Source organism: Rhinopithecus roxellana, chromosome 4 (assembly GCF_007565055.1).
Source record: "Rhinopithecus roxellana isolate Shanxi Qingling chromosome 4, ASM756505v1, whole genome shotgun sequence".
NCBI classification, from domain to species: Eukaryota; Metazoa; Chordata; class Mammalia; order Primates; family Cercopithecidae; genus Rhinopithecus; species Rhinopithecus roxellana.
Window position 1 is genome coordinate 33,482,181 of NC_044552.1, and position 288,358 is coordinate 33,770,538.

Sequence of the window (288,358 nt, forward strand, 5' to 3'; positions counted from 1 at the left end):
GTTCCCTCTTGGGGTGTGGGGGTCAGTCTTTGTTCTATTAAGAATTTCAGTTGATTGCATGAGGCCTGCCTACATTATGGAGGGTAATCAGCTTTACTCGAAGTCCACCAATTTAAATATTAATCTCATCCAAAACCACCTTCACAGAAGTATCCAGAATAATGCTTGATCAAATATCTGGGCGCTGTGGCACGGCCAAGTTGACACATGAAGTTAATCATCATGAAAACTAAGCTTGAGAAAGTTTTCTGCCATGCTCAGGTCACACAGCAGTGAGAGGCAGGGCTGGGGATTTAACCACGGTCTTTGGTTCAAACACTTGCTATAGTCCACAACAGTAAATCAGAGAAAGGTATATGTTATTTGTGGAGAGTCACATATTGATTAGATGACATATTCATAGGACCTTCATTTATTCTTCAGAAAGTCTTTACTGAGTGCTATTGTGGTCCATGTAGTAACAGACTAGGAGCTCTACCCCTGGAGAGTGAGCAAGAGACTTTTGTGAGGCCTGCTTCTCACCATGATAGGCTGGGCCTTGGAAGCATATAGTGAGCTTTGGAAGCCAGGCCAACCATAATGTGCTATTTGAGAATCCCTCATCAAGCAGGTACAATTTTCCAGATGAGTAGTGTGCTACAGAGGGCCTCACTGTATGTTCCAGGAACATTCCTAGAATATGCAGGTGAAGAAGGATGAAACCCCTTTCTTGGAGATCTTGAGAATAGGAGAGACTCCTACATTAGGGCACTATGAGTGACAGGGCTGGGGGTAGGGAGTGAATCAGATGATCTTTGAGCCCAACTACTTCATGGATTTTTCAGGGCTTAGCAACCTCAAAAACAGCTCCTCAGCACTGAGAGCCACATACTTTATGAATTTCACTTGCTCCTCATCCCAATAGAACCTAATTAAGAATGCGTGGGGGCCAGGCGCAATGGCTCACACCTGTAATCCCAGAGCTTCGGCCTCTCGAGAATTGCTTGAGACCAGGAATTTGAGATTAGTTTGGGAAACAGCAAGACTCCATCACTAAAAAAGAAAAAAAAAAAAAAAAAAAGATTAGCAAGGCCTACTGGCATGCACCTGTAGTCCTAGCTACTAGGAAGGCTGAGGTGGGAAAATCCCTTGAGCTCAGGAGTTTGAGACTGTAGTACGCTATCATCACGCCACAGCACTCCAGCCTGGGTGACAGAGAGACACACTGCCTCCAAAACACTTGGGCAAGGATGGAGAGACTCCCCTCTCCCAGACCTAGAATGCTGGCTACTCAACCTCACTTCCCCTGTTTCTGTCCTCGTCATGTCCCCAACCTGCCAGCTCTGAGTCTCTGGCCCTATCTTTTTTGTGTTTTTATTTATTTATTTATTTATTTTCTTGAGATGGAGTCTCCCTCTGTCACCCAGGCTGGAGTGCAGGGGTGTGATCTCGGCTTACTGCAACCTCTGCCTCCTGGGCTCAAGTGATTCTCCTGCCTCAGCCTCCTCAGCAGCTGGGATTATAGGCACGTGCTACCGTGCCTGGCTAATTTTGTATTAATATTATTATTTTTTAGTAGAGATGGGGTTTCATCATGTCGGCTAGGCTGGTCTTGAACTCCTGACCTCAAGTGATGTGCCCACCTCGGCCTTCCAAAGTGCTGGGATTACAGAAGTGAGCCACCTTGCCCAGCCTGGTTTGTTTTTGAGACAGGGTCTCACTCTGTCACCCTGGCTGGAGTGCAGTGGCATGACCACAGCTCACTGCAATCTCTGTCTGGCCCTATCTTTAATTCTCTGACTCTCTCTTTTATCCAATCTCATCTTTAATTTTATCCTTGCTCTCACTTTGCCTGAAATGAAGTTACCCAGTATCAATTTCATAGACAGGTTCTCATAGACACTGCTCACACCTGTAATCCTAGCACTTTGGGAGGCCGAGGCTGGCAGATCACCAGGTCAAGAGATCAAGACCATCCTGGCCAACATGGTGAAACCCTGTCTCCACTAAAAGTACAAATATTAGCTGGGCATGTTGGCGCATGCCTGTAGTCCCAGCTACTCGGGAGGCTGAGGCAGGATAATCGCTTGAACCCGGGAGGCGGAGGTTGTAGTGAGCTGAGATGGTACCACTGCACTGCAGCCTGGTGACAGAGTGAGACTGTCTTGAAAAACAAAAACAACAAAAAAAGAAAATCTAAAAAAGAATTACGCTAAAGTGCAAGGCATCATGCAAAAATTATCATATCTGTAACCCAATGCTCAGTAATTATCCAGTATTATATTTAGGTGGATTGATAAAAGTATTGTTGGTAAGATTATATTTAGCTATAAAGAATAGAAAACTCAATTATAATAACTTAAACACATAGGGGTTTATTTTTCTCACCTAACAAAACATCAGAGGAAGGTATAGCCACTTAAGGATGGTATCTAGGGCCTTGGTTTCTTTTAGCTTCCCGCCCTACCGCCCTTAAGAGAGTAGCTTTTGTTCTCAAGGTAGCAAGATGGATACTGCATCTCCAGGCATCATCTAAATGCTCCAGGAGAGAAGAAATGGGGAAGGAGGATTAGGGAATGTCAAGGGGAATGTTATATGAATCTGACCTTCTCTTACAGAGAGTTTGTGGAAGGCATCCTCTGTCTTCTGCATTACAATCTCACTAGTCAGAACTGGGTCTCATAGCAATCGTGAACTACCAGGGAGTCTGGGATGGCAAATATTGTAGATTTCTAGCTTCTTAATTGAGAAAGGCAAGGGAGAAGGGGTTTGTCAATGGCTTCTGGAAACTTATTTGCAGGGTCTGCTGAAGAACAGAGCTCACCTTGCCAGTGGAGCCTTGATATGCAAGAGGGGATGGAAGGAGGTAAAAGTGGGGTATGATGCCGGGGAGAGCAATCCCACAGTGAACAAACAGCAGCTCCCTGCTGCAGGGCCCTCCGTGGCTTGGGTCAAAACAGTGTGACTGTCTGCTACCAAGAGGCCCAACCCCAAGACTTGGCTCCTTCTGGCAATCAGCTCTAACCAGCTGCTGCCAAAGAGGTAAACACATTCCAAGTCCTTGAGTCCCTGCTGCACTGTAACTGTGGTTAAAACACGCCCCCGCCTCTACCGGTTTGGGCTAATGGACAGTTCACTATAGTTGTGTTTTAATGATGATTTGCAGTTATCTGTGCCCTCTCCCATTCATGGCAAGATGAATACCTAAACACTTATGTTGTCTAACCATATAAGTATTTTGCATCTCACGTGTATCATTTTAAGTTCATTTCATTCTCCAATCCTGGGGAACCATGAAGGATAATGCATTACATTCTCTCTCTCTTTTTTTTCCCCCCTCTGGAAGATCATGTATTGCATTCTCTTTTTTTTCTCTGGAAGGGTGGCCCTGAAACCAAGCCATTTCCCTAAGTCCCTTTGATTAGGTGGAGAAACAGACAACTGCTAACCCAGAACAACCACTGAACACCCGGAAAACTCTATACAGGTCATCACCCAGTGGGGGCACCATTTGCTTATAGAGGGAGCTGGGGGAACTAGGAAACCGAGAAGATCAAATACTCCCTGTGAGGGTGTTGCCAATCCCAGAGAGGACAATTGCTCTTGACCAAAGCAATCTCTAGTTCAGTCAAGGAGACAGACCACAATCACATTAAAAAAAAAAAAAAAAAAAAGCAAATTTTAAAAGTATGAATAAGAACTATTGTAAACTGCTCAAACTATGCATATAAGCAATGAAGTAAGATGAATTGACTGGCACTGAGTTGGAAAAGCTATACAGGGGCAGGGAGTGTGGAACATAATTTAATAAAAATAAACTTAAAAAATATATATACACTCCCAAAAAAGAAATGGAAAAGTTGTTAGGGCGTGGACCAGGGCTCCTAATTAGCTGTTCTGTTGTGCCTGATTTCGCTCCTGTCCTGCCCAGCACCCCTCTGGGACACATCGTCCAGTGCAGGGACACTTTGGGGAGGGACAGGGGATTCCTTGGCACCGGGACCTCCACCTCCGAGCCGGCCTCACCAGCCCTTTTGCCCGTGGCCCAGAGGAGGAGCGGGGGAGAAACCCACTGCCCAGGTGGCCACTTTTGCCTGCTTGACCCTTCCATGTTTCCAAAACAGAGGGGACCCTGAGAAGGCTCCCTGCCAAAGTGGGGAACAGCTACCCTCATTGTGCGCCTCGGCCTGCCGGCGGCGCCCTCCCCCCGCCTCCGTTCGGTCTGAAAGTGTGAAAATTACAAATCCCAAGAAACTGCAATCAGAACTCTACCTAGGGAAATTTCAGAGTATCCTTGCCATAAATATCCCGCTCCAAGACGCCTGACGTCAGAGCGGGGCGGGCGGACGGGCGCGAGGCCGGGCCTGGAGGGGCGGCAGCCGCGGCTTCTCGGGGATAGCGCGGAGCACGCAGGAGCGAGCGGAGCGCGGGCGGAGGCGCCGGACCTCGGGCTGCGGGAGCGCGGGCGCCCTGGGGTCCTCGGAGTAAGTGCGGCCGGCCCTGGCGCTCCCCGTCTTGGGGCTGGGGCCGCGGGGAGCCCTCTCCGCTGGGCTCCCACACTTCTCTCCCCTCTGCTTTCTTTAGCATGCCCCGCGGGGCTTGGGGAGGCAGCGGCTCCGCAGGCTGGCGGTTTTGTTTCTCCAAAGTGTTTGCAGGAGCCGCCGACCCGGAGTGGGCTCCCAGGGCCTGTGTGTGTGTGTGTTTGTGTGTGTGAGTTGTGTGTTTGTGTAATGGGTGTGATTGCGTGTGTGTCTGTAGTGGCACATCTGGAGATAGGAAATGTCTTTGGAAAACTTTTTAAAATTTTTTTTGAAGCTTTGAAACCTGACTCCTGGTTGTCACAAGTGGACAAACACAGAAGATACCCCCGCAAAACTGACAACTTTTTGGTGGTGGCTTTTCCGGGTTCGGATTGAACCTTCACTTGGCTGGGCTGAAGTCTTCACAAGCCCCCAGCTCCCACTTGCAGGCCTGGCCTCTGGCCAGCGCAGCCGTGAGGTTCTTGTTCTCAGTGGCAGTGAGACCCTGGGCGGGGGAAGGAGCATCTCAGGAAAGGGGTCCCCGGACTCTGGGGTTCTCAGCACCTGCGGTCGCAAACCAACCTCATGCCCTGACCTTACCAGGCGTCGGGACTCTGACTTAGCCAGGGAAGGAGGGACTTGGTCTGGCGGCAGGTAATTTTGTGAAGAGGATGAGAAGGAAGAGGGGGAGGTGGTGGTGATGGCTAGGACGCTGTGGCCCTGTGTCCAGCCGTAGCTTGGGAGTGGAATGGATGTTTTTGCCACATGGCCACGGTGAGGTACGTGCCAGGTTCTCTGGGAGTGCCGCGTGTGGTGCCCCAAACAAGATGCAAGCTTCTAACATAAAGAGACGTGTCTGAGCTGTGGGGTGGAGGAAGGGGGGCGGTGGGGGAGAGGGAGAGAGATTTTTATCAAAATTGAACACAGATTGCTGAGGTCTGGGCTTGATTTAACTCTTCTCTCTCTGCCTCGGCCATTTCTCCACAGTTTTGGAGTGGATTTGGAACGTTTCTCGGAGGGTTAGAGGAAAATCACACCTCTCCAGAAAAGAGTCCCCATAGGTTTTCCTTGATACCCACGTGGGAATGAAAGCAGCTTCCCATCTTTAAAACGTTCAAAGTCTTGTGTTTTCCCCCTTCTGAGTTTGGTGTCAGTTTCCTGAGTTTCTTTGCAAAGCCAACTGAAGCGGGGGATGGATTTTCCCTAGGGCCTAGGGCGGAAAGTGTGCTCTACGGAGAGTAGGGGAGAAAAGGAGCAGTGGGGCCGTATGGATCCATCAGCCCTGAGTAGCACAGTGCCAGGCACTGCCTGTCAGTAGCTGGGTTCCACCAACGAGTGACCACAGACAGCCTGAATTTTCAGCTTTGCTCTAGCCAGGTCTCTGGTTTTGTATTTTGCAATAGAGCCAACCTACAGTGTTTGGGTGGGAGGAAGATTACTGGACTCTCCCTATGTCCTAGAAAAAATGAGAGAACGAAGGGACAGGGAGGAAATCTGGATGTAAAAACAGACTCACAGGAAGTTAAGATTCAGGAAGGATTTTAGAAATTATATAAATTGACCCCCAGGGAATCTCCATAAGAGAAGGAGCAGGCAGCAATGTCAGAAACACTCATTTAACTTCAGGAGTACGTCGTCAGCTGAAGTGTAATGAAGAAGGAGGAAGTCATCCCATAGGCAATGTAAACAAGGGTGCATGTAAACAGGGGTGACTGGTCCCCGTGAGATGCACATGCCTGCGTGTATTTACACATACATGACTGTGGTGATGGCCATGGCCTTAGGCATTGGAGGATAAATGGTCTGTTTCTTCATCTGTGCTGGGAACTCCATCTGACCCCCATTTCTTCCTTTATGCAAACAACTGTGCTATTATTGTCTTGCTCCCTGGTAGTTGCAAACTCTGGCTCCTAACTCCCAGCTGAGTTTTCAGAGCTTTTCCTCCAGAGCCTTGGATGCTGAGGGAATACTCGTGCCCCCATCAGGACAAAAAGAGGAGAGAACCTTCTCCTGGGCATTAGAACTTAGAGAGTCAGGAGCTCAAGAAGGTGGAGGCTGTGCAGGCAGTTTCAATAGGAAGGCCTGTGAATGATTTTGCTTTTGGTGAGCATGGGGGAAGTTGAAATACTACTGCTTGCTGTGAGAACATGTTCTCTCCCCAGTCTTCTTTCCCAACTGTCTCCAAAGTTTTTGATGCAAAACAGGTTAAACTCCCCATTACTAAATAGCCTTGGATCCAGGTGTAAAGAATGAAGATAAAGGGTAAGTACAGGCAGTAGAGAAGGCATAGAGATAATGAAAGATGAGGCTTTCTTCTTGATTTTAGAGGAGCCAATGGAAGTAGCAAGTTTAAATGTTCTCATTCATTTACATTATTTAAACATAGAAGACTAAATACCCAGGGAGAGAAGGGACTCCTCAGAGCAGGATTCCCAGAAATACTCTTATTCCAGCATATGGTTCCTCAGGGAGAGGTGAGGGGCAAGAACTGGGCTTTCAACTCTTTATACATGTGGGGTTTGTGGGAGTGCTGCCTGTGGGATCAGTGGGGTCCTGATGCTTCTGGGCTTGTACTAGGAGACATTTCACCAAGGCTGGGATGAATTCCCAGGCCATGGATGCCTAGCCTGACATCGAAGCCTGCTCATGGCTCATTCTATCAGTTCAATCTTCTGGCCAGCTCTTTGGTCATCTTTGAGATTAGATTAATTAGATGGGATGTATTCCAAGACATCCTTAAAGGGCCAGAGGGCAAACATAGCTGGCAGAAAGAACAAGTTGAAGGATGTCCTTGGCTTTGATAGCAGATGACCCTCTAGATCTCAACAGCCAGAGACACTGTGTCAAAGATCCTGTGTCATTCAGCCCTGGACTTCAGAGGCAGCCCGACACAATGAAAAGAGTGCAGATTTCTGATCAGCTGCCTGGAGAGAGAGAACTGTGACTTATATACGAATTAGTAACCTGGGCTACATGACTTATTCCTCCTGAGCTTCAGCTTCCTCATCTGCAAAATAAGGATAGTATTTCCCTTCCCAGGTTATGAAAACAACATTTATGCACAAGAACTAAGAACAGAGCTCAGAATGTTGTAAGACCCTTAATAAAGGGAGGGCTCTATGTTTATTTTTCAGTTTTTCAGCCATCAGGAGCAAGTATTGCTCAGAAAGAACCTCTCCCCAAATCTAGCTACATATTTTCCATGAATGAAGGCCAGTGGGTGGAATTTCTAGGGCTCTGGTCACCCTTACTTCCTTCCTCTAGAAAAGGTGACCAGTAAAGATTTTCCATGAGCATCCCTGGTCCATTATCCTGATTGGTGGGAGGAGAAACCAGGCATCCTGGATGTCTGGCCTAGAAATCACTCTTGTGTTTGTGCTCTCTAGGGAGGGAGAAGGACAGAAGAGCAGGTTGTGTAAGTATGGTGGGGAGGTGAAAGGTAGGGAGGTAGGGGCAGGGGAGGAGGGTCAAGGACCAATTGAGTCTTGAAGGACAAGCCTGAAGTCAGAGAATGTGGCTAGGCAGCCACTTCTTGTCAAGGGTGCCCAGGTCAGAGTAATGGGGAAATCTGATGGGTTGTAAAGAATGAAAGCTTTAGCCATCGCAAACATCTCCAGTGGGTACGAGGCGGGAGGCTGCCCCCTGAACCCTGATTGACACATTATCCAAGGGAGTGACTACTCCAAAGGAACAAAGGAGCATCTGATGTTAGAGAGCAGCTGCAGGTCCTCTTGGCCCATCCCAAAGCTTCTAAGTTATCCTTCAAGTTGACATTTAAGACTTTGAAGATCACATTTGTTTTTGTTTTGTTCAAGCTCCCTCTTTAACCATGGCCTGGGATGACTTTTAAGCTTTTAAGAGGCTCAACCAGTGGCCAACTTCTCTTGAGATGGCCCAGAGCGGGGGGTCAATGAATTCCTGACTCCTGGCAGCATCTATTTCTCCAGCTCTCTCCACATTTTTTGGTTTGTTTTTTGTTTCATTATGAGGTTCTAAAACTGCACAGTCAAGATGCTGTGGGGGGAGGAAGTGCCTGTTTTTGGAACCTGTGCCGCATTATGCTAGCACTGGCCAAGGCTTATCAGACTATGGTTATTAATAGGTGTCATGGGTTTCTTTCTGGGTTCCCCCTCCAAAAAAAAAAAAAAAAAAAAGGGACCTGGAAAAAAATGCACTTTAGGCAGTTTGGTGTCTCTTTCAACCCTGGCCAAAGAGGAGCTGACTTATTTGTAGTACATCCTATGGTTCCAAGGAAGAGCTTTAGAATCAAGCAGACAGAGGTTTGAGTTCTGGCACCACCAGGTCACAAGCTTGCTAACCTCTCTGACTCTTCTTTATCTGTTAAATGAGAACAATAACTATTCTCATTTCACAGGGTTGTTCTGAAGATGAAATGGGATGATATGTGGGAAGAAGCTAGCAGATTGCTCAGTAAAATGTTAATGCCATTCCCCCTCTCCAGTTTTAAGTTCATGAAAGTAAATGGCTTCAGACATTTGTCCACAAGTCAAAGTAAATAAGCCACTTATTCAAGGGTTAACAACTGTGCTCAGAGGTCAGTTATCTCAGCCTGGAGATGGAGACCCTTTATACAAAAGTGGGGCACAGAACAGTGCTCCCCATGCCAAGCAAATGGCAGCCCCATGTGACCCTCAATTGGAATAAAGGGAAGGTCACCAGCTCACTCACCCATGAATTTGGGCTATTTAGTGAGCTCTCCATAGAGCTTGTTTAAAAAATCTCAAACACTGTCCTGAGAATCAAGGTCAAAATTGAGAACAGAAATCATTGAGGCGGTACCTAACATTAAAATCTAATAATGATGTGACAATGACAGCAGTACTTTAAATTTATATGACATTGTACCATTTGACAGGTACATTGTCTCATTTAAACATCATTGACAATCATATGAGATTGGTATTAACCACATTTCACAGCCCAAATTCTGAGGACTTAAAAAAACTTACCATATTTCACACATTAAGTAAGCGGAATAAACAGAAAACAAACTGTTCCCCAAGCAGTGGGTCTCAACCCTGGCTGCACATTAGAACCACTTGGGGGAGCTTGTAAAAGTATCAATACTTGGGTCCCACCCCAGACCAATTTAATTAGACTCCCTAGGAGTGGAACCTAGGCGTCTATAGTTCTGTAAGCTTCCCAGGTGATCTGAAGTCTAAGTTGAGAATCACTGGTCTAAGAGAAGAGTGTAAAGCACCAAAGTTAGGACCCAGGGTACCAGGCATGGGAAAAAGAAACAGCCAAGACTTTGCTAGGATTTAAGCCCATTGAGGGTATGGACTTTGTATACTTCTCCCTGTATCCCTGGAGCCTAGGACAGTGTCAGCTACAAGGTAGGTGCTCAGTAAACATTGAGTAGATGAAAAAATGAACAAAATACCGGAGATTAGAAGTTGTCAATTTCAACAGTGAAATCCAGCTTGTCAGCTTGTTTTTTATAAAGTTTTATTGGAACACAGCCATGTCTGTTCATTTGTGCTTTGCCTATGGCTGCTTTTATGCTGCAGTGGCAGAGTTGAGTAGATGTCACAGAGACTGTGTGGCCTACAAAGCTGAAAACATTTACCATCTAGCATTTTACAGAAAAGGTTTGCTGGCTCCTGCTCTGGATTCCAGACATGAACAGAGCAAGTATAGTAGCTTAGGGAAGGTCATTACTGCATGATCATTAAGAATATGGGTTCTAGAATCAGATCAACCTATGTATGATTCCTGGAACACTTACCTGTTAAAAGAGCTTGCAAAGTATTTCACCTCTCTGATTCTCAGTTTTCTCATCTGAAAAGTGGGGATGATAATAAAATGATACCTCCCTCATAGGATGACTGTGAGGGTTGTCAGCCCCTGGCCGAGAGTAACTATTAGCTGTAGCTATGGTGGTTGCTGTAGTTACTAGCGGTCAGCCACATAGAGGACTAACTAGACAAAAGTCAAAATCTAAATCCAATATCACAAGGTAGATGAAGGGACGAGGTAGGAAAAAATAAGCAGTCAGTAAGCTTGTGTGAAGAAAGATTAACGTGAGGTTTCTGAGATAAAAGGTGTCCTTTTAAGACAACACAGATCAGGCCGCAGGAGGTGTGAGTGAGGTGCTTTTGTATGACCAGTTGCTGTGTCGACCAGCAATCCCCATCAGTCCTCAAGGGTTAACTTAAATTTTATTGCATCAAATCTAGTCTCAAGAACAGTGTACCTGTATACATAGTTCTTTTTACCTGGAAGTCCTTGCCTCAATCCTGGTCTTCCTGATCTACTCAGCTTCCAAGGCCTGCTCAGGTGTCCCTTTTTTTTCCTCAAATTCCCACTGCAAGGCTCATTCCAACCCCCTTTTCCTCCTTATTCCCATGAACCTGGCACACAACTCTGTCATCACAATGAACACATTGCATTACCATCGAGGAAGGACCAAGTCTCCTTCATGCTTTCTATGTGTTTGCAGCTCATATAAGTCAAATTGCATTGTAGAATCAATGTCTGGAAGCCAAACCATGTCAATCAGCTCTTTAATCCAAGGCAATCATGTCTCAGTTTGAGGAATGAGTAGGACTTGCCCAGGTGTGATGGGCTTGCCAGAGCTAATCTCCATAACCAGAGGGACAGGAGCTACCCAGTTTATACACTATGTGGATGCTTTGTGTCCTCATCTCCCCACTCTTTGGTGGCTCCTGCCCTCCAGAACACTTCTAGCGGGTAGCCAGGGACAGGGAAAGATGGAAGAAACTTAAAACCAACTCTTTGATTTCTTGTCAGCAGATGTGGTGAAAAGTCAGGTTTTGGCTTCTTTGGGCTTTTCATGGATATGTGCCAAGAGAATTGGGAGCTAGTTTGGTATGTGCCAAGATAATTGGGATTTGGCTCTTTCGTTAGCACCATAATAGAAATATGGCTACAAATAATAGCAAATAATGCACAGTTTTTCTGTTTGACTACAGACCGTGTTGCATAATTTTTATAGACTTGAGTGGCAGATTTATTTTGGTGGCAGATATATATTGTGTGTGGAATAATGTAAAAATGAAGTTATATTCTGATGGTGAAGGGGAGGGCACAGAAAACTCTTCACCTTGAGTTAAATATTTCTTTTGATCATCCCCAAATGAACAATTGGGAGCTGCCTCCTAAGAGGGGCAGGAGGAGAGGAAATGAAATATTATTTATCTATATGCTCCACTATGCACATAACACTAGGCAGGTCATTTTAAAAAATATATTCTTGATTTGATTTTTCCATATTATGAAGGTAATTCTTTCTTGCTTAAGCAAGTGAATTAATATCATGCAAAGATACATAAAGACAAGTAGAAATGTATTCGCCCCCCTCTACACCCTGGTAATTAATGTTAATAGCCTAGTAATATATCCTGCCGTAACTTGTCATTTGTCCGTACAAATACCTACTGGTGTATACAGGATGGAGGTGTCTTGCCTGAGTATTTTTCACTGTAAGGGAATCTTATAGTACACATTACTCTGTAGCATACTTTTCTTTCCCTTGACCATATGTCAAGGTCATCCCTACACTGGATGTAACTCATTTTTATTTTTTCTGACTTCTTTATGCCTAGGCTTACACAGCTTTACATATTTGGCATCACATTGTTCCTGGTGAGGTGTTCATTTTGTCATCAGTCAGCTATTACATGTGGTTTCATTCTGGATGATCACCAGTTTGGGTCCCTGAGCTGCCAGATCAAGCATCATCCATCACCCAGGCAAGCTTTGCTTTGGCTCTCAGGCTGCGTGATGGATGTACACAGCCTGCTGACCACCCTGGGGCGTGACTGCCTGGTGTGCATGGCCTCCTTGTGTCTCCTAGGCCTCGGGGTTGCTATCAAGCATCAGGCCCCTGTGGCTGCCCTCCTTGCTCATCAGAGTTAGGCTTGCCTCCTTGGAGCTCCTTAATTACTGAATATGCAGGAAACATAGCAGGCTGATCAATGAGATTGGAGAACAGTTTTGATGGAGCAAATCAGGCAGCATAGTATAATGGCCAAGCATGTGGGCCCCGCTCTCAAATTGCCTGGCTAGGTCCACATCCCTGTGTAGTGGACACTGGGCTGTGCTCCCTGACCCCTTTGAAGACTGAGTCCCCAGCTGCAGGGAGTGCTGGACATGGTCAGCCTTCTTGGAACAGCCCCAGCTAAAGAGACTTGCTGTGTCAGGCACTCCTGCGCATGCTCCTCTCCTGGGTCACCGTGAAACCAATGATGGTGGGGAGCTGTGACTACCTGGCCCCTCTACTGCAATGTGGGACAATTCTAAAGGGTGTGCCAGCTTCAGGGGTCACTGGGGGTTTGGTGGAGGCCTTAGCTGAGGCTACATCACAGCTCCATTTCTCCCTCTGCCCAGTGCTGCCTCTAACCTGCCCTCCTGCCCGGAGGACTTGACTCCAGGAGTCCTTCCTAACAAGCCTGCTGCCCGCTGTACTCCATCCCAGAGTCTGCCTCCCAGGAAGAAACCCTACCTACTTTGCCATTTAATAACTTGCCCAACAAGTTATGAGCCTTGTCTGGGCTTCAGTTTTCTTATCTGTCAAATGGAGATCATAACATTTCCTTCCTTATGGAGTTGTTGAGACAATTAAATGGAAAGATGCATGTTAAGTCCCTGGCACAGCACCTGGAAAAATGCTACAAGTTTTAGCAATTTTATATAAAATTGTTTTAGAGGAGTCCATTATTTTCTAGGTAATTGTTGGTAGCTATGTCAGGATATGAAAAAGTACGTTTTCCCCCGCTGTGCTTTGTATGCTTTTTAGGTGACCCTCAGCTGATTTCTCTACAAATAGAGTTGTGTCAAAACTGGGCAGACTGAATGACTGTCTTGACTTTTATTGGCAAATTTGCTTTTGTTCCCCAACCCCGTGCTAATCTGAGGGGTGTGGATGTATCTGGGTGGAAGCATAATGACATGGCCTTGTTGCCGACCTGCCTGGAGACAAAGGGCTGGACAAGTTGACCTTTGGGAATTCCTCTCTACCTCACCTGTGCTTCTGCAGTATGAATGGGATGGTCCCAAGGGACCCTGCTGGCCCACTGGGAGCCGCCATCCTGCCTGTGTGCTTATTCATGTCATGCCTGCATGACTGTCTGCCAAATCTGATTCCTCCTGGTGGGTGTTTGTTTCTTGCTCCTTTGTCCCGAGCACAGGCGGTCTTTGGTGCTATGCTTTGAACATTCCGCCTTTCAGGTTATGTACACCCGTTGTCCATCCTGAATGCCAAAGCAAAGCTTGCCTGTGTGATGAATGCTTGATCCGCCAGACTCTGGGATCCAGACTCACAGCTCATGTCTGACCACATTCCCGGGGGGTCAGTGTCAACACTCCCTTCCTTGTTTCCTCCCAGACACTACAGCCCCCTGCCTCCAAGTTCCCTTGACCAGGGCAGGGAGGGGAGAAAGTGATTCCAGGTCACTGGGGAGGTACGTCAATATTTTCACAGTGCCAGAGGCAGCTTTGAAGTTATTTTGAAACAAATTCAGAGTTTCTGTGGACTTTGGGCTGCAGAAGGATCAAGCCATTATAACTCTCTATTTCTTTTGTAATCTCTGTCAGTGTATTAATCAGACTGTTCCCCACCAGGAAGCATTGCACTAGCAGCTGCCCAGAGACAGAGTTAGGAACTGCTCGGCCCTTCCAAGACACAAAGTCAATAAGTCACCATCCTCGCTGCCCTGAACAGAGGTAATGTTATTGATGTCTGTGGCTGCCTAAATGGAAGCTGAGGCTGACAGCTGATAAACAGACCAGGTTTCTCAACTGTTAAAGGCAGCATAAGGCTGTTTTTCAGAGAATAGGCCCTGGATTCAGATGGCCTGGATTCTGATTCTGGCTCCACTTTTTGCTAGCTGTGTGACCTTGCACAAGTTACTTAATCTCTCTGTGCCTTAGTTTCCTCATCTGCAAAGCGATTTTTTTGGAGGTAAAGTTAATACATTACTTGGTTAAAAAAAAAGAAAAAAGAAAATCTGGCACATAGTAAATACTAAGAAATGTTAGTGAGGATGAAGATGATGATGATGATCGTGGTGGTGGTGGTGAGGATAGTGGAGAACAGAGACCACATCTCATTAGCTGTTTCCCCAGCATCCTGCATAATGTCTGGTAAAGACTTAGGGCTCAACAAAATTTATTAAATAATACATCCCAATGCCTTTTGCTAAGTGTCTACTGCCTACCTAGTCCACTCAACTCTCTACCGAAGAAAGAAATATACTCTCCATTAAAAAATTTTTATTTTATCTGAACTTTTTATTGAAGCTCAACATAAATCAGAAAAAATACACAATTTTTGAGGATGTAGTTCAATATATTTCCATAAGTTGAACATCCACCACCCCAGCCCTGCCCAAGAAGCCCCCTCGTGCCCCTCTCTGGTTACTACCCTTCCATGATCCTGACTTCTAGCACCATAGATTAGTTTTGCCTTTTCTTGCACTTCATATAAATGGAATCATACAGTAGGTGTTTATTTGTGTCTGGCTTCATTCACTCAGCATTTTGTCGTTCTGTAGATCATTCTTATTGTTGTGTAGTAGTCCATTATGTGAATATAATATACTTTTTCCATTTTTCTGTTGATGGGCATTTGGGTGGTTTCCAGTCTGGGGTTGTTGTAAGTAGCCTTGCTGTGAATATTTGTGCACTTTTAGGTGAACACGTGAATGCATTTCTCTTGGTATGTTCCTGGGAGTAGAATTGCTAGAGCATTCAGAATGCATAAGTCCAGCTTTAGTAGGTATAGCCAAAGTTTTATAAAGGAGTTGTGCCATGTTTTGCATATTCTTGACAGATGAAGAAGCTGTTCCAACTCAATAGTGCAGAGCCTTGACAGTGACAGGGGTTCCTGAGATGTTCACAGCTCCCAGACTCTTTCTAGCTGAGAGTTCACATGTTCTAGAAGGTTTGCTAGGGTAGGCAGTCCTCTAAGAAGCAGGCACTATGCCAGGCGTTCTCACTTACACTGTTTCACCAGATCCTCACAGCAATCCCATGAGATGGGGAGTATCACTCCCTTTTCTCAGATGAGGAGACTGAGGCTCAGATGAGGAAACTTGAGTGACTTGCCTAAGATGTTAGAAGCAGAAACTGTCAGGGTCAGGATATAAAACAGAGATGCCTCAATCTGAAGCTCATGCATATTGGATCCCATGGTGACTCACTTTAGCCTCAGTGCTAACACTGGAAGAAAACACAGACACAGACTTGGTTGCTGTCCCCCTAGAACCTGTGCAGGCTGTGGGGTGGAGGCTGTGAGGAGAAGCCCTGTAAAGAGGAGCAGACATATGCAATTTGGGAAGCCAAATTGTTTTCCTGCCCAGGGGCTGCTGGAGAGTCCTGAATTTCCTGGAAGGCACAGGCGACCATATAATTTACTTTCTAAACCAGGACTCTCAAGAGTGAAAGGGGCATTAACTGGATGGGACAGTGGAGGGAATAGTCACAGACTGAGACTGTCCTGGGCAGCCTGGGACAATGCTCACCCTCTGGAAGTCTGAGCGGGCATTGCTGTCCTGGTCAGTGGGGCAGTGCGGGTTATTTTTAACTCTTTCAGAGCACAGTCTGTCAGGAGTTTGCCCTGATGTGGTATCCTCCCCAGCCTCCTCTGTTTATGGGAAGAGTCTGGCAGAGCCTGGCTTTTTTCTTCCCCTCTCCACACCATTTCCTGTTCAAATGGGGCTCTGACAAGGTGAGCTTCTATTTTCAGATTCAGTTGCTTTGAGACTCTTCTGTCAACAGATTTGATACTCCTAGAAGGCTAGGACTGTGCCTGAGTCACTGCAGTGTTTACAGTGTCTGGTGGCAGACACACAGTTAGCGTTCAGGGGATACTTGTTGACTGTATATATCAGTTACCCATGTGTGTATTCATTTACTCAGTCTCCCACTCATTCATTCATAGTCCATAAACAAGAGCTTGGTTTAGATTCTTTCCCTTTTTTCTGAGCTGATGCCTATTCCACTGGTCCAGACAGTTCTGTGTGTGTGTGTGTATGTGTGTGTGTGTGTGTGTGTGTGTGTGTGTGTGTGTATGTAAGCGCACATACACATACAAAGGACAAAGAATAAAAGGGATCAACTTAATTTTAGTAACAAAAGATGTGGTATCATGGGACTTGGTGTCAGGAATTAGGTTTGAATTCCAGCCTTCCACTAATTAGCTGCACTGCCTTAGATGAGCTTCTGAGCATTTCTGAGCCTCAGTTTTAGTCATGTGTAAAATGGAAATGACAGTAATACTGGTGGTACCAGACTGAAGTGAGCCTGAATGGTGGAAAGTATATGAAAAGTGCTCGGCATGCTGCAAAGTGCTGATAAGTCTTATTTGTTAATGCTTGTGGTCATTCAACAAATATCTGGGAAGCTGCCTGGTATGGGACACTGTGTGCTGAGTCAGGTGTTGTGGAGTGAATTCTGGTGAGCAAAATTCCCATCCACCTCCAGAGCTCCAGTCTGTTAAAGTGAGGTGACTACATTTGAGGCAAACCCCTATGACTGGGAATTTTTATTAATAAGAAAGGAATCAGCAAATTCCTCCAAGACCTTAAGGATTTGATGTGGGTTTCCAAGATAAGGATGCAAAGGATAATTTCTTACTAAGCCCACAGCTGCATTTTCACCAGAACAACAGCAAGAAGCATCCAAGGGCTTGTGTGTTTCCAGCAGAAGTTTTGGTATAGCACAGTGATTTCCAGTGCAGATCCTGGGAGTCAATCTAGTGGGACCTCAATTCAAATTTCACCACTTGCTAGGAGTGTAGTCTTGGAAACCGAGCCTCAGTTTCCTCATCTGTAAAATGGTGATGGTAATGATACCTACTCCCAAATGAGGATAAAATTAATATATGTAAAGTACGTAGAACAGTGCCTGAAACGGAGTATGTACTCTATAAATATTTATTCTTATTTGCCACATAGTTTTCTTTCCATTGGAATGCTAGGTATTATACTGTATGGTGTTCCTTCAACACATGGATGATGAAAGATCATTTTGAGTTGGGGGAAGTCAGGGAAGGTTTCATGGCAAAGAAGTATCCTAAGGTACTTTTTTTTTTTTTTTTTTTTTTTTTTTTGGACAGAGTATCACTCTGTTGCCCAGGCTGGAGTGCAATGGTGCGATCTCGGGTCACTGCAAGCTCCGCCTCCTGGGTTCAAGTGATTTCCCTGCCTCAGCCTCTGGAGTAGCTAGGATTACAGGCACCCACCACCACACCCGGCTAATTTTTTGTATTTTACTAGAGACGGGGTTTCACCATGTTGGCCAGGATGGTCTCCATCTCCTGACCTCATGATCCACCTGCCTCGGCCTCCCAAAGTGCTGGGATTACAGGCGTGAGTCACTGTGCCCGGCCCCTAAGGTATTTTTAAGGTATCTTTTATATCCTGAACAAGACTGGCTTGTTTATTTCTATCGTTGCTGTGTTCTTAAAGCTCAGAGAAAATTCAGTATGGAAGAATTTCCTTCTCTTAATAAACATAAATCAAATGCCTCCTGAAACTTCGAAGTTGAATAACATGTGGTCCCTACTCTCAAGCGTTTCCAAACTAGTTGATCTATTTTGCCACCATCCTTGAGCCAGAGATAGGGGACATATAGATGAGTCCTCAAGGTATTCAGCAGTGTCATGGGGGAAGGATCTAGAACTGAAGATTATTGCTATAAGAGGGAGATGCTAAAAGTGGATGGAAATTAAACAAGTCTGTCTTGCTCAGGATGTAAAAGATATTTGAAAGATACCTTAGGGTGCCTCTTTCTCATTTAAGAGTATTTGAGAGTAATCCCAGCACTTTGGGAGGCCAAGGCGGGCAGATCACTAGGTCAGGAGATCGAGACCATCCTGGCAAACATGGTGAAACCCCATCTCTACTAAAAATACAAAAAAATTAGCCGGATGTGGTGGCAGGCGCCTGTAGTCCCAGCTACTGGGGAGGCTGAGGCAGGAGAATGGCATGAACCCGGGGGGCCAGAGCTTGCAGTGAGCAGACATCACGCCACTGCACTCTAGCCTGGGCAACAGAGCAAGACTCTGTCTCAAAGGAAAAAAAAAAAAAGAGTATTTGAGAGTAGAAGGACATTGTGGAGTCTCCTTCCAGGTATCTGTTATTAGAGGGGCCATTTCATCTGTTGATATGGACAATATATGGTGCTTCTTGCGGTAGGAAGATGGACAAATGGTTCCTATCATTCCTCTAGCCTATCTGCTCTACCCATATAGCTACGTGCCTTGCAGGTGAAGGGTATGATGAAATCATTCAGAACTGCTCCTAGACAATGACAACAAGGTCTAAAATATGCATTCCTCACATTGCCCAGGAATGGCTGGAATTTCTGCTTCATGTGATTTATCTCTAATATCATGGCTTATTTAAAAAAAAAATCCCTGTCTCATAGCCAGGATGCAAAAGGAAGTCTTCTCTCTGCCTCCATCCTCAACCCTTCTGTCCTCTGCAAGTTTTTCAATGAGGAATTAAAATTAAAACATCCTTTAGTTTCTTAAAGCATGTAAATGTAATGCTAACATTAAAATGATGCCATAGAATCATAAACGTAGGAAAAGATGCTTAACCTTACTTGGAATCAGGGAAATACATAAATGAAAATCACAAGGAGACTCTGTTTTATACTCATCAGATTGGCAAAAAAAAAAAAAAAAAAAAAAAAAAAAAAAAAATCATGCTCATCATATTGAATGTGGAGCCAAAAATAACTCCTATTCACTAAGGGTGGGATTAAACTGACAGGAACACTTCAAAGGGCAATTTGACACTATCTAGTAAAACTGAAGATACACTTACCCTAAGACCCAGCAATTTCACTCATAGGTAGGTCCAGACAAAGTCTAATATATATGAAAAGAAGACATGTTCAGGAATATTCACTGCAGCATGGTTTTTAAGAGCTACAAAGCAACCCATATACCTATTATCAACCAGAAGACTGGTTAAATAATTTGATACATACATACTTAGAGTGGAATACTATAGAACACAGAAAAAAAAGGTGCTAGACATTGTTAAAGACAGATACTAGTGACATACAATCTCAGAAACGATATGAAGTGGAAACAATATTAAGCAAGTTGCAGAAGGATGTCATTGCTAGTAAGTTAAAATCATGTAAAACAATACTCTCTTTTATTTACAAACATTTATATGTATAATTAAAGCATAAAATTATGTTTGTAAACAACCATGAAATTCAGAGAAGTGGCTCCTTCTAGGAAAGGCAGTAAGGCAGATCAGGGGGAGAAGCACGTAGGGGCTCCATTTATATCTGTAATATTTTATTTCTTAGACTGTAAGGTGGGTATACAAATGTTTATTTTATTTTTGAGACAGAGTCTCACTCTGTCACCCAGACTGGAGTGCAATGCCGTGACCTCCTCTCACTGCAACCTTCGCATCCTGGGTTTAAGTGATTCTCCCACCTCAGCCTCCTGAGTAGCTGGGGTTACAGGCCAGCACAACTACGCTTGGCTGATTTTTGTATTTTTGCTAGAGATGGGGTTTTGCCATGTTCGCCAGGCTGGTCTCGAACTCCTGACCTCAAGTGACCCACCCACCTTGGCCTCCCGAAGTGCTGGGATTATAGGCATGAGCCACTGCACCAGGCCTATTTTATTATTATTTATATTTTTTAGATATCTAAAATATTTTTTGGTTTTAAGCAAAGCTAATTTTAAAAGCTAAGCACAGTCTACTAGTTCATCTCCCTTGACCATTGGTAAGTAGATATGCAGAAGAGTGAACAGGAAGCTGTCTCCATGGCTGTAGGTCCATCTGGAAAATTTTAATAGACGTGACATCTCCAAATAGGCTCTTCCGCAAACATCTACATCCCATGTGCACATGGTAATCACTGTTTTTTTTTGATATACTGGTGGAGATGCCAAATAGGGTCATAGCAATATAGGTCAGTGCAAAAGTAATGGCAAAAACCGTGATTACTTTTGCACCAACCTAATAGAAACCAAACAGCAACACTCTGGCTCATTCCCACACAGCAAATTGCTGGAGCCTTCTTTCTCCCATCCCTTCCTTGAGAGCTACTGGGATTTCTTGCAAGTGCTAGAAAGTGACCACAGGCTGTCCTTTTGATAAGGACGTGGGACCAGATAATCTCAAGTGCTTCTCATTGCCACAGGGTGTAAGAATCTTCCCCTCTCCACAACCACTGCCTTGTCTCCACGAAGTCCTCCTTCCCTTCTGATTTTCATTCATATACGGCCGTTGCTGTGTTCCTTTTGCGAACACCCCAGCCTAAGGTGGGAAAGTACCCACCACTGGGAGTTGCTTCACTTTCTTTTAGTTGACAATGAAGCCATGCTGACTTCTTCTCTGGTGTCTTATTGAAATGCAGTCGATTCAGCTCTTTCATGTCCCTTACTCTTTATGATAGCTTCCTTCCCTTAAAACCTGGTCTGGGCTGGCCGGGCATGGTGGCTCAAGCCTGTAATCCCAGCACTTTGGGAGGCTGAGTAATCCCAGCACTTTGGGAGGCCGAGACGGGCGGATCATGAGGTCAGGAGATTGAGACCATCCTGGCTAACATGGTGAAACCCCGTCTCTACTAAAAAAAAAATACAAAAAACTAGCTGGGCGTGGTGGTGGGCGCCTGTAGTCCCAGCTACTCAGGAGGCTGAGGCAGGAGAATGGCATGAACCTGGGAGGCAGAGCTTGCAGTGAGCTGAGATCCGGCCACTGCACTCCAGCCTGGGCGACAGAGCGAGACTCCATCTCAAAAAAAAAAAACCTGGTCTGAGCTCAATTCAAGTGACATACACTGTGCTGGCCCTGAGGGCCCTTGTCCTTGTTATGTGGCCTTTGTCCTTGACCCAGTCTGTGAACCTTAACTCTCAGTTCAGCAGCAGTGAACCCCTTATCGGGTTGGCATGGTGCTTGCACTGGGGAGTAAAGTTGGGGGTAGCTTTCCTTCCTGCATCCTGCTTATTTATATATCATAGAATTCACCTTAATTAAAAGACAACAATCTCATGAAACTGGGACTTGTTTGAGTAAATCCTGGGAGCATGGTTGCTCTAAGAATGTGTATTGTCGTCTCTGTCAGTCAGGCTCCAGGCAGGAAGCAGTTGGCACTCCCAAAAGGGTTTGATGGATAAGAGTTTAATGAGAAGGCTATTTACAGAAGAGGGAGTAGAGAGATGTTGATGCACTCAGGAAGGAGCAGCACCAGGAAGCTGTTAGCGCTCCTCTACCTGAAGGTGTGAGAGCAAGGAGTGGTGTCGTCAGAGCTCTGCCTGCTGGAGCTGTGCAGGAGGGACCACTTTGCAGGAGCTGTGGACCCAGAGGGACACAGCCTCTGCCAGACTCATGGCTTAGCAGAAAGGAAATGGGGGAGTGAGCACTCCAAAATTTCAGGGGACTTGGCACCTCCCTGAGTTTCTTAATTTACCTAGTTCATTGCTGTTCCCTGACCAACCTCACAGGACTTGGTTCTTTGGCTCTCATACATGTTTCATTAAAGTCACGTGCCAGGGCTGCTTATAGACCTGGCTATCTGCTTGGTTTCTTCTAGCTGGGGAATGGTGAAATGTTCAGAAGGAAAGAAATCTCAAGAGGTCATCTATTATAGCATTTCCCAAACTGCCTTTGATAGAATATTAGGTTCTCACAATGGTTGTCCTAGGGAAAAAGAAAGTTCTGTGGTTAAAGAAATTTAAGCAGCCCTTTTCCATCTCCCCTACTTTCCCCCCAGAGAGCCACAGTGCTCAGAGAAAAACAAAAACAAAAAACACCCCAGTTTTACGATGTCTAAACTAGCACTTCTCAATTTATCTAAAGGGACTTTTTCCATGGTGTACCCCACAGAACGAGTGTTTTGAGGTTTGTATCAGAATTTATATGCAGCTATAGCCACATGGAACAGAAACCTGGCTAGAGTTTTCTGTCAGCTGGGGTTCTTTATTGTTCTTACACAACCAGTTCAGCAGACACACTCGAGAGTTGGTAGGGTGGTTCCACAGTGCCACCAGGGACCCAGACTCCCTCTCTCTCTCTTTCTTCAGGCTTCTTTAGAATGGAACCTTTGTCTTTGTGCTCATTGCCTCATGGTTACGATGTGGCTGCATCACCTCCATCTTCAATCTGCATTCCAGGCAGTTAGAAAGAAAATGACAACGCACAAAAAGTGCATGCCAGCTACTTCTGGTCTCTATAACAAGCTTCTCCGAAAGTCCTGCCCATACACGTCAAAATTCTGTTAAATAGAGGTTCCAAACTGCAATGGAGTCCGAGGGGAAGCTGAACATTTTAAAATTGGGCATGTTGTTGCTGCAAACAAAAGCGGGGCACATTCATTGGAAGAAAGAAGAAGAGACCAGACATTAGGTGAACACTGAGCATCATGTGTCACATCGATCAAACCTTTGTTTCTCTCTTCAGCAGGCTGATTCTAAAATCTTCTCAGATAAAATAAAAACAAACAAAAACCTATGTGATCAATAGAGAAAACAAATTCTAAGCAACAGGCCACTTGGTATGGCAGAGTCTGTGTAGAAAATACTACTGGTGTCCTACCCAGATCCCCGGTTGCTGTGGGTTCTCCAGCTAATGGTTCGCACCTGTGTGGACTGCCCTTGGGTCGTCCATCCCCCCTACCCAGAGCTACCTGGAAGTTACACCCAACTGCCCCACCCCAGCCCACCTCTCCCCTGCATTCTGTGACCAATGACTCACTAGGAAAGGGGAAAAGCCCCACTTCTTCTTGCCCCTTAGAGGGACAAATGTGTCTCAGTTCAAGTCACCCTTCAGAGTTCCTTACAGGATGAGGCTGAAGTTAAACCTCACCTGAAGCCACATTCTTTCCCAGATACCCCCCCTGCCTTTTCCTATTCCTCTCATTCCCTTTCTGTTTCCTCCGGAGAGCTCAGTTTCACCAAATCACACATATACCCACCCTGTCTGAGGCTCTGCTTCTAGGAAATCCAATCTAAAATGTCCTGGGTCAAGCAGGCTGCTTTTTATTACATCCTAAGGGAAGGGATCTAAAACTCTTCCCCTCAGCCCAGTTTGTGGCCACTGGTGGGCTTTGGCTTGGCCTGGGTGTTGTGGAGGCAGCTCCTCATTCCACCCTGATGATGGCTGTGGGCCCACTCCTTGCCAAGTCCTCAGATGTGTTTGGGGAGGCCTCATGAGAAGGCATTTAGCACAAGGGGTCCAGCGTTGTCTCTTCTCAAGGCAGATGTTCTTAGAGTCTTTGATTTGCATTTGTAAGCCTGTAAACTGAAGGGACTGTGTGTGTGTGTGTGTGTGTGTGTGTGTGTGTGTGTGTGTGTGTGTGTGTGAGATTTTCTATCTTGTGGCAATGGCAGCTGGATATTTATAGCTGGATCTTCAGGGCCATTCTCACGTGGCTAAAGCAAATGAAAACCTCATGTGGATGTTGTTTTGTTTTCTTTCTCTGCCTTCGCCATTGCAAACACTCCAGTTCTTATTGTTGTAACTAGAGCCACCCTGAGCATCCCTGCGATGGAGGGGTTATATACATTGACTATTTCAGGACAAAGTGCCTGTTCTCCTTCAGGCAGGCCACAGAGTAAAGGAGGGGACTTTTGGGGAGAGCTTATGGGCAACACCAAAAGGCATACCCACCTGGCACCCTCTTCTCTGGAACATCTGCCTGGATTTACCCCATGGAATGTGGATTCCTTAAATCACCTCATGATCCCTTTACATAAATGAGCTCCTTCGAAAGAAAACTGTTTTCTTTTTCCCTTGTTTTTCTGTATTCTGAAGTCTTATGTCTGGGTTTGGCCTTCTCTGTTAGACTGAGAACACCCTGGGGGCCATGGTCTGTGTGCCCAGGTTACTAGAGCTCTTGGCAGGGGATGTTGTAGGGTGGATTTGAGGAGGGTGGCAGGCACTCAGCCCCTGGCTTTCTCCAGGATGACTTGAGAACTCATAGAGCTCCTTAGACACCAGAGTTGGATGGTCTGCCTAATGTTTACTGAGAAGCCAGTCCCCTTCCTGACAGTTGGAGGGAACTGAGGACCCAGGGCCCCTGTAGACCCTCTGTGATTTCATTCTGATGACCTGGAACCCACACATTTACTCTCTGGACTTAAGCACTGAGGCTACAGAGGATTTGTATCTGGAGCATAGGGCAGGGTGCATAGCCCAAACCTGCCAGAACTAACAAAGGCCCTCAAAGAGCGTGTGAGGAGGGGAATATAAGCTTAGTACCTGTGGCCCCGGGAGCTAGGTCTTCCACTCTCTGACCAGACCCACAGCGGTCAGACCTTCTACAGCTGTTCTTCTACGAAGGGCTTTATACACTCCTACTCTTCAACTTCAAATTCTCTAATACCTACCATGTATGGAGAGCCCATTATGTGCCAGACACTGGGCTAAGCCCTTGCACATTTCAACACATCTAACAGCTCTGCAAAGTGGGTATTATCCCATTTTATAGAAGAGGAAATTGAGGTTCTGAGAATTTAGTCAACTTGCCTAAAGTTGCATATCCAGTTTGTGGCACAGAGGGGATTTCAAGTAAGGTGTGCCTGACCCTAGGACCTGTGCTCTCTGTACCATACCCCACTGGTCCCAACCATTTCACTTCATGATGAACTTGACAATTGACTATACCTGAATTCTGTTTTGTTATAACTCTCTGGCCTCCACAAACACTCAGTATCCCCTTCTTCCCCACTCGGCCCCTGTCAGCCTTCTATTCTTAGTGTGGATGGTGACCTCTGACTGTAGGGTCAGCAGGTAGCTTTTGGAGTGCCTGTAACTCAAACAATTTAATCTGATATCTCAATCCTGCCACCCTCCCCTCTGTTGCAAACACACCCTCAACTCCCTTTTCCTGCCTGCCTCTGTCCTCCTCCAGCTCCTGTGAGTTCTAGAGGGTTTCCAAACCTCGGATAGAGCCAGCAATTCATTAGTCTTTGTCCTGTTTCCAAGAATCCCAAATATACAAGAATTCCTCATTGAAAAGCCAAGCATTCTTGGGGGAAAGTGTGTGTCACCAAGAAAGCACGATTCCTCACATTGGGAAATGGGATCGTAGTCCAGTCCAGGAAAATAAGTGTAGATTTCAGTGCCAGATGGAAGTGGATTGGCTCTCTCTGACACCTCCCCTCCCCAGCCACCCACCCCTCACAAACCACAACTGGGGAGCTTGCCTTCCCAGTTCATCCGAGGGCACTAACCGGATGACATTTTCCTCTGGAGACAGAAGGAAAGAAGAGGCAGATTGGGGTGTGTGTGTGTGTGTGTGTGTGTGTGTGTGTATTTATACACAGTTCTCCTCACCTACAGGCCACTTTCTGTGCAGTTCCTTTTGGCATGGACCACTTACTGCATGAAGAGCCCTCTAGTGAGTTTTTGGGGTGAGGGTGGATCCCCAAGAGTGAGTCAGAGTCAATGAGTCTGACTGTTCTTCCACTAGGAGGAAGCATCTCCCCCCACGTTGGGGCAGCTCAGCTTACCAGAATATCTAAGGTAAATGAATAGGAAATCTGTTCAAAAGCATTTAGAAAGCAACCTCTTATGACTGTGTTATGCAAATTCATAGGCTAGAAACAGAACAGGCACCAAGAGGAAGCACGTGAGCTGAGTGAGCAGAGTGTGTGTGGAGTGGGTTATAATCAAGAAAAGCTTTAGGAGGATATGAAGTTGCTTTAAAAAAAAAAAAAAAGACTTTCCCTCCTTTATTATAAAAGAAACATGGATTTATTATACAAAATACACAGAGTCAGAAGACAAAAATAAAATTAGTTTATGAGCCCATCACAGGACACTGAAAAGAGACTTTGATCTTTCTCTTCCTCTGCCCCCTTTCCCGCAGCTTTCTACCTGGCCACAAACCACACTTAGAGAATCTGACTTCCCAGTTCACTTAACATTTGGCAATTAATGTTTCCAGTCTTTTTTCTCCACATATATTGTAAAAGCATGGTTGAGTATATATTGTATGTGCAGATGTTAGATAGTTTTGTATTGTGGTTTTATCTTCTGCTTAGTATTACCCACTTTGTAAATGAGATAAGTCCAGTGAGGTGTGGAAAAGGGTCATGGCCACTGTTTGGTAGAGAGGAAACTGAGAACTGGGGGAAAGGGGCCCTAAAAGACCAGCTGATACCCTGTGGGATAGAGGATCTTTTAAATCAAGTTTGTGGGCTGCATGCAGCCCAGGATGGCTTTGAATGAGGGCCAACAAAAATTCGTAAAATTTCTTAAAACGTTATGAGATTTTTGCAAGGTTTCATTTTATTTTTAAATTTAATTTAGTTTTTTAAAAATTTTAGCTCATCAGCTGTCGTTAGTGTATTTTATGTGTGGCCCAAGATAATTCTTCTTCTTCCAATGTGGCCCAGGGAAGCCAAAAGATTGCACGCCCTGTTTTAAATGATAGAAGATGAAGAGCATCTAAACCTCAACCTCCCAGCTCCTATATGCGTTGGGAGCTGTAACAAAGTCAGCCTCACCTTTGACCTTGTATTGGTTTCCCTAGCCACAGATGGAGCTCTGATGCCATTGTTGGGGTTGGCTTTGGGTGTGCACTGTGGTGAGCACTTCACATACAACTGATTGTTACACCTCTGAGACTCAGGTGGTGAGTTCCTCCGTTTTACAGATTTGGAAACTAAGATTTAGAATAGCTAAGGACCTGAAGTAAAATCCATGTGACACAGCAGTAGAGCTGCGATTGAGACGTGTTCATCTTTCTCCTAACCACTGTCCTAGGCAGCTTCTAGTTCCATGGAAGAGAATGTCTCCTGATTCCTCACTTCTTGCTAAGCCTTTCTGGATTGACTCACCAAAGAACAAAGGGTACCCTCCCAGCAGTTCTAGGGAGGGGAGGTCGAGGAGGGAACTCAAATGCCTGAGCCCTGCTATATGGAGTGTGTATCAAGGAGATTTGAGAAAAGTAACTTCAGCATCTATTCTCACCATGTGGCTCTTCCTCCAGGAAGTTTTCCAGGTTGAATTCCACTGGATACTCATCCCTCTCCTCCTCCATTCTCTTCAGCATTAGCCGGATTCAATTCAGAGCCACTCAGTCATTGATATTGTGACCAGATGTCCCCCCAGGAGCCCTGTCTTTGAGATTCAGAATAAATTAGCTGAATCTCACTGCCACAAATGTAGGGCAGTGGTTCTCAAGTTGTGGGACCTTAGACCAACAGTGTCAGCATCACCTGTGAACTCATTGGACATGTACATCCCTGGGCTCTGCCCAAGGCTCCTGGATCAAGCTCTAGGGGTGCAGCCCAGAGGTTTGTGTCTTATCAAGCTCACATGGTGATCATGGTGCACACTGAAGCCTGGGAAATGCTGGTCTAGAGATTCCAAAATAAGTGGTGGTGGCTTATATTTTTCACCTCTGGCTCTGAGTTCCTATTTCCATTGAATTTGTTAAGATTATTAACTACCCCTAGGTGACAAGCATGGTGGCCCAGAAATTAACAACATGAATTCTGGAGCCAGACTGCTGAGATTTCAATTCTGTCTCTAAGGCTCACTCATTGTATGGGTGTCCTTGAGTGAGTGGCATAAATTCCCTCTGCTGCAGACCTCTTATCCCTAATATGAAATCACAATGTTATTTCCCACAAGGCAGCTGTGAGCATTCAATGAGGCTGTGTCTGTTAAGTATTAAATACTTAAACAGTGCCTTGCACATAGCAAGCCCACAGGAAACATTAACTCTCATTGGTTTCATGCAAACCATGAACTCTTCTGCACTGTGTTGACCCAGATGTGAAATTACTCCCATACCCCTGGTTTACACACACACACACACACACACACACCCCATTTACACAAGGCTTCGTGAATGTGGTGAACTTTAAGGAGGTCTGGGGAGGCCAAGGGTATTTGTATTACAACAATTTAGAATTGAATACTGGATAACCTTATTCTAAAAGAGATTGCTTGGCCAAAGGTTATGTCATTTGGTCTTCGTCCTCCTCTCTGCCTTGGCGCTCACCAGCAACTCACTCAAACAGGTCCCCTTCTTTATTATTTTGAGTAATTCAGCTATCTTTATTCTCCAGCCCCACTCCTCAGTTCACTTTGCAAATCCAAAGACAACTTCTAAAGAACGGACCTTCTACCCTGATTCTCATGCTGGATTCTTCCCTTATAGAAAAAGAGAGTAGTAATGAAGATTCATTTTTCCTACTGACATGAACTGTGCTACCTCTCAGGATGCTTTAGTGATAGTCAGTTTTGGTTTTTCTCCATAGGTATATGAATCACACGTTGTATTTTTTTCAATAAATACTTGAGAAAGAATTTGATCCAGGAGTCTGGGGCAGAGCCCAAGGCTGCGCATTTCTAACATGTTCACAGGTAATGCTGATACTGCTGGTCTGAGGTCCCACAGTTTGACCACAATGTATTTTTCTGCAATGGGGCATAATGCTCTATAAATGTTTCTCTGCTCTTGTTCTAAACCTTCACACCCTCATAACGAGGGATTCGATGACAGCCACAGGTTCTCAACCTTGATACTATAATTCTTGGATGGGGTGGGCTATCCTTTGTATTATAGGAGGCTTATTAGCACCCTTAGCCTCTACCCAGTAGATCCCAGTAACATTTACTAGTTATGAGAACCACAAAACATCTCCAGACATTGCCAAATGTCTCTAGGGGTAACGGGTGTGATGGGGAGCCACCTCCAGTTTTGAGAGCTGCTGGTCTAAGCTAAGTAGTTCCTGTAATAGTTCAAGTCCATTATATTTTATTCTACCCCACACTTTGTAGACTATTTAAGTTCAGGGGCCTGAATTTATTCATTGAGAAGAAAGGTATGGAGGAGTCCCAGCAGCCTCTGGGTCCCCCTTGATTTCCAGGGAGAATCATCAACACTTTGTGACTGCATTTTCTCAAAGGCTTCACACTTAACCCATCTGTAATAGAGCCAAGGACATCCATGTCTGTTTCCAGTACCATCTCTAGTCCTGTTGATGCTCCCCATGTGGTGGGAAACCTCATAGGAACTAGGGAATGGCCTTTGGTTTTTGGCTTATAAATATTCATCATCACATTTCTCTTACTGAGAACTTTTTTAGAATCATGTTTAACATTCTTGTTGCCGTAGTGGAAACTTTTGTTCTTTGGAGGGCTTCCCATCCTAGGCCCAGGTCAGATTCTTCAGCTGAGCTCTGAACATTTTCTGGAGAAGTTTCAGCAGTGAGATCGTACCTCTGAGGCACTTACACAACTGTGGTTGGATTCTGGGTTAAGACTTCCAGGATCCCAAGATAGACAACAGGGAAGCTGTGCAGCTGGAGGAAGGGCTGTGTGTCCGGGAGTCTTTCTGGGAGGCCAGGATCAAAATCCTTTTATGGTTCTATTACTTTTCTGGGTTTCTCTCCTAGCCCCCTAATGTCTTAAATCTAAGATAAACAATGAGCGCTTCAGTCAGTATAAGATTAGGCTTAATAGCACACCAACTCCAAATTTCAGTGACTTAAAACAACACAGGTTTATTTCTTACTCATGCTATCTGTCTGTAGTGGGTCAACAGAGTGGCTCTGCTTGTTATGGTCCCTTAGGAACTGAGGCTGGCAGAACAGGCCTTGTCTTCAATGTTGACAATTTCTGTGCTAAAGGAAAAGGGAGTCTGGTCCTCACAATTAAAAGCTCTAGACCACTAATGATGCTTGTTTTTGTCAGGGTTCTATAGTGAAACAGAACCAATAGGACCTCTCTCTACATATATCTGGATTTGTTTTAAGGAATGGGCTCCCATGATTGTGGGACTGGTAAGTCCAAAATCTGCAGGGCATGCCAGCATCCTGGAGACCCAGGAAAGAGCTGATGTTGCAGCTCAAGACTGAAGGCAGTCTGGGGATAGAGTTCCCTTCACTGGGGGACCTCGGTCATTTTCTTTGAAGGCCTCCAACTGATTGAATGAGGCCTACCCACATGATAGAGGGTAATCTGCTTTACTCAGAGTCTACTGATTTAAGTGTTCATGTCATGTAAAAAAAAAGGAAAACAAAAAATCTGGCTGGGCATGGTGGCTCACACCTGTAATCCTAGTAATTTGGGAGGTCAGAGTGGGTGGATCACCTGAGGTCAGGAGTTTGAGAGCAGCCTGGCCAACATGGTGAAACCCTATCTCTACTAAAAATACAAAAATTAGCCAGGCATGGTGGTACATGCCTGTAGTCCCAGGCTATTTGGGAGGCTGAGGCAGGAGAATCACTTGAACCTGGGAGGCGGAGGCTACAGTGAGCTGAGATCATGCCACTGCACTCCAGCCTGGGTGACAAAGCGAAACTCTGTCTCCAAAAAAAAAAACAAAACAAAAAAACAACAAAAAAAACCCCACAGCAACCTTTATACTGGTGTTTGACCAAATACCTGGTCCCATGGCCAAATTGACATACAGAATTAACCCTTATGACACTCACCTTCTATTTTCAGCGAGTGCACCAAAATTAGTCACATGGCCCCACCCAACACAAGTACCCAGGAAGTACAATCCACTGTGTGTAATTGGGGGTGGGGACCAACAGTATTTGACTAAACACCAACAACTGGCACAACTATAAATTATTTTATCTGAGGATGAAAGAAAGTATTAATCTGTGGTATTTTCATGTTAATGCATTCTACTAACACAATGCAGAAATAGTGTTAGATTTAGCTCTACCTGCTCAATTCATTCGTAGGGGGAGCTCATGGAAGAACGTGGGTTGTAGCGTGACTTGGCCTCCAGGGTGACTAAATTTGAACACTGTTACTGAACATCTTCTTCTGTTATACTTCTGTATTGTTTTCTTTATAACATGTTTTCTGTGTGTGATGTTGCATTTAAAGCCCATTTGTGTGCTGTGTAATTGAAGAATGCCTTGCAATTAATTTAGCCTTTGTGACATCCTTTTAGTATAAACTCTTTAGTTTCCTTTTTCTTGCTTGGATAGGAATCATCCAAAAGGGCTCAGGAGCCAGCTGTCGCTCTGTGTCTTCTGCTACTGAGTCACTGTGTTTCTGACAAGTCCCTCCCGAGTTTGGGCCCTCGTTTCCCTGTCTAGAGTGGGGTTGGGCAATGTGATTTCTAAGGTTCCTTCTGGCTCTGACATTCTGTGTGCCTTTGTTCCACACCCTCTCTCAGTGATGCCAGTGCCAGGAGGTACAGCCCCGGGGATGTGGAACAGGGTTTTCCTCCATAAAACTGGCAGAATGGTTCTGGGTTCTTACTTGAAAACGTGGCCCCTCATCAGTGGTCTGGCCATTTTGCATGCACTAGCTCACAGAGAATGCGGCCTGCACCCCAGCTGGTGAGCATCATCATCATCTCTGTGCCCACTGGTGCTCGGCTTGGCTGGAGGAAGCTGAGGACAAAAGGATGTTAGGTTGGAGCACGAGGAGGCCTGTGGAAAGGCAGGTACGGGGGGTAGAGTCTGGCCCAGCTGAAAATGGGCTTGGGGAGCCTGGCTAGTCCTTCAAGTCCATCTGGGCAAACCTAGTCTTCAAAGGGCAGAGTTACAAGGACCTTAAACGCTACTTACCTCCTCCAGTACTAACATTTGACACATCTAATGCCCATTCATTGTTGTGAAGTTCAAATGAGGTAACTCATGAGGAAGGGCCCACAGAACCAGACACACTCTCAAACAGAATTACGATCATGTGCTGCCTGACTCCACACAATTTTAGTGCTGGGTGCTGGGGACAGAAAAGTGAAAAAAAGATGCTCAGTTAATTAGCATACAATGTGATGCCACCTCTAACAACAGACTTTGTTTGATGTCTTAGTTCAAGCTGCTCTAACAAAATACCATAGATTGGGTGACTCACACAGCAAACACTTATGTCTCACAGTTCTGGAGGCTGGAAAGTCAAGATCCAGGCACTGGCAGATTTGATGTCTGGTGGTTCAGCCTTCTCACTGTGTCCTCACATGGCAGATGGGGTGAGACAGCTCTCTGGGGTCTCTTTTATAAGGGCATGAATCCTGTTCAGGGGAGCTCCACCCTCATGACCTAATCATCTCCCAAAGGTCCCGCCTACACATAGCATCAGATAGGGAATTCTGCCTCAACCTAGGAATTTTGAGAGGACACATTCAGTCCATAGCAATGGGCAAAGCTTGTGGGAGTGCAGAGGAGGGAGTTTTTAACTTTCAACACTCTGCTTATGGGGGTGGAAGCCTCCATAGCAGCACTGACAGTTTCACCTGGTCTGGAAAGATGGCAAAGACCGCACAGGCAGAGGGAATGGGCATCCTAGCCTGAGCGAGTGGCAGCATGCTGGAGAGGCTTATGGAAACCTCTGGTCATCGGGCCTGGTGGCTGGGTGGGGTGGGTGGCACCATGTGGGGGAAGCTGCGGAGGGAGATGGTGATCAAATTAGGAAAGGTCTTGGATAATGTATGAGGAGCCTGGACTTCACTGAATTTTTCAATTACCGGGTTTTAAAAAACTTTTTATTTCAATTCTGGCTGAAAGAAAAAGTGATTGCTTTAATTTTATTTAAAACCTGCCTGTGGATCTATAATAGGCAAAACTTAACTCAAATAGATTTAATCATAGTGTTGCTGCACTGTCCTGTTAATTTTGCTACTCTCCTTCCTCTTAGAGCTTTCATGTAGAATACATTTATCTTCTTGCTCTAGTCTCGTCTTGGTTGAAATACTGGAGTGAGAGAGAAAAAGTGGAATCTGTATTTTTTTTCTCTTTATACAGAATAATGCTTATTTTGGAATGTGGAAAATACAAAAAACTATAAAGATGAAAAAAGAAATTTACCCTCCAGACAAGGTTGGTAGAAGATGAGTGGTTGAGCTCCAGTAGAATCAGTTTTGTTGAAATCCTAACTTTTTCATGTATTACCTGTAAGACCTTGGCAATTTACTAGCTCCAGGCCTCAGTTTCCTCATCCGTAAAATGGGAATGATAATCACAATACCTACCTCCGGAAGTTCCTATGGGGACTAAATCGGTTTCTTCATGCAAAGCACTTAGGAAAGTGCTGTGTACATAGTAAATAATTAATATTTCTTATGAGTTATTGCAACACCCTCTGGGTGAGTTCAGCCCTGGAGTTGGAGCTACAGGAGGACAGCTTCCCCTGGGGAAGGGTCTTTCTGCCTCCATGTTCCACATCAGGAAAGTGGAGAAGCTTGTGGAGGCTAGTGCCGGTCACGGACTGGTGTGTGTTCAGAGTTTTTCCCTAGAGGATGCTGGCTCATCCTCCCTTGCTCCTTCCTTTCTAGCATTTCCACTCCCCTTGGGCTCTTGGGGCAGGCTGTCCCTTTAAGAAAGACAGCCACACATGCTGCTCCTGACAGTGGCCCTGCCTCCCTTGCTGGATGCCTTGCTGGGCTGTGGCTGGGACCCTCCTGGGCTAGATTTTAGTACTGAAGCCTCCAGAGGAGGAGGCACTGCTTCAAATCAAGCACACCCCACCCCAGGAATCCATGCCCACAGAAGGACTCCCTGTCTGCAGCTCCCTGCTGTGGACCTGGGCTCCCAGCGCCCAGCTCTGGGACATCAGAAGGTAATTCTTGAGGACTGAGCTCAGGATCCCTAAAAAGAAAGTTGGAAAATAGCTGGATAAACTTGGTAAGTGAGAGAAGGCCGCGTTACATCCTCTTCCTTGAATTGCGGATTTCTGCTTTTGGGTTGAGTTCTGGTGACTCTTGCCAATAGTATCTGATGGGCAAATGTGAGAAGGAGGAGACACAGGTGGGGGCTGGGATCCCCAGTGGGTAGCGAGTCTTGAACTTGGAGATAGGCCCCCCTTCTCCTGGTGGTTGTCATCCTTCAGGCAGGGAGGTGGGGGCTGACATCTGAACGTAGCTGGAGCTTGGCCCAAGGCGTGAAGATCCGGGAGGGGCAGATGTCAGATTTCTCCCTCATTTGGGAAAAACGAAGTGTGGTCAGTGAGTGCTGTTTGTGAAGATGCCAGAGACCAATGACATTTGCAGCCTGAGGTAAAATGAGTGACCCTGTGAGTCCATCTCAGCAGGAGACTCAGACCAATTCCTCTTCTTCCTATAGGGTCAGGGGACAGACCAGGCCTGGGCCCCAAGAGGTCTGCGTTGTCTCCTTGGATTGAGGCAGTTGCCCATGAGCAGCAGCAGACAGTGTCGTAGTGGGAGGAGGCAGGTCTGCCAAGGGCAGGGAAGAATGGAGAGCCTGTTACTGCTGAAGCCTGGGAACGCTGCCTGGGGGGAGGCCCACGCTCCCCAGAGCTGGAGTGAGAAGGAATGGGAAGAGAAGTCTGCAGCAGGGGGATGGGCTCAGCCAGCACCCCTACCCTCTGCAGAGCAAATGCCCCCTTGCCCCATTTCCTGTGGCATGGACGCAGATGAGCTTCCTGGCCTTGAATACTCAGGTACAGTTTGGAGGGCTGAGGTCTGCGACAAAGAGGTGGCCTCCCATGGAGGAGGCAGGAGATGCTAGAAACCTCAGCCCCTGGCACTCACCCGAGGCCAGGGTTTCCAGATCAGAGACGCTTTCTGGTAAATTATGCTTCAACAGATGTTTTCTGTGTTCCTACTTGTGCCAGGCTTTGTGCTGGGGATTTACCAAAATATAATATGGCATGATGGAATAGGGAAGGTGTACAGAGCTGGAAAGATATTTTAGATGTGAGATTAAAGCCATTGTTGAAAAGTGACAATAATAGTTACCATTTATTCTGTACCTTGAATGCACCAATCACTCTGCTAAAGGCTTTGCATCTCATTTAATTCTTGCAGTAGTTGATTGACTCGTGACTAATTTTGTAGATTTCACAGATGAAGAAACTAAGGCTCATAGATTAAGGACCTTTCCTTAAAGATGCAGGGCTGGTAAATGGCAGAGCCAGGATGAGCCTCTTAATTCATCTAACCATTCATTCGTTTGGGTGTTCAACAAAGTTGAATTGCTGGTCTACTGTGTGGCAGCCATTGTAGAGGGCAGTCAGGACACAGCTGGGACAGGGAGGGGTCCAGGGCAACCTAACTCCGTAGCCTGGGTCCTCACCCCTAGCCAGAGCCCTTCACACTGGGCCCCAGAGACCCCTGGGAACATTATGTGAATGTTTTCTCTAAGGTCTGAGACTCTGCTTCAGAATGTGCTTTTCCTTGAGAAATGTTTCTTTGTTTTCATTTTAATAATAATACTCTAAAAATTGGAGGCATTTATTCTGAATCATCTGAATGACCACCATAAAACCTACTGTTGGCATGTGATTTTAGTCCCCAGGTTTGTGTTTCTGTGCAAGTGGGCACCGAGTGGTTTCCTAAAATGCTAGTTTTTAACTTTTAATGCTTTGTTTCTCAAACCGGGCTCTACATTGTGTGCTTCAAAGGCCCAAAGATTAAGGAAGGCTCCATCGACCGATTCCATTGCAGGAAGGGAGAGGTGCAGTACGGGTGTCCCAAGAGGAAATGGTTCAACATCCCCCTCTCCTGGGGGATGAAGAAAACTGAGGGGTTTAGGTTGGGTCAAAGCAGCTTGGGGGTTCTGAATCTTCTAACCTCCTGGTCTCCAAGCTCAGGATGGACCTAGGCCAGAGACTCAGAGAGGAACAGGCAAGTCAGGAAAAAGGAAGGCCCTGGAGTTCGGATTGGGGTGCTCTGCTCTGACATAGTGTCTCTGACCTCCAGCAAACTTGCTCCTTTCTGGGCCTTTGCAGATGGGACGACTTGTGCCGGGAAGGGGAAGTGCGGGGCCTCCCTGGAACACTTTGCCACTTCCTCCCAAAGAGGGATGTTTTCTGGTCATTCAGAACTTCTGACCTCTCTTGAGGCCCAGCTGTTAGGTGAGAAGGCCATGGCATGATCCCTGGTGTAGGGAACTGTGCATGCGACTTGGGCCCCACCACCCTGGGGGCATGCAGGGCTGTATCGTGCTAGCCTGGTGCCTTGGCCCTTAGATGGGGCTGGGCAGTCAGCATCCTTTCTGGATCAGATGTCCTGCCAGTCCAGGAGGCTGGAGGTGGGAGACTCAGGACCCCTGCTTCTCCATCCTCTTCCATCTCCTTTCCCTCCTCTCCCTACTGGGGTTTTGGATCTTGCTGTCATCCCTGCTTTTGAATAATGCTCCATTGTATCTCCACTCTCTGGTTACTGTCCCTCAGCTGGGCTCTGGGTGGTCATTCTGGTCGTCTTTTCTCCAGACTCCACTCTACCCTTTTCTTTCTACATTAGAAGTCAGTGAACATTATCTGCAAAGGCCTTGATAGTAAATATTTCAGCTCTGGGGGCCTTCTGTGCTATACATTAGCAATTTGTTCCTAATTTTATCTCCTCAAGAGCAGGAGTCAATAGAACTTGGCTATCTCTGCAGCCTTCTCTGCCCCCAGCTCCATGCCTGTTGGGCAGTAGGCACTCAGGAAGTATTGCTGGCATAAATCCCAATGACCTCTCCCCATCCCCCTAGAGCCCGTGCCCCAGCACGGGGCTTCTTGGGGTCTAGCTGTACCATTTTGGGAAATCAGGATCTGATCACCTGTTGGTTGCTGTGGCATCCTGTAGCTAAATCCATCTCTGGCCCTGTAACCTGAACCGGCCCCAGGCCCTGTGCTCCAGGATCGAGTGTCTCTGTTTGTTTTGACATCCCATGTGGGGGCATTAGAGATCCAGATTTCAAAGCAACAATTTTTTCTAGCAGCCGTTGAAGGCCAGGCCCCTGCCAGCTCCCGGGCTCCCATGTTAGCATTTTCAGTTAATTAAGAAAACAAACCCCACATCCCTGACAGGGGTGGTTCTCCCAATTCAGAACAGAGGACTTTGCATCAGCATAGCATGCAGGAGAGGCTGGCCAGCTCCTACAGGCAAGACAAGCTAAGGGAGGCAGATGTTTGAGCTGGAGAGGACCCACTGGTGCCTTCTCAGCAAGAGCAGGTGCCACAGAAGTCGCATGGTTGGGAAGCCAGCTCCGGGCAGGGTCCAGAGCACGGAATTTCTGTTCCTCTTTCCCCCTCCAGGGTGCATTCATCATGGGTGAGGGCATGGGGAAAGAACAGCAGGGTGAGAATAGCACGGGGAGACACAAAAAGACTTTCTTGGGACTTGCCAGTCTTCCTCTCCAGAGCCAGGTTATCCCAACGGTCTAGCTCCTGGAGGAGAATGATGAGAGGTGACCTGGGGTGGCTTCAGAGGGGCCCAGGTAGCTGACCTGCCAGCTGCCAAGGGGGAGCCTGATCAGAGAGGCTGCTTAGCCATGCAGGGCCTGGGTGTGAATTTAAGAAGGGTCTTTGTTAGGCTGGGTGCGGTGGCTCATGCATGTAATCTCAGCACTTTGGGAGGCCGAGGCGGGAAGATCACCTGAGGTCAGGAGTTTGAAACCAGACTGGCCAACATGGGGAAACTCTGTCTCTACTAAAAATACAAAAATTAGCCAGGCGTGGTGGCAGGTGTCTATAGTCTCAGCTACTCAAGAGGCTGAGGCAGGAGAATTGCTTGAACCCGGGAGGTGGAGGTTGCAGTGAGCTGAGATTGCCACTGCAATCCAGCCTGGGCAGCAGAGCGAGACTATGTTTCAAAACAAAACAAAACAAAAAACAAGGTTGGGGGTTGGGTAGGGGGGGGACTTTGTTTCTTAAAAGAAACATAGTTAAGCATAATCCTGTAAAGTGGCCCAGCTCTGCCAGTGTGTGTGTGTTTTGGGCACTTTCCTGAGCCTGGCTGTGCATTCACACACACAATCACCATCTCACCTGATCACATACTCTCTCTGTGGTACCAGGGATAAGATATGCCCTTCCCCTGCTCTCACCATGGCTGAGATTGGGCAGGTGGGAATTGGACTCTAGGAGTGGAGGGAGCGTAAGTGGGACTGGCTTTCTGCACCCCGATATCTGTATTGAGTGTACTTTCTCCCAGGCGGGCAAGCCTTGCAGGCAGGGTGGGCTCATACATCTCCTTGGATGTGGGATTCTCTTGCAGTTCACAGCCTGCACACTACATGTAGTTGTCCTGGTACCTCTTGGTTAGAATGGAATAGGAGGGAGACCCAGTCCTGCTCTACCATTGCTAAATGGCCCAGCACACATTATTTGGGCTTTGTGAACCTCTAATTTCTAATGGGAAATGAGGATGAGGTTCACATTTTGTGTGTCCCCATGGTGCAGGTGTGTTGGCAAATATGAGATAAGGCATATTTCATGCCTGGTGCAGTGAACCTGGCCTCCTTCCCCTTCAGACATGTGTCTTGGTCCAGCTTCTGCCTGCTGGCTTGGGATGCGGCTGCCTAAAAAGATAGTGGGGAGAAATGATAAACACACGGCTGGCATCTGCTCAGCTCAGGAGAAGAGCCCCGGGGAAGAAGCGATTGTACGGCCTGCTCCTGGTCTCTGGTATAACTAGTTCAAATAACTGCCAGTTAGTAGCAGATTTTTATTTTTATTTTACTTTTGAGGGTCTTCTCCTTACCTGCTGGAACTCTGGGGGCTCCCTGCCATGAGTACTTTGTCATTCACAGCACAAGCCCACAGCGAGGGACTGGGGCTATTCTAGGAAAGCAAGTCTCTTAAAAGGTGAGCATCCCTGTGGTGTTTTAAAGCGGGGGAGAAGCCACTCGGGGTTTTGGGGGACTCTCGACTCCTTCTCTTTCTCTCGTTTTCATTTCCAGTGGAATCCTCAGGTAATCGGTTGTGTAGCTGATACGATCAATAACTCCCCTTTCCTGGAGAACATATCCAGTTTGCCTCCTGAGCCTCCTGAAATTCTCGAATCCCTGGACACCAGGCTGGTTTGTTTGCTTTTCTCCTTTTGTCGATGAGTTTTTTCACTTCATGTTAGGACTGTTTGCACACAAAAATTAAGAAAAATGTACATAAAAAATCAGATGTGAAATGTGAAAAAGCATACTAATGGTAGGCAAATAATAATAATTAGTATGCATAGTCACAGGTTTCTGTAACTTCAGCTTGGCAAATCCAAATCTCTTGGAATGACTGTCAGGAGCACCTTCCCTTTTTAAAGAGAAGTTTCTAAGTACTCTCCAGGCTTCAAAGAGAAAATCTGAGGTAAGGAAATCAGGAGAAGTTGGGAGTTCATTTCCGGAGTATTTGGGAATATTTAAAGAGAAAGACTGTGTCACTTGGATCCTAGCAGGGCTTACAATACTTAGGGGAAATATTCATGAATGCATCTTGGCTAAGATTTTTGGAATTTTTAATTTTTGTTTTTATATTGCACTTTTGTCGTTGTGGTTCCCAGTTCAGTAGAAACTCAGGAGAAACCAGGAAGCAAAGCGGGATTTATCTGTGACTATTCTATGGTGGGAGAGAGAGTTCTATGCTGTGAATTTGAGAATTGGGTTCTAGACATGGCTGTGGCATAAGTTTGCTGTGGGTCTTGAGGCAAGTAGCCTGCTTCTTGGACCTCAGCTTTCTTGCCTGCGAAAGGGTCTTGAAATGGTAGTCACCTTTGTTCTCAATATCTTGTGCATCCCAGCAGCTGTATGAGAGGCCTCCTGCAGATCATGTAGGAGAAAGGAGGAGTTGAGTCCATTCACACACACAGGTGGAGAGTGTGACATCCCAAGAGGGGAAGGCACGGCTATCCAGGAGTTGAAAGGGGTAGTCTTTTTCAGAGTCTGATTACTGGGTCTGGGTTTGTGGAATGGTGCTTGTTCACCCCAGGGAATGGCGGCCCTCACTCACGGCTTGGCTCTGTGTGTGTGGGCTCATGGAGGTGCCCCTGGGCCTGGTAGGATACGGAGACCTGGGCTTCAGAAACAGTGACTGGAGGATTCTTCTCCCTGACTCTTTTCCTTGGGGTCCTCAGGCCTGGATTACTCTTCAGGGTCTCTGTCTTTGTGTGAAGTGTGATACCCCTTGACCCCCTCGGTCTGAGAATGGATTCTCTTAATGGATCAAAGGGGAATTTGGAAAATCCCAAACCCAGTTTCAGAATTGAAGGGGTATAGTCCCTTCATGTCTGAGCCCTGGACTACTTCTCAGGGCATCTCCTTACCAGCTGCCCAAGCTCTGCCTGCCCTGTCGCTCACATTTCTAACTCTTGCCCTCGCCACTACCTGAAGGCTCATACCTGGGGAACGCCTACCTGTCCTTCAAGACTCGGTCCAAAAATCACCACACCTGTGAAGTCTCTCTAACCCCTCCTCCTCCCCATCAATTTCAGGTAGGTAGGGTTCCCTCTCACCTCTGCTGCCACAGGCCTGTCCCTGATAAAGCACTGAGCACAGTGTTTGAAAACCACTGTTCTGTCTGACTGTCACTAGACTATTAGCTTCCAGAATGCAAAGCTCTGACTGGTTCAGTTTTGCATTTCTAGTATGTTTTAGTCCAGTTGTGCCAATATTCCACACACTGGGTAATTTATAAACCAAAACAACATTTCTCATGGTTCTGGACTTTGGGAAGTGCAAGATCAAGGTGCCAGCAGGGTTGGTGTCTGGTGAGGGCTGCCCTCTGCTCCTAAGGTGGTGTTTTGTTGCTTTTTAATGAAAAACTGTAAAGAGCATAGGTACTCCTTGCATTTTTGGTATTCATTCATGGAGCCAATATTTAATAAGGACCTGCTATGCTTTAGCCCCTGACAGTGGAACTATGCTATGGTTTGCATGTCTGTGTTCCTTCCCTTCCTCTGGAGGGAGAGAACGCTGTGTCCTTACATGACAGAAGGAATGGAAGGCCTAAAAGGGCTTAAGCTAATTCCCTCCAGCACCCCCTGCTTTTTTTTTTTTTTTAGACTGATTCTTGTTCTGTCGCCAGGCTGGAGTACAGTGGCGCAATCTCGGCTCACTGCAGCCTCTGCCTCCCAGATTCAAGCGATTCTCCTGCCTCAGCCTCCTGAGTAGCTGGGACTATAGGTGCGTGCTACCACACCCGGCTAATTTTTGTGTTTTTAGTAGAGGTGGGGTTTCACCATGTTGGCCTGGATGGTCTCGATCTCCTGACCTCATGATCTGCACGCCTCTGCCTCCCGCCCTTTTATAAGACATTAATCCGTTCATGAAGGTGGAGCCATCATGACATAATCACTTCCCAAAAAGCCCCACCCTTCATATTATTACAACAAAGATTAAGTTTCAACATATGCATTTTGGAGGGAACACAGACTTGCAAACCATAGCATAGTTCCACTGGCAGGGGCTAAGGCATAGTAGGTCCTTATTAAATATTGGCTGCATGAATGAATAGCAGAAATGCAAGGAGAATTTATGCTTTCTACAGTTTTTCTTTAAGAAGGAAGCAAGAATGGTTACTGTTTGGATAATTTACCCAGGGACCAGCTTCACAGGATGGTGTTTAAACAGATAAATCCAATTGGCATCTCTTCCTTGTATACTTTCGTTGACGGCAGGGGCCTGGGGAGCAGGCTGCGTGTTCCACACAGGGTGTGTGGATGGGCCTGCACATGCGTCTGTGACTGGTTGTGGGTTGCAAGCACAGGATGATCCTGTTTTTCTGTAAATACCGAGCCACAAACATTGGCAGTGACTTTCTGGCTGTTGTCCTCAGTGGTGTGTGATTCTTGCGGCTTTTCCCAGGGTGTACCACAGGAGTGTGACGGTGGTGACCATCGATGGGGAGGCTGGCAGCACTCAGGGTGATGGGCAGAACCCCATGGTTGGTTCCCTCTAAAGATACCCATGTTGGAGGCTGAGTGACACCTTGTTTGGCACCAGTTGGAGAGTTTATAGCCTGTGAAGGTTCTTACATTTACCAAGAGGAAATTGGGCAATAGAAATTTATGTGAATGTCCATGGGATAAGAAAAAAGCAACATGTCCCCAGGTCAGTAGTGATCTTACCTTCAGGGGTTTGTTTATTCATTGGCACACTCCAGACATTTGTACTCAGTGCCTGCCATATATGCCTGCCCTCATTCTAGGGATGCAGACTGAACCTGGTCCCTGCCCTCAGAGGGCTTAGTTTCTGGTAACAGGGTTTGAAGATTGGGAGGATGGGAGCTGAAGCTGGCACCCTCCCCAGAGCCGTTCTGAGCCAGCCCCTTGGTGGGGAATATCATTTCTCCATTCATTAGCTCCTCTATTCACCCGCAAGTTGTTGCTGGCCAGAAGCACCTTGGTACTACCCTGCTAGATTACTCATGCTCCCTCCTTCCCCAGGCTGAGTTAGAGACCCTTCAGCCATACTCGCGTCATTCCCTGTGCAGCTCCACCGAGATACTTCTGCCTACTACCCTGGCCTGCTCACACGTGTACCCCCTTTCCGACTGGGAGCTTTTTGATGATCAGGTCTGTGTTTTATTCACTGCCACATCCTACAGTGCACAGTGTCTGGCCCAGAGTGGGGTTCATAGATGGTTGTGGAGTGGATGACCGTGGGACAATGCTGGGCTACATTATCTCCAGCATTCACACTGAAGCCTGTGTCTATCTATTTTTGTGTCTTTCTGGGTCAGTCATGGAGAGGCATGGCTCTCAGGGAAGTTGCTGAGAAGCTGGGGCATTGTGAGAAATTGGAGAAATCTGGGAAGCCACAGGCTGGAGTCACTGGGCTCTGGTGAGTCCTCTGTGACTGCCATTCCACACACTCCCTGCCAGGGAGGGAGGCAGGTGGGCTTCAGGGTTGACAGAGTGGGGCTCTGAGTCCAGACTGTGCTTGTGCTGAGGCCCACATCTTCGTCATGAGTGGGGACAAGCGATGCTGACAGACAGACCTACCCCTACAGTCCTCCGGCTCAGGCAGTGCAGCTGGGCCAGCAGGAGAGCGGGCCGCCTGGGAATAGCTGGGAAGCAAGTCCAGGCCTTGGGCCCACCTCCCCCAAGGCCAGGATGTGGCGTGGGACCCAGGCCTGCGGAGGTTCCCACCGCTCAGCTCCTGCACTCCGAAATGCTCCAGGCCCAGGCAGCATTGCTTAGCAGGAGGGGGTGGCGAGGGGCTCCAGCTGCCTGGGTCAAGACTGCATCAGGACCAGGGCCACCCTACAGGCACACACCTCTGACATTTAGCCTCCACCTGGATAGCTGCCAGTGGCCCTGCAGCCCAGCCCAGCCCAGCTTTCCATGGGGGAGGAGAGTCAGGGATTAACCATTTCAGGCCCTTCCTCCATCAGGCAGAGACTGATCCTCTCAGGTCAGCCATGTACCAAGGACTGGAGTGGGCCTATTTACAAATGTTGCCTCATTTAATCTTCACATCAATGTGAGGGTGTGGGCATCATCTCCATTTCTCAGATGAGTAAACTAAGGCATGTGGGCAGTTATGTAACTTGCCCAAGTCTACACAGTTAGTAAGTTTCATATATTCCTTCTTTATTACAAGGGCCTATTATGCATCAAGTAGTAATTCTAGTCACTGAGGATACAGCAATGAATGAAGGACACAAATGCCCCATGGAATATACATTCTTGTGGGAGGGATAATAAATACATGGGATGTATAGTCTCTCAGATGGTGATAATTCTACATGGAAATGAAGGGAAGGGAGATGGGAGGTGCTGGGAGTGGGGCTGCTATTTCAGATGCCCTTGAAAGACCTCATTGAGAGGGTGTGAGTTATTCACATTTAGTGCTGAATAGGTGCCTGGTGCTACCCTAATCATTGTACCTGACTCACTAAATTAATCCCCACAATTAATCCCCACAATCTTTAAGAAAGATTACTATTATTATTCTCATTTTCACATGGGGAAACTGAGGCACAGGGAGGTTAAGTAACTTGCCAAAGATGACACAGCAGATGAGAAGCGGCTCTGGGATTTGCACCCAGGAAGTCTAACTCCTGAGTTCTGGCTCTTAACTTCTGTGTGTTACTGCCAGGGCCACAAAGACAGTAAATGGGTGGGAAGGTCAAGAGGCTTGTAAGACCCCACCTGAACAGTCCAGGTCCGTGACTTGGGGGGCAGGCATGCTGAGGGACAGGTGCACTAGGGGGCAGGTGCACTGTGGGGACAGGAGCACTGGGGGGTAGGTGCACTGGGGAGGCAGGTGTACTGAGGGGGCAGGTGCACTGGGGGGCAGGTGCAGTGCAGAGTAGGTGCACTGGGGAGGCAGGCATACTGGGGTGGCAGGTACACTGTGGGGACAGGTACACTGCAGGGACAGGTGTACTGCGGGAGTAGGTGCACTGGGGGAACAGGTGTACTGGGGTACACTAGGGCGGCAGGTGCACTGGTGTGCACTCTTCTGCAGCTCCCTTGGTGAGGAAAGGGTAGAGGGGCCAACAGGTCAGTTGCAGTTAAACCTGGATGAAAGTGGGGCTTGACTAGTTTGTGTCGAATAAGGAGAGGATGAACTCCCCAGTGAGGGGGTCCTAGAGGCTGCCCGTCTCCCCTCTCCTCCTATGCCAGCCAGCCTCCCTGAGCCCTCCGAGGACTCAGATCTGAAACAAAAGTGGGACTATTTTTTGCTCTTGTCCTCGTCTTCCCTTCCTTTTGTCTATCTGGGAATAACCCACTTGGTGGTGATGATGATGATGACATAATAGCAGCTCATATTTATTGAAAACTTACTAAACTGGGTGGTGAAAAGGAATAATGACACTCAGCTGTGCAGGAAAAAGTAATTGATTCTTATAATGGATAATTTGCAATGAAAAACTTAGTGTGAAAAATAAAGGTAATTTAGTCTCTGATTTAAATGAGTTGCTTTGGAGCAAGGTCCCATCAAGTTGAAATTCAAACTTCCTGTGAGGGCAGCGCCCAGTGCCCCTCCCCTGTATGGTCTGGCTTCCTGGGGAAGCGCCAGTATTTTCATGGTGACAGAGAAGGGCCTGGGGGCTGTAGGGTTTCTGCCGATCTCCACGGAGCTGTACCTTGCTCTCTGCTGCTTGCGCCTCTGTGCTGAACTCCATTGAAGGGGCCAGGTCTCGTCCTGTCTCCAGGGCCTCTGAGGGTAGACTTGGCACCCACTGCTGAAGCTTAGGGCTTCCTCAGGCCCCTGGCTCAGCAGAACGTCCACCCACTCCTGGAGGGCCCATGTGTCCAGTGGTTGCTCTGGGATGTGAGGGTTCTAAATGGGTGGGCCCGAGGGCAGCCCCCAGGTAATTTTCTCAGCTGTCACCAGCCATATTTGCTCAGAACTGGGCTTAGGCAGGATTTCTCCAAGGAGCGTGACCTTTCCCCAACCCTGCACCCCATTCTGAAATTCTCCAAGTCATTGGGTTATTTCTAATGACACCGCAAACCACCCCACTCCTCTCTTATCTAGAGGTGGGAAAGGAAGTGGAATCCTGGGCATTTACTTTCTTTTCCTCCTAGTACTAGAAAGATTTTCTTTTTCTTCTTATTTTTCTTTCTTCTTCTCCTTCTCCTCCTCCTCCTCCTTCTCCTCCCTCTCCTCCTTCTCCTCCTCCTCCCTCTCCTCCTTCTTCTCCTCCCTCTCCTCCTCCTTCTCCTCCCTCTCCTCCTCCTTCTCCTCCACCTCCTCCTCCTTCTCCTCCACCTCCTCCTCCTTCTCCTCCCTCTCCTTCTCCTTCTCCTCGACCTCCTCCTCCTTCTCTTCCACCTCCTCCTCCCCCTCCTCCTCCTTCTCCTCCCTCTCCTCCTTCTCCTCCCTCTCCTCCTCCTCTCCTCCTCTCCTCCTCTCCTCCCTCTCCTCCTCCTTCTCCTCCCCTCCTCCTCCTCCTCCTCCTTCTCCTCCTCCTCCTCCTCTCCTCTCCTTCTCCTCGACCTCCCTCCTCCTTCTCCTCCACCTCCTCCTCCTCTCTCTCCCTCCTCCTCCTCTCCTCTCCTCCTCCTCCTCTCTCTCCTCCCTCTCCTCTCCTCTCCTCCTCCTTCTCCTCCTCCACCTCCTCCTTCTCCTCCTCCTCCTCCTCCTTCTTCTCCACCTCCTCCTCCTTCTCCTCCACCTCCTCCTCCTTCTCTCTCTCCTCCCTCTCCTCCTCCCTCGCCTCCTCCTTCTCCTCCCTCTCCTCCTCCTTCTCCTCCCTCTTCTTCTCCTTCTCCTCCCTCTCCTCCTCCTTCTCCTCCCTCTCCTCCTCCTTCTCCTCCCTCTCCTCCTCCTTCTCCTCCCTCTCCTCCTCCTTCTCCTCCCTCTCCTCCTCCTTCTCCTCCCTCTCCTCCTCCTTCTCCTCTTCCTTCTCCTTCCCTTCCCTCCTCCTTGATGGAGTCTCGCTCTGTCGCCCAGGCTGGAATGCAGTGCTGCGATCTCAGCTCACTACAACCTCTGCCTCTCAGGTTCAAGTGATTCTTCTGCCTCAGCTTCCCAAGTAGCTGAGATTACAAGCCACACCTGGCTAATTTTTTTTTTGTATTTTTATTAGAGACAGAGTTTCACCATGTTGGCCAGGTTGGTCTTGAACTCCTGACCTCAAGTGATCCGCCTGCCTCGGCCTCCCAAAGTTCTGGGATTACAGGCTTGAGCCACTGCACACGGCTATAAAGGTTTTCCATTGCCCTGTCCTGTCTAGAGAAGACATCATTGCCTCGTATCAACTGTTCCTCCCTCTGTGCACCATTTTGTTCTGGAAGCTATCAGTCTTCTTTTCCCAGGGAAAACAAGGTCCTGGCTTAGCTGTGATATTAGAATTATACAAGAGAAAAAGAAAAGGAAAAATGAAACACTGGCATTTTCCAGAGGCAAATATGTTGGGAAATTTTTAAAATATTTTCCTTGTGAAATCCTCTGTATCTGACAAGCAGTGCTATGCCTGAATTCTCACTCAGTCCTCACCACTACCTTGGGGTTAGGTCCTGTCATAGTCTCTACAGATGAAGGAGGTAAGGCTTAGAGAAGTCAAGCAGCTTTCCCAAAGTTTTGCAGCTTGTTAGTGGCAGAGCCAAGTTTAGAATCTAAAAATTCTGGATTCTTGGCCCTGTCGTATGCCTAAGGCTTTTGCTGCTTCTCAGAAACGAGTCTTGGGGTAATGGTTCTTTAGCACTCAGTGACGTGTGATGTAGCGCCTTGAATAATGTACAACATCCCCCAGAGAAATGGGTATGGGTTTCAGTTGCCTCCACCGGGGGTAAATATAAGGGCATACCTCTTATATTGTCATAGGATATCTCATTTCAGATTTAGAGAAGGGCTTGCTGGTTTTCAAATTCCCCCATTTGTATGCACGTGACTACCTACATCCTTCTTTTTTCACTCATTTTGACTGTGATTTTTCACTAACTGTTTGGGTGACTGCACTGGAGAAAAAGTGTGATGTGGACATCCTTCAACTCCACTCTGCTTCCCTAGTGAAAGAGGCCTTTGATTTGCAGCTGTAGCTCCTGTTTGCCGAGCCTGGTACAGCCCTGACTCTCAGTCCTCAAGTTGGCCAAAGCCCTGCCCTTTTCTGTCTGCTAGTAGCTGTTGAGGATCGTGTGTGACATTTGAAAACTCGGCTCTGGCTTCACTTGCACTGGAGTTGAAAGACCAAAGGGGTATCCGGGCACCACCTACAAATAGGGGGAAATAAACTCCCACTTTATGTTTTAAGCTTTTATTACATAATCAGCATCATGCTATTGGTGTTATAATATTGACTGTATATAAGAGTAAGGAGAAAATCCAGCCATAATCACACCACATGCATTTGGATTCACATTTCCAAAAGCTCCAATGCCCTGGGAATTCTGAGATGGAGGGCAGGGAAAGGAAGGGAGCAAAATCAATGAGAAGTGATTAAGGTGACCTGAAGTGGCAGGAGCCAAGCCAATGCACAGGCTCAGTTTCAGACTCACTTTCCCTTAAGACGGAGCTCTGGCATTGTCTTCTCCAGGAAGCCTTCCCTGGTGTCCTCCTTGTCAACAGCCAGCTGTATCAGGTGCCTCTTTCCACCCACACCACAATGCCTTACTTGGGTCGCTGTGTGCTTCCTGCATTGTGTCATGACTATCTGTTTATGTACATGACTCTCCCACTGGACTGTGAGCTCCAGGTGCTCAGGAATGTATTTTGTTCATCTCTTTGTCTCTGGTGCCTGGCACATCTGAACAGGCCAAGAAATGCTGGTTGACATGGTCATAAGGTAAGATGCTGGACATAGGGGTCCAGACAGTGGCTGAAGATGGCATGCATTTAGACTCAGACAAATTTCTAAAGTCTGCAGGGTGGAGAACAGCATGGGGTCATGAAGTGTGTTATCCATGTCTGATACAGTATGTTTTATTTTATGTATTTTCTGTGTGTAAAAGAGAGAGCAGGAAGATTTGACTGTGTCTCACCAGTGGCTGGGAGATCTCTTCTCATGTTAGAAGAGACTTGATGAACATGAGCTGGGGCTCTATTTTTTCCTTATGACAATATGAGCTCCCAACTCTGAGCTCCAAATCTAGTGCTCTCTTCTTTATCCTGCAGGAGGGCAGGGACTGTGCCTTTTTTCATATTGGTGCCAGGTCACAGAGTTGGTGCTCAGAGAACATTTGTGGAATGAGTGGCTGAATGAATGAACAAACATATGGAGGAAGGAACTCTTGCCATCCAGTGAGATTCATCAGGGAAGGCTTGAGGGGATACGCATTGAGTGTGGCTATGAAAGAGGCAGGGGCATGGGTTGGCGAAGATGCAGCGAGGACTCTGTGGTTGAGTGGTTGGAAGAAGGCTGTTGGTGCCCCTCTTGGTGCCCACCCTAATGAGATGGCCAGGCTGATGTTGACTTGGAAGGACCCTGTCTTGAGAGAAGAGGAGGCTGGGGAACTAAGGGAAGTCATACAAAGACACAGGCCCAGAGAGGGCTTCCCCCTTATATTCTTCTTCCTTTCCTCCAGAACTTGGAGACATTGCTAAGATTCCTTGAATCCCTAGGGCAGGTTGGGGGTGGGGTGGTTGGGGGGACAGTTCTAACAAATGAGTCTGGACACAGGCATGTGGAGTGTGGCCCAGAGAGAAGGGGAGGAGGGGAAACATGGATTGCAAGCTGGGAGAGAAGGAAGTTCTATTTTGGGTGACTTTAAATCCCAGCCCCTCTGCTGGCCAGATTCGCAGCAGACCTCCCCTCTCTGCACAAGATTCCCTCATTCTCAGTTCTGCGCACTTGCTTTGGCTCCATTTTGGCTCATGTCGCTGCATCCTTTAAGGCTTAGTTCATTCATACTTTGGTGTTCTATCTCTTGGTATTCTTGCCTGCATCTAAAACCTTCCCCCAGCCTTCCAGTCTTCTTAAAGAAGGCATCCCTAAATAACAGCAGCAAAAATGACATCTACAGTTTATCCACATTTCTACTGTGGGCCACGCACCACCCTGGGTGCCTTATGTGTCCTTCTTCAACTCACAAGAAAAACGCAAGGTCATTATTACTGTGATCTCTAGTTGACAAATGAAGACACTGAGCCCAAGAGAGGTCAAGTAAACCAGGCAAGGTCATATTGTTAGTTGATGGCAAAGCTGTACCTAGAACCCAGGTATGCCTAACTCCAAAGCCCCATTGTCATCTCTTCTTATAGCTACAGAACCTTCTCTCTAAATCAGAAACTCTGGGGTGGGGCCCAGCAATCTGCATTTTAACAAGCCCTCCAGGAAATTTTGATGCAGGATGAAGCTCGAGAATGGCTGGTTTGGCTGATCTGGCTCCAAACTGGCTGCAAATCTCCAAGTCCACCCTAAACTGGGGGAAAGCCCATTTGTTAACTGCCATTACTCAGCCTTACTATTCTATTTACTAGCTCTGGACATAGGGTAAGATACTCAAGTTTCCTGAGCCCTTGTTTCCCTAGTGGTAAAATAGGAACAATTCCAACTCTTCTAGAGGCACTGCCCTGGTTTCTGGTTTCCAAGAGATCTTCTGTGAGTGGCTGTCAGTACTCAGCACCTTAGTAGCACCTGGGGAACTTTTACAAAATATTAATGCCCACTCCCTCCCTTCTCGGACTAAGTCAACATCTCTGGGAGTGGGCCTGGGGCATGAGCAGCTCTGATGTGCATGTGGGTGGAGAACCCTGCTGCCCACTCTCAGGCTTCTCCCTCCCCATCACTTCCTCAAGGGAAGAGCCAAGGCGTCTCCAACTGGTGACTCTCAAAGAAGTATGAGCTGGGCCTGCCAACTGCCTCCCCCGTCTCTCTTGGATCTGCCACCTGCAGGGTGGGTGCATCTGGCCGGCTCTTGGCAGGGAGCTCAGGAGCTTGCTCCTATGGGGAGGTCCATGGTCCCCATCCTATGCCAGTGATTGGATGTGTGAATTGGCCTCATTCATGAGTGGAATATTAGGAGTGCATTTGGCCGGTAAAGCCACTTCCTCCCAACAACTCTATCAGAAACATAGCTGCTATTCTCAAACTCCTGACCTCAGGTGATCCACCTACCTCGGCCTCCCAAAGTGCTGACCAATATGATGAAACCCCATCTCTACTAAAAATACAAAAATTAGCCAGGCATGGTGGCATGTGCCTGTAATCCCAGCTACTCTGGAGGCTGAGACAGACAGGAGAATTGCTTGAATGCGGGAGGCGGAGGTTGCAGTGAGCCGAGATCGTGCCATTGCACTCCAGCCTGGGCAACAAGAGCGAAACTCCATCTCAAAAAAAAAAAAAAAAAAAAAAAAGATGCCATTTTGACCTCTATCAGGGGCTTCATGCCTCTATTTCTCAATTGGTCCTGAACTCGAGCATGAAGGGGAAACTTGTATGTATGGCCCCTACAAAACCCCAATGCCATATATTTTATGGAGTTATTGCTGAATTTAATGAGATGGCATATTCAAGCCATCTAGTTAGTTGGTTGTCAGTAAATGTTTGCTGCACCAGAATCAAAACAGGCCCCCTCTGATCAGCCCTACACTCTCCCTGTGGGATGGACCTCCTAGCCTCTAACCATCTCTACCACCAGCCCATGCTTGACAGATAATTCCCTAGTCACCACTTCACTCAAGTCAGTCCATGCATCCGGATGCCTTCTGGTAGGGATTTGCAGAAGATCTGCAGGTGAGAGAGGAGCATGGGGCTGTTGAGTTAGGCATGTCAGGGGTCTAGGCACAGTGTTGCCAGTAACTAGCAGTCTGACCTCACCTGGTTCCCTCAGCCTCTCTGGGGCTCAATGTCTTCATTTGTCAACTAGAGATCACAGTAATAATGACCTCACGTTTTTCTTGTGAGTTGAAGGAGGACACATAAGGTACCCAAGGAGGTGCATGGCCCATAGAAGAAACGTGGATAAATTGTAGATGTGGATTATTATTGCTATTATTATTGAAGATGGCGCCACCTTTTCAAATTCCCAGGTGATGCTGATGCTGCTGACAAAATTTAAAATAACCGCGCTCAATGAAAACAAAATGCAGGTGCGCTCTGACTTTTGGGAATTCTAGGGAGAGAGGGCTGGTTGGTTGAGGACTTGCCTGACCTGGATGCAGTCCAGTGTTCGGTAAACTTACCTACAAATTAGTGTCACCTGGAGAGATTTTACAACTGTCAGAGCCTGCCTGGGACTGAGAAGGTTCCTGTAATATGGGACTTTCTTTTTTCTTTCTTTCTTTTTTTTGTTGAGATGGAGTCTTCCTCTGTCACCCAGGCTGGAGTGCAGTGGTGCAATCTTGGCTCACTGCAACCTCCACCTCCTGTGTTCAAGTGATTCTCCTGCCTCCGCCTCCCAAGTAGCTGAGATTATAGGCACACACTACCACACCTGGCTAATTTTTGTGTTTTTAGTAGAGATGGGGTTTCACCATGTTGGCCAGGCTGGTCTCCAACTCCTGACCTCAAGTGATCCAACCACCTTGGCCTCCCGAAGTGCTGGGATTACAGGCGTGAGCCACCGGGCCTGGTTGGGACTTTCAGTTTTAAAACTAGGGCGATCTTGGGCAAACCACGATGAACTGCTCACCCTAGTGGCTCCCCTCTCCCTTCTCCCACAGAGATGGTTTTAATTGGTTCAGGCTGGGTCCAGGCATCATTTTTTTTTGTTTGTTTATTTGTTTTTTTTTAAATGCCCTGTGATTCTACTTTGCAGCCAGGCAGGAAAACCTGAGGGATCTTCCCATAACTTTGGATAGAAGGTGTGAATTGTTAAAAAGATTTGTAAAAATTCTGGCAAAAAAAGAGGAAAGAGAAATGGCAGTAAATTAAATTGCTTGCATCCAGATCACCTGGGGAACTTGTTAAAATGCAGATTCCTAGTTCTTCCTCCCCGATCTGCTTACTTAGAAACTGAGGGCAGGGCCCTGGAATCTGCATCTTTCAGCAGTGCACTAGGTGGACTCAAAAGGTGCACTTAGTCTGAGATGTTCTGTTGAAAGTGGAAAAAACAGGAATTAAATTGAGAGAAGAGAGCTGGGAAACCCAGGATATTGTTTAAGCAGGTAGTCTGTTGAGTGGTTCTGACCTGAGAACCAAGCTCAGGACCTGAAGCCAAAAGGAGGAATCAGAAGGGTGCAGATGGAGTCCAGAAGAAAGGGGTCAGCCTCAGCCTGGGCTGGAGGTCAGCCAAGCTGGCAAGAAAGGACAATGCCTGAGAGAAATGATTCCAAGCTTAGAGCATGTGCAGGCTCACAGAGCAGTATGAGGTGAGTCCACACTGCCAGCAAATCGCAGGAGGCTCTGCATAACCAGCCTCCCAGAGGCCAGTGAGGGGAGCCCAGTGTTCACACAGGTGAGCACAGACTTGATGCAGGAAGCATTTCTGAGTAGAACCCAGTAGACTGGATATGAAGACTGGATAATCTATAAAATAGAGAACTGTGTGTGGGTACGGGAGTACCTGTGTTTTGGGGGAGGAGAATGGGAGTTTAAGACAGCTGGGTCATGGCCAGGCACAGTGGCTCACACTCACAATCCCAGCACTTTGGGAGGCTGAGGCAGGCAGATCACTGGAGGCCAGGAGTTCAATATCATCCTGGGCGACATGGTGAAACCCTGTCTTTACACAAAATTCAAAAATTAGCCAGGTGTGATGGGTACATGGCTATAGTCCCAGCTACTTGAGAGGCTGAGGCAGAGGTTGCAGTGAACCAAGAGAGGCTGAGGCAGAGGTTGCAGTGAACCAAGATCGCACCACAGCACTCCAGCCTGGGCAATAGAGTCTCAAAAATAAATACATACATTAAATAAATAAATAAAAATTAAAAAATAAAATAAAAAGACAGCTAGGTCAGAACCTGCCTCTAATCCTGGCTCAGTCAGTTTTGGGCTTGTGACCTTTGGGAAGGTTGCTTCACTTCACTGAACATCGGTTTCCTTATCCTTAAAATCGGGATGCTAATACCCACATTTCAGAGTTTCTTGTGAGAATTCAGTGAGATAGTACATATAAAATGCCTGGCATATAGCAGTATTTCAGACAAAGGAAGAGTTAAACATGATTCTCTGTCTTTGAAGTTCGGGGTGGTCCAGTGGGGAAGGAAAGGGAGAGGTCAGTTGTGGGGGAAGTTGGTGGCACTAGCATTAGCGCATCTGAATGGAAATGTAGATCGCTGGAAATATGGAGCTGGAGATGAGGGTAAGTTTGGAGTGACCATTGCCGAATTAGTCTGAAGGAAGGAGATGGAGAGGAGTTTTGGAGGGGAGAGGATACAGGAGAAGGCCAGACATCCAGGGTCTTGGCAAAGCCCTGGTCTATCTACTATGTGCCAGGCTCTGTGCTGGGCACCAGGGTGCCCATTTCACTGTGTGACACTGTCCCTGACCTAAGAAGATCACAGCCCAGGGAGAGTGACTGTAATTCAGGAAACAATAGATCTGTCTGATGTTCGATTATGGGGGAAACACAGGATGTTGAGGAGGAAGGGTGGCCGGGAAGGCTTCCAGCAGGAAGTGAGGCTTGCCAGGTGTTTCAGCTGAGAGGTTCCAGGGGCGGGGTTCCAGGGGAGGGGCTTCAGGGGGAGGGGCTCTGGGAGGAGGGACTCCAGGGGAAGAGGTTCCAGGGGGGCAGGAACTCCTTGGGGAAGGGTGGGGAGGGGATCCTAGGGGGAGGAACTCCAGGGGGAGGGGCTCTGGGAGGAGGGGCTCCATGGGGAGGGGTTCCAGGGGGCGGGAACTCCTTGGGGAAGGGTGGGGGAGGGGCTTCTAGGGGGAGGAGCTTCAGGGGGAGGGTTCCAGGGGGAGAGGCTAGGGGGGGGGGTCCTAGGGGCAGGATTCCATGGGGAGGAGCTCCAGGGGCAAGGTTCCAGGGGGAGGGACTCTGGGAGGAGGGGCTCCAGGGGGAGGGGTTCCAGGGGGGAGGGGCTCCAGGGGGAGGGCCTCTACTTGGAGGGGTTACTGGGAGGAGCGCTGACCTGAGTGGCTTCGGCTGAATCAGAGCTAGAGAGAGCGTGGAGTTCTTGGGGCAGGTGGATCAGATTTCACATTGTTCACAACTTGAGGAGGGAGAACTGAGAAAAGGTTCTGAAGGGGTGACAGGGTGGAAAGAGGTGACACACAGCAGTGCACTTTCCAGGATGAGGTGGGTAAGTGGCTTCAACACTGGGCATTGAGGAGGGGGATCACTTCAGTGGCAGTAATCGGGGTAGAGCTTGCAAGGATATCTGGGTTGAAAAGAGGCAATTTAGAAATGGGGAGTCCATTCAAGGACTGTTCTCAGGGCTTGAGGATTGGCCTGTGTTCTTAGAGGAAATCTTAGTTTCTGTAGCCTGGAGTCCTGGAGCCAGAGCCTCATTTCCATCAGAGAAAGCATCCCTCAAAGCACAGAGAGGAAAAATGTCTCATACCTTTTACATGCAAGATGCCTTTTGTTGACAGGGAGGAGGGGAAATTAAAAACAGAAATGAAACAAACAAATGCAAACATCCTGCATTTATCTGAGAATTCCAAGGCCTGATTGAACCATGCAGGTTTATAAAGGAGCATTCCTTTGCCACTTGCTGAGGGTCACTTGAGACACCTATTGAGGGTGCCTGGCCAAGGCCTGGATGCCTTCGCCAGTTGAAGGACCTGAGTCACTGGGTGGGCCATGAAGGTTCGTTCCTCTGCCTCTCCCCACACACTGCTGTTAGATGTCGTTCCTTCAGGAAGAGCTCACTGAGGACTGAGGACCTGCTGCACACATTCCACTGCACCAGGAGTTATTCTCGTGGGCTCAGAGTCTAGATGGGGAGAAGTTAATTGGTATAAAAAACATAAACGTGGCCAGGCACAGTGGCTCATGTGTAGAATCCTAGCACTTTGGGAGGCCGAGGCGAGTGGATCACTTGAGGTCAGGAGTTGGAGACCAGCCTGGCCAACATGATGAAACCCCATCTCTACTAAAAATACAAAAAATTTGCCAGGCTTGGTGGTGGGCGCCTGTAAACTCAGCTACTTGGTAGGCTGAGGCAGGAGAATTGCTTGAACCTGGGAGGCGGAGGTTGCAGTGAGCTGAGACTGTGCCACCTCTCTCCAACTTGGGCAACAGACAGAGACTCCGTCTTAAAAAAATAAATAAAAATAAAAAACAATGAATACAAGATATTAAATAACGTAAAGTGCCACGAGGTAGTATACAATGAAGTGTCCTATAAACAGCAGACAAAAAGTGCTTTGAGTTTATTTAGGAGAATGCAGGTAGATTGGAGTGGTTAGGAAGGCTGCTTGAGGAAGGTGGGATCTGCAGTGGGGATGGATGAGAGAAGAGAGGGAGGAAGCAGGGGAGGTGGGCATGAGATTGGGGTGAGGGGTAATGTTGAGAATCCACATGCAGAATGAGCAAATCCATTCTTTACTATGTTTCAAAGCTAAAATAGTCTCCTGCTTTTATTATTTAATTTCAGAAGGATGTACAAGCTTTGCGTATGCTTAATGTCATGTCATCACATTGATGATATGTCTTATAATTGATAGGGTCAAGAATTCAGAAAATAAAGCAATTTACTTTTTATCATACCAATTTTTAAAAACTTTTTTTAATTGACAGATAACATTGTAGCAATTCATTTAGTCCCTTAACTCTTATCAAGTTCCTGCTGTGTGTATGGAAAGAGCACTGTGGGGGGAGTTGGAGATAAAAATGTCCCTGCCCTCTAGGAATTTCAGTCCCTTGAGCAATGGTGCATTTAAGGAGGAATGAGTGGGATACCGTGACTGGAAACCAGGGATTGTGGAGTGGAGGAGTGGGGTGTGATGGGGAAGAAAGATCGGGGTGGGGAGTAGTCCAGCAGTTACGGAGATGTAGATCGAGGCCACTTGAACAGGAAGCCACCCCAGAGTAAAGTAACTTGTCTCTGTTCCGTCCTGACCATTCAGGGACTGTGGGTAACATTTTTGGAAACATACAGGGAGTGGCCAGCCAGGCCACTCTTCCTGGGAAAGGCTGCCTGTGCTGGCTGCTGGAGAAGATGGGCAGGGCCAGCTGCATGATTTGCGGGCCCAGCACAAAATGAAAACGCGGGACTCCTTGTTCAAAAATTATTAAAAGTTTCAAGACAGCAACAGCAGAGCTTTAAACCAAGCGCAGGGCCCTTCTGAGTGTGCCCAGCTCGCATGCCCAAGAGGCCATTCCTGAAGGTGGGACAGCCTAGACCTTTCTGTGACTAAGTGTGTGGTGAGACGATGGGGCCCAATTGCCGTCTGTGACTAGGGACAGGGTTTCGTTATGCAAGCACTGAGTTCTTTCCTGTGAGCTGGGATGGGGAGATGGGGAAGAGATGGGAAGTGCACCACAGGAGGTGCTATGGCTGTGGGGATGCCCGCGGTGTACAGTGATGCTGCCGTTTACGAGCTGTGTTCTGCTTGCAGTGGGAAGGCTGTATCTGAATGTTGGAATCAGTCAGACTGACGTCACGTGTTTTATCAACTTTACTAACTTGGGCAAGTTACTGATTTTCTCTGAGCCTTACTTTTCCTATATGTAAAAACGGAGATCATATTACTGCTTTTGCAGGATGCTGGCATCCTTAAATAATAGGTATAAAATTTTGAACCTAGCCTAGCTTTTAATAAATACTAGTATTATCTTTTTTAGAAATGTGTGCAATATTTATGTTTTAAAGTGTGGAGCATGGAATAGTTTGGGATACATTATTGTCAGCAACTTGCTTTTTCTATTTCAAGCTCAATGGGGATATAGCTAAAACCTACCACCCTGATTTCAAATAGCAGAGGCAGGGGGTTGCGGGGAGGTATGCCCCATTGTAGTATACACCCAAGGGGAACCCAGTTACACCTGCTGGACACACACACATACACACACACCACCCAGAGCTAAATCGAAACTGGGTTGGAATGTGACAGTGTGTTACAGGAAGAGCCCTAGTTTGGGCATCGTCTCCCGGTTTTGAACCTCAGGGTCCTCATCAGTCAAAAATTCTGACCTCTCGGGGTTGTAAGATTAAATGAGATGCATGTGTGGATATTCAGTCTCTGGTCTATGGTGGATGTAAGCATCCTTTGAATGGGTCTGTGCTCCCAGGCCATAGTGTGATTCATGGGAAAAAGAAGAAAAGACATTGCCTTCTGAACAGTAACATTTGCTAAATATTATGCTTGGGCAACTCCTTTATAAACAAAGAGCGGGCTGATCAGAAATTGGCACGGGGGCTGATTTCCAGTGATCTTACTGTTTCCTCTGCTCACATACTTTGGGGAGTTGCCTGGGTCTTCTTTCTACTTAGACTTGGAAGTCGGTACAAGCACGTGTCTTTGCTTTTTGGAGAAGAACACATATGCACATCATACATGCACATGTACATCACCTACACCCCCACCACACATACATACACCACACACACCACACATATACACACCACATGTACACAAACCACATCACACACTACACACGCCACACATATACACCACACGTACACACCCCCCACACACATACACATACACCACACATGCACATATACATCACCTACACCCTTACCACATATACATATACCACACACATACCACACACATACACCATACATACACACCACATGTACCCAAACCCCATCACACACACTACACACACGATACATACACCACACATACACACACCACACACACATACATATACCACACATGCACATAAACCATCTACACACATCCACACATCCACATACCACATTACACACATATCACACATACCACACACACCACACATACACAAACCCCATCTATACACACATCACAGATACCATGTGTATATACCACACATACATATCCCATACACATCACACACACACCACACGTGCACAAATCCCATCTATGCACGCATCATACATATACCATGTGTATACACCAGACATAGCCACACCACACATATATCACATACACACCCCACATGCACATACACACTCATCACACATGCACACACACCACCTAAACATACCCTGTCACACATACACACATCACACATACTGCACATACTACACATATACCATACCACACATATACCACACACACAAACCCCATCTACACATGCAGCACACACACAGCATACACATACCACATAGACCACACATACACATATACACACCACACACACAACCTGCACACACCCCCTACATATACATACCACACATACCACACATATACACCACATGTACACCATAAACACCATGTGCACACAAACCCCATCAACACACATTCCACACATAAACACCACATATACACATACCACACACACACCCCACACATACCCATATCCCCATATCCCACCCCCACAAATGCCATACACATACCACATATATAGACCACAATACACATGTCACACACACACCATACATACAACCTACACACACCACACATATGTACCACACATACTACACAATGCATACACCACAGCACAGATACAAATAGACACGTACCAAACATATATATATACACATACATACCACACACACACTACCTACACACACACCACACATATACTCTGCCTGTGCACACCATACACACCACACACATATCACACATAGACACCATATCACACCACACATACACATATGCACACATCACACATGTACATATACCACCTACACACACACCACACATACCCCACTTACATACATGCTACACACATACACACCACACACATCATATGTGTATACACACCACACATACCACACCTGAACACACACAACACACACACCACCTACACCACACATCCAATACACACACCACACACACACCTCATCTACATACACACCACATACACTACACAAACGTATCACAAATATACATACCACATCACACCATATATACACACACCACAGACACAGCCCCACTATACACATGCCACATATGAACATATACCACCTACACACCATACATACATATATGCCACTCACATGCCACATACACACCCCATCTACATACACACCACGCACACTACACAAACATACCACAAATAACACAGACATACCATATCACACCACGCATACACACACCTCAGACACATGCCACATGCATGTAAACCCCATCTACACACACACACTACACATGAACATATACCTCTTACACACCACACATACACGTATGCCACCCACACATATGCCACACACCACACATACACTTACCCTATCTACACCCATACCATGTGCCCACACACACCCTACACACATCACACATACGTACCATATCACACCACACATGCATGTATACTGCCTATACACGTCACATACACATACCCCACCACACACGCCACACACATACTACACATACACACCACACATACACACACCATACCACATATACACATACTGCACACACATACACATTAAACACACCACACATACACATACACAAACATACACACCACACACACCACTTACATGCATCACATCACATACACACCACACATACCACACACCACACGTCACATATACGTACTACACCTCAATACACATACACACACCATACGTGCGTGTACACCAACTACATGCACAGACCACATATATACATACCCTACCTACACACATCACACACACCACACATATACACACCACACATACACATTCCCCACCACCACACTCACCACACACCACATACACCGCACACATACCACACATATACGTACCACACCACATACGCATATAGTACATGTGCACATACACCAAGCACACATACCACACATATACTACCTACACATACATAAACATACACCATACCACATATACATATAAATACATACCACACACACCTCTTCACCCAGAGGGTCGAAGACATGCATTCATGTCTTCTGTCTTCTCCTCCCTCTCTCCTCCCTTTTAGTGAGCATCTCCTGTACTTACCTGTCCAGTGCACAAGGACTCAGGGTCCCTCCTGGACCCCACTCAATCCACATCCCTCCTAATGCTTTGTCCTGAAAACTCCCATTCCTAGTCCTCTTTCACGGCTCCCATTCCTAGTCCTCTTTGCCATCTCGTCTGCCTCTCATAAATTTCTGAAGCGTGGCCCAGGCTGTGAGTACCCTGTTCTTATCCACCCAGGGCCCTAGGCTGCTGTCAATTCAGCTGAACCCAGGAATGCAGAATAAGTCTAGAAGCACATCATTCAGAGAGCTGTTTGCAGGGTGACTGGGAAAGGGGGAACTGAGAAAGGTTGGCAGGGGTCTCAGCATGAGATCACGTGGGACTGATCTGGAGCCTGGTGTTTGGGAATGAAACAAATGCATCCAAGGCATTTTAGAAAAACGTGGCGAGAATCATTCACAGGATGGGGCATTAGGGATTGAAGACAAAGGACAAAAGGGACTCTGAGCTTGGGAGACAATAGCTCTGTGAGGGCAGGAGCTGTGTCTGATGAGTTTACCTGCATGTGCCTAGCCCCGAGAGCAGTGCCGGGCATAGAGTAGGTGCTAAAAATCAACGATGGTTGGATGAATGAATGAGCTCCTTTAGGGAGCTCATGGGATAGGATTCAATTCAAACAGCATCATTTAACACCTCATGTACTGTCTGACACAGATCCTAGTGACGGGGTAGAAGAAACTCCTGACAATACACAAGTTTGACCGGCTTATTTACAGACAAGGCCCAAAGTACTCATGTTCTCTTGCCCGAGGTGCTTGCAATCTCCTATGGCATCAATAGCCCTTGCTTGGACTTCTGTTCTTGATCTTTGGTAGCATCTCTGAGTATTCCCAGCCCTCATTCCACTGTACGATGTCCCCTCTAAACCATGTTTATGAGCAGAGGGTTTAGGGTGGACTAGAACCCCCGCTAGGATGCAGTTCTGCAGACATTCCTCGGACTCACACCTTTGTACTTCCCTTATCATAACCATGTCCACACTTTATTATATTTATTTGTCTCCCTTCCCAACCAGACTGAACGCATGCTTATTATACATTTTCACAGCTGAGAGCACGGTACTTAGGGACTCGACAAAGTTTTGTTTGAACGAATGAATAAAGTGGTGAAATTGTACACACAAAATTGAGGAGGAGAAAAGGAGTCACCCTGAATCTATATTTTCAACGACATTTGCCTTTCAGGGGTTGGCTCAGCTCCCATCCTACCCCCTAGTTATCCCCTAGTCACTGCCCCGTCCCAATCTGCCCTCCCAGAGGAGATGGACTGTGCCTGTGGGTCCTGAGGCAGGAGCAGGGGCTTTTCTGTAGAAAGGCAGGAAGGTCACCTTGTACTGCAGAAGGCGCAGCCCCGGGGGCCAGGTGGGGCCATGTGCACAGGCCCCTGGGTTTCTAGGGCGGAGTTGGCCTGACAGAACCTCGAGGTCTTTCCCTCAAGAGTGACAGAATGCTTTTTGTGCTGGGACCCTCGGAGAGAGGATCAGGAATAGCAGCCAGTGGGGGCTTCTCCCAGTCCTGGGCTGTGGAACGGTGCTGAGGCCTCAGTGATGGGTTGCTCTGGTGGGAGAGCTGGGAGTGGAGCACAGAGGAAAGCTGGAGGCTCCTTTCCCTGCGCCTTGCAGTAACAGCAGCCCCGTCTATGTGAGCCAGAGGAGGGGCTTGGCTTCTGGAAGCAGAGGGGGCGAGGCCTTGGGTTCTCCTGTGTAGGGTGATTTCCCTTTGGCCAGGAGCCCCAGACTTCCGGTGCTAATGGGTAGCAGAGACATGGGCGCTAAAATTCCTTCTCTTTCACTTCATAGCTGTTGCCCAGAGAGCTCTCCATGCTCCCCAGGTTCATCGTCAGCCCAGGTCCTCGCTCTGTATGTCCAGCCTCTCATCCTCTTACTCACGTGCCCGCACCCCTCCATGGCACCGCCAGCATCCACCTCTTCCTCTCTATTCTTGGCAGTTCAGGGTCTCATTCTCTTCTACCCAGATGCACAGACTTGCCTCCTAACTCTTCCCTTCTTCCACTTCTCCCTCCTGTCTTCCCACCCCATACAGTGCCACCAGAAATGTCTCTTCTAATTTCAGACCTCACAAACGCTCTCCTCTACCATAAGCCAAGGAACTAATCAGCCGCAAGCCACACACTCTCCAATGGCTTCTTCCTTCTTCCCCTGGCACTCAACGCCCTCCTTTTTCTGGCTGTCGTTTTGGTTCCCACTGCACCTCTTTGAGCCCTGAGAGGTGCAGTGGGAACCACCTTGGTAGAGCTTCTCATTCATTTGGGCTGTCGTTGGTGCCAGGTTCTCACTCTGGCATGCCACTTGTTGAGAATGCTTTCCTGGACACCCCCCGAGCCCCTGGCATGTGCTGACGCCTTCTCTTTTTCTGAGGCCCAGCTTTGATGACAGTTCCTCTGGTGAATGTTCCAGATCCTCCCAGCCAGAAGTCACTCTTCCCCACCTACAGTCCCAGGGCCTAGAGCCGCACCTCCTTGCCTCCCTTACATCCTAGGATCTGATGTCAGGCTCATATAAGACACCCAGAACGTTGCTTTATACATGGCATTTACTCAGTGGGTGGGTGGATGAATGAATGAATGAATGAATGAATGAATGTTTGACCATGACCTTGGAGAACTATCATCTGCTTGTTTAGTGCCCTAGTGAGTCAAGAAACCTTTATTCTCTTTATGATTTCTCAAAATGAGAAAACCAGTTGGAAAATCCTCAACTCCCACCCTCACCCCCAAGTTTGAGAAATGTCACTTTGAGGGATTTTCAGTTTCACTTTTCCGGAAAGACGTTCCTCTCTCTCCTTCCTCTTCTCGGGTCTCAGCGACGCCTCCCTGTGTCTCCCACCCCTAGGCCTGCACAGAGGGGACTCAGAGGCTGAGAGAATTTACTTTTGCTTTCTTTGCCTTTCCCAGAGCCTAGGGGGAAACTGTAATTTAGGCGTCTGCTAAGAAAAGCTCCCCCAATCCTGGAAACAGCGTGTGCTTATTTTTGAAAGTGCTCCTTGTTTCTCCCCCAGCCCTGCCTGAGGCTCACAGTACAAGTCAGTCAGATTGTTCAGGGCAACACTGGCGTCTGGAGACCTGGTTTGAGTTCCTAGGTTCACACCCAGCGTCCTTCTGAGCCTCAAGTTTCTTCGTCTGTAAAAAGGGAAGATGAAAGTTTGAGATAAACCTCGAACATGGTAGGTGCTCAATAAATATATCTTTATTATGGTTGGAATCACTGGATTTAGAGGGCAGCACTCTCAGTGGGTCAGACAGTACAAGTGAGGAGCCAGTATGATACGTGGAATCATATGAAATCGCTGTTTTTATGGCTAAAAATAATTGGATATTGTCAGTCACATAGGAATCAGTCCAGTAATCCAGGAATTGGCAGTCTTTCTGTAAGGGGCCAGATAGTAAGTGTTTTTGGCTTTGTGGGCCATACGGTCTCTGTTGCATGGTAGTAGCTGTAGACAATACTTAAATGAATGCGCATGACTATTCCAATAAAACTATGTTTACAAAAACAGTCTGTGGGCTGAACGTGGCCCCTGTAATATCTGCCAAGCCCTATAGTAATATGTAAAACTGATGAAATTACAGAAAGAAAACTCTCTATAATACCGTCAACATTCAGGTATCTTCACAAGTAGAACAGCAGCTTATCTGTATAGCTATTAATAGTCTTTACTTTTACTAGGCTGTATTCCAAATGCTTTACAAATATTAACTAATTTAATCCTCCTGACAACCCTATGAATTATGTACTATTGTATTTCCCCTGTTTTATGGCTGAAGAAACTGAGGCTCAGAGAGGCCAAGTAACTTGTTTGAAGTCGCCTGGTTAGAGTTGATGGCAATTGAACAGAATTCAACCGAATGTGTAGGGTAGAGTTGGGCGATGGTAATTCAGCAGCTTCAGGGAGGAAGTGGATGGATTAGAGCTAAGAGGAACCTCCAGGCCTGCTTGCTGTCCACCAGCTTGAGGAGATGGTCTGCAGAGGCTTGGGGTGGAAGCAGGTGTGGTGTAGGTGGGCAGTGGGGAGATGGGTGGGCAGAGGGTCTGATAGTGTCATTTGGGACATGGGATGGAAAAGCATAGATTCTTCCTTTGGGAGCCAGGCCCCAAGCTGGGCTTGGGGCCCTTTCCTGGGTGACTCCCAGCAGCACATGGCACGTGGAGGGTCAGCGTATAGGGAGCAATGTCCGCCTGTGGAGCAGGAAATTGTTTACATTCCTTATGTTCTATGCAGCAGCTCTGGGAAGCTCTGGGCCCCATTCCCAGCCCCAGCCGCAGCCCCAGCCCCAGGGGACCTGGTGGGGAGAGAAGGGCAAAGGAGCAGGCTCCCCAGCACGCTTGCAGCTCTGCCATCAAACCAGGATACTCGCATACCCTTTCCATTTGCTTTGCCTGTTGATTTAGCCAGCAAAGGATGAAGCTGCTGATCAGGACTCTGGGCTCACACATGCCATGCTCTTCCTTCTGTGCCTCTGCTTATGCCGTTTTCCTTGCCTGGAGTGCCTTTTCCCTCCTCTTGCACCCTTCCTTGATTCTCTCCTCTCTTTCAAGGCTGGCTCAAAGTCCCCTCCTCCTGGAAGCCTGCCCTGACTTCCCCTTTACCCCTGAACCCCCAGGCTGGACCAGGTCCCCCTTCTCAGGGCTGCCCAAACACTTCACTCTCTCTTTGTTGTCACTGTCTGGACTCCCCTTGCTCCCCCACTAGAAGGAGACCTTTAGGAAAGGAATCACATCTTGTTTACTCCTGGGTCCTCACCACAGGTCAATGGTCAACACATGGCTAGAAGCTGGTGAAAAGCACATTCGTTTGAATGAGACACTACTGTCCTCAAACCCAGCCCTTTCACTTCTAAAACTTGGACTTTGGGCAACTTGCCTGACCTTTGAGACTCTTAATGTCATCATCAGTAAGAAGGGATCGTGATATCATTGTAGGGTTGGGAGAATAAATGAGATAATGCAGAAAATTATCAGTATAGTACCTGGTTCCCAGTAGGTACCTTGGAAGTGGTCAGGGAGAGATAGTCAATACCATGTCCTTGTCCTGTTACCCCTGTGTCTGAAGGTAGGAAAAGAGGCAGTTTGATAGGAGGCAATTTGAATGTCCCAAAGCAATAGCATTGTCCTCAAGAGCTGGAGGAGGGGTTCATGAGTCAGCTTGGTTCTGTGACAAGACCACTAGGCTTAGAGTGAGAATACTTACTTGTGAGTCCTAGCTCTGTCTCTTCACAGCTGGGTGTCATAGACCAAGCCACGTAACAGCTCCTGAAGCCTCAATATCTTTATCTGTAAGAGGGGATAATAACCACCTCACAAGGTCATTGTGAAGCTGAAATGAGATTGCCCAGCTGTGAAAACACCTGGCCCAGCTCACAGGAAATGCAGAATCACGAATTATTGAATATCAATCTGTATAACATTTGAGAAAACTCTGAGCAGATCTCAGCTTAGGATACTTTCTGGACATGTGCCTTATGGCTTAGTGGCTTACTGCTTTAGTCAGACAGTCCTGGCTTTGAATCCTAGCTATGTCCCTAACTAGCTGTGTGACCTTAGGCAAGCTACTTAACCACTCTGAACCACAGTTTTTGTGGCTTTTGTTTTCGGTTTTGCATTTTTGGTTTTTTTCTCCATAAGTTCTTTAAAATGAAGCCAACTATCTCAGAGAGTTGTTGGGGGAATAAAATGTCGACACAGTCAGTTTCTGGCACATAGGAAAGTCTCAAGTGTTAGTATTATTCTGCTTCTATTAAGACTCAGGGATAAACACTGATGATATGGGACTTTTGAAGTCCTGAAATGTAAAAGCTGGTGTGTTGCAGTGGCTAGGGTTAGGGTTTGAGGGTAAGGGCTAGGATTGCATCTTTACCAACCAAATGGAAGGAATGAGCTCAAGTGGTAGGAAGTCCTTCCTGGCTCGGAGAGCAATGTGGGGGAAATGCTCAGTACAGGCAGAGGAGAGCCCCTTGGGAAGCCTTCGGGAATAGGATTGTGCAGGCAGTGTGAAAGGTCAGAGCTGGTAAAGTCCTTGGAGGTCTTCAGTCAAACCCTGCCATTGCACAGAAAGGAAACTGAGGCCCAGAGAGACTAACACCATGGCCTGCTGAACCCCTGCTGGTGAGTGACAGAAATGGGACAGGCAATGTGCTTTTGCTACAACTAGAAGGACTGTGACGGTGATGGGTGCAGTCAGGTTGGAGCCACGGGAGGCGTTGCCTAACTGGCTGTGACCTATGGTTTGGTGTCTTAGGCCAGCTGGTCTGTGCTTGGGGACTAAGAGTCCTGAGGAGAACTTGTCCCCACAGGAAGAGGGGAGGGAGCAAGGAGACAGGATGTGGAGGGCAGGGAGCTGCTGGCACTGGGGAAGTTTTCATGGAGAGAAAAGTGGGTGGAGGTGGGGGCAGCTGAAATCTCTCTGGCCTGAGTTCAAGTCCAATGGGTTTCCTTCTGTCTTTGCATCCCCTTTTCTCCAAATTGCTTCTCAGTTCTCCTTCAAGGTGGAAACTTCGTTGTTCCTTTTCTAAAGAGATTTTGCAGAAATGAATTCCTGTGGCCACTTCACTTTCTCCTCTTCCTGTCCAGGGCCAGTGATGAAGATTTGCTTATCTTTCTACCTAGAGATAGCTCAGAGCCCAGGGAAAAGCCCAGCTCCTCTGGCCTAGAGGAAGGCAGAGCCTGGTGACTTCATAAATCTGGCCAGGCAAATTCCCAGAATGCCAGGCCTTGGTCACCGCATCGTTGCCTGGAGAAGCGCTGAGGGTTGCAGGCTGTGGGCAGGGCGAGTCTCACATTGCTGGCGATGATGGGAATGGAGGCCCGCTGCAGGGTAGCGCTTCCTCTGCTGTCGCCCAGTGTGCTCCAGGCATTTCACTTCTCTTGCTTTCTGTACACCTCACTGAAACCCAGTGAGGAAGACCCTGTGATCAGGGTGTCACAGATGAGGAAACTGGGGCTTTGAGAGGTGAAGAGTACTCACCAGCACCAGCTGAGAAAACAAAGGTGGGGAAATCCCGGTCTCCTGACTTCAAAGTCTCTGCTCCCCACCCCGCCCTGCCACTAGGAAGCTGGAGTGAAAGAGGTGTCAGAGCAGGAGCAGGTCAGGAATTAGGGTTCAGACGATGGAAGCAGCTCCTACTGATGAGGAGGCGGCGGCGGCCTTTGGAGCTTCTGTAAACCTCTCCTGCTCTCTAGAGGGATTTCTAAACTAAGCTGTAGAGACTGATCAGCTCTAGCGGAGGGAGGCTGTGGCTATGGGGGAGCTGAAGGCAAGGTAAGAAAAAAGCCCATTGACGGGGAAGACAAGGTCTGCTGGGGCAGTAACTGGACCACAGCCTGGCTGCTGGAGTCCTGGGTTTTAATCCCAGCTCTGTTCCGAGGCCTGTGACCTCAGATAAGACAGTTCCTCTTTGGGCCTCGGTTTTTGGATCTCTACCATGAAGTGACATGATTTCTGAGGCCTCTTTCGGCAGAGAGCCTGTGATTTTAGTCTTGGATGTTCAGATGGGGCCTTAAGAAAGGGAGGCAAGAGGGCCGGGCGCGGTGGCTCACACCTGTAATCCCAGCACTTTGGGAGGCTAAGACGGGCAGATTACGAGGTCAGGAGATCGAGACCATCCTGGTTAACACGGTGAAACCTCATCTCTACTAAAAATACAAAAACTTAGCCATGCGTGGTGGCAGGTGCCTGTAATCCCAGCTACTTGGGAGGCTGAGGCAGGAGGATGGTATGAACCCGGGAGGCGGAGCTTGCAGTGAGCCAAGATTGCGCCACTGTACTCCAGACTGGGCGACAGAGCGAGACTCTACCTCAAAACAAAACAAAACAAAACAAAAAAAACAACAAAAAAAAGGGAGGCAAGGAAAGACCTAGGGTTTGGTTGGGAGGGCATTGTCCTCAGGAACATAAACATACTTGGGAGCTGTCACACAACACAGCCCCTCAAAAAGACACATATGCAGCAGCCCCCTAAGTGCACGAAGTCCTCTCGGGGGATGGTCCTTCCTGTTCGCAGGGTCTGTATCTACTTCTCCTCTCCTGAGGTCAGGGGAGATGCTCTAATATTTAACAACAGGTATGGCACAGGCTTTGGCCAGTCAGAGCAATCATGGCTGTGAACAGCTGATGTAAGACTGTGCCAAGGTGTACCAGCTATATGCCACCCCTGCCCCCATGCCTGATTCCTCTGGTAGAGCCAAGAAAGGTAAGAGGGAGACTAGGGAACAAGAAGCTGGGAAAGTAAAGGCAGGAAGAGGGGTCACACGTTCTCCTTGTCCCTCCCTAGAACCCCGTGGTACTGTCAGCCCAGCCTCCCCACTGCCTCTGGGAGCTCCCTTCCCATGCCTTGTGCCCCGAACAAAGCAGTCTTGCTTGCCAGCTGCAGCTGCGTTTTGGAGGCTGATGGAATCAAGGGGATCTGGTCTGCATTCCATGTGATTATCCCACACTTGACAATGGGCAGGGCACCCCCAGGGATTCCACCCCTACCTGCTGGCAGAGTTGGTGCTTTACTAACTCTAATGGTCAGAGACCAGGGCTTTGTCTTACCCACTCTTTGCCATTGGCTATCAAGTCCCAGGGGAACCCCAAAGTCCCCCTTCCTCTCAGTTTTACTCTAATGCTACTCTACTCCAGGTCTTTGCTACCATGTCCCTGGATTGCTGTGCTGGCCTGCTGGCTGCTTCTCCTCCCTCAGCCTCTAGGATGGTTCTCTTTTTCCTTACAAAGGTTCTTGAGTGTTCATCAATTGCTAGTAGCTGAGATTTCTATCGATATTTTTTGACTGATTAATAAGGACCCCTCTTTCCTCCTATTCCATGAGAACAGGTCATTTCCCAATTGGTCAAGAAATATTTATTGACTCCCCACGAAGCACAAGGCTTTGATTGGCTACAGAAATGGGGATGGCTGTCAAAGAAGCAGGAGACACAGCCCCTGCCCTCTAGGAGCCCTCACTATATTTATGAGAACCAGTAGCAAAAAGATAACCAATAATACCAGGGCAATCTTCCATAATGTATTATTTGAGGCTTTTCTGGGCCTATTAAAAAGTCTGTCACAAACTTTATAAAGAAAGATAAAATAGAGCTGGTAAAAAAAAATTCTAGAATGACAGTTAAAATAGAGCATGATGTGTGAGACGCCAGATGAGATTATACTAAATTATTAGCTAGGACTTAGGAAATAAAGCAGTGTTCTCCAGAAGTTACCCCTAGTTCCCTAGGAACAAATTATGCCACATTTTTCTTGTTCTCTCTTTTGATAAGATTCTAGAGCTTGGTTCAAAGGAGCATCATAGATTTAGCATATCTTGAGTTCTACAGGGCTTTAGGAGAAATCTCTCATGTTGACTTTATAGAAAAGAGGGTTAGATGAGCGCATAGTTATGTAGATTTAGAGCTGGTTGAAGGACTGTTCCCTGAGCGTATTAATGAAAGTTCCCTGGCATTCCTAGATCAGCTTGTTGTGTCATTAGGGTCTGTGTCCTTGATGTGGTCAACATTTTTAGCAATGATGTGCATGATGACTACAGAGGCATTCTAATCTGTTAATAATCTGAGTCCAGGAGAAATAGCTAAGAATCAAAATTCTAAAGTATCTTGACTGCAAACCAATGATATTCAACAGGGATAAAAACAGAATTCCATATTTATGTCCAAAAAAATTAAGATCTGCAAGTATGGGATGGGGAGAATCTGGCTGGGTAGCAGTTTGGTGCATAAGCTGTGGCCTCTCTACTGAACCCCCCTAGGTTGTCAGGAACCAGTGGTTGAGGATGGTTCTGCCTCTCAGGAGGCCTGTGTCCTGGTTGTTGGACTGAATTGATCTAGAGGCCATGTGGCATCAATGACAGGGGTAGTGTTCTTTCTCAAGCTGGTCATCATTGACCTAGGCTTTCCTAGGGGCGAGCCAAAGACTTAACCCTTTCTGTTCCAATGACTACTCAGCTGTTAAATGTCCATCAGTTCTGGTCTCTGGACAGAACAGTGTCCTCTCTTCTTGGTTGGTATGAAAAGAAAATCTGAGCAGATTTCTTCCGAAAATCTGAGCAGATGTCAAATACCATTCCAATGATCAGTCCTATTTCTGTACCCAGGCTTCACTCTGATTCCCCTGGCTAACTCTCTGAGGACAACTGGCCACTTCCTTCTAGAAGGATCAGTGAACCACTGCCTGTTGCTATTTCACATTCATCCAAACATGCCTGGGTACAGAAGACTGAGCAGAAAACTCTACAAGCCTCTGTAGCCTTCCGTCCTCTCCTCCTCTGGAGACCCAGGCTCTAGAAGCTATGCCACATCATTAGCTCACTGTTCCCTCTGCCAGCCTTCTTCAACCCTTTCCTCCGCATTGGACCATGTCTTTAAATCAGTTATCCTCAGACCTGGAAATGAATCAAGTGAGTAAATGAGCCTTGCTGGAAGCTGATCTTAAGACAGGGAGTAGGATCCCATCTGCACATTCATGGAAAGTCAGCTCTAGCCACATGGAAGTCACATCCAGTGACCCCAGCCTTTGTCCTTCTCTGAGGGCAAGGAAGGGGAATGTGAAAGTATCTTGGCAGGTAACACTCAGAGGGCATGGTGGGGAGGATACGTAAATACCTCCAGGTGGAAAGAGCTGGTGGGAACAGAGGGATGCTGTGGGAGGAAGGGCCGGGGGGCTTTGCTATTGGGTTGAGGGCTCCTGGTAGCCTGTGGGACAGAGGTTATGAAGGCAGAGTGACCTCTGCTCAGCCTATCTGACTGATGCCTGACTACCCTGTGTTATCTCCTCCTGTCCAGATCACAATGAGGACCTAGGGCATCTGCCTGCTGACACCCCCTGGCCTGCAGTGACCATGGCCCCCCGCAAGAGGAGCCGCCATGGCCTGGGCTTCCTGTGCTGCTTCGGGGGCAGTGACATCCCCGAAATCAACCTCCGGGACAACCACCCTCTGCAGTTCATGGAGTTCTCCAGCCCCATCCCAAACGCAGAGGAGCTCAACATCCGCTTTGCAGAGCTGGTGGTCAGTGAGAGGGTGGGGAGGGACAGTGACAATGGAGAGGAGGGTGGATGGACAAGCAGAACTGGACAGAGGGCAGGGCACCTGAACTGGGGTCTCCATCTCTCAAAACTCCTGTTGGGAGGAGGTAGGCCCCCAGGACACTTCAGCTATGTTGGGGAACCAGAATCTCTTGCTGGGATGGACAGCAATAAAGGGTGTCCCCAGAAGAATGGTCCTACCTCTTCTCTGCATTGGATTGTAGACCACAGGGTGCAGTAGTTAGGTTATCATAGGAAGGGGCAGCTCTGGGCTTTGCAAACTAAGATGGTGAGACATCTCAAAGAACATCAGAACATTTGACGCCTTTCTCTCTTCTGCTCCTTGGAGTTTCCCTGGGATCTTTTAATGTCCGAGACACAAAGAAGAGACATAGTGGGATTCTGTGGGCAGACACTGGGCACCTCGGAACAGGGGATGATTGGCTAGGAACATGGAGGTGGAAATGTCTGTCATGCGTGGGGTCCCAGTTCAGGCCTGGGATGATTATAGGCTGTACCTAACAAGGGGCAGGTGGAAGCTCTGCCATTCACACCAGGACCAGCCTGTGCTGACTATGCAGTGCCTGCCCAGGCCAGCCTTCAGACTGCCCTTGTGAGAAGCCCCTGTGTGTGCAGCTTTATACCATGGCCACAAATAGACTAGGAAAGAAGTATGATTTCTTCTCTCTTTGGAGGTCTGGTGGTGAGACAAAGTCTGCACACCATGGGAGGTCCCAGGCCTGGTAAAGAGCCATAAGTACAAGTTCATCTACCATTAGCTCTTGGTCACTCATTCTGTGGTGGGCCATTAGTAAGCCAGTAAAGAAAGAATGCCATGTGGTTGGAATGTAGTTTTATACTTGTATTTGCTAATAAATATACCTGGTTAAACCAATCCAGCTCTTTCAATGACAGGGTCCCTGTAAGATGAGATTATGCAGGTTATATGAAAAAGTTGTCCAGCTTCCTTGTCACATCAGGTTTAGGAAAACTCACTGTTTCTTGATTTTTAGCTTTCCTCTAGATGGGGCAAGTGGTGGGGGACAAAGTGTTTGCTAGTGTAGAATACTATCTGGAGCCTGATCCGTGTTAGTCAGGGATGTTTTCTTGAGTAGAGTGAGTTTTGAAAGAAGGATGTGATGGGCAGTGTTCCTTTCTTTGGCTCTTTTATTCAACAGATACTTACTGGGCATCTTCAGGACAGGGACCCTTGCATGGCACTTTAGCAAAAACAAGGGTGAGTCAGACAAGTCTTGCCTGCAGGAAGAATAGCATCAGGTATCTCTCAAACAAGTGAACAGTATTTCTTGGAGAGACTGCTGGGTGCTGGGCTGTGGGGGGGTCCTAGGGATGTAGTGATGAGCCACCAGAGACCTCCCCTGCCTCCAAGAATGTGAAAGCCTAGTAGGGAAGACTGATCTTGAGGAGCAGAGACAAGTGTGATGAGTGCTAGGACAGGGAGCATTTGCGGGGTGGGGGCATGGGAGTGCCTAGCAGAAAGCTGTATTCTAGACTGGGAGAAGTCACAGTGGCCCCTGTGAGCAGTGACATTTTCACCGAGATGATAAGTGAATGAGGTTCAGGACAATGACTGCAGAAGAAATGGTATATGTGAGTGTCAAGTCAGAAGCTGGGTCCTTTTGGGGTACACAATGAAGACCAGAAGAACTAAAGTTTTTGGATTAAACCCTAAGGGCAGTGGAAAGCCATGAAATATTTTAAGCAGGGATTTGAGGTGATCTGATCGCTTTTCTAAAAGACCATGCAAGGTGCTCTGCTAAAGAAGGGTTCTGGGTTGACCATTTGGAGGCTTTTGCCTCCTAATCCTACAGGTTAGAGAGAAACGTGCCTTAGACTAAAGTATTAGCGGTGAGGATGGAGAGAAGTGGACAGATTCAAGAGCTATTTAGGAGGAAAGATAATAGGACTTTGTAGGATCAAAGAGTGAGTAGGAATCAAAGAACACCCCGGTTTCTGACATGAAGTGTTGGATGGATGTTGGGACCCTGGACAGGATAGGATATACTGGAGGAGATTCAAGTTTAGGGAGCTGGGATGATTCAATTCACACATTCTTTCTGTACCTCAGTTTCCTTTATCTGTAAAATGAGTTGTTACAAGTTATAAATAAATGAATAAACATTACACACTTAGAACAGTGCCTGGGACGTAGTAACTCTACGTAAGTACATCAGAGCGGAGACGTACTGGAGACAATTGGGCCCCAGGGTCTGGAGTTCAGGAAACTGTTGGACTAGGGGTACGAGTTTGAGAGAGTCTGAGATAATAGCTGAGTCCTGGGGAACAGGTGAGGGAGGACGGTGCCCTGAAGGACTTCATTTAAAGGTAGGATAGAAGAGGGGAAGTCATCGAGGAAGCGCACGCAGAACATAGGGTGAAACAGGAGAGACTGCTCAGGAGGGTAGTTGCTAAAGAAACCAGGGAAGTGAGGTTTAATAAGGAGCGAGCAGTCAGCAGTCATATGCTGCCTGGGCTGAGCAAAACTACCATTGATTTAGAGATAGAGAGCACTGGCTGGAAAAGACAAGTACATCAATAACCTGAATACAAGCTCATGTGGAACTGCTCTGTAGTTCAGGAAGGGAGAGATTCTTCTTACCTGGGAAGGTCTACTGAAGGCTTGCGGGAGGAGGCTGACACTGTGCCCTAGGAATTAGACCAGGTCCTTAGTGTGAGTGGGTACGGAGGCCTGTCCAGGCAGGACTCACTGTGTAAGCAAAGGCACAGAGGTTGAAGAGGTGCAGAGTTTGTGTTGGGAAATGTAAGGTGCATATAACTCTCCTTTTTCTTTTATTTCTGATTTTGATCGTGGAAAAGAAACCTCAAACAGCATTCTGGGAATTTTGACAAAGAACTTCCTGGGATACCTAGAGAGCAGTTCTAGGGAAGAACTTTTGTATGGGATTAAATCTGCAGGAGTCTTGAGTTCCAGAGGCAGGTGAACTAATGGGTATTATTTCGAATAACCCTCGTCTGTGCTATCTGAATGGCAGTCCTTGGTCAGATGGGGCTACTGGCTCATCTGAATTGAGATGAACTGTAACTGTAAAATGCACACCATATTTTGAAGACTTAGTGTGAAAAAAGGAATGTAAAATATCTCATTAATTTTCTACATGATTATATGTTTAAATGATTATATTTTAGATTTACTGGTTTCAATAAAATGTACTATTGACTTCATCTATTTCTTTTAAATTTTTTAACGTGCCTAGAAATATTCGAAAATACATGTGGCCCATGTTATATTTCTATTAGGCAGTTCTGATTTAGGTGAGAGAAGAAAGTCTTAATATTCTCCCTTGAATAAAAGTATAGGGAAAAGGTTACAGATCTCAAAATGTAAGACTATTATACTTCCTTAGATACTGTTTTCACTGTTTACTGTATTTGAAAATATAAAAGTTAGTACTATTATGCTTTGTTATGCTTAATTTATGCTTAATGCAAGTTTCGCTTTTGATTTTAAAAAAAGCACGCAATGTTCTCCATGGCTCAATAACTAGTCCTTTGATTAGCCCTTGATTAGCATTAGGTGTTGCTCATGCGTGATAGGACAAGCAGCTTCAAAACATTTTCAGGGGCTGCCTAGCACAACAAAACCTTTAAATTCACCCCAAAATACCTAGGAATTACCCCAAATATGACCTCATAAAGTTCCAGTTTGCTCCTTGGAAAGTTTGGACTAGCCCGATGGAGCCCGGCGCTTTCTCTTGGTGGTCCTGCAGTGGGAGGGGCTGCCTCCAGCAGGCACTGCCTCCCTCGGAAGCAGATCAATGCCTCCCTGGGCATGGCTCGCCCATCCTACTCTGATCAGCCCCTTGTCCTCACCAGCTCTCTCCAGCCCGTGCTAGGGCCCATGCTGAGTCTGGGGGAGCCAGATAATGTCTAGGGGAGAGATTCGAAGGGCAGGTAGACCTGAAGGATGGGGCGAGAATCGGAGAGAGGCAGAACTAGATCTGCGACAACTCCCTTCTTTGTTAGGCTTTGTATGATGGTGTCCACAAGCTTAAGAATGACGAGGGATGGAAGACAAGAAACTGCGGGGCAAGAGGATCAGGAGCTAGCAAAGCAATGCAGGAGATGCGCAGGGAACAGGGTGACCTGAAGCAGGAGGGTGGATTGCAGAGACAAGGTTGGGGGTGGACAGGAAGTAAAGGGAGTACAATGGAAGACACATAGGGCTGGTTGAGGCAAGGGGATGGGGCTGTATTCCTCACAGAAAAAGAAATGTCCTATCATATCTTTGATGCTCTTCGGGAGGAAGATAGTAGGCTGAGGAACTGATTTGGGGGAATTCTAATTTCCTGAAGGGCTGACAATTCTAATCTTAACCATCCCTAGTGTCAGACATATTTTTCTTGTCTTTGCAGGATGAATTGGATCTCACTGACAAAAACCGGGAGGCTATGTTTGCACTGCCCCCTGAGAAGAAATGGCAGATCTACTGCAGCAAGAAGAAGGTGCCCTCTCTCACCCTTCCGGCCACATCTCAGGGTCCATGGCATGGGGTGGCTGTTGCTGCCTTGCCTGCTCATCCATTCACCTGATGTTTATTATGTGCCAGCACTGTTCTAGGTGTTGGAGGAACAACAGTGAATAAAATAGAAAAAGGAAATTCTGCTCTTCTGGAGCTTACACCCACAGAAATAGGATTCTCTTTTTCAAACACCCTTTAAGCAGGACCTGCTGCATTCCAGGACTGGGGCTGGCTGGGAGAGAGACAAAGAAGCAGAGTCTGGACTCTCTTGTGCCTGCTCCCAGGCATGGGAGGTGGGCAGCCTGGACCATACCTGGAGCATCTTTGCTATAAGAAATCAGTTTGGGGGACAGGGGTGTCCTCTTTTGGATCTTTAGCCTCTACCCTGTCCCAGGCTAGGGCTCATACATCAGTCCTTGTCCTCCTCAGCATATCCTCCTTCTCCTCTCGCTCATTCAAAGATGCTGTTAGCCTCCTGCTATGGCCCTCCCTAGAAAGGGGTACGCTGGGCTCCAGTCCAGCTTAATTGGACTTGATGTCCTCCCTTCTGCTTCCCCAGTGGCTGTGCATTCTTCTCTCTGCTGTCTCCATCTCTGTGTTTCTTCAGCTTGCCTCTGTCTCTATGTCTCTCTCTTTCCCCCTTTCTATTTTAGTCTTTCTGTTTCTTTTACTCCTGAATTTTCTTTTCATGGCCTACTTTACTCCTCTCCCCTCCACCCTCCCAGTTTTCAGACTTGAGTCCCAAGTCTAAAACTTGTTCTTCTGCCCTCCTACATTGCGTTGGTGTTTGGGGACCAGAGCCTGGCTATTCCCATGCCTGAGGCTCAGGCTCCCTCCCTCCTGGGAGGAGACAGGAAGGTCTGGGCAGAGTCTGAGCCATGTTTTCTCCTTGCTGCTGTGCCCCCTCATAGCTCTTCTCTTACTCTTTCTGCTAAAGACATTTATCCCATCCCCAGGGCTCCACACTGAGCCAGACCTTATAACATTGGAGGATTCAAATATACACCATTTCAGAGTTGCAGGAACCTGGAAAACAACCCAGTGTTGATGCAGTCTCATTCTTTATTTTACAGATGAGGCCAAGAAGGCCTAGAGAGGCAAGACTCACCCATAGCCCACCCAGTCAGTTATGGCAAGTGACTGCCCATTGCTAGAACCCGGGACTGCTGGGGAGGATAGTGCTAGAGGCTGAGGACCTGTGACAAGAGGCATGGGCTGCACACACTATAAGCCATTGTCTAGTATACTCAATGCACGCTTTATTAAGCACCTGCAGAATATAACATTCTGTGTTTATGCATCTCATTGTGAGAAAAGCAGGTCTTTAAAAAGCTCAAATCATGGAAAGAAGGAAGGAAAGAAATTTCAGGAGTAATTGATCATATCTCATGATTCTCTATTTTCCAAATTGATTTACTATGGAGTTCCCTTAAGTTGGTCTCTTCTACAACTAAAAAAAAAAAAAAAAAAAAAAAAAAAAGGGCCAGGCATAGTGGCTCATGCCTGTAACCCCAGCACCTTGGGAGGCTGAGGTGGGTGGATCATCTGAGGTCAGGAGTTCAAGGCCAGCCTGACCAACATAGAGAAACCCCATCTCTACTATAAAAACAAAAACAAAAAAACAAAAACAAAAACAAAAACAAAAACAGAACTAGCCAGGCATGGTGGCACATGCCTGTAATCCCAGCTACTTAGGAGGCAGAGGCAGGAGAATCACTTGAACCCAGCAGGAAGTGATTGTGGTAAGCTGAGATCATGCCACTGCACTCCAGCCTGGGCAACAAGAGTGAAACTCCATCTCAAAAAAAAAAAAAAAAAAAAGATTTATTAAAATACAAGGGCATCTCTCACTGCCTTCCAAACCAAACTGTAATTTCCCCACACACACTTTCACACCCTTCTACCTTCCCACATTGCACTTCCTCTGTCTATAACAACCTCCCCACCTGTCTTAGCTGTAATACTCTTTAATAACCTAGTGTTCTTAGACCACTCATGCCCCCCCGCCCACAGCCTTCTGTGTTGGATGGATCACCCTCCAAGGTCTGCTATGGGCAGCTCTACCATAGAACATTGACCACCCTTTCTCTGGTACTGGACTATTACATGGAAGGCAGAGACCATGACTCTTTAGTCCATACTCTGTACTTTCAGAGCTCAGTATGGTGATTGGCATCTAGTAGGTCCCCATTCAGTGCACATGGCATGGGTAAATGATGAGCCAGCAAGTGCAGGAAAGGATGTGTTTGCCGACGCAATTGTTTTTGGTGCTGATTCCCCTCCCCAAGGCAGAAGACAGAATGTCTGGCCTTCAGTCATGGAGAATTTAATATGTATAACCCTGGTTAAATTTAACATTTAACCATGTGAAGTCATAAAGACCCAAACAAAGCAGCTTTCTTACTGGTCTAAAATTTGTATTTTGTGAAACGAAATAGAAAACATCGAGTGGATGGAGCTGAGAGCTGCAGGGCCCGCTGGCAGCTGGCAGAGAGGTGGTTTGTCAAGGAGGGTCTGGAGGAGGTTAAGTTTTCATGCCCATTTGGAAGCAGGAGAGTGGAGAAAGCAGATGGGGAGGAGCCTCCAAAGTGACCTGGGGCACAGGAACAGGAATGAGCAGGACGAGTGGGAGGCCCAGAAGCAGATCCATTTGGCTGGAGAAGGCTGGATTTTCAGTCAACATTAATATTTCTTTAACTCCCATCATTCTTGCCCTTACTTGGGGAAGAGTCGAGCCTGTCTCTTGAGGGCTGAGCACTGGGCCAGACGTCCTCGGATCTGGGCTCTGCCTTCCCGCTGCACATCCCCCTCATTCGGGAGTTTGCCAGGAATTAAATCACAGGCCTAAGGGGGTCTCCTGAGTCTTTTCAAAACCCAACCCCTTGGAAATTTCTCTATTTTTCTAAAGTTACTATTTAGTGAGTGCCTATTATGTGCCAAGTGTTTTCTATTAGTGTTCTAGAACTACCTGAAAGACTAAGCTTTTAAATTTCCCAGCTGTCACAGACCAATACTTTTGTAAAATATGAGAATGAGATTATCAGAAAAAGTAAAAAGATGTACAAAAATAAACACATATTTGAATTAGATTTAACAGCCAGGAAATTATATTTCATTAAATACAAGCTGAGCAAACAGAACAAGAGAAAAGAATTTTTAAAAAATGGTGCACGTTGCTCACTGAAAGTACATCCACCTGCATGGTTTCTGCCCGTGTCATTGGCTGACCATGAGAGTCAATGTTCATCATCTGTGTTTCACCAAGGGAGAAATGGAAGCCTGGGAGAGTATGTAATTTCCTCCAGCCCAGCCCACATGGGCAGAGCTGTGACATGAATCCCTCTGCTGACATTGTATGAAGCTCAGGATCTCAGGCCACGGGCCTGCCTTGCCTGTTGGTCCATGCTGTCCTTTTTCTGGTTTCAGGAGCAGGAGGACCCCAACAAGCTGGCGACCAGCTGGCCTGACTATTACATTGACCGCATCAACTCCATGGCTGCGGTGAGTGGCCGCCCCTCTCCTGCCCTGCCCCCACCTAAAAAGGCTAAGGCAGAGAGTGATCCCCCCAGCCCCCACCCCCGACACACCAAACTGCCTTTTCCTGCTCCTCTGTGCCCCACTGCCCACTCACTGGAGTTCAGCTTTCCAGTTATTCATGAAATTTTAAGGTAATCCACCCCTCCTCTGTGCAATCTCAGAGTTCCCCAACCATTTAAGCATTTTAAAATCCATTTGGGCATCACACAAACTTGGAAAATAAACCGGGCCAGTAGTTCTCCCCATTTCACAGATGAGGAAAGTGAAGTCCCAGCCCAGAACCTAGGTCTTCCCAGGGGCCAACATTCGGTCTCAGTAAACCATTCCCTGAGGCCTCACCCTTTCTGAGGCAAGCATGGTCCCTGGGTCACACCTGGGCTGGAGTGCAGGGGGTTGGGAGACAGGCAGCCCAGCGTGACTTCTGCCCCCTTCTACCTGCTGGCCCTCAGATGCAGAGTCTGTACGCGTTTGATGAGGAGGAGACGGAGATGAGGAACCAAGTTGTGGAAGACCTGAAGACAGCCCTCCGGACACAGCCTATGAGGTAACTCAGTTTCCCCCTTTTGCTTCCTGCTGAGTCCCTTCACAGTTGGTCTCCTTGCCTTCCTGAAGCCCTGTGCAGTGCTCTGCTCCCATGCCGCTCCTCCTGGCCAACTCCGCCTCACCTGACTTCACTTCCCAGCCCCTACTCCTCTCCTGGGAGGCTGCCAGGGCTTGGGAGGAGGGGAGAGAAGCCTGGGAAAGTAGGATAAACCTCAGGTCCTGAGGAGCTCTCTAAAGAGGAATCGAGGGCAAGTGCTTTCTAAAATTTATTGATTTATTTTTGGTAAGGGGAGAGAATAGGAAGGTGACCAAATGGACAAGGTACATAAGAAAGAGCCATCTGAGGATGGGGGGGCAGGGTGAGTGCCCCATCCAGGAAAGGAGGAACGCGCAGGTAGAGAAGTACTCCAACCACTAGGGGGGGGTGTGGTGTCTCTGGATGGGATTTGCCATCTAGAATGGGAAAAGCGGTAGAAGTCCTGGAGCCATAGGAGGACCCCTTTCCCTTCCCAGGCCACAATGTGTGGGGCCCAAAGTGGGTCTCCTTGTGTTTGGGTCTGCCCCGTGGTGTGCTGGAACTGGCTCTTACCAGCTGGCAAACGCCGACTGTCAAATTTTCAGCAATTTTGTAAGCTGGTTGTTAAACGTAGCTATGATTAAAATTTCAATTATATAAGTTTAAGATTCAATAAGTTATATCAAAACAAAGGTAATAACTACTTGAAACTCTTCACTCCCAAATTACCTAATTATTTTTCTACATTTTACTATAATGTATACTTTTGAGTTTACATGCATTGTATGTGCATGGAAACACTATGAAATATGCATCTCTTCCCAACTCTGCATTCAATGACATCAGTCTGTAGCTTGAAATTGGCTATGCTGGGAGCATTTACACCATGGAAATGAGCAAACAATCAGGAGCTGCCCTCCACTCTTCCCCTGGTAAAGAGCTAGCCATCCATTGCATGGGGGTGTCTATGTTGTCTGAGCTGAGCTCTCTCCCCAGGAGACTAGAAACAGCCTCAAGAATGGGAGCATCCTAATTGTCTTGTCATTCTGGTAGTGGTGGGATTCTGGAATGGGAAGGGGAGAGAGGAAAGGATGAGGTAGTCAGGAAATACAGGGGTTGAAGGGAAGTTGTCAGGTTTGTTTCCTACCCCAACTTATTGTAATTTCCCTTAATAATATTCTGATAACAAAAGTCACACATTGTCATTGTGGAAAGTTTATGGAATGCAGAAAAGCATGTAACAGAAAAAAGTGAAAAATACCTGTTGTTAACAACTTAGTCTGAGAGCACACTCTTTTATTTTCTAGGCGTATTTGTACAATAACATAAACACAAATACACTTGGGATAAGTAATGTTATTTATAAGAGTTTTCTTAGATCATTAATTATTTTACTAAATCAAGGGTACCTGTGTGTGTGAGCATGCCATGGACATCCGGCGCCCAGGTGAAACCTATGGACTGCTTCTCAGAAATGTTTTAAACAATAGATACAAAGATAGGATGAACAAATAATGAAAATACAGCTACAAATAATAAAAGTCAGATAGCAATGAATTGTGCTTCTTTATACCTCAAATAGCAAGAGCCAGCTGCGAGTCTGATAACCATCATAATTTTGAAGTACTGAGGAGTGCAAATGGTATTTTGAGATACCTGGTACAACTGTAATTTGGTATGAAAATAGCTGTGATTTCTTGGGGTGACAGAGTCACAGATTATGCTAATACTACTGTCATTTATTGCCGATATTCATCATTGAGGAAAATGTTAAATTTTAATTAGAAGTTACCAAAAATAAAAATGTAATTTTCTTTTCCCACCCAAGTCCTTGGATCTGTGAATGCTAGCCATAGATTCTTCAGCAGAACAGACTCCAAATTAAGAACCCCTGAGCTAAATGGGTTTTAATGGTTTTTAATGTTTTTTTTTTTTTTTTTTTTTTTTTTTGCTAACATTCAAGATAGATAACTCCGCTATTTTCTTTAGGATCCCTTGAAATGTAGCTTCCCTAGGTTTAACCCCATGACTCGATGACTCTGATGGCCTTCCTATCTGGAAGTCCTCTTTGTTATCTGACTGTAATTCTCTTAATCTCCATCCTCACTGGAGAGGAGTGTTCAGGTTTAACAGCTCTGATAATTATCATGATCATCCCCTTCACATTCATACCATTTTAGCTATGCAACTGACAATGATATGCAAAAGCACAGTATTTAAAATGCAAATAAGACACAAGTCTTTTGTGAAGATGATAGGATTTCAGTGCTTTAGATAAACTACAAATAAGCCAAGTAGCTACTGTAGGTGGGAAAAGGTGCATGGTGGTACACAGGTAAGGGGGTAACTATTTGCAAAGTGTATGCAGAATCATATGCAAATACAATACATTTTATTTGTTAATGGCTCTGATTTGTAGGTTTGTGACCCGCTTCATTGAGCTGGAGGGCTTGACCTGTCTGCTAAATTTTCTCCGGAGCATGGACCACGCCACCTGTGAGAGCCGCATCCACACCTCGCTCATCGGCTGCATCAAAGCATTGATGAACAACTCCCAGGGGCGGGCACATGTGCTGGCACAGCCTGAGGCCATTAGTACCATAGCCCAGAGCCTGCGCACAGAGAACAGCAAGACCAAGGTGGCTGTGCTGGAGATCTTGGGTGCTGTGTGCCTCGTGCCTGGTGGCCACAAGAAGGTGCTGCAGGCCATGCTGCACTATCAGGTGTACGCAGCGGAGCGAACCCGCTTCCAGGTAAGGGGCCTGGCTAGAGGCGGGATGCCAGCTGGGTGGGACGGAGGATGTCATATGTGAGTGAGAGCCTGAAGATTCTTTGCAGCAGAAACTGGGGGAAAAGGAAGGTAATGTCTGCATGCCTGCTCCTGGAAGGTAACAGGCGAAGAGTACTGGGACCTCGAAGGCTTGTATAAAAACACATGCAGGGCCTTAAGAGTTATGAGTTTGGCTGGGAAATGGACTTGTCCTCCTTACTAGTCAGTGGGTTCCTGGAAGCTGGAATATTGGCCTGCATTATTTTCGGGGCTCTGCATCTCCAACCTCAACACCTGGCTCATGATAGGGGCTCAGTCAAGAATTGTTGAATTGAGTGCAATTGCTGAGATCGAGATTTTAGGTGCTATGCTTGAGCCAATGCCTAATGTGGGACACTGGGACCATCTCTGGGGGGCTTCAGCCATGCTATTCTCTTTTCTTTCCCTGACCTGCCTGGAAAAGTGTCGATGAGATGAATAGTAAATATGAAGTGTCTTAGCACAGTGCCTGGCACAGAGTAAGTCCATAGAGATGTGAACTGATGTTACAAACCCTATGGTTTATTGCCCAAAACTGGGTCCTGACCCTTTGCAGAAGATGCAAAAGGGATAAAAGCAGTGTCCATACCATAAAGGAGCCAGGCAGGGAATACATATGAGCTGTAAACAGCTGGAGCACGATGATAAAGCAGCACTGAAGCACTCCTCAACCATGTAGACCAAGCCCCAAAGGTTGAGTGGAGAGGAAGTGAGGCAGCACTACCACTGAGGTGAGGAGAGGCAAGGGCATTTTCTAGGCAGAGGTGAGGTTTGGGGCAGCCCAGAGCAAATTGGACAGACCTGATGAGATGGAGGGAGCAGATGGGGTATTCTAGGTAGTGGAGGTGACAGGAGTAAAGGTGCAAAAAGGCCACACTTGTAGGGGACTCAGCCTCTCCTGCTCTGTCCTGCGTTTCCACCTAGACCCTGCTGAACGAGTTAGACCGAAGTCTGGGCCGGTACCGGGATGAAGTGAATCTGAAAACAGCCATCATGTCCTTCATCAATGCTGTCCTCAATGCTGGAGCTGGAGAGGTGGGTGCCTTCTCCTTGCCCTTGCTGTTCCCTGACTTTCTGGACCTGGGGTAGTGTGTGAGTGTGTTGCTTCCCCAATCATTGTTTTTGATATTAAACCCGGGAGGGCTCCTGGGGAGTTGCCTGCATAGGTAGCATCATGCATTGTGAATAGACCCAGAGCTGAGCTGGCTGATGCTGGCTCAGGGTGGTGGGGAATCCTTGGTGGGAGGAGGGCGAGTTTGGGACCTTGTTTGTAGAGAGCTGTTTCTGGACTGTTTTCTGGTTGGCTGGTCATGTTCTTCTAGTGCCTTCTGTTAGGTATGCCTTCTGGTTTCCCTTACTTTTGGGGTCAGAATGGGATTCTTGAAGTATAAAAATAGCAACAGGCCGGTAGTGGTGGCTCATGCCTGTAATCCCAGCACTTTGAGAGGCCTAGGCAGGTGGATCGCCTGAGGTCAGGAGTTTGAGTCCAGTCTGGTCAACAGGGTGAAACTCCGTCTCCACTAAAAAAATACAAAAATTAGATAAGTGTGGTGGCAGTCACCTGTAATCCCAGCTACTTGGGAGGCTGAGTCAGGAGAATCACTTGAATCTGGGAGGCGGAGGTTGCAGTGAGCCGAGATTGTGTGATTGCACTCTAGCCTAGAGGACAAGAGCAAAACTCTGTCTCAAAGGGAAAAAAAAAAAAAAAAAAAAAAGCAACAGTAGAAGAACTTGAACAGCAAGTGAACGTTCCAAATTCTAAGGCAATCAGATGCCCTGGTCAAGGTTAACTTGAAGGACAGAAGGGACAAAGGGAGCAATTTAATGATCTTTACTTTCCCTTTTTTTCTGCTGGGAAAACACTTTTTTTTTTTTTTTTTAAACAATTTGTCCTTATGCCCTGGGTTAGGGAAGGCCGGTTGGGGGAATAATCTTCCCCTCAGGTGCTAACATCACTTTTGTTGGTACCAGCTTTTCATGGCTGTCATGTGCTCTGATTAGCTGGTAACCATACCTCATCAGGGAATTGTAACAAGTGTCATCCCTGTAGATTAGTCATGTTATGACCATTTCACAAATGGGGAAACTAAAAGCTTTCCCAAGGTCACAAGACCAGATCCAAGATCTGTCTGATTCCAAAGCTTGTGCTCCATGTCACTCTGCAACACTGCTCTTTGATGCTGAAGGCTAAAACTGGCAAGGGGCTTGAAGGAAGTGGGGCAGGAGACCTAAAAGAAGCTGGGCTTGCTTTAGACTAAGAAATAAGGTCTCCGTTCTTTCTTGGAACTCTGGGACTTGAAGCAGCTCCGGGTGAGTTAGCTGTGGGAGGTGTGTTGGGTCTGTGGCTAGGGTGGTGATGAGAGCTCCACTGGGGATGTTGTGGAAATTGAGATCTGCCAATGAGTCTGGCCCTCCCTTGGTGACCCCCAGGATAATCTGGAGTTCCGCCTACATCTACGGTATGAATTCCTGATGCTGGGGATACAGCCTGTGATTGACAAGCTCCGGCAACATGAAAATGCCATCCTGGACAAGTAAGGTCCAAGCAACCGTCTCCATTGCAAACCTGCAGGGACAGTGCCTCAGATGGGGATGGGTGGGACCTTTGCGAAGGCTGCCCTTCCCTCTGGAGGCCAGCTGCCATACCCAGCACAGATTCAGAATCAGTTCTGTGGGGGGCAGGGGTGCCCTTGCCTGTTCTCTTTGCTGACCGGCTTGTCTCATCTCCGATGTTATAGACAGGTGAACCCAGTAGCCCTCAACCATCGCAGTACTGCCCCCTGGGGGGCATGTGGAAATATGGGAGGGTGTTCTTTGGTTTTCAAACTGGTTGGTGGTGGGCAGTACTGGTATTGGTTGTTGGGGGCCAGGAATGCTAAATGTCCCACAGAACCTTCCTGCTCAACAAAGAAATGTCCCACCCAAAATGCTTGCTATAAAGCCCTTGTTGATCCAAGGGCACAATTATGTTCCCATGTGATACCAGTGAGGCCCCACTGGTTCTGTCCCATTCATTTAGGCTATTTTATTACACTAGGTTTTAAGGGACAGAGGATGGATCCTTTTGAGGTGGAATGAGTGGATGTGTGCATGAGGATAGAAAATGAGGGAGAGATTAGTTTTGAGGGCTGACTTGGAGACCCTATGCAAGTACTGGGGAAAATAGACATAGGGCTGATGTCCTCAACTGAGAGACATTGGGCAATGCCTGCAGGCATTACATTCTTGGTTGTCACACTAGGGGGTCCTGCTGGCATCTAGTAGGTAGAGGTTGGGGATGCTGCTGAACATCCTCATAGATCGGCCTCCCACAACCAAGGATAAGCAAGCCCAAAATGTTAGTAGTGCCGAAGTACAGAAGCCCATTCTAAGGTGAAGGGACCCCGGATTGGCCTCCCTGAAGGAAGGTCATGGGATCTTATAAAGGTCAGACAGTGGGTGTCCTACAAACAGTGGCTTCTTTCCCATTTTGCCTTCACCTTGCTTGAATGAAGCTTTCAGATTTAGCCAGTGGGGGCTCAAAGGGGCTGTAACCCTCAACCAAGGGTGTGTCCTGGCTGTAACGTCTACTCTCTCTGCCTCCCCATTCTGTCTAGACATTTAGACTTCTTCGAGATGGTGCGGAATGAGGATGACCTGGAGCTAGCCAGAAGGTTTGACATGGTGAGGAGCCGGCAGGGTGGAGCGATTGCAATAGGGCAGTAGAGTTCATGGTGGCCCCACAGCCACTTTTCTAGACCCTGTGCTGTGACAGGGCTGGTGTGGGCTGGTTCCCTGGTGGGCACCCCCATGGCCAGGTCCTGTGATCAGAGTTCTCCATAGAAACACAATCAATAGGATACATATAGAGATAGATAGATGAGAGGGCATTTATTAGGGGAATTGGCTCACACAACTATGAAGGCTGAGAAATCCCATGACAGGCTGGAGTTATTGCATGGAGAAACAGGGAAGCCAGTAGCATGGCTCAGTCTAAGGCCAGGGGCCTCAGAACCTAAGGGGCCACTGGAGCAAGTTCTGGAGTCCAAAAGCCGGAGAGCCTACTGTTCTGATGTCCAAGGGCAGGAAAAGAAGGGTGTTCTGGCTCCAGAAGAGGGAGAGAGAAAATTCACCTTTCATTGGCCTTTTTGTTCCTCCAGACCCTAAGCTGATTGGATGGTGAGCAGCCCACAGGATGGAGCGATGGCAGTATGGTAGTAGGGTTCTAGGTGGCCCCACAGCCATTTCTCCAGGCCCTGTGCTGTAGTGGAGCTGGTGTGGGATGTTCCTTACTCAGTCCTCTGAATAAAATGCCAGTCTCTGGGAAACACCCTCACAGACACACTCAGAAAGAATGCTTTACCAGCTATCTGGGTATCCCTTGATCCAATCAGGTTGACGCCTAAAATGAACCATCACATCCCACTTCCAGAGCCTTGGCAGTATGCTGGCTGTGGAAGCCTCCCCTGGGAAGGCATCAGCCTAGGAGGAGACTGAAACCCCCAAAGGAAAGGGAGCAAGTTATTACATGTGATTAGTCTCAAATACCTTTCCTGGGCTGACTTTCCCCTGCCTTCCAGCAACTTCCTGAGTCCCCTCTCCCCATCCCTAACCAGATCATGCTTAGCAAACTAAATTGTATTTTCATTTTAGCCTCAGCAACCCTGAAAGCACGCAACTCTGCTTTATTGTATTATAAAATCCCTATCCAAATAGAAAGCTACTTTTGGGTGGTGCTTTACAGTCACTGAGTGCATCCCATTATATTTTCACAAAAGCCCTGGATTTATAGATACAGAAACAGAGGTTAGAGGAGATAAGCAGCTTGCCTGTTGTTGTACAACTAAAGCATAGATCTGGGGTTTGAACCCAGGTGGTGGACCTGTGCCACATGCCACCTGCTACTTTGAATCTTCTATGCCCCTGTTCCCTTCCCTGAGTTTGGATCAGTAGTTCTCAAGCAGGGGCGATTTTGCTCTCATCTCCCCTGGGGGACATTTGCAACATCTGGAGACATTTTGACTTGTGTGAGGGGGTGCCACTGGCATCTGCTAAGGAGAGGCTGGGGTGCTGACACACAACCTACAATGCACAGGGCAGCCCCCAGCCCCCACAACGAGGAATTATCTGACCCAAGATGCCAATAGTGCTGAGACTGAGAAACCCTAGTTTACATAATTGACTATCTCCCTCTTTCTTTTGTCTCTCTCTTTCTAAGCCTGGGCCAGAGGCAGGGGAAGAAAACCTCTCCTATGAGACAGGGCGTAGTGGAGGGAAGCAGGCTCTTCTCTCTCCTGCTGACTTCCTCTGCTGCCTACCCCCCAATCACTGTGCCCTCTTCTCTCCCAGGTCCACATCGACACCAAGAGTGCTTCCCAGATGTTCGAGCTGATCCACAGGAAGCTGAAGTACACGGAGGCCTACCCCTGCCTGCTCTCTGTGCTGCACCACTGCCTGCAGATGCCTTGTAAGTACCCTGTACTTGCTGCTTCCCTCGACTGGCCTGAGCCTTGACTTGGGGCAGGTTGAGACAAGACTTTGGGACCTCCCTGGATTGGGGAGTGTGACCATATCTCCCTGTGCACTTGCTCTTGGGAGGCCAGGCCCCATGACGGAGGCCCCTGCTTTTCCTTCCCTCCTTGGGGCCAGGTCTTCAGCGTTCAGCTCATGATGGGGGAGAGATCAACATGTTGGGGAGTTCCAAAAAGTTTTGTGCTTGGGGGAGTAGCACAGATGTGGAATGAACATGTTTGTTTTTTTCTTAAGGTTTTATCAACTCCTTTATCTAGTCCTTGTTGGCTTCCCACGTACACTCTTGCCCCTGCTTCTGCCTACAAATTCCAAATGTCAGCATCTACGGGAGCAGATGGCTAAGTTCTTAAGATCCAGGTGTGCACAGTGATTGAATAAATTGTACATAATTGCTAATAGCCACTCCAGAATGCAATTTGAAATGAGCTTTAACTGTACCCCTTGGTACTTAAGCTCTTCACAAAGAGAATATTTTGAAAACACGTGTGGCCCACCATAATGGTTGATGTTGGCGGTGTCAGCAATCATAGTGACAGTGATGGCAACTGTGACTTATTGTGTGCCAACTCTGGGCCAGGCATGACGTGAGGTCCTTTAGCACATCGTCTCTGAATCTTAGAATGACCTAAGGAATACACATTATTATGTCCATTTGAATAGTGAATGAACCTGAGGCTCAGCGAGATATTTACATGTAGAAAGAATTTTGGTTTCTGTGGGGTCAAGGGTTGAGATAAAACATGTTCTGCCTCTGTGAGCTAGTGACCTGGCTTTACACGATTTTGCTGGGTGAAAGGTAGACGGTAAATGATACCACTTTGCGACGCATGTGTCAGTAGACTGGTGGACAGGATAGATGCAGTGACCTGAATTAAGAAGCTATCAGTTCTCCAAAGCTCATTGCAGAAGGTCTTCATGGAGGACATATACATCTCTGGGAAACCTGACTTCTTGTGCTCCCAGGGATTCCTCTGTTTCCTGTTCCATGGGCAATGTGAATGGGTTCTTCTACTCTGCCCCAAAATGGGACTTTGCAGACTCAATATTCCACCTTGTAGGCATTGTGGTTTGCTTTGCTGTCAGGATTGAACTTGTTGGATTTTTATGATGGTCAATAGAGATAAAGTGCTAGGGATTAAGGACCAAGGAAAGAGAGTTTTTGGTTATTACATAAAAAGGTCCATGTCCAGCCAGATGACTGTCATTAGAGGGGATGAGAGTGAGACTCTATGAGACCACACACAACACACTATGCCTTTACCTTCATAGTTCAAAGTCACTTCCACAAGAAATCTTCTCGAATTCCATTAAGCACTTCTCTAACCCATTTTGACTCTCAGTGCACACCTGTAATCAGTTTCTCTTCATCTTTCTCTGTAGAGTAATAGTGTAGATAATACTAAAATCTTTTTTTAAAAAAACTTCCCTGGAGACTTCATTATTTAGCATGTAATATTTCGGAGCAGGTGGTTTTTATAGATAATGTAAAAAGCAATCTGCATTTCCTGGGCATAGTATGCTTAGGGTCCAAACAAGGAAGAAAGGCAGCCAGAAAGTATTTCAGAGAGTAGAGAAGTATATTGGGGAGGTGGCTGACACATCCGTAGAAGTCTAGTTGCTGATAATCAAGAGATGACTGAATCAGCGAGTTGCCATTATCAGCAATGGCATTGCCTCTTCCTGTAGACTGGGAGCTTACCATGGGTGGAGAAGGGCATGCCTCACCAGCCAGAGCCCAGGCAGTGACTCTAGGGTGGGGCCCTAGGGGACTCCAGGGCTCAGGAAAGATATGATACCTGTCATCCCTCAGACAAACGGAACGGTGGCTACTTCCAGCAGTGGCAGCTCCTGGACCGCATCCTCCAGCAGATTGTCCTCCAGGATGAGCGGGGTGTGGACCCTGACCTGGCTCCCTTGGAGAATTTCAATGTCAAGAACATCGTCAACATGTGAGCAGTGGCCAGTCTTTGCCCTGTCTTCCTCCACCTTCCTCATCTCTCTCTGGTCTCACCAGCGAAACCTCAGCTCCCTTTCACAACCCAGTCATCCCCAAATGAGTCTTGGGGAGTATTGTCCAACAGAACTCTCTAAGCTAATGAAAAAAGTGCCATGTCGTTACTGTTCAATGTGGCTATGGAGTACTTGACACATGGCTAGTATGACCAAGGAACTGAACCTTAAGGGTTGTTTCATTTAAATTAGCCACATGACACGTGGCTGGTGATTATTATCTTGGACAGCCAGCACAGGTGTATTGGGCATGTTCTCGACCCTCGACGATCCACTGCATGGGTTGGATAGATGGGGAATTTAAACACATTAACATAGAACGAGGCTCAGCAAACTATTGTGCATGGGCTGACTCCAGTCCTCCAGCTTATTTGTGTATGGCCCATGAACTAATAATAATTTTTACATTTTAAACAACAAACACAAGTATAAGTGACAGAGACTGTGCATGGTGTGTAAAACCTAAAATATTTACTCTGGCTCTTTGTAGAAAGTTTACTGACCGCTGACGTAGAACCTGACCATTCAATCATGAGGTTGCTGGATAAGGTTGTCAGAGCCTAAGGCCTTCTGGTTTACCATAGTTTATTGACCTTGGATAGAGAAACACAGAGAAACAAATTTAAATTTATATCAGTTAATAAGAAGGCCTTACATTAATGTACTAATTTTTAATTTTAAGCTTTTACTTAACTTTCAGTATGAGTTTGAGCCACTTGCCCTTAAAGGAGATAAATTGGCTCTCAATTCATTATGTTGCATTCCAAAGCCAAGCAGACAATTATTTTCCAGCTATTCTTGCTACTGTTTTCATTTGCGTAGTCAGATGTTGATGTAGTTAAAAATCCTAATTGGTATGTTGGACAAGTGCAACTGGGAAAGTGATCAAAAGGTAACTTTAGTTTTATTTCCTACTAATTCATTACATTATTTAGTAGGCAATCTTTTCCACTGCTAGAGGATTAAAAACTCCTCAGGTCCAATGAAGTTTTTACCCCTTCTTGGGTAACAGAAGTCCTAAGATCACTTTCAAGTGCAACACAGTCTGAAATCTACAACTAGGAGGACAAAAATCATGACATTCTAGACATGATTTAGCCTTAAATCTTTCTCCTCCACCAGCTAGGGCCAGGAAACTGGAATGGGTGTGTATGTATGCGTGCGTATGTGTGCACATATGTCTGTGTGTGATATTTGCCTTTTCTCTGTTCTGTTTACCCTGTAACCCCTTCTGTCTCCCACCCCTCCTTTCTATTAACCCATCTGACCCTCTGAAGGGGCAGCCTGGGGATAGGAAGGAAAAAGGGAAAAGGTCTTACTTGATAAGGTAATTTAGTAAACAGGCTGCCTGCTCTCTCACCTTGGCATATGGTTAAAGACATCAGTGTGTTCCTGGAATCTTCAGGAGTTCCTTGCTGGGTGCCTCTCACTACAAAACCTAGCTCGCTGGCCATGCCAGATTTTTGTTCCAGCTGGCTGGCTGCTTCCAGCCCTTCCGTCAGCCCCTGGTTCCCTGGCAGTCCAGTGCCTGTAGACTTATGGTGTAGATGTTCTCACTTTTCGCTCAGGTGGAAACAGCTCCCCTTGCATGGGACTGTAATAACTGCACCCCAGTTCCTCCACGAGGCTTAAATCTGACCCATGGGCAACATGCAATCTCTTGTGCCAACAAACTCTAGGAGTGCTGGCAGGGCCCCGCACAGCAATGTTCTCTTTCTTTTGTTCCCAGGGCTTTGCTTGGCTCCAAGCAGGGCCCCAGTCTACCCTGCCTCCCTCCCAACTTCAGGGAACATGAATCAAAACTCTAGGAGAGGGCCCAAAGGAACCCCTTCCCTGGATGGTGATGAAGGAGGTAGCATCTTGGGGATAATAGCAGTGGCCCTCTTCAAAGAAATGTCTTCACCAAATATCTCCCTCTCCATATTCTGTTCTCTGTGTCCTGGGTCTAAAAGTCATGGGTCTAACTCTTCCACATTCTCAGATTTGTAAAGGAAATGATTCTGGGGATCTCGCTTTGGGATTTCACCTCTGTTAGGCCTTGGTGTCAAGGTAAAAGCTAAATTTGAACAGTTTCAAGAGCTTGGCATGAACAAGGCTGTCGTCTATGTCACCCTGAACACACTCAGTCTGTATTGCTGGTGTGGGTGATGTCTCTTGCTCTTACACATTGGTCTTTGGAAACCTGGACCATGGTAGGGCCAATATTTTGATCTCTTTTAAAGGTAAACCTATTTTTACAAGAAGGTGCAAGTCATGATACAACTCTTGGGAGCCTGAGGTTCAGTCCTACTTCTACCATTAATTAATCTACCCCTGTTCTCTGAGCCTCAGTAGCTCCAGCTGTATCACAAAGGGGCCAGGTTATAAGGTATCTAAAGGTCTTTTCTCTCACGGTCTCCACAGACACATAATGTGAACGGGGCAGGGGACCTGGAGAGACACCCGGGAAGTCTAAATCCTAGCCTCCTTGATGTGGCTGGACAGATTGGAGACGAGGGTCCCCACCTGGAGGGTAGAGAGATGATGTCTCCTGGGAAGCTGTGAGTCAATGATCAATAATCACATTGCCCCTTCCCTCTATGCCCTGCCAGGCTCATCAACGAGAACGAAGTGAAACAGTGGCGAGACCAGGCAGAGAAGTTCCGGAAAGGTGAGGGGTTCTGCCTAAACCTGCTGTCCACTCCACATGCCCTTCCCCTGCCCAGCCCATAACTCCATGTCCTTCCAGGGAAGGGGCCACATTACTCACATTCTCTCCTGTTTCCTCTCCTGTCCCACCCCCATTCCAGAACATATGGAGCTTGTGAGCCGTCTGGAGAGGAAGGAGCGGGAATGCGAGACAAAGACGTTGGAGAAGGAAGAGATGATGCGGACGTTGAACAAAATGAAGGACAAGCTGGCCCGGGAGTCCCAGGAGCTGCGCCAGGCTCGGGGACAAGTGGCAGAGCTGGTAGCCCAGCTCAGCGAACTCTCAGTACGCAAACATCTCCCCCTTTACATAGTTGAGCCAAGACCCTGGGCTTCAGGACAGGGTGGCCAGAGCAGGTGTGGGAAACGCCAAGGACCCCAGCATGAGGGAGAAGAGAGATGGAGACCTTGGGCCAGGATAGAAGAGACCCTCGAGGCTGTACAGGTGGCACCTGTGTGTTAGTTAGAAAAATAATGTCCCTTCCTCTGGGTGACACTGTCCCAGGAAGCACACCTTGGACAACAGAGTGCAGCTGGAATTGGATCCACTTCCCTCTCTCAGCTGGAGACCTTGTGCAGTCAGTAACCTACACAACTGCATGGATCTATCCTGTTGTTGCATTGTGATGGCTATGACTCTGATTGTCCACTGCCTGTGTGTGTGACTTTTGTGTCTGTCTGTGGGGATGGTGGTGTGTGTTTGTATGTGTTAGATGTTTGGATGCAGAGAGAGAAAATGGGGCCAAATGTGTATAGAAGGTAAGGGTAGGATTTGGGGTCTAGTATAGAAGGAGACTAGGAGTAAGGAGAGGAATCAAGGTGGGAGACCTAAATGGCATCGGTGCTAATGGCTTTGTCCTTGCAATTTTTCTGTTTCCTCACAGACAGGCCCTGTATCTTCCCCACCACCCCCTGGGGGCCCACTCACCTTGTCTTCCTCAATGACAACCAGTGACCTGCCTCCACCCCCTCCTCCTGTGCCCTTCGCCTGTTGTCCCCCTCCACCACCACCACCCCTTCCTCCCGGGGGACCCCCGACTCCCCCAGGTGCCCCACCTTGCCTCGGCATGGGCCTGCCCCTCCCTCAGGACCCCTACCCCAGCAGTGACGTCCCACTCAGGAAAAAGCGTGTCCCCCAGCCCTCCCACCCGCTGAAGTCCTTCAACTGGGTGAAGCTGAATGAGGTGAGCATCTGGGAAGGGGCTGGCGGGCCCATTCTTCTACAGTAGGGCAGTCAGCCTCAGGGACCGCCTGCCCCTTGTTTGCAGATCTCCACTCCAGGTCTTTTCTTTGGTGGTGGGTAAGGGCAGTCATGTGCATGTACAAAGTGGGTTTGCTGTGCCAGGCAGCTCATGGTCCATGGGGAGAACACCTACCCTGGGAGAGACGCTTGGCATGGGGCAATGCTCACATTGACAAAGTCGTCTACAAATGGAATTTGTGTTTGCCCAGGGTTAATGGAGTCACAGGCAAAACAAACACTGAGTTGAATTCAAGGACAGGATCCATTTGAAGGAAAGGATGGAAAAATAAGCAAAGAGCTTGGGCCAGCATCTAGGTTTTGGTAAAGATCAGGGCAACGTATACAAAGGACTAAAGAGTTTGATGGCAAGACGTATCCATTTTGACATCTTCCTGGGGGAACCTGCAGACACTGGCCTCATGTCTGGACTAGCAGTGAGAGACCCTAATGAGTATTATCCACTAATAATCACCAATCCCAGAACCACAGGTGGGGGTCGATTCCTCTGTGGGACTCTCATGAGCATAGAGTAGAGATGCCCTTGGTTGCATTAGACCTCTAGCAATCGAAGGCCAGTTCCAGCCTGGACCAAGCCCTGCCTCTGGTTCTGCACAATGGCAGTCCTATTAGGAGGACTAGGAGCTTTGTCCTTGAGGTAAACACCTGCATGGTAACTGGTTTCAGTTATGCTGGCTTACTGGGATTTGAAGCTGGGATGAATGGATTCCACACTGACCTTTATCCTGCGGGCCTGTTGGACTAGCTCTTGGTGAACTCATAACTATACCATTGTGTTTGAGCTTCAGTGAGCTCAAATGCAGAGTCAAGAGATGCAAGATTGCTAAGTAGGTGGTCAGCTATCTATTAGGGCTCTTCTCCTAATGGCAGACCAGGTAGATGAATAGTAAGAAAATGCCATTGTCCTCTCAGAGCTTAGGATCTGCCAAATTAGGAAACGTGTTCAAAGAAACACCTAGAGAGCCTGGGATGAGTTAAGGGTGAGGCTCTAACCAAACCAGGTGTGGCTTTAGTGGTACAACCTCTGTAAATCACTCAACTTGTATCTCAGTTTGCTCATGTGTGAGATGATCTCGAAAATTCCCTCTGCCTCTGGCTTTATAATCTAGGTGGAAAGATGAAGTGTGAACACAGCCCATTTGTAGTTTCCTGGGCCTCTGATAACATCTCTAATCTGAGTTACTTAAGCTTTAGAGCCACCTGTTAGCAGCACTCAAAGCAAGATTGTTCAGGTTGGTGACAGGTGCACTGCACAGTTGTACCCTGTGGGTGCTCTGTGGCCATGAGGTAAGCCAGAAAGACAAACTGCACATGAGTAGGCCAAATGCTCTGCAGAACCAAAGGCTGCAGGCTGTGCAGAAAGGTTCATTGTTCACCATCAGAAAATAACATTTTGTATTGTGGTAAAAAAAAAGAGAAATAACATTTTTGTCTCCTATTGTCACAATTTATAATGTAAGATTTTAAAGATGTAATAAAAAGTTATCATGCACATCAATGATGAAGGAAGGACAGCCAAAGCAAGTAATATTTTTGCAACATTTTTATCATATGAAGCTGTGTGCTCAGGAGTTTCTCTGGGTCCAGTAATAGTAAAGTCTACACAGATTCCCCAGGGGCCCAGAGCAGGCCCGAGTTTCATTTCTATACTGGAGAGTGTGGGTTTGTTGGAATAGACAGTGGGGGACATTTGGAGAAGTAGGGAAAGGTGAAAGGCTTTTAAATAACATTTGAGAACTTATCACCCCAATCCCAAGCTTTTAATTGTGTGACAGGGGCAGGTTATGGAATCATTTGAGCTTCAGGTTCCTGATCTGTAAATGGGGCAATAATAATGTCCATCTCAAGAGACTGCAGCCATGCAGTGGCTCATACCTGTAATTCCAGCATTTGGGGAGGCCAAGGTGGGCAGATCACAAGGTCAGGAGTTTGAGACCAGCCTGGCCAACATGGTGAAACCCCGTCTCTACTAAAAATACAAAAATTAGCCAGGTGCATGCCTGTAATCCCAGCTACTCTGGAGGCTGAGGCAGGATAATTAAACCTCGGGGGCGGAGGTTGTAGTGAACCAACATTGTGCTGCTACATGCTGTACTCCAGCCTGGGCAACTCCGGCTTGAAAAAAAAAAAAAGATTGCTGTGAGGAGTAACTGACTTCCTACATACAAAGTACTTGGAACAGTGACTGGCATATAGAAAGTCTTCATATAAAAGGTTATTATTAGTGGCCCTACCATGTATGTTGGAAGTATGTTATCTCACTTAATTCTCACATCAACTTGGTGAGGTAAAAAAAATCATGGAGACTCAGTTTCCTTTTATGTAACATGGGAGAAAAATCTCATCCCTCCATCTTCCCACAGTCCCACAAAATGGTAGGGCTGGGAGCGTCAGCAGGCTAGGCCTGCCTGACCCCAAAGGCAGTGCACCACGGGGGAAACATAACGAAACATGCTTTTGAGAAGGCTTTCCCTGGCATGTGAAGGATATCTCCAGCGGGCAGAAGTCCCAGGAGTCTAGACTAGAGATGATGGGCTGTTGGCCAGAGTGGTGAGAAAATCAAATTCGAGAATTATGCAAGGTGGGCACATCAGGGCAACGTGGTGAGTGTCAACATGTAGGGAATGTTAGGAACAACCACTTTCTGGTTCCGGACCTCAGTTATACCTCCTCGAAGAGCCTCCAGTCCTTCTGGCAGATGCTAGAAGCTGGGGGTGGGCTGGGCAGTGTTTGGGAAGAAGTGAGAGAGAGGGAGAGAGAGCCTGAGCTTAGTCGGCTGTCTCATGGGAAATTCTTCCCAGTGTGGAACAGCCAGCTCTCTCTCTCCAGCCCGTTTCTTCTTACCCCAGCCTCACCAATAGAGAAGGATGGGAAGCTTTACCTTTGCAGGCTTCTCTCTCCCCTAGCTCCACTCTGATCCTAGCTGCAGAGGGAGGCCTCCCTGCAGATTAGACTCCGGCTGCACGCTGCTTCAGCCAGCTCCGTCTCTGCCTTCCCTGATTCCATTCCCTTCTCATCTTCTCTTTGCCTCCCACACACCCCTTTCCAGAAGCCTGACTCCTCTGCTAGTCCCTTCCCCTACCCGACGCGTGCGTCTGTGAGCACACACACGCTCACACACACACACTCAAACACACACACACACACACACTCATACAAGCGGTTGTTTCTGCCATGAAAAGAATGCATCTGTGTTGGGGTTGGCCGGCTGCCTGTATCCCTTGCTGCTCCAAGCTTCCCAGCCGCATTCCACGAGAGGGTCCCTGGCCTTCAGAAGGCCACAGGAATGTCCCCACCCCCTGACTCTGGCCTAGCCTCCCCTTTCCAGAGTTTAAGAAAATAACAGTGAGTGAAAGGTATGTTTCTCTCTCCAAGTCTTTCTGAGGGGGAGTTGTAGGGAGAAAGAGGAAGAGGAGGCATTAAACAAGGTTCCCCGGCTGTGCTCTAGGTAGAGGAAGGCAGAGAGATTCTATGCTGAAGGACAGCAAAGCTCTAGATGAGGTGGGGATTCCTGGGAGGGGAGGGTTGGAACGCCCTGTCAGGAGCTTGGCTCGCTGTGCTGTGGGCCATCAGCAGGGTGCTATGAGACTTCCAGGGTTTTTTCTTTTTTTTCCTTTTGGCTTGGCTTGGCTAACAGCTTCTTTCCAGACCCTAGTGCAAAGGTCCTACACAGAGATGGGGTAAGGCCTAAATGGAGAGGTCTTGGAATGTAAAACCCTGTTGTAAAGGATAGTAACACCCTCCCTGGGTCTGACCAAAGGGAAATTGTGGCAGAGTCTTGCTGGTCTCAGCAGTGTCACTACAGGTGCCAGGTCCCAAACTTTGGTATTTGTCCACTTTCTGAGAATCTGGGAAAGTGGAAAGAAGACCCTTGGGAAAGAAAGCAACCATCTGATTCACATAAATACAGTCAGTGCTGCAGCTTTGAGGATCACAAATATGTGTGGCTTTAATCTTCCAATGATGGCAGCCAAGGACAGGAGTGACTCCCAGGCACCCTGCCCTTTAGGGGGAGTGGGCCTGTGTGAAGTACTCTGAGAGTGCAGCTTCTGACTTTGCTTTTGGAAAAAGTGAAGTGCACCCCCTTTCCTACTGCCTACCCATCCCCCCAGCACCCCCCGGGATTTCTAGAACATGCTTACATGTGGCTCCATGCACAAGGGAAGAGAAGGGGATTGTCTCCGGCCTCTATGCTGGAGCAGAGTATTCAAGAGGGTTGGAGGTTGAGGGGAGCAACCAACTCCCTTCTGAAGGTCTGAAATCCTGGTCGTTGTAGTATGTGCAGTTGGGAGATAAGTGGGGTTAGGGAGGCATGGGGCATCTCCATGACAGAGTTGGGCCAACCATGGGGTCTTCTCCCTACCCTGACTCTTAGGAGCGTGTCCCTGGCACCGTATGGAATGAGATTGATGACATGCAGGTATTTCGGATTCTGGACCTAGAGGATTTTGAAAAGATGTTTTCAGCTTATCAGAGGCACCAGGTAAGACCCTATACCCTCTGGCCTCTTGGGTTTTAACTTCCATATACCATATCCTTGAACCCAAACCTCAGCTTGTTTTCTTTCTGCCTGCCTTGCCTTGCCTTTCCTTCCCTTCCTCCTCACGTATACTGAATGATTTTATTCTTTATGAGGTGATGAATTTATTCTTGCTGAGGATGTAGGTATGAAGTAGAGGTGCACAGGCTATAGGGAGAAACATTCTTGTATTATGGTTCATATTTATACACCAAGTATTGAAACAGTGTTTTGTCCATTTCTCTCTTCCATCCTGGAGCATCGCAGGTACAGTCACAAGGCCTGACCACTGTGAACCCTTGCTCTTTCTGGCCCAGGATTCAGGGACTAGGCTTAGAAGGCATAGTCACTTCTCAAACCACTTTTCCACCACATTTTGTCTGTCAACACCTCTATGAGACCGAGCAGGGGATGTTGCCTTGCAAGGAAGGCAGAAGGTGCTGCTCCGTATCACTCAGGGGGCTGGGGCTGGGCTTGGGGAGGCCTTGGATATTGCTCTCAAGGCTCTCTGTGCAGGTGGCTGCCAGCAAGTCTGGTCCTCCACTCACAGAGAAAGTATGGGGTGAGTTGCTGCCAGAACGCAGGGCGTTCCTGAGGTGGGAATCTCAAACTGTGCCGAGTACCTGCGGGGATTGCCAAAAGGGTTGCTTCTCAGACCTCACCCTCAAATGAATGTGATTCAGGAGATGAGTTGGGGCCCAGGAATCCGCATGGTAACTAGCACAGCGGGGGGCCTTCCCTCTAAGTCAATTTAGGGAGTGACCAGCTTAGAAGCCTCAGGGAATTGCTTTCTCTCTGGCCCCGCCCCAGAGGGACTGATCCCTCTTGGGGCTGGGCTACCATCTTCCTTGTTTTCTCTACTTAGCCTCGGACCTCAGTCTCGAGGGTTTCCCCGGGTGCCAATGAGTGGGTCCTGGCAATGGCTGGCTGTTGTGGCCTGGCTCCCCACTGAGCTGGCGAGGGTGCCCTAGCTCACTTTCTGCCCAGCCCCGATCTGTGGATGACCGAGGACACATGCAGCCGCTCCTAGGGCTCTGGCCAGATGATTGTTTGTTTACATGTGGGTGCCCACAGCATCAGATTCTCTACTCCTAATTCCAGGAGACATTTTTAACCCCATGTCCATGTCAGGCTGGCAGCTGAGGCTGCTGGAGCTGAAAGGAACTCTTATGAGCACTGGCTCTTGGGAGCCAATTCTCCGCAAGTGGGGCTGAGGACAGAGGAGTGTGTGGCAAGCATCCCAGGCTTGGTGATCGCAGGCTACCTCCTCGTTTGAGAGTCTTTCTGCAGGACAGGGCTCTGGTCCAGCCTACCCATGCTCCAGGGCCCTGAAGTGAGGCTGGGATGGGGCCAGTCAGGAAAGAAGGTTATGGGTTTTGGACAGACTGGGTCTGGGGCATCCCAGCTTGGTGAGTTGAGAAGATTTAAGACTGAAAGGCCCCCTGTCCTGTCCCTCTCACCTCTCTGAGCCCACACAGTGCAATCACCTGCCTCCCCTCACTCAGTGGAACATCCAGTCTCTGGGACTGAAATCCCAGCAGCAGGACTGGAGAGATCCCGGAGGCCGTGTTAACCTTGTTTCCTCCTCTCACAGCTGGTTGTGGGGCGGGGGAGGTCCTGGGAGTCATGGTCTTCTCTATGCCCCATGCGGGTTTTGAGTTGGTAGCTTCCACTCCATCAGTGTCAGGGAGAACAGAGGTGTGGGCTGTGCCTCTTCAGTTCCCATTGTACATCAAAGGACAGATGAGGGACAGTGAGCAAATTCAAGGACACCTGCTTTCCTCTGCCTCAATAAACACAACTTTCTGGAGCTTCCAGATAGAGTTCATTTGTGACTCCTCCCCTATTTAGAAAGGTGAACTCATCCCAGGATGGAGGAATGTCCTCTACCCTCTCTGCACATTTTCAGCAGAGGAAAAGGAAGAACAGGCAGCAAAGCCTGGGGTGGGAGAACTCAGGGGTTTGGTCTGTGCTGACTGGGGAGTGGTGGTCCCACTGGGCAGAGGGGAGGAGCTGCCTGATCTCCGCTTTGTTTGGCTTCTCAGAGTGCGTGTCTGCTAGAAGCAGCTCCTGTCTAGTGCCGCTTACGGGTGCCTGTCTCCAACCATGGGTCTCACTGGGACAAAGTGGACAGTGTAGATGCTGAGGGATCCCCCTGTCTGTCATGCTATTTCTGGGTCCCCAAATGTCTTGGCTAATGTTGTGCATGTTTAATTCTCTGTTGGCTGTGGCTGCCGCCTAGGAGCTGATAACTAATCCTTCTCAGCAGGTGAGTTACTCTCGGGGCTCTGACCACTCCAACTGTTAACTGCTGTCCCGGGCTGCTGCTCTGTACTGGGCCAGACAGAGAGGACTTGTCCATTCCACCTTCTACCTTATCCCCCATTCATACAGGGTGGTATGGGAGAGGACCCCCCAAAGAGAAAGAGGAAATGTAGCAGAGGGAGGTAATCAAATAGACCCCTGGCAGCAGTGGAGGTCAATGTCTCCTGGAATGAGGAGAAGGCTTCTAGGTCTACTGTCTTACACAGCAGGCCAAAGGAGAGCCTTTCCTGTAAGGACACACAGGGTAGGCACTACACAATTCACAAACATAACCATGCAAGGTGGCCCCTGAAGCTGTGCAAGAGGGACCTCCCAGAGGAAGAACAACACACTAGACAGCCTCCTGTCTACCTCACTAGGGGCCCAAGAGAAGGAGTGGGGCGGGATCAATGGTTTCTCTGGAATCTGCCTGCTGGGACTCAGAGGAGAGAGTTCTGCCTCAGTTTCCATACCTCTGAACTTGTGGATGCTCTTTACCTGGGCACCTTGGGCTGTACCTGAAGTCCCTAGGAGTCAGTAACTGTTCCCTCTGGGGGTTTGCAACCAGCTTCTCAGCATAAGCCTGAGGAAGGCCTCTGGGTTGGGCAGTAGGAGTGGGAGTTGATTCTGTGGGAGACACGGTAGGTTATGTCACATTGCCCAAAGCCACAGGGATCAGTCATGCCCTGACCCACTGGCACAGCCCCTTCCCTTGTTGCCCAGAATGGATAATTTCTTAAAAAAAAGAAAGGTTGGGGGACTCCTCAGTGTCCTTCCCCAACCCATTGGAGCCTATGGAAAAGTCCCAGATACCTTCTCTTAAAGTTAGCCATTAGCCACCCCCCGGCCCCCCATCTTTTTCTTCCCCCTTCCCCTCACGCCGGGAGCATTTCTGGATTGGTAGGAGGTGGCTGTTGCGGGGTGGGTAAGAGGAGGATTAGGGAACACACACCTCAACCGTCCACTTGACTTGTTGGTTGCAGAAAGAGCTGGGCTCCACCGAGGACATCTACCTGGCTTCCCGCAAGGTCAAAGAGCTGTCGGTCATTGACGGCCGGAGGGCCCAAAACTGCATCATCCTTCTTTCCAAGTATGTGCAAAAGAAGGTGGTTGAGTTGAATGCCTGGGGGACAAAGGGGGCGGAGGAATGGAGTGATGGCAGTCTTGGGCCTCTCCCTCTCTGCTGTCCCCTGGGAGGGGAGGGCATTGATCTAGAACTGTCTCCTGGGAACCTGCCTTGAGCAGCAGTTCGGGGCTCTGCAGGCTCTGCCCAGTCACGAGGCCCTTGCCCAGCCTGGTCAGCGTCTGGCGGCCGAGTTGCTCTAAGCCCACGGAGGGCCTCGCTTGGCTCAGGCCATTGAGCAGCATGATCTCAGCCCCTAAGCATTTCCCGCGGCTGCAGAACAAACAGGGCAGTATCTGCGCTAACAGCACAGCTTCTGTACTAGGGCCTCCTGCCTGAGCCAGGGTCAGAGGGCACCACCTCCCATACTATACTTAGTGCTGCCCCAGCTGCCTCTGAGACATCCTCCCCCCTTTCCTCTCACAAGCCCCCAGGCCTCAGTTTCCCCCACTTGATGGTGGAAAGAATTCTGAATCCCCAGGGTTCCCAATGGGGGTGCATGTGGAGGGGATAGGGAAGGGCTACGGGGCTGTGTGGCTTCTCCATCTCCCAGACAGCAAGACTGATTGGGACAGCTGTGTGGGAGCTGAAGCGCTGTCAGAAGACTGAGAGCAATTCTGTGTTCTGAGAACGAAGGCAGCAGGAAATTGCCCTCTTAGTGGCTTGCCGATAATCCTGTCCTCCCGTGGAGATGCTGTGCATTTTTTAAGCATGAGGAGGAGGAAAAGGATCAGGAACTCTTTGCCCTGTCCCTTTGGTCTACATTGAAGACATCTCTTTTACTCCCAAATAGCCCCTATCAGCTCTGATGGATTATCAAGAGAACAGAGACCCTCACGTCTCTATTTCGACATTAAATGCTCATTATCAAGTTTATGGACTGAATCATACTAGTTTAGTCTAAGAAGGCTTTGTAGAGGAGGTGAGGGGGGAGTACTATTAAATACATTCCCAAGTCCATGTTAGGGAATGAGGGAAGGCGGAGTGGTACCTTTTGGAGAAGAAGGTTTGAAGGCTGTCCTGGACTGAGGTGGGGTTTTGCTTTAGGTTGAAGCTTTCTAATGAGGAGATCCGGCAGGCCATCTTGAAGATGGATGAGCAGGAGGATCTCGCTAAGGACATGCTGGAGCAGGTGAGGTCCCTCGTGGGAAGGAAGGGGAACTGAACCCAGGGGCCAGCCATGCCCCTTCCCAACAGCCCCCAGAGAGGCTACGATTTTTGGGTCAAGGAGAAATCAGGCTCGAAGAGTTAGGGAGAAGGTTTATAGAAACCCCCCTGGGCCAGCCCTTCTTGGGGAAAGCTGGAAAAGGTTGCGTGTTCTCCAGGAGTCGTTCTCCCATGGCTCCCAAGGCAAAGTCAGATGAGGAATAGTGATATCTTCCCCAAATCTCTTCCCCCTCAGTTTTTGTTTTTGTTTTTGTTTTTTTTGGATCCTTTGGGAAACCTAGGAAAGACACACACACGAGAACATCATCAATTGGACTTCATTACAATTCAGAACTTCTGTTCATCAAAGGGCACGGTTACTGAGTGAAAAGAGAAGACAAACCTTAGAAGAGATTTGCTATACATACGTATAACAAAGATCATATTCAGAACAAAGAACTCTACAAATCAATGAGAAAATGATGAAGAAATCAACTTAAGAATGAGCAAAAGACTTGAAAGGGCGCTTCATGAAAGAGGATTTCCAAATAGACAATAAGCATATGAAAAGGTGTTCAATACGATTAGTTGTCAGAGAAATACAGTCAGCCACAGTAAGGGGGCACCACACACCCACCAGAGTAGCTAAAATTAAAAAGACTGACAATGCCATGTGCTGGCGAGGATGTGAAGCAATTGGAATTCTCATGTGGCACAATTATTTTGGAAAACGATTTGGAAGTGCACTCTACAGCTAAACATACACCCGCCCTATTGCCTAGTAATCCCACTCTCAGGTGTAACTCCAGGGAAACGAGTACAAATACTAAAATAAATACACAAGAATATAGTTGACCCTCAATAATGTGGGGGCTGGAGGCATTGACCTTCCGTGCAGTCAAAAATCCACATATAAATTTTGACTTCCCAACAACCTAGCTACTAATTGCCTACTGTTGACCAGAAGCCTTACTGATAAGATAAACAACCAGTTAACACATTTTTATGTTATATGTGTTATATGCTGTATTTTTACAACAAAGTAAGCTAGAGAAAAGAAAATGTTATGAAGAAAATCATTAGAAGGAAGGCCGGGCACGGTGGCTCATGCCTTAATCCCAGCACTTTGGGAGGCCGAGGTAGACAAATTACTTGAGGTCAGGAGTTCAAGACCAGCCTGGTCAGCATGGTAAGACCCCATCTCTACTAAAAATACAAAAATTAGCCAGGCGTGATGGCACGTTGCCTGTAGTCCCAGCTACTTGGGAGGCTGAGGCAGGAGAATTGCTTGAACCCAGGAGGCGGAGGTTACAGTGAGCCGAGATAGCACCACTGTACACCAGCCTATGCAACAGAGTGAGTGAGACTGTCAAAAAACAAACAAAAAAAGAAAATCATTAAAAGGAGAAAATACATATATTGTTCATTGGGTGGAGGTGGATCATCTTAAAGGTCTTCATCCTCATTGTCTTCAGGCTGAGGAGGAGGAAGAGGAGTGGTTGGTCTTGCTGTCTCAGGGACAGCAGAGGCGGAAGAAAATCCACATACAAGTGGTCCTGCATAGTTCAACCCTGTGTTGTTCAGGGGCCAACTCTATTTATAGCAACTTTATTTATAAATCCCCCAAAGTGTGAACAACCCAACTGTCCATCAATAGGAAAGTGAATAAGTAGACTGTGGTATATTCATACAGTGGAATCCTCAGCAATAAACAAACGACCATGACATGGATGAACCTTAGGCATTATGTTGGGGAGAAGCCAGACATAAAAGAGCATACAGCATGAGTTCAAGGACAGGCAAATCTGGTTAACATCCTAGAATTCAGCTGAGAGCCTATATTCACTTGAATGGCTTACTGAAGTGATACAAAATAACTTTCCTGGGGGATAGAAATGTTCTCTATCTTAATCTGAATGATGACTCAATGGATGGAGATTTGACAAAAATCACTGAACTGCACATTTAAAATGGGTGCATTTTATTTTATATAAATTATACCTCAAGTTTGTTTAAAAGGAAAGAAAAACCATTGAGCCGTACATTGAAGAATAGGGTACTTTAGGCCAGACGTGGTGTCTCCTACCTGTAATCTCAGCACTTTTGGAGGCTGAAGTGAGAGCATCGCTTGAGCTCACGAGGTGAAGACCAGCCAGGGCTACATAGTGAGATCCTGTCTTTACAAAATAAAAAATAAAAAAAAAATTAACCCAGTATGTGCTGCACGCCTATATTCCCAGGTACTCAGGACCTGAGGTGGGAGGACTGCTTGAGCCCAGCAGGTCATGGCTACAGTGAGCTATGATTATACCACTGCATTCTAGCCTGAGGGACAGAGTGAGACCCTATCTTTAAAAAAAAAGAAAGAAATACTATATATCAGTTACATCTGAATTTTAAAAAAGAAAAAAGAATTTCAGAGCTGGGTGCCCTGTCATCCCCTTCAGGCAGATGAAACAAATCTGTCCACAAGAGGGTATCTCTCTTTTTCAAGGCACCCTCCCCATCTTGACCTGAGTCAGTACAGCTTCTCACACCCCGCACCATATGTCTGCTGCTCACCAGTTGCTTGTGTGACTTGCGCCTGCTCTTTGCAGCTCCTCAAGTTCATCCCAGAGAAGAGCGACATTGACCTCCTGGAGGAACACAAGCATGAGATTGAGCGGATGGCCCGCGCTGACCGCTTCCTCTATGAAATGAGCAGGTTGGGGCCGTAGGCATGGCAGGGATTCGAGCAGGTGGGGTTCTGGCAGGTGGGGCTGGGATTGGGGCAGGTGGGGTTCTGCCAAGAGGAAGGGGACAGAGGTGGGCAGGCTCAAGAGGAGGCTGGAGCTGGCTCCTGGAGCTGGGGCTGGCCTGGGTAGGGGTGGGATACCTCAAGACATGGCTCACCTTGTCTACAGGATTGACCACTACCAGCAGCGACTGCAAGCCCTCTTCTTCAAGAAGAAATTCCAGGAGCGGCTGGCTGAGGCAAAGCCCAAAGTGGAAGGTAGGGCTGAGGGTTGCAGGAGGCTTACAGTGGAGAGGCATCTGAGAAAGGGAGGGTGGGTGGGAGACAGTGAACAGGGGCAGAGGGAAACCCCTTTCTTATTCTCAACCCAAAAGCAAAAGCAAAACCTCAAAGACAAAATGTAAAATGATGATTATAAAAATATGCACTTGCTTATAATTAGCACATGCACCAACCTTGTGACATGTTCCTTATGCCTCAGCATGCAAGCTCTCCAAGGTGGGGCGTCTATTGACATCTGCCCCAGCATGGGATGGAAAGGTAGAAAAGATAATAGCTACACCTACAACAATGCCTGGCTGGGACTGAGCTCATCGGTCTTTATCCTACTTGAGAGGTGCTAGGCTCATAGAAGACTTCTGGGCACGTTAGTTTTAGTGTGAGCCATTCAGAAAGTAGGAAACTGCACAAGCTGATTTCTAGAGGCATCTGATTTTCTGAGTCAGGGAACACCTCCAACACAGGCCATTTCCAGATGAGAAATTTGTCGTTCAATGAGAACCATGCGCCAAGCATTGTGTGAAGCACTCTGCTTGGTTGGTCCTCATTTGGTCATCACAGGAATCCCACGAGTGGGTGCTATTATTAACTTCCGTGTGCTCCATTCTCTCCTCTCTAAAGTGGGGCTGTGTTAATGTCCCGAGGCTATGACACTGGTGAGTGGTGGAACCAGGGTAGGAATGCAGATGGCTGATCTTCAAAAGCAGTCCCTTCCCTCTTGTCCTCTAGTACTTCCCAGGGGCTGCCTGTGCTGATGGCAGAGTAGGGAGGGGTGTGGAGTTATTGGGAGAGGCAGGAGGTCAGGATGGTGGGCAGACATGTGGACCCAGGAGGCAATAAGCAGGAGAGGCTGGGAGGCTCATCTGTGGAGAGGACAGGGTCGGAAGAGTGGAGCAAGAAAGCCTGTTTCCAGGGTGTTGAGGTTGCCAGGCTGGGGGCAGAACAGAGCATGGGCACCCCCTGCTGGACACCAGGGCCAGTCAGTACTCCCTGAGATGCCCAGTCCAGGGAGTAGCCCTTCCTGAAATCCATTGAGATGCTTCAGGAAGAGTTTTTGGATAGGGTGGAACATGTAGAGTTAAGGCAGACACTTTCTGCAATCAGATCTCGTTCCCCCTCACACTACACACACACACAAATACACACATCAAGGGACCTACAGGTGGTAAGCATAGATAACAGCAGTGATTCTCCATTTCCAAGGTCTGGCCATATCTCCTGCCCTGGTGATGGGTGAATCCTTATCTTCTTCACAGCTTTCTTTCATCCTGCTGCACACTGCCTTTGGAGCATGCAGCACAAATGAGGAGTTCAGCACAAGACATGTGTGCACAACTATTTGTATATCTTGGGTCAGTGGAACAAATGTGAGCAATTGCTATTTGGAGATTCGGAACCAGAGTAGCTTAGCCACCAGAAAGGTTTAATCTCACACAGTTTCCTGCTCCCAGGAGCCTAAGAATTAGTCAGTGGAGGCCAGGCACAGTGGCTCATGCCTGTAATCTCAGCACTTTGGGAGGCCGAGGTGGGCGGATCACAAGGTCAGAAGATCGAGACCACTCTGGCTAATACAGTGAAACCCCATCTCTATTAAAAAATACAAAAAAATTAGCCGGGCATGGTGGTGGGTGCCTGTAGTCCCAGCTACTGGGGAGGCTGAGGCAGGAGAATGGCATGAACCCAGGAGGCGGAGCTTTCAGTGAGCCGACGTGGCAACACTGCACTCCAGCCTGGGTGATAGAGCAAGACTGTCTCAAAAAAGGAAAAAAAAAAAAAAAAAAAAAAAAAAAGTCAATGGATACTCAGGAAAGAGTCTCCCTTTGATATCAAGCTAAGCCAAGTAAGATGTGTTTGGGATAGCAAGATCTGCTGGGGAAAGCTACTCTTCTATAGCTCTGCTCTATAATAATTGCTCTGTATAGCAATGGCTGCTGTCCTTGTATAGACCAGACATAGGTCTCTTTCCTCTAAGAGCTAGATAGGAAAGATATGCCTAAAGTTGTGTATTATAGAATCAGATCAGTGTGTGTGACTGTAGGTGGAGAAAAGAGGAGTGTGCAAAGATGGGATTCTTATTCTTCCTTCCAGTTCTCCCAGGAAGTATTCCTGGAAGAGCTAAGATTTAGCCTATCCCAGCTAGGTGATGAGCTGTTGACACCTGCCCTCCTAACCCCAGCAAGTGCTCTGAGTCCATTTGCCAAAAGCCAGTTCACCAATTTTGACAAATTTTCCAGTTCTTCTATGAATATATTCATGAACTTATAATTCTTGAATATATTCTTCTTATGAATATATTTATTGCTGAATATACCACATTTACCGATTCTTATTATAAATACATTCATCAAATGTAGTCAAGATGAATATGGCTGCAAATGTAATATTCTTATGAATATATTCATGAATATATTATTCTTGGGAATATATCTAAAATGTCAGAACTGCATCTGGGCGTTTTCCCATTTACACTGATTTCCTTTGAACTCTTGTCATTTTCTGTTTTGCCAACATTTTAGCATTTTTAGGAGGATTCCTTTGCAAATTTTCCAAATAGCATATAAACCTTAGAAAAAACATCCCAACCAATATAAATTGCCAAAAACTTTCCCAAGTATTCTTTTTAAATAAACTTTTTTTGAAACATAACATGCACATAGAAAAGTACACAAATCACAAGAGTCCTACTTGAGGAATTAAAAAAGGGAACCACATGTGTAATCAATACCCAGGTCAAGAAATACAGCTTCCAACCCCCCGGAGCCTTCTTTATGTCCCCTTCCCAAACTTTACCCCTTCCCTCCTCTCTGAAGGTCAAACCCATCTTGACTGCTAGATTAGTTTTAGTGGTTTTATTTTTTAAATTTTTACTTATTTTTTTTTTGAGACAGGGTCCTGCCCTGTCACCCAGACTGGAGGGCAGTGGTGTGATCTTGGCTCACTGCAACCTCTGCCTCCTGGGCTTAAGGTATCCTCCCACCTCAGCCTCCCAAGTAGCTGGCACTACAGGGACATGCTGCCAGCCTGGCTAATTTTTGTATTTTTGTAGAGAGAGGGTTTCACCATGTTGCCTAGGTTAGTCTCAAACTCCTGGGCTCAAGTGATCTGCCCACCTTGGCCTCCCAAAGTGCTGGGATTGTAGGCAAGAGCCACCATGTCTGGCCTGTTTTGAACTTTATATGAATGGAATAATAGAGTATGAATAATTTTATGCTGGTGACTTCTGCTCAACATTATGGTTGTGAGTTGTCCCTAGTGTTACATGTAGCAGTGGGTTATTCATTTTCAGTTCTGCATTGTATTCCATTATATGAATACACCATAATTTACCCATTTGATTTAGAATTTTAAAAACCTAGAAACAACCCAAATACTCACCAAGAATAATGTGGCTTTTAGGTTATAGAGTATGTACGTGTTCAACTTAAAAGCTACTGACAAGCCTTACTATTTATTTTTACAATTTTTTTTTTTTTGAGATGGGGTCTCACTCTGTTGCCCAGGCTGGAGTGCAGTGGTGTGATCTCGGCTCCCTGCAACCTCTATCTCCTGGGTTCAAGCAATTCTCCCATCTCAGCTTCCTAAGTAACTGGGGTTACATAGGCGTGTGCCACCACACTCGGCTAATTTTTATGTTTTTAGTAGAGACAGGGTTTCGGCATGTTGGCCAGGCTGGTCTCAAACTCCTGACCTCAGGTGATCTGCCTGCCTCAGCCTCCAAAAGTGCTGGTACAGCTTCTTTTTAACAGTAACTTATTTCTAACTGTGTTCAAAGCTTTCTACAAACTTTTAGCCAAGTCGTTTTCATTTTATCTTCCTAGCAGCATCTTAAAGAATGTTCAGTTTGGCATAAGCCATAGATCACAGGATAATCTAGTCTTTTTGTTGCCACACTGAATATTCAAAAATCACATTCTGTAACTAGTAGAGAAAATCTCAGGATTTGTGTCCCCTTTCTGCGCACCCACCATAAAGACATCATAGCTGAGGAAGGGCCAGAGCACACACAGCAGAATGAATTATTGAAGTTTTGGTTACTGTTAGCTTAGTTTGTATTTCTAGCAAAGATATCATTTAGAGCATTGGGGGAAAATGGTTAAGATGCCCAAAGGTTGGAAAAATCTTAAAAATGACGTTCAACAGTATGTCAAGTAGCTTATTTCATCAAATCTTAGACATTATCAACTGAAAAGCATGCCATTATTTTATAGAACAAAAATAATAGAATATTATCAAGGACATGTTATTTAATTGATGAATTTTTTTTTTCTTTCCAAAAAACCAATAGAATATAGCATTTCAAGACAGGCAGAAGCAATCCCATAATAGGTAAAATGCTGAAGTTAAGTGCTAAGTTTAGAAAAGTAAAAGTGTAATATTTATGAGTATATTCATGGAAAGAATATCTGAATAATCTTTTTTTCTTTTTGTTTTTGAGACAGTCTCATGCTGTTGCCCAGGCTGGAGTGCAGTGACACAGTCTTGGCTCACTGCAGCCTCAGCCTCTTGGGTTCAAGTGACGCTTTTGCTTTAGCTTCCCAAGTAGCTGGGATTATAGGCACGCGCCACCACACCCGACTAATTTTTTGTATTTTTAGTAGAGATGGGGTTTCACCATGTTGGCCAGGCTGGTCTCGAACTCCTGACCTCCAGTGATCTCCCTGCCTCAGCCTCCCAAAGTGCTGGGATTACAGGTGTGAGCCACTGCACCTGGCCTTCTTAATAATCTTTAAGTACATGTAAGAAAAGATCTTCTGAAATTATCTTCTTGGGAAGAGTTGGCATGTCCTACAAATGGGATGTCTGCTGAATTGGCCTTAGTGAAAGTGTCTGCTTCCCCTGGAGGTGGGTGAATGTGAAATCGATGGGTCTGCTGAGCAGTGGGTATAATCTCTGCCTCACTGAGAGTTGAAGACATTTGACAGCCCCTTTTCTGAGCTTTGTGGTGGCATCTTCCTGGGGTGCAATGGGAACCACTGCCCTGCCTAGCCCATGCAGGGCTCTGACCTGTGCTTCCTCTCCCAGCCATCCTGTTGGCCTCCCGGGAGCTGGTCCGCAGCAAGCGTCTAAGGCAGATGCTAGAGGTCATTCTAGCCATAGGCAACTTCATGAACAAAGGGCAGCGTGGAGGTGCCTACGGGTTCCGGGTGGCCAGCCTCAACAAGATTGCTGACACCAAGTCCAGCATCGACAGGTGAGGACCTCCCTTTCTGGCCACTTCCTTGGCCTCTATCTCACCCTACCCTGGCCTCTCACATCCTCCCTCTATTAGGATGGGCACATCCTAAGACTCATCACCCCTTTCTCTTAACACCCCATCCTAGTTTCCCTCTGACCCTCGTGCCCAGTTTCCTCTGTCACTTACCACTGACCTGACTTTCGTCCACAGAAACATCTCTCTGCTCCATTACCTGATCATGATCCTGGAGAAGCATTTTCCTGATATTCTGAACATGCCTTCAGAGCTGCAGCATCTTCCAGAAGCTGCCAAAGTCAAGTGAGGGGCCTCTCCAAGACTTCCTTCTCCCCATCATGACCCTCATTCTTGTCTTACTTTCCTGGTTTGGGGTCTACCCCGGGCTTGATGATGGCTGATGTGAGACCTCAGTTCTTGTCTTCTGAGTTTAAAAGAATTTAAACAGACACACAGCAAAGGGGGTATAGCATAGAACAATGTATTGCAAAACAAGAAGAATATCTTGTAAGTTAGGTGCAGAATAGACAGTACACCCTGAGAGAGAGAGAGAGAGCATTCAGGGCGGGCTTCTTGTAAGGATGAGACAGCCAAGACCGGCACTAGGAAGACTCCCATTATGGGAGACTTACGTGATAATTCATAAGGAGGTGGGAAGAGCTGTTATTAGGAAGCAGGCTCTGAGTGGGCCTCTGGGTGCACATGTGTAGTAGCTATGCGTGCTTTTTCATACATTACATGTCTCATTAGCATCTTAAATTTCCACCTAGGGGTGTGTTTTTTTTTTTTACTCTTATATAATGAGCAAAGGGCCAGTTTGAGGATAGGTAAAATCAAAATGCGCATGCTTTCTAGAGGGGAAAGTCCCTACTGCAGATAGCTTTGCTTGAATGAGCTCGTTACATTGCGAATGCTGAGGTTTATTGTGCTGACTGTATGGGCACCACCACAGTTACTGTGTTCTGAGAACGTGCTCACTTCCTTGACTACCTATCCTGCCTCAGGCTGAGTAGGAATGGGCCCTGTCTCAGGGTCTGCTTCCGGGAAAACCAAACAAAGACAATTTGCTCTTAAATCCTTATTTCAGAGATGCTTCCAGAAAATACCAATAGAAGAATGGGGAAATGAGCCAGAGATAGAAAGAATGCCAGTAACAAACATTATTACGCCAGTTACCACTCACGGCAATTGGGACTTAACCCCATGAGGCATTCTGGGAAACAGTGTGGAATACTTACTTCAGTTTTCCCACCCGAAGGGCGAGGTTGCTGGGGCAATCAGACAGCATACCCTCTCAGTAAGTGGCTGAGGGGCTCCGCAGGGGCAGGGAATAACTCTCTGGCCACAGGTACAGGTGGAAGGAGCTTGGCCTCAAAAAAAGAGTGTGCATACAGTTGGAAGAGTTGGGGCCATGCCCTACAATGGATGGTCCAAGGAAATGTGGGTGGGGCACCAACAGCATCTGCTAGGCAAGAAATTAGACCTGAACATTTAGGTGATAGATGTCATCTCCAGGAAAACTAGAAACATAGTGGTACATGGCTCACTGGTATCGAATGCTATTGCTTGCAGGATCACATAAAGAGCTCATAGGCATTATCTGGTAGTAATAAAAATAAATAGGTCTAAGCCAGAAGCCACAAGTTGGAAACGTTCTCCTATTGCAGCATGACATTTCTGACCTGGAAAGATCTATAGAACGCAGGTTTCACCTTGTTAATTTATAGATGCATAGACAGAGGCACGAAGGGGAGGTGCTTTGTCAGGGCCATCAGTGGCCACAACCAGGGCTGGAACCCAGGCTCACCGACTCCCAGGCCACTGTGCTTGGCTCTGCTCTCTTCCTGAACCAGCCTTAGCACCTCAAGGCGGGAGCTGATGGTCCTCATTCCCCTTCCTCTGTGTCTCCTCACAGCCTAGCAGAGCTGGAGAAGGAGGTGGGCAACCTCAGGAGTGGCCTGAGAGCAGTGGAGTTGGTGAGTACCTCGTCAGTGCCTACCTGGGTGAGGGCTGCTGTCAGCAAACACTGTTCATCACTGCACCCTAAGCTCCTACACAGGGGTGAAAAACAACGGGCACAGTGGGTACAGCTTCTAGCACAGGGTCAGCCCTCCCAAAAGGTAACTGGATTACTGGGGCTTAAGTTTGAACCTTTTAAAAGGGGTCACCTGAGACTATACCCATGTTACTGTCCAACTTGGTGTTTATTTGGCAGTGGAGTGGAATGAACCATACATCTGACCCATGCCTACACTGGATTCAAGTGCATGGCAAAGAGAATCCTCATCCCTTGACTGCCAGCTAGGGGCAGGAAGCATACAATGTGGCAGTGGGACCGATGTCCTCAGAAGGTTCTTCCTTACGTCTCTCTGCCTCTTTCCTGGGCCAGTGGAGGACCCAGGTCTCTTGTTCCCACCATTCCTGTTCTGATGGCTTCTCAGCTGATACTATCTCTGGCCCGAGCCTTCCAGAAAACACCAGTAGAGGAGTGGGGAAGTGAGCCAGACTGGCCCAGTATGGGGACCACACAGGTCCCCCACACCTAGGAACAAGAGACCCTTCCCATCTTCACTGTGGAGAGAGGCAGTGGGTAAGGGGAGAATGGATTTTAGAGACTGAGATTAAGGATGAGAAAGAACATTTTGTTGCCACTGTGGTGGGAGAAGATGATTTCCAAATTTACAATTGTATAGTCCTTTTAAGTGCTGCTCAAAGTGTGATCCATGGGCCTGCAGCCTCTAAAGCTGGGAGCTTTAGAAAAATGTCTCTTTAATTTGTGCATGACTCACCTGAAGTCTTGTAATGACGAGTCTTGTTAAAATGCAGCTTCTGATCTTGTGGGTCTGAGAGTCTGTATTTCTCATAATTTCCCAGGTGATGCTGCTGGCCCCAGGTCACACGTTGGGTCTCAGTGCTCTAGAGAAAGAAAGACGGCAGGGTGGGCGGGCTGCTAATGCTCATAGTTTTTGCCATCCTTAGAACTTTGAGATGCAGGGTGTTCCCTCTTCCAAAGGGCTCAATGTCTTGTGAGTGACAAGAAGGATGGGAGATGTGGTGACCCCTGCACCCCTGACTCTCATCTTGGCACCAGTCTAAGCAGCACTTCACCCTCCCTCCTCAGGAGCTGGAGTATCAGAGGCGCCAGGTGCGGGAGCCTAATGACAAGTTTGTCCCCGTCATGAGCGACTTCATCACGGTGTCCAGCTTCAGCTTCTCAGAGCTGGAGGACCAGCTAAATGAAGCCAGGGACAAGGTAAGGGTGCCCCAACCCCCACTGCTTGCCAGCCCAGCCTTATCTAAACAAGCTCCTTCACCCATTCCTACCACAGACAGCCCAGGAGGGACAAACCCAGAGTTACAGAGCTTTGAGAGAAAACCATTTCCTTACTCTTAACAAGACAAGCCATGATAACCACATACCACAAAAATCATGGTCCATTTATCAGCTCTCAGGCATCATGTTAAGTGTTTTCGTTCCCACTTGACAGATATGAACACTAAAATCAGAGATGCTAAGTAACTTGCCCAAGATTGCCCAGCTGTAAGTGATAGAACTGGGTTAGAATCTGACACCACAGCTCAGCGGTGGACATGATTACTATTCCTCTATCTGCTTCTCACCCTAACATGCCCATAGACCTCATGTATGGGGGTCTTACTAAAACACAGATTCTCATTTAGGAGGCCTGGGGTCTGAGATTCTGCATTTCTAACAGGAGGTGAACCTGCTGCTAGTCCAAGAAGCCAACTTTGAGTAATGAGATCTTTCTTAGAGAATACTGAGTGGGTTGCATAAACAATGGTAGCTCTCAGTAAGTCAGAAGTATAGCTACTCCTTTATAGCCACCAACTCATCTAACTCCCCAACACCACTATGATGTAGATTCTATTATTCCCATTTTACAGAGGAGGAAGCTGAGGCACAGAGGGGTTATTCACCTGATAACTAGAGGATCTCTGAAGTTCTGAGTTCTGCCAGGCTCTTCCTGACCTCAGGAAGGGCTTCCCAAGGTCTATACCCCTGATCTTATGCCTACCCCTTACAGCCCTGGGGTGGCTGTAAGGTGGACTGTGAGTGAACCCAACTCTTTACCTGTTTCTCCTTAGCCTTGTCTCTGATCCCAATGATGATGGGGGTGTCTTCTCGCCTCTTCCAGCCCTGCCCCCTGTGCCAACAGTCCCCAGCCTTGCACTGGGTTCTGCTCTGGCTAGAACCCAGCTAACCTCAGGGGCTGAGCCCAGCATGCTCCAGGCACTCTCCACCAACCCTGTTCTCTCCTTTGACAGTTCGCCAAGGCCTTGATGCACTTCGGGGAGCATGATAGCAAGATGCAGCCAGACGAATTCTTTGGCATCTTTGACACCTTCTTGCAGGCCTTCTCAGAGGCCCGGCAGGATCTAGAGGCCATGAGGAGGAGGAAGGAGGAAGAGGAGCGGCGGGCGCGCATGGAAGCCATGGTGAGGGGCCATGATGGGCCTGGGACTGAGGGGAGATGGGTGCTACTTGGGAAGAGCACCCCCAAACTGGGGTGTATGGGAGGAAGGCAGGGACTGAGGAACATCATAGGGGTTGGATGTCAGCCCCCGGAGAGAGAAACTTCTTCCCAGCCTGAGGGAAGAGAATGGTGTGAGGCGGGGAGCCTGTATCTCCTAGGCAGGAGGAAAGGGGGGCCAACAGATACAGGCAGGCAGCATGACCATGGCCTAGGAGTTAGCCCAGGGTTGGGGGGCTTCTCTGGCCTCAGTGCCTCTCCCTGAGAGGGTTCCTACCTCTGGCCCCCCGCCCGCAGCTGAAGGAGCAGAGGGAGCGTGAGCGGTGGCAGCGGCAGCGGAAGGTCCTGGCTGCGGGCAGCTCACTGGAGGAGGGAGGCGAGTTCGACGACCTGGTGTCAGCTCTGCGCTCTGGGGAGGTCTTCGACAAGGACTTATGCAAGCTCAAGCGCAGCCGCAAGCGATCAGGGAGCCAGGCCCTGGAAGTCACCCGGGAGCGGGCAATAAACCGGCTAAATTATTGACCTGGGGAACTGGTCACACAGGAGGCCGGGAGACAGGGATGGGTGAGAATGGGGCTGAGTGGAGGAGGTGGTGATATTTAAGCCATTTGGTGCTTGGTTTAGAGCCCTGGGCTGGGTCCTGGGGTGGGGGGCTGTGTGTGGCTGGACCAGGTGTACTCCCCACGCTTACCTTAAGGGGCTCCTCTCATCTCCTTCGCATGCTTCCTTCTGCGTCCTGGCCCTAGGGATTATTCTGAGGCTGACTTGGACATCCCTGGAAGGCCTCGGGCCAGGTAACCCCAGGCTGAAGGGGCCCTGCTCTCCATCCCCTACCATGGGCACCCATGTGCTAGCACAGAACAGTTCCAGATCTAGACTGGAGAGGTCCACAGCCTTGTCCAGATTTCCTGTGCAGCATGATGGAGGGAGCCCCTGAGAGGGAATCTGGTGAGGGAATCCAGACTCCTGTCTCTCAAAGGGAGGCTCAACAGAACATTGACCTAGGGCAAACTCCTCTTGAATGGAAACAGAGGAGGCATTATATATTCTAGTTAGATCAGCTCTGGTAGGTTCCAGAAAAAGAGTCAATGTTGGAAGGATGATGCAGGGACCAAAGACATCAGGACAGAGTAGCAGTGTCTGTTTCCCATGTCCTCTGGCCTCTCCCTGTATGTCTTAAGTCTCTCTCCCTTCCTTCTCTACCCTCAGTGCCATCCTGTCTATTAATCCACAATCCTAGAAGACTCACCTTGGGTTTCCACAGCTATGGCTTACTACCAGGTGCTTGATGAATCTGGTGAGGGGCTCAAGAAAGACCTCATTCATCACCACACCTCATGCCTTGGGCATCTCCCATGTCCCCACCTCCTGGACACCTGGCCATTGTAGTGAAGCCAGACAGTGACCTCAAATGTTGCCTTGGAGTCCCCTGTAGCCCCTCAGCAGAGGGCAGCACTTGAATGCTTAGCTCCATTCCACAGCTCTCTATTTAATATAAATTGCTCAGGCCCCTCCCACCCCTTCTCTAACACCAGCCTCAAGGCAGAAGCCACAGCGGCCTCTGTTCAGCCTGCAGGTGGCCACTTGGAACCATGTGTCCACTGGCATTGGAGTTGCTTCCTGAGAAGTCTGGGGGCCAGAGCTGCCCTCCGCATTAACATGCTGTCTCTAAGGGTGTCCCCTCCTCTCAGGCATTCGGATGGGGCGAACAGCAGAGCTGGCAAGGGAAACTGGGGAGCTGGGGATGGAGGAGGAAGGCTGACATCCTCTGGGGAGCACTTCACCTGAAGGGGCCAAGGAGGAAGGCTGAGAGGGGGCCACCCCACCTCTGGTACCTAATTTGGTTCTTCAGCCTGACCTGCAAGGGGCTCCTTCCGGTCCTCCCATCCACTCCCACCTTCCATTTTGTCCATCTTGTGCTGGCCTTGGTGGATGGGATGGCCGTATCTAGACAATTTTTCTTCTAAAACTCCATCAAGGTTCTTATTTTCAATACCACGCTCCGAGTTGGCCTTTCATCCTCTGTGAGACTGGCCCTGCCTGACCTCTACCATCAACCAGCTCTTGGCCCTTCTGCCCTTCCCTGTTTCTCTTTCCAACCTAATCCCTGGCTCAGGGTTATTGCCAGTGGAGACTGGTAAGCTGGGCCCACTCTCAGCTGCCTATCTTCTGCCTTTCACCTGCATCAGACTCCTGGGGCTGGGACTGTAGTGTAGCTGTGGGGGAAGAAACACAGGGTTGGCGAGCCCAGCATGTGCGTTGGTTTGAGGGGGCGGGTGGCGCGTGTGTTCTGGTGGGAGGGATCTGAGCAAGTGCAAGCCTGGCTGACACAGGTGTGAAGAGGCCATCCTGGAACCCAGGTGAGGGCAAGATAAAGGCTTCCAGGCAGAACAGCTGCACAGAGTTTGGCTATACCCACCTGCACCCCCAAGAGCTCCCACTGCAAGACAGGTGTTAGGGAAGATGGGAGGTTGTGGGTGAGGCCTCTAAAGGTCCTCTCCCAAACTGGCCAGGCTGATGTCAACCTAACCCCCCCATAGGGGCAGGGAACAGGGGACGGCTCCACAAGCATGTCTGGCATTCCCACCCACCATGGAAGACTGGATACGCACCTGAGGAGGACTATGGAAGCTGTTCAAGACACATTTGATCTTCAGAAAAGCAGAATTTGGTTCAACTGTTGACAGAGGACACACATATGTTGTTCCAGAGCCCAGCCTTCTCACTCTAAAAGATATTTTTCTATTTATTTTCTAGATCTGGCCAGTGGCTCTGGTGCTAGATGCCACTGTAGCCAGATCTCCAGTGCCTTGGACCACGGACTCATACTCAACTGAGTAAGAAGGGGCTGGTGCCCAATGGGGATGGCTGAGCTGGTCCTTAATACGTTAAATGTTTTAGCCTCTTAATGTTTCTTGGTCTTGCTTTTTTCATGCCCTTCCCACCGCTTCTGCCACCTTTAGATAAGTTTCTCCAGCTAATTTTGTGGCCAATGTAAAATTCATCGTCAACCTAACGCAACCGTCTCAGCAGCATTTCTCCCCTGTGATGGAAATAAATTGTTTAGGGCAGTGGGAGAAGAAAATTCTCCAGGTGAATGGGGAAGGGTCTGGTCCAGCCTCTCCCTACTCCCATCCCATTTCCACCAACTGGGGAGCTGTGACCATCTCCCCCGACCTCTACCAGAGATGCCTTCATGCCAGGGCTATTCTCACCAGCTGCCTCAGATGACAAATGAGGCTAATGGACAAAATCTGCAGTGTCCTTTTTCACTTGCACCTTTTTTATAAGAATATATTGTAATACTAAAAAATATTAAATTCATACCATCCCTACCCAGTCTGCCTTTAAACTTGTGCCTTCTTCCTATGAGGGGATCTGGGATGGGCTGGGAGTGGTGTGCTGGAGCCAGCTTGTACCAGCTCTGTGAGACCCAATTGTTTACATTTTCAGGAATGGAATTTTGCAAGCCATTTGACATATTGGTAGCTTGAAATTATTCAACACGGGAGTATTTAGATCACAGAAATTGTCTTTTCCATAGAGCTGGTGGTTAAACATTTGCCAGCACACCTTGGCATAGGGCAGAGGGGAGGCAGGCAGGGGGCACCACAGAGGACTCAAAGACATCCAACCAAGTTAGAGAGCCCAGCAGGCCAGAACAGTGTGTGTTTGGGGATGTGAGAACCAGGACCCACTAATTGCCCTCTCTGATCTCTAATAGCTGGTTATGCAAGTAATGAGCTTTGAACACCCCTGGCCACCACCTGACAAAGTTTCCCTTAGATGGTGCATTTCTATGCCCCCACCCCCGCCTTATTCTCCCACAGCAGGGCTATACAGAGAATATGCCCTTAGGTCTTTCCAGGTCCCTCTTTTTCCCCCAGGGGAATGTGTCTTGGGATAGGGTTGATAGGTGCACCCTTCCCTATGAAACTGCAGCAGCCCAGTGCCCTACCCACACACAGTCTTCATTCTTGTATCTGCAAAGAAGTTGGCATCGTAGCTTTATTTGTGCGCTGTGAGGGTGAAGGCAATCTATCGTCAACTCTTCTTTCCCTGATATGCTCCAGAACGAAGAGGGGTGGCTGGAACAGCCGTGAGCAGGGCCAGGTGTGGGCTGTGTAGTCCGGTAGGAGTCCTTAGGGCTGTGGCCCACGTGTGCACATCCTGTTTCAGAGGAGGGGGCCTGAGGAAAAGGGGCCAGCAGGACCGGGCAACTGTTAAGCTGAAAGGCTGCAAGTCTGATGGGACACAGACTTGGGCAGAAGGAGAGATGAAGTCAGGACAGGGCAGGGCTGCGGCTTCACAGACTTAGGGAGGCAGAGCTGCTGGGGAGAAGTTGGGATGCATTCTTCAGGCAAGCTTGTGCTTTGCTCTCCTCAAAGTGGGCTCCTCTGCTTAATAAGCCCTTAATCTCTCCCCAGGAAAGTAGGAGAAGAGAGAACCCAAAAGGAGAAGGAAAAGTTCTGGGCTGGACTGTCGGAAACTGGTTGTCTGAAATAGTCCACAAAGAACATGATTTCTCAGTTATCTAGCATTGCTTGTTGCAGTCCCACTCCCATGACCTTAGTGTCCTGGAAGGCTTAAGGGCCTGCTGGTATCCTCCCTATAGAAAGGAAGCCCCATCTAGATGATTAGAGATCATCTAGTAGCTGGCCTGTTAGTAGGAGTGCAGGCTGACTTCGGATTTACTGCTCAAGGTAAACAGTGACTGTGATTAAAGGAACCTGACGTCTTTCCTTCAGCCTAAATTGCATCCCAGCTCCAGGTCTGGGTGGGCCATGGGTAAGAAGGGCAGGCGCTAAGCCCGATGGAAGTCCCCCCGCTGACCACCAGTCTTGCTAATCAGCTTGATCTCCTCCAACACGATGTCCCTGCTGACAGCCTTGCACATGTCATACAGGGTGAGGGAGGCCACTGCAGCAGAGGTCAGGGCCTCCATCTCCACCCCGGTGGGGCCCCGAGCCCGGCAAGATGCCTGGATCCTCACGGCATGGCGTGTGCTGTCCAGCTCCAGCTGCACCTGGACGTGACTCAGGGCCACGTGGTGGCACAGAGGGATGAGCTGACTGGTCACCTTGGCTGCCTGGATTCCAGCCAGCTGGGCCACCACCAGGGCATCTCCTTTCTTGAGCTGGTTCTGCTGGACAAGCTTGAAGGCTACAGGCCCCAGGAGGACCACAGCTGAAGCCACAGCCACCCGCTCTGTGTCTGGCTTCCTGCCCACATCTACCATAGCTGCCCGTCCTTCCGAGTCCACATGAGTTAGTTGTTCTGAGGTTAGCTGGGGTCCTGAGGGGGCAGCAGGAGCCCAGGAACCTGGGCTAAGGCACTTTGAGTTGGCATCTGTGTCTGCATGGGAAGTGTAGTGTCTCTGAAAGCAGCCAGACCCCAGCCGCTGCTGGGCTAGAGGAGGGGTCTGGGGGACCCTGTATCCTTTCCATAAAGTGACCATCTGGCTGGAGAAACTCATTTTGGGTCTTAGACCCTGAACATCGAGGAGGTCCCAGGAGGAAATGCTTGGATTGGCTGGTGGGGAATTGTGGAACATCAAAAATAACTCTGCAAGGCAAGAAAAAAAGAGAAGAAAGACTAAGTCCAAAAGGCAATTCTTTTTCCCACCTCTGCTCTTCAACCCTCTCCCTATCCCACTTCAAGTTCTCTTTCACACCAGGGAAAGAGGAATGAAGAACAAAAAGCGTAGTGGGACAAGACAAAGTAGAAGATCCACAGATAAATGGCACCCAGAGTCCAAGTTCACAGCCCTTCTCACCCGGTGATGCACAGGGTAACAGCCCTTCTAGAAACTGCTGTGCCATGGTGGCACAGGGTTCCCTCCTCACGAAAACTTTCTCATTTCCTAAGTTCTCTCAAGCAGCACTGAGCTGAGGCCTGGATCACATGACCTCTGAATGTCCCTTCGTTTTCTTAAAACTAGAGCTAGGTCTCACTCTAAATTACCAATTACACTTATTTTCATCTTCACATTCTCCATGAAGAGTTAATATAACCACTTAGTTTACAGACAAGACAATAAGGGGAATATGTTATCTACTTACATTTTTTTCAAGTCCCCTTAAGCACATCAAAAGCACATACAAATTGATGGGCTAATTCAGATGGTGCAGAGGGACTAGGGAACGGTGCAGGCTCTTGTTACTCAAAGGGTGGTTGGCTTATGGACCAGCAGCACCAGCACCACCTAAGAACTCACAAGAGATGCAGAATCCCACCCCAGACCTCCAAAGTCAGAATCCAAAAGGACAAAATCCCCAGTGATTCACATGCACGTGAAATTCTGAGAGGCCTGGTCCTAGACAACTCTTGGTTGTATACAAAGCAGACTGGTTACTCAATATCTTTGAAAGTATGAAGCAAACGCTCCCCCGGCTTCCCACTTCCTATCATACTCTAAGCCCCAGACTTGTCAATGTTAGAGGGATAGCCTCCCTTCTGGGCAGATGCTATCAAGGCCACGAAGGTGCCTCAGCATGGGTCAGGGCCCAACAAGAGGACTTGGATGCTAGGGGTGGGAGGAGAGATGAGAATCTTCCCAGTGGCAAGCTACCTTTGCTTTCCCTGGCAGCCAGTGGGCAAAGATGGTCCTTGGGCTGTCTCTAGCCTGCCTTCCTCTGGGCCATTGAGCTCACTCTGCTCTAGCCTCTAAAGAAAGGATCTTTCCTCTCATCTTTTTTTCTTTCTCCTGCTTTTTCTTTTCTAGTGGCACAGTTCAGGGGGCTCAGACCTGACTGTGAGCAAAGGGTCAGGACCTCACCTGCTCTAATCTGAGCACTATGCCAGAGGGGCAACAGCCACCCTACAGCTCCTCAGTGACCAGCCCAGCCCCCAGAGCTAGGAGACCACATAAGGACCACCAGGGGGCTTTTGTTTGAAACATCCTACATACACAATGATATGTCCTATGCAGATGTTCCTGAGAGTTAAGGAATTGGGAAGTTGAGGTCTTGGCCATCATTACATCATGTTACATGTGAGTAACATTAGCTTGCTACCTCAAGATCTGCCCAGCACAGACGTGTGGCCACACACCCACCAGTAGGGGCTAATGGTCCAGATACACCATGCATGGATCAGTGTGTACTACAGAGGACACCTGTCACATTATCCAAACGGGGAGATTTTCGAGCCGAGGAAATGGCCTCTGTTTTAACCAGGATTTCAATTCTCAGGGAGCCACTAACTTAGTGATCATTAAATCTGGCAGACCATCTCCCTGCTCCAATTTCTGGTGAGACAGAAGGATCATTTCTGTGGCAGGTATAGTAATGGGGGATCATGAACAGTGGGGGAAGAAACAGTAAAACCTTGAAGGTTAAGAAAAGATGAAGGAGGAATAGAAGAAAAACAAGGATGAGAAATCAGCATGAAATGCAGGAGCTGGGGGTGCCTAGGGCGCGGCTCCCACCCCACGGGATCCCCAAATGACAAGGGTGAGTGGTTACGTACTGATGGGTCACCCACCGATGAGGATCATGGGCCGGTTCTTCATCTGGGAAATACTGAACATGCCTGGGGTGAGGGAAAGATGGGGAGGGAGAGGAAAGCAGGGGAGGGGGAGAGAGAAAGGGTAGGGAGGGGAGAGTTCACTGAAACGAACGCACTTGACAGCCCCCGAGCACATGCTCAGCTATATGCGCCCTGACAAAAGGCCCCCACACGTGCATAGGTCGCTCAAGGCTGAGCCCAAAGAACAGTGTGTGGACATCAGGACCCTGCTCTCCCTCAACAGAATGCGGGATGAGAAGGAAGCAATGATACCCCTGTCTCCCCACCCAGTAAAACAGCCCAAGAGCATGTGGGGTCCCCTCTCCTGTGCAGCCTCTGCTATGACATCTCCCCATGGAAGGAGAAGCATCACTGCACCCTGAGGCCAGAGGGCCAACTGGAGTGAATGGTAGTGGGGATGATGCTGACTCCTGCCAGCTTCCTCCTAGGTGTTCCTTGGTCATCTCATCCCACAACTCCACACCTCCGTCCTGGGGACAAGGCCCACACTCACCATCCAGGCCAACCCTCCCCATCCTGCCCTTACCTGCATGCTGCCGCTTCTTCCTGCCCACGGCAGCCCCAATGATCCTCAGCAGCTCCTGCTCGGAGGCCCCAGCTCGCAGGTGATCCCGCAGGGATACCTCAGAGTTTCCAAAGAGGCAGACCTACGTGGGGGTGAGGACAATATGCCTTCCTTATCCCTGAGCCTTGGCCTCCTGGCCTCTGAAGAGCTAACTCCTTCCCTGGTCCTCCCTCCGGGAGGAGCACCAGGGCCCAGACCTCCCATGGCAGGGTCCCCAGTGGTGAGAGACAGAGGTTTTATAGGGAGGTCAGAGAGGCTAGAAGAGCAAGATGCAAAATTGGACTTCCGAATACCTGTATGTGAGTTACAGTCATATTTCCCTTAGCGTATTTTTTAAAAACTAAGTAGATGCCAACAGAGATAGCATGGAAAAATCCAGATCTGTACGTTCTGAGACACTTACTGGAATGGCCTCTTTATCACCATGAGAATGGCCCCCAATCAGTTGGAGCTGTGTGTGTCCTGGAAGTCTCCTACTCCCTGTTGTGGCACACACATCCCATCTCACCTCAGCCCCTCCAAGTCCCTTGTGGACATCACCCGCCTGCCCTGTACCTATCTGAGTCTGATCACTGCTTGGAAGCTTTGGCTGAGGGCTGCTGGGCATGACAGACAACTTAAGGTCATGCAAACTTCGCTCATTGCTTCTCAGCTTCTGTAAGAGGGATGGATGAGACAGCCCCAGAAATCAATATACCTACTATCCTTCCACCTAAACTTTAAGTGTCTACTCTGTGCCAGCTCTGCACAAGGCACTGTGGCCACAGAGAATGTCTGAGAAGCTTCTGAGGGCAGAGACCACTGGAGAAGATACCAGTGAAATCTAGGATAGGTCTAACTTCTTCACCATGCCAGTTATTCCTCATGCCTCACTCCCCAGCCAGTCTCCAGGTTCCCTTCTCTGCAACAAAGAGGTTCCTCCTGTGGACTTCACCTGGTGGACTCCGCTCCAGCTGGCTCCTGCCTGGGAGATCAGTGGGTAAAGGGAAAGAACGATCTTGAGGCATTTCTCCCCTGCTTCCTCCCTGCTTTGATGCATCTGGCAGCAGCTGCTTCCCTGCACAGCTGAAGTGCCAAAGAGGTGGCCTCTCCTATAAGGCTCCAGCCCTTCCTGGGCCCCTGTGACATCAATGCCCACCTCCTTGCCCTTCCTAAGTGGGAACAGCACTTTGCTGCTGCTGGTCCCAAGTACCTCAATATCCTTTATTGGTTCCCTTAATCCTATATGTTATAAATAGCTTCTTCATTGCATTCTCTTCAGAATCCCACTTTCCACTTCCTGCCAAGACCTCACAGATACAGATACCACCTCTAGTCCAAGTCAATTCCATATCTCCAGCCCAGAAAACCCCCAAGCTTTTCAGCAACCTGCTGGATGGTTCCTTTTGGATTCAAACTGGATGCATCTAAATCCAACCCACTATCATCACCCTCCCACAATTGTAAAAGATCCCAAGGCCTTCCAGCTAACATGATGCCTTCCTCCCCTCCTTCCGCAAACATTACCAAGCTCTCTGAGTCTTCCTTCCCTTCAATTCACACTCTAACATATTTGGAGAACCACTGAATGGCCACCTAACTGGTCTTCCTGTCATCACACCCAGGTTGCAGTTTATAAAACACATGGGGGATGTCTCCCCTGTTCAGGAACCTTACACAGCACACTATTTGTCCACAGAACACATTCTGAACCAAAGCCCTCTACAATGTAGTCTTCCCATAGCTGACTTTAATTTGCCCTTGTTTACCCAACCAGTATGAACCCTACGTGTGCACCCTCCCCTCCCCACTTCTGTCTCACCCATTCTTCAAGGCTCACCGAGGTCTGTAGTGCTCTTGAGGCCCTGCACCCTCACCGCCTATCCAGCCATGCGTGTGGCAAGGATTCTCGTGCTGCCACACATTGCCTCTGTTTGGTCTTGCCTGCGAGTCTGCATGGCCCTGACGAGAGGGGGTCCCAACATCCCCCACAGGGCCAAATGCATAGGACATGCTTGTTAGATATGAGTCACATCCATTTCTGGTTTCAGAGCTGAGCCCCTGGCCTAGCGGAAGGGGCTAACCATGGTGAGGGCCAGGCAAAATGCACATTGATCCTTCAGCTCTCCATGAGAGCTGGAAAGGAGCTCCCAATAAACCAGAAGCAACTTCAGAGCCCCACAGAAGGAAGGAAGGAATCAAGGTGACATTTCCAGAGGGGCCATGAGTTCACCCTCACCTGCTGCTCCGATGATGCCCCCAAACCTGACATTGCACCAACCACACCCCTGTGCCCTGCCAGCCTCCTCTCCAATCAGGGAGAACAGGTGGGAGGAGATACAAGAACACAGAGGTGGCAAGGGGTCCCCGTGGAGGAGGGGATGCTCACCTTGAGGTTCCCGTCAGCCGTGATTCGCAGGCGGTTGCAGGTCCCACAGAAATGCTCAGACATGGACGTGATGAAGCTGATCTGGCCTTGGAAGCCAGGGATTTTAAAGGCCTGGGCAGGGGACAGTGAGAGCAAAAGGGCAGTGGAGGGGATGGGCTACTGAGCCCAGTCTCTCACTCCATGACATCAGAACCTCCACTCCTCAGCCCTCTCCCAGAGGACCCCTTGTGAAGCTCCACCCAAGGCCCTCAGGTGATAGAAGACTCTGGTAGGATGGATGACCCATGGGGTGACCTACACTGGGCTTGCCCTAATAAAAGCTGCTAAGGCAGGGACCTGTGGGCAGCATGTTTAGAAAAGTCTGTGTGGAAGAGGGATGAGCACCCCGCTCTGCCACCTCCTAGAGTGTGTCCTCTGACACATTACTGAGCCCCCGACCCTAGCTGAGCCCATATCTTCATCCATGAAACAGGGAGGCGGTTGTGATAGCACTGATGCCTCCTGCTTAAATGGCACCATCCCACATCACAGCATCCCCACCACAATGCAGCCCCCTGCTAGCTCTCCATCCTCGGGTGGAGGCACAACATTCCTCCAGGCCTGTCCCACACCCTCCTGCTCCCTAACCTTGGCTGTGCTGGATTCCTCCTCTGGCAGCTTCTCCAGCTCTGGCCACTGCTGCCGGATAGTGTCCAGCATCTCCTTATAGCTGACCATCTTCTTGAAGTTCCACTTGTTGCCTGTATTTGGGTTGGGAAGGCAAGGGGAGCTTCTGAATCCGAGTTGAAGGGGCCCCGGGGTCTTTGAGTCCATCCCCTGCCATAGCATAGCAATCAGTTCTCAGCCTCTTAGATGGGTGGATTGAATCACAACCACAGTGGACTCTGAGAAGCCACCAACAGCCCATCATAATCCTAGACCCACTGCCCCTGAGGTCAGCCATACCCAGCAGGTGAGCCACCCTGCGTGACCTGCAGGCCCAATCCCTTCTTCCCTCCCCCACCCGTCCCTGGTCACTGACCATCAAAAGGCATGTACTCTATGAAGCGCACGTCCAGGGGCAGGCCCTTGGTCAAGGCCGCAAAGTCCAGGAGTTCATCCTCGTTAAGGCCTCGCATCACCACACAGTTCACCTGGCCAGGGAACAAGGGGACCAAGACGGCTGTGTCCCCTGCATTCTTTTATGGAGATGACGCTTGGGGGCCTGGCACTCACTGAGGCCTTCCACTCAGGGACCCATTCCTTGCTTCTCCCACTCAGTTCTCTAAATTAGGGGATTCCATGGGGTCACTGATTTTCTCGTTTCTCTCGAGGGTGGGCAGGGCTGGACCAGCAGGGAGAGAAGAGGTGGGAGGGTGCACGTATTTCAGCCATGCTGGCCAGAGCTGAGGGCTCTCAAGTGGGCCAGGGGGCGTTGAGGGGAAGGCCAGGGCGGTGCGGAGGGAAGTCGGGAATCTACAGCGGGGGCACGGCCTCACCTTCACAGGGTTGTAGCCCAGCTCGATGGCCTTGTGGATGCCCTCCATGACCTTGTGGAAGCCTGGGAGGGAGAAACAAGGATCCAGGAACTTATGTCCTCTGTCCTCTTCCCCCACATCCCCATGGAAAAGCACCAGAGCCCATCTAGTCTGGAGATTGGCAAACGTTTTCTGAAACAGGCCAGAGTAATATCATAGGCTTTGCAAGCCAAGAGGCAAAATTGAGGATCCAAGTAAGTATATGTCACAAAGTGTTGACTAAATTCAAAATGTGGTAGTAACTGAGTACAATGTTTTATAAAACAGATCTACAAATGGGATACAATAATGCAATTCTTTCTGCAGGGACAATATTTTGCTTAAATGGGGTTCATAGTTAATGTTTTTTGAATTTATCTGATTTTTGAATGTTATCTGTAAAATGCATTCTTGGCTCAAAGGCTACATGAAAACAGGCAGGGGGCTAGATGTGGCCTGTGGGCCGTAGCATGCTGACCCTGGATCTAGTTGAACTCTCTTGTAGTCTACAGGAGGAAACTGAGACCCAGAGAGAGGCAATGCCCTGCCCAAAGCCTCATTGCTCCATCTTTCAGAATGCAGGTTTTCCACTCCGATTTCAGTGTTTTCTCCTCAACAGTCCATCAATTATTCACTCAACACATACTCTCTGAGCACCTACTACGCACAGGTGCTTTTCCAGGGCTGGTAAGTGATTATTTGCCTCAACAATCATTAACCACAGTCAGTGTGACCCCAGGCTGACTTCACTGCCCAGTTCTCTCATGCATCCAATCACTTGATCACCTACTGCATCCTGGCCCCCTACAGCACCCCCAGCCTGCACAGCCTGGGTGGTCACCTGTGAGACAGGGTGCCTAGAGATGGCCTCCATGGTTTCCTTGCAGCATTTTCAGACTGCTCAGTGAGAAGGTAAAGGGAAAAATGTGTAGCTTTGAAAAACATGCTGCTGCTAGAATAACCTAGAACTATAAGTTTCCTTTTCTGTAAAACACTCCCCTCCAAAGGCAGGTGGTGGACAAAATATGAATGGGAGGGAAGATCCAATGTCTCCAATCCATGTGCCAGGAAATGAGAGACAAAAAGGGAGAATGTGTATGCGGGCAGTACAGCCCACAGATCCACCTCCCACTTTCCCACCACAGAGCCCTTGCAGGTTCTGTACTCCTGCTCCCCTTCAGAAACCGTCCTGTTCCTCAAGGCCAGCATACATGCATCCTCCTTGAAGCCCTCCTAGTTCTCTCCTGCTAGGAATTCTTTCTTCCTCCCTGTAACACTTTAATCAATATCACAAGACCAGCAAAGGCTGTCCCCTGGAATGAGATCTTTTGGCCCTTAGCAGCCTGTAAGGCCAGGGCAATGTCTCATGTGCCTTCTGTCCCCTCCACAGCACCTGCAGCAGCCCTCCATAGAGGAAGGAGACACCATGAATGCTTCCTCAGCACATGGAAGGTATTAAAGCAGGGCATCACACCCCGTTTATGAAAAGGAAGGAAAGAAGGTGGTGGGGAAGCTGTTTCCAAGGAAGAGGAAGGAGATCTGGGTCTCCCCGCCATCCCTCTCATCCTCCAGAGTCCTCAGTCATGTACCCCCCTTCCTCATATCAAAGGGTATCCAAACCTGAAGAGCCTTTGCCTCAACATGAGGTCCATGCCAAGGGGAAGCCAGGCACTGGTCTACTGTGACTCAGAGCTCAAGGCTGGCTCCACCTCTCTACCTCGGGCCTCCTGAGGCAGCTGAGTGGAAGGTGTGGGTGTGCTTGCAGTAGGGGGTGCATAGGAGGGGCTTATATCCAGGTGGGCACAGGGACAACCATGGGGGACTGCTGGGGGACCCCCATCTGGCAGCACACACCCAGACCCTGGCATCCCAGGGCAGCAACTTCCACCCTGGGCTGTCCCATGTTTCTTCAGAGCTCATCGTACAATGACCAACTCGGCCCAGTTTGCCACAGACTGTCTTGGTTTTAAAACTTCAAGTCCTTCATTCTAAAACCCCCTCAAGTCCTGGGCAAACTGGGGCTGGGGCGGTGGGGAGGCTGGTCACCCTAGGTCATTGGCGTCTGACCCCCAAAGTCCCTGACATACATTTGGCAAGGATGCGGGGTGAGAAATAAGTGCTTTGACTTACTGATAGCCCAGACAACAAGAAGTGACCAGTCCCCTCGCTCAGCAATGGCCCTCCCTTCCCAGCTATGTGCGGGCCCTGGGAGGGACACCCGCCTCATCCACATCCACTCACCTTTCCTGCGGACGATGAACTCAAACTTGGCAGGCACCAGGGTGTCCAGGCTGATGTTGATGGCACTAAGACCAGCCTTCTGAAGCTGGGGCAGTAGCCGGGCCAGGTTGATGCCATTGGTGGTAACACCGATGGTCCTCAGCCCTTCCAGCCGCTGCAGCTGGGCTATAAGGACAGCAAGAAAGAGGTCAGACTGTTTGCTTGTTCTTGGTGAGGCTGGGAGAAGGGCTAGAAGACAAAACTCTTTGTCTAGACAAGACGGATGGAAAAGAGGCTCTCTGCAGACCTATATTAACCAGACCTAACTTAAAAAGAAAGCTAAGAATCAAAACTGGCAAAAATAATGAAAAGATTAAGCATTGAGTGCTCTGTGCTAGGTGATCTGTGGAGGGCTTTGCATACATTAGCTCACTGAGTCCTCATAATAACAATTATCTCATTTAGGAGATAAGAGGTGCTCTGAAAGATTATGAAAATTGCTTAATGCCACACAGTAAGAAGAGCTGGCATTTAAATCCATGTATACTTGACTCAGGACTCTGCTCTTAATAATCAAGTACTACACAGGTCTTGATACTCTGTATAATGGAAACATAAAGTGTTTGAATTAAGTGCTATTTGACAGCTCCATTCTACCAAATATCCCTAGAAATAATGGAGGGATTTTAAAAATCCATAATAGCATTGGAAGGTAAGAAAGAATACTGCAGATAGCCCAGAAAGGTAAAGAAGTACTGAAAGAGGGAAAGCAGATGGGACCGATCAGATGGATAGAGACCACAGCTCAAAGTGCACCCAGGAGAAGTTTCTGTAAAAACAGGGAGAGACTAATGTGCACGCAGCTTAGTAGTCACATGTGCAGGAGCAGAGGGGTCCTACTGCATGTCAGGGAGGTTGTCTAACAGGGGAGTTATATTTGAAGGAGCTGGACAGGTTGGCCTCATCCTTCCCTGTCGGCAGGGGAAGGCAGCAGAAGCATTTGCCTCAAGGATAGAGCACCAGCGCAGACACTCACGCCAGCCATGGGGCTCTATTAGTTCCTTCTCACACTGCTAATAAAGAAATACCTGAGACTGGGTAGTTTATAAAGAAAAGAGGTTTAATTGACTCACAGTTCAGCATGGTTGGGGAGGCCTCAGGAAACTTACAATCATGGCAGAAGAGGAAGCAAACATGTCCTTCACATGGCAGCAGCAAGAAATGTTGAGAAAAACAGGAAAAGCCCCTTATAAAAATCATCAGATCTCGCAAAAACCCACTATCATGAGAACAGCATGAGGGCAACCACCCCCATTATTAAATCACCTCCTACTGGGTCCCTCCCATGACACGTGGGGATTATGGGAACTACAATTCAAGTAGAGATTTGGGTGGGGACACAACCAAACCATTTCGGGGGCAAGGCCTGAGTCCCGGTGACACTCAGTAGCACCTCACACTCCTTCTCCACAACCTCGGAGCAACCCACAGAAACAAACAACATTACCAGGCAGGCCAACAGAGACCTCGGGCACTAGGATGAGTACACTGCCAAGAATCAAACATTTAAGGAGGAAGCATGAAAGAAAGACAACCAGTTCCCCAAATAGAAGAATGAAAGGAGGAGGAGAAGGAACAGTGATAACAGAAGACAATTCTTTTAAAAAGCAGAGGGAATATCCTCATTGGGATAAATATTCAATCCTGAAAATAAACCAAGAAAAAAACCCTAATTAGGGCTCTTGAAAATTCAACAATATATAGTTACAAAAAGAAAAAATTTGAGAAGCAGAATGGACACAGGAATGAATGAACAAGCTGGAAAATTCAGCAAAGGCATTCTGAAAAAGAGCTGGATACAGAAGACTAAAGAATGAAAAGAATGAATCTGAAGAAACATACCTGCTCACATTCAAATCCAGTAAGATCTAGAGAAAAGATAAGCCATCAAAATGGACACAGCAGTTATCTTTGATCAGTAGGATCATAGGTGATTTTTGTATTTATTTATAGGTAAAATTTCTTTCTATAACGAACAAGTTTTCTTTTATAATGTAGGTGACACACAAACACCCCTCCCCATGGACTTTAACTGACCTCTGCTACATGGACAGTGCCACTGACTACACCCTTCCGGCCACCAGACCAGTTGTTTCCAAGAAGCTATGTAAACGTATGTCTCTACGAAGACCCAGCTCAGCTCTGCATGAGAGAGGAAACCAACAGTAAAGTGCTCAAGTGAAGCCGAATATTAGAAAAGGCAGAATATTACAAAATTCATCATCAGTTTAAGATAGGGGTGCATGGGAATGCACACATTCATAGTGTAAGAATAGAATCATATAATCTTGCTGGAGAGAAGTTGTACATGAACTTTTAAAGCCCTTGACCTGAAATTCCACTAAGAATTTAGGGAAATAATCGTGGATGTGAATAACATTTACCTACAAAGATGTTCATTACAGGTAATGCATAATTAAGGGAAGTGGGAAAAAATCTAGAGAGCTAACAATAGCAAACTGGTTAAATTATGTTTTCTCGGGATGGAATATTATGTAACCCAAAATGACTCTGTAAAATCATACATTAGGGTGTAGGGAATGCACACACTATATTACGTAGAAAGAACAGTTAACACGAGATGCAGTAAACACAAAAAATAGTAAATACGAGATGCAGAGAAAAATGGCAGGTGGGTCATCAAACCGAAATGTCAACAGTGGTTACAAACAGGCAGTAACGACATTCTTGCCGCTTTTCTGAAATAAACATAAGTTACTTTTGTAAAAAAATAAAATAAAGTTTACAAATAAAAGCTATTTGAAAAAGGAAAGAGCTTCACTTCGGCTCTGCCAATTAGGAAAATTAGCAGTGGTTGTTCACTTCTACCAAATCAACCCTGGAGAAACACAGAACCTAGGAATCTAAGAACTTAACAATGTAAGTCCTTAAGAAGGCTACGTGTTCTGAAATGGTATGAGTTAGGGGATGAAGATGAGCAAAGAATGTGAATAGATAAAGGAAAGCTGTATTCTTTCCCTTGCCCACTGAGACCTCAGCATCATCACTGATTATCCCCTTACTGAAGAAATCAGGAGCAACTGCCCAAAGAACTAGCTTAAAAGTCAACTGGAGGCCAGGCACAGTGGCTCATGCCTGTAATCCCAGCACTTTGAGAAGCCAAAGCAGGTGGATCACTTGAGGTCAGGAGTTCGAAACCAGCCTGCCCAATGTAGTAAAACCCTGTTTCTACCAAAAATACAAAAATTAGCCAGATGTGGTGGTGGCCCATGCCTGTAATCCCAGCTGCTTGGGAAGCCAAAGCAGAAGAATCACTTAGAACCCGGGAGGTGAAGGTGGCAGTGAGCCGAGATCATGTCATTGCACTCCAGCCTGGGTGACAGAGTGAGACTTTGTCTCAAAAAAAAAAAAAAAAAAACTTGATAAGCTGATTTTAAAATTTACATGGCCAACCCTTATGTATGTAAAACCCTGTTGCAAAAGAATAAAAAGAACTTGCCCTACCAGATAACTGACTGATGCAGCTACAGTGATTAAGACAGTTGATATTGGCAGAGACTAACGAATGGACCAACAGAACACAGTAGAACCTGAAACAGATGAATATTTACAGAATGGCAGATTTGTGGAGGAAGTAAGGATTGTTCAATATAAAGAACTAGAAAAAAAATGGCTATCCACATCCAAATGGAAAAAAATTACACTGAATTCCCTAAAATCATCTACAGATAGTTTAAGGACCTATACGCAAAATTTAAAATTTTTAGTGAAGAACAAAGGTAGGTGATCTGATCTGGGGTTAGGTGTTTCATTAACAAGATATGAAAACACTAACCATAAAAGAAAAAAACAACCATTACACACAGTGTAACTTGTTTTTTTCAGATTGGGAAGAGATATTCGCAACATATAAAGAAGCTGCACCAAATAAATATGACAGGACAAAGAACCAAATAGCAAAATGGGCAAAAGACATGACCAGGAATTACACAGTAAAATATATTTTATATGTATGTATAGCTAATTAACATGTGAAGAGATGTCAACTTCATTCTTAAACATGAAAATGCAAATTAAGACCACAATGAAATACAATTTTACACTTGTTCGGCTGGCAAATATCAAGAATAATACTGAGTGTCGGGAGGTCATTTGGCAGGATCTCTTACACAGTGCTAGTGAAAGTGTATTTGGCACAACCACATTATTAAGTAATGCCACATTGTTTTCCAGAGTTGAACATTCACCCGCTTTATGATCCGGCAATTCCACCACTAGAGAAATTGTACACCAAGATATGTTCACAAAAACAAGAATGTTCAAAGCGGCACCGTCCACAACAAAAAAGCTGGAACCAATTCAAATGCTCACTAAAAGGAGAAAATAGGGTACATTCACATGATGTAACAGTAGACCACAGAGGAAAGAAGAGAACTACAACTCTGTCTAACATTGTGCATTTTACTTGAGTCAAAAACAATAAGCCCCAAAAGACTACACACAGCATGACACTCAAAGTTCAAAACGCTGTATCTACTTTTTAAAAAGCAAGGGAATAGGCCAGGTGTGGTGGCTCATGCCTGTAATCCTAGCACTTTGGGAGGCCAGGGCAGGAGGATCACTTGAGCTCAGGAGTGCAAGACCAGCCTGGCTAACATGGCAAAACACTGTCTCTACAAAAAATACAAAAATTAGCTGGGTGTGGTGGTGTGCACCTGTAGTCCCAACTACTCTAGAGGCTGAGGTGGGAGGATCGCTTGAACCCAGGATGTTGAGCTGCAGTGAGCTGTCGTGCCACCGCACTCCAGCCTGGGCAACAGAGCTAGACCCAGTCTCCAAAAAAAAAAAAAAAAAAAAAGAAAAAGGGGTGACGGGGCAGCAAGGAAATGATAAATAGAAAACTGAGGAATTCTTACCTTAGGAGGCAGTGGGTGGGGGCAGGGTACAGGATAGGGAAGGCCCCAGAGGTAGTTAAAAGTTATTGCCAAAGTAATTGGTGGTATAGTGGGTTTCCTTAGGAACCGCTAACATTAGTAAAATACATAAATTAACATGAATAAAGTAAAGCAAGTCATACAGGGATCAATGATGACAATATCTCATGAACCAAGGATTATGATTTAACCTAATTCTATGCAACTGGAGCCCATCAAAAATAAAACAAAATGCTTTACCCCTTTTCACAATCTGTCAGTGGCTCTCCATTACATTAAGCCTCTCGTGGGCTTTAAGCTGTGAGATCAAGCTATATTGTATAAGAAAGGCAGGAAGGAATGGAGGGAGTGAGGAAGGGAAGGGAGGAAGGGAAGGGAGGAAGGGAGGAAAGAAAAAGGAAAGGAAGAAGCTGCAGCAATGAGTGATTGTTTTTTCAACTTTTTTGTATATTCAGGGGTACATGTGCAGGTTTGTTACATTGGTTAACTAGTGTCATGGGGGTTTGTTGCACAGATTACTTCATCATCCAGGTACTAAGCCTAGTACTCAATAGTTATTTTTTTATGATCCTCTCCCTTTTCCCACCCTCCACTCTCAAGTAGGTCCCAGTGTCTGCCGTTCCCCAATGAGTGATTCTTAAGCTGAGTCCAGCTCATCTGGCAGTGGCCAGTCATTCGGGAAGTTAGGATGGAAAACAAGGGCCCTGCAAACTCCTCCAACACTCTCACAGTACTTGTGCACTTAGTTCCTTCTTCCTTACTTTGGAAGACCCTAACTTTCACTGTACAGCATGGCAGCTGTTGGCCACATGAGGCTACTTAAATGAATGAAAGTCCGTAAAATACAAATTCAGTTTCTCGGTTACATTAGTCACACGTCAGGCACTCAAGAGCTATGAGTGGCTACCATATCTGACTACACCGATGCAGAACATTCCTTCATCTTGGGAATTTCTATGGCAAGCTTGTCCAACCTGTGCCCTACGGGCTACAGGTGGCCTAGGATGGCTTTGTGGCCCAACACAAATTTGTAAACTTTCTTAAAACATTAGATTTTTTGGTGAATTTTTAGCACATCAGCTATCGTTAATGTTCGTGTATTTTATGTGTGGTCTCAGACAATTCTTCCGATGTGGCCCAGGGAAGCCAAAAGATAGGACACCCATGCTCTATGGGACAATGCTATTCATGGCAAAACCCGCTGTAACTTTTGCACCAAGATAGTGCTTTAAACCCATCTCAGCTGAAAAGAAGGGGCATGGGACTTTGTCTACACACGAAGCAGGGTGGAGAAGTGCCGGAGAGGCAAAGGTTGGCAGAGGGAGCCAGAGAGCGTTGAGAGGCCCAAACCCTTCCCGTGGGGTGTTCTGCAGCACCTCTCAAAGTCTGACAGAACTTCAGACAGGGAAGTGAGGTGAACGGGACCTCAGGCTCGGCAGAAACCCAAACCTGCAATCCTTTTGCTCTGCCTCCAGGTGGGGGCCCCTCAAAACCCTCACCTGAGAGGGTAGGCACAGGTGTTTGTGAACATCCTGGCCCTGACTTCTGTTCACTCTTCCTCTGTCCCTCCCTCCTCTACCAGTACCCATCTGCCCTGCCCTTCAAGGCTGCTTTGTTCTGAAACAGCTCCTCTGGGGAAGATCAGAGGCTAGCCCCTGAGAGATGTCAGAGTGCTCACAGACACAGCGCCACAGGAAGTCAGAGGGTGCAGCCGCCATTCTTTTTGAAGCACTGGGGGAGGGGCGGGGGAGGTGTTTCACCCACCCCCACCCCACCCCCTGGGAGGCAGAAGGTAAATCCTCAGAAGCAGGTCACTGCAGGCGGGGCCTTGTCCTAACCAGTATCTATGTGGTGATCACCCCTTGCCCATCCCATTCCACCAGCCAGGACCAATAACCACAAAATATCATAGCAGAAAACATCCTTAAAGTGGCTCAGCCACAACTGAAGAAACTGAGGCCCTGGGTTGGGAAGGAACCTGCACAAGTTCACCCAGCCAGAGAGTGGCAGAATGGGGACAGAGCTACCAACTTCCCCAGCTCTCACTCTTCCCACTGTGCATGCTGGGGTTTCCGGCGGAGAGCCCTGAGTCCTCATACCTGTGCTCAGTCATCCTGTACCTCCCTGACCAGTGAGTGATCCTCACCCCCTCTGCTCTCTCACAGGTCCTAGCACAAGGCGGCCCATGCCTACGGATGCCAGGCAGAGGAAGTGGCCTGGATGAGGGGGCTGGGCCTGGCAAGCAGCTGGGTTCAGCAGGTTCAGCCCTTTCCTGGTAGCCAGCCTGCCTTTTAGCCCTGAGGAGCTGCCTGGAACATGGGGTCAGCTTGCCTGGGCCAGCTCAGCCAGCACAGGATGACAGAGGATCTCAGGCCAAGTGATCAGTCAGGGCTGAAGGGAGCTGGCCATGGGGCAGGAGGGAGAAGAGGGCTGTCAGGGGGACCTGGGCCCCTCCTCGGGACTCTCACAGCACCTAGGCGCCCCTTATACAGCAGCTGCTTCCTCCAGTGGACCATGGGTCCTCAACAGCAGTGCTGGTGCTCATTCACCTTCGTGTGCCCAGCACAGTATGAGGCACATAAGAGGGTACTCCAGCAAACAATTACTGAGCCAGAGAGCTGAGGGGTGGGAGGTCCTGTCCAAAGCAGCTGGAGCGGGCAGCAACCAAGAACACGGAACCTCATACCCCCGACTTCACCACCTATAATTACATGAGCAAAGGTCTCTTTCCTGATCTTGGGGTTTAGAAACAGTTCATGGCAAGAGGCCCTTTAGAGCTACCTTTACAGAGCACTTCCCACAGGCTGGGCATTTCATTCTCATTTCCTCCTCAGGTCAACCCTATAACGTTAGGTACTATCACTGCCTCAAGGCTTACAACAGATTTTAAAAGTTGCCCAAGGTACGCTGCTTGTAAGATGCACAGTGGAGACTCAAATAGGAGTATGCCATACTGCAGAGACTGTACTCTGACCCAGTCTCCATTCATTCAACGAATCTCAGGGAGCATCAACCATGTGTCAGGCACAGTACTGGATGCCAAAAACAAAACCTGCTCTAGCAACCCGAGAGTTTTCACACCAGTGAATGGAGGAGACAGACAATTAAAGAAACCAAACACACAACCCAATCACACAGTGCCAGGATGAGATAAATGCTATGACGCAAAACAAAGTAGGGTAAGTGGGTAGGACAGGGGTTGCCACATTTTTTCTGCAGAAGTCCAGATAGTAAATATTTTCTTCTTGGCTGGCCAGCTTTGCAACACAGTCTTTGTCATCACCAAGCAACTCTGCCAAAGCAGCCACGGGCAATATGTAAATGAATGGGCATGGCTATATTCCAATAAAACTTCATTAACAGACACTGAACATACAGGATTTTATAATTTTCATGTGGTAGAAAATGTTATTCTTTTGATTTTTTTCCCCATTATTTAGGAATATAAAAACCATGGCAGGATACAGTGGCTCACGCTTGTAATCTCAGCACTTTGGGAGGCTGAAGGGGGTGGATCACTTGAGGTCAGGTTCGAGACCAGTTTAGCCAACACGGCGAAACCCCGTCTCTGTTAAAAACACAAAAATTAGCCAGGCATAGCGGTGTGTGCCTGTAATCCCAGCTACTCGGAGGCCGAGGAAGGAAAGTCACTTAAACCTGGGAGGTGGAGGCTGCAGTGAGCCAAGATAGTGCCACTGTACTCCAGCCTGGGCAATAGAGTGAGACTACCTCAAACACAAACAAAAAACAAACACACTCAGTTTGCAAGTTAGACAAAAACACATGTTGGCCCAGATTTGGCTGCTATAACTTGCCAATTTCTGGGAAAGAGTGGCTGGTGTGAGTACATGAGGATGCACTTTAGACAGGATGGTCGAGGAAGGCCTTGCTGAGATGACATGTGAACAGAGACCTGAATGAGGTCGAGGAGAGCGCTCTGAGCTCCCAGCAAAGGGAATAGCACGTGTCAAGGTCTGGCCACGTGAATGGGAAGGAGGGGGAAGGTGGAGAAGCCTGCGAGGGTTTTGGAGGTCAGCAAGAGCCAGGTCACGTGGGCCTCCTGGCGAGGACCTTGATCTCAATGTGACAATAAGCTATGGAGGTCTGGCATTTGCGAGCTTCATGACCTTGGGCAAGTTATTCAACCTAAGCCTCATTTTCTCATCAAAAATGGAAAGAATAATAGCACCTGTCTCAGCAGGTGTGGAAGGACCAAGTGAGTGTCATGTGCTAAATGAATGTCAGCTGCCAATGTTAACAATGACATCAGTGTCCAGCCGGATGAGGCAGCGCTGGGAGGAGTGGCGATGACTTTCGTCCAACTCACCCACAATGTCCACCACGTCTGGCCGGATGAGCGGCTCTCCGCCTGTGAGCCGGATCTTGTCAATGCCTTCCTTCACAAAGAGCCGGGCAAGGGTCAGGATCTCCTCTGTGGTCAGCAGGTTGACCTTGGGGGTCAGCGGGACCCCCTCCTCGGGCATGCAGTACTGACCTGAGGGAAGGATGAATGGAGATGTGGAGGGAGGAAACAGGCATGGCCACAGCCCTGTGATGCCTCCACTCCCCAACCCTTCATCAGGCCAGTCTTCTCAAACACATCTGGACGTGAGCGGAGACCTCACTAAACCTGAGGTGGAAAAATCTCAGGCCAGCATTTCCCCAGGCCTGGCCTTTCTCATTTCTGAAAGGTTAACACCTTTCCCTATGCCCAACACATACAATCTGGCCATAACATCCCTCAGTGGGAGGCCGAGGGCATGGGTTAGAGATGAACTAGGCTGAGGGCAGAGTCTGGCCTCACTTCCTGGGCTGAGGGCACTTGGGCAGGGGGAAGGGTGGAAGGAGGAAGGGGGCAAGGGGGGAAGGGGGCAAGGGGGGAAGGGGGCAAGGGGGGAAGGGGGCAAGGGGGGCAAGGGGGGAAGGGGGGAAGGGGGGAAGGGGGAAGGGGGGAAGGGGAAGGGGGGAAGGGGGGAAGGGAGGAAGGGAGGAAGGGAGGAAGGGGGGAAGGGAGGAAGGGGGGAAGAGGGAAGGGGGGAAGAGGGGAAGGGAGAAGTGGGAGGGGGAGAACGTGTGGAAGGGAGAAGGGTGAAAGAGGGGAAAGGGGCAGGGGGGAAGGGGGGAGGGGGGAGGGGGGAGGGGAAAGAGGGGGAGGGGAAAGAGGGGGAGGGGAAAGAGGGGGAGGGGAAAGAGGGGGAGGGGGAAGAGGGGGAGGGGAAAGGGGGAGGGGAAAGAGGGGGAGGGGAAAGAGGGGGAGGGGAAAGAGGGGGAGGGGAAAGAGGGGGAGGGGAAAGAGGGGGAGGGGAAAGAGGGGGAGGGGGAAGGGGGGAGGGGGAAGGGGGAGGGGAAAGAGGGGGAGGGGGAAGGGGGAGGGGAAAGAGGGGGGGGAAGGGGGAGGGGAAAGAGGGGGAGGAAGATCAACTTTGGAAGTCCCTCCAGCAGTGGCTACAGGTCCAGAGCAATCTTTGCAAGGATTATGAAATGAGGCCTCTTTGTTATCAGCCTGGCCCCAGCTGATTTGTTATGGGACTGGGGCACCTCCAGAGTCAGCAGTGCTGCCATGGGCATGGCTGTCTACTTCACATGTTTATAATGTCCACCACCCCACCCCTGGCCATGTCCTGGACTTTGGAAACTACAGGGAAACAGAAGGAAGGATCCCTGAAGACTGAGAGGTCCAAGACCCAATCTTAATTATAAATCCAACTGTATTTCTGTTTTCAAATCTAATCCCAAGTAGGACACAGCTTCTACAATCATACAACTCAGCCTTGACCCCTATCTTACCCCTGAAGCCCACCAGGCCTGGTAAGCAAGGGGTAGCGAGTGAGGAAGTTAGAAAGCAGAACTGGAGGACTCAGGAGGATTTCCAGGCACAGGGAGATTTTAGAGGCTGCTTCGGCAGAGGGACACCAGCCCAGAGGGGGCCCAGGAAGGTGACTCACATCTGAGGTTGCACTTCTCCGTGAGGGAGATCCGCAGGTAGCTGTGCTGCCGGCCAAAGCTGTCTGTGAGGAAGGCAGAGAAGGGGGCCGCATGCTCCCGCAGGAACTGCCTCCGCCTGGACAGCTCCTGCAAAGACAGGGCAGGGAGGAAGCATGGGCCCTTGCTACCGGGCTGGGGAGAGGCGCAAGGAGAACCACCTGCCCCCTCCCTTACTCTGACATCTGTGCGGAGCTTCTAACCCTTCCACATGTTTGGGCTCTGGCATGTTGGGGAAGCTGGGATTGTCCCTCTCATTGAAAAATGAGCTTGAGGAGAAAGACCCACCCCTTAAGTATTCAGCTCGGGGGTAGGGGGCGGGTGGTGATCTCTGCGGGGAGGATTTCTGGCTGGGCAGCAATGTGGAGGCAAGGGTGCGGGGGAATCTATTAGCGCTTATTCTTCACTCTAGCCAGTGCAAAAAAAAAAAAAAAGGGATCGTGCACCGATGATCGCGAGCATTCGAGCATAAATGGGAAGACACTGCTGAAGGCCACAAGCAAGGCCCAAACCCGTCCTGCAGAGAGAAGGGAGCGAGCCAGCTTCACCCTTTCCCATGTACAAGTCTGAACTAGTCTGACCCATCTCCCCGTGATGTATCGGTCCTTGGAGAGTACAACCTGGGTCCTGACAGATGCTGATGAGATAATTGCTCCAAGGAAGTAACATTTACCAAGCATCTTGAAGTTTCCAAAGAACATTCTATTTCATTCCCACACCCACTCCACGAGGGATTATTATAACTAAGGCTTGGATGGGGTCCAAGAACACCCTCGGCAGAAGCGGGATTCAAATCCAGGTCTTCGGATTCCAGGTTCTAAATTCCTCCCTTCTATCACACAGAGAGTCCAAGAAGATAGGGAGGATGACAACTAGGGTGGGTAGAAGTCACTTCTCTAGAATATTTCAGACAAAAAAATCACAACCCTGGAAGTCATGCATGAGATCTACAGACAAGGTTCTGGAATGGGGACAAGAAACCCTGGTTTCTGCGGCAGGTATGACCTGGCACGCTGTAAAAGTCCCTTAACTTCTCCAGGCCTGCTTTCCCAGTTGTAAAATAAGAATACAGCTATAGGCTAAGGTTGTCTTGCTAGGAGTAAAGATGGGGGCCGGGTGGTAGTAGTGGTATTGGAAGATGGTAGGTGAACACCTAAAATTATGATGGAGAGTAGAAGCCCTCCAGCCCTCCAGAGGTCCAGCGCAACTACATTAGGAGGAAGAATTATTTGCTTCAGTAAGTTCCTCGGCTCCAGCTGCACATTAGAACCATCTGGAGAACTTTAAAAAAAGATTCCAGTGGAGACTGACTAAATATGGATCTCTGAAGCTGTTATGTTTTCAACCTCTCCAGGTAATTCTCATCGGCAGCCCTTGACTGGGTCAAGAGCCACTGAATGGTTCAAAGATAAGAGACATGAGAGTGTGTGTGAGGCTGCTCTTGCTTTCTGGGCCCATAAAACATTCCTCACTCTACCCATCTCAGGAGAATTTCCCACCTCCTCTGAGAAGCCCTGCTCACCATCCTGTGGGGAGTAAGCAGCAGTCACTTCTCTAACTGCAGTCTGCTATAATCACAACAGTCACTTCCTCCGTCCCTGTGGTGTGATGGAGAAAACTCAAACTCATCCCACTGCCTTTCCACAGACAGCCTCAGGGGTGGGGTGGGGGCCCTCCATAATCAAGAATCCCATCAGCCACCAGAGTCCAGATGAGATACCTGGGAATCTGGATGTATTGCCGTGCTGTGCCTTCTTTTTCATCAACAGCTATTTGCAATTCAGTCATGTTAGTCACCCCAGATTCTACCTCTTCACTTGCCAAGATACCCCCCTCAACCCAGTCTTAACATGTTGGGGGGATGGGGTGGCTGGATGGGGGAGGAGTCAAAATAAATCAAATAATTGGGAGGTGAGAGGACCAAGGAGCATGATTCAGCAGAAATCTGAGAGCAAGCAGTGTGACGGAGCAATCACGAATGGAATTAGGGGCTGGGTGTGGTGGTTCACGTCTGTAATCCCAGCACTTTGGGAGGCCGAGGAGGGCAGATCACTTGAGGTCAGGAGTGCAAGACGAGCCTGGGCAACATGGTGAAACCCCATTTCTATTGAAAAATACAAAAGTTCACTGGGTGTGGTGGCGGGAGTCTGTAATCCCAGCTACTCAGGAGGCTGAGGCAAGAGAATCGCTTGAACCCAGAAGGCAGATGTGGCAGTAAGCCAAGATCGTACCACTGCACCCCAGCCTGGGCAACAGAGCGAGACTCTCTCAAAAGAAGAATGGAATTTAGTGCTCTTGTTCTGGCAATGGGAGAGGCTGGTCAGATTTCACTTTTAAGAACTTTTGTGACCCTATGTGTATCACCCATTCTGAATCCAGCCTCCTAAACACACACACTCTCACCTTGCCAACAATGCAAACTCATTACTTAGATATTAACGAGCCTCATTCCTGCATCTTCTTTTCTCTAACACTGCATGCCCTGCTTTCATTCTTCTACTTTTTTCCCTGTCCCTTAAATCTCCTGGAGGAAAAAAATATCAGCACCAGTCAAAGGAGCCCAAGATTCAGAGGGAATTACAGGACAGAGTAGACAGTAACTCTGCTTGCTCAGGAGGGCTGGGACATGTCAGAAGTAGTAGGAAGCCCTAAATGGATCATATTCCCAGGGTCCCAGCCTGGCCCGGCCTATTTCCTCTCTGTGAGAAGTCATCCTGCCTGATTCCGTATCCCCAGTGTCTAGCACAGGATGTTGGTACATTTTGAATCACATGAACAAATAGTCCTGTCCCTAAACAGAAAGGTCGTATATGCAAAACCCAGTTACATGGGGGTAATCATTTCCCGGCTGGTCTCTACTGTCAAAATGGTTTAACCTGGTACAGTGGTTCGAAACCCTGGCAGCACATCAAAATCACTCAAGGAGCTTCAAGGACTGATGACAGAGCCCCGTCCCAAGATTCTAGCTTAACCTAGTGCCTCAGCTGTGCAGCCAGGGCTGAGAACCATCAGCCTAGTGACACCAAGCGCTAGGTGCTCTTTGAATCCAGGGCTAGTTGTTGTGGTTCTGAGCACAGGATTTGGAGTAGGTGAGCCTATATTACAAGCCAGGTCTAGCTGTTGAGCACGTCACCTAAATCCTCCAAACCTTAGTTTCCTCATCTATGCCGTGGAAATAATAATCCAACCTAACTCAACTGGAGGAGTTCCTGGCACAGAGGTTTCCAGTCAGTGATCTGTGGAGGAACACCGTTGTGTGCTGTGATCAGTTTTTCTAGTTTGTCAGCTTCCCTTCCCTTCCAAGACCCGAGCCTTCCAACCCTACTAACAACAGATGGCCAGAGGGGGGGTTTCAAAGCTGCTGCCACACCACCCACGTGGGGTCTGAGCATCCCCAGGACCACCAATACTGGTGGCTAATAAGCAGGCACCAGGCAGCCTGCCAGACACTACTGGTCATCTCATGTCTACCCAGTGCAGATTGGGGTGGGGTGAAGGGGGTGGGGAAGGATGGGACAAAAGCGTTAAAGTGGGACCCTGCCCTCAAGATGCCTTCCTCTACTAGTCACTAATCTTGGGCATCTATTTGACTGCTAAAGGCTAGCCCTCACATAGCTCCAAAGTCTAAACAGAGCAGCAGGGTTATTGAGGAGAAAAAAAAGCACATTCCGAATCTAAGTATCAGTGGCCCTGATTTACCCTGCTATTGGGATGATGTATACTAAGGGCCTCTTAAAATTAATCTCTTTTAAATGAGAGGACCCAGCAAAGAGCCTAGCTTAGCCTGATTCTCCTTCCCCCTCCCCTCATTCCCACCCTAAGTGTGACATCTTTACACCTATGGCTCCTGACAAGGACAGTCACATTTCGCTGACACATGGATTTTCAGGAGCTTGGCAGATTGGAAGTCAAGATGAGCCCCTGAAAAGCCCTCTTTCCCTGCTCCCCCTCATTCTCCCTCACCAGGCCCTGCTGTACTCCTCCTACCTTCACCCACACCCACTTCCTTGCAGCCTAACCCCTAGTCAGCATTTGTTTTTTCTGGCCCCCTGAACAGCTGGGTGCCTTTGCCTTGCCTGGACTCACTCTCCCTGCTTCCCCCACCACAGGCAGCAGGCTTCATTGTTGCCCAACAAAGCCCTTATGGAGCCTCAGAGGGAGAAAGAGGGGTACAGTACTCCCAGGCTGGGCTGAACCCTGCAAAGATTGTCTGGGCCACCTCAGACACATGCTGGCAGGTCGCTGTGTCTCCTCCACCCACCTCCCCATTGACCCACACACTACCCCTTTCCACATACAGCAGCTACTCGAACTGTTCTTGAACTCAGCCCACAGCCACCTTTCTGTACAGCCAGCTCCCACTTACACCTCGCTTCTCTCCCTCACACCCTCACCCTGCCAACACAAACAATGCCCAGTGGCTTTCCATCCTAGCTCTCCAAGCACCTCCCATCCCAAACCAGACTACCAGAGCCCTGTGTGGGCGTGTTGGGAGAGAGAGACCCTGCAAGAAGGGGTTCAAGGTGTCCCCACCCCAATTGGCAAGCTCTAGAGATGAGCAGAACAGATCCACTTCCAGACTCACTTCCCCTTAGAGTCTCCTCAAGACAGATTTCTGTGCCCTCCCCCATCTTATGATGGGCTGGCCCAGCCCTCTTATTTTATAAACATGAAGCAAAGGGAAGTGACAGCCCCAGAAGCCAGGTGAAATTGGAGGCGAAACTGGCAGGTGAAAACATGGGACTCCCTGTCCAGTATGGTCTACTATGCCACGTGACTCGAAGTTTCAAGCAGCTACAATTATTGGCTGAATCCACTGCCTGCACAATCCTGTGTTAAGCGCCTGTGGGGATAGAAAGGCAGAGGTGCACCCAGCCCTCGGGAACTCCCAGTCTGCTGAAGATAACCCTAATGAGATGTCCAGGATTCAATGTGAGTTGACAGAATAGCTATCCAACAAGTCCAGATGGGAGGGGACTCACAGGACACAGCATGTGCCAGTGGCAGCATGGATAATAGTAATTACCACCAACATTTACATAACACAGCACTTACACGGGCTAAGCTTTGTTCTAAGTATATACGTTAACATATGTTAACTCTTTTAATCCCTGTGACATTCTATGAAGTAGACACTTTTATTCTCACTTTGCAGATGAGAAAACAGACACTGAGGGGTAAGGGGACTTGGTGAATCCCCTAATAAGGGATGGGGCTGCCCCAGAGTCTATGTTCTCCTTTCTGCAACATTAGCCCTCCCTTCACAGTATAAAGGGATGGACAGGAGCAGGTTCTCTCCCTGGCCTCCACACAGGGAGGACAGAAAATCATTAGAGTTCCTTGCCCTCTACTTTACAGCTCTGCGACTGGAGGAAAGTTAACTTTGATTAGCCCCCTCACCTGAACATACAAACTCTACTCACCTTACATGGCTTAGTGAGGACTAACTGCTTTCACATGCGAGCCACTCAACACAGGTTCTCTCATGAAAGACCAGTACAAAATAAACTGGGGGTTGGGGGAGTGGAGAAGAAACGTCCCCTTTTCTTGAATTCTTTAAAGATCTCTCAGCCATCTTTGCTTTACTATCTCTTCTTCAATGACGGTCAAGAGTTCAAGGATACTAAAAAGTCTTCACTTCCCAACCATGGGCCTGCTTATCTGAGGATCCCAGAGGGACTTAGATTTGGGGAAAGCAAATGTGGCGGAAGTCATTGAGCAATATGGGGGAGAAGGGAGCAGTGATCTTATGGATCCCAGGACAGGAAGCCTAGTTCTGGGAGACGGGAAAAAACGACTAGATAGGTACCGAAAAGAGGTTTCACTAAATGAAAAAGAGGTATTTTTCCCCTCAAATTATTCCCTAACCACCTGAGCAGAAGAACAACCAAAACCTAAAACTTTTCATGACTTGAAACTCTCTGAAGGGTGCTGTCAAGGACGGAGGGATCCTACCCGAAACCCTAAAGTCAGAGGTATTAATTTCTAACCTGGAAGAGGCCAGTCCTGCCCTGTTCTGGCTGAACCCTCCCAAGGTTAATAAAAATGAGACAAGGAAAGTCAGCAAAGGATGGGTTACAGAGCCCTGGGACTACAGTAACAACTCACCTTTGGTGACACCGAGGTGACATGTTTAGTCAGTCACACTATGAAGCAGGTGTCACTGGGACACCTGATCTCTGAGCTCTGGGGCTAGGGAGGGAAAATGTTTAAGAAAGAGGGTGGGTTCAAGGCAAGGCTGAAGGGTACTAATAAGACATCTCACTGGACCCAAAGTCCCAGTCCTCTGCTTACCCCAATTTCTGGCCAAGCTCAGAGCCGGCAGGGGTGGCGTGGCTGGGGGGCAGGGAGGTTCTGAAGCGGGACTCCCAGGAGCCTCTCCCGCTGGGTTAGCGGGTGAGACCGGGAGGTGCATCTGGAGAACATCGTTCCACTGAGGACTGCCAAGGGGTCCCTCCTAGAAGCGGCCAAGCAGATAGGCCGGGAGCTACTGGGGGAAAAGGGCAGTGTGCTCCGGCCACTCCCGCCCCGGTAAGCTGTGGACACGGGCGGGGTGGGCTCACCTCCGAGGCAGCTCGCGCGGACTCCCCGGGGCGGGGCTGTGTCACTGGAGCCCCTGAGCTGCAGCTCCGGGCGCTGGACCTCAGGAGCCGCCGCAGCATCCGGGACAGCGGCTGCGCCGCCATGAAGCCTGATCCCAGCAGAGCCGCAGCCCACAGCCGGCTTCGGGAGCACACTGGCCGGGCACTCGCCTCCGGGGTCATCCCAGCAGGGGCGGGGAGGGGCGGGAGGAGGACGGGACCCGCGCAGCCAATAAGCTAGGACGCTGTCCCGCATGGCCTTGTGGGAGCTGTAGTACGCTCCCTGTGCCCACTTTCCTGGGTCGGGGTAGAGCTCTAGGGCAGAAGGGTAAACTCAGGTGGGGAACAGGATTCTTTTCCTTCCAGTTTTTCTGGCTGCTCTAGTCTCAGCTTTAGGTCGTGGTGTGACAGTAGGCAGGACAGGACAAGGGCCAAATGAATGAGGCACTGCCTTGGGTGCAAAATTTAAGAGGGTGCCAGCAAAACTCCGGTTATAATTTTTTAATGTAATATTTCAAAAAATAGTAATAAATTTTCAGAAGTCCGTGAAATATCAACGTTCTAAATAAAAAGATCGATCCTACACTTGCATGACTCACCTCACTCAGTGCACCACAGTGCAGATTGTGGTTGTAAAACAGGTCTTTTAAGATACACTTCTCCAGGTGTGCCCCAAAAGGATATTAACAATCTTGCCTTCTCCATGGAAAAAAAAAAAAGTGAATGAGAAGAAGTCACAGAATCAGTGGACAACATTTTTGAAATGGTTCTTATACACCAAGCACCATGCTAAATGTTATTTAAAACAATCCCGGTATGAATAGAATGTCCATTTTGCAACTGAGGACATTGAGGCTTAGCGAGACCAGGTAATTTTCTCGAAGTCACACAGCTGATGGTGGGTTTCAAACCCAGGGCAATCTGCTTTCTACAGTCATTCAGTCAAGATTCAATATGTGTTGGGAATGGTGGGGCGTGCCTCTTCCTCTCTGTAAAAAGTAGAGTGCTGTAGTCCTTTAAGATTTTGGATAACACACACAATGATGAGCTTATGTACTAAGAATAATTATGCTCAAACCAGCCTGTTGTATCCAAAACCCTATCCCTGTAGAATTGCAAGAATAAAACACCGGCTGGAACATACGGCTGCCAAGTGTATGCTTAGGAAGTGGGGATATAGCTCCTGATTTTGAAGAATTGGCCGAATAGTGGGAGAGGAAAGAATAACCGAATATAACTGACTTTTACAAATGCAGTGAGACTGTCAGAAAAGCTGAGATGATTTTAGCCTTAGATTCAATGTGAGTTTCTCACAATGATACTCAAAATTAAAAAATACATTGTGGAGGATGAAAGTGTATCTGGGATATGTTTGAAATAGATGTGACAAGTATGCCAGAGGTCTGTTTACAAGGGGCCTGAAGACCAACTGAGAACTGTTCAAGCTCTGTCCACTGCTAAGTTTAGATATGTCTGGATTTATCAGGGAAACTGGGCATGGGGACAAGAAGGATAAAACAATTTTTTTTTTGGTGGATATGAGGCTTGAAGAGCCTTCTAGAGAGGACTCAACCTCAGGGAAGAAGCCATCTGACATATGAACTTGATCCAAGAATGTCACTAGCTCCATGAAGCCTCTCTAGATTCTACCCTCTTCAAATTGTATGTGATGATCCCTTCACTTGGGCTTTACTGTTGTCTTTTATAGAACTTGGGTCCTCAAGGCAAGACCTAAGGCTTACTCAGTTATGTTTGAAGGCCGAAATCCTCTCCATATTATCACACATCTACTTGGACTCCTCTAGTGCTGGGAAACTTTCTGGCTTCCTGATGTTGTCTGCTCCACTTAAATGTCTCCCCACCTATTAAAGTTCTTACTTGTATTCAGCAAAAGAAGTGCCCCTTTCTGTTAACATATGGTGATTAAGTGTCATGAGGGCCAAATCCTCTGCTAATGGCTGGGAATAAGGAAATACTTCCAAGGGCTCACAGCCTGCAGTAGGGCTCTGATGTGGCAAATCCATGGATTGATTTAGAGGGTTCTGTAGAATCCTGAACTTGAATGCATAATACTGTATATTTACTTTTTTTTTCCCCCTGGGGAGAGGTGGCTTTTTGTCACATGCTCAAAGAGGCTTATGGAACATACTGTCCCAGAAATCTCTCTTTTGTGTTGCCCTCCTATTGGCCCTAGTTTTAGTCCCCTGGGCATATACATCCTCTCTTTAAGACTTTAACCCAAGTATTCTCTTAATGATAAACAGCAGCAGTTATTGCCAACCCTTGTACACAATGTCTTGTGAGCCACTGCACCATCTTCTCTAATACAATTTGGTTTGCCTAGGTCCTGGTGGCAGACCGTATTTGCAAGATGGCTGCAACAATATTTCCTGTCTCATATGTTCTAGAGCTGTGTTGTCCAGTAGAAACTTCTGCAATAATGGAGATATTCCATGTCCTCACATAGCTGTTGAACACATGAAATGTGGCTAGTGTGACTGAGAATTGGATTTTTAATTTTATTAAATTGTCATTAATTGAAGTGTAAATAGCCATGTGTGGCTACTGGCTACTGTATTATTCAGCACTATGATAGAACTTTGCTTTCTCCATGGAATCAACTTTCCTCCCTTTGCATCTGGGTCAGTTTGTAACTTGTTTGTAACAGTGTAAAAGTGATACTGCCTGGCTTTTGAGACTAGGTTAGAAAAATATGATGCAATTCCCACCTTACAATTTATCTATAGTGATCTGGTCTCCGGCTGACCGGAAGATATGTTTCTCCTTATTCCCCACCCATTCTCTCTGCCCTTGACTTTCATCTCCCAACTCCCTCCAACATAAAAAGATCCAGGATATGATTTCCAGCCATATGTCCATCATCTCTTCTAATAGGAGCCTCAAGTGTCCAGTCATCTGAATGTTCATTCAGACCTATCCCCATTCTATAACTGTGGACTCTCCTTGCAATTTTAAGCATTTTAATGAAGCAATAAAGTTTCAAAAAATATTGTATCAACTATTCCTATCATTTCTCTTTTGAGGACCTTGTTGAGGATAGTCTTTATTTGTTCCTCCAGATCCTTCTCCACCCTGCTCTGAGGACCAGGAGGTTGACTTCTACCAACTGCATTGATGGCATCACCCAGGTGCCCTGACATCTAGTTTCCAGGTGGATCTTGCCAATAGGGAGCATGGCGGGAGATCAGAGAGCAGGAGGAGAGAAAAGCTGGAATATCTATTCTTCCTGATCCCTCCCTGTTTTGCTCTGGCTACAGCTGTAGTTGGTGTCATCTGGCCCCTCTGCCATGATTCCACCTCCCACTTAGTCCAGTAACACTATTTCTAACACTTGTTTCTTCACTTCAGACTGGGGTGAGATTGGCTTTCTTCTGCTGATTGTCCTTGGATGCCTCAACATTCCTGTTGACCCACCCCCCTACCTTAACTTTGCCCACACCTCCAAAATAGTCCCTGTATTAAAATATCCCTTCAAAAATTTTAGCTGATTATGCCTTTTCTCGCTGGTTCCCTGACTGATACAGGATTCGTGGACTCTTCCCTTCCGTACTACCCTTCGTTAATAGTAGCAATTACAACAGTGATATCGTTTATTTATATGCCTTCTGCACTATAAACCCTGTGAGGGCTGGTGCCAAATCTAAATTATCTGTAATCGTAGCACCTAGCGTGGTATTTAATGCGCAATAGGCTCACAATAAGTACATTAAATGGCAGAGTCCATATCCTTGATTGGCCTGTCAGTAAGATGGCTGTTATGCTTTGGATATGGTTTGTTTGTCCTCACCAAATCTCATGTTGAAATTTGACCCCCAGTGTGGCAGTGGGTGGGAGGTATGGGTCATGGGGGTGGATCCCTCGTGAATGGATTGGTGCTGTTCTCTTGCTAGCGAGTAAGTTCCGAGGGGAATGGATTAGTTCCCATGAACGTGCGTTGTCATAAAGCCAGGACACTTGTCCAGTTTGGCCCTTTTGTGCTGACGCTAGCTTCCCCTTTGACCTTCTCCACCATATCCTGACATAGCACAAAAGCCTCATCAGAGGCTGAGCAGATGCCAACGTCATGCTTCTTGTAATGAGATAAATAAACCTCTTATCAATTGCCCAGCCTCAGGTATTCCTTCTATAGAAGTACAAAACAGACTAAGACAGCTGTATCAGTCAGCCTGGGCTAGATTGTACTGTTATAACAAGTAACTCCAATATCTCAAAGGGTGAAAATAACAAGTGTTTTTTCTCTCATTTGGGCTACATGCCCAGCAAAGGTATATTTGTCTGCTTTACATTGCTATAAAGGAATACTGGAGACTAATTTATAAAGAAAATAGGTTCATTTGGCCATGGTTCTGTGGGCATAGAAGAAGCATGGTACCAGCGTCTGTTTCTGGTGAGGGCTTCAGGAAGCTTCCAATTATGGTGGAAGGCAGAGGGGAGCAGTCATAACATGGGAGGAGGGAAGTCACAATATTTAAACAATGAGCTCTTACATAAGCTAATAGAATAAAAACTCACTCAGCCGAGCGCAGTGGCTCACGCCTGCAACTCCAGCACTTTGCAAGGCTGAGGCAGGCGGATCACCTGAGTTTGGGAGTTCAAGACCAGCCTGACCAACATGGAGAAACCCCATCTCTACTAAAACTACAAAACTAGCCAGGCATGGTGGCGCATACCTATAATCCCAGCTACTTAGGAGGCTGGGGTGGGAGAATCTCTTGAACCCTGGCGGCGAGGTTGCAGTAAGTCGAGATGGCGCCATTGCACTCCAGCCTGGGCAACAAGAGTGAAACTCCGTCTCAAAAACTAAAACAAAAACAAAAACAAAAAAACCAAAACCTCACTCATCACCTAGGGGATGACATCAACCCATTCATGAGGGATTTGTTCCTGAAGCCCAAACACCTCCCACCAGGCCCCACCCCCAACATTGGGGATCAAATTTCAACGTGAGATCTGGAGAGGACAAACATCCAAACTATATCCAAGAGTTAGCTGGGAACTTTGTTTCCCATCAGTGTTGCCCTCACTCTGGGTCCCAGGCTGATGGGGCAGTGAATATTCACATAGAATACTGGTGGTTACCAAGAGGGAAAAAGAGTGTGGCAAACAGCAAACTGGCTCTTACAGCTTCTTCCTGGAAGTGTCACACATCACTCTGCTTGAAGCAAGTCACATGGCTGCATCTAATTTCAAAGGGAAGAACAGCTCAGTCCTCCCTCAGAGAGGGGAAGCAGATGCTGGCGAACAGTAAAATAACCTTACTCCAGGAACAAACTTCCCCTTGCTCTCTTATGTATCATCCAGCTTTTCCATTCAACTTTTCTACTTCTTCACACTGTCACTCCCCTTGCATCCTGAAACCAGCCATGGAAGCCTTATACATCTGCGTGTATCATGCATACCCTCAGAGCCATGCGGTACTAACTAGGAGTCTCTTGTTTAGATTCTGTCATCAGCAAAACTAAGAGGAGAGTTTGTAATACCTCTTTAATTCGATTGTTTTCAAAGTGTGGATTTCAGAGGTCAACACTAGTTTCACAGTAATATTAAGAAATGGTGCCAGGCACGGTGGCTCACACCTGTAATCCCAGCACTTTGGGAGGCCGAGTCAGGTGGATCACAAGGTCAGGAGATCGAGACCATCCTGGCTAACACAGTGAAACCCCATCTCTACTAAAAATACAAAAAATTATCTAGGCGTGGTGGTGGGCACCTGTAGTCTCAGATACTCGGAGGCTGAGGCAGGAGAATGGTGTGAACCTGGGAGGCACAGCTTGCAGTGAGCTGAGATCGCGCCGCTGTACTCCAGCCTGGGTGATAGAGGGAGACTCAGTCTCAAAAAAAAAAAAAAGAAAGAAAGAAAGAAAAAGAAAAAGAAAAGAAATTGTCTTTCCCACTCTCATGTGCCTATAACCATATAGGAGTTTTCTATGTGTGATTTCACAGATTGAACACAGAAGCAGATATGAGAATCCAGTCGCCTTCTACTAAGCCAGATATGAAAGCAAGTTGCCAAAATGTAGCACAATGCCACTTTTTTTCCCTGTTTTTGTTTTGGAAATTGTTTTCATAAAGCATTATGTTAACAAGTAATAGGCATTGACTGTTATTTTTCAGTGAGTTAAATGTTAAGATTTTCTGAGTTTGAATTTCTAATATCATAACTATAAATCAAAGAAATTAATATAGTAAATATAAATTAAATATTTCAAAAAAGATGTGTTGTACAACATGGTGACTGTGGTTGATAACAATATATTGTATCTTGAAAATTGCTAAGAGATTTTAAGTGTTCTCACCACACAAAAAAGTGAGGAAATGCAAGTGTTAATGTTAATTAGCTCATTTTAGCCATTTCATAATGTATATTTCAACACATTGTACATGATATAATATTTCTGTCAATTTAAGTAAGTTAAAAATAGGTATTAAGTAGATATAACACAAATAAACAAATAAGCTCTTTGGGGATGTTTGATACTTTAGAGCTGTGGTCCACAATCCTTTTGGCACCAGGGACCAGTTTCGTGGAAGACAGTTTTTCCATGGAGGCGGTGGTAGGGGAATGGTTTCAGGATGGAACTGTTCCACCTGAGACCATCAGGCATTAGATTCTCAGAAGAAACACGCAACCCAGATAGATGCCTTGCAGGCGCAGTTCACAATAGGGTTTGAGCTCCTCTAAGAATCTAATGCTGTTGCTGAGCTGACAGGAGGCAGAGCTCAGGCAGTCATGCTTGCTTGGTTGCTACTCACCTTCTGCTGTGTAGCTCAGTTCCTAGCAAGCTACAGACTGGTACCAGTCCAAGGCCTGGGGGTTGGGGACCCCTGCTTTAGAGTATAAAGAGTTCCTGAGACAAACAGTTTGAGAATTGCTGCCTTGATACACAATCTTTCATCCTCTAGAGACATCCTAATTATTCTTCATCGCTGCTGTGTCCACACCATCCTCCCCGCACCATTGAGAAGAATATAGAATAAACTCTTTCCTGTCCCCCATTTCCCTGAGCTCCTGGAGTGGGCTGTTTTCCTATGGAGTTGATGATGAGATTGGTTTGAGGGTCCTCATCTTGAGGTTCGACAGGAGCCTTACACTGGGAATCAGCTCCATGTTTCATATCCAACCTCTGCCATAGAGTCACTTTCTCTCTACGAGTTTGGGCTCCTCATTGACTGGAAATAAAAAACTGGTCTTTAGCTTGTTGTGAGACTTGAGTCATGGAATGCTTAAGCAAGTGCTCTGTTGTTTTTATGATATTGTTTTAGGGCAAGGAGGGCCTTACTCATGTTACTGAAACCATCCTTTCTCACATGAAAGAGATTAAAGAGGTTAACTCTTTTGGATGTATTGAGCCTACAGGAAAGCTCTTATTAGAATTAGGTAACCCCCCACAAGGGATGGCAGGTTCATTATAAACCATGTATATAACTCAGCTCAAATTAGTTTAACTGTTTTCCAAGAGTAGGTAGCCAAGAGCAATAATGGTAAGTAGGGTAGGTATGAGTTAGGCAAAAATAAGGCACAGGGATTACCAAGAAGGATGGGCTCCAACTCTTAGGGAGTCCTGAGACCCTTGCTGTGTGGGAGAAGAGGAGGCTCGGAGGACACTGAAAACTGTTTTCTGAGGTATTCCCAGGTCTTTTTCAGGCCAGACCATCATCCCTGTTATGAAATCATCCTGAACTGTTTTCTCCTACTGATCTTCTTAGTGTATGGTGGTTTTAAACAGGTCCATAAATTCTTAAATATTCCTCACTTTAAAACGTGGAGCCTAGTTCCCCTCCCCTTAAATGTGGGCTGAACTTAGGAACTCTAGCAAATCAAATGTGGCAGAAGTGATGGTGTTAGGCTTCTGAGGGTAGTCAGTAAAAGATCATGTGGCTTCCTCCTTGCTCCCTCTGGGAGAAGCCAGCAGCCATGTTGTGAGCAGTTCTCTGGAGATGCCCGTTTGATGAAGACTAAAACCTCCTGCCAACAGCCAGTTAGGAACGAAGGCCTCCAACCAACAGCCATATATGGGAACCATTTTGGATAGGACTCCTCCAGCCCTAGTCACAGCTTCATGTACCTGCAGGCCTTGCTGAGATCTTCACTGCCGTCTCACAAGATACCCTGATCCAGAAACATCCAGCCAAGCCACTCCCAGGCTCCTGCCCCTTAGAAATTGGGTGAGATAAACACTGTTGTTTTCAGTCATTACATTTTGGAGTGACTTGTTACACAGCAATAGAAAATTTAAAAGTTGTGTGTAAATTCCTACAGTGAGTTGCTATTTAACTATTTGCTTGTTGCCATCACAGGAAAGAGATGCTGTTTATGTCTGTAACTGTATTGGTGGCATTCTAGGCCATTTGTTCTCCATGTGCCCCACCCTTTCCTGGGATCCATTCTCCACCTGTCTTTGCCCCCTGTTCTCTGCCCCAAGAGGTTGATCCCATGGACCCCCTTGCCTTCAGGCTTCTGTTTGGAGTCCATTCATGGAAGGGACTGGGAGGGGAGCACAGGACAACATGGGAGAGAGATCTGGGCATGGGCAACTCCTCCTTGCCAACTCCGCATTCTTTTCTACCAGCCGAGGGAGGCAAGAGATGACTTTACACCTGACTTTATTCTACTCACTCCTACAGAGTTAGAGTTCACTGTGTTAAGGCCCGTGCATTTAGAAGAAAAGCAACTCACACATGGCTCTACCTTTGAACTAGAAAATAACCTTTAATTCCCCTAAGACAATCAAATTCACTAAACTCAGGCCTAATTCCTCTGCAACAAAGATCAAGTTGTACTGTCTGGATTATGCAGTGGCTGGCTGTTAAATTTAGTTGGGGTAATTATTGGGGTGGAGATATAAAGCAAGAAGTATCAAAGGCTGACATTTTTGGAAACATCTCAGAAGTCCTCGTGCTCATGAGAATTTGCCCAGCTGAGAATGCCACCTGACATGTTCCCTCCTGGGGCAATCAGAGAAGGGCAAGCCTCTGTAAGTAAGGCAGGCGACAGGTTGGAAAGAGCCCTGGCTTGGCAGTGGGGGCGATCTGACTGCCAGTTCTCACTTGGCACAGATTCCCTGCTTAACCTTGTGCCAATTACTTCATTTCTCTGGTTTCATCATATGTCAGAGGGGAAACTGCCTGTCTTATCTACTTCACAGGGTGGTGGTTGTGAGAAATCAATTAGAGAGGATTTTACTATATTATGAAAATATAAGATGAAGCACAAAGAGGTGAAGTAACTAGCCCAGTGATGCATAGCTAATAAGGGATGAAGCTGAGAACCAGGGGGGTTAACATGACCAGCTCCCGAATCCATGCTCTGAAGCCCTATCCTTTGTGTCCTTGACCCTGACCACATCCCCGCAAATAGTCCCTTTAGTACATCCTGAGTGTTCCTTTGACTCCCCTTTATTCCTGCTACAATTCTGTACTACACTTGATTGTCTTCCACAATCTCATGATAGTCAAAAGGGGCAGAGGAATACTTAAACTAAGCTTGAGTTAAAAAGAACTTTACATGTTGTAAAGTTCAATTTGTAAAGCCACATTCTGAGTAGAGAAAGTCTATTAATTATAAATGTAATACCCAACTTTCCCTATCCCTCCCCCTTTTTTTTGAGGAGGAGCCTCACTTTTGTTGCCCAGGCTGGAGTACAATGGCATGATCTTGGTTCACTGCAACCTCCACCTCCTGGGTTCAAGCGATCCTCCTGCCTCGGCCTCCCAAGTAGCTGGGATTACAGGTGCCTGCCACCACACCCAGCTAAGTTTTTTGTATTTTTTGTAGATACTGGGTTTCACCATGTTGGCCAGGCTGGTCTCGAACTCTTGACCTAAGGTGATCTGCCTGCCTCAGCCTCCTAAAGTGCTGGGATTACAGGCAAAAGCCACCGCACTGGGCCCCCCCCCTTTTTTTTTTTTGAGACAGAGTTTCACCCTTGTCCGCCCAGGCTGGAGTGCAACATCACAGCCTTGGCTCTCTGAAACCTCCACCTCCTGTGTTCAAGTGATTCTCCTGCCTCAGCCTCTCAGTGGCTCATGTCTAATCCCAGCACTTTGGGAGGCCAAGTTGGGTGGATCACTCGAGGTCAGGGGTTCAAGACCAACCTGGCCAACATGATGAAACCCTGTCTCTACTAATACAAAAATTAGCCAGGCATGGTGGTCCCTATCCCTTTTCTAAAGAATATTACGGAGTTGATGTGAGTCAGAACATAAGTTCAAAGTCTGCTTTCTGAAGGCTGAGGGGCCAGATAGATTTTGGAATTTAGGAGTGTTTGGGGTTTGAAATGTCATACACTGTACATTAGATACATATTGTATGTATATGTAAAAGCATATGAATATAGAACATAAGACAGGGGCTAGGAAAGACCCCAGTAACCAAGCAATTTTTCTGCAAGAAAATGTTCACATGAAGAAGGGTAATAGTTATAAATAGTTCACGTCACACGGCCATGTTTTGTTGACAGATGGAGTATGGAAAAATTTTCAGATTACAGAAGTAGTTTAATTTTGGAATTACATGTAAGGGATAATAGACTTGAGGTAATATAGAACTGGGACAAGGGTAATCAAGATAAACTGTTTCATTAGTGAGAAGTTTACACACTTCCCTTTTCTAGTTCTAGTTACCTCTCCAGGAAGGAGAACCAAATTTTACAGCTTTGTTCCCTCCTCGGGTCAAGACCAAAGAGATTGTTTCCCTGCTTGAAGTTTGGTAGATTGGAACAGTCCCTACTAGCCACATCAAGCCATGAAACACTGATCCTAAGAAAGTAATCAGAGATTTTGCTTTTGACATGGGGATGTCTTTCGTTCGCACCACCAGGACTCCCCTCCATCTTCTACATCTTGCTCTGGCGTCAGAAGACTGACCTGCAGGGATGACCCTCCCCATCTGGTTCTGATGGGGCCTGTCCAGTGGGGAGCCCTGGCAGGAGACCAGAGAGAGGGAGAAGAGTGTGTGAGGGTACCAGGCCCTTGGCTGCTTCCCTTGGTGGCTGCCTTGGGGCAGGTGTGTTCCTCAACTGCAGTTACAGCTTCTGTGGGTGATCCTCCCCATGTAGTTCTCTCTTCCTCATGCTTCTTTAGGCCTAGGAGTGGGACACCCTCCAGCACTCCCCTCAAGACACACCCAAACCCACACCACTAGCTCCAGAATACCACACTTTCTCTCGAGGTTTCCTTGCACCCAGCCCAGACCTTTATAAATATTACTTTACTAAACTCCCAACTTGAATGCGGTCCTGACAGCACTTTGACTGGTACAAAAGCCAAGATCAATTAAAAAGTAAGAAGAGTCAGACCAATCTGTGCCTATGATTAAATTTATTTAAATATTGCTTCCAAGTGGTAATTTAGTAGAGAGTTAATATGGAAATAGTATTTTGCAAAACCATTTATTAAAGAGTATTTTATGGAAAAATTATAAACTCAACTTTGTGAGTGTGAATAAACTTATTCCATGCGTGGTCTGTTTTAAATCCTTTCTAGAACAAGGTCAAATACAGGCATGGTGCACAGTGAGCCTGGGGGCTTGCTGTCATGACTCTAGAAAACATCTGGGCAACTGACTCTTGGCCTGCATCAACAGCTCTGAGTGTTAGAAAGTTGCATCGCACCAGGCTGTACTATGGGGGCAGTGTCCTACTTGTGCAGAGCCCCTCAGCAATTACACTGTGTACTTGAGCATCCCAAGCAAGACAAGACATGCCTAGCCCAGGGAAGGAGTTCTGCAGCACATACATAGGTTACAGGAGTACAAAGACTGGCCCAGCCTGATGTGGTATAAGATGGGGCCATAGAAGGAAATGACTTGGGCTTTCAGAAGGGCTGAGAGGCCTCTGACTCCTGGTTAAGCCTTGTGGGCCGGGGAGCCCACAGACCTCTCAAGATGGAAGGGGAGTATAGTCCAGTGGTTATGAGCATAGGCTCTGGAGCCAGGATGTCTGGGGTTAGATCCTGTCTCCAGCACTTACCAGCTGTGTGACCTTAGCAAGTTGTGGCCCCCTGTGCCTCAGTTTCTTTGTAATTAGAAGGGGACAATAGTATCAGCTTTCTACGGGTACATGAAGGTCAGGTAAGTCAGTGTTTAGGCTCAGAGCTACGCCTGGCATGTTGGAATGCTTAGTATTGTCACCTACTGCTATGGTGGGAATGTTTGTGTCTCCTCAAATTTCACGTGTTGAAATGAAATCCCCAGTTCAGTGGCAGAGGGGAGGCATCTGGGAAAGGACTGAGTCACGAAGCCTCCTCTCTTATGAATGGAAATAGCATTTTATAAAAGAGGATGGAGATGCCCTTTTACTTTTCCTTCATTTGAGCTCTGAGGAACAGGCTCTCAGACACCGGATCTAGTGGCAGCTTGATCTTGGGCATCTTAGCCTTCACAGTATGAGCCATAACCTTCTATTGTTAATAAATTACCCATTCTGAGGGTTTTTTGTTGGTTTGTTTTTAAATAGCAGCCTGAATGCACCAAGGTGTTTATTGGAGCTCGCTGCTGACCTTGCTGCTGTATCCTGGCCACTGGCTTCTTTCTGTATTCTCTAAGTACGTACATCTGGGCCTGGCCTTTCAGTCGCTCCATCCTACCTCTGACATGGGTCTGTCTGCTGTCAGTCTTTCGGGCTTTCATTAACATCCCTGTCGGGCACCACCAGGCCCCTTAGTGACATCCCTATAACACAGTCAGCACCTAGGGAGGGCCAAGTGGACTCTAGGGGAAGAACTCTGCAATTTCATGCCTGAGAGTTATAAAAATGGACATTTCCTATATGGAAATCAGAAACCAGAGAGAATATAAGAAGTAAGAGAGGTCTCGAACTAATAGAGAGGGTAAAACTGTTCTCCATCTCTGAGGAGTCAAAGAGCAGGGATAAATAACAATTTGTTTCTCTCAATAACATTTTGCACATTCCCATCTCATGTTGCTAATCAATCAAGGATAATTTCCTAGAGCTGCAGTTCAGCTTTTTTCATGAAGACAGGCAGGGGACTTAGAAAACTAGGAGTGGAACAGGTAAGCCTAGGGAGAAGCTAGGTAAATACACAAAGGCAACACCCGAACAAAGGCTATATGATAATTCCTTGGAGAAAGAAAGATAAACAGGAGGAGGGGCTTCCATTGGAGAATTAAGGAAGGAGAGATGCATGACTGAATGGTGAGTGGTATACCATCTCAGTCATGAGTGTGACAGTTTGACAGTAACTAAAATGTTTACTCCAACTCTCATCACAGACCTTAGGCCTGATAAAACCTTCCATTCCACTTCTAAAACAGTTTACAGTCACTTCCTCCTAAATGCATTTAATTCTCCTTTGTTTCCCAGGATTTGAAACATATGTATGCATGCTTCTCCACGTGTTGTTACTAACGCAGAACTTTTTTCTTTTTCAGACACAAGGAGGGCTCTTAGAAATGTGTGAGGAGACTGGTGATCAGGCAAAGATATCAAAGGTAAGGTCAAACCCAGGATCACAGGTGTGCAGTTGTTCAGCTGGCTTGGCACAGTTAGCCACCATTGGGATCACTCTTCCTAAGAGTCTACCCCTAGGTTGCCCAGCTCTCCCAGTTTTTGCTGTTCCTCCTCCCCCAGAGTGTGCATTCAGAAAGTGTCTGGCTGATATGTGTTCTCCCTGTTCTGCCTCTGCATTACAAAAGGAGGAAGACCTCACAGTGCAGCTGGAGACTGTGGTCAGGAGATCCACAATGCTACCAACCTTCAGCTCAGTGTTTAGTACTGCCAGCCTCTTCCAGTGCTGTTTCACTCTTTCCCCAGCCACACCTTGTTTTTCTTCTACCTTTGACCTATGGAGAAAGGAATGGGAGTAGGGAGGGAGCAGGGAGTAGTTCTTGCCTGCTGTTTCCATGCTCATTTCAGGAGGGCAAGGCTGCACTCCTATACAATAGCCACCATTTTCTGACTGGGTCTAAGGTTCATTGTTCACCTTTAGGGCAAATGTTTTCTTCAGCTCCTGGTGTATGGTGCATGATCAATAAACATTGAGGAACAATGATGGTACAGGTATTAGGTTGCTACAAAAGTAATTGTGGCTTTTTGCCACTTTCAATGACAAGAACTGCAATTAATTCTGCACTAACCTAATATATGCAAGAAAAGAAAAGTCACTGGGTTCTCTATTTTAACATAGAGTGTACAGGGTGCAGTTGTGGAAAGGAACGAAACTTGACCTAACTAGGCGCTGGCAACATACCTTCTTATGCTTCTGAAACAAAGGGTCAAAGGGTGAAGTATGGTGATAACATCTGCACCTCTGCCTGCTCCTGCCCTTAATTCTAGCTCCCATTTCAGGAAGAGAATGTGGGGCTGAGAAGTTATCTATTGCTCAACTGGACCTCTCCAATCTCTGTGAGACTTAACCTCTTGTGAGTACACCACATTGTCATCTGCTCGTTATGCTAAAGTCTCTGTCATGCCTGCCTTGAGTTACATTTCGAAAGGTCCGCTGCTGTGACCTTAGCCATGTGACTTGGTGAGGTAGTTAAGGGGTCCTGCCTGTGGCAGACACCAGGTTGGTGCCCTACCCCACAGTTCCTGAGCTTTCCAGAGTTCAAGGCAGTTGCACCGATAGCTCCAGCACATGGAACTCTTCCCACCTGCACTGAGGGTGTTCTCAGAGGCACAGGAGCTTGCTGGGCAAACTGCGAGGGGGTGAGTGTTGTTGGGAAGGACGCTCCAGCCACAGCCATCTATCAACAAGGCACAGGAGTCAGTGAATATGTGATCCATGGGAACTATTCTGAGTCCTGGTTCACACAGTTTCCTGGGAGCCCCAGAAGGGCTGTGCCTCAGTTGTTTGTGCACATGATTCTTGCCCATAAGTGCCCTGTTTCACTGCCTTTTCTTTCTTCCTATCTCTCTTACTCTACACTTCACTTGGAATTTTGGGGTTTACTTTCCAATTAAATTAGCTGTACCCAAGTACTGGTCTAGGGTCTGCTTTTGGAGAAAAATCTAAACGAAGATAGTTGGAAAGGAAGAAAAAGTCTACAGTGGCTCTCACCTCTTCTTTCTTAGCTTGAATTTACTCTCCTACCCACTGAAAGTTAGCTTCTGGCCCTGTCACCCTGAATTCCCCATACTGTCAAATCCAGTGATTTTGCCCAAACATGCTTGAGCTCTAGGTAGCAGTTCACCAACCATTGCCTCCTTGGAGCACGCTTCTCTTTGCTCCCAGGACAGTTTTTCTCCTCGATTTTCCCATTCCATTAAGCTTTCTGCCATTCAGAGATGCCTTTTTTCACTTCTCCCTTAAGTGTCCCATGTGCCCCAAAGCTCCACCTGAGCCCCCTTCTATTCACACTCCCCACACTCGCTAGGCAGCCTCAACTTCAGTGGCTTCCATGATAACAAATGCCAGTGATACCCCAATCTGTCTTCTACCCAGGCTTCTGTTTTGAGCTCCCCCTTCTATGTTCAACTGTCTACTAGGTCGAGACCCTGAACACTCCGTGGATCCTTCCCCAAGCATGCCCCCTAAAGTTTCTGTAGTAGAACACCTTTTCCCAAGAAATTTGGCAGGGAAGAATAGAAGAGAGGCAAGAAAATGAGGTGGTGAGGTTGAGAACAGTTATGGACTGTTCCATAAGAACAGTAAGGGGCTGGGCATGGTGGCTCACACCTGTAATTCCAGCACTTTGGGAGGCCAAGGTGGGTAGATCACCTGAGGTCAAGAGTTTGAGACCAGCCTGGCCAATATGGTAAAACCCCATCTCTACTAAAAACTTAGCTAGGCATGGTGGCAGGTGCCTGAAGTCCCAGCTACTCAGGAGGCTGAGGCATACAAATAACTTGAACCCAGGAGGCAGAGGTTGCAGTGAGCTGAGATAGCACCATTGCACTCTAGCCCCAGCAACAGAGCGAGACTTTGCCTTTCTGCCTTCTTACCGTTGTTTTGTTTTGAGACAGAGACACACAAGAAGCCAAGTTTCTGAGAAAGTAGAGGGGAAAGACTTTAAGGAAGGAGGAAGACAGGTTCAGATTCAGAAGTACTTAACAGTATCAGAGAAGCAGGTGATAGAGTTCTTGCCGGATGACTTTCATTTCTTCCCTGAACTGGGAGGCAAGATCATTTGCTGTAGGAAAATGGAAGATTTGAGGGTAAGAGGTAAAATTTTGGAAGGGGGCATCAGTGAGGATGCAAGCATGGAAAGTTCAACAGAAACTGGTTTAAAAAAGCAGTAAGATTTATTGACTGGTATTCTTGAAAGTCTAAAGGCAGACCAGGGTGTAGGCACAGTTTTATCCAGAGGCTCAAGATATCAGGACTCTAGCTCCCGTGATTCTCTTGCCACTGTTCTGCCTTATGAGCTCTAGCAGTAAGACATTACACCCACATTGCAACACCCAGAGAGTCTCCTCTGGGGTTCCAGAAGAAGAGAGGGGAAGTATATTTCTCAGAAGCCCTTATGGTCATCTCCTCTTGTCTCATCAGCCCATCTGGGTGGTGTGCTCTTCTGTGATGCACCCATCAGGTGATCACAGAAATGGGAGAGCTGATTTGCTGAAGCCCATCAGTGCCTACTCCTGGAGATGGAATGAGGTCAAGCCCACCCAAACAGCATGATTGAGAATGGGAGAGGTACACTTCCTCGAGGGAAAATCTGGGTGCTATTGGGAAGAAAAGGGGAGAATGAATACTGGGAAGTCGACCAATAAATGTCCACCCATAGTTAGTTTCTGAGGAAATGGTAAGAAGCAGCTGTTGAAAGATTTGTTAAGGTGTGATAATGCTGAAGTGGAGGTTCTGATGAATGTGCTCTATGATTGTCCCAGCAGCCTGAGTAGGGGGGTGGTAGGAATGGAGAAGGTAAATGATTCGATTGATCCAAAGTTGGAGGTTTGCCAGGTGTATGTTATATAAGGAGAACTGAGCACAGGGTGTGTTGAGGGTAATAGAGTGCTTGAAGTGACAGATGGGGGAAGAATGGAATTTGGAAGAGTCGATAGATTAGGGTAAAATGGACTGTGTTCAAGGACTGAACTTTCCGATGAACTCAGAAGGCTGGCTTGAGGGGAGGGAGAAAGGATGAATGCATACACATAAGACAGCCAGTGAGATACTGCGAGCTAGGGAGCATGTGAGCTAGAGAAAACACATGAGAAAGGGTAAGATATTGCCATTTAACATTCAGAGGGAGTCAGTGATGGCAAGGGCTTCCTGGGTTCTATTTTCTAAATGAAGACATCATGACACATGTGGCAAGTTACCATGGGCTTGATAGCAATACAACAGGTGTCTTCAAGCCTAAACCAGCCTCAGAAATCAGAGCCATATCCCCGCTGTTTCTCCTGCCTGGGTGTCATTCCCACAAACATCAGTCCAGCTGGGTTCTTTGGGACAAAGAGGCTGGAGGCTACTGGCCATCCCTTTGCCTTCAAAATAGAGTCCTTAGGACTCTGAGACCACATCTCACTTTTCCTTTGTCTAAGGGCTCTGCAAAAAGGTTTGGTTGTTATCTTGTCTTTTTCTTCCAAAGATGTGTCAGGCCACTTAGGTTCTTGGAACAGAAAAGAATGGAAAGGGAAGATGCTAGGGACAGATATGTTCTAACCACTTTGTATTATATTGTAATCGGATTCTTATTCTGGGTTAAGGAGATACACATGATTGAATGGGTCTAAATTTGGAGGCTTAGCCAGGTATACATTCTGTAAGGAGAAAGGCAATGTCTTACCCTTACCCACTCTGAGTTTTCTTGCTCACACTCTCTCTAGCTGGCTGTCAGGTGCATGCACTCATGCTTCCCCGCTTCCCAGAAGCCAAACTTCGGAGTTCATGTGAACATCTAGTTCCTGAACCCATTCCATTTTATCTTAATCCATTGACTCCTTTCCAAATTCCTTTCTTCCTCCATCCATCACTTTAAGCACTCTATTACCCTCAACTCAAATCGTGCCCAGAATTTCTATACAATGAGCAGGCAAAGAAGTTGGAGAAGGAATCTACACAGGCGTAGGCTGAATGATTGGCTTGACTACTAACATACTCTGTGAATTGAATTCAGTGATCTAAATCACCAGAGCTGCAGTTTATACATACATAAAATGAGTATAACAGTCTCTATACCAGGGGTTAGCAAAGTTTTTCTCTGAAGGGCCCAGAGAGAAAATATCTTAGGCTTGGCAAGCCATCTGGCCTCTGTTGCAACTACTGATTCTGTGGTTGGAGTGAGAAAGCAGCCAAAGACAATCCCTAACCAAATGAGCATGGCTGTGTTCCCATAAAACTGTACTTGCAAAAATAGATGGCAGGAAGGATTTGACCCCCTGAAGCAAGGGGCTGTGGGGAGGATCATGTAGCCTGTGTTCATGGAGTCCTTTTGCCATAGTTTTGGTCACTAATGAAAGTAATCACCCCTGTGCCCTAAGTTGACCTCTCACCTACGTATTTGAGAGGACCAGTAGATGTTTCAAAGATTATAATACTGCCAGTAAATACAACAGATACTAGCTAGGGAGCATGTGAGTGAGAGAAAACAACTGAGAAAGGGTAAGATGTTGCCATTTAATTTTCAGAGGTAGTCAGTGATGGCAAGGACTTCCTGGGTTCTATTTTCTAAATGTGTTTTCCTTGTTCATCTTCCAGCCTCTCAGCCTCTCACCTTCACATGATGTTAGTGGCCATGACCTACTCTGCCAAGTGGAAGACCCTTAGCCCTGCTTCCACCTTCCAGAGTTAGTTGCTTCCCCAGTGCTGCTGTGCACCACTGGGTGGTGGCATCTTGAACTGCCAAAAATCATATAAATTACACCACATTCATAGCAAACGGAGTTGAAAGTCTCATTTGTGTTGTTGTTAACATCTAACAAAGCTACAATAAACAAACATAAATGAGGTCAAATGTAATAGGGAGAGCTGTTTAAGTTTGGGGTGGAATAGCAGTAAGGCTGATGTATTAGACTACATAATGCTAGATACTATAATTGATAAACTTTTATTCTCAGGCCGCTAAAAGCTGATTTTTTAAATTTATGTCATAGTTCTATGCACCTTGGAGGAAGAAAGAGTCACTGTTCTATGCAATCATTCAAAGACCCAATTTTCTTCCATCACATGATTCTACCATCTTTTAGGAATTTGTCTTTTTTTTGCATTTAACCAGAGCAGGAAAAGGATGAGAGGAGGCAAGACAGAGAAGATTGTGTGAGGGATATTTTATAGGCCAGGCCTGGAGATGACAGCATCATTTCCATCTATGTTTTGTTGGCCAACCGAGCCATGTGGCCATACTTAACTGCAAAAGAGTTTGGGAAATGTTAGACCTGCAGACCTAGATAAAGAAGAAACATTTATTGAACATGTAGGCAGACTGCCACAACTGGGGACAAACTGAGTGACAGGCACGCCCTACTCAGAATTACTTTTCCCAGTTGACCATAGAGGCTATGTTACTGTTGGAAAAATACAAAACAAACTCCCTGTGGACAGCATCTTCTTAGAAGAGGCACTGACAACACTCTGGGCTATCTTTTCGTGGATGTTTGTATTACAAACGGTATTGGAAGATGGAAATAGTGTCTCCCGTTGGAGCACCGGGCAGTTTGACGTCCAGGATAATAAAGATATTATTTCTCTGTGGGAAAAAGTTTAGACAGGTTTGCTTACAAACCTTGTTTAGATTGAAGTTTCCTAAGTTTGAGGTTTCTTAGGTGTGACCCCAAACTGTAACATGCTCAGCATCCATCTGCGCCCAGCCCTTGCCCCACAATCCTTGATAGGCAAGAAGAACCAACACAAACACAAAACCTGTGCTGCCTGCTGTGCTACCAGTCACAATATCCTTTTCTTTTACCTAGACATTCTGTCTTCTGGAAGTGGCCATGAAACAGTGCCAGGCTAACCTGTTAGCTTGCAAATAAAGCCTCAGACCCTTACAGTTTTTGAGAGTTACCAGCTCAAGTTTATCATGGTCAGCATTTAGTAAATGTCTCCGGCTAGCCAACCATTTTCAGCTTCCCAGGATCCCAAGTAGCAGGCTTAAACTGATATTTCACCTTTGGTTAAATGAAGTAAGTGATAACAGTGTAAATTATGAAGCCCCCAGGCATGTGCAACATAATATCAAGGCCTCCACATTGTACAACTCCAGGTGCTCTGTTCATATCACAGTCTATGAATATGAAATGTAGCTGCTCTATTACAAGATTTCATTGTATCTAACACCCTCAGTAGTAAAACACACCATTACTTTAGGTGTAACTGAGAAATAAAGAAGCTTCCAGTTAAACTATGACAAAATGCTCTTATGTTATTTTGATTTTTTTATTATATATTGAAAGAGCTCTTTTATGCTTTTTATTTTATTTTTTTAGAGACAAGGTCTCAGCTCTGTCACCCAGGCTGGAGTGCAGTGGTGCAATGATGGCTCATTGCAGCTTCAACCTCCAGGGCTCAAGCAATCCTCCTGCCCTAACCTCCAGAGTAGCTAGGACTACAGGCATGTGCTACCATGCCCGGCTATTTTTTAAAAAACTATTTGTAGAGAATAAGTCTTACTATGTTGCCCAGGCTGATCTTGCATTACTAGGCTCAAATGATCCTCCTAACTCAGCCTCCCAAAGTGCTGGGATTACAGGCATGAGCCACCATAGCCAGCTTTTTATGCTTAGACAGATTTATCATATATCAATCATGCACACACATAACAGAAATACCTATTTTTACTCAACATTATACTGGGGAGTCTAGCCAGCACAATAAGGCAAGAAAAACAAATAAAAGTCATATGACTTGGAAAGGAATAAATAAAACTAGTTGCAGACAACATTATTATTTACATAGGAGGTCTTAAAAAATATAAAAGCTACTGTTGAGCTTATCCTGGTTGCAGAATACAAGGTGAGTGAACAAAAGTCAATTTTATTTCTGTATACTATATATAATTGTTCTGCAATGAACAATTATAAATTTAAATTTAAAGAGAAATGCCATGTATACTAGCACCAAAAAAACACGATATTTAGAGATAAATCAAAATATGTGCCAGGCTTATGCTAAAAATTATTAAAACATCAGTGAGAGAAATCAAAGACCTAAATAAATGGACATACTGTCTTCATAGAATGGAAGACTCAATATTGTTAAGATGTCAATTCTCAAAGGAACACTTATACACTGTTGGTGGGAGTGAAACTTAGTTGAACCATTGTGGAAGACAGTGTGGTGATTCTTCAGAGACCTAAAGACAGAAATACCATTCAACCCAGCAATCCCATTACAGAGTATATACCCAAAGGAATATAAATTGTTCTATTTTAAAGACCTGTGCACATGTATGTTCATTGTTGCACTATTCACAATAGCAAAGACATGGAATCAACCCAAATGCCTATCAACGATAGACTGGGTAAAGAAAATATGGTACAAATACTCCATGGAATACTATGCAACCCCCAAAAAGAATGAGATCATGTCCTTTGCAGGGACATGGATAGGGCTGGAGGCTATTATCCTTAGCAAACTAATGCAGGAACAGAAAACCAAATATCACACGTTCTCACTTATAAATAGGAGCTAAATGATGAAAACACATGGACACATAGAGGGGAATGACACACATTGGAGCCTCTCAGAGGGTGGAGGGTAGGAGGAGGGGGAAGATCAAGAAAAATAGCTAGTGGATACTAGACTTAATACCTGGGTGATGAAATAATCTGTACGACAAACCCCTATGACACGTTTACATAGGTAACAAACCTGTACACCCTGCACATGTACACCTGAAGTTAAAAAAACAAACAAAAAACCAAACCCTCCCAACCTCAAAAAACGTCCAAAATAAACAAACCAATTTGGGGAGAATCAGCATCTTTTTACACGTTTAATATAATCCCCAGATCCTAGAAAGGTTTTTGTAGAAATGGAAAAGCTGATTCTAAAATTTATAAGGAAAAGCAGTGACAGGAATAGTCAAAACAATTTTGAGAAATGAGAAAGTTGGAGGACTTATACCACTTGATTTCCAAGTTTGCTATGAAGCCATAGTAATGAAGACAGCGTGAAACTGGCAAAAGGACAGAGAAATAGATCAGAGGAACAGAATAGAATAAACCCAAACTTACATGGTCAACTGATTTTCAATAAAGGTTGAATTCAACAGAGAAAGAAGAGTCTTTTCAACAAATGGTAATGAAATAATTCGTAACAAATGTTAACCCATCCCTTGTACCATATGCACAAATGAACTTGAAATGGATTATTGACCCAACTCTAAAAGTCTAAAAATCATAAAATTTCTACAAGAAAATATAGGGGATGATATTTGCGACCTTGGGCTTGGCAAAGATTTCTAACATAGAACATAAAAAACATGAGCCGTAGAAGAAACTTGACAAGTTGTACTTTATACATTTAACTATTTTGCTCTTTGAAAAATACCATAAAAATTAAAAAACAGATTGAGAGAATATTTGCAAAACATATACCTGATCAGGAATACCCAGAATATATAAAGAACTCTCATAACTAATAGAAACACAAGCAATCCAATTATGAATGATTTGAAGAGTTATTTCAAAGACATGGATACCAAATAAGCCCACGAAAAGATGCCCAACATAATTTGTCAATGGGAAAATGCAAATTAAAGCCACAATAAGAGACCACTACAAACTAGACAATGACAGTTTTTAAAAGCTGATCATACTAAGTGCTGGTGATGTAGAGTAACTGGAACTTTCATTCATTGCTGGTGGGAACGTAAAATGATATGGACTCATTGGAGAACAGTTCAGCAGTTTCTTAAAAAGCTAAATCTACATTTACCATGTGACCCAGTAATCCTTTCGCTAAGTGTATACCCATGAGAAATGAAACTGTATATTCATACAAAAACCTATACAGGAGTCCCTTCTTATCCATGGTCTTGCTTCCCATGGTTTCAGTTACCTACAGTTAACCATAGTCTGAAAATAAATGGAAAATGCCAGAAATAATTCATAAGTTTTAAGTTTCATGCAGTTGACTAGCATGATGAAATCTCTTGCTGTCCTGCTCAGTCCTGCCTGGGATGTGAATCATCCCCTCATCCAATGTATTCACACTGTCTGTGCTACCTCCTCCTTAGTTACATAGTAGTCATCTTCATTATCAGATCAAAAAACAATAGTATACGGCATAGGATTTGGTACTATCTGTGGTTTCAGGCATCCACTGGGAATCTCGGAATGTACCCCCTGTGAAAAAAGTGGGACTACTGTACGTAAACATTTACAGCTTTATTCATAATTGCCCCAAACTGGAAACAATTCAAATATTGTTCTACTATGAACGGATAAACAAGACATGGTATATTGGCACAATGGAATACTACTCGACAATAAAAAGGAAAGAACTAGTCATAAATGCAGAAGTATTATGCTAAGTGAAAGAAGCCAGATTTAAAATGTAGCATGATGTTACAGAAAAGGCAAAACAGTAGAGATAGAAAACAGATCAGTGGTTGCCAGAGGCTGGTAGTATGGGTATGAGATTGACTATAAAGGGCATTAGAAAACTTAAAAAAATACTCTTCATTTCAGTGATATACAACTTCATACATTTTTAATAATTTGTAGAACTTTGTATGTAAGAAGTATATCTCCCCCTACTCCCCCAAACTCCCTTCCAAAAGAGTCATCTCTTGCTGGCTGTATCTCTTGACTTGAAGGTCACCCTTCTCAAGGTAGTCTGCTGTACTTTGTCTTCTTACCAGTTCAGGTTTAGAGATAACAGCTCAGCTGACTCTACTATTGTGTCCCTATGCTATTCATGATTTTCTTATATCCTGCCCACATTTGTCAGTAGTCCCATACATAAAACCATCATAAGTTTTACTAAGTTCAGCGTGCCATCTGTTTCCTAACTGGGACCCTGAAGACACAAGGCACAGGTCAGTTGAGTCAGTCCCTTTTAGGGTTTCCTGAAAGCTCTGCCCACCATTTTTTACTCATAGTTAGAAGTTAGTCAGATGGCCATCCTGAATAAGAGAGGTGGAGATAATGTAGGTGGTATATTATTGTTGGCTTTTTTGGGGACTGGCAATTAGTAATTACGAAGGAATACTGGATGCTGGATAGGCAACTAGATGACTGTGTCACAGAGGGAAAGACAAAGACAGCCTATGAGGGAAGAAACAATATTAATGTAAGTAGACTGAGGAGAAAGGGAATATACATCAATGATCATTGAACTCTCAACAACACAGTCACATTTTAAAGGTCACTGGCAAATCCATAGGCCCCTGCCTTTGAAGTTCCCCACCTTAAGGCCTTTTTAAGTGTGCTTTTCTCTCTTGTACAGGCCCATGAATCCAATTCATATAACTTTCACCCTGAAAGACAAACTATATGCACAACTGTTTAACTTAATGTTCTTTCTGTACAAAGAATGTGGATTTTCAATGAAATAAAATCTTATTTAACAAAAAAGCATGACATACTTGTTAAGAAGTTGTGTCCCGGCCGGGCGCGGTGGCTCAAGCCTATAACCCCAGCACTTTGGGAGGCTGAGACGGGCGGATCACGAGGTCAGGAGATCGAGACCATCCTGGTTAACACGGTGAAACCCCGTCTCTACTAAAAAAATACAAAAATCTAGCCGGGCGAGGTGGCGGGCGCCTGTAGTCCCAGCTACTCAGGAGGCTGAGGTAGGAGAATGGTGTAAACCCGGGAGGCGGAGCTTGCAGTGAGCTGAGATCCGGCCACTGCACTCCAGCCTGGGCGATAGAGCGAGACTCCGTCTCAAAAAAAAAATAAAATAAAATAAAATAAAAAATAAAAGAAGTTGTGTCCCAGAGCCAAAGTGCCCAAGTTGGAATCCTGTTTCCACTATGTGCCAGCTGTGTGTTCTTGAGCATGTTGGTCAGCCTCTTTGTGTTTGTTTACTCATGCATAGAGCAGGTGTGGTGGCATGAAAATGCACCTGGCAGACCTTCCAGTACAGAGCACATACCTAGCCGAGGGTCCCAGTTGCTGCAGTTTGGAATCCATCATAGCATGCGTGCCAGGGCCACATCTCTTTTGGGCTGCTCCCCACTAATGACTGAAAATGGCAGGGATTCTAAAGTACATCTATTCCCAAGAGATGCGGGACTCCTTCCTTAACCAACTGTGGCTCAAAGACTCTCCAAAGGCTTTGCTGAACATTTCTGAAACTGCTGTGTAGTCTAAGAAATTTCTACCCAGCCTTTTCTCCCTTTCTCCTTCACTCAATCTTGGGTTATAATGATTCTCCCAGTCTTTGCCCTCTTTCCCCCATTTCTTTTTCAAAGGCATTTCCCTTAACATACTTGCACATTTTTTCTGGTCTTGTTACCTTTGTCTTGGAGGACCCAGACTAACACAGTGGAGACAGTAGTACCTACACCTCATAGAGTTGAGAAGATGAGTTAATTCATTTAATATGGTAATAGTCATACTTGAGAAATAGTAATAACTCAGTCCATTTTGGTTATTATTAAAGATAGACCCCATCTTACATTTCTAGTATTATAGAAATGCTGTAGTATTATAGCAGATCAGATAATCCAAAAACCTTTCATTATAAAATACCATGAAAGTATGATTAAATATAGAAAATAGTCTTCTAAATGCATAGCTGAGCTTACAAGAATATAAATCCTAGGAGCAAAAATGAATAGAGAATTGAAAACCGGAAGTATTCTTCAGTTCACATTGCAGCTGTCCTTAGGTTTGTCTACCTCAGAGACCATGATGGAGGCTTTGCACATAAAGCCAAAAACTATCAAAGAACGATTATATTTTCAGAAGAAGGGTAGCAACTAAAAACAAGATCAACTCTTCAGCAAAGAGGGATATCAAGGAAGCTTGTCTGTTTTTACTTGTATTTGAATAAAGGGATAAGATTCCCCCAGACACCTGTTCTCCCTGAAGGCAGAGTTTCGTATTTATATTTCTTATGTGGCTGAGAATTCCCAAGCTGGTAATATCTGTAGCAAAGTGAATGTAGGTCCTCTCTGTAGGGACAAAACCTTATCTATCAAAGGGTGGAGTGTGGGAGGAGAGAGAAGATCAGGAAAACATGATTAATAGGTACTAGGCCTCATACCTGGGTGAAATCATCTGTGCAAAAGACCCTGTGACACAAGTTTACCTATGTAACAAATCTGCCCATGTACCCCTTAACTTAAATGTTTAAAAAATGCTTAAAATTACTACCTTTTAAATTTGAGACTCTAATCCCACTTTTAATATTGACAACTCTCACTCATGGTGAATTCTTATGTGTTTTGTGATCTTGGATTGTGAGTTCAACTTTAGCAGGGCTGTACTGAAGGGAACTCAGAAACCTTGGAAATTACAAGCCCAGTGACATGAATGTGAGGGAGAAAAGAGGGAAGTGGGGCAAAGAAAGATGTGAAGCAATGTGATATGATGCATTACTGCACTAGCCACTGGTTCGTGAGAAGCCATGAAGGAACACAGCTGGTCACATAGAAGGTATATTTTCTTAGCACGCAGTACCTTCCTGGAAAGTTTTAAAATAGAAACACCACCTCTGTTTAGAAGGGAGAAAAGAAGGAATTTCTCTGCCCAGCTCCTTCCTGTTTCTCATTTCCCATTGCTCAAATTTCACACCATGGAGACCTAACTTGTAATTATTACACTATTCATCCTTTGATGTCACTCAGGAAACCAGATCCTATGTCCGTAAGTGGAGGAGCAACTTGTTGCAGACAGGCATGGCATGTGAGATGTGAGGTCTGTGCAATCTCAGGCCCCCAGTCTGGGAAGCTGAGCAGAGGCAGCAGTGCACCTGTTTACTTTAGTGAGTTATCGCAAATAGGAGGAATTTTGAGAACAAGGGAGGCAGTTTGGCTCTGAGAAACTACACAAAGTTTGTGTCTGATGTGAAATGAGAAATAGAGCCATTGAAATTAAGGAAAAATTCCCAGTGGAAAGATTAATCAGATGAAGACAGAATTGGGAGCTGGAGGAGAAGTGATTTCTCTGTGCTACATTTTGGGTAAGGAAACATTAAAAAATGAGAGGCATGAGAGATAGAGTGAAAAGGTTCAATTTATACTCAGTACAAATTTCAGAAGGTGAGATTGGAGAGAATCAGCAAGAGACTACATTGGTAAAGAATATGAATCCTTAGATTCAGTTTCTATGTGAGAATTTTTTTAAGTCCAAGGGCAGCTTTTGTGCACATAGATTAAAAATCAAACCCAAATAAATAAAAGTTTTGTTTACCAAAATTATAAATGTAAACAGTTTTCCTTAAACCTCTAAATTTATCTTATAAATTTTATTATACTGTTTTAAACCCAGTAAGTTTTATATAAAATAATTATTTTCAGGGAGCCTTATTAGACTGATTACTTAAGGGAATTTGATTTTGATTAATGTTAAGTAAACTTGAATTGAACAGACTAGTTTTCTGTAAACACTTTAACATTTATAAACTTAATATATTCCATTTTGTTTAAGAAATTAGAAGTCTAAACTCAACAAACTCATGACATAACAAACAAATCCTTCCCTTATTATTAAGCAGCTACAGTTCTTTTAACTATCTTAACACTCTTTATAAGTTAAGTCACTTCCTCTTATACCATCCAACCTCAAATCAAATGCATGTGTAATTTGGAATGACAGGCCAATTTGTCATTTACTTTAATATGCCACATTCAATTATATTTTACCAGCATTTTAGATACCCAACACTCAGATTATCTTGACTGTAACATAAACTAATGTCATAGGTTTGATGTACTTCATAATTTCTATATTTCTGGGGTTACAAGACACTTAACCCACTAAACTTCAGTGTTATTTTAGGTTACTGAGACAATTCGTGATATGATTGTCACCCAAGGCAAGTTGGAGTTGCAATTGGACAGAGACATAGAGACATTTGGCACAGGGATACCAGACTTAGAACTGCCTGTGTCAATGTGGCTTCATGCATCACAGACTGATGTACTGAGTCCAGTTTTACTAATCTCTAGATTGTTAGAGACCAGGTAGGGTTGGTACCTACTGTTTTAGTTATACACCATCACACAATACTTTTTGTAATCTTTCAGTTTGATTACTTGATTCTAATCATCTGAATTCTATAATCTCCAACCAAATTTCAGCTGATTTTGTTCACTCATGTCATCACTACCTGACTAAACTATGTATTTTTCATGGCTACCAAGAGTCTGGTATTGGCAGACTATGCTTCTCTCTTAACTAGCTCTATGGTCACAACACCCCTGAATGGTATAAATAAAAGTAGATATACATTAGACACATTGAAGTGGAATCAGAAGCAATGGCTACCAAGAGGTGGAAGTGGCCCAGTCAAAGCAAAAGCAGACCAGTGAAGAGCAAAGATCATGGCAAAAGTTTCTTGGAATGCTCAAAGCATTTTTCTTGTTTACTTTCTGGAGGACTGAAGAATGATATCATCTGTTTATTATGAGTGTTTTGAGAAAGCTAGCCAAAGCTTCATCAGAAAAATACTCAGGAAGACTGCTAGGGAGTCTTTCACTATGACAATGCTCCTGCTTATTCCTGTTAAACAAGGGCAATTTCATGAGATTCGATGGAAAATTAGGCATCCACCTTACAGTTCTGATTTGGCTCCTTCTGACTACTTTTTGTTTCCTCATCTTACAAAATCTTTAAAGGGCACCCATTTTTCTTCACCTAATAATGTAAAAAAGGTTGCACTAACATGGTTAAATTCTTAGGATCCTCAGTTCTTTATGGATGCACTAAATGGCTGGTACCATTGCTTTCAAAAGTGTCTTGAACTGATAGAGTTTATGTTGAGAAATAAAATGTTTTATTTTTATCTTTTAATTCCAGTTTCCATGAACTTTTTGAGGTCCCCTTGTATCTTTTAAGTGCTGAGAGAAGGTAAGAATGAACCTACAATTTTATACCCAGTCAAACTATCATTCAGGACTGAGGGAAAAAGTCATTTTCACAAAGACAAAGACTAAATTCCGTAACAGACTGTTTCTGGGAAAAAACAAACAAACAAACAAACAAACAAACAAACAAACAAAAAAAACTACATAAATTCCACTCTATAAAAACACTTGCTATTTGCTATATAAAATGCAGGAATGAAATAGACTTGCATAACATGATATACTTTACAGTCTTAGTATCCAAATTCATTATCCAAACCTAGGAACCAGAGAGTTCAGATGGTGAGGAAAACATAACTAAAGGAAGAAAAATTAAACCCACACAAAAAAGTGAGATTCACAAGAAGGAAAGGTGAGCAAGGAAAATGATTAACAGATAGGTAAAGCTAAATGACCATTGTTTAAAATAATACAAATAATCATTGTTTTAGGAGGTATACAAAGAAGTAGAAATAAGATATATACTAATTAATATATGAAGTGGAATTTGTAATTGAAATGAAAAGTTCAAAGTTTTGGCAATAGGCAGGAGTAAATTAGAAATATACTAATCATAGCAGGCACTGTTGATACCGGTTTCCCCCAGTATCCTTTCTGCCAACCCAAGTTCATTTGCAACTGTGGTAGTCCGTTTAACAGGCTGACAGCTCCTGCTCAAGCCCACGTCTCTCTCCTATGCCCAATGTCTTTCTCCTGAACCATAGAAACATGCTCTGCCTTAAGCACCTGTAACCCGGAAATTTGGGGATAACGTTCAACCAATAGAGGACTCAGATAAATGTCCTGACCTCCTCATCCCCTGGTGGGAAAATTGTCAGACACACATTCCATTTGCTTATTCAGAGGGTTTGAGCACTTTATTCACAACAGCTACCTGCTCATGAGGGCTTCCTATATTGGCTTCTCTCTCTTCCCCATCTCACTGCCCCATTCATTCACTTGTGCTTCCTGATTTTACTTCCAAATGCCTGTACCCAAGTTCTTGTCTCAAGGGCAGCTTCTGGAAGAATCTGAATAAGATACCGATTAGCTTTAGAATTTAACTAAAGCATGCTTGGTACAATTTTAAGAGTAATCACTAAAATGATACAGACAGAATGTGAAAATTCCAAGAATAAGGGAAAAAAGAAAATTGAAAACCTTAAGTCAATAAAGATAAAAGGAGTGGAAGGGGAAGAGAAAGTTAAGAAAATCTGAGTAAATATTGTATTTCTTAGAATCTAAGAAATCTAGGATGACATCAGTTGTAAAATGTACTTAAATTTTACATGCTACTAAGAAAAAAACTGCTAACTACAACATGAATTGTAAGAAACGCTTTAGGCCGGGCGCGGTGGCTCAAGCCTGTAATCCCAGCACTTTGGGAGGCCGAGACGGGCGGATCACGAGGTCAGGAGATGGAGACCATCCTGGCTAACACGGTGAAACCCAGGTGGCAGGCGCCTGTAGTCCCAGCTACTCTGGAGGCTGAGGCAGGAGAATGGTGTAAACCCGGGAGGCGGAGCTTGCAGTGAGCTGAGATCCGGCCACTGCACTCCAGCCTGTACCGCAGAGCGAGACTCCGTCTCAAAAGAAAAAAAAAAAAAAAAAAAAAAAAAAGAAACACTTTAATTTCAAAGATATTACAACATGGGGAAAATGTCTTTTAGCAGCACCAGAAATATTCTAGGAATATGTAAGTATACAATAATCATTACATAAAGGGGCTAAGTCATTTGCAAGATCAGATTGTCCAATTGGATATTTTTAAAATTAGCTCTATGCCATCATTAAGAGATACTTCACACATGAAAGAACATAAAGGGCACACATAGAAGATTGGAAAAAAGACAATATCAGGCAAATATTAACCAAAAAGCTGGTGTAGGTATCTCAAAATACCTCCAGAAATGCTTTTTGGCTTTAAGGAGAGCTTCTCCATATTTGTAAAATTTCAGTTCCTAAGGAAGATGCGACATTTCTAAATATTATATGCCTAAAACAGCCTAAAAACATAGAAAGCAAAAAGTTGAGAGAAGTATAAGGAAAAGGCCAACTCCAGTCAACTCCAAAACAATCTAGCATTGACAGATCAATAAAAAATTAATAAATGTTTGGCAGATGTTAACATAATGACTGATATAATGAACCCTATATCACAAATTTAAAAAATATAAATGTACTCTTACACACATGGAACATTTATGAAAATTAGCCACATATTAAGACATAAAGCAAACCTTACAAATACTGAAAGAATCAATATCACACAGATTGTATTATCTGATCACAGTATAATTAACTTAGAAAGCAGTAATCAAAACATTATAAAAATACATTTGGAAATTTTCAAACATGTCGTTTTTGGGTCAAAGACAATATTGTAAGAGATATAAAGAAGCATTTCAACTGAATAATAATGAAAATCTAGGTTTCAAAATTCATGGGGCACAGTTAAAGCTACCTTTAGAGAAATTTACAGCCTCATATGCTCAGAGAAGTCTGAAAATTTGTGAGTTTATCATCCAACTCAACAAATTAGAAAAAGAACAGAGTCCAGAGTAATTAAATGGAGGACAATAGAGATCAGCAATTAATTGCAATATATTGCGCGTTGGACTCAGTTTTTTTTTTTTTTTTTTTTTTACTCTCCTATAATATAATTATACATCCACATCCTCTATGTACAATGGAAAGATACTGTAAAGTTTCTGGGCAGAATATAGTTCCCTGCCCCGCTGAAAAAGGGCTTCATTATCAAGGCCAAGGCCTCCCGTTTGGCCTCTGCTGGCCTCAGGACCACCAAAACTCAGCATTTAAACAGCAAGCATTGATTTCTTACTGCAGGGTATACGAGTCAGCTGGGATAGGCTAAAATCTGGGTTTCAGCCTTCAAGTTGCAGGTTGTGTTCATGTCCTTAAACCTGGAGCACGTTCTTCCTTTAGTGAATGGCAGGCAAGGAACAGATTAAACTAGGCCGGGCACAGTGGTTCATGTCTGTAAATCCCAGCACTTTGAGGGGCCGATGCAGGCAGATCACCTGAGATCAGGAGTTTGAGATCAGCCTGGTCAAAATGACAAAACTCCATCTCTACTAAAAAAAATACAAAAACAGTTGGTGTAGTGGCATGTGCCTGTAATCCCAGGTACTAGGGAGGCTGAGGCAGTAGAATCGCTTGAACCTGGGAGGCGGAGGTTGCATTGAGCCCAGATTGTCCCACTGCACTTCAGCCTGTGTGACAGCAAGACTCCATCTCAAATAATAACAAAAAAAAAGATTAAACGAAACTGCGCTAACATATTTGAGTCTCCTGTTCCTATCAAATTTACCCACATTCCATTGGCTAAAGCAGAGTTTTGGTGGTCCCCAGGCCAGCAGAGGCCAAGTGGGGAGCCTTGGCCAGACTGTAAGGAAGCACTAAAATCTCCTCTCCTCCAAAAACTGGTATCAAGGCCAAGTGGAAACATTCATCCTGCCTGGCAGTACCATGCACCCTCCACTCATGTGGGAGCCTCAATTTCCATGGCCTCTTGGCAGTAATAAGACATTTCTCCCCTCCTGCTGGAGGGTGGGTGTCAGGAAGCCTATGGAGAGAGTTGGGCCTTTCGCCACCACCCAGCCATAATGAGGCTACCCTCCACTCCTATGGTGTCAGTGGAGGCTATTTGGAGAACACTCATGAGAAACTTCTACCCCTCCCTTAACCAGGGAGGCCTACTTGGGAGCTGGAACTTTTACCTCTGCCAAGCAGTAACAAGGAGTTCTCCCTCTCTCAGGTGTTAATAAAGGCCAAGTGGGAAACCTGGACTTCCAGCCCCACCTGTCAATGGAAGCCCCTTTCCCCTATCAGTGCAGTGTCAGAGGAAGCCAGTTAGAACAGAAAGTTTAAATAAGATCAGACTCTCATGACATGATACCCCAAATTTCCAAGGTTCAATCACAAATCACTCATCATACCAACCACAAAGATCTCAAACTGAGTGAAAAGAGGTAATAAGTGCTCATACCAATATGACAGAGACATTAGAATGATCTGACAAACAGTTTAAGATAGTCATCATAAAAATCAGTGAAAAACACCAGACTTTAAAAGATAGGCAAAAGATTTGAATAGACATTTCGGCAAAGAAGAGATACAAATGGTCTGTAAGCACCCAAAGAGATGATCAGCATCACTAAACATTAGGGAAATGAAAATTAAAACCACAATGAGATACTACCTTATACCCATTAGGATGGCTACTGTCAAAAAAACAAAACAAAACAAAACAAAACAAAAAACAAACAAACAAACAAAAAAAACACAGCGTTGGTGAGGATGTGGAGAACTTGGAATCTTCATGCACTGTTGGTGGGAGTATAAAGTGGTACTACTACTGTGAAAACCAGTAGGGTGGTTCCTCAAAAAGTTGAAAATATAATTACCATATGATGTAGCAATTCCACTTTCACCTAAAAACTGAAAGCAGGATCTAAGAGAAATATCTGTACACCCATATTCACAGAAGCATTATTCACAATAACTAAAATGTGGATGCAACCCAAACAGCCATCAACAGATGAACAAGCAAAATGTGGCGTATCATATAATGGAATATTATTCTTCCTCCAAAGAGAAGGAAATTCTAACACATGCTACAATGTGGATGAACATTTAGGACATTTTGCTACAGACACAAAAATATCAAATTCTATGTAATTCCATGTATGAGGTAGAGTAGTCAAAACTAGGGAGACAAAGTAGAATGGTGGTTGCCAAGGGCTGGGAGGAGAAAGAATGGGATGTTATTGTTTAATGGGAATAGACGGTTTGAATTTGAAAAGAGATGGATAGTGATGAAGTTGTGTAACAGTATGAATGTACTTAATACCACTGAACTATACACTTAATGATTAAGATGATAAATTTTACACTATGGGTATTTTAGTACAATAAAAAATAGAAAAGGCCGGGCACAGTGGCTCATGCCTGTAATTTCAGCACTTTAGGGGGCCGAGGTGGGTGGATCACCTGAGGTCAGGAGTTTGAGAACAGCTTGACCAACATGGCGAATTCCCACCTCTACTAAAAATACAAAAATTAGTGGCGCATGGTGGCGTGCACCTGTAATCCCAGCTACTCAGGAGGCCGAGGCAGGAGAATCACTTGAACCCGGGAGCCAGAGGTTGCAGTGAGCCAAGATCACGCCACTGCACTCCAATCTGGGCAACAGAGCGAGACTGTCTCAAAAAAAAAATAAAAGAAAAAAAAATCAAGGTACAATTATGACCATATTTGAAACAAATAAAGTCTCAAAGACATAGAAGATATGAGAATCAAGTGACAATTTTAGAAGTAAAAATACAATTAGTTAAATCGTTTTTAAAAAATTCTTTCTTCTGGGTCTTTGTAGTCAGAAGAAAAACCCTTAAGGGATGATACTGAATATCATTGCTTCTAGAATGTGAAGTCTGAATTATTTCTTGCAAAACTGAAGAAATAATCAGTGAACTTTAAGATGGAATATAAGAAATTATGCAGTGTGAACAGAAAGTAGACCAAAAATAATTAACAGAACCTCAGGGATTTGTGGAAGTGTACATATATATATATATAAAATCTAACATTTACATCACTGGTGTCCCAAATAGAGAGGAGAAGGAAGGTGAGTCTGATAATGTTCTTGAAGACATAGTGGCTAAAAACTCCCCAAATTTGGCAAAATACATAAAACTACAGATTCCAGCAGCTAAGAGAACTCCAAACAGGGGAAACCCAAAGAAATCAGCACCAAGTCGTGCATACTCTAACTTCCAAAAACTATAGAGGAAAAAAAATAACCAAAAAACCCTTGAAAACAGCAAGAGAAATGATACGTTAACTATGAGAAAAACAACTTCTATGGCAATTATTTCCCATGAGAAACTCTGGAGGCCAGAAGGAAATGGCACATTTTTCAAGTATGAAAGAAAAGAACTGTCTGGCACAATATTTTTCAAGTAGGAAAGAAAAGAATTGTCAGCCAAGAATTCTACATTCAGTCAATATATTCTTCAAGAATGAACGGTAAATCAAGACATTCTCAGAAGGTAATGAAATAGTATTCAACAAACCCTATACATTTTCTATGCTGAAAACAAACACTGATTAAAGAAATCAAAGAAATGAATTGAGTTACACTGTTCATGCATTAGAAGATGTCAATAGTTATTATATAAATTTGCCCCAGGTTTAAACAAATTTCTATCAAAGTTGTTCCAAAATTTAGACAGGAAAGCAAAGTAATTGGTATGATTTGATTTTATATAAAAAAAATGAAATGGAAGGAATCTGTCTATCCAACTTTAAGACCTTACATAGTTTTAGTAATCAAGTCTGTGATATTGGCAGAGATAAGGAGATAAATGATATACCTCAATGGATGCCATTCTATGAAATTCTCAACTAACAAGGAATACAAGGCAACTGCTTAATCCAACAAAGTGTATCTTCCAAAAACCTATAGGAAGTAACATACTTCATAATGAGTATTCTTTTAAAATCAGGAACAAGATAAGGATGCCCATTACCACCATTACTATTTAACCCTGAACTGGGCAATCCTAGGCAGTACAATAAGAAAAAATAAAATAACATTGGAAAGATAAAAGCAAAGTTTTCACTAATTGTATATGTTATGACTGTCCTCATTAAAAAACTCAAGAGAAGCTAAAGAAATAGATTTTTACATGCAAAAATTAATGGTTACTTGTAGAAAAAAATCTTTAATCCCTGATTTCTCCACTGGTAAGTAGCCAGCCTTCCCTTTTAGAGATAAGGGTATAAAACCTTTCTAATTGGCCATGGGAAGTCCATTCTTCTAATCAAGTTATCTGTTCTCCACAAAATTTCACAGAAACCCTCTACCAATGATGCAGTTCCAAAATTCTTTAAGGCATTTTCTGCTCTCTACAAATTGCTTCTACTGACTGTTGCTGCTCTTATTACATTTGTTTTGGCCAAGTCTGGCCACTGCATCTTTCCTTCTTACAATTAGACTTAGGCTATGGTGTATCTTACTGAAAGCTTTAGAGTAATAGAAGATGGTCACAAAGCAGAAAGGAAAAAATTTGATATTGGATACTGTATATCATTGCTTCTAGAATCTGAAGTCTGTGCGCATTCACAAGAGGTCTCCTCTAGGTTCTGGCCAAACCATCCGCTTCTCAGTCCTGAGCACCCCTATCTCCTTCTACAGAAGGAGGGCCCACTTTCCTTCTATCCCTCACCTTTTTTTTTCTCCCCTCAAACAGATGCCTTTTTTATTAACAGCTCAGGTTTTAATCCTAAGCCTTCATATAGTTGCTTGCATGGCTGACCTACCCAATACATAGACAACCCAATACAACTACTCTAAAAGAATAACATTCAGTGTTGGTTCATCCCCTTCTCCTTTTATGCCCTTGGATGACTGACAGCAGTATACACTCTACATCATTTGGTCATGGCTCTGTCCTTCAGACAAAGCAATCAAAATATATAAAACTTCATAATCTAAAGTTTTTTTTGTTTTCTAGAATGACCCTTTACTTGGTGCTTATATCTGGGAATGAGTTTTGGCTTTAATCTGTGATTTTTTTTTTTTTTTTTTTTAGGATTCTGCTATCAACATTAGATAAAAACAGGCCAGAAGGTTCTTTATGTGACTGTCCTCTGTATATATATTCCAAGAATTACCGGCAGGGAATCAGAAGCAAACTGGTCAAGAACAAACAATTCAGAGGCAGATAAAGTTACTCATAAACATCTATCTAAATCACACTGATATGGTTTGGCTCTGTCTCCACCCAAATCCCATCTTGAATTGTACTCCCATAATTTCCACATGTTGTGGGAGGGACCTGGTGGGAGATGATTTGAATTATGGGGGCAGTTTCCCCATACTGTTCTCATGGTAGTGACTAAGTCTTATGAGATCTGATGGTTTTATCAGAGGTTTCCACTTCTGCATCTTCCTCATTTTCTCTTGTTGCTGCCATGTAAGAAGTGCCTTTCACCTCCTGCCACGATTCTGAGGCCTCTCCAGTCATGTGGAACTGTAAGTCCAATTAAACCTCTTTTCCTTCCCCATCTCGGGTATGTCTTCATCAGCAGCATGAAAATGGGCTAATACTGGACATTGGTACCAGTAGAGGGGCACTGCTGAAAAGATACCTGAAAATGTGGAAGCAGCTTTGGAACTGGGCAAGAGGCAGAGGTTGGAACAGTTTGTAGGGCTCAGAAGACAGGAAAATATGGGAAAGTTTGGAACTTAGAGACTTGTTGAATGGCTTTGACTAAAATCCTGATAGTGATATGGACAATGATGTCCAGGCTGAGGTGGTCTCAGATGGAGATGAGGAACTTGTTGGGAACTGGAGCAAAGGTGATTCTTGTTATGTTTTAGCAAAGAGACTGGAGGCATTTTGCCTCTGCCCTAGAGATTTGTGGAACTTTGAACTTGAGAGAGATGATTTAGGGTATCTGGTAGAAGAAGTTTCTAAGCAGCAAAACATTCAGAAGGTGACTTAGGTGCTGTTAAAAGCATTCAGTTTTAAAAGGGAAACAGCATCAAAATTTGGAAAATTTTCAGCCTGACAATTTGATAGAAAAGAAAATCTCATTTTCTGAGGAGAAATTCAAGCTAGCTGCAGATATTTGCATAAGTAATGAGGAGCCTAGAGTGAATCCCCAAGACAATGAGGAAACCATCTCCAGGGCATGTCAGAGACCTTTGCTGCAAACTCTTCCATTCACGGACTTGGAGGTCTAGGAGGAAAAAATGGTATTGTGGGCAGGCCTAGGGTCCCTGTGTTATGTGCAGTCTAGGGACTTGGTGCCCTGTATCCCAGCCACCCCAGCTGTGGCTGAAAGGGGCCAATGTAGAGCTCAGGCCATGACTTCAGAGGATGCAATCCCCAAGCCTTGGTGGCTTCCATGTGATGTTGAGCCTGCAGGTGCACAGAAGCAAAGAACTGGAATTTGGGAACCTCCTCCTAGATTTCAGAAGATGTGTGGAAACACCTGGGTGCCCAGGCAGAAGTTTGCTGCAGGGGCAGGGCTCTCATGGAGAACCTCTGCTAGGGGAGTGCAGAAGGGAAATTTGGGGTTGGAGCCCCCATATAGAGGCCCTACTGGGGCACTGCCTAGTGGAGCTGTGAGAAGAGGGCCAGCATCCTCCAGATGCTAGAATGGTAGATCTGCCTACAGCTTGCACCATGCACCTGGAAAAGCCGCAGACACTTATCACCAGCTCATGAAAGCAGCAAGGAGGGAGGCTATACTATGCAAAGCCACAGGGGCATAGCTGCCCAAGACCATGGGAACCCACCTTCCTGCATCAGTGTGATCTGAATGTGAGACCTGGAGTCAAATGAGATTATTTTGGAGTTCTAAAATTTGACTGCCCTGCTGGATTTCAGACCTTCATGGGCCCTATAACCCCTTTGTTTTGGCCAATTTCTCCCATTTGGAACAGCTGTATTTACCCAATACCTGTACCCCCATTGTATCTAGGAAGTAACTAGCTTGCTTTTGATTTTATAGGCTCATAGGAAGAAGGGACTTGCCTTGTCTCAGATGAGACTTTGGACTATGAACTTTTGGGTTAATGCTGAAATGAGTAAAGACTTTGGGGAACTGTTGGGAAATCATGATTGGTTATGAAATGTGAGGACATGAGATTTGGAGGGTCCGGGGCAGAATGATGTAGTTTGGCTCTGTGTCCCCACCCAAATATCATCATGAATTGTATTCCCACCTGCTCACATTTAGACATACCTCTGTCATGAAAGGTGAGAAAATTAGTGAGCTGCTACTTCTTTCCACCTTCCTTCTCCCCTTCCCCCATCTGACTCACTGTATTAAACTTTAACGAAGTGAAAAGTATACAGTTTTTTTTTGTGTCCTTCAACTAAAATGACTACTGTGCTTTTCCACAGATTCTGTAAGAAACAAAAAATATTTATGATTATGATTATTTGGCTTTTATTTATAGCCAATTCCAAATGGGGTGATTGAACCCTTAGTGGAAGGAAGTGTGATGCTTTATAGCCTGTGCCACCAGGGTACTGTGCCAGACATTGAGATTATGTGAACTTTCATAATTTTCCAACTTCTTTTGCTGTTCTGGGGTGATCTCAGTGCCTATGATTTATCAGATTTCCCTCTCCTTTTGGAATGTGTTTCTTTTGGGATGAAGTATATCCTTCATTTTTAACACACAAGGTTAGTGGGTTGTAAACTTTCTGAATCTTTGTAAATCAGAAGACATCTGTGGCTGCTGTGAGAATGTGTCCCTCAGAATTTCCACTGCAGGGAGTATAATTGACCCACAGACTCTGATGCTGCCTCTGAAATCCATCAGCACGTCCACACTGGGGCTTCTGAGAGGCTACTCCCAGCCAAAGACTGAGCAGGAAGACAATACTTCCCAGGGGCTTGAGAGCTCCCCACAGACTTTTCTAACTCTAAGACTGCAGTGCAGTCTACATATGCCCACCTGCCCTGTCTTCCTTCACTCTCTCCTTTACAGGGGGTCAAGATCATTGTTGCTGTCTGACAGCTTGCTGAGCCTATCCTGGCCTCGTGTCTTTACAGATGTTTGCTGTAATAAATTTCTTGCACACATAATCCTCTCTTGTAATGTTTCTCCAAGGACCTACCCTAGCACATCATCTTTATACTTCCTTACACTTGATTTGATATTTTTGTCCCAGGGATTCTATATCTAGCCATTTCTTTCAGATTTTTGAGGGCATTGTTCCACTGTCATTTAGCTTCCAGAATTGGATGAGGTCTTATGTCTTTTTGATTCTTGTTCCTTTGTGGAAAAATTTTTTGCATCTCTGAAAGCTTTTAAAATTCTCTTTATCTTTGAGGTACAGAAATGTCACCAGTATATTTCTAAGTGTGTGTCATCTTAGAAGTTCAATACTTGATGGGCTCTTTTGAAGATGTATTCTTAGTGATTATCTTAATATTTCCTTTCCTCTTGTTCCACTCTGTTTTTCCATTCTGTTCCTCTTTGACTTCTATTATAACTGCCTCAGTTTTAAACTCCATGTTTAAAACTCCAGAACAACCTGTATTGGCAAAACAGTTGCATTTTGTGTTCTGTGCTAGTTAGTGGTAGAAATATGAGCAGGCCAGAGAAGGTTGTAGAACCAGAGCAGGATTTCCTGGGAGGAGAAGCCCTGAGAGAGCCACAGGAAAGCAGATCCAGGCCAGGTGCATGTGGCTGTGAATTCTCACCAGGTGAGGCTGTGTGCCTAGAAAACTGCTGATGCCCTTTGTGGTCGTGGGTCATTTGTTTTGGTACCAATTGTCTTGATTCTCTGGACTACAGTGATGAGAATATGCAGTTGTGTAATGGGGAAAATTCACTGTATTCAAAAGTCACCCTGGCTGCCCCTTTTCCAGGACCCAGTGAGCCCAGAGTCTGGAGCAGAGCAGGCCACCTGTGATGGCAAAGGAGAGGTGCACACCCAGAAGAGCCAGCTCAGAAAACGCAGGCCTCAGAGAGAATGTGCCAGTCAACCCCTGTTTATTGGGATGCTAGAGGCAAAGCTAGTATATATATGTGCCCCAGGGTTATTTTAGTATTAAATTTGCACATATCACTGGGATCTCCTGAGCTCCATTCTCACTCATAGCCTCTCATTCCACTCACAGGAGGGGAAAGGATCACTGGACCAGGAGCTATGAAATGAGTTTTAATGCAGGAGCTTAGGCAACTTATTTACCTTCAAGGCTCTTAGACGTCTCATTTGTCTGCCCAAGGGGTGGACCTGGTGCTTCCCTCTTCCTGTGAAGTGCAGGATTTCCCAGGGCTGCTTTCTTCCTGTCCCCACTTTGAGTATCTTGGTCCTGGCCCTCCTCTGTCACCTCCAGTGCACTAACAGCCTCCCTGCCAAATATCCAATGTCATCCCCCTCCACAATTCACGGTAGCATACATGCTTCTCCAGTCACCCCTTTCTCCATGTCACAACCCTGCTGAGAATCACTTTGCCACAGAACCATGATTTCTGGAAAGATACTTGCAGTGAATGGTCTGACAGAAAAATAGACATTTGAAATCGACAGAACTTGGGAGAACACAGGGTACTGCCTAAAGGATGAGGTCCAGACCCTTGAGCATGACCACTAGTGTCCTTTGAAATCCCTGACCCCAACAACTTAGTCTTCCTAGCATCATCAGAACCCTCAGTTCCAGCCACACTGGCCTGCCCATTATTTACCAAACATTCCAGACCCATCCGTACCTAAGGCTCCAGCTCGAAGCATTTCCTTAGTTGTAAAATCCCTCCTGCAACTGGCAGCCAACCCCCAACCCAGCTCAAACCCAGTTCCAGTTTTGAGCCCCTTATAAGGGTAAGGCCCTGTGGGGTAAACAGAAGTGAACATGACCACCAGTGAACTAGCTGTGAGTCAGTGTGAGTGACAGAGACAAAGGCACTGTAATGACAGGCACAACAATAGAGGAACAAAGTCTATGTAGACAGAGGAGACAGCAATGAATTCTGATTGGTAGACGAACTGGGGCAGGGAGGAGATGGTCCAGAAAACATCAAAGGTGATAGCGTTTGAGCTGACATGTTGAAGCCTTCATGGTAAAATCCAGGCATAGGGATTAAGTTTGGCCTGTGGCCAAGAATGTACACGGTGTTTTGGGAAGGGTTATGTTCCCCATACATAGTGGAGCATTGGTGTACAGCAGGAGACAAATTGGAGGACTGAGGAGTCATCTCTTAAGACTGCAGTGGGTTTTACTTAAATGCCCTGCAATAAATGTGGACTTTCTCCTGAATAAGCCTCTGAAGTCTATGAACAGGGAAACACTGTGACCACCAGATCTGAGTTTGATAAGGTGGAAGGCAAATTAAAAGTGAGGAAGCTAGGAGCCTGTCCACATTAGAGATGAACCAGTCTTTCTATTTCTAAGACCAGGACTAGGCAGCCCGTTGAGGGCAGGATGAGTAGTTGGTGATCTGTGCAGGTTTTTGGCCACAGGGAGTCTGGGATACTGAGAATCCAGGTGGCAAATGTGGTACTCTGCCCAGAGAAGGAATCCAGAGCTCCACCTCTGCTCCTCTGACAGAAAAAGAGGATGGAAGTCATTCTGATGTGAAGGAAAGGAAGTTCTCTCATTGTCTAACAGAGGAAAAGCCTGTTTGTAGGATGTGAAGGGGTCAGGGATGGGGAAAGCAAAAGAAATACTGTGGGACCTGGTCAAGGAAACTACCCAGTAAAGGCTGAACAGAGGACCCAGCAGCCCCAAGACCCTCTTGAAATGGAAAGCATGGACATGCAGGGAGAGCACGTTCCCCGGCTCCCTGGGCCATCTTAGTGATAGCCAGGCACATGGAGACAGTCAAAGGGCTCCTTCTGACATGCTTCCTTCCTTTGCCTCCAGGACGCTGGTTCATCTAGGTGTCCTTCTATCCTTCTGGTGACTTTGTCTCAATGTCCTTGCTGCTTTTCCTACCCCTCTGGACTCTAAACATCAAGATGTCCCCAGGGCTCCATTCTTATACCTCTTTTATTTATGCCCACTCCTTAGAAAATCTCATGTGGCACTGTGGCTTCAGACATTATTGGTAATCTGATGACCCCACTTTTTTTTTTTCCTTTTCTTTTTCTTTTGGCAGCAAGCTTTGCTCTTGTTGCCCAGGCTGGAGTGTAGCTGGAGTTGCTCTCTACAACCTCCACCTCCCGGGTTGAAGCGATTCTCCTGCCTCAGCCTCCTGAGTAGCTGGGATTATAGGCGCCTGTCACCATGCCCATCTTTTTTTTGTATTTTTAGTACAGATGGGGTTTCACCATGTTGGCCAGGCTGGTCTTGAACTCCTGATCTCAGGTGATCCACCCATGTCAGCCTCCCAAACTGCTGGGATTATAGGTGTGAGCCACTGCACCCCATGTTTATATTGTATGTTAAACTGCGTACTTAATAGCTTACTTGGCTAAGAGACATCTCAAATGTGTCTAGGAAACAGCTTCTAATTTCCTTGTCACTCTCTGCCAACCTACTCCTTTCTTCATAATCCCCCATCTCTTATGATGGCAACACTCTTCACTTTGGAGTCACTCTGGATTCTGTCTCATGATTCCCTGTGACCTATGCCCGGTTCTTTCACAGATTCTGTGGGTTCAACCTACAGTCCCCATGTCCTGCACCTGAGCCCTTCTCATCACTGCCACCCTCCTTGCATGAATCTCCATTTCTCCCCAGGATTTCTGCAACAGCACCTGTGTTGGAGGCTCTCTCCTCCAGTGATCACATCACTCCTGCTGAAATATTCCCTCTCCAATGGCTTCCCTTTATGCTTAGAATTCAAATACAGCTCACGAGGCCCTATGTGCACCCGTTTCTGGCTTTCTACTTCCTACCACTCCTCCTCTCCATTAGTTCACACAGCCACACTGTCTTCCTACCCTAGGGCTTCCCTTCCTGGAGTTTTTTTTGTTTTTTTGAAATGGAGTCTCGTTCTGTCGCCCAGGCTGGAGTGCAGTGGTGTGATCTTGGTTCACTGCAAGCTCTGCCTCCCAGGTTCATGCCATCCTCCTACCTCAGACTCTCGAGTAACTGGGGCTACAGGCGCCCGCCACCACGCCTGGCTAATTTTTTGTATTTTTAGTAGAGATGGGGTTTCACCGTGTTAGCCAGGATGGTCTCGATCTCCTGACCTCGTGATCTGCCCGCCTCAGCCTCCCAAAGTGCTGGGATTACAGGCTGCCCAGCCCTTGGAATTTTCTTATTCAAGATATTCTCCTGGCTCACTTTTTTATTTCATTCAGGTCAAAGAGTCCTTCCCTGACCCCTCTTTTTACTCTGCTTTGTTTTCATAGCCCTTATGACATTTCATTGCATTTTTTTTTTTTACTATATATTGTTTGTATGAAAATTTTCTACTGCCTATAGAACACAGGCCCCAGGAGAAATTTTATTCCTCACTAATGTATCCTCAGCATCTAAGAAGAGTGTCTGGGGTCCATGGCAGGTATTTAAAGAATATTTAAGTAATGGATGAAAAGCATGGGTTGCATTTAAACTGGGACTTGACAAGGTGGAAAGATCAAGGGCATTGGGGATATTAGGAAGTTGTTAAGAATACAGCTGGCCATGGATTCATAGGAAAATATGAAAGTAGGGAGGTGAGGAGGCTGAGTAAGCTGGGAGCTGGGAGATGGGTAGTGTTGGGGTGGGTCAAGGAATCATTGAGTGGGTGCAGCAGAAGGAATAGGAGACAGGAACTTGTAGTAAAAGGGATGCTGGAGTTGGATATTCTAGAGAAAAGAAGTATGAGTCAATTGAATGATTATGAATTTTCTCAGAACAGTGACTACATATTCCTCATCTATCTATCTTCTGTGGTCAATACTGAGTTTGGCACATACCATTCAATAATTCATTGGTGAGCTGAGTGCTGTGGCTCATGCTCACAATCTCAGCACTTTGGGAGGCTGAGGCAGGTGGATTGCTTGAGCCCAGGAATTTGAGACCAGCCTGGGCAATATTGCAAGACCCTGTCTCTGCAAATGAAAAAAATTAGGTGTGTTGGTGCATGCCCATGGTCCCAGCTACTAGGGAAGCTGAGGTGGAGGATCACTTAAGCCGTGGTGGTCAGGCTTCAGTGAGCTGCAATCATGCCATTGCACTCCAGCCTAGGCAACAGAGTAAGACCTTGTCTCAAAAAAATATTAGTCCATTGGTAAGTGAAGAAACCCTATTTCCAGACTCTGGGGACACAATTTTATTCTGGTTCCTTGTATTTCCCAAATGCTGCAATGAGAACATGTTATTCTTATGCCCTGTTCCTGTTACAGTCAATGCTTCCCCTCCATTCATTGCCACAGGGGACACCTCCCTTCCTCTTACAGGATCCTGGGCAATGTGAATCAGGCCACGTGAGGGAGATAGAAAAACTTGCCTGGTGTTGCCCAAAAACCGGTGGCAGAATCAAGACACGGCCACTTCATTGGTTATAATAGCAGGTTCAACTACATTTCCTCAAATTCTCAATTTCTGACACTAAGATTTTAGACCTATTCTAAATGTCTCTGCAGGATTTTTGAATTTGCACTTTCCAGTTTCTGATATTTCTTTTCAACTACTAAATAGCTTCCTCCTTCATTGTTCCTACAGTTTTGCATAGAAGATCCAGATTAACCCTCTAGGTATCTCCCAATAACCTTGATATTCTCTGTTTGGTTCTATTCAGCAAGCTCTTACTGCATGCCTACTCTGTCCTAGGGCCTGCGCTGGGTGCATGAAGTCCGCAACTTAGCAATATTTAACACAGGGACCGTGATGCAAGTGGAGAATTGAAAGCCAGGCCTTCTGCTCTGTGGACCCGAGCCATTGCCTCCTCTTAGGTCAGCTCAAGTCCTGCCTCTGCAGAAGCCATTCCACTGCCTGCTTTTCTATGTTCTTTCCCAGGAGATGGGTGGAAAAGACAAGCCCAGCCTCTCAGAAAAACAGAGTGAAATCTTCAGCCAACAAGAGAAAATAAACATAATCCCTGGCAATCCTGCAAAATTCATGACCAAAAATAGACCCAAAGCAAAACAAACACATCACTTTACTCTTTCACTCCTGACAATTAAAGGGAGACCAAATCAGTCTATTTCAACAATTTTGATTCCATACTACACGAAAGATAGGAAGTCATGTCCACCAAGTGACCTGAAAAATATCGACACTTGCTACTTTTTCACAGAGTTTTCACTGTATTCTTTTTGTTCCTGTCTCTCCCTCCCTTCTGCCCACTCTTCCTTACCCTCCCATCCTCTTCCCTCAGTGATGTTCCAGGCTGAACATAGCATATAGCAAGTGGATGATGTCCAAGGCAATTCCCGGGTCTAGAAATCCATCAAGAATGATGCCTGGAGTCCAGATCAGAGGATCCTGAATCATCTGCCCTTTTCTCAAAGTGAGAAACAGAGCAGTGAGACTTGGCTCTCTAGTTGTTTTTCTCCTACCCAGCCTCAAACCTGGCCATGTCTCAGAATTAGGCACTGGAAAAGGGAAGCAGCAAAACTCACTTTGGTGGAACTTCATACAAAGTTTCAATAGACATATTGCTCTTCTGACCCTAGGTTTGAAAAAAGTAGATAGAATTTGGTGTATAGAAATAAGTAGAATTAGAAGTAGGGATAATTTTCTCCAATAGAAATATTTCATCAGTCTTTGGACTGTAGAGCAGAAGCATTTTGTCTTCATAGAACATTTAATATGTAAGACAGCCAATTGATGACAACTGCTGATAGTGAGGGGAGACGGTAGGGGCGGGGGAGGGGGATGATGTCCTGGTAATAGTAACAGCCAATACCCTTGACAATGACACTAGTAGCTCAGACACTAGAGGACATCTGGTGATGGTGGCCTTTTCAGCATAGATAACAGTGTCCCCAGTATCTTACATGGGCTTTGGTATCTCATTAAGCAAGGAGCTGTAATATTTATAGATGAATGCCAAAAGAACATCATTCCAGTGAGTGAACATATAGTTGATAAAAATAAATAAATAAACATGGCATACATTACAGTTACCCAGATGACTGGCATTGTCAACTGACATTGACAATTTCTAAAATTACCAGGGAGGAATATGACGGGGCTGAAGGCCACTCAAAATAGACAGTGCAAGATCCAGAGGAATGCCATGTTTGTACACTATTGCCATCCTGTGTTTATACCAAGATGACGAACAGAGCCAGGAAGCACGGATGTACTGTTTTGGATGAGGGCCACAGAGGCTGATATGTGAGCACTGCTTGCAGGTTACAAAATCTTATTCCCATGTAGGGAACTATGTTCATGTGCATGGCAGTGGAAGACTGGGAGCAAAGAGACAGTCACTGAGAGACCAAGCAGAGAATGGGATGTTTCTGTCTTTTATAGAAGCTGTGCAGTGGGTGGTGGGGAAGAGGGGTGTTGATCCTGTGAGATGATTTCCAAAGGTTCCCACTAGGTGGAAGTGTTGGTTAGTACATGAGTCAGCAAAGGTTTCTCAATGAACCATTTTTTTTTTTTTTTTAAAGGGCTGAATGGGAAATGCCACTTTCACAGATAAGATGATGGGGGTGGGGAGTAAGGGGTAGGGTTGGTGGTCAGGGAGGCAGTAACTTGGTTCGAGATCACCAAGGAATAGCACTGTCCCATTCTCCCTTGCCTCAGACTTCTAAGGACAATGCAATGAGTTCAGATTCTGCTTCCAGTTATTTTTAACTTCTAATCTCGACTTCTACCACTGAAAACAAGAAGTGCCAGTCTGAGGCCTATTAGTTGTTTTGATGGAATAGATAGGTTAAGGGTCTTAGATGGTAGACCCTGTGGCTCCCCATTGCCTGTGGGATAAAGTTGAAATGCCATAACATGGCTTGTAAGACATTTTTCATGCTGCAGAATTTCCTTATTTTTACTAGTCTGTTACTTGAAGCTCCTTAAATTCTTCCATGGTGCTTTTTGGGTTCTGAAAACCTATGCCTTTAATAGGCATTACTTCTTTGGGAAGCATCACCTGACCTATTTATGGAGATTTGATCACCGTTGACTTCGTGGCATTCCTTTACATAATCTATACTGTGAGGGATTTAGGTCAGAGGTTGTATGATGGCCAGGGACCCAGAACCACCACACATCTTCTCTACTAAATCAGTCAGGACTCTGTTGCTTGTGACAGAAATCCAATTAAGTCTACCCTAGACAAAAAGGAAATGTTTCTGGCCTCAGGGAGGGCATGGGTACAGCTGGGAAAGACTGGATGAGTGACAATTATGTTTTCTGGAACATTCTCACCGATTTTTCTATTGCTTTGAATGTCAAATTCATTCTTTCTTATGAAAGACTGACTCTCTGGTGGGAGATGCGGTCCTGGCTGCTTTATGCTCATCTCTTACCAGCCTCACTACAGGAAAGGTAAAGGCTGTTTCCAACCAGAATTCAGGTTAACAACAAGGACTGACACTGGCAAAAGATGAACATATGCTCAAAGCAGGGCCAATCATTACTGTTGTTCTGATTGGCTTATCTTGGGTCATGTGCCCACCCTATAGACTGATTGACAACCTTACTCAAACTGCATGATTTAAGTCAGAGAGCAGAGTTTTTCAAAAGGAAAGTGTTCTTACCAAAACAAAAAGTTTTTCTTTTCACTGGGTAAGGAATAGTGGATGTCTAGTCCCCTGCTCCCCAAGAGACATTTATAAAATTGAAGTCAGAACTCAAAGTGTCTCTATTACTTGGCAGATCAGTGTCTTAGTCCATCTTGTATTGCCATAACAGAATACTATGGATTAGGTAACTAGGAAAAGAAACTCATTTCTTATGGCTCTAGAGGCTGGGAAGTCCAAGATTGAGGGTTTGCATTTGGTGAGGGTCTCCTTGTTATATACCATGCCAGAAGGCATCACATGGAAAGAGGAAGAGAAGGGGGCAAAACTCATCATTTTGTCAGAAACTAACTCTGATAATGGAATTATTCATGAGGGCAGAGCCCTGAGGACCTAGTCACCTCTGTTTATACCCCATCTCCCAACACTGTTGCATTGGTGATTAAGTTTCCAACACATGAACTTTGAGGGACATTCAAACCACAGCAGTCAGTGACATGTAACCTTCAACACAGAGCTCTGAATTAAACACAAGGCTGGGGTTTGAGGTTTTGGCACGGCTTGCTATCTACCCTCCACTCTCAAAGGCCATGGATTAGAAACCAAGATACTTAGCTAAAGAGAACTGAGCTTCAAACTGCAAGGAGGAAGGAATTTGGTGAAGACACTCAAATAATAAAGATCATGAAAAACTTCCTAGAGCTCTCATTCCAGTTGACCGAATGAGTACACCGAATCAGGGACCCCCTCATAGGCCTAGCCTTCCATCAACTAGTAAATGAGACCCAACCAACATCTCAGCAATATCTCTAGATGTAACAGGCCTTCCTTGTGTGTTGAGTGGAGATTAAGGAGATGGTTGGTTGGTTGGTTGGTGGGAGTGGTGGCAGTGTTTCCTCATCAACATTTACCTGCTTTGTGTTTTATCAGAACCATGAGCTCAGGTTTATTGTCCTCACTCAAGGCTATAGTCAACCAGGAATGAGACCTCCTCCTTCACTTGGGCAAGTTTCTCCCTTCAAGGTAAACACTTAAGGCTGCTTCCTAGTACGACTGACTTTTATAAATACCTGAGCCCAGAGAAATGGGCAGTTCTTCTTCTGAAATAGATAAACCAACACATTTGGCCCAAGTTCATAGTCAGATATTGACCCCTCAATTTTATTTCTTAACTCAAATTGTTGCCTGCCATGGATAAACCTGTTTTGCTAGAACAGTGGGCACCTAAAGTAGCAAACATAGAATGCTCAATGTGAAAAATGTCCCAAACAAACCATATGAATCTTCTCCTTTTATTAAATTCTCTCAGATATTTAAGCACCAGTAACGAACCCTTTATTTGTTGCCATGAAGAAAATAAAATCTCCCTTCCCTTGGGAAAATGAAAATCCTAGATAAATTAAAGGCCAAAAATCACTGTAATTTTATTTTGCTCAACCTCAGCTAGGGACAGTCTCACTGTGTTGAGTCTGCTTACTCTCCTAGCCCCAGCCCCATTCCTCATCTTTCTCAGATCATTTCCTGCACCTCTCTGCCCAGGAAGCTGGTGACTACAAAATACATCACTGGAGCCCCCTTCCTAGATGGCTTATCAGGTTCAGCCAATGAGAGACAGTGATAGGAGATTGACAGGTGGGAAAAGAAGATGAGCTATTTCTTCCAGCTTTCTCCCTGCTTTGGGCCACATTTCTGGCAGTGGCTCTGTACTTGAATAAGCATAGATCTGTTCAGCAGCCCCTATTCCCCAGTTCTAGCACTGATGAACTAAGATAGCACTATTTCCTCTTCTTATGATTCAAGGGATTACCAGGTTCCTACTGATGCTAGCCTTGGGTGCCTCAACAACCTGGTTGATTCTCTTAATCCTGCCCACACCTCTGAAAATCCTTCCATTAAGTCCTTTTCCTTTGAGCCATTTAAGTTGCATTCTCTTTCCTGCCATGAGCTTGACTTCATACTCCCTAAGTACCTGGCACCAGGCAGCGTTGGAAGAGTGGGCCCTTCTCCAATGGCGGCATCCTGGGATGTCTTCCATTGGAGGGGATGGAATTATTTTAGGACTTTCACTGTTAAATTCCAACCTTGAGGCTCTTCTGTTCCACTTTTCCTAAGGGTAGTCTTCCAAATAAATGGTAGATAGAACCTATGGATGTCATAGCACCAGTTCTAGACCTATACCATCTAGGTACAACCATAGCATTTCCTAATACAAGTATAATGTTTCCAGAACACAGCATATATTACTATCTCTAGCCTCACATTGCTGTTGCCAGCTACAGACACTAACACAGATGCAGTGCGATCTGGGGGAACTGAGGTAGACAAAGCAAAAGAGAAAATCTGGGCTTCAGTTTCATAGGATGCCAGTTGTGGTCTTTAATAATGCTGTTCACCAATATTGACCTTCTTCACTCCAGACACATATTTTTTAAAAAAACCTATTTCCTGGTTCCTGGTTGGTTGGGATCACGTAACTCATTAAGTCCAAAATGATGAGCAGAAATGACTGGAAACAATGTCTATTTAGGACTGAGGATTTAGTTTTTGGTGGGAGGCTCTCCAGAGTGTTCTTTATGGGCATTATGACCTGGCAAGTTCAAAATGGTAGATGCTTCACCAGCCTGAGTGATAATGAGCAGAATACTCAGGTCAACCCCTTACAGACACGGAGTATGAGAAAGAAAGAAACCTTTGAGCCATCAAAATTTGGGGGTTGTGTTACTATAGTACAATCTAGCTTATCCTGATATAAAATATTTTTCAACATAGCAGAAGTCCAGTAACCTCATTGACCTTTACCATTTGCTTCTCTTAAGCCTTTCAGAAGTCCAACTTGAATAACTATAGAAGCCAACTGTGATTCTGTGAAATATATATTTAGCTCTTTTTCTCAGTTTTCAGACATATACATACACATCTATAGTTTCTAAAATCCTTGGAATCTCCAGAGTTTCTGAAGTGTCTTTGGTATACTAATGAGATGACCGATGGCTGAGTCACTTAAGTAGCTTCAAGGTTGGGAGCTGGTCACTGGAAAGACCACGACAGGATTAGAGGGTTGGATCTTTTAGCTCCATCCCCAGCCTCCAAAGAGGGAAACGTGACTGAATGTTGAGTTGATCACCAATGGACAATGATGTAATAAATCATGCCTTTATAAAGCAGCTTCCATAACAACCCAGAAGGTCCAAGGTCAGGGAGCTTCTGGATAGCTAAACTCAACACACGAGGGTGCCTGGAAGATGTTGCCCAGAGAGGGCATGGAAGCTCCTTCCCACATGCCTCGCCTTTGTGTCTCTTCCATCTGACTGTTCACCTGTACCCTGTGTAATCTCCTTTATAATAAATGGGCAAATGTAAATGTTTCCCTGAGTTCTATGAACCACTCTAAAAAATTAATCAAGTCCAAGGAGGGGCTTGTGAGAACCCCTGCTACATAGCCAGTTGGTCAGAAGTGTAGGCAGCAACCTACTTGCAGCTGATACCTGAAGTGGGGGGCAGTCTTGTGGGACTGAGCCCTCAGCCTGTGGTATCTGATGCTATCTCCAGATAGATAACATCAGAATTGAATTAAAGGATACCCAGCCTGTGTCTGCTGGATAATTGACTAGTTTTGTGTGAGGAGAAATCCCCACACATTGTAGTGACCTGTAGTATTCTGTGTTGATTGTTGAGTAAAGGAATAGGAAAAACACCTTTGACTATTTCTGGTATCTTAGACTGCCCCTAGTTCATGCTTCAGAAACCCAGTGAAATACATCAGGACTTCTGCTCCACATGCTGCAAAATTTCGTCTTACTTTAGCCTTCGGATTCCCTAGGCCTTGGTTGATTTTACTACTCCAAAGGAAGCATAAAAATCCCTTTCTCTACTATATTGCCTGCAACATCAGAACTATAGCTCCCCAGGAGAAGCAAAAAATTCGTGAGCAGCATTTGAGAATATATATACTTTTTGAGAGGAGGGAGGAGGAGTTGTGATAGCCAAAAGGCATTACGTCCACCAAAGATTAAAGGGCTTCTTTTGAATTACACTTCCTCTGGCCCAGATGAGAGCCCTGCCCCTCTCTATTTGGAATGAGGTTAGCATGCAAGGCCTCATCATAGGTGTAGCCACTTCCAGTCTAATGTCCCAGAGTGAGACACTCCCCTGACCCTAAAACTTCCAATACAGGCCAAGATCCAAACTCAATTTATGATCTTAGACCAGCTATACATCAAAGACCTCAACTTTCCAATATAGTGCTTAACTCCCAAATTCTACACATATACTCACTTGATCTGCCATGATTATAGTTAATAGCTTTTGGTGGTATTTCCATGGGATCCCAGAATGTCAGTCATTCCTTCAGTTCACAATGATCCCTGGAGGAAGATAAGGAACAGGAACTGAATGAAAAGCAATTACTGATGATTGTTAAGTGGAATAGGACCTCCCCGCTCTGGTATTACTCTTTGCAAAAGCTGGGTAGGAGGTATCAGAGGACATGACAGCCAGCTTTCAAGATGGTCCTCAATGATCCCCACTTATTGGTATTCAGGCTCTTGTAGTCCCCTCTTGCTTTGTACCAGGGTTGGTCTGTGTGAGCAATATGCAGCAGAAGTGATGGCACTCCACTTGTGAAATTAGGTTATAAAAGACACTGTAGCTTCAGTTTCAGGTTCTCTCTCCCTCTGGGATCACTGGCCTGCCAACAATCATGTGAGTGAGCTTGGAACAGATCCTTCAGGCCTGGATGCTTGAGGTCCCAGTCAACAGCATGACTGCAGCCTCCAGAGCCTGGACCAAATTAAGCTATTCCTGAAGTTCTGATCCTTAGAAACTAAGAACTTTTTAAATAGACACAATTGTACATATTTAGGGGGTACATAGTGATGTTTGTTGTTTTAACCTGTTAAATGTTGAAGTATTTTCTTTCATAGCAATAACTAAAAGGCCAATGGCTCTTTGAATCCTGGGACCTTCCCAAGCTTCTGGTGGCATTATTGTACTGGAGCTTGAACCAATATTCAGCCTCTTGGCTATGCATTTGGGATTGAGAGGTATGGCCTTGGGGACTAGTAAGCATGGTCCACTTTTTTTTAGGTGCAGGGGGTCAAGAGAATAGGAAGAAAATGGGCATGTAAACAGATCTATGATAGAGGAAGGGGGTTTGAGATTTTCATTTTTATATATACCTATACTAATACTGATCTTTTCTGTAGAGTTTTTGTTGTTGCTTCAGCTGGGCCTTGCCTGTCGTACAGACAATGCCTCACTCTGTCACTCCCAAAGGTACCTATGTACATGCACAGATACAGGATGGGAATTTTTGCTTTGTAATTTGGGGAAGCAATTTTGGTTGGGGTGCAAAACTCAAGAAGAAAGTGTAACAAAGGTAGTCTGAGGTCTAAGTCCTGTCCAGCATCAACAGAGAGCGAGCGGTCAGACCTGCTCTTCAGGAGACACTGATACACAGAGCAAGGCTCTCGAGCCTCTGGGCCCAGGAGAACTGTTCTGGAGTTGGAGAGGAGGATTTTCTTCTTCCCCTTCCTGCTAGAATCCAGGAATTTGGGTATCTCTAGGATGGAAAACCTAGTATACATGCCCTGGGTGCATACCTCAGGAGGTGGCATGCCCTACCCCACCCCCCACCGTAAGTCCCCAGAAACAAAGCAGCTGAGACCCACCCCAAGTTAAATCCCCCCTTCTCGAAGTACCTGGAGTGTTTTTTTTTCCTGATTGGACCTTTGTTGACACAGACCCCATTGCCCAGGAAATCAGAGGAGGAGGAAAATGAAGGTAATAAACATGAGACTCTAGAATAAAGTAGCATAGAACTGAGATAACTTTTACATCTTACCAGGAGCACATACCGGCCATATAGTTCTGGGCTTCCAGCCACCTTTCCTGAGTCTCCAACCTGATCTGCTCCAAGCTGTGGGCATATGTCTGAAAGATCAGCCCTCTCATTGCATGATAGAGTGTAGGAGCCAGAATTGGGAGGTGGTTTCAGAAAAGCAGCACTTCAGGGAGAAAGTGCTGCACACTTGCAAGAATGCCTTGCCCTGCCTGCTTCAGTATTTCTACAAGCAATGACCCAGGTGAGGGTTTCCTTTAAGGTAGGCCAAACCTATGTTATGGAAAGAATAACATACTTTATTCTTTATACTTTATTCTTTAATACTTTAATTCTTTATACTTTATACTTTAATAACATACTTTATACTTTATTCATACAGACTCACCTTGAGTATTTATTTTTTCCTGGGAGGTTTGAAGCATAAAGAAAAATAAGAATTTATAATACATGAAGCAAACAATTATTGGCTCCAGGAAAAATCTAACTAAGCAATGGTTGGTTTCAGTGCAACTCAATTACCTTTACATTTTGGCAAACAGCCCCTATAGGAAGCCTATAATTTTCTTTTTAAAAAGATGGTTTTTTTCTTCATATTAATTTTCTAAAATCCGAAGTTGAAAATGATACCAATACTAAAACCCACTGACGGTTCCTTGGTATATTTGATTGGATGATACTGATTTTTTTGGGTTTCTAATGTGGCCATATTGCACACGAGGAGAATCATGTCTGTGCTGGCTGTAGGGAGGAGCTGGCCTCACCCCTCCCTGGGAGTGGGAACGTCTTCTTTTGCAGGTAAGATGTGATGCACTGAAGTGAAGGGAAATAACTGAGGTTGTTTCACTAACAATTTTCTATAAGCAAAATCTCCTGGAAGCAAACAAAAAGTTCTTGAGCGTTACCTTATGGCATTCCATTGCATATGAACTTCTCAAAAAAAAAAAAGTTTCTTCAGTTTCTTTTTAATTTCCATGTGGGGAAAAATACACATAGCTATGATAATAAACATACAAATCCCAAAATGTATGCATTATAGTCAATCATCTGTTATTTTTTGACTTTTTAATAATAGCCATGCTGAAGGCTGGATGCAGTGGCTCACACCTGTAATCTCAGCACTTTGAGAGGCTGAGGCAGGTACATCACCTGAGGTCAGGAGTTCAAGACCAGCCTGGCCAACATGGTGAAGCCCCATCTCTACTAATGGTTTTTTAAAATAATATTTTAACTTTTATTTTAGGTTCATGGGTCCATGGGCATGTTATATAGGTAAACTTGTCACTTGGGGGTTTTGTGTACAGATTATTTCAGCACCTGGATGCTAAGCATAGTATCTGACAGTTGTTTTTTCTTAACCGCTCTCCTCCTACCCTCCCCTTTCTGATAGGCCTAGTATCTGTTGTTCCCCTGTATGTTTCCATATGTTATGATTTAGCTCTCACTTACGAGAAGATGAGGTATTTGGTTTTCTGTTCCTGTGTCAGCTTGCTAAGGATAATGGACTCCAGCTCCATCCAGGTTCCTGCAAGGGACACAGTCTCATTCTTTTATGGCTACATAATACTCTATGGTATAAATGTACCACATTTATCTAAACTATGACTGATAGGCATTTAGGTTGATTCCATGTCTTTGCTATAGTGAATTTTACTGCAATGAACATACGTGTGCACGTATCTTTATGGTAGAACAATTTATATTCCTTTGGGTACACACCCAGTAATGGAATTTCTGGGTCAAGTGGTAGTTCTGTCTTTAGTTCTTTGAGGAACCAGCACACCACTTTCCACAATGGTTGAACAAATTGACACTCCCACCAGCAGTGTATAAGCAGTCCCTTTTCTCTGCAACCTCACCAGCATCTGTTATTTTTTGACTTTTTAATAATAGCCATGCTGAAGGCTGGATGCAGTGGCTCACACCTGTAATCCCAGCACTTTGAGAGGCTGAGGCAGGTGCATCACCTGAGGTCAGGAGTTCAAGACCAGCCTGGCCAACATGGTGAAGCCCCATCTCTACTAAAAAGACAAAAATTAGCTGTGCATGGTGGCACACGCCTGTAATCCCAACCACTTGGGAGGCTGAGGCGGGAGAATTGTTTGAATCCAGAGGCAGAGGCTGCAGTGAGCTGAGATCGTGCCACTGCACTCCAGCCTGGGCGATAGAGACCCTGTCCCAAAAAATAAAAAATAAAAAATAAAAATGAAAAACCATTTTGACGGTGTGAGACGGTAAGATGGTATTTCATTGTGGTTTTGATTTGCATTTCTCTAATGATCAGTGATATGGAGTTTTTCATATGCTTGTTGACTTCATGTATGTCTTTTGAGAAGTGTTCTTTCCTTTGCTCTCTTATTCATGGATTGTTTGCTTTTTGCTTGTATGTTTCAGTTCCTTGTATTTTCTGGATATTAGGTCTTTGTCAGATGTATACTTTGCAGATATTTTCTCCCATTCTGTCTGTTGCCTGTTTACTCTGTTGATAGTTTCTTTTGCCATGCAGAGGATCTTTAGTTTAATTAGGGCCCACTTGTCAATTTTTGCTTTTGTTGTAATTGCTTTTGGCATTTTTGTCATGAAATCTTTGCCCATTCTTATGTCCAAAGTGGTATTTCCTAGGTTCTCACAGAGTTTTTATAGTTTTATGTTTCACATTTAGGTCTGTAATCCATCTTGAGTTGATTTTTATATATGGTATGAGGAAGGAGGTTCAGTTTCAATTTTCTTCATGTGGCCAGCCAGTTATTCCAGCACCATTTATTGAATAGGGAGTCCTTTCACCATTGCTTGTTTTTGTCAGTTTTGTCAAAGATCTGATGGTTGTAGGTGTGTGGCCATGTTTCTGGGCTCTATATTCCATTCCATTGATCTATGTGTCCATTTTTACACCAATATCATGCTGTTTTGGTTACTGTAGCCCTTTGGCATAGTCAGATAGCATGATGCTTTTTTTTTTGAAGTCAGATAGCATGATGCTTTCAGCCTTGTCCTTTTTGCTTAGGACTGCCTTGACTATTCAGGCTCCTTTTGGTTCCATGTGAATTTTAGAATAGGTTTTTCTAGTTCTGTCAAAAATGTCATTGGTAGATTGATAATAGTATCAAATCTTTAAATTGCTTTGGGCAGTATGGCCATTTTAGCAATATGGATTCTTACTGTCAATGAGCATGAAATGTTCTTCCATTTGTGTCTTCTGATTTCTTTGAACAGTGTTTTGTGGTTCTCATTGTAGAGATCTTTCACCTCCCTGGCTAGCTATATTCCTAGGTATTTTATTCTCCTTGTAGCAGTCATGAAAAGGATTTCATTCCTGATTTGGCTCTTGGCTTGGGTGCTGTTAGGGTAACTGAATGCTACTGATTTCTGTACATTGATGTTGTATTCCAAAACTTTAAAGTTGTTTATGTGCTCAAGGAGCTTTTGGGCTGAGACTGTGGGGTTTTCTAGATACAGAATATCATCTGCATATGGGGATAGTTTGACGTCCTCTCTTCCTATTACATTTGGATGCCTTTTATCTTGCCTGATTGCCCTGGCCAGGGCTTCCAATATTTTATATACTTGCAAATGTTGAGATAAATGTCAATATACTTCAGCCTTGTACTATGTATGTATATGCAAAATTTTGTATGTGTTTATTTTGCTCATTATTAAAAGCCTATGACTTTGATTATATGGGTTGGAGGACTTAACTCTTATTTGTGGATTTTATATATGTCTTTTCAAATTTTTGCCAAAAGTTCTGCTGTTATTGTTTAAGGAGATTAGTCAGGACATTGAAATATTAAAATGTTTTTAGAAATTGAGAAAAATGTACAAGAGTAAAGTCATAAAAATACTCTATTTTTTGAGACAGTCTTGCTCTGTCACTCAGGCTGGAGTACAGTGGTGCTATCTTGGCTCACTGCAACCTCCACCTCCTGCATTTAAGCAATTATTCTGCCTCAGCCTCCCAAGTAGCTGGCATTACAGGCATGCACGGCCACGCCTGGCTAATGAGCCACCATGCCTGGCCTAAAAATACTTTTAAAATCATGCACTGGAGATGCTTGGAATATTAGGGTAACACAAAACTGATTTTCCATCTGACAATGACTTAAGCACTGAATATTAGCACTAAACTTTTAAGAACACTTATTATATTGAATAAAAAAAGAAGTATCAATTTAATTAGCTGTTTAGCCACTTCAGTTTTACCTTTTAGGACTCAGCTTCCTCACCTATAAATTGAACATCTTAAATAAGATTTCTAAGGCCAGAAGTAAAGAAGGGTCTGTTTTTCAAAAATTCTTTAATGTCTGAGAAAACCCAGGTTCTCAAAGTCAATCATGTAACTGCTTTATCTTTACTAGCTATAGGTCAGGTCACTAGTTCTCAAAGTTGGCTGAACACTGAAATCACCTGGGGAGTCTTAAGCCAGAATCCAGGAGTGAGATCTGGACATTAGCCAGAAGGTTTAATTGGCTTTGGGTGTGACCTGTACATTAGGAGTTTCAGGAGTGCTCCAGGTGATTCAAATGTGTAGCAAAATTTGAGAACCACAAGTCTAGGTCATGTATTAAAATCATCTAGGTTGCTTCTTAAAAGTGTAGCTGCTTTCTTCCTCTCAACCTTCTTCTGCCATGTTCACACCTTGCTGGCTCCAGCCTCTGTGGCACATTCCAGCCCTCTAGCCTGTGACCAACAGAGAAAAAAAAATCACGTTTTCTTGCCCCATAGATACCTTGAGGTGAACAAAAAAATTAAATTTTAGCCATGAGGGAAATCGTGCATATCCAGGCCAGTCACTGTGGCAACCAGATCAGTGCCAAATTCTGGGAAGTGATCAGTGATGAACATGGCATTGACCCTACTGGCACCTACCATGGGGACAGCAATCTGCAGATGGACCACATCTCCGTGCACTATGATGAAGCCACAGGTGTAAAGTATGTTCCTTGTGCCATCCTGGTGGATCTAGAACCTGGGACCATGGACTCTGTTTGCTTAGGTCCTTTTGGCCAGATCTTTAGATGAGACAACTTTGTTTCTGGGCAGTCTGGGGCTGGCAACAACTGGGCCAAAGGCCACTACACAGAAGTGGCTTAGCTGGTTGATTCCATCCTGGATGAGGTGCTGTAGTGGGAAATCAGAACTGGAGAGATAGATAGGGTTACAGGAGGATTTATTAAGGTGTACAATGGCTAAGAGGACTTGCATCCAGAAAGTCTGAGCCCCGAGCAAAGACAGACAGACCCTTTTAAGTGTCTTGAGGTGAGAAAAATGTGAAGCAGGAAGTGGACTTACAGAAGCAAGAACAAAAGTAGTTAATCACGTGACAGGTCTTATATCTTAGAAAAGGTAAATATGTTTTGCAGCTTGTGCTTGTCTGCCTTGTGACCTTGCAGCTGCTCAGTAAGAAAAACAGGAACTTACAGAACTTACAAAATAAGCAAAGCAGAGATATGGTTAATGTTTCAGAGAGAGGCAGTTAATATTCTTTAACTTCAACTTTGGTTGGTGAGGGGTTGTGGGCGGGGAAGCGTGGGGGGGCTGGTTACCAAAAGCCTGTTTCAGCCTAACTTTAAACAGCAATTTTAGGTAATCCTAATAATTTTCTTTTCTTTCATTCCCCTCTTTGGTGCCTTTTATAGATGGATTTTAATAGAAGGCACCACTATCATTTATTTCTTCCTGGATTGGCACATATTTTTCCTTGGGTAGAGGCTGATATTTAGTTAAGGCCATTATTTGGGTGGTAGTATGTCTGGCCACAATCGCTTCTACAGTTCACTGTATACTCCTGAATAGAAGAGGCCGAAGACAAGGGAGTACTAAGCATCTGCCAAGGATAAGCATAAACCCTCCTATTAAGGTTTTAAATCCATTGAAAGATGAAAACCATCCTCTGAAAAGGGAGTCTGGAGACCAACCTTTCCAGGTTTGAACTGGAACATGAGCTAATTTCTGCATCCTAGCAGTGATTTCCATGACAGATTGTCCATTATCATCAATTTCTAGACAGCAATTTGTTAAGTTAAACTTCCCACATACTCCTCCTTCTGAGGCCAGGAGGTAGTTTAGTGCTAACCTATTTTGATAAAGGGCATTTCTCATCTGTGTGGCTTGCACGGCCAGCAAATTCAAGGCCCTTGACATTTCATTGGTTATAACTTCAAGAACAGCCTGTAACCATATGATACAATTTATCACATAAATGGAGGTATGGTACCCCCATGTTTCATCCTCTGCCCAGGTGGCTGGGCCATGGTACTTCATTCTCTCAGGAGGCCATTATTTTTTCTGTCTCCTATATCTATCCTTTATGTTTGTGTCCTTTTTTGTTGTTATGCTTTTCTTAGCTTTTTAAAAAATATATGGCTCCATGGGCATGTAATGTGGCAAAGGCATAGAGTCAGTAAAAATATTGACCACTTTTCCTTTGGCTGACAGCAGGACCCTTGTTAGAGCCATCAGTTCTGCATTTTGAGCTGAAGTCCTGGTGTGTAGAGGCTGTGCCTCTACCATGGAATCCCATGTCAGTACTGTATACCCAGCTCAACAGACCCCGTCTGAGACAAATCTGTTTCCATCCATGAAATACTCAGCATCTGGACCACCAAGGAGGTGGTCTTTTAAGTCCCTTCAGCTGGAGAACACCTCATCTACTATGTCCACACAGTAATACTGAGGTAGGGGGTGTTTTGGTCTATGGGCAGCAGAGTAGCTAGGTTTAGTGTATTTACAGTCTCTATAATGATGTGAGGATTTTCACATAAGAGTCCTTGATATCTAGTCATTCTTGGGTTTGATGATAGCTAATGATGTTCTCTGATCCATTAAGGTGGTAACTGTGTGTGCCACTTGAATAATCAATTTTTGTCCTAGGGCCAATTGGTTAGCCTCTTGTGAAACCAGAGCCGTGGCGGCTAACGCTTTGAAACAAGGAGGCCAGCCTAGTGCCAACAGGTCTAGTTGTTTAGATAAGTATGCCACAGGTCGATGCCACGATCCCATAATTTGAGTTAGGACTCCTATAGCCATTCCTTTCCATTCATGGACATACAGAAAGAAGCCCTTGGTTTGACCTGGCAGCCCTAACCCTGGGGACTGAAACCAGGCCTTTTTAATTTTCTTAAAGGGTTTTTTGGTCAGCCTCCCAAAGGAGGGACTCCCTTTTCCCCCTCTTTGTGGCTTCATATAGGGGTTTTGCCATAAGTGAGAAGTTTGGAATCCAAATGCGGCAACAACCTGCTGCTCTTAAAAACTTATTTGACGCCAGGTGGTTGGGGTGAGAAGTGCCCACACAGCCCCGCTTTTGTTCACTGTCAAGTTCACGTTTCCCATGACTTATTTCAAAACCTAGATATTTGACTCCTTCTGAACAGATCTGTGCCTTTTTCTTAGATACTTTATATTCTGCTTTCCACAAAAGGCGGAGGAGCTTCTTAGTGCCCTGTAGGCAGTCCACTCAAGTAGGGGCTGCAAGTAGATTGTCTATGTACTGCAGCAGGATGCATTTGTCATAGTTGGGTCAAAAGTTCTGAGATGTGACGCCAGCACTTCTTCAAAGATTGGAGGGGAATTCTTGAACCCCTGTGGGAGCCTTGTCCAAGTGTGCTGTGTTTCATCCCAGTGAAATGCAAAGATAGGCTGGCTTATTGGTGCCAGCTAGAGACAAAAGAATGTATTTTTTAGGTCTAAGCAAATAAGCCAGGTTGCACTAGCTGGTGTTTGTCCCATTAAGGTGTATGGGTTGGGCACTACTGGGTGGATTGTCTCCATAACCCAGTTTATAGCACGCAAATTCTGTACTGGCTTGTATTTACCAGACGGCTTCTGAACGGGCAATAAAGGAATGTTCCAAGGTGACCTGCATTTAACTATGATTCCATGCTTGAAAAGCTGGTCTATATGCTTTTGAACACCTCAGATGGCTTCTATGAAAATTGGGTATTGGCGAACTCGTACTGGGGAGGCTTCCAGTTTTAGCTCTACTAGGACTAGTACCCGATTTACAGCCAGCCCTGGTGGGTTGTCCTTTGCCCACACTGCAGGTATTTTAGTAATTAGCCCATATATTTCAAGAGGTTCTGGCAGTCTTGGCTTAAGTGGTACTTCTGCATAGAGTCTCCACTGCTTGGCCTTTGGGAGTGTGAGGGTTAACACCATAGCCTTTGGTTGACTGAAGTTTAAGGATGTGTTTTCTTGTGGCCCGAAGGAAATTTGTGCCTGTAGTTTTTGGAGTAAGTCTGTTTCTAGCAAGGGGACTGAGCAGTGTGGGAGGTACAGAAAATTTATGCTGACTTCCCATCCTCCAATAATGCACCTCCTGGACAGACAGAAAGGCCTTTTTTTTCAGAGATTCCAGTTGCCCTAATAATAGTCGTATAATTCTTGGATAGTGGCACTACAGGTCGGGTCACTACCGAGTATTCAGCTCCTGTATCTACCATAAAGTCCATTCATTGGTCCCTGCCTCTACTAAGACCATAGGCTCCTGGGGCCTGAAGAGATGGAGCCTGGTCTGCCTCAGTTGTCACAGCCTGCAGACTTTGCTAGGCTGATCAGGTGAGTGTCTGGTTTTAGAACACAATGGCTGGCAGCTGGTGGCTCTAGCCAAATTCCCTGGTCACAGCTATTTCCTTTATCTTTCCGTGGACATTCATCCTTCCAGTGTCCTTTTGCATAATGCACATTGATCCCTCTCCAGCCTAATCTGGCCTTCAAATCTTGGTCTAGCCCGACCTCTTTCATGGCCACGACTGCGTCCCCTCATTATGCCAGTCTCTCTTTCAACCAGGGCTGCCACCAAGAGCTTGGCCTTTTTCTTAATCCTCTGCTCAGATTCCTTTTCTTCTTGCTCACAGTTGACGTACACCTTGGTAGCCACCTCTATAAGCTCAGTAGCATTTATGCCTGTGAAACCTTCCCATTTTTGAAGCTTTTGCTTAATGTCACATCTTGTGCCTGACCAACAAATGAGGTACTCACCATGTCCTGATTTTTAACAGCCTCCAGATCAAATAGAGTATAGAGCCAGTGTGCCTGACAGAGCCTCTTGTAGAACCGACTTCAGGTTTCATTAGCCTTTTGTAGGGCCTCTGAAATCTTTCCTATTGTCATGGCCTTCGTCCCACCTGCTTTTATTCCATTTAAGAGTGCTTCTCGGTACCCTTGCAGGTGTTGGAGCTCCCCTGCCTCGTTTGGGTCCCAGTTAGGATCTGTCTCTGGGAACAGCTCCTGGGCAAAACGCTGGACATCATTTGTGCCACCTAGCACATTGTTCTCTAACCACCGGAGAGCTGCTTGTGTCACTCTCCAGTGCTCTACTGTATTAAGCAGTGTCAGAAGGAGCTGCTGGCAGTCTGGCCAGGTGGGGTTATGAGTCAGCAAAATGGACCTCATCAAGTCTATGAGAGCCTGTGGCATCTCCATATGGGAGGAAGTATGTTGTTTCCAATTTAGGTGGTCTGTCATAGAGAAGGGCTGGTAGATGAAAATCCACTGCCCTCCCCCAACCTGGCCTTGTTCATTATAAGTTTGTGCTCAAGTCTCACAGAGGGGCATTTTGTAAGACTCGGGTGCGGCCAGACTGGAGGTGGCTTGCTACATCACCTTGTTTTCCCTCTTTGGCTTTCACGGGCAGGGATTCAGGCTCTCCCCTGTGGGGTGATGCTGGAGACTTGCTTTCCTCTGAGCCTGATTCCTCAAGGGCCATTAGCTCTGTACCCTGTCCTAGCCCTGACAAGGGCAGGTATAATGGAACATAACAGGAGGAATCTCTTTCCTCTGGAGGTGCTTGTAGGACTGGCTTTTCCTGGCTCTCCTGTTACTTTTTCTTTTCATCTGAGGTCCCTGGCATAATTGGCTTTTCTATCACCTTAAGCTCATCCTGGGCCACTAAGGCTTTACAATAGTTTGCTAAACAAGGCTATAGCCATTTGGGGCGAGTCTGGACCACATTTAATCAGGAGTCAATGTATATAAATTGATCTAGATGCCAAGGCTATCCGACTCCGCTTACCACCCGAAATACATGGCCAACTGCTTCCCTATCTATTGTTCCTTCAGCTGGCCACCTGCATTAAAAGAAGGCCATTAATTCACAGTTCTCAACCACAGGGGGGTCACTTTAACTCCATAATCTCCTCCAAAACCTTTCTTAAAATTCTTTAACATGCACTCCAATGGAGTAGGTTTCGACAATTTCCTCCCATTCCTCCCTTTATGATGCGTAATCACTCAGCCTTTTGTGTCGGACTGACCAGACCGGTTCCTATTATGGGAGTTTCAGGCACCACTTAGCTAGGAGAGTACCTTATTCCTGTTACAACTGCTGCAGTCATAAGGCAGCTCCTATCAGCCATATGCAGATCCGCCTAGGCCTGCTCAGTCACACACTTGCTTCGGAGCACACAGTCAACACTAAGATCTGTACCTCCCCACATCACGCCCCGCAATGGTCCCTCCTGGAACTGTCTCTTTCACACACTTTCACACACCTCCTCACTCCCAGTACCTGTTCCTTAATTGGGGTGGCGAGCCACTCTCACCACCTTCAGTTTTTGTTTCCTTTCCTAAGCCAACTTAGCAAGCCTTTCATGTCCTGTGTCAGTGGGGGTGTAAGCTTCATCCGAATTGGTGAGCCATCCTCTCCACCCTCAGACCCTCTGGGTCAAACTAGTAGTTAAACCCTGGGAGGCAATCAGTCTCACCCTTCTGCGTTTATGGGAGGGGTCCTGTCTTGGGGCCCCAAACCTTACTGTGGTTCTGAAGAATGCACACTGCTCCTGGAATCATCCTGCAGCCCCTTTTCTGGTTCTGCTGCAGGGAAGGGCACCGGGACATAGGAGAGCTGATCTCTCTGGGCTGAAGTTTTCCCATTGTTGCCTAGGGTCTTGGGTCTGCCCCAGCCTGGGCTCCAATCCCACAGGCAAAGGAGACAAAATCTGCCATCTCCAATCCCAGATGAGCCCTCAGAAAATGTACTGGGAAATCAGAACTGGAGAGACCAATAGGTTACAGGAGGATTAAGGTGTACACTGGCTCAGTGGACTTGCATCCAGAAAGTCTGAGCCCTGAACAGAGAGGGACAAGCCCTTTTAAGCATCTTGAGGTGGGAAAAAGGTGAAGCAGGAAGTGGGCTTACAGAAGCCCAAACAAAAGCAGTTAATCATGTGACAGGTCTTACATCTTAGAAAACATGTTTGCAGCTCGCACTTATCTGTCTTATTACCTTGTGCTACGCAGCAAGAAAAACAGGAACTTAGAGAACTTACAAAATATGCAGAACAGAGACATGGTTAATGTTTCACAGTGAAGCAGTTAATATTCTTTCTTAACTTCAACTTTGGGGGGTTGCGGGAGCGGGGCAGTGTGGTTACCAGAAGCCTATTTCAGCTTAAACAGCAATTTTAGGTAATCATAATAATTTTCTTTTCTTTCTCTATTTCAGTATGGAAGGAGGCAGAGAACTGTGACTGCCTGCAGGTCTTCTAGGTGACCCACTCGCTGAGTCGGGGGACAGGCTCTGGAATGGACACTCTCATCAGCAAGATCTGAGAAGGGTACCCTGGTTGCATTGTGAACATCTTCAGTGTTGTGCCTTCACCCAAAAGGACACCATGGTTGAACCCTACAATATCACACTCTGTCCAGTTGAGAGAAAACTCTCATGAGACCATCTGTATTGATAATGAAGACCTCTGTAACATCTGCTCCCACACTCTGAAGCAGACCACACCAACCTACAGGGATATGATCCCCTTCGTCTCAGCCACCATAAACAGTGTCACCATCTGCTTCTGCTTCCCTGGCCAGCTCAATGCTGACCTCTGCAAGTTGGCAGTCAACATGGTCCCTTTCCTACATCTCCATTTCTTTATGCCTGGCTCTTCCCCTCTCACCAGCCATGGAAGCCAGTAGTATCGAGCTCTCTCAATGCCTGAATTCAGCCAGCAGATCTTCAATGGCAAGAACATGATGAATGCCTGTGAACGCCGCCATGGATGATACCTTCCCATGGCTGCTGTCTTCAGTGGTCAGATGTCCATGAAGGAGGTCAATGAGAAAATGCTTAATCTGCAAAAATGAACAGCAGCTACATTGTGGAATGAATCTCTGACAATGTAAAGAACACAGTACGTGACATTCCATCTCGTGGCCTGAAAACTTCGGCTGTTTCTATTGGGAACTACGTGGTCTTCCAGGAGCTCTTCAAGCACATCTCAGATTAGAGGAAGGGGATCAAGTGGGGACAAGAGACCATCCTTGGTCCCTAAGCCTCCAGGAATGCCCTAATCCCCACCTTTTCTTACCCCTGAAAAGGAATTAACATCCCTGACTATGTAGTGGTGTATACTGCCACATCAGCGTTCGAGTCAATCTCCAGAGGAGAGGGGAACCCTCCTCCATCTTTTCTGCAACATCTCATATCTTCCTTCTGCTGCTACTTCCCCCGCCCCTACACTTGGTTTTGTTCTACCCTACATTTGAGATTTCTATGTGTTAAACTTGCCTTTTTTATATTGAAAAGATGACATTGCCCCAATAGCCAAAAATAAATGGGATTTCTTTAAAAAAAAAAATAGGTGCAGCTATCCTCTCAGAGACTCAGATTCAGATTCAATGGGTGTGGAATGGAGTCCCCAAATCCACCTTTTAAGCAAGTTCCTCCAGCTCTTGGCACAGGGGATCTCAGAACCACAATTTGAGAAGCATTGTTTGGATGTCAATCTTTGGGCATTCATTTAAGTCTGGTTTCACTTAACTTGCACCATAAGGAACAGATTCTCTAGATTAGGATACAGCATTGGGAAATGGGAGGGTGAAGTGCATAAGGAGCCAAGAGGCCTTTCCTTCCAAGTACTATAGATTGAGATTTGCTTGAGAAATCAGGGCACTTTTAAGACAACAGGCTTAGGAGAAAGAATCCTTCCAAACACATGAAATCCCCTGTAAGAGAGACACTCAGGTCTGAACCGTTTAGACATGACCATGGGAGACCAAGGTCAGACCAGAGTATTTAGGGCTCTAGCTTTCTGTTTCTTGATAACCCTGGGTTCTTACATTGGAATGTTTAAGTAAGGTGCTCAGTAATGTCTTGCTGTAAAGTCTCTAGTGCAGTGTCCTTGACTCATATCAGGATACTCAGTGGGTTATGTCCTTCTGCTGCTCTGGTCCAATATAATCACCCAGTGCCCTTCTGTGTCATCCAGGGCACTCATTCCATCCAGGCCCTCTAAATAATGGTAGAGAGGGCCAAAGGTCTGTGGTTGCGTGTAGCAGACACTGCTGGTACCCTGCCCAGGCTCTGTCAGCCCCTTCCATTTCAGGGCATGCTGGCCTGACTCCCGTTCACCAGCACCTGCTTCTTAGGCTGAGGACTTCCTCTATCCTCCAACAGTGGATTCACACAAACACTAGGAGTCCTCAAATATTGACTGATGGGAGTTGGTGTTGGCTCCCTTGCCTCGTGTGTGGGATAACTCTGAGGATTGTTTCCTACTATGGCTCCCCGAATCCTTCAACAGGATTAAGCTCCAGGAGCTACAGTGGTGAGTAAGGTAGCCTTTGTTGACTGCTTCGTCTCACTCCCCAACTAGTTTCCTGGGATCACATCCAAAATAAACTACGTGCACTCAGATCTTAGTCTGAGTTCCTTCACAAAAAGATGCTAAAACAAAAACACTGGGATTGCTAGCTTCTTGTAACTAATCCCCAGTGTTTATAAATCAGCTACTTCTGAATATTTAAATGTGATGCTCTTGGATAGAAATACACATCTTTCATTACAGAGAAAGTTCTGGTGCTGAGATACCTGAACTAAACATCTTTAATTGTCAATAATACTCAAAGGGGTTCTTGATCTTTAGGCTTTATAAAGAGAATGGTTGTTATATATTGCAAATAATTTATGATATGGATACTCAATCATTTTTGGGACAAGTAGGCATGGATAAATTTAAAGTGATTGGTAGGCTATTATATTAAGCTAAGTTTACAAACATTACAAGCTACAGATGCATGACATGAACTTTGTATCATCAATTGCTGCATCCCTTACTGGACTCTTTTCTCCTTTCTGGTCTACATTATTTGTTGACCTTCCTCTGGGGCCATGCTGTTCCATACCCTATAGAGGCCTCTATTGCAGTAAAGAAAACATGTATAAGGTAAACTTGGCATATCCAAGTGATTACACACACAAATATATATTTAACACTCAGCTGCTTTTATGATTCTAGTCATATATAATGTGGTAAACACACACCTCTGATTTGAAGCACAACCATTTCCTTTTGATCCACTTTGTGAAAAGAATGGCAGAGCCCAGTAATGTAGCTCTCCTTTTCAGATAAAAAGAAACCTTCCCAGCTACCATTTAGAAATCTTACCTGTTTTGCAGGATATTAGTGAACATATGCTGGTTGGACAAATGTTCAACCTCTGGGAGGATCGGTCAGAAGCCAATATGACTCTGGTGTCACATAACCTGTAGACAACCCACAGGTGGGGTCTTTGGAGATATTCATTGTATTTTCTGTGTTATCTCACAACTAACTGAAAGGTAAACACCAGGGACATCTCAGTCGAGATCAAGCTATAAACTTTATTGTTGGGGGTGCTGACCCGAAAAATGTGACTTGGGTCTAAACCATGATCAAATTGCCAAACATCCTCCCTCCCCTCCTACAACCCTGCAAGTCTAACATTACACCCTCAGAGGGGAGATCTGGCCTACAGAGCAGAAGCACATGCCCAGGATCACTGGGTGAGATATACAGCCAGAGCATATGAGGGACCCTGGCTCAGCTGATTAGTTCTACCCATGGTCAAGGCCATGATAGGATGTGGATGCTGCTTGTAAAGAAGAGAGTGAGGGAAAGCCATTCTGCCTAAGAGCACTGACATGTGTACCTATCCACCAGAGAATCATGACCTGTGAATGTCAGATTCCAACCTACTGCATTAAGCATTACTCTCCTAAGGAGGAGTGAGGGTGCTAAAGGGTGGTAGATATTCCTGAGCTCTCCTATTCCCATATGGAGGGGGAAAAGTGGTCCCTTCTGTGGACCATGTCTGTAGTTCTTCTGTGCTCATCACCCCTTGGAAACAAGTCCTCTAGTTGGATGGACTTACTAAATCTCATTCAAATTTCCCAATTCTCTGCTATGCCATCTCCCTGTTCAGCCCACCATAATGCTGAAATTACCACTAGTGATTTGTCTTAGTCAACTTGAGCTGGCATAACAAAATACTATAGGCTGGGTAGCTTAAACGATGGACATTTATGTCTCAGTTCTGGAGGCCGGGAAGTCCAAAGTCAAGGTGCTAGCAGATTTTCTTCCTGGTGAGGGCCCTATTCCTAACTTACAAAGTTGCTTTTTCCTCATATGGGTGGAAGAGACTAGTCTCTTTTGTTCTAAGGATAATAATCTCATCACGGGTTCCACCCTCATGACCTCATTTAAATCCAATTACCTCTAAATACCATCACATTGGGGATTAGGGCTTCAACATAAATTGGGGAGTGGAGGATGCAAACATGCAGTCCATATCAAACCTCCTGTGCACGTTTTCTCCTCTACATCCTTCTGTGTCCAGGAGGCTGAACTTTACAGATTGCATCACCTGGGCTACTGTGCCATCAGTCTTCTGGTTGGGTTAGGCCAGTTGGAGGCAAGTGCAGGAAATCAGATGTTAGAAGGACATGGCAGTTGGGGTATCCCTCCCTCTTCCTTCTGGGAATGGTTTTGGCAGTGTCATTCCTCAAGAGCCACAGCTTGTTAAGGTGGCCACTTTCCTGGCTCCAGGTCCCACCAAGCCCTGGTACACAGCTGTGCTACCTTGACCTTCTGGTCTTGGTGTGGTAAAGGCTCTGCTCTTGCCACTTCCTGGGTGCTACTGTCCCCTTTGTGGTTGGCTTGATCTGCCTACACTTAGAGAAGTAGCTCTTCCCTAAAACTTTCTTCAATCAAACCCCATAAGTATCTGTTTCCTGTGGGAACCCTCGTCCACCCTCTAAGTATCTCCTTCACACAGCAGCACAGAGTCACTTTTCTGAAATGCAAATCTGACATCACGCCTCTGATTCACACACACTGTGACTAACTGCCCTCAGGTTAAAATCCAACTCATGCCAGGCCCTGCATAATCTGTTTATTCTCACATTTCCTCTTGTCATTCTCCCCTTTGTTCTTTTCTGTCCAGTCAGACTAAACTTTAGAGTTGACCAAAACCTCCTCGAGGTTGTTGCTGCAACCTCAAGCTGCATACTGCTTTCTACCCGAGATACCCCTTCTTTTTATCTTCCACCCTTAATCCCCCATCATGCCAACTTTTTACCTGGATAGATCATATTTGTACCTTAGGCCTCAGCTGTGGTGGTGGTGGGGTCACCTCTCCTCCCAGTAGCAGTCTGGATTAGGGACCTTCCTTTACTTCCCATAACATCCATTTTGTTTGCCTGCATATCCCAACAAATAGATTTCCCGGCCTTGAGAGTACTTGTGTACCATTCCCATCCCCAGTCTTTGGAGTAATGCCTGACAGAATAGGAACAAAGGAGTAAGATGGTCATCAAGTAATTACTACATACATCATTAATTTTCCTGTTTCATGCAGAAATTACCTCCTGCTCAGCCTTTAACTAAGAATTTATATAACTAAGAACCTTATAGAAGAAATATGATACATGAATGTTCAGGCAGATTTGGATCCTATCAAAAAGAGATCCTTTTGGTCACAAGTCACCCTACTCTCAAAACTTAATGCTGGTAAAAGGCGCACATTTGTATTCTAACTGAACCCTGGGTGAATGAGAACCCATCCACATATATGCTCCTCTTTCTGCAAAGATAGCGACAATAGGACCAGTTCTGTCATTATGTGTAACAATCTCAGGTACATAGATTTAGAATATGAATTAGCTATGATTCTAGTTCATAAAGCATTCAATCATGAATAAACTGCCATTTAGCTATTTTTAATTATATCATACTTATAAAATACTTCTTCTGCTACTCCTCAAAAATCGAGATCTTGATAACAGCTTACACATAACAATGCAGCTTTCATCCTATGCCCTTGACTCTTCCTACCTCAGGTAACTACCATTCTGAAACTTGTGGTTATCATTTTTCTGCTTTCCTTTTTATACAATTTTATGATGCCTATATGTATTCTCAGAGAGTATTTGAATTTTAGTTTTCTAAAGAGTGCGTCTTGTTATATATATGAAAATAAATGTGACATTTATAACTTTTGGATTTACTTTCACTTTATTTATATTGCTAAAGCTCATATGTGTTGTTATATGTCAGTGTAGTTATTTTACTCTCATGACTGAATAACCTGCTGAGTAAATATACCGCAGTTTAGTCATCCTCCTTTAGGGGACAGGTATTTGGGGTTTTTCCAAAGCCATTGTGAACACTGGTGCTATAAAACAGCCTTGTCCATGTCTTCTATTGTGTATGTATCAGTCAGAATAGGTCATGGTATTCTGTAGTAAAAAGCAACCCTCAAAATCTCAGCAGCTTAAATCTACAAAGACTTATTTCTCACTTTTGCTGTATGTCCTTTGTATTCAACAGGAAAGAATGTATTATATGGAATCAAGGACCTAGGCTGACAGAACAGTCACTGTCTGAAAGGTTGACAGTAGCTGCCAGAGGGAAAAAGTTCTGAAGAATCTGGAATCAACATTTCAGTGCCCTGGCATGGAAGAAACGTGTCACTTCTACTCCCAACTCATTGGTCACAACTAGACCTATGGCTCCACCTAAGCAAAAGGGGCTAGGTTGTATATTTGATGAGAAGAGAGTAGATCAGATATATTTGGAAAAGAATTTGGTGGCATCTCCTCAAGCTGAATATTAAAACACTTTATAATCTAACAGTTCTTCTCCTGTATATATGTATGTGTGTGTGTATATATGAAGTATTTCATCAGTTATGGTATTAATGTTATCTTCTCAAGTTATTGTTCGTAAGATAAGAAATCTTACAGAATCACAGCTTTCCCAACTCTTGGCATTGTCAGACTTAAGTTTTTGCCAGTTGAATGGATATCAAAATGCAAGTCAAGATCACAATGAGATGGCATTTTATCACCAATAAAAATCTCTTATTTTATTGGTTTTTTTCACCTTCAGTAAAATGCCCATTTATGTCTTTTGTCCATTTGCTGCTTATTTGTAGGACTTCTTTGCATATTCTGAAAATTTTTTTTGTATGTATTGCAAAAATATCAATTCATAATTTCTCTTAGCTTTTGATAGTTCATAAAGTGAATTTTAATGAAGTTTATTAATTTTCTTTCATAGTCAATATTTGTGTGTCTTAGGTTTTTCTTAACTCCCAGGCTAAAAAATAAAGCTTCTTAAACCCTCAGTAGAAAACAGGTGAATTATTAATTCATGTGACATTATTGGGTGTCGTGTGAGGTAGGCTTTAAATTGTTTCTCGTAAGGTTAAAATAATCCAGCTATATGAAAAATTCCCTCACCCATGACATCTCACTTTCAGAGTCTGTTTCTGGGACTCCCTATTCTATTGCATTGGTCATATTTTCTACCCCTGTCAAGATCAACCAGTGTAATAGAGCATGATGATTTTTTTTTGATACACAAATGTACCCTTCCTATTCTTTAATTGGATGATATACTTGGAATACTTACTATTCTATATGAAGTTTGTGACAGTATTGAGTTCTATAAAAATTTAAACATTCAGCCTTTAATAAACATGCTGTAATTCTCCATTTTTGATATTTCAGAGTTAAGGCTTTTTTTTTCTCTATAGAGGTCTTACATTTTTTGTTGGATTTATTCTTACATCCCTGATATTCTGTACTTGTGTTCTAAACAGAATCTTGATTACGCTTTTAAATTATTTGCTTCTAGCATATGGATATACAACCAAATTTGAATATACTATTTGAATGCCATTCTTATAGCCATCTTAATGTGTATTTTTCCTTATAACTTGTCTGTAGATTGAGTTTCTTATGAGTTAATTTCTCCTTTCCAATCCTTATGCCTGTATTTTTGTTTTATTATACTGACTAGGATCTTCAATACAACATTGAATTACAGTAAAAATTATCCTCTTGATTTGAAAAAGAATGCTTTTAATGTTGTCTTATATAAGAATTTTTATCACAAATAGTTGTAGAGTATTATTACACTCTTTATCTTATACATTTTGAGATGATAGTTGTCAAGAAACGAAAAGTTTGAGATTTTACTCTACTTAGTAAGTTAGCCTGCCATAGTTCTATAGATGTTGGCAGAAGACATGAGACTCACGGGTACGAGATAAAAGGACTATTGTGGCACAGCAGGCAACATCATGTTCATGTTCATACCACTTCCCATCACCTCAAGCATTTAACCTGTGTTACAATCAAGTTATACTTATTTTTGAGTGTACACAAATTGACCATAATCACCCTGCTGTTCTATCAAATACTAGACCTTATTCTATTTTTTTTAAATCCATGAATCATCCTCACTTCCCCATCCTATACTTCAACCTCTGGTAACCATCATTCTACTGTCTCTATGGATGATTCAATTGTTTTAATATTTAGCTCCCATAAACAAATTAGAACATTAACACAATGACCCCTAATTCCAACCATGTTGCTGCAAATGACAGGATCTCATTTTGATGGCTGACTAGTACTCCATTGTGTATATGTACATTTTATTTATCCACTTGTTTGTTGATGGACACTTAGGCTGGTTCCTAACCTTGGCTATTATGAACAGTGCTGCAATAAACATGGTAGTGCACATCTCTCTTCAATATACTGATTTCCTTTCTTTTGGATATATATATCTAGCAGTGGTATTGCTGGATCGTATGGTAGCTGTAGTTTTAGTCTGGGAAACCTCCCAACTATTTTCCATAGTGGTTGTACTAATATAAATTTCCATCAACAGTGCCCGAGGGTCCTTTCTCTCCACATCCTTGCCAGCATTTGTTAATGCCTGTCTTTTAAATAAAAGCCACTTTAACTACACAAAGCTACAATGAGATTATCTCATTGTAGTTTTGATTTGCATTTCTGATGATCAGTGACATTGAGCACCTTTTCATATACCCATTTGCCATTTGTATGTCTTGAGAAATGTCTGTTCAGATCTTTTGCCCATTTTAAAAGTGGATTATTAGGGTTTTTCCCTTTTAGAGTTGTTTGAGCTCCTTATATATTCCGGCTGTTAATCCCTTGTTGGATGGATAGTTTATAAATGTTTTCTCCCATTCTGTGGGTTGTCTCCTGTTTCCCTTGCCATGCTCGAGTTTTAACTTGATGTGGTCCCATTTGTCCATTTTTGCTTTGGTTGCCTGTGCTTGTGGGGTATTGCTCAAGAAATCTTTGCCCCATCCAATATCCTAGAGTTTCCCCCAAATGTTTTTTTGTTAGTTTTGGTTTGAGGTCTTAGAGTCTTTAATATATTTTGATTTGGTTTTTGTATATGGCAAGAGATACAAATCTAGTTTCATTCTTCTGTGTATGGATATTCAGTTTTCCCAGCACTGTTTACTGAAGAGACTGTCTTTTCCCCAATGTGTGTTCTTGGTACCTTTGTCAAATTGAGTTCACTGTAGATATATGGATTTGTTTCTGGATTCTCTATTCTGTTCCATGAGTCTATGTGTTTCTTTTTATGCCACTACCATGCCGTTTTGGTTACTATGGCTCTGTAGTATAATTTGAAGTCAGATAATGTGATTCTTTCCTCCAAGTTTGTTCTTTTTGCTCAGGGTGTCTTTGGCTATTCTGGGTCTCTTCTGGTTCCATATAAGTTTTAAGATTGTATTTTATATTTCTGTGAAGAACATTATTGGTATTTTGACAGGAATTGCATTGAATCTGTAGATTGATTTGTGTATTATGAACATTTTAACAATATTAATTCTTCTAATCCACGAACATGAAATATATTTGTGTCCTCTTACGTTTCTTGCATCAATGTTTTGTAGTTATAGATCTTTCATTCCCTTGGTTAAATTAATTCGGATTACTTTGATTTTTTTCAGATTACTTGCTACTGTCATAGAAATGGTACTAATTTTTGATTTTGTATCTTGCAACTTTACTGAATTTATCTATCAATGCTAATAGTTTGATGGAGTCTTTAGGTTTTTCCAAATGTATCTTCAAACAAGAATAATCTGACTTCTTCCCTTTCAGTTTGCATGCCCTTCATTTCATTCTCTTGTCCAATTGTTCCAGCTAGGACTTCTAGTACTATGTTGAACAACTATGATGAAAATGGGCATCTTCATCATGTTTCAGATCTTAGAAGAAACACTTAAGTTTTTCCCCATTCAGTATGATACTAGCTGTGTGGGTCTCACATATATAGGTTTTATTTATTATGTTGATGTATATTCCTTTTATACCCAGTTTCAAGAATTTATTAGGAAGACATGTTGAATTTTAATCAAATACTCTTCCAGCATTAATTGAAATGATTATGATTTTTGTCCTCCATTCTGTTGACATGATGTATCACATTTATTGGTATTTGTTGAGCCATCCTTGCAACTCTGGAATAAATTCCACTTGGTCACAAGGAATGATCTTTTTGATGAGTCGAATTTGGTCTGGTAGTATTTTAAGGATTTTTGCATCAATGTTTATCAGGGATATTGACCCTTTTTTTTTTTTTTTTTGATGCATCTTTAGTTTTGGTGTCAGGGTAATCCTGGCCTCACAGAATGAGTCTGAAGACACTCACTCTATTTTTGGGATAGTTTGAATAGGATTTGATTAGTTCTTTTAAATGTTTGGTAAAATTCAGCAGTGAAGCCATCAGGTTTCAAGCTTTCCTTTGTTGAAAGACTTTATGACAACTTTAATGTCATTTGTTATTGGTCTGTTCAGGTTTTGGATTTCTGGATGATTCAATCTTTGTAGGTTATATGTTTAGAAATTTATCCATTTCTTCCAAGTTTACTATAGATGCTTATAGTAGCCTCTAATGATCCTTTGAATTTCTGCACTCTCAGTTGTGATGTCTTTATTTTCACCTGATTTTATTTGGGTCATCTTTTTAACTTAGCCTGACTAAAGGTTTGTCAATTTTGTTTCTTTCCGCAACACCAACTTTGTTTCATTGTTCTTTTATATTGTTTTGCTTCAATTTCATTTATTTCAGCTCTCATCCCTATTTCTTCTAATTTTGGGTTTGGTTTGCTCTTGCTTTTCTCATTAAGATGCAACTTTAAGTTTATTTGAAGTTTTTTTTTTGATGTATGCATTTATCGCTATAAACTTTCTTAGAGTGCTGCTTTCACTGTCTCATAGGTTGATATGTCATTTCATTATTTGTTTCGAGAAACTTCAGTTTTCTTCTTAATCTCTATCTACTCACTGGTTATCCAGAAGTATATTTAATTTCTATGTGTTTGTACACTTTTTAAAATTTCTTTATTTCTACTTTTATTCCATTGTGGTTAGAGAAATGTCTCAGTCTCACCCAAGGCCCATAGCATGTACTACTTGGTTATGGCTGATTATTCAGGGCCCATGGGCTCTTTACTCAGCACATAATTAATCCTGCCAGGATTGGGCCCTTCTCTTTAAGGCAGTGGGTTGTTTTCTGGCCTAGGGTATGTCTAGTAATGTCATCTGGGAGCTAGGGCCTAGAATGGTGGGGTCCTCATGGTTCTACCTTGTGCCCTATCCTACTGTGGCTGAGCTGTATTCAGGTTGCAAGATGAAATACGCTTTACTCTTCCTTCTCCTCTCAAGTGAAAGAAGTCTCTTTTGGAGCTATGAGTTATGCTGTCTGGGGTTGGGAGACAGGGTGACAGAAACACTTTCTTAGCTGCCTGGACTGGTATCTCACTAGGTCACATGCTCCCGAAGTCCACTGGTTCTGAGCCCAACACAGCACTAGGAATTGCCTAGGGGTTGCAGTCCTTGTGATAGGATAGAAGATAGGAAGAAGTGTTTGCTCCTTAAAATGCAAGGCCATCAACACAAGGCTACATAAATCATGATCAAATGAATATGACACTGAAGGCAACTAATAAAGTTCAAGTAACCAATCTTCCCAAAATGAGGATCTATTAGTTGCCTGAAAATATTCATAATTGTTTTAAGGAAGCTTAGTGAGCTGCAAGAGAAAAGACAACTCAATAAAATCAGGAAAATACTTGAATAAAATGAGAAGTTCAATAAGTAGAAATCATTTTTAGAACCAAATAATTCTGGAGCTGGAGGATACAATGGATAAAATGAAATGCAAGAGGGAGCCTGAACAAAATTGATCAAGCAGAAGCAAGTGTCTGAATTTGAAGACTGGTAATATAAAATTATCCAGTCAGGAGAAAAAAGTATACAGGATTTATGGGACAACATGTAGAGAACCAATGTATGCATTAGGGGAGTTCAAAGGGGAGAAGAGAAGGGAGGCAAAAAGCTTTAATAAAATGGTTGAAAACTTCCCAAATGTGGAAAGGAATATGGTCATTCATACCTGTGAAGTTTGAAACATAACCCCAAAGATTACATAGACATTATAGTTATCAAAAGTGAAAGACAAAAGTTTTGAAGTCAGCAAGAAAAAAAGTGAATCATCTCATACAAGGAAGATCTCATAAAGCTATCAGCAAATTTCTCAGAATACTTCCAGGCCAGGAGTGATATAATATATTCTAAGAGCTGAAAGAAAAGAAAAAAGAACTGTCAACCAAGACTACTACACCTGGCAAAGCCATCCTTCAAAAACGGAGAGATAAGGACTCCTAAAAGAAAATCTGAGGGAGTTTACAGTCAATTGATCTTTGATGTTATAGTCAGGTGTCAGGAATACACGATGGAAAATGAGTAGTATTTTAAATGATTTTGGGAAAACAAGATTCACATTTAGAAGAATGTAAATAAACCATTTTCTCAAACCATAAAAAAATCCAAAATGAATTAAAGACCTACAAACTTGAAGATACTAGAGGAAAACAAGGGGAAAAGCTCAGTGACATTAGTCTGTAGAATAATTTTTTGGGAGGCCAAGACATCAAAAGCACAGACCATAAAAAGATAGACAAGTAGAACTGCATGAAACTTCTGAACAGCAAAGGAAACAGTAAAAAGCAGCAGTACTGGTAGTTAAGAGGAAGTTTTCTAGAAAATTCCTTAGTTGGTGCCCTATTTTTCTGCAGTTTCTCATGAGCACAGGGCTTCTGAATTGCCCTGGTTTTAATCGTGAGGATGCTGCACATTTGTCATGAAACAGATGCTCTTATTTGTGCTCCTCTATTCTCCCACGGCAAGCACACATCGATGGTCCCTCCCTTCTGCCCTTTAGAGTTTCATCACTTTTGATATTTTCCTGCATTTTTAGGTAGTATTAATCTCATAGGAAGGAATGAACACCAGTTAGTTTAGCCCCTTGGTAGACCCTGTTGGTTTCTCATTTCTTCCTTCCAAACCTATATGAGAGGGCTAGATATTACTCACTCAACTTCAGATGGGAGAAATTAAGGCTTGTGGGGTTCAGTAACCAGCCCAAAGGCCACAATGTCCTTCACACTCAGACTGTCCTACTTAAGTCTGAGTCAGTCCTCCCTTACATTCTGCCTGCAAAGGTCTTGAGCACCTCCTACTTTTCTACCCATCCCCCAAGGTAAAGAAATGATGACTTGGCGGGGAACCATATTCCTATCAAGTGCCCTGACATGGCTATCAAGATGATATCCCTTTTCACACAGATTTAACTACATTTCCCAAGAAGGATAAATGGAGTACAGAGTTACCACCATGGGGCTCATGCCCCAGATAGGTTTCCAATGAAATATGTGTATCAGTCCAAGCCAGATAAGGAAGGATTAAGTAACTATTTGATGAATTCAAACTGATCTTGGTCTTCACTGCATGACCTCTCCTATCCATAGAGAATCCTCAAGCTAACCCTCCTTAATTCAGTATCTTACATCCTAACATTTTTCCATCTTCTCTCTTCCCTTTTCAAAATTTTGTCAGTCCCAGGTTCCATCTTTGTGATTTAAGGGAACATCTGTGCTGCCAGGAATAATAGATACTAGGTTAATAGTGTTCCCTTCTTCATCATAGGTACTTTATCAGGTGTTATCTGGTCAAAAGACTTTCAAAATTCCTTAAGAGTGGTAGAAATATTAAGAGGTAGATAGGCAGATAACTGAGAAGGTACATATTTAAGTATTGATTTTTTTTTAAATCTTGGATTGATTCTTAAATGCTACTAGCGTGGAAGAGACAGCCTAAGAATTGGGGTTAGGAGGAAGGGCCTCTGGGGCCTTCAGCATGCCTGCAGGAACAAGTCTGAGTGCAGGCAAGAACTAGAGAGATGATGTGGCCTCCCCATTTCCAGACCCCAAGGCTTCTCAGTCCCATATTGCACAAACCTTCAGTCTTTTCAGGTCTGCCTATACTCCTTGAGAGGCTCCAGGAAGAAAGCAGGAGGAGGGCTCATAGATCTACACCACAGCTTTGAGCAGCTTACTCAGACTTTTTGGGTTGGCCATCAGCTGCATGGGGTGTCCAACCTCACAATGACTTTCCCGGTAGTTCCCCAAATCCTCTGCATCTGACTAAAGTGGGAACAGAGAGTTAGGTGTTGGAAAGTCACTGAATGGGGTATCTCCTTTTATTCTCCTACCCCCACTGGCAGCTGTGTCAAAACTCCAGTCCTTCCCAAAACGTGGCAGGAATCCAAATACCACTGAGTGTACACAGATGCTGTTCCTTCTACCTAAAGCTTATCTAAACAACACCTCGTAAATTCATTTCAGCTATCATCTGTGAAGTCTTCTAGTAATCTCTTTCTGACCAGCTTTCCAAGAGTGGGAGCTCACTATTCTTTCCTACTACTGGTATCTGTAAACTGTAAGATGTAGAACACCTGTCCTATTGTATGGCCTTTGGTAACTGCTTCACTTTCTAAGCAGAATTTCTTAAACACAAGGAATCTTCCTTCATCTCTCAATCCCCAATGCCTAGCATGGTAGCATTCTCTAAGTGCATTCATAGGGTATTTCTCCAGGCGGCCTGTAGGTTACAACTCTTTCAGGGTTCCGTTTCCTCATTCCATCAGGCCTAAGGGTGATCACAGTTTCACTGTTGCTAATCAGTTCAGCACACCTCATCCTTGCTTTGTGCAAAGGGTTCCCTTATAAATAAACCTCCAATTCTCCTAGTATGTGGGAGCTATCTGTCAGTTGAAACTTTGACTAATACTTACCATAGTTGTAATACAGCTAACTTATAAAATATAGGTATTATAGTTATAATAGTTTATATAATAGTTAAGTATACTTAAAATATAGTTACACATAGATTTTTAATGTTTTATTCCTATAACATTTCTTCTGAAAAATAGTTAGGGGGCCTGTGATCAGACACAGCATATCACAGAAAGTAAGACGACAGAAGAAGCCACTTGGCCCGTTAAGGGTGTTAGGCTCCACTCCCGGGGGCAACCATCCATTTCTGGTGGTAGGTAGCTACACATCAGGTCTGGCTCCTGAACCCATCAACCATGGGGTTGGCCCGTCTGCATTCATGGTTTGACAGTACCCACCAGGATCTGGCCCAACTGTGGCAGAAGCCCCATTCAGGCTGTGTATGGCAAGAGCATCAAACAGTAGCCGTGGCCCAGGCCACCCACCCTGGGTGCTCGGTCAGCGAGGGCATGTGAGGGAGAGGAACAGGATCTGCTAACTGTGTGGGCTCCATGTAGGTGCCTTCCTCTGAGATCTCATCTGTGGGGAAACTGCAACCACCCAAAGGGTGCTTGTTAAATATTTAAACTTCATTTGCAAGAGAAGTAGGAAAGATGCAATTAGGTTTTATAGGAAAATATGCTTCTGAGGAGAGCGAGTTCCTTCTGTATCTGGGGAGACCATTCTCTCCCTTCCAAGTCCCTCCACCGGGCAGCATCTTCCAAGGGACTTAATTGCCCCTTAACCTGCATCTGCAGGTAGTCTGGGTAGGACACCTGCTTGAGATGTAACAAGATCTGACAGGAATGAGGCAGGGAGTGGAGAAGGAGTGGAGCACAGGGGCTGAGACTTGAAGAAATAGGCTCTTGCAGTTTGGGTGGATTATATACAATGGGAAATACTGGTTGGTATTCATTAGTGTTTTACAGTTTATGAAACACTTTCATATTCATTCTTATCAGACCTTCATCAGATCTGGGAAGTCAGATGAGCTGTTATAAATTAAGCATGCTGAGAGTTTTGAGAGCATTTCCCTGAAGTTACAGACTGCAGTCCAAGTCTGATGACACATCTTTCTGTGCTCTAGGTCACACCTCTGGTGGCCTGCCTTAGTCCTCCCAGCCCACCTTTACTCCAGCCACAGCTGTCATACCAGCTCCAGCACTGGCACCGCACATCTCACATTCTGCTGCCAAGGGCCTTCTCTCACTTGGCACTTTTGCAGGCACAGCTGAAAGCAGCACAAGGAATGAGCAGTTAATGTCCAATGAGGTGACTTGACCAACTAGGAAAGGGAGCCAAGAAATAAATATTCCCCTCTTCTGACCCTTGAACAGACAATTCTGGGGTGGTGGTGGGACTGCTATAACTCCTGGAGAATCCCTGCAAAAGCATACCTCCCTTGCCCACGGTGGTAACAAGCTTACTACACCACACACACTTATTTTGGATGCCCCTCCTTCCTGATTTCACTTAATTTGTTTCCAAACTCAGTTTCATGGAATCACTCCTCAGACTGCATTGAACTCACACCAGCCCTCACGTCAGGCTTTCATGCGTGTCTTTCATGTGTAGACCACAGTTCCTTCTACCAGGTTAAGTGGCAGGGGTAGGAGAAGGACTGATACAGATGCTTTGCCAGTTACTACCTGTGTTCATTTCCAGTGGCTGCTAGAGTAAATTGCCACAAATTGAGTGGCTTAAAATAATTCATTCCATCAGTGTTGAGGCCAGAAGTCTGAGATCCCTTGATGGCCAGGGCCATGCTTCCTCAATGCTTTAGGGAGGATTCTTTCCTTGCCTCTTCCAGCTTCTGATGACTCCGGGTGTACCCCAGCTTGTTGCGGAATAACTCCAAGCTCTGCCTCCACCTTCACATGGTCTTTTGTGTGTCACATCTCACTTTTATAAGGCTGCTTGTCATCAAATTTAGGGGCCATCCTAAATTCAGGATGATATCATCTAATTTTCAAAGATTCCATATCCAAAAGGTCACATTCACAGTGTTCTGAGGGTTAGGACTTTTACATACTTTTTTGGGTGGCTATTCAACTTATCTATGCTATACTACTTCTTTGTACAAAATATGAAAATAGACAAGCACTTTGAGCTGAGAGTCTCAGGATCTGAAAACCTAGAATAAAAGGTAGGTGAAAAGAAGGTGTGAGCCCAAAGACAGTGCTAGAGGAAGACAAGACAGCTGGAACAGGGTGGAGATGTGACCAAAATCAGAGGTTGAGAAGCAGCCTGGTATGCCCAAAGTGTGCATATCTCACCTGGAACCTGAGGCCAGGGCCTGCAAGTAGGAGCAAGGTACCAACAAACCGGCCCTTAAAGCTCTCAAGGGTACATAGATCCCATCCAGGTCACTCTGCACCTTCATGAAAGAGCAGTGCAGAAACCTAGACATGTGGACTAGATTGCTGTGACTGGAAGCAGACCACTGCTAGGAGGCTGACAAGTTCAAGCCCAAAAGAAGAAACAGGTATCTTCCTCTGGACTAAATGGTGGCAGTGTATCAACAATATAGAAAAAGCTAAGCTCCTGGTTTTATTTTTCTAGAGAGAATAAAGGAATATAAGATTGAGAGCCTGAGTAGAAGGGAAAGAAATGGAGACAGAACAGACTATGAGCATTGGCACTCTAAGAGTTGGGCACTGTGGTAGGAGCTGTCCCAAATCTAATTAAAGATGTGTAAGAATACAACTAGAAATTTAAGTTGCACACATTAATTATAGACACGTATACTGTTACATACTTTATAGGACTCAGAAAAGCATGAATTTTGCCTGTAATTAAGCCAAACAAAAAAGCCAGTTATATTTAGTGTTTGCAAAAATGGATTTGTACTCTCATGTTTATAATTCGTCACATTTTGTATTTTCCCATGTCAAAGTACATTAACATTATTTTTTTCATGGCCATAGAGCATTCTGTTGTATTAAGCTACCATAATTTAACTATACTGCTGAGCATTTAAGTTCTATTTCTATATTTTTCTATTATAAGAACTGCAATGAGTTTTTATATACTTGCTTAATGACATGAGACAAATTCTCAGTAGAATTTACTGAGTTAAAGGAGGTATGTGTATTTGTTCCCTTCAAGTCTAATTCTCTTTTATTGGGGTAAAATTTATGTATAGAGAAATGCATAGATCTTCAGTGTACAACCTAATGAATTTTAACAACTGTATATGCCTGTTTAACCACCAAACACTCAATATATAAACTACAGCCACGTGTAGCTTAACGATGGGGATTTGTTCTGAGAAACGCATTAGGTGATTTAGTCATTGTGTAAACAGTGTACTTAAACCTAAAGGGTATAAGCCTACTACACACCTAGGCTATGTGGCACAGCTTATTGCTCTTGGACTACAAACCTATACAGCACATTACTGAATATTGCAGGCAATTGTAACATAATGGTAAGTATTTGTATATTTAAATGAATCTAAACATAGAAAAAGAGATGGTATCAATCCTACAGGACTAACTCATTTGGTCCATCGTCGACCAAAACATGTGGTGCTTGACTATTTCTGCCACCCAAGAAACCTCCCTCACACTTAGTAGTTATTTTCTATTCTGACACCTTATAGGCAAATCCTATTCTAATTTCTATCGCAACAGGTTTTGCCTGTCCTTGAACTTTATACCGAAGCACAGCTTCTCTTTCATGCCTGGCTTTTACTGGAAAAAAAGTTTTGAGATTCATCTATGTTGTCACATGTATCAGTTTCTTCTTGCTATGATTTGAATGTGTCCTCCAAAGTTTGTGTTGGAGACAATCCCCAATGCAACAGTGCTGAGAGGTAGGACCCTTAAGAGGTGATTAGGTTATGAAGACCCGCCCTTTTGAATGCATTAATGCCATTATCATGGAATAGAGTTGGTTATCACTGGATTGTGTTTCTGATGAAAAGGATGAGTTTGGACCCCTTCCTAACGCTTCCCTCCCATCTCCCTTCCATGTTCTTGCTATATACTTTCCACATTATGACACAAGCAAGAAGCCTTCACCAGATGTGGTCCCTTGACAGACTTACTGCAGTTCTGGAGGCTGGGAAGTCTCTAAAGTTACCCAGTCTCAGGTATTCTGTTATAGCAACATGAACTGGATTGGCAATTTATTACTTAGTTTGTATTATGTGTATTATGTTTTTATTCCTTGCAGGGAAGACACAGCTTGCCTTCTGTTATTTTCTACATTGTATGACTGTATCACAGTTTGTGATCCTACTCCACAATCTTGGCTTACAGGCTTACAGAGGGTAGTAGAAAATCTCAAGTCCTGGAATGACAGCCTAAAGGGCTCTTCAATGATCAGAATTTTTGTGTCCTCCCAAAATTCATGTTAAACCCTAATTATCAAGTTGTTAGGGGGTAGAGCCTTTGGTAGGTGATTAGATCATGAGGGTGGAGCCTTCATGTATGAGATTTTTGCCCTTACAAGAGAACCCCAGCCCCAGACAGCTGCCTCACCTCTTCTACCAGCAAGAAAGTATATCTAAGCCAGAAAATGGGACATCAGACAGCAAATATGCTGGTGCCTTAATCTTGAACTTTGCAGCCTCCAGAATTATGAGAAATACATTTCTGTTTATAAGCTATTTAGTCTGAGGTATTGTTATATCAGACTGAATAGACTCAAAATTGGTTCTGAAAAGTAGTATGGGTGCCCCTACAACAAATAACTGAAATGTAGAAGCAGCTTTGGAGCTAGATAGTGGGTAAAGACAGGAAGAGTTGAGGTCTATGTTAGAGAGAGCCTGCATTGCCATGAACAGACTGTAAAAGGCGATTCTGGTAGGGACTTGTAAGGAGTAGGAGGGCTATACAGAAAGGCTCAATCTTCTTAGAGAATACAATTCTGATAGAAATATGAATGGTAAAGGCCATTCTGATGAGGTATGAGATGCAGAAAATGTTATTGGAAGCTGGAGGAAAAGCGACCAGTCACAAAGAACTTGACTGAATTATATTTTTCTAGTGTTTTGTGGAAGGTAGAACTTGTGAACAATGAAATAGGATATTTGGCTGAAGAAATTTCTAAGCAAAGTGTTGGAGGTGTGACTTGGCTTCTCTTGAATGCTTAAATTTAAAGATGAAATTTGTAATCAAAAGGAAAGCAGCACTTAAGTTTGGAAAATTATCAGGAATGAGAAAGCATGTTTAGGAGAAAACAAGGGGATGACCATCTGATAAAGAGATCAGTCAGTAATCTAAAGAGAAGCCAGGACTTACTGTCCCAAGAAATGGAACATAAACCCTGAAGACAATTCAGAAATCAGGGTACCACCAAATCACAGGCCCAGAATGCAAGGGTCTATGGGCAAGGATGATTTTAAAGGAGGGGCTGCTATAGTGGTGCCACCTCACATCATAGGCTCCACTCTCAGAGCTCCATTGCCACATTCATTGGCCATGGTAGGTGCAGTGTGCGCGGTACCAGGAAAAGCTATAGAGGTATGGCAGCCTCTACCTAAGATTGCCAAGGATGCCCCAGAGAACTGTGGGGTAGGGCCCATCATAGAAAGCCCCTACCAGGGCAATGCCCAGCAGAGTCATGGGGGACAAGCCATTTCTAAGACCACAAAACTGGTAGAGCTACTGGTGTGCAATTCCAGCCTAGAACCAGTCACCCACTATAACTCACAAGAGCTGTGGCATGGGCTGTACCTAGCAAAGTCATGAGGGTGGTGCCACCAAAGGACCTGAGGGTCCAATTCCCACCTCAGTGGGTCTAGAGGTGGGACATCAAGCTAGAGAAAGATTCTGGAGCCTTAAGATTTGTTGTTTGCCCTGTTGAGGTTTGGACTTGCTTGGGCCCCAATACCCTTTTCTTTCCTATTTCCTTATTTTAAAATGGAAATGCCTATCTTCTGTCCATCCCTCCAGTGTGTTTTAGGAGCATATAACATGTTTGACTTCATAGATCACAGCTGGAGAGCAATTTGCTCTAAGATGAATCATTCCTTGAGTCTCACCCATATCTGATTTAGATAATATTTAGATGAGACTTTGAACTTTAACTTTGAAGTTGATACCGGATTGAGTTATGAATTTTGTTGCTATTGAGATGAAATAAATTTTTAATGTGAGAAGGACAAGTTTTAGAGGGTCAGGAGTGGGATACTATCATCTATTTCCCCCAAATTTGTATGTTGACACCCAATCACCAATGTGATATTAGAAGGTAGAGCCCTTTGGGAGGTGATTAGGTCATGAGGATGGAGCCTTCATGAATGGGATTAATGCTCTTATAAAAGAGATACCAGAAAACCTACCTTGCCATTTCCATCATGTGAGGTTACAGTGAGAAGGCATCATCTATGAACCAGGAAGTAGTCCCCTACCATTATCTTGATCTTGTACATTCCAGCCTCAAGAACTGTGAGAAATACATTATACGCCATTCTGCCTATGATATTCTGGTACAGCAGTTTGAACACGTTAAGATTCCTATGTATTTGCCCCTGAAAACAAGTTAGAGATGATACCCAAATGAACAGGTATTCACTCATGGTCATACAGTTCTATAGGATCTGAGTCTCCTCGGCAGCCTTGAGTCAGAAATAGCTCACTTACAACAGTAAGATGGCAAGGGAGTAGAGGAGAGAACTGAATATATAAGGGTTAGGCTTCTAGATAATAGAATTTCCCCCTGCCTGGTGATTTAACAACTCCAATACTCCAGGGGGCAGTACCTCTGGAGGAAGTTGGTTAATTATTGCCAGGCTGAGGAATCAAGTTTCCCCAAGACCCCGGTTTTCTGGGCTGCACTTCATATCAATTAAAAATGTAATCCAATGGGACCCCTTACCCAGCAAGTTAACTTCATGGACTTTGATGAACTGATGCTTTTAATAGACTTGTATTTTGGCGGACTCTGCCACAGCTGTAACTCCTCCTCAATCAGGTCAGCAAGACCAGATCTAAGGCACATGGGCCACTGGCACAAAGTGGGACAGAGCAGTGAGGGTGGAGGAAAGTAGAGAGTTAGAAAAAGCACTTTCTGGGGGCTCATTTTTTTGACCAACTGTTTATGCTTAGCAGCAACTGACTAGGAGTCAGTTATGCTGTAAGATTTCATTCAGTTAATTGGGTTTTAAATGCCAGACACTGGGGATAGATTTTTCATGAGCTAGGAGTTTAAAGAGGGAAAAAGTCTCTGGTGCCCCCACATAGCCTCGAATATACATATTCATGTCCTAGACTATGTCTTATTTCTATACTTTACAGTTGTACCTATGAACTAAAGCCTTATGTCTAGAATGTTTTGGTTAATCCTTTGCCCCTCCCAGGAACATTTCTACTTTAAGTTATGATCCAGTCATAGAACCCAAATAGAGAGCTGGAGTAAGAGACAAATGGGGCTAATGGAGACAAACCACCATCATGTGTTGAGAGTCACATGATATTTAAGAAATGGCTTGGGTGATACACTAGTTAGGATTTGACTCCTGCTTCTCAACATAAAACATACTTTGACAAAAGTGCCATGATGGACAAAATTCTAAGATGCACTATTTTCTTATGATTTCTAATGTAATCTTAACAAGTATTTATGGTATAGCTGTGATACCAGCACTGTGAGGGTGGAAGAAGGTGTACAGAAGGAATAGAAACTCTGGTTAAAAGAACCATTTCTAGTCTGAAGGATGGGCCTATAAAATATAGACTATTTGGTTGCCGTAATTTCAGATGGAGCCCTTTCTAGAAATTATTTCACGGTTTAAAGCCCATGCAGACATCAGGAGTTTGGGTTGATAAGACTGGGGTAGCTCATGGAATTCCAGATGTCAGACTAAGTAGCTTTAACACCGGCCCCTATTTCCCGAATCAAAAAATCAGGGACCTAGGGTTTGAAGTAGTATGTTCACTCCTACAACAACATCAGTCCATTCCTTTTTGTTACAAAACTGGTTCAGGCACAAAAGCAGCTCTGACCACTAACCACCTCATTAGGGATAAGATTATGATGGAGACTATCCAGGTGTCCCTCATTTGGTGGTAGGGAGGGGGTTGGAGGTTTTAGATAAGTCTCTACACATAAGGGATCTAGTAGATTATGCAAAGATGATCTTGGAGAAAAGACATTGGAACATCTTCATCCTTGCTAATAGAAAAAATGGTAGCTCGAGTGCCCTGAGCTTTCTGGAGCTAGGCAAAGACAGTTCTTTGCTATAGGCAGGGAACACTAAATACAAAATGACAGGCTACAACAACAAAAAAAAAAAGGAAAAGAAAAAGTGACCCTAATTAATTTTAATACAGTCATTCAGGTGTGTGAATATTCCTATTGTGATGGTTAATATTAAGTGTCAGCTTGCTTGAAGGATGCAAAGTATTGTTTCTGGGTGTGTCTGTGAGGGTGCCAGAGGAGATTTACATTTGAGTCAGTGGACTGTGAGAGGCAGACCCACCCTCAGTCTTGGTGGGCCCCAATCAGCTGCCAGCACTGCTAGAAAAAGCAGGTGGAAGGTGGTGGAATGAGTGGCCTTGCTGAGTCTTCTGGCCTTCATCTTTCTTCCATGCTGGATGCTTCCTTCCCTTGAACATCGGACTCCAGGTTCTTTGGCTTTTGGACTTACACCAGTAGTTTGCCATGGAGTTTCGGGCCTTCGACCACAGACTGAAGGCTGCACTGTTGGCTTCCCTGCTTTTGATGTTTCGGGACTTGGACTGAGCCACTACAGGCTTCCTTGTTCAACTTGCAGATGGCCTAATCCCTGGGACTTCACCTTGTGATTGTGTGAGTCGATTCTCCTCAATATACTCCCTTTCATATATGCATATATCCTATTAGTTCTGTCTCTCTGAAGAACCTAATACACCTATTTTGTACTAGACTGCCTCCCTCCAACCACCCTGAATGTGCTGTTCCTTGAATGCACCCTACTTTTCCTTCCAAACAAGGCAGCTTGTGAAGGAAGAAAGCATGGTTTTAACAAGTATTTATGGTATAGCAGTGTGGTGGTCCATCCTAGGGGTGGGAAGGCTGGGAGGAAAAGCAGCATAAATAGGAAGATGAGAGAATCCCCCCTGCACCTTCCCAATAAAATTTGCTGCCCATTCCACTCAGTAGCTTCCATAATAGTTCACTGGGCCAGGCATTTTCCACAAGCTCTGCCTCATGCTCCAAATGTCAGAACTGTAATTACTTCTCCCCTCCAAGGACCCTGACATTTACAGAGCCCAACCATGAGCTCAAACTCACCTCCAGCAGCCAAGATGGCTCCCAGGAGTCTCTCCACTCAAACATGCATTTTCTGAGCACAAACATGGATCACATTTATCAAAACATCTTGCTTGTCACTAGGGACTAAAGAGATTCCTGCCCTTGAGGAAGCTTATAGTCTTACATTGAAGTTTGCCACCTCAGCCTGCTTTCTGATTCTCTTTTCTATCAAAATTTGGCCATTCCTACTAGATCCCACAAAGATTCACCACAGCGCTACTGAAATGGGACATATGAGGGCATCGATGGTAAAGATTCACCTTGTACCCCAAGAATTATCTGTATTCCTTTCTAGGGCAAAACAGTAAACTCCTTGTCCCCATATATACTTTACTCTCAGGTCCTCAAGGTATACCCTTCAGTAAAGTTGATCTTCCTTTCTTCCCATGACAATTATTGCTGTGAAGTTATTTAAGTTGGGGATGAATTACAAACACAGAAGAAGTCACAGGAATCTAGTAATCCAGGCAAAGAACTAAGGGAGATGTCCTAAGGAGCTCTAAATTTAAGGAATCCTATCACACCGTTAGCACCTCCCCATCTATGCCATGTATCTCCACCTTGCCCTCTGCCTTGCTCCTTTCCTATCCACGATGGCACCTCAAGTCCCACCTCTTATTAAAGGTCCTATCCAACTCAGAGGGATGAGGTGGAACAGTACTTCCATGTACCAATGAACAGAAAGCTAATGGGACTGATAAAAAGTGATGACACTGGATATAATTTAATACAGTAGCAGCAGTTTGCAAATATTTACCTATTAAAAAACTGGTCACCATTTTCAAGTTAAAAATTCAAAGTTTCCCTTGTGAACATCACTCATGACTCTCCTCTGCTCGTTCTTACCAGCACGGCCATGTGTCTGGCATCAGTGGTTACACACTGAGAGGGAAGAGCCCTGCGAAACAGGCCTATCACATCACCTGGGGGACGAGCACGTTCCCCACCTCCACCAAAACAATGACATTCTAAATACCCTTGGGTTATCTGCAGTGTATTCATGGAAGGAAATATGAGGGGCAGGGGATGTAAAGAATCCATCAACACTATGAAATCTCAGCCAGGCCCAGACTGAAGTGGCATTGAGCCACCCTAGGTTTTTCTGCCTGAACTTCAACCTCAGCCCTACCCAAAAGTTGTGATTTTGCCACTCAAGGAGTTTTGCTTCTACTAAGACAGGAGCAATTAACATGCCTTCTGAATTTGAATCAAGAGATTGAATTAGTTTGTGGACAGAGATAATGAACTGAGTCAATATTAATAAAGAAAGTAAACTGCAGAAATGGGTACCTGATATATGAAAAGGTCAGTAGCCACAAGACATTGATAAGAACCTCTAGCAAAGATGTAATTTATCTCAGTTTCCCTCAAATCTTCCCAATAGGTTGTATCCTCCCTTGTAGGGGCATGGAGAAATCATTGCATAAAAGTAGGCATATTTTGTTCAAGTTGACATTTGAATAAAGTAAAAGTAGGCAGGGTTTTGCTAAACTTTGAGATGGGATCTCACAACGTTGCCCAGGCTGGACTTAACTCCTGAACTTAAAGGATCCTCCTGCCTGAGCCTCCCAAGTAGTTAGGACTACAGTCATGCACCACTGTGCCTGGCAAATCTTGTGTTTCACTTGGTTGTATTTTATTTTTGAGAAGGCATCTTGCTATGTTGATCAGGATGGTCTCAAATTCCTGGGCTTAAGCGGTCTTCCCTTCTCAGCCTCTGGAATAGCTGGGATTACAAGCCTGCACCACCATGATGCCAAGAACTTTGCTAAGCCTTTAACCAAGAACACCCCTCCCTACTGATCCTGTGGGTAGAGGGAAAGGCAGGACTATCTGACAACATGAAAACTCTCCTCAAATGGGCGGTGGTGAACACCCACACAGCAGCTCCCCTTCAAATGGACTTCACAGGGACACAGACGCCAGACTCACCTTAAGAATCCAGAAAAGTCAATTTATTTAAGACTAAGAGGTGGGTATTTCAGGATAAGGTGATTAAGAATACCTTGCCTCCTTGCAGCAATCTATGCCCTGGTTCTGAAACTTGAGTCTTCAACAAATAGCCAAATGGACCCTTGGCAGCTTTCCTCAGAACAGGTCCCCAGTCCCAAATCCCATGACCCCACTATGGCACAGTTTGAGGGCTGTACTGCTCCTCCTTGAGATCTCTGGAGACAAAGTGTAGGTGTGCACACAGAGAAGGTGGCCTGGTATTCAACAATCTAGCAATAGGGCTCATAAGGGATTGACACAGCCAGGGTCTTAGTTTATGTTTCCTCAGAAATGATTCAATGCAGGTTTATTTGGGAGATGCGGAGGAACTGGTAGGGACATAGGAAGTGATACAGCGAAGGGAAGGAGGCCAATAAAGCTACAGAGAGCAAGGGCAACAGGAACTTCCTTTTGGAGACCCTAGGTACTGGTGCAGAGTTAATGTCAGAATTATCTCCCCCAGGTCGTGTGTATGTTTGTGTAAGAGGAAGTTGGGGTTATGTTTGTGCCAGTCACTGGTTGAGGGCAGCTCTAAGGTAATGTCAATTGCCTTACAGTTTCAGAAAAAAGCTGTCAGAGATGTAGATGCTGACAAAAGTCAGCCCTGAATACTCTAAAGGTCCAAGGAAAATAGAAGGGTCACTAACAGATTCTGTGTAGCCAGTTGTGTGTGTGCGTATGTATATATATGTATGTATACACACATAAATATGTATGTATGTATGTATGCACACACACACACTTATACATCCAGAAGAGTCCCAGAAGCAGGGCTGGTAAAGGCAAGGTCAAGGCCTATTGCAAAAACAGGGGTCTACAGGACTTGCATGGGTCCTTTAACTCTTCCCCATACTTAGTCAATGATGCAAGAAATTCTTCTGAGAACATAACTCATTTTATAATAAGTAGTAATTGCAAAATGGTTTCACTAGTCACTTCAACACAAACAAATCCATTCCTCTCATGAATCCTTCAACATGTGAATCATCCTCCGACGCAGGTTAAGTAGCAAGCTTTCTCCTGGTGCATTTACAGTGATTTAATCTGTGCAGGTTCAAGAACTTGTTTAGGGTGGGCACGGCTATGTGCAGAACCTCAATTTATAATAAATTTCCTGGAATGTAATTTGTTTTTTCTTAGATTTGAAGGAGGTCAAAACATTTTTCATACCTATTATCTACCTCACTACTCCTAATGAAAATCTCTGATTGGACAATGAGATACAACAAGGTTTTAACAGAAGAGATTTGGAAACAAAACTGAGTTTTTGGTCAGAACAAGGTTCACCTGAAGTCTAGTGGGTCTGAAAAACAAGATTAGTACACATCCCTTGCAGGGTTTCAGGTGACCTTAGAACCTTATCTGACTACCCATCCGAGACTGTCTCAAAACCATTTACAGCAGCCCAGCCAAGCAATGATCCTGCAGCAGCTGCTGCTCAGTACAGGAGAGTCCGCTGACTCCTAGGGCATCCACTATTATTCAGACAGTCCTTCGAATGTCCAGCGTGTCTCCCTGTAACTTCTAGTTCCTGGGCCATATAGTCCAACTTATATCCCTCTCCTGCAAGCCACATGGGATGACAGTGACTACCACTTGATGACCATTTACTGTGTGCTAGACATTCTACCAACATGGTACTGTAGTCCTCTTAGCACCCTTAGGAAATAGTTGTGAATCCCCATTTTATATATTAACAAGCAGATGATTGGAGTGGAAATCATGAAAGTTGCCCAAAATGCTCTTAGCTTGTAAGTAGTTAGGTTAAATTCTAACCCAAGATTGACTTGAAGGCCATATGATTGCTTCCATGACCATCCAGCTTCTTCTGAAAGCTTCAATTTCTTAAGCTCTTTCTTATAAGCCCCTTTTCCTGCCAGCTTACATTTCTCCCTCAATCCCATCTATCTGTCTTGTGTAATGTACTTCACCTCCAGAAGTCTTTCTTGGACTATATCCTATCTAGAATTATCATCTAGACTGTTACCTTATCCAACTACCTTTGAAAGTATTAGCCTGCCTCCTATATTGGCTCTGAAATTCCCTATCATAAAGGGACCATTATCGCCCAACACCTTTCTGTTGCTCTTACCCTGGGATGGGATATTAATTTCGGCACCAAGACAATAGTTTTGTCAGATTCCAAGCAAGTAAGCAACATTAGATTTAGATCAGCATCTGTCAAAATCAAGTTAGCATGTATCGTGAATCGATTGATTCTGTGAAATCAAGATCCCCACAATTCAGTAATTCAGTCAGGGTACATTATATTCCAGATACTTCCTGTGCCACTTCTTGGCTTGTAATGTATTGTATTCTGAAATTCCATGGAATACCTGTTCCTCCTAAGGGCCAACATCAGATTTGGCATTGTCATCCACAGAAAACCGATAGATTTGGTGGATAGTTGTCCTCAGGCTTGGGCACCAAAAAGGACCTCACTTGAATCCATTAGTATCTTGAATCCAAGAGGGCCATCATATGTACCATGTCTTAATCCATTTTCTGTAACTGTAACAATACTTAAGGTTAGAATAATTTATAAAGAAAATTCTTATGATTCTGGAGCTGAGACGTCTAGGGCTGAGGGGCTGCGTCTGGCAAAGGTCTTCTTTCTGCATCATCCCATAGCAGAAGGCAGCACATGGTGAAAGGGCTTGTGAGAGAAGGCCAAACTGGCTTATGACAGACCCAGTCATGACCCGTTCCCTTCAATAATAACCCAATCCATTAATCCGTGAACTGATTAATGTATCCATGAGGGCGGAGACCTCACAACTCAGTCACGTCCCAGAGGTCCCAACTCCCAACACTGCCGCATTGGAGACCAAATTGCCAACAAATGAACGTTTGGGGGGACACATTCAGACCATGGCATACCACCAGTTCCAGCTACTTGCCCCAGTGAGGTGAGTAAGCCTCTGCCTGTGCCCCACTCAGGCTCTTCAGGGAGCAGGACACTCACAGGGGCTCTTTCCTCATTTTCCACTCTTGCTTGATCCACTCAATCACCTGTAGGGCAGCATTCTTGACCACACTGTTGACAGCAGAAGGCCAAAGGAGTGGTGGTTATTATGCCCAAGGCAGAGATTTCCATCGAATCATTCCATTCCAATGACTCAGGATTCATGTCAAATGAGTTCTTGGGGATTTGTTAGTCTCAGTCAGGATATCAAGAATGTGGCATTCCCATCTTATAGATGAAAATTGGGCAGTCATGCTGCTTTCAAACTACAAAATCATACAAGCAAGTAGCAAAGTGAGCCATTGGAATCAGCTATCTAAGCCAGATCTAGGGCTTCTTCAGGCCACCTCAAGTCTGAGTGTCCAGTGTTTTAAATTGGGTTTTGACAGAGGAGCCCCAAGCTCAAGATTTGAGCAAGTTATTTAGAGGAGAGCCAAGGAAAGGCAGGGAAGAAGTGAGACAAAGGGAAGATAGTCAACAATTGGTGTGTTAGCAAGCTCATTACCATCAAGGGCAACTGGAACATACCTTTACAGGGGAATTCTGAGAGCCAGTACAGGACAGAGTTGTTGCCATGGAAGGAAGAGGCAGCTGGGGTATTCATACATCAACTTCTGTAAAAGCCACTGCCTGAGGGTTTCTCTCAGTGGTGTTAGTTCCCTAGCCTTCTGGCCTGCCATGTGCTAGATTTCAATAGCTAGAGAAAGCTCTCAGGGGAAGAGTCATAGGTGCTAGTCAGTACTGAGCGAGGGGGCACTGAAGTGGTAAGAATGAATGGATGTGGGCAGGCCACCAACACTGTCTTACTTAAATGAGTTTCTCACCCATAATGCCAAAACTGAAGTGCATCAAAACATGTTTATCAAATAGGTGTTAAGATACCCAAGCTTCAGAGCTTTGGAATCTCCAATCAGGTGGGATCCTAAGACTCTGGCCCTAATATCTGTGGGGACGGGCTTAGCTCAGTCCCGAGGTGGCATCTGCAGATGTGTGTTCACCAAGGTAGAGCATCTGCTACAAATCTGGGGGCCAAGCAGCTTTTTTTCCTCTGGAGTTGATTCTCAGCATGAGTCTATGTCAAGGTTTGGCAAACTACAGAAAGTGCCAAACCTTAAGTATTCAGGATTTGAGGGCCAAGTGGTCAACTAGTCAATTCTTCTGTTGTAGCTTGCCTCAGCTGCCATGAACAATAAACAATACTGGGCAAACCAGGGTGGGTTGGTCATCTGAGCTAAGAGTGTGTGAATCAGTCACTGTGGAAGCAGATGATCTAGTCCCAGTCAAGCCTGCAGATGAAACTCCTCAGATACCCTGTCCCAGATGCCCAACCCACAGAAACCATCAGGTCATAAATGTTTGTTTTAAGGCACTAAGTTTTAGGGTAATTTGCTATGCAGCAATATGTAAATACAAGCATATAAGAGACCAGCCTTTTAGCCAGCCCTTGGGAATGAGCTTTGATAGGGATACACACACTTGAAGAGGAAGTTAAAGCTCTGTACCCATGTCCCACTTGCTCCAGATAAACTCTCCATCTTTCCTCACTCTACCTTGGAAGGCTGAGCTGTGTGAATGGCATCAGTTGGGCCCCCTGCCCTGTCTCCTGGCTGTTTTCAGTTCATGGGGAAACTGGAAAGAATACCAGGGAAGGGTGGAAGGGTGGAAGGGTCACCTCAAGCTGCCTGTACCCTTGATAAAAAGTCACTGTTCTACTCAAGGCTGTATTTTCTTCTGAACTGGCTCCCTGGGTTCTGGTGACCTCCCCAGCTGGACACCCCCAATACCTTTGGGCTCAGGTGTGGTAACAACTTCGTTGATGTTTTTGATCATTCTTTGTGCTATGGTCTGAATATTTGTGTTCTTCCAAATTCATGTTGAAATCCTAACCCTCAAGACAGTGTTAGGTGGTAAAGCCTTTGGGAAGTGATTGGGTCATGGGAGTAAAGTTATCATGAATGGGATTAGTGCCTTTGTAAAAGAGACCCCAGAGAGCTCCCTCACCCCTGCTGTCATTTGAAGACACAGCAAAAGGTGTCATCTATGAACCAGGTCCTCACCAGATACCAGATATACCAGAACATTGATCTTGGACCTCCCAGCCTCCAGGACTGTGTGAAATAGACCTCTTTATTAGCCACATAGTTAATGATATTGATATAGAAGCTCAGATGGACTAAGACAGTTCTATCCCTGACCCGTAGCTTCAAAGTTAGCTCTTTTGGAAGTCAACATTTTTTGAATGATTCAAATTTGATTGAGCCATCAGTTCCCTATCAGGGCCCCGTTGACAGATGATCCCAAGAGCTGAGTGGCTGAGGAGCTCTGCTAGCCTCAGGGTCAGCAGCATCCCTTGGCAGACAGCTTCCTCTAGCCCCTCCAGAGGCAGGGGGATTTGGGAGTTGGTTCCAACTTAACTGATAGGTGCCTCTAGGAATGGAAAAGATAGCCTTAGAAGCAGCAGTTTAGGCCGCCCAATGATCCCCTGGCATCAATGTGCCTGAAAATAGCCCCTGCCAGTGGGCTATGCCCCAAGAGTGGCATATGGTACAGCAAACTGCAGGTTTTGTGAGAGTAGCCTCAGGGGCAATATCTAGGCCACAGCAGTTTGGAATCCTCAGCTAGGCAGGATCTCGATTCTCTGGGAAAATCTGGCTCTGGACTTAGAGCTCAGTCCTAGTGGTATCTGGGAATGTCTGGTTACCCAGGCACATTTCTGATTACTCTCCCAACTATAGCTAGGCAAAAGTAGGCGATGCAAGCCTCATCTTTCCAGACTGCAGCTCAAGGAGACAAGTGACATGGTACTCAGGTAGCTGTATACCGGCTGGTTGGGAACAAAAGCAAATAGGCCCTCAGTCTCATCCTGTCACACAGCATAGCCTTTAATAACTGCCTGCAGATGGGGGAAGTTGGGGAAAGACTACAGGAGCCCTGAGGTGACTGTAGCTTCTCCTGAGCTCAGTACACAGCCATTCCTTTTCTGTGGGGCTACAATAGGAAGCAGGGGGATGGTGAGAGCAACCTGATCAGAAGAGCTCAGGGTGATGGCATAATCCAGCTCCTCCAAAGCAGAACCACCATCCAGATGATCACAGAGGTGAACCAGGGGCCAAGAGAGGGAAAGCACTCTCCTATTTAGGGAATGGCAGTTTTGCTGACACTCAGTTACTAGCATATATCTAATTATCCAGATTCTTAATGTACTTCCTGCTCTGCAATCACTAGTCCCATGCCTAAGGAAGATACCTCTAGTAGGCTTATGTGTCATCAATCTGAGTCTGGCTGTCTTAGGGAGGAGGGGACACCAAGGATGTGCCAAAGAGGCCGAGTGTAGGTTCAAGCTGAACTTCTGAAACAAACTCAAATTGCACCTTACAGACTAATAGAAACTACGGTGATCCATCACAGAACCCCATTGTCTCATGCAGGAGTAGCTCCTATTCCACCTTATTAGGGATTCAGGGGCTGTCATCCTTTCCATTCATGATCTGAGGTCTGTACATATTGGTCAGAGAGCAGCCCCATCCTATAGGCTACCAGAGCCACAACTGGGAAAGTGTTTTAAACACGGAGATATGCCACCTAGATCCATCAAGAAAGGACTTGAATCCATCCCTTCCTTGGGCAGTTTGTGACCAGTGACAGAGGGGTAAGGTGTAGAGGCCTGCTCATTTTGGCCCAAAACTGGAGGGCAGGAGTGGCTGCAGAGTTCCCTATAGGGGTCAGCTGAGGCTCTGTTGAGTTTGCATTATTACTCAACTTCTATTCCCCTTTCTACTTCCTCCCCGCTTTCATAGGCATTGACCTCTAATCAACACCTTGCACCCTAAAGTCTGTCCTGGAATCTCCCTCTGTGATGGGGAGAAACTTAACATATGCAAGAGTTTCTTGCATCCAAGAAAATCTAAATGAAATGCGGCATTACACAAGAGGGCCCGAGGGTGCTCAGAACAAATGGCACAGTGCTGACAACTGACTATGCCTTAAGCTTGTGTCAGTCCAACAGCTTCCTAGCTCCGGCCTGAGGAGCACAGCGGCTCCCTACCACCTTGGTGCAGAGGGGACTGTTCCCTGCAAAAAGGGTAAGGTCACCTTTCTCCTGGAACGAGTTGCATTCGCCACCTTCCTGTGCTGCTAGCCAGCTCCCTTCACTAGAACCCTGTTGTGAGGCACTCAGGCATGTCCTCAGGAGCCTCCTGTTGCTCTTCTCCCTGGGAGGATGCTCCTGTCACTGAACTGTTTAATCATCCCACTTAGAGCTGCATCATTTAGCACCATTGTAGTTTTCCTTGACAGCACTCAGGGGAGTCTCACACAGGGCCAACACACACATAGGCCACTGGAGACAGCACCAGCCATGCGCAGACAGCCTTGCACACTGCTATGTGACAGGCATGCACATTTGATAATCATAGCTCCCCAGTGTCTGGATGGAGGGAGGGAGGGAGAGAGGGAACAAAAGAACAAAGGGACTAAAATGGCACATTTCCGGGTTCTTCATTGTCAACTTTCCCGTGCCCGGGAAAGACACAGGTCGACTGTGCAGGTGCAGTCTGAGGTCTGACGGAGAAAATCGAAACCTACCTAGCCACGCCTACCGCCCCGCCCCCAACCCACCTATGTCCTGCCCACTGCCCTCCCAGGCCCAGGACATAAAAGCCGCGCCCGGTGGGGTGCGGCGCGAACTTCCTCAGCCCCTGCTCGTATGCAGACCTAGGAACCTCGCCTGAGAACACCAGAGCGACTTCCTCGGCCTCTGCCGTCGGAGACCAGTGAACCTCGCCCCTCCTTCACCATTGGCTAGTTAATAAAGTTTTCTTTTACCCTTCCTACTTGCCTGTTCTCTGGCACTTACTCTGGTGGTCGTCTGGAGCAAATCAGGTGGTGCCAAAACCCGGGAGGAGACCCCTCCTCAGGGCCTCCCAAGGCCCGAGGAGCCTCCTCCTTCCACGCCTCAGACGGACCAGGACCTGGACATCGCTTTCCCCACCTCCAAGTCTCCTTTGGGTGAGTACCTTTTGCCTCCCTCTCATATTCCTTGGCCAGAAGTCCTGCGCAGGCCCAAGGCTTTTTGTCCGGTCACCAGGTGACCCAGGGAAGTTCCCAAAGGCAGAGACGTCTGCCCAAAGGAACTCCATTCCGTTCCGTGGGAGACCCATCCAGGACGGAGACGTCTGCCTGGAGGTAATCTCCATTCTGGCTCCAGGAGCCTCCCGCCGGTCTCTAGTGGCTCCAAGGGACGCTTTATAGCCAGGTAGAGTTCGGTTTCCGTTTCTGCCTATAGGCGAGAGGAAGACAATGGGAAACCCCCAATCCAAAATACCTTGAGACTCCCCTTTAGGGTGTCTTCTAAAAAATCTCAAAACTTTGCAATTAGAACAAGATCTCAGGCGAAGGCGACTGGTGTTCCTCTCCACTGTGGCGTAGCCACAATATAAATTAGACAATCAGTCTCAATGGCCGCCTGAGGGCACTCTAGACCGTAACATTTTAATCGACCTCAGTAGTTTCTGCCAACGCTTAGGCAAGTGGTCCGAAATTAATTATATACAAGGATTTTGGGCCTTGCGTTCTTGTCCAGACCTGTGTAGACAGTGTTCCTTGGCTCAAGTCATGTTGGCTAAGGACTCAGGCCTAACAAAGTCAGAGGAGTCATCTTTGCTGTCTGAGTTGCCTGAAGACCTTACTTCCGCGCTCTCTCTTCCACTCCCGCTGTATACTCCCCCTCCCCCTCCTGCTTCGGCCCCACCTTCTCTTTCGGCTCCACCTCCCCCTCTCGCTGTTGTTCTGCCTCCCTCCTCAGCCCCTCCCACCATTGTTGAGTTTACACTTCCCTCCGACCCCTTGGCACTTCCGCCTGGTCATCTTAGTTTGCCTATCTCTGCCCATACCCGCTCTAAAGATTGCCTAACTGCCCCCACTCCTACTCCCACCCTATCCAACTCCCCTGCGGTCTTAGCACCCTTGCGTGAGGTGGCTGGAGCAGAGGGCATAGTTAGAGTTCATGTTTCCTTCTCACTAGCAGATCTTTCAAAGACTGAAAAACGCTTAGGAGATTTTTCTGCCAATCCTACAATTTACACCAAAGAATTTAGATACCTTTGCCAGGCCTACGATTTAACCTGGCATGATCTCCAGGTTATTCTTACCTCTACTCTAAACCCTGAGGAGCAAGAGCGCATCCTAGTGGCCGCCAGGCAGCATGCCAACCAACTACACTTAACAGACCCTGCGTTCCCACTAGGGGAACAAGCAGTCCCCTCTATAGACCCAGACTGGGACTATCAAGTAGGCCAGCCAGGCCACCGAAGACAAGATATGATGACTCAATGTCTTCTGGCTGGTATGCAGGCGGCCTCAAATAAGGTAGTAAATTTTAATAAACTAAAAGAAATTATTCAAGGTCCAGATGAGAACCCAGCCACATTTTTAAACAGGCTAACTGAGGCTTTAATTCAATACACTTGGTTAGACCCAGCTTCCCCAGCCAGGGCCACTATTCTAGCATCATATTTTATTTCACAATTGGCCTCGGATATTCGGAAAAAACTCCAAAAGGCAGAGGATGGACCCCAAACTCCTATTCAAGACCTAGTCAAGTCGGCCTTCAAGGTCTAGAATTCAAGGGAGGAAACGGCTGAGGCCCAATGACAGGCCTGCTTAAGACAGAAGGTACAGCTCCAGACTCAAGCCTTAGTTGCTGCTTTGCAGCCTAGCCGTAACCCAAAACCAGAGAGCAAAACCCCCGGAGGCTCAAAGACAATAAAAGGGGCTTGCTATAAATGCAGTGACCCAGGGCATTGGGCTAATAGATGTCCCCAGAGTCCCCAACCACCTGAGCCAATGCGGCCATGCTATAAGTGCGGAGTAGCTGGACACTGGGCTAAAAAGTGTCCTAACCCTCATCTGCCAACAACTCCTTGTCCAGCATGCCATGAAGAAGGGCACGGGAAGTCTGACTGCCCCACCCTGAAAAGGGGCATGGCGCCTCAACGTGATGTCCCTTCTCAGGACCCTGGGAGCTCCTTCCAGCTCTTACATCTGGATGACGACTGAAGGTGCCGGGACTCGGGAACCCCCATCACCCTTGCCGAGCTGCGGGTAACTCTCCTGGTAGCGGGTAAGACAATTTTTTAATCGACAGCGGAGCTACCTACTCTGTTTTGCCATCTTTCGAAGGGCCTAGCCTTCCCTCCAATATTTCTGTTGTAGGAGTCAATGGCTCCCCATCCAGCCCTCGGAAAACCCCACCCCTTAATTGCTGCCTGGCCAACAACTCTTTTGCACACTCGTTCCTCATTATCCCCTCATGCCCGACTCCCCTACTGGGCCGAGATGTTTTAAGTCAACTGAAAGCCTGTATCTCCATCCCTACTAGCGCCCCCCACCCCACCCGCCATCTGCTTCTAAGTACTGACTAACTCAAATGACTCCAACAATCCTACTAACCCTTTCCCCGATTTCCCCATTCCTATCGACCCCCAAGTGTGGGACACCTCCACTCCTGTCGTGGCGGACCATCATCCACCAATAGTTATAACACTTAAAAACCCATCTCAGTTTCCAACCCGCCCACAGTTCTCTCTCTCTCCACAACACTTACGAGGACTAAAACCAATCATTACTATGTTACTCAGCCAACACATCCTCATCCCCATTCATTCTCCCTGTAACACCCCAATCCTACCTGTAAAGAAGGCAAATGGAACTTTTCAGTTAGTGCAGGATCTTCATCTTATCAATGAAGCTGTTTGTCCCACCCATCCGGTAGTTCCCAACCCCTATACCCTTCTTTCTCTCATTCCACCTAACACAACACACTTTACTGTACTGGAGCTAAAAGATGCATTTTTCTCTATTCCCCTACACCCAGATTGTCAGTTTCTCTTTGCTTTTACATGGGAAGACCCAGACACCCCTGCCTCCACCCAACTGACATGGACGGTGCTTCCCCAAGGGTTCCAAGACAGCCCCCATTTCTTTGGGCAGGCCCTAGCAAAAGACTTAGCCTCCTGTCCTCTTACCAATAGTAAAATTCTCCAATATGTAGATGACCTTTTACTCTGTAGTCCCACGGGACAGGACTCTCAGACACTGCGATCCTCCTTAATCATCTAGGATCCAAAGGTTACCGAATATCCAAACACAAAGCTCAACTCTCACAACAATGTGTCATATATTTAGGTATTGAGGTCACTCCTACGACGCGCTCACTTACCATAGACCGCTTAACTAATCCAAAATCTTTCTCCTCCTCAAGACGCTAGGGAAATTCAATCCTTCCTAGGCCTAGTAGGATTTTTCAGACACTGGATTCCTAATTTCAGAATCTTGGCTGAGCCTCTATATGCAGCTGTCAAGGAGACTCCCCAAGGACCTTTGACTAACCCAAAGTTAATCTATAAACATTTCACTCACCTGAAAAACTGCCTTCTCTCACATCCTACTCTCTCACTCCCAGACTTCCAACGCCCCTTCCAGCTTTTCACAGATGAAAGACAAAAAGTTGCAGTGGGTCTTTTAGCCCAATCTATAGGCGCCACCTACCACCCCGTGGCATATCTATCTAAACAATTAGACCCCACCGTACAAGGGTGGCAGCCCTGTCTTCAGGCCCTAGCAGCAGCAGCCTGCCTACCCAAGAAGCAAAGAAACTCATTAGGGGTGGTAACCTAACAGTCCTCTCTACTCACCGCCTTCAAGATCTTATTGCCCACAGAAGTATTAGCCATCTAACCCCGTCCAGACTCCAACTCTTTCACCTCTTATTCATAGAAGACTCCACCATTGCCCTAGGAGTCTGTTCCTCTCTGAATCCAGCAACCCTACTTCCTGACCCTCTCAAGCAACCTCGTACTGAACACTGCTGTCCAGATGGCTCCCATCGGAGGTTATTTCTAGTGCAACAAAACCCTCTTCAAGGTCCTTAATCACACATCCATCGGTCAATCCCTCTGTTTCCCAGTGTCCCTAGTACCTAGTTTAACCTTATATAGCAAAGCAGAAGTAGCTGAACTCGTCATACAATTTAACCCTCCTCCTAATGATCTCCAAAAATGGGCTGTCTTCCTTCCCCTAGTCATCAGAGTCTCCCTGGCCTCCTCCTTAGTGGCGTCAGGGCTTAGAACTGGGGCACTTGCCCACTCGGTACAGTCTACCCGATCTCTAGCAGCTCAAATCCAAGAGGCCATAGAGGCTTCAGCTGAAAGCCTGGCCTCTCTGCAGCATCAAATTACCTCAGTGGCCCAGGTAGCAGCACAAAATAGGCGAGCATTAGATTTACTTACTGCCGAAAAAGGAGGAACATGTCTCTTCTTAGGAGAAGAATGCTGCTATTATGTAAATGAGTCAGGTCTAGTAGACACTAACATCCAAACCCTAAACAGGATTAAAGCAGAATTAAAAACCTACAACACCCTCTTCACCCCCGGACCACCGGTATGGCTGCTGCCCGTAATACAGCAGATGCTCCCATTCCTAATTCCCATACTAATCCTCTGTCTTATGTTTCGCTCCTGTTTTAATCAAATTTCTCCGAGCCAAAGTTCAAGAGATCACCCGTGTTGCCTTCAACCAGATGCTCCTACATCCCTATGTCCAGGTGCCAACCACAGACCCTAACAACGACCCCTAACAGCAGGAAGCAGCTAGACAACAACGTCCCCATCACTATAATCAATAAAAGGTTGGACTGTCTGGACGGAGGGAGGGAACAAAAGAACAAAGGGACTAAAATGGCACATTTCCGGATTCTTGTCAACTTTCCCACACCCGGGAAAGACACAGGTGGACTGTGCAGGTGCAGCCTGACATCTGACGGAGAAAATCGAAACCTACCTAGCCGCGCCTACTGCCCCGCCCCCGACCCACCTATGTCCCGCCCACTGCCCTCCCACTCCCAGGCCCAGGACATAAAAGCCGCTCCCGGCGGGCGCGTGGTGCGAACTTCCTCGGCCCCTGCTCGTATGCGGACCTAGGAACCTCACCCAAGAACACCAGAGCGACTTCCTCGGCCTCCGCCGCCGGAGACCAGTGAACCTCGCCCCTCCTTCACATTGGCTAGTTAATAAAGTTTTCTTTTACCCTGCCTACTTGCCTGTTCTCTGGCACTTACTCTGGTGGTTGTCTGGAGCAAATCACCCAGGTTCCTACATATGTCCCCAAGTGATCCAGGCCCTCAGATTGAAGGACATCAGGTTAACTTCCTCTCTTCTTTTAAAGAGTTGAAACAGTTGAGCACAGGAGTGGCAGCTAAGTGTAGACTTGATTATTCCATGTTTTCCCCCTAGAGCCATCCTGTCTTGCTCTGCACACAGGAGACTAACCTGTGTGATTGTATCACTCATCTCTTGCTGTTATAGGTTGGACAGTTTGGGATGCAAGGTGTTTATTAGGTATTGACACCTGTGAGAGGAAGGGGAAGCAGCAGGATTAAGCAGAGAAAGCGATCTGACTGCTATGCAGGCCCAAAAAAGCTTTGGCCAGCTCGGTGGAGAGCTCCAAAGCAAGTATTTTCCATTTGTTCTCTGTGTGGGTGACACAGCTGGGCTTTTGCCACCACACCTCTCAGTCACTGGTGGCTTCATGACCTTGAGTAAGCAGCTTCCTGTACCTGGGCAGCAAGCCTGTTCTTGTTGGGCATCTTAGTGGCACAGCTGTGTCTTCTATGCTTGCCCTGTGGCTTTTAGTGAACTCAGCCCCTAGAAGGCACTCACAAGCAGCCAAGGATGAGGAGAACAGGATGGAGTATTATTCCCTCTGTTCCTTTCCCTACAAGGCCATCTTTGGCAGTGTTGTGCCCCTTTACCAAAAGCTTTCATTGCTGCTGGGTGATCTAGCCCTCGTGGCTGAAGCTTGTACTGGGTTGTAGTAACAGCTTCTCCTGTATACCCCTCCAGGTCCTGGTGGCGGTAAGTGCTCTTGTTATTCTGTTGGTGTTTCACCATTGTTAGTTTCCTTTGCCCTGCCTCTACTTCTTTAAAGGGTCCCTTTATTAAACACTCTAAGCCTATTAAGTATGCCATCTTTTCTTCTAGGACCCAATAGGACCAGTAATCAAATAGTTTTGTTCTCCCTGCTGTTTCTCCCTTGTCCCATATTCCTTACAATATCCAAACTTTTCTACAAGTCAGATAGGGGTTTAAGGAAAAACCTATTTTTCTACTATGAAAAGTTATGTATAAAAGGAATACCTTTTTTGGAACCTTGAGAAGCTATAAGCTGCTGTTTGCATAGAGAAATGCAATACGTACTTTGGGTCTTAGGAACAGCCCCCAAACAGATCCTAGAAAGAGACCTTGAGGTGAAGATAAGTACAAATGATTAAGGAAAGGTTGCCAGGAGAATCTAGTAAGGAAGTCACAAAAGCAGGGCAGGGAAAAGAAAGCCAGTCAAGCAGGGATATGATTCAGGCAAGGTTCCAGGGACCAGCTGCAGCCTGATCCCACAGGAGGGCTCTGCACCCAAAGTCAGAGGCATAATTTTCACTCCAGTCACTGGCCTAGGACTGTTCCAGGAAGACAAGTTCCCAGAGATGTCTGGTTGTCTCTGCCTACAGATGAGGTGGTCCCATTCCTGAGGTCTGTCCTCCCAAGAAGAGGCATATATATAGGCTATTGGAAGTGAAAACACAGAGCCAGGAAGAGATGCACAGGAAAGGTAACAAGGAATTGAAGTGACAGCAAGACGGCAGAATAGAAAATACTGGCTTATTCCCCCATCATGGAAACACAAAGTATACAGGTCAGAGTAGCTTTGTGAGAACTCTAGAAACCAATTTAGAAGCTGCAGCAATCAAGCTCACGTTCAACCCAAGAAACCACACTCAATGATAGGAAATTACTCCGCATTTTTGCTCAACCTTGCTTTACCACATCTGTGGGTGGTTAGAAGAAAGCTGCCCAAATCCTGGCCCCTTCCTTGGCACATAAAGAATGGAACTTGCCAAGTTCGGACTTGTCTGTGAAAAACCTGAAGGACTGGTTTCTGTGTCACATGACTGAGCACTGACAGGAGTGGCAGCATAGTTTGAATATCAGGTTGGAAGCCCCTGAAAGCAGTGGCAGGTTCTGTAGCATGAGATTCAGTGGGCTTCAGACCCATGGGCTCCTGAGGATGAGAGATTCTGGGAAGAGATGCACAATAGAACAAAGCTCCTGAGAAGTAGGAGACTCTTAACACATTAAAGGTAAATGTGCATACACAGTGAGAAACATACCAGAAATCAAAGCTCCTAATTATATGAAGCAAACACTGACAAAATTACAGAAATAGACAAGTTCACAACCACAAATTAACACCCTACTTTCAATAGTAGATATAACAACCAGACAGGACCAACAGGGAAATAGGTCCTGAACACCACTACAGACAAGTTGTACCCAACAGACATGTACATAACACTCTTAGCAGCATACACATCTTTCTGAAGTGCATATGGAACATACTTTGTGATATATTAGTCCACAAAACAAGTCTTAATAGACTCAGGAGGATTGAATTATACAAATTATCTTTTCTGATCACAATGGAATAAAACTAGAAAACAAGAAAAACTAGAAATTAGATAAGATACGCTTTAATCAAAAAAGAAATCACAAGGGACGATAGAAAATCTTGATAAACAAAGATAGAGAATATATCAAAACCCATGGGATGCAATGAAAGCAATGCTGAGAGGGAAATTTATAGCTGTAAACATTTAAGACAGGTCTCAAATCAACAACGTAACTTCACAACTTAAACCAGAAACGTTACAGATTAAATCTGAAAGCAAGCAGACCAAAAGAAAAGGTAAACTTACAGTCACAAAGAATATTTAGGAATAAACCTAGGAAGTGAAAGACTGACAACACTGAAAACAAAACACTGATGAAAGATGGTGAAACAAAGACATTCCATGTTTGTGGATTGGAGTGTTATTAGTGACAATACTATCCAAATTTGTCTACAAATTTAGTGTCACCTCCATCACAATCTCAATGTTTTTTTTTTTGTAGAAATAGAAAGTTTTAACCAAATTTATATGGAATTTCAAGGGACCCAGAAAAGCCAGAACAATTTTGAAAAAGAACAAGGTTGGAAGTCTTATACTTCTTGACTTCAAAGTTATAAAGCTACCATAATCTAGATGCTGAGATACTGCCATAAAGTCATAGACCAAAAGAAGAGAAGAGTACCCCAGAAGTAAATCCTATCAATTACGGTCATTTGACAAGGATGCCAAAACCATTCAATGGGGGAAAGAACAGCCTCTTAAATGGTACTGAGTAAACTAGATATCCCCATGCAAAAGGAAGAAGTTGGAACTTTACCTTATAAGGCTTATCACATATATAAACAGTCAACTGATCAAATACTTACATAAAACTACAGAACTTAGAAAATGAATTTGACATTTAATTCAGCAACAGTTTCTTGGATATGACAAAAGCATAGGCCAAAGTAAAAACAGATACATTGGAGTAAAAGTTACAAACGCCCCTGCAAAGATCACAATGAATACAGTGAGGAGGCAGCCTGTGGGATGGGAGAAAGTATTTGCAAGTCATATCTTACAAGGGATTAATATCCAGAATATATGCCAGGTACTCTTGCAATTCAACAGCAACTAAAAAAGTGGGTAGAGGACTCATCTAAGGGATGTCTATTCAAATGGTGAAAAAGCACATGAAGAGACGCTCAATACCACTAATCATTGGGGAAGTGCAAATCCACGTCACAGAGAAATATCCCCTAAGACTCATTAGGATGGCTACCATGGAAAAAACCTGACAAAATAAGGAATGCCGAGGATGTGGAGAAATTGGAAGCCTTGTTGGTGGGAATATACAATAGTATAGGCACTATGAAAAAGTGCTGTAGTATATCAAAATTAGAGTTATATGAACCAGAAATTCTACTTCTGGGTATATACCCAAAAGAGGTGAAATCAGGGCCTCAGATGTTTGTATGTCCATGTTCATAGCAGCATTATTCTCAATAGCCAACAGGTAGAAGCAACCCAAGTGCCCAGAGATGAACAAAGTGTATGCACAGACAATGGAATAGTGTTCAGTCTTAAAAAGAAAACTGGCTCATGTCACAACACGAATGAGCCATGAGGACATTACACTAGGCAAAATAAGCCCATCACAAACTGACTTAATGTATTATTCAACTTATGAGGTACCTACAATAGTCCCATTCATAAAGATGAAATGGTTCTTGCAGGAGCTGGGGGGGAAGGTACAAAGGGGTATATAAGTTTCAGTTTGGGAAGATGTAAACGTGAATGTCCTCAATAATGAACTGTATTCTTAAAGTGGTTAAGATAATGTGTACTTTACCTCACTTTAAAAGAAATTGGAGGGTCTAGATCAAGCATCGAATGTCCACTATACTTAGGAGAAACTTCTTGTAAAACACCTTTTAGAATAAGATTGAGGATGAATAATCAACTGTTAGTTACCCTGGGATTCATCTGTAACACAATAATCTGCAGTGAGGACTTAGCAAAACTATTACCTCTTATATCTTGGTGTGCCGAGTTGAGAGATAAGGGGGAGCTATTCAGAAGTCTCTGGACTTCTTACAATGTCACTATTGGTTCTCTAGGTTAAAAGGGGAAAGAGTCCCTGAAATAGGATTCCCCAGAGAAAGGGAATTTCGGGCTGATAGTCTGGGGTCAAAATAACATTTAATGAATGCTGAGTTCTCCTTTGAACATGAACATTGTGTTTTAGAAATGGTGAACGGGGGAATTGAATTTTAATCAGCTGTAACTTTGTCACTTCAATGTGGGATCCCATTGCAGCTTTGACTGGATTTGGATCAGTAGAAGTGAAAGGCATCCAAGATAGTTTAAGAATGCCCTGCCAGTAGAAATAACTAGCAGAAGTGGACAGGTCAAGCAGGGCTAACTTTCTCCAAGGCCAAACATAGCCCCAAATTTGGAGAGCCATGGGGATTATCTTCAAGAGGTAGATACTGGACTTATGGAACAAACGTGAGTATTAGAGGGAGTAATTGATAAGGCCTGTTTTACACTCATTTGAGTTATGTAAGTAGCCAAAGTTCAGGACTAAGGCACTTTCGGTGGTTAGTATTCTAGTCTGTCCCACCACAAGCTGGTCAGATAACCTTAACCCCAGCACTTAAGGACACTGACCCCCTTTTTGGAGCCCAGGTACCACTCCCAGCTACATATCAAGGGTTCTATAACCTGCCTTTCTCTTTGGGTTCATTTAATTTGCTAGATGGCTCCCAGAACTCAAAGAAGCACTTTTTTTTTTTTTTGAAAGTTATGGGATACATGTGCAGAAGAGAAGCACTTATGTTTACCCATTTTTCCATAAAGGCTATTACATAACACACATATGAACAGCCTGATGGAAGAGATGCATTGGGCAAGGCATGTGGGAAAGGGTTGCAGAGCTTCCATGGCCTCTGCAGCATGCCATCTTCCAGGCACATCCATGTGTTCAGCTATCCAGAAGCTATGAACCTGTCCTTCTGGGTTGTATGGAAGTTTCATTACATAGGCATGATTGAGTACATCTTTGACCACTGGTGATCAACTTAACTTTTAGCCTTTTCTTCTGACAACCCAAGTTTGGGGGGGGGGGGTTGGGCTGCAAGTCCCAACCCTCTAACCATGCTTCAGTCTTTCCAGGGACCAGCTCCCATCCTGAAGCCATCTAGGGGACACTAGTCATAATTAGCATCATCACTTCAGAAGTTTCAGGACCTGTATATTAGAAAACAGGGATAAAGACCAATTATCTAATTTATATTGTACTATGTCAAGCACGTAGAGCTGTCAGGTTATATTACAGCCCTAAAGAGAACATATGGAACTGCCCTCACAGGGTTGACAAGCAGCACAAGCCAGGCTTTAGGTAGAATTATAGTTAGGCATTAAGGTGTGTTGGCACATTTTGACCCACTTTCTTTGCAGTTGCCAACTGAGTCACGTAACACGCCGACTACTCACTTCTCCATTGTTCCTGCACATAGGTTCTCTAATGCTAGAATAAGACTTTTGCTCAAACATTGCTTAAGTTGCTTCCAGAACCCCAAATTCCAGCAGAATATCTGGTGTCAACCAGACTGAAGACCACCTGAGAAACTGACTCAGCTCAAGGATGCTGTTTCTTCATCTCCTTGTCACATGACTTAACTTCTCATTTTCAGGATAAGTCAGTGATCCCCCACACCTCAGCCTGCCATCTGTCCCACCATCTGTCCAGATTCCTTAAAAGCTCCATTTCCAAACTTCTCAGGGAGGTGGATTTGAGGTTCCCTCCTCTCCCATTATGGGTGGCCCTGTGATTAAACACTGCTGCAACCCTCAGTGTATCAGTACATTGACTTGCCAGGCATCAGGAAATGAATCTGTTACGGTTATGATAATTAGTGGCAATCTAGCCAGGCGGCCCTTTGTGGGAACTGGCCATGGCTCAATTCAGTGGGCCCGGAAGCAAACTCAAGAGGTCACCTGGCTCCTGAAGCCATGTACTATCTCTGAAGCCTCCCCTGCTGGCTGGGGATTGCTCAGCATTGGTGCATGTACTTGTTTCCAGCAGAAATATGGTATCAATCTGAAGAACCCACTTTTCCTTCTAACTTGTTTATCTCCTTGGAGTTCCTGTAGCCTTCTTCCAGAGGCCTTGTTGACTCTCCCTTGTCACTAGGAAAAGCCCGGTTGGAGGCGAGTGTGGGTGGGTGGGACTTATTCCAACCAAAAAGGGAATAAAGGACCCTCTCTGGGAGAGGTATTCAGACTTGTCTGGGTCTTAGTTTCAAAATCAAATTGCGGAAGCAACTTGTGAGACCTCACATTTCATCATGTCCTGTTTGTGTGAAAACCCCGAAGGAGTTACTGGCGAAAGTTCATTTGGACTGACTAGGAACCTGTTCTGTCTCACTACTTGCAGTCAGTGAGCCCTGGAGTAGTCAGGAGCTTGGTAGCCTAACTCAGGGTGGCCATCTGCTCTATCACACTGAGTGACCATTTGCTAGATTACTGGCTGGGGGTCAAGTCTCCCCACCTTGTATGGATCAATAGTGTCAGGTACTAGCTGGGGCAAGTGTGAGCCTTGCCAGGCTGAACTCAGGTGTTGAGCAGAACAGCTCATGTTTGTGTGTGCAGTTGAGTTTTGTCTTGGTTGATATGGAAAATGCTAATTTGATTCCCTCCAAGCAGTCCATTGGGCTGTATCCTCTAAAATTGGGTTTCTTACCTATAAAATCATAGGAAGTGATTTACTTTGTAATACAGCCTGTCCCCAGTACTCATTAGAATACGGGGAAAGAGGCCAGAAAGTATTTTCCTTAATTATAATACCATCTTGTAGCTACACCTGTTGTGTAAGAAAGAAAAATCAAATGAAACCCCTTATGTACAATGTTTGTGTTGCTTTGACAAAAGCTGATACAGAAAAATGCAAAATCATGATACAATGGAATGTTAATGCAAACAATTTTCTATTAGGGGAGTCACAGGAAGAAGAATGAAAATACTTTGCTAGTTCAGTTGAACGAGTCATTGGTTTCACCTCCCCCACTTCATGGTAGAGATGTGACCATGCCACATGCACTTGAATCAGACTTCCTTCAAAAGGGCAGGAACCTGGAGCTACAGGAATGGTTTCCCTTGTCACTACTGTCAGGGAACCAAATTTGGCTGGGGCACAACTTTAGCTCTAGCAGGGAAATTCCCCTATTAATAGCTACCCATGGAGAGACTGATGCTGACACAGGGCAATCCATAGGGCTTGTTTGGGTCTATTCCTCATTATCTACTTCTGACTTAATTGGAAAAATAACATGCCCACCCTATTGGGATGATCCAAAATGAAAAATTTCCCCTTTATCTTTCTAACTTATAACCCCACCAGGGTCAGTGTCTAAAGCTTGTTCAACACACTTTTAAACTTCTGAGGAACAGAGAATGGTCTTAGAAAAGGCTAAAGAGGCAGATGCCCCCAGTATGCTGATTACCCCAGTAACCCGATGTGGGCAGCTGCCCAGATCACAGTGCCCACAGCTAACCCTAAGTAGAATGTTAACACTGGAGGAAGGGATAAGCTTGAGCATTATTGTGCTCAAGATTTCACTCTGGCCAGATACCATAAAGGAATACCAAAGCAGAGAAGCCTTAAGTTTTAAGAAGTAGGACAATAACCCAGGTAGAGCCCCTCAGAAATCCTGGAACACTTTTTTTTAAGCACTCAGGCAATATATTGGTACTGACCCTAAGGCACCAGAAAATTAAGATAGTAAACATGACGTTTATTAGCAAAAGTGCCTCTGATATTCAGAGAAAGGTGCAAAAAGGAACATTGGCCATATCTTTGTCCCAGTCAGTGAAGATTGTTTAAGGTGTTCATCAGCAAAGATCAATGTCAAAACATTGAAAAAATGCAACAGCAAGCCACCATGCTGGCAGCTGCTCTGACTCAAGGAAACTCCAGATTACCATGAGGGTACTCCCCAAGAATTCCACTTAAGGTAGGGCTCCCCATGTTTCCCACAAAAATACCTCACTGGGGGGTCCTAACAAGTTGGTCTATTGCAGACAGGAGGGTCCATTGGAAAAAATATTACCTATACCTCAAAAGGGCCAATATGGGGGTGGGGGTTAGGGGGTTAAGAGGGGAATCAATCTCCTGTTCAACAGATGCCCAAAATAGCTGAAGGGTCTAGAGGGCTGAAGATTTTGAGGGTCAGAAATGACAGTCCAAGGTCTCCCTCCAACCCAATACACTCCATATTTTCCATATGGAACCTTGGGTCACTATGACCATGGAAAATCAACTTTCACACTTTCTAGTAGATACTGGTGTCACCTATTTGGTATTAAGTACATGCATATCCAAACTGTTGTCAGAAACTATGAAAGTGACTGGGGCCTCAGGGGAGACCCTGAAGACCATTCCTCCAACCCCTAGATCAACTGGGATAAGACCAGTTAAAAACAGCTTATATGTGCCTGAATGACCCATTTTGAGACATTGTCTTTTGACTAAACTGAATGCAAAGGTTTCATTTTCTCTGGGATGGCTGAGTATCAGAACGCTCAATGCAAAGGTTACATTTTCTCTGGGATGGCTGAGTATCAGAATGCTCACAGGTCAAGCTTGCACCTTGCGAGCTTCATTGTTATAAGCAGTTTAAAAGCCTGTGCCTATTTCTGAAGAATTGCCATAAGAGATGAATCCTGATACATGGGCAGATGGGAGGCCAGGGAGGGCCAACTCCACAACCTTAGTATAGGTAAAGGTGTACCTATTATAGTATAGTATAGGTAAAGTGTACACAGGGATGGTACCACTCAATCTGAAACTCCCTTGAGAACAAGGGTGATGAACTATTCATTTGCTTTCCACTTTCCTACAGGTTGAACTTATATGGGGACTGGCAAAGTCTAATAGCCTATCCTCCCAGTTCAGAAACTCTGGACCAAAGAATATACGTCTGTTCAGGATTTGAGAGTCATTCATCAAGTTACAGAACTCATTTATCCAGTGGTCTCCAGCCTCATACATTACTCACAACCTTAATTGGTGAGCCTTGCTGGTTTATAGTCTTAGATATGAAAGATGCTTTCTTTTGCATTCCAAGTCCAGAGTCCAAAGAATCATTTGGAAGGAAGACCCATATGACTAAGGAGAAAAATATATCGTCATTTGTCATCCAGGGCTTTACAAACTCCAACCATTACTGGGGAAGGTTTCCCTAAGGACCTCCAGGGTTAGCAATTAAAAGATGGGGCTCTGCTCCAATATGTTCATGACATCAGTTATTAGCACAACCAAAGAGGCTTCCAATCTGAACACTATACTGAATTTTTCTGGCCAAATGGGGTTATAAGACATCCAAGAGAAAGGCTCAAATCTCAGCCCTTGATTAGATATCTTAGATTCAACTCTCAAGGACAAAAACCTGCTCCCTGACTGAAGGGGAAGCCATTTGACCTATTTTGTACATGAAAGGCAAAGTTGGTTTAGGACTGCTGATGTAGGACTTGGGGAACACCAAGAGGCTAATTGCTTTTCAAAAGCAGTAGGACATCACCAAGGGATGGCCATCTTGCCTTTGGGCTGTTGCTGTCACCTGTGATCTACTTTGGGGACCCTGGGCCAGCTCACCACAGTCTATACCCTTTACTGTGTACTTTTATCAAAACAAAGGAGGCCGTTGGCTGACCTCTGGAAGGCTAGGCCATCCTCCAGGATGACCCAAATGTGATATTAAGAGCTATTTCTACCTCAAGCCCTGCTACTTTACTCCCTCAGATAGCATCTGAACCTGAGGTGACAGTTTACAAATTATTGAACAAGTTTATTTGAGCCAACCATATTTGGTCAACATACCCTTGGAAGATCAGTTGAGAGATGTTCACAGATGGAAGCTTCATGGACCAGGGACAGCAGAAAGCTGTATATGCTGCAACACCACATTGACCAGTTTTAGAAGATGAAATACTTCCTCATGGGAAGTTGGGATGGAAAGATGAACTTGAGGCAGGATGGGTAGTCGAGGAGGTAACCATGTCCTTGGGACATGGCTACTGTACAGTTAACACAAACCCCAGCATTCACATTGTAGTCAAGCTTATTCAAGCACAGCTATCTCCAATAGGCAATTTCCCCTGCAGAGAATATGCACATTTTTACCTGTCCTCAGACTGGCCCTTTGCTCGTTTTAATAGTAAAAAACATACCCCTGGGTGGATATTTAAGATGCTAATGAGACAGTGTTTGAACAAGCAGATACCACTACTGCACATGTCCAAAGAATCACCTAGAACATGCTTCCCAATAACTCTTCCTGCCCCCTTATGAATAATCATGTAGGACTCCCATAAAGGGAATCTCTCTAGTGCCAGTCTTTGCCATCTCATCCTTATGAGCATCCTACCCTGAATCTTCTCAGGGTATACTATCTGTTCTGCACCTAACTTTCAAAGTACTCTTTTCTCCTTTGCAATAAATTACTCTATGCTGCATTTCCTTTGCTGTATGACTTGTTTAGGTTCTCATAAACTAAGAACCACCAAGGTTTCACAGCAGCCAAACTCATCACTCCAACCTGGGTGCTTCAACTAGATGAAGACCCATGAGCCACAATCTATACTGATTCAAGATTAGCCTTTTCTGTGGTTCATGCTTATGGAGCCATTTAGAAAGGGGATTTTTAACCTCTGGTAACAAATTAAACATGTCAAGAATTTTAAACTGTTGAAGGCAGCCCTGAGTCCCTAAAGTAGTAGCAATAGTTCATTGCCTTGGGTCAATGGGCAGTTTGGTAGCAAGAGACAATAATTGGGCAGACAAGGCTGCAAAGACAGCAGCAAGAGAAAAGGTCCAAAACTTTATTGATGCCTGAAATAGACCTTGAATCGCATATATACTATATTTGAATGATCTGAAAAGAGCACTTGACTGGGGTTGACCCCAGTCGACAAACCTAGGGCAGATAGATATATAAAAGAATAGTCCAGGACAACTCACAGATGACAGTGGATATTCATGACATCATATGACTGGGATGTCACTCTCCAATGGATTCAGAAATATTAGCCCACATATGAATATGACTGTTCAAAGTGTATTTGTGCCTGAAACAACTTCAAAACTAGTCTTCTACTCTTGATGCAAGGAGTCCAAGTGTGAGATGAAAGGTCAACTGAAGATTAGCAGGTTGACTTCATCATGATGCTAAGGGTCATGGGAAACTATCTGCTTATGTTTGTAGACATTTTCAGGATGGATTGAAGCCATACCTTGTGAAAAAAAGTTATTAAGCCTTTACTCAAAGTTGTCCCTCAGTTTGGCCTGCCCATTTCTACTCTAACACTGTTGCTGCCTTTGTGGCCAAGGTCACTCAGGATGTTTCTGAAGACCTTGGTGCAACTTGGAAATTACACTGCTTGAAGGCCACAGTACAGAGGAAACACTTCAGTGTTCAAGATGAATCATACCTTGAAAAAGACCAGCTTTGTCAGGAATCAACCTGACCCGGAATAAGGCTTTGCCTATTGCCCTGCTCAGAGTAAGAGTGGTCCCTAGAATTGGGTCCAAACAGAGCCCTTTTGAAATCTTACATGGGAGAAACTTTCAGTGCTTCTCCTCTAAACTGAAAGGCTGCAAAAGCATATATGTAAGAGCTAGACGCTGTCAGGTATGTACAATCCTTAGGTTTGACTGCCATAAGTATTCTAGCAGGTTGTTTGACAGATGTGCCTCTGTATATTTAGTCTGAAAATTGGGTTCTATTGGAGAAATGGAGAAACCAGCACCCTGATGATCAACTGAAGCCCTAATAGAATAGACCATATGAAGTGTTGCTGGTGACTTGCTCCTCCATGAAACGTGTGGGAATTAAGACTTGAGTCTACCACGGCTGTGTAGAGCTTACTCCATCTGACCCACATTCAGAGCGGAGTCATCCAAAGGCTGCTAATCACTACCTAATGGATGAGCAAGCCTGATTGACCTCAAGTTCCTCTAAGAAAAATAACCAACTAGATAACACCAGACTTCAGAGCCTAAGCTTTTCATCTGCTTTCTGGTAATGAATAGCCTAACCTCTTATACCTTGATTATATTGTTTTTGGATTCATTACTATCATCATCCTATGTAAGAAGTTAGGTGAGGGGGCCAAGATGGCTGACTAGAAACAGCTACAGTGTGTAGCTCTCACAGAGAGGAACAAAAGGGCCAAGTAAATATGGCATCTTCAACTGAAACATCCAGATACTTGCAGTGGGATTGATCAGAGAAACAACTTGACCCATGGAGAATAGAGAAAAGCTGGGCAGGATGATGATCCACCCAGGAGTGACAGAGCCAAGGGAACCTCCCCTTGAGTGAGTGAATGTACGACCCCAGGAACCCACTTCTCCCACAGATTTTTGTAATTTTCGGGTCAGGCGATCCCTTTACAAACCCGCTCCACCAGGGCCTTTGGTCTGACATGCAGAGCTGTGTGGAATCTTGACAGAACAACTCCTCAGGCATACATTGAGACCCAGAAGTTTTACATATTCCACTCTGGGCTCCCCGGCAAAGGCAACAGCAACTCAGGCAAGGCAGGAAGTTGGACCGCTGTACATATCCCTAGGAAGGGGGCTGAATAGCGATGGTCTGCAGGCCCAACTTCCATGGCACCTCACAGGATAAGACATACTGGTTTGGAATTCCAGCCAGCCACTGGCAATGGTGTTAAAACACCTACCTGGGATGGAATGGAGTTCCCGGGGAGGGTGGCGAGGGCAGGCCACTATCTTTGCTGTTTGGGCAACTCAACTGTTCCAGCCTGTGGGCTTTGAAGAGTCCACACTGGGAGTGGAAGAAATCCCCCAGCATAGCTGCTCTACCAAAACGTGGCCAGACACTGCTTCTTTAAGCAGATCCCTGATCCTTTCCTTCTTACCGGGCAGGACTTCCCAACTGGGGCCTCCAGCCATGCCTACGCATGTTCTTGGTGGACAGAGACTTGAATTCTCCCTGGGATGGAGCCCCCAGAAGGAGAAGCGGGATGCCATCTTTGCTGTTCGGGCAACTTAGACATTCCAGTCTGTGGGCTTTGGAGTATCTGAGGCACTTGGGGGTGGAAGCAGTACCCCAGAATAGCACAGTTGCTCTATGAAAGTGTGACTGAACTACTTGAATCCCCAATCCCATTCTTCCTGGCTGTGTGAGACCTTCAAAAACCAGAGTCTCCAGCTACTTCCTACAGGTGTGTTTGGGTCAGCAACAGGTCTGTAACCCCCTGGGCCTGAGCTCCCAGAGAAAGGGGCAAAGGTGCCATCTTTGCCATTTCACAGCCTTCACTGGTGATACCTTTAGGTGCTGGAAAATCTAAGATGACTAGGGACTGGAACAGACCCCCAGAAAAATACAGCAGTCCTATGGAAAAGTTGCCAGACTGTTAAGGAACCCAGTCAAAGGTCAACAACTTTAAAGATTGAGGGTAGAGAAGAGGCATTCTGGTTTTTGGACCTTTCAGCCTTTTTGCGCTGGTTTCTCCCCATCTTCGTAGATTTATCTACCTTTGGTCTTCGATGTTGGTGACCTTTGATGGGGTTGGAGTAGGCGTCCTTCTTGTTGATGTCGATGCTATTCCTTCAAGCTGCACCCTTCTCCCAGGTACTCTGTCCCAGGGAGATGGGAGTTTTATCTATAAGTCCCTAACTGGGGCTGCTGCCTTTTTTCAGAGATGTCCTGTCCAGAGAAGAGAAATCTAACTGGGCAGTCTGGCTACAGCAGCTTTGCTGAACTGCAGAGGGCTCCACCCAGTTGGAACTTCCCCACAGCTTTGTCTACAGCGTGAGGCGAAAACCTCCTATTCAAGCCTCAGTAATGGCTGAGGCCTCTCCCCCCAGCAAGCTGGAGTGTCCCAGGTCAACTTCAGACTGCTGTGTTGGCAGTGAGAATTTCAAGCCAGTGGATCTTAGCTTGCTGGGCTCCATGGGAGTGGGATGTGCTGAGCTAGACCACTCGGCTCCCTGACTTCAATCCCCTTTCCAGGGTAGTGAATGGTTCTGTCTTGCTGGTGTTCCAGGCACCACTGGGGTATGAAAAATAACTCCTGCAGCTAAGCTCGGTGTCTGCCCAAAGAGCCACCCAGTTTTGTGCTTGAAATCCAGGGCCCTGGTGGCATAGGCACCCGGGGGAATCTCCTGGTGTGTGGGTTGTGAAGACCATGGGAAAAGCAAAAGTAGTATCTGGGTTGGGGTGCGTGGTTCCTCAAGCTCACAAAAGGTAAGAATCAGTGCAAGAACGCTGAAAACTCAAAGCCAGAGTGCCCTCTTTCCTCCAAATGACCATATCACCTCTCTATCAAGAATTCAAAACTGGGCTGAGACAGATGGCTGAAATGACAGAAGTGGAATTTAGAATGTGGATACAAATGAACTTCAATGACCTAAAGGAACACACTGGAACCCAACGCAAGGAAGCTAAAAACCATAAAACATTGCAGTAGCTAAAAGATAGCCAGTATAGAGAAGAATGTAACTGACTTAATAGAGCTGAAAAAAAAACACAAGAATTTCGTAATTCAATCACAAGTACTCATAGCAGAATAAACCAAGTGGAAGAAAGAATCAGATTGAAGACTGTCTTTCTGAAATAAGACAGGCAGACAATAGAGAAAAAAGAATGAAAAGGACTAAAACTTCTAAGAAATATGAGATTATGTAAAACGACCAAATCTATCAGTGATTGGTTTACCTGAAAGATGGGGAGAATGGAAGCAACTTGGAAAAGGTATTTCAGGATATTACCCATGAGAACTCCCCACCCAGCTAGACAGGCCAACATTTAAATTCAGGAAATACAGAGAACCCCAGTAAGATACTCCACAAGAAGACCATTGCCAAAATACATAATCACATTGATTTCAATCTTGGAGAACATGATCACATAAACAGAGCTAAATACAAAAAACACATTATCTCAATAGATGCAGGAAAGGCTTCAATAAAATTCAGTACCCCTTTCATGTTAAGAACTCTTAAACTAGGCATTAAAGTAACATCTCAAAATAATGAGAGCCATATATGACAAACCTATAGCCAACATCATAATGGGCAAAAACTGGAAGCATTCCCCTTAAATACTGACAAGATAAAGATGCCCTCTCTCACCACTCCTAGTCAATAAAGTATTGGAAGTTTTGGCCAATCAAATTAGCACTCTGGTCAGGGCAATCAAGCAAGAGACAAAAAGACATCCAAATAGAGAAGAAATCCAACTATCCCTCTTTGCAGATGACGTGATCCTATATCTAGAAAACTCCACGATTTTAGCCCAAAAGCTTAAGCTGATAACTTCAGCAAAGTCACAGGATACAAAAATCAATGTGCAAAAATCAGCAGCATTCTTGTATACCAACAGTCAAGCAATGAACCAAATCATAAACGAACTTTAATTCACAATTGCCACAAAAATAACACACCTAGGAATGTTTTCTACCTAGCTAACAAAGGAGGTGAAAGATCCCCACAAGGAGAACTACAAACCAGTGTTTAAATCAGATTACACAAATGGAAAAACATTCAGTGCTCATGGATAGGAAGAATATCGTTAAAATGGTCATGCTGCTCAAAGCAATTTGAAGATTTCATGCTCTTTTCAATCTAACTACCATCGGTATTCTTCACAGAACTAGAGAACTATTTTAAAATGTATATGGAGCCAAAAAAGAGCACGAATGGCCAAGGCAATCCTAAGCAAAAGAACAAAGCTGGAGGCATCATGCTACTTGGCTTCAAACCATACTGCAGGGCTACAGTAACCAAAACATGGTAGTGGTACAAAAACAGACAGGTAGACACCAATGGAACAGAATAGAGAACCCAGAAATAAGACCACACACCTACCACTATCTGATCTTCAACAAGCCTGACAAAAACGAGCAATGGGGAAAGGATTCTCTATTCAATAAATGGTGCTGGGATAACCGACTAGTCATATGCAGAAGATTGAAAGTGGGCCTCTTTACACCATATACAAAAATCAACTCAAGATGGATTAAAGATTTAAATGTAAAACCCCAAACTATAAAAACCCTGGCAGACAATTTAGGCAGTACCATTCAGGATATAGGCACAGGCAGAGATTTCATGATGAAGACACCAAAAACAGTTGCAACAAAAGCAAAAATTGACAAATGGGATCTAATTAAACTAAATAGCTTCTGCACAGCAAAAGAAACTATTACAGTACACACAACCTACAGAATGGGAGAAAATGTTTGTAAACTATGCATCTGACAAAGGTCTAACATTCAGCATCTCTAAGGAGCTTAAATTTACAAGTAAAAAATCTCAAGAAGTGGGCAAGGACATGAACACTTTTCTAAATACGCACATGGTGGCAAACAAGCATAAAAGACTTAATATTACTGATTAGAGAAATGCAAATCAAAACCACAATGAGATGATCTCACAACAGTCAAAATGGCTATTAATTTAAAAAGTCAAAAAATAACAGATGCGTTCGAGGTTGCAGAGAAAAGGGAATGCTTATATAACGTTGGTGGGAGTGTAAATTAGTTCAAAACATTGTTGAAAGCAGTATGGCGATTCTTCAAAGAGCGAGAAGCTGAACTGCCATTCCACCTAGCAGTCCTACTACTGGGTATATGCCCAGAGGAATGTAAGTCATTCTGTCATGAAGTCACATGCACACACATGTTCACTGCAGCGCTATTCACCATACCAAAGACATGTGATATGGTTAGGCTGTGTGTCCCCCCAGACCTCAAGTTATAATCCCCATAATTCCCATGTGTCAAGGGAGAGACCAGGTGGAGGTAACTGGATCATGGGGGCAGTTTTCCCCATACTGTTCTCCTGATAGTGAGTTCTCATGAGATCTGATGGTTTCATAGGGGGTTCTTCCTGCTTCCCTCCTCAGTCTTTCTCCTGCTGCCATGTGAAGAAGGTCCTTGCTTCTCCTTCAGCTTCTGCCATGATTGTAAGTTTCCTGAGGCCTCCCCAGCCATGTGAAACTGAGTCAATTAAGCCTCTTTCATTTATAAATTACCCAGTCTTGGGTATTTATAACAGTGTGATAGGCTAATAAAACATGGAATCTACCTGAATGCCCAATGATAGACTGGGTAAAGGAAGTGTGGTACATATACATTGTGGAATACTATGCAGCCATAAAAAAAGAATGAGATCATGTCCTTTGCAGGGACATGAATGGAGCTGAAGGCTATTATCCCTAGCAAACTAATGTTGGAACAAAACCAAATATTGCATGTTCTTATAAGTGGGAGCTCAATGATGAGAATTTAAGACCACGAAGAAGGAAACAATATACACTTGAGTCTACTTGAGGGTGGAGGTTGGGAGAAGGGAGAGGGAGAAGATAACTAATGGATACTAGGCTTATTACCTAGGTGATGAAATAATCTGTAACAAAACCCCATGACACCCATTTACCTGTGTAAAAACACCTGCACATCCTGCACATGTACCCCTGAACTTAAGTAAAAAAATAAAGTATTTTTAGACTTTGGAAAAAAAACAGGTTACCCATCTCTGCCTTGCTAAATGCCTAGATTGTATGTTTATTTCATAATTCCTTTGATCACGGTGGCAGGAGTCTTAGGCATTTTAGATATTTTATGCTATGCTAAAGTAGTTCCATGTATTCCTATGTTTAGACATCCATATGTTATGACTTTCTTCAGAGGACATTGCTATTTTGCTTTGATGAGTCAAGTACTTTTACTACCTTAAAGGCAAACACCAGAGCTTGAGCAGCCATTTCCCTGAATTTGTCTGGATTTATGCTTTCTCCCTTGGTTTGAATTTTTAAATGGCTATTAGGAATAAAATGTTACTTTTTGAACTTTTATGGATTATGTTTTGGTATCTGAGCTATAATAATCATTCAGCACATTAGCTATTCTTATTTTACTTAAGATATGAGAACTTTGATTAATAGCCTGAATAGAATTGGACATGTCTTTTTTTTATCTTGTCTTTCTGGAAAAGGATCAACATGATTCTGTTTTTTAATCACTCTTGACTTTTGTGCTGGCTTGAGGAGATAACCCCATGACTAGAATTTCCCAGACTTTGGCCTCTTTGGGAAATTTGACTGCTGGATATCATTCCAAATCTTTTGATTCATGACCACAATAATCCTTTAGTCATGCCTGTAATTTCATGGCTGTTCCCAACTTTGTCATAGAATATGAGACCCCCACCCAAGTGACATATCTAATAAAGGTAGCTATCCAAGACTCTCTTCAATTGCTTCTAACTCCTTTATTGAAGAGTTGATTTTCTCTATGCCCCAAAGTTATTAACTGTTTTCAGTCTGTTGATATCACTAACCATCTATTTGTTTTGTTTTCTGACCCACCTAAGAAATAATATATGAAAGAAGGCACCATTGTATGCCCCCGTTTCTTGGAACTACCTTAATCAATTTTGCCAAGTAAATACTTACACCCTTCCCCCGCTATTTAGTTTACTATCAGCTTGACAGGAATATTAGTAGCCCATATTCTTGTATTTCTCTCATTCCCTAAAGGCCTGCTCAGTCATACCTCTGAACTCTTGCCTTGGGTCTTGTCAAATTCATTAGCTCCTTACTACAAAGCAGTGCTTGGAAATAAACTCACTAGCTACAGATCTTTGGTTTAGTCCAATCTCTAAAACCCTGCTTAAAACTCCAGGCATAACCTATACAATTTGTCTAGGGTCCTGTGTGCTCACAGTATGCCTATTTGTGGGGGTTCCCAGAGAATTCCCTCCCTGGGCTTACAAATGCATTGACAGCTGGTATATATGAGGAACTTGCCTATTGGGCTAGTTTCTTTCTCTAGGTAGATCTGCTGAGACTAAGCACTAGACTAGCCCTGAAATTTGTTAGAACTAAAAGGTTCCTCATACTTGCTTCGGAGATTCATAAGCCAGAACTTGCCTGGGTACAAAGATGGAGCCGAGTATTTCTCTGGGCAGACTGTTACTCTGGTATGGAGTAGTGTTCCATGAATGTGATTAGAAACCTATCCCTTACCTTAGGAATTCTTGCTGATGAAACTGCATCTGCAGTAGCCATCCAAAGGAGTTAATCCATTGGCTTGCATTCTGTTAGATGAGATTGCTCTTGACTATCTTGGCAGGACAGGGTGGAGTCTGCAATAGCTAATACAACTTGTGTACATACAATGCTTCAGCTGAAGTCAAAACCCATTTGGACAAGATTAGACAACAGGTCACCTGGCTATAGTTCTCTCCAGAAGCCCCAGAATTACCTGATTGATTTTCTGGACTTCTCATGAATGCCCCAGGCCTTGTGATCAGTTTTACAGGAGCTCCTGAAATTAGAGGTTTCCTTTTCACTAATAGGGCTCATAATTTACCTCATAATTCAGTGTTCCATTAAATGTGTGCTGAAACTGTAGATGAGAGGACTAATGTTTTCATTATGCAGGGTGGGAGCCCCAGGCCTGGCATGCATGAGTACCCATAGGCTATTGCAAAACAGCTTCATTTCTGTAATCCTGATCATGGTACTTCCATATGTACCCCATCAGCAGGAGGCTGACAGCAGGCATACCCTGAATCCTTCTTTATTGATTCCTGCCTCAGAATTCAGAAAATAAGCGAATCGAGGGATACCAAGACCACCCTCACAGGGTTAACACTAACAAGCCAGGCTTTAGGCAGAATTACAGTTAGGCATTAACCAGGGCACACTGGTATATTTTGACCCTCTTCCTTGCAGTTGCCAATTGAGAATAACATAATATGCTGATCACATGCTTCTTCATTGGTCTCTGCTCAGGCTAGAACAAGACTTTTGCTGAAACATTGCTTGGTTTTTCAGACCTCCAAATTCCAAATTCCAGCAGGATGGCTGGTGCCAACCAATCTGAAAATCCAACCAAGGAACTGACTCAGCATAATACCATTTTTTCCTCTTTCTGTCCCATGACTTTACCTTTCACTTCTAGGGTCAATCAGCAATCCCCTCACACCTCAGCCCACCATCCATTTTGCCATCCTTCTAGATCCCTTGACCTTATTCTCCAAACCTCTCAGGGAGGTAGATTTGAGGTTTACCACCCATCTCATTTCGTGGCTCTACAATTAAGCTTTCTTGGCTTCAACCTTGGTGTTTTGGTGTATTGACTTGCTGCTCAATGGGCAATAAATCTTACTGTTACATAAATCCTGCAGGGTCCAATCCCTGCTTGAGTCTTTTCAAAGGAACAGAAACTGACAAGTCATCACAAGTACTATGCTTTCTTAACTTAGTAAGATCTCAAAGAGTAAACAAGTCTTTTGTTCAGTAAGACCTTAACCATTCTCCCCACTGATACCCTTCACACCTTTCTTCAAAAGGAGAAAGCTCCCCAGAAATTCTGTTCTACCTCAAACTTATTCTTGCTGGTATTTCTTCCCCTTTTAAATTCTGCAATAGTTTTTTCCTTGCAAACTTCTCTTTCTAAATACAGCTTCCATCATTCTGGTGTTTTCTTCTGAATGCCCAAATCTGAATAGGCCCAGGAATTTGGGGGGGGGGGGGGATAGCAGAGATAAAGGAGGGATTTGTCATTTGACCCTACTACTGTAGTGATTAATTGCTCAAAGTTAGCCATGTGTCATGCAGCATGCTGCCTGGACTGAATTGTGAAGAACATGTGGCATATCCCTGGATATTAGTTCTCCCTCAAAAAACATCCCTCAGGACAGGGATAGTCAAATTAAATTAAAGTCTTTATAAAAACTCCATTTTGGTATAGTCTCAATAAATTTTGAATACAAAATGCCATTTGGGGAAGATATATTAACTGGAAGAGACCTCAATCAATGCTGGTTCAAGACTGTGCTGTAGGTTTCAACTGGATTAATACAGGAAGTGAGCAGTTTCTCACATTAACACCAACTCAATAGTTGCTTCTGAGGGTGTGCCCTATGTCTCACAGTCAAATTTTAGATGCTATTACAAATAGACCTTTTATCTTTTAAAACAATAGTTACACTGTAGGAAACAAACCCATGACCACTGGAGGAATACGGGTAAAGACCGATGCTTGTAAAAGCACATAAAAAAGGTCCTTGTGGTTTGGGTTTAAGTTTCCTGCAGTTGCATCTGATTTAACTAATATCTGTGATATGACTAAGAACACACAAGCTCTGGAAAACTTAGGTGACTCAGCTTGTCACTAGCTATGACAATGCCAGTGTTGAAGCTATATATAAATGCATGAATAGTATGAAATGAAACCACAAGTTTTAAAATCATGAAGACATTTAAAAGTGTATATATAACTAATCCAGTTAGGAGACATTTGACAGTTCTTTAGCCCTAAAAGTTTGTATATTTAAGATATGCAAAGAACATTTGCAACTTCAGTGGAAGATGGAAGTGCCTTGCCTTTGGTATTGTATTTGGGCAAGAGGGCACCTGTTTGCCTGTATTGAGCCTGGAGCCTTCCTCTGCCATTCTCTCCTGGTTTCAGGACCTCTTGACTTCTTCAGATTTCCATAAACCAGTTAGTTCTTAGAGGGACAAGGTGAATATCTTGCAACACAGGGGAAACTCGTACCCTTTGTTAATGGTGTTATTGTAGACAGCAGCTATTGCAAACCTGCCACAACAAATCTATATCAGCCTTTTTTCCAGCATACATCCCTGCCTCTGGCTTTAGAGGGAATGGGCTGTTATGTAGCTTTGAAGGGATGCCAAATGGTTTAAGCAAATGATGTATGTTTTGCTGTAGTAAGAACTTGCAATGTATTCCCCACCCACCTTGGGAAGGTGAGGTCTCAGACTCCACTGAACTTGGAGTGAACACCCCCTCCCCTCATGAGTGTGAGGCTACCTCTTAGACTCCATATATGAGTTACTGACCCTCAACTACTAGACTTTGAAATACACATAGACTCGATTTGACACAGCTTAGGCCGGAGTAGGCTACACTGTCACAGCTGCCTCTAAAGACCAACAGCCCCTCCCATCATAGGCCCAGAGGCCTAGGAGTACTCAATGGCTTTCTGGGCCAGACCTAGGGCCCTGTCACCCTGCACAGTCCTCAGACACTGCTCCCTCTATCCCAGTTGCTCCAGCTATGGTTCAAAGGGTTTGTACTGCTGCTTCACAGGCTGGAGCTTTAATCCTTGGGGGCTTCCATGTACTATTAAGCCTGCATGTGAGCAGACTGCAAGAGTTGAGGCTTGGAAGCCTCCTCCTAGATTTCAGAGGATGTATGGAAATGCCTGGATGTCCAGGCAGAAGCCTGCTGCAGGAGCCGAGCCCTCATGAAGAATATCTACTAGGACACTGTGGAGGGGAAATGTGGGGTTGGAGCCCCACCTTTCCCGAAGTACCCACTGGGCTACTGCCTAATGGAGTTGTGAAAAGAGGGCTACTGTTCTGCAGATCCCAGAATAATAGATCCACACTGAAAGCTTGCACCCTGAGCTTGGAAAAACCATAAATACTCAACAGCTCATGAGAGCAGCTAGAGAGACCGAACCCTGCAAAAGCCATGGGGTGGAGCTGTCCAAGGCCTTGGGAGCCCACTTCTTACACCAGCATGCCTTGGATGTGGGACAAGGAGTCAAAGGCGATTTTGGAGCTTTAAAATTTAATGGCTGCCCTGCTGGGTTTGACTTGCATGGAGCCTGTAACCCCCTTCTTTTGGCTGATTTCTCCCTTTTGGAACTGGAGTATTTACCTAATGCCTATACCCCCATTGTATCTTGAATGTAAGTGATTTGTTTTTGTTTTACAGGCTCGTAGGTGGAAAGGACTTGTCTTGTTTCAGATGAGACTTTAGACTGTGGACTTTTGAGTTAATGCTGGAATGAGTTAAGACTTTGGGGGACTGTTGAGAAGGGATTATTGCACTTCATAATGTGAGAAGGACATGAGATTTGGGAGGGGCCGGGGCAGAATATGATTTAGATCTGTATCCCTGTGCAAGTCTTATGTCCCATTGTAATCCCTAATGTTGGAGGTGGAACCTAGCGGGAGGTGATTGGATCATGGGGGAAGTTTTTCATGAATAAGTGTTGCACTATCCTCCTTATACTGTCCTTATGACAGTGAGTTTTCATGAGATCTCATCCTCTAAATGTACATAGCACCTCCCCCCTCTCTCCTGCTCTAACCGTGTAAGGCCTGCTCCACCTTTACCTTCTGCCATGATTGGAAGCTTCCTGAGGCCTCCCCAGAAGAAGCCACTATACTTCTACAAAACTTCCTTTACAGAACAGCCTGCAGAACTGTGAGTCAATTAAACCTCTTTTATAAATTACCCAGTTTCAGGTATCTTTATAGCAATGTGAGAACACACTAATAAAGCATGTGATTGAAAGATTGTTAGAAGTAAGTCAGGTGTGGTGGCATGCACCTGTAGTTCCAGCTACTTGGGAGACTGAGGTGGGAGGATCACTTCACAGCCCAGGAGTTTGAGGCTTTTGTGAGCTATGATCATGCTTCTGCACTCCAGCCTGGGCAACAGAGTGAGATCCCCATCTCAAAAAACATACTGCTACAGTGAAACTACAGATTGAAGAAGCTGGTATAAGCACCTGGGAGCAAGAGCTGACAAATTACTTCTAGTATGTTTCTTCAACAGTCATACAAGGTAAAACATTAGCTCTCCCAATAAATCTGCCAAGGGACTAATTGAAATTATAAAGACTATTAGGGTAAGATATTCTAGATTAACATAGAAATTCCTTCCATAAGTATATACACACAATGACTTGATGTTAATATTTTTGATGTCTTGCTAATCCTGATAACTTCATACTAAGTACACAGCATGTATCTACAATTCTGTCAGTGTCCTGTAGAGTTATGCAATTCTTACTCCAATACTCTAAGACTTCACTAATTTAGCAATGAAATGTTGAGGAGTGAAAGATAAAGATCTGTTTACCACTGAGGAAACACTTGGTTCTGATAGAAATTGCTAGAATACACGGGGAACAATAGAACCAAATGTATCAAACACTGCTGGTGGATAAATAGCAAATACTGGAGATTTGAAGAAATGAGGTTTAGAACAAATTATAGTGTGGGAGGTTGCTATACAGTTGGAAGAAAGTATAAATGTTTTGAACATGTCTCAGATTGTGGTATCTGCCAGTTTCTACTTCAAAAATGATATAAACCTAAAATTACCTCTGTGAGCCATATTCAACATTAAATAACCCCTTCAAGGAAAATGTAATGACTATTGATACCAGGGTGAGTTTACAGATGTATCAGGAGGTGCAATTCATCCACTGCATCATTCACAAACAGGTAGTTGCCAGGAAGAAGTTGAAAACAGTGTACATTGTACTAGATGTCATCATTGAGGGGACTAATTTAGTGGAAGAAAAAAGATTTTTAGACCATAGAAGCCTTGTGATTCTTTGCAATTAGAATGAATATCTGTGGTATGAGAATTTTTCATTATGGCCTATCTCGAAAATAAAGATTAAGTTAAGCATTTATCAAAAGTCAAATGTTCCATATTTGCTAACCTTAACACAATGGGATACCCTTGGAGAAATCTTTCCCTTCAAGATAAAAGCAAAGTAACATTAAAGAAAAAAAAAACTGCTTTGAGAAGAAATTCCTGCTACCGAGATTATAAAAGCAGATTTTTGAATGTTTCCAGTGTCGTAGCTGTGTTCTGGAGAACAGTGTCTAAAGAGTCTTCATGTCTGCATGTTAACATCTGTATGTTTTAAACAGGTTAGAAAGTGGTTTTCAAAATTTGAGGTTTTGGACTAATTGGTTAAAAGTGTAGAAGTGCAACACCTTCTAATTAGTTTGCAACAACAGTGGCACCATGGGAATTTCAGAAGATTCTCAGTTTTCGGTATTAACATGGTACTACATATTGAGTTTCATGATTTAAGAACAGCCAATGGTGTTTTTTCATCTGGAGCTACCAATCTTCACAAAATACTTCTCAGCTATGACAACCCTTAAGATCAAGAATCAAAACAAACTTAGTTGATCTTCAAAAATGCTGTTTCACAGGATGTTAAACTTTAGAACAGCATTTTTATTCACAGCACTAAAATTAGTGAAGAAAAAGGTTTGCAAACATTAAGTATTTTGTGACATTTGTTTGAGAATGTTTGACATATATTGCAATGTTGTATATACATGTGGCAGAAGTATACAAATACTAATGTCACTGGTCTACCCAGATCACAATTCATTTACTACTTAGTATTTTGCAAACTTGTTTTTCTCACCCTAGGGACCTGACTATCTAGTGACTTCTCAAATCTATTGGTCACAATTGACCTCTTGATTTTTGCTATGTTTATTTTCGAATCCTTCCTTTTTGAGAGCTCTTTTCTCCTTTGAGGCTTGTGGCAACTTGTTCCCCAGGGGCTCAACTGTATTTTCTATATTCCGCTCAAATGTATTGGAAACATTTCAGTACTACTTCAAACAAACCCTTTGACCTAACCTTTCCCTTGAGCCATGCTGGGACCAGTTTCACCCAGGAGAAATCCAATCTCTTCCCCATGCGACACATTCTCCTGGACCTTCTGACATTGCTGCATAGATGACCATGGAAACCTGTGCTGCACTCCCATGTATAAGCCAGAAAGCCCAAGGAGTCACACTTGAAAACACTTGATCCAGGGGGCAATAAAGCCTCTGGGTAAATGCTTCCTCTTTTCTTCCTGTTGCATAGCTTTGAGACCTTTCCTGGAGTTTCTGTGGGATGAGGCAGGCAGTTGTCACAGTGGAGACTAACTCAATAAAGCACCTTTTTTTGTCCTTACTTCTTGCTCCCTCACTCTTGCTGTGTTCCTAATAGACTACCCGCATGCTAGCCTCAGCCTCACTTTCCTACAAAGCAAAGTCTGAAGACATGGGGTCATCTCAATCATGAAGCACTTTATATACCTCCTTACCTACATATGCCCTATCTTTACATTTCTATGCAGCCTCTAATTGCCAGTATCTACTTCCCCCTGTTGGGATCTTGAGCTCCAACATAATTAACTTTCTTCCCTTCATCTTGCCCCTTATTTTAATAAGTATCATCATCTGATGATACTTCTTGTGGACCTTGGAGTCTCTTGAAATAACCATTTTCTCCAATATTCCACAGGTCACTTCTTAACTACTTACCAGTTTTGTGTATTTCTCCCAACCACTGGACTCTTACTTTGAATCTTCCTAAGGATATACTGTAAGACCCCAAGTACTGCCCCATCTGATTTTGTTCATCCAATTATTTCTTTGGTCTGTTAATTTTCTTATGGAAAATTTTCAAAGCACATTTGAATAAGCAAACCCCTTGTTTAAATAATTCATTGAGTTTTTTGTTTTGGTTTTTAAAAATGGGGTTTTACTACCTTTGGAACCCCACTTTTGAATCAGGATCCAAAAATTCAACCCCCATTTATTTTAACTCAGTTCCTTGAAATGTGGTCATCTGCTCTGTAAACGGTTAGAAAATCTATTACAGATTTTGTTTCCAGGGTATAGTTTGTCATGTTTATCTTTTTAAAATGATTTTAATAGGTTTATGGTGAACAAGTGGTATTAAATGGGTAAGCTATTTAGTGATTTGAGATTTTGGGGCACCCATTTCCCTTAAGCAGTGTACACTGAACTCAGTGTGGAGTCTTATCCCTCATGCCCCTCCCACCCTTCCCTAGTGCCCAAAGTCCACGGTATCATTCTTATGCCTTTGCATCCTCATAGCTTAAGCTCCCACTTGTGAGTGGGAACATATATTTGGTTTTCCATTCCTGAGTTACTTCACTTAGAATAATGGTCTCCAATTGCATCCAGGTTGCTGTAGTTGCCATTATTTCATTCCTTTTATGGCTGAGTAGTATTCAGTGGTGTATATGTACACTACATTTTCTTTATCCACTTGATGTGCATTTGGGCTGGTTTTATACTTTTGAAATCATGAATTGTGCTGTTATGAACATGCATGTGCAAGTTTTTTTGTATAATGAGTTTTCCTCTGGGTAGATACCCAGTAGTGGGATTTCTGGATCAAATGATAAATCTTTTTAGTTCTTTAAGGAATCTCCACACTGTTTTGCACAGTGGGTGTACTAGTCTACATTCCCACCAGCAATGTAGAAGTGTTCCCTTTTCACCACTATCCATACCACCATTTTTATTTTTATTTTTATTTTTTGAGAGTCTCACTCTGTCACCCAAGCTGCAGTGCAGTGGCATGATCTCGGGTCACTGCAACCTCCACCTCCTGGGTTCAAGCGATTCTCCTGCCTCAGCCTCCCAAATAGCTGGGACTATAGGCAACTGCCACCATGCGCAGCTAATTTTTATATTTTTGGTTGAGATGGGGTTTCACTATGTTGGCCAAGCTGGTCTCAAAATCCTGATCTCAGGTGATCCACCCCATCTCAGCCTCCCAAAGTGCTGGGATTACAAGTGTGAGCCACTGCACCCAGTTTTTTTTTTTGTTTGTTTTTTTATTATGGCCATTCATGCAGGAGTAAGGTGGCATCACATTGTAGTTTAGATTTGCATTTCCCTGATGATTAGTGATAGAGGATTTTTAATGTGTTTGATCATTTGTATATAATGTTTTGAGAATTGCCTTATTCATGTCCTTAAGCCCACTTTTTGAAGGGATTTGTGTTTTCTTGCTGATTTGAGTTCCTCGCAGATTCTGGACATTATATCCTTTGCCAGATATATAAAGATTTTCTCCCACTCTGTGGGTAGTCTCGTTCACTCTCTGCTGATTATTTCTTTCGCTGTGCGGAAGTTTTTTAGTTTTAAGTGCCACATATTTGTTTTTGTTGCATTTGCTTTTGGGTTTTTGGTCATGAAGTCTTTGCCTAAGCCAAATGTCTAGAGAGGTTTTTCTGATGTTATCTTCTAGAATTTTTGTGGTTTTAGGTCTTAAGTCTTTGATTCATCTTGATTTTTGTAGAAGATGAGAGATGAGGATCCAGCTTCATTCCTCTACATATGGCTTGCCAATTTTCCCAGCACCGTTTGTTGGATAGGGTGTCCTTTCCCTACTTTTTCTAAGTTGGCTGCAAGTATTTGACTATTTCTGGGTTCTCTGTTCTGTTGGTCTGTGTGCTTATTTTTATACCAGTATTTTTATACCAGTATCATGCTGTTTTGGTGACTATAGCCTTACAGTCTAGTTTAAAGTTGGTTAATGTGATGTCTCAAGATTTGTTTTGCTTAGTCTTCCTTTGGCTATGCAAGCTTTTTTGGTTCCATATGAATTTTAGGATTGTTTTAGCTTGTTCTGTGAAGGATGATGGTGGTATTTGGATAGGAATTGCAAGGAATTTTAGATTGCTTTTGGCAGTGTGGTCATTTTCACAATAATGACTCTACCCACCTATGAGCATGGAATATGTTTCCATTTGCGTCATCTATGATTTCTTTCAACAGTGTTTTGTAATTTTCCTTGCAGAGATCTTTCACTTCCACTGTTAGCTATATTCCTAAGTGTTTTATTTTAGCAGCTATTGTATAAGGGGTTGAGATCTTGATTTCTCAGCTTGGTTGTTGGTGTATAGCAGTGCTAATGATTTATGTACATCAGTTTCGCATCCTGAAACTTTACTGAAATCATCTATTAGTTTTAGGAGCTTTTTAGATGAGTTTTTAGGGTTTTCTAGGTATACTATCATATTGGTAAACAGTGACAGTTTGACTTCCTCTTTACCCATTTGGATCCAAGAGTTTAAGTCCTTTGTCTTTAGCTATCAGGGTTGGTAGAGAAAGACCATCAGGTGGGGGCAGGGTTAGGTGTGTCTGACCTCAGACTCTCCTTGGGTGAAGCTTGCTGCTGCTGCAGAGGATGGGGTGGGGGGTGGGGGGTTCTAAGGTCAAAGAAGTTATGTTCCTAGAGGAATTCTGGCTGTCTCTGCTGCTTCATACAGGTCACAAGGGAAGTGGGGGAAAGCCAGCAGTGACAGGCCTCACCCAGCTCCCACACAGCCAGAAATGCCAGTCCCACTCTCCCACCATGCCCACTGCTAACAGCACTGAGTTTATTTCCAGGCAGCCGGTGAGCAGGGCTGAGAACTTTCCCCAGACTATGAGCTTCCCAGCTGAGAAAGGAAGCAGGGCTTTCAAGGTTTCATGCCTTCCTGCCTGCCACAGCTTCTGTGCTCATATCCGTATTGCTTGCTTGCCCCCTCCCACGAATTATGTCCAGGAAATTTCAACTTTAGTCAAAATTGTTACACAGTTCAGCTGGAAGTTCTTCCTCTGTGGTCTTTTCCCCAATTTCACTGGCAGCCCTCCCCAAGGACACCTTTGAGACACAGTCAAATGGCTTCCCTGGGGATAGAGAGTGCCCACAGGGCTCTTCCTGCTACTTCCTCTACCGCTATATTTCACTAGGGTCTCTAAATTCGTCTCAGCTCCAGGTAAGGTCAAATCCTCCTCCCATGATCTAGACCTTCAGGTTCCCCAGTGAGGATGTGTGTTCAGGGGTGGACATTTCCCCTCGCACTTTGGGCACACAGTTTTTCGGTTATCTCAGAGTCTGCAGTGGCAAGCTGCTTCTTTCAGATTTTTCTGATATGTTCAGCTTGCCTGGTATATTCCTGCGATAGGTCTTGGAGCAAAAGTTCACAGTGCTAGTCTCCACATGCTGCTGTCTGTCCAAGTGGGAGCTGCAAGTTAGTCCTGCCTCCTATCCGTCATTTTCCTATTCCCCCATATTGTTTATCTCCTAAGATTCAGATTGATTTCAAAATCTAAATTTTGGCAAGTATAGTTAATAGGAGACTATTTCAACCCAGGTATCGTAGGATATAGATCCTGAGTCAAAAACATGTTTGCTGACATTTGAGCATAGTGAAGAATCCAAACAAAAACAACAGGCAGCAGTTAAGGAGGAATAGTAAATAAGAAAGGGTATCCTGAGTGAGCCATTGCTTCCTAGCAAGCTGATTGCTCAGTCTGCCCAGAAGTCTTTATAGAGGCCAAAGTCATCTCCAATAATCCTGAATGAGTTAGAAAAAGTTAGTTCATCCACCAGCTCCTCTCCCCCACTGGGAAAGTCTGCCCTGGAGAAGGTTAACTCCCCCGCACATTTGGGAAGCATTTACAGGGTCTCCAAAGGCCACATGTCTACAGAGTGGAATATTACTGGGCAATGCTATGAGCAAACTGGGGACTTCGCATGCAAGCCCTGCAGTTCCCTTGTTCTGTGGTACTAGCTGAAGCAGTAGCTTTTCTCCCAAGACTGAAGGAAAGATACAAAATATTAGAGCCACCAGAGCCATAACTCAAGGCAGGTGAAATCTAGAACATACCTGAATCCAGAACTGCTATGCTGTGAACTTGTTCAGACACATAGCACCAGGATGTCTGAGGTCAGGAGAATGTTCTAGTGATTCATTCTCTAGAACCAATCACTCATTTGTGGTACAGGGATTCCAATAAGTCTGTCTTAAGGTTTCTCCTCAGGGTTCACAAGGCTTACAGTTCATTCAGTGCTTATCTCAGCCTTCCCAGACCTCAGGGTGGCTGGGTTGATATTTATCCCTCAATTCTGAATATTCCTGGCAGAGGAAGCATGTACCCTATTCCCTACTTAGGCAAGCTACCCAAGCCACCTACCAGTCATTCCCCTTCCCCCACACTGATCAGGAAGACCCACTGCAGATGGGTCCAGGAATTCTAACTCTGGGCAGTGGAGTGAACACATTTGGTAGCAAGAATAGGAACACCACTATCAGGTGAGAAGACAGCAATAGGAAACCACAGGCCATACCAACGAATGAGATGAGCCGCAGAATGGACAAAAATACCAAATCCTGACTTCAGAGGAGAAGCAGCAGGTGACCTCACTCAGATTAAAAAGTACAGCAATTACCTGGCAATCTTGGTGTTCCAGGAGAGAGCAGGCCACATAAGCAAACAGGAAATCAGGAAAATAGGTGTAAGGACATGGCCAAGGCTGCTGATGGTACCCCTCTTAGGCTTTCCACATGGCTTCAGCTTCTGCAGCTCTCCTCCATCCATCCACTCTCTCTGGCAACTTGAACTGGCACATATGGCTATTTCCACCTATCACCTAGCCTGGGATGTACAAGGTCACTAGCTTTGTTAGAATCTCCTTGTTCTAGGTGATGTTCCTGAGGCTGCCCATATTCTGTAACTGAGTGAAGCAGAGAAATAAGCCTGGTCCTCTGGGCCCAGCATGCGACATTGATGAGAAACACCCGTACTACGGCTGTCCCCATTTCAGGTTGGTTGAAGCTCTCTGGCCTGCTCCAGTGTTTGACTTTGTCCATCTACACCCAATCTGAGGATTGGATAAACTTCTTATATCCCCCAAACTAGATGGGTATCTGCTTTAGGAGGCCCAAAACCTGCAACAAGTCAGTGCTGATATAACAACTCTTTATCTACCACCTATATTAGAAATAATTCACCGTAAACCCTTACTGTGTGGTCTAGGGTACTTACAAAGAGGGGTAATTCATACATTCATCCTTAGAGGGTCTGAGTCCCTCTCTAAGGTTATAAACTCATTATCAGGCCATGGTTACTGACATTCCTGATTGTTGTTAGTCATGGGATCACCAAGGGATGTCCCATGAATCCCATAGAAGCCACTGCCTGGCTGTGTTATGGAGCAACTGCCCTTGTTCCATGATCCATCTTTTACCTGTTGGTTCAAAATGACCTTGTGGCACCCATAGCTAAGTTTGGTGTGGAGCTCTTGTGTCTCCCATGGTAGGAAAGTTTGTTTCTTGCCAGTAACAGTCTAGTCTAGAGCATAAAACTGTGGCAAGGTGATGCACATGTTCCAAGTGTTCCCCAAAAGGGATAGAGAGCAGTCCTTCCTGTTTACAGCACCTTAATTATAGAATACCCTTTTATTGTACCTATTGTTCACAGCAAGTAATGGCTATTGGTTCAAGTTATACATGCATTTTTCAAGACAGCTAGTATCAGAGGCACTAAAACTAATGCATCAACTTTGGACAAGAGGTTGTCAGGCCACCCGCCTCTGAGCTCTGCAGTATACCATAGAAATCTAATCATTTATTGTTCACCGTTCTCTTACATCATCATCTACAATGAGCCCATCTGACTTTTGCAGGGGCTGTACAGGTAAACTGAACAGGGATATGATTGATTGGGACCACTACTTCCGCATCCTTTGAGACTATTAAGAACATCAATCTTTACCATCCAACCCAGTTGTGATATTAATTCTGATTTACTACTTTGGCCCTAGAGCAGTTTTATGGTCTTTGCAACCATTATAACCCTTAGTCTTCAGAAAAGGAAACAAATTGAGGACTTTACTAAGCAGGTCCGTCTATTTCAGGCATTCAGAGACCAGTGATGTGTTCAGAGTAGACCCAGAGACTCACTGGACTAAGACTAACTTGGGTGAACTTTAATTGACCCATACACTTTTACTCTAGTAAGAGTAAAGTTTCTCATACCAGCAGCATTTTAAGACTAGTTCCATGTATCTTCTCCTTAGAATCTTTGTAGATTTTAACAAAGCTAGTGACCTTGTACATCCCAGGCTGATAGGTGGAAATAGCCATATGTGCCAGTTCAGGTTGCCAGAGAGTGGATGGATGGAGCTGAGTTGTAGAAGCTGAAGCCACATGGAAAGCCTAAGAGGGATCCCATCAGCAGCCTCTCTAGACCATCAGTCCCATGAGGGACCCTATGTCAAACTATCCATTGTCCAAGACTTATATTCTGCCTTCCCTGCTCCAGCACCCCCAAGGCTTATTCCTAGGTCTTTCTTCCTACTCAGAATATCTAGGTCCCGTAGATCTGTTGGTTAATAATCCCTTCCCTTCCTATAGCAGGAAGATTGCCCCAGTTGGGTCATGCTGTGACTTGCCACAACTGTCCTGGAAGCCCCACAGGGAGATGGGGGCATAACTCAAGAGGATAACGCATGTGTCTCACGTGAGACCTGTATTACCCTTAAGGGGAGAGAAACAAGAGATTCTGGGGGACACTCAAGAATCTAGAGTCTATCTACCCAGATGTCTATCACCCTACTCCCTCCACATCAGATCCTGACTTTAAGGAGACTTGTCAGATATGAGAATTTAATATTCCTTGTGCCTCTATTTTTCTAGTAATACACTAGACTCAACTTTCAGCACCATCTGCACTTTGGCTGTAGGAGATGAGAACTCCTTTAAAAATGGTATCACAGCTTGTAAGTAGCTGGCCTGGGCTTCTGTATTCTCTTTAGTGCTAGTCTGGCAGTTAACCAACTTCTCAGTCCTCATTCTATTGCTTCTCTCCCAAATGCTAAATTGTACATCCTCTTCCATCTCTGTCATCCTCATTCTCCACAGGGGAGAAATCACAATCATGATGCTTTAAATACAGAGTTTCTCAGACTCCGAGCAGTCACCTGGCATGCCAATAAAGCAGAGGCCCAGACTGGATGAAGCAACAGTGACTTATATTTTCATCAAGTTCCTCAGGTGATTCTGATATGCACCAAAATTCAAGAATGATCACTACAGTATGCTAGGAGTTATTACTCCATTTGACATCTGCATTGTGGTCTTGATGCCATAGCTGATGCGTGAGTAATCTGATTCCAGAATCTTGTCTACTTGCAGACTCCCACTGGCTAGAGATAATCTTGACATTATAACCTTATGAGGTAAACTTTAAAGGTTAGGTTTAGATAGAGTGCTAAGGTACTGATACCATTAGTGTTTACTGAATTTCACTATTACTAGAATATTTAAACCCATTAAAAGAAAATGGGACAAAAATATAATCAAAGGAGGCAGGCAGGGGAAGAAAAGGTAGACCATGTGGAATTAAGTCTTAAATCCAAGTATCAGTAATAACTTCAAACAAATGGCTAGTTAAGATACTGTCAGGCTTCAGAAAATCGTTATCTAAGATATCCATAACATGACAAGTTGAAAAACAAAACCAAAACAGTATAGCTATATTAACATGTCAGATGAAATACACAGGCAAAAAAATTAGACAGTTCCCTCAAAATGATAAATTGTTCAGTTTGGATACATGTAATATATTGCTCAAGATACACAAACCAAAATGTCTAGTTTAAGGTGGAAGAAATTCTTAAGCATACTGGGTCACTAATATACCTCCCCCTAAGGTCAATATTGAAGATTTGAAGACCGTAATGAATAAATATGGACAAATACATAGAACACTACACCCAGTAAATGCATACCACATTCTGTTCAAGTAAATGTGGAGCTTTTGCCAAAAAGGTCAGATACAAATAAAACTTCATGAGGCAAGTTATACAAAGTGATCTCTGATTAAATGCAAATAGGCTAGAAATGCAAGTCATTAAAAAAATCATCCTATACTTGGAAATTAAGAGTCCCACTTACAAAGTAATCCATAGGTCAAAAAGAAACTCAGTGAAAGAATGTTTTAGAGTGAGGTATTGCTTCTGTTTAGAAAGTAGAAAGTAGAAAGTCTGTAGAATGAAGAGAACATTCCTCCCTTAAGGGCCAGGTAATCCACGCAATTCTATCTTTTGAGTCCTCAGAACTGAGGTTGCAAGGCAACCAAGTGAATTAAGTTCTGAAGAATTCTAACCCCTCTGAGAAGACAGACACAGCACGGTATTACCTTTGGCAGAACACAGGAGGAAGAGAGGCAGCAACAGAGGTAGCTAAGTAGTAGTCAGGGAAGATGTGACGGAATTCTTAAAGGTAGCCTGTGGCTAAAGTTTGGAATAATTGGGGGCTCAAAAAATGAAGAGTTTGCACTCAAGGTCTTTGCCAACAGCCCCCACTGGCTGCGCATGAAGACGACAGGCAGACACCAGAGTGCCTTGCAGGATAGGACTAGCTGCTGGCGGGCCAGGCCGACTTCTCCATTCCCTGGATTCTTAAAAACAGCAAGAGTCTTATACCACTGGAAGATGGGTGGAAAACTCCACCAAGGACTGAAAAAGTCCCAGACAGCTCCTGGAGAAGGGAGAGAAGTAGAACGCATTTGCACTTGTAAGGAGTAAAGTTTGTTCTCTCTTCCATTGCCTCTGAAGGTAAAATCCTCAGCTTCTGGTGGGGAGAAGAAGAGCAGGGAACCCCTAGTCTTCCCACTTCCTCCACCAACAGGTGTGCTGCTACTGCTGGGGACAGGGGCAAGATATGTTTGATGTTAAGGCCACATGGAGTGCAGCTGCCATGAGGACGGTGGGCAGAATTGTTCAGGAAATGCCACCTCAGAGGCCCTGACACAGGGGCAGCCTGAGAGTAATGCTGGACGAGAGTACAGGAGCCGTCTGCTCCCAACCATAACCCCAGCACTGGTAACTAGCATAACAGTCTACTGCTACAGAGGGAAAGAGCGTGGAGAGACCTTCCTGCATAGGCATGGAGGGCCAGCTGAAGATGAATGGGAACACTGAAGGGGAAAACCCCACTGGCACCATAGGCACAAGATATAAAGCAGACCCATGGGAAAAAACTGGAATCTATGAAAGTACCAGCAGCATCAAACATCCATGAGCCAATTCAGCATCTGACTAGATTGACTCACCACCCCACCCCCTATACATATGGTAGCCCACTTGCAAGTGTAAGTATCTCATTCTATATTGTTCATAATAGGCAGTGTTCAAGTTAACAGAAAGCCTGTTGTAAAGAGATGATAGATCAACTCAGGTATCCCTCAGATGCTGGAATCAGGCAGGGACCTTGAAGTGATTAAAAGTTATAGCAGAAATGGTGGACAACATGCACAGATAGGAATTCAGAAATGAAAACAAAGTTAGAAAAGTGGACG

At 45.4% G+C, this 288,358-nt stretch overlaps 2 protein-coding genes, 2 long non-coding RNA genes and 1 pseudogene across 11 annotated transcripts; 2 read left to right on the top strand and 3 right to left on the bottom strand.

Moving 5' to 3' along the window:
- Positions 1-4,344: 4,344 nt before the first annotated feature.
- DAAM2 (dishevelled associated activator of morphogenesis 2) lies at positions 4,345-119,481 on the top strand. 6 transcript variants are annotated; one of them, XM_030929021.1, is made up of 27 exons: positions 4,345-4,463; positions 63,468-63,632; positions 70,549-70,851; positions 71,237-71,460; positions 75,872-75,961; positions 79,405-79,479; positions 79,965-80,059; positions 82,494-82,827; positions 83,808-83,918; positions 85,314-85,417; positions 86,480-86,546; positions 88,212-88,329; positions 90,205-90,343; positions 92,996-93,054; positions 93,194-93,378; positions 93,977-94,276; positions 98,729-98,836; positions 102,160-102,266; positions 103,347-103,431; positions 106,043-106,149; positions 106,349-106,437; positions 111,481-111,649; positions 111,845-111,952; positions 113,565-113,625; positions 114,771-114,902; positions 115,937-116,107; positions 116,440-116,664. In XM_030929021.1, exons 4-27 carry the CDS (start codon positions 71,293-71,295, stop codon positions 116,662-116,664), a joined length of 3,207 nt encoding a protein of 1,068 aa, XP_030784881.1. In that variant the 5' UTR covers positions 4,345-4,463; positions 63,468-63,632; positions 70,549-70,851; positions 71,237-71,292. The 6 variants fall into 6 exon arrangements, with proteins under 6 accessions (XP_030784881.1, XP_030784880.1, XP_030784878.1 ...); XM_030929020.1 differs by lacking the exon at positions 70,549-70,851; XM_030929018.1 differs by lacking the exons at positions 63,468-63,632; positions 70,549-70,851 and adding an exon at positions 117,352-119,481 and having other exon boundaries at positions 4,380-4,463; positions 116,440-116,706.
- On the bottom strand, positions 96,561-102,234 carry LOC104682913. The gene is made up of 4 exons (XR_750746.2): positions 102,129-102,234; positions 100,447-101,803; positions 98,717-98,791; positions 96,561-97,072 (listed from the first exon to the last, which is right to left on the bottom strand). It is a non-coding gene; the product is annotated as an uncharacterized LOC104682913 (long non-coding RNA).
- LOC115896933 lies at positions 103,557-106,478 on the bottom strand. The gene is made up of 4 exons (XR_004056864.1): positions 106,338-106,478; positions 106,008-106,081; positions 105,532-105,622; positions 103,557-103,743 (listed from the first exon to the last, which is right to left on the bottom strand). It is a non-coding gene; the product is annotated as an uncharacterized LOC115896933 (long non-coding RNA).
- Positions 118,873-148,086, bottom strand: MOCS1 (molybdenum cofactor synthesis 1). 3 transcript variants are annotated; one of them, XM_030929023.1, is made up of 11 exons: positions 147,822-148,086; positions 141,222-141,348; positions 139,604-139,771; positions 130,343-130,507; positions 128,084-128,145; positions 127,627-127,738; positions 127,233-127,345; positions 126,606-126,716; positions 124,199-124,319; positions 123,628-123,675; positions 118,873-121,707 (listed from the first exon to the last, which is right to left on the bottom strand). In XM_030929023.1, the coding sequence occupies exons 1-11, from the start codon at positions 148,020-148,022 to the stop codon at positions 120,947-120,949; spliced, it is 1,989 nt and encodes a 662-aa protein (XP_030784883.1). In that variant the 5' UTR covers positions 148,023-148,086; the 3' UTR covers positions 118,873-120,946. The 3 variants fall into 3 exon arrangements, with proteins under 3 accessions (XP_030784883.1, XP_010388036.1, XP_030784884.1); XM_010389734.2 differs by having other exon boundaries at positions 123,613-123,675; XM_030929024.1 differs by lacking the exon at positions 123,628-123,675.
- A 58,353-nt stretch (positions 148,087-206,439) lies between these two features.
- On the top strand, positions 206,440-213,905 carry LOC104682916 (annotated as a pseudogene).
- The last annotated feature ends 74,453 nt before the right edge of the window (positions 213,906-288,358 follow it).

Excerpts from the sequence above, each read along its gene's own strand:
- DAAM2 (XM_030929021.1), top strand. The coding sequence starts at position 71,293 with ATGGCCCCCCGCAAGAGGAGCCGCCATGGCCTGGGCTTCCTGTGCTGC. Across the intron at positions 79,480-79,964 it reads GCATCAACTCCATGGCTGCG|ATGCAGAGTCTGTACGCGTT; the intron begins GTGAGTGGCCGC and ends GCTGGCCCTCAG. Across the intron at positions 94,277-98,728 it reads ACTGGGTGAAGCTGAATGAG|GAGCGTGTCCCTGGCACCGT; the intron begins GTGAGCATCTGG and ends CCTGACTCTTAG.
- MOCS1 (XM_030929023.1), bottom strand. The coding sequence starts at position 148,022 with ATGACCCCGGAGGCGAGTGCCCGGCCAGTGTGCTCCCGAAGCCGGCTG. Across the intron at positions 139,772-141,221 it reads GGAGAAGTGCAACCTCAGAT|GTCAGTACTGCATGCCCGAG; the intron begins GTGAGTCACCTT and ends TCCTTCCCTCAG. Across the intron at positions 121,708-123,627 it reads CCGGCCCATGATCCTCATCG|AGTTATTTTTGATGTTCCAC; the intron begins GTGGGTGACCCA and ends CTTGCCTTGCAG.